This window comes from Rhinoderma darwinii, chromosome 3 (genome assembly GCF_050947455.1).
Source record: "Rhinoderma darwinii isolate aRhiDar2 chromosome 3, aRhiDar2.hap1, whole genome shotgun sequence".
Taxonomy (NCBI): domain Eukaryota; kingdom Metazoa; phylum Chordata; class Amphibia; order Anura; family Rhinodermatidae; genus Rhinoderma; species Rhinoderma darwinii.
The window spans coordinates 257,626,043-257,914,400 of NC_134689.1; the positions used below are offsets into that span (position 1 = coordinate 257,626,043).

The 288,358-nt window shown below is 43.2% G+C and overlaps 3 protein-coding genes across 8 annotated transcripts; 1 reads left to right on the forward strand and 2 right to left on the reverse strand.

Annotated features, from left to right (window-relative positions):
* Nucleotides 1–34,776: 34,776 nt before the first annotated feature.
* On the reverse strand, nucleotides 34,777–134,285 carry ZNF609 (zinc finger protein 609). Of its 6 annotated transcripts, none has more exons than XM_075857826.1 (10): nucleotides 134,131–134,285; nucleotides 123,100–124,002; nucleotides 71,277–71,502; nucleotides 52,398–52,485; nucleotides 49,611–52,149; nucleotides 45,416–45,788; nucleotides 44,781–44,956; nucleotides 38,076–38,310; nucleotides 37,352–37,430; nucleotides 34,777–36,756 (listed from the first exon to the last, which is right to left on the reverse strand). In XM_075857826.1, exons 2-9 carry the CDS (start codon nucleotides 123,829–123,831, stop codon nucleotides 37,357–37,359), a joined length of 4,443 nt encoding a protein of 1,480 aa, XP_075713941.1. In that variant the 5' UTR covers nucleotides 123,832–124,002; nucleotides 134,131–134,285; the 3' UTR covers nucleotides 34,777–36,756; nucleotides 37,352–37,356. The 6 variants fall into 6 exon arrangements, with proteins under 6 accessions (XP_075713941.1, XP_075713943.1, XP_075713942.1 ...); XM_075857828.1 differs by lacking the exon at nucleotides 134,131–134,285 and adding an exon at nucleotides 133,773–134,017 and having other exon boundaries at nucleotides 49,611–52,074; XM_075857827.1 differs by lacking the exon at nucleotides 134,131–134,285 and adding an exon at nucleotides 133,773–134,017 and having other exon boundaries at nucleotides 45,416–45,743.
* A 14,302-nt stretch (nucleotides 134,286–148,587) lies between these two features.
* Nucleotides 148,588–195,818, reverse strand: TRIP4 (thyroid hormone receptor interactor 4). The gene is made up of 13 exons (XM_075857831.1): nucleotides 195,607–195,818; nucleotides 194,337–194,503; nucleotides 190,983–191,128; nucleotides 186,911–187,138; nucleotides 185,319–185,397; nucleotides 179,049–179,163; nucleotides 178,581–178,796; nucleotides 178,262–178,382; nucleotides 176,660–176,832; nucleotides 174,715–174,839; nucleotides 173,158–173,249; nucleotides 163,724–163,826; nucleotides 148,588–148,808 (listed from the first exon to the last, which is right to left on the reverse strand). Exons 1-13 carry the CDS (start codon nucleotides 195,684–195,686, stop codon nucleotides 148,705–148,707), a joined length of 1,749 nt encoding a protein of 582 aa, XP_075713946.1. The 5' UTR covers nucleotides 195,687–195,818; the 3' UTR covers nucleotides 148,588–148,704.
* A 50,701-nt stretch (nucleotides 195,819–246,519) lies between these two features.
* On the forward strand, nucleotides 246,520–260,415 carry PCLAF (PCNA clamp associated factor). Its single transcript, XM_075857832.1, has 4 exons — nucleotides 246,520–246,682; nucleotides 252,387–252,470; nucleotides 255,235–255,412; nucleotides 260,036–260,415. Exons 1-4 carry the CDS (start codon nucleotides 246,628–246,630, stop codon nucleotides 260,076–260,078), a joined length of 360 nt encoding a protein of 119 aa, XP_075713947.1. The 5' UTR covers nucleotides 246,520–246,627; the 3' UTR covers nucleotides 260,079–260,415.
* The last annotated feature ends 27,943 nt before the right edge of the window (nucleotides 260,416–288,358 follow it).

Below are 288,358 nucleotides of genomic sequence, written 5' to 3' on the forward strand. Positions count from 1 at the left end.
TTGGAAAAGACACACCTCAATGCATTCACCTAGAGGTGTAGTGAGCATGTTAACCCTGCAGGTGTTTTATAGAAATTAGTGTGCACTCAATGTTGCAGAGTGAAAATGGGTTTTATTCCATAGATATGCCAATATGTGGTGCCCAGCTTGTGCCACCATAACAAGAAAGCTCTCTAATTATTATGCCGTGTTTCCCGGTTTTAGAAACACCCTACATGTGACCCTAATCTTTTGCCTGGACATTTGAAAGGGCTCAGGAGTGAAAGAGTACCATGTAAAATTTAGGCCTAATTTGGCGATTTACAAAGTATTGATTCACAATTGCAGGGCTCAGATGTGAAATAATAAAAAGAAAGTGACCCCATTTTGGAAACTACACCCCCCAAGGCATTTATTAAGGGGTGCAGTGAGCATTTTCACCTTACAGGTCTTTTCCATAAATGAATGCGCCGTGGATGGTGCAAATTAAAAATCTATATTTTTCCCTAGATATGCCATTTCAGAGGCAAATATGTCGTGCCCAGCTTGTGCCACTGGAGACACACACCCCAAAAATTGTTAAAAGGGTTCCCCCAGGTATGGCGATGCCATATATGTGGAAGTAAACTGCTGTTTGGGCACTCTGTAGGGTTCAGAGGGGAGGGAGTGCCATTTGGCTTTTGGAGGGAGGATGTTGCTTGGTAGTAGTTTTGTTTGAGTATTGCTGGTGTTTCCGTTTATAATGTGGGGGTACATGTAAGCTGGGCAGAGTACATCAGGGGCATAATCAGGTGGTATAATAATGGGGTAAAAAAACAATAAAAGAATCCATAGATGTGTGTTGCGCTATGGAGCAATCCTTTCTGCACAGGCCAGTGTCGCACTGATAGATGGTGTCCTTCCTTATCCCCCTTTTGGTCCACACTCCGCACCTTTGCAGTTTGGGGAATTTCGCTAGGAAAGTGTTGTCCTGGTATAATACGGGCACCGTCGCTTACTGGTTCCCTAATTTTAGGGCCTTGATAAATCGCCTCTTGAAACAGAAGAAATGTTCCCCTCGGACTTGCACAACTGCATACTTTTTCTTTCCTGACTTATGGAAGCCTTAACTAACTTTATTTTTTCATAGACGTAGTGGTATGAGGGCTGTTTTTTTGCGGGACAAGCTGTAGTTATTATTGGTACCATTTTGAGGTACATGCGACTTTTTGATCACTTTTTATCCTATTTTTTGGGAGGCCATGTAACCAAAAAAACGCAATTCTGGCATAGTTTTCTTTTATACAGCGTTCACCATGCATTATAAATTACATGTTAACTTTATTCTGCGGGTCAGTCCGATTCCGGCGATACCTAATTTATAGCACTTTTTCATGTTTTACAACTTTTTGCACAATAAAAAATTACTTTTGTAAAAAGAATGTATTTTTTCTGTCGCCAAGTTGTGAGAACCATAACTTTTTAACTTTTTTATCGACGGAGCTGTATGAGGGCTTGTTTTTTGCAAGACGAGATATAGTTCTTATAGCTACCATTTTTGGATACGTTCGACTTTTTGATCACTTTTGATTCCAATATTTGTAGGGCAAAGTGACCAAAAAACAGAAATTCCGGTATCATTTTTTACTGTTTTTTGTTACGCTGTTCAATGCGTGCAATAAATAATATTGTTTTTATTACGTAGGTCGTTACAGTCGCAGTGAAACCAAATACGTATGGTTTATTATTATTTTTCACTAATAAAGGACTTGGTAAGGGAACAGGGCGATTGTGTTTTATTTCATTACTTTAAACTTTTATTATGTTTTCAAACTTTTATTTTTTTCACTTTTTTTTACACTTTTTTATACTTTTTTTCAAGTCCCACTAGGGGACTTGAAGGTCCAACTATCTGATTTGTTTTTTTGTTTTTTTTCAACATTAAATTTTTATTAAGTTTTTTCAGGTAATACAAAGACAATGCATACGGCAATATATCTCTAATCAGGTTATCAATGACAAAATGTATACATAACCCACGGTATTCACAATGAACAATTCTTGTCACAATCTTACATAGAGACATAAAGCCTGGGCAGTTACAGTGCTTATCAGTGCATTATTTATAGAAAAGAAAAATAAATTACAGCAATTAAAATAATCAAAACCAGAGGAACAAAAAGAACAACAAACAAACATCGTCCATCCAGAACTAAACATGTCTTGGCTTCGTTACATGCCTATGGATGAGGTAGAAAAACCATACACGATACCGGCTGGCATTACCCGTGTTCTGGTATCCGAGCCTCCGGCCGTGGCCAGGCACTTCCCTTCCATGGGTTTCTAGGTCTCCTATGAAGTCTCAAGTGTCTGCTTTCGACAGGGTCAAACTATGGGACATATAGATGCTCCTGAATTGGAGCCCGGGATTGAAGAAGCCAGATAAGTCTGTCATGGCTCCCATAGTCTTAAGATTTTTGGCAACTGATGTGTTCGTAACGCATGCATGCGTTCCATCGTGAATGAAACATTCACTAGATTGACAAGTTCAGGACTGGAAATAGTGTCACTGCATTTCCATGATCTAGCAATCAACAAACGAGCCGCTATAATAAAGTGGCTAGACACCGTCCTGGATACCGCTGGGATCTCTGACATATCGAGAAAACATAATGCCATAGCCGGACTTGGTTCTACTATGCAGGAAGACACTTGGGAAATCATTGCAAATACCCTAACCCAAAATGAGTGGACCTCAGGGCATTGCCACCACATATGAAAGTATGAACCCCTGCACCCACATCCTCTCCAGCACGCCTCCGAGTAAGTAGGATCTGATCTCGCAATCTGTGAAGGAGTCATATACCATCGTAGTAGTAGTTTTTGAGATGATTCCCAATGTTTTACCCCTTTCGATATTTTCCTAGTCCACGTGAAGGCCGAACCCCATTCCCTCAATGTGAAGGATGAGCGTAATTCTCCCTCCCATTTTACACAGTAAGGAGGCCTGCTGGATAGAAGGCGGGCACACAAATCTTCATAAAACATAGAGATACCCTTCTTTTGATTTACAGGACCGAAATAATAATTTTGGGCCACAGAAGGGAATAATGGCACATTAACATTCAGAGAGGTAAAGAGATGCCTGATACATAGATACTTATAAAAATCCCTATTCGGGATAGAGTACTCCGACACCAGGTCAGAGAATGCCCGCAGAGTGCTACCCGTGAACAGCTTGTGTATGTGGGAGACTCCAGATGATATCCAATTGTCCAGAGACACCCCCGGGAGCTCCGAGGTCAGGAATTTCAAAGGTAAATTTTTTATAGGTGTAAGAGCAGATGAGGGGAGATGTGTTGAGTAGTGTTTCCAAGCTTTAAGTGAAGCTGAGATAGGCGGGGACATTACCCCGGAAGGCTTAATGTTTACCTTGGGGTTTACCCTCAGGAGTGATAAAAGAGGTTGCTCTATTATGGTCTGCTCTATTTGGGCCCATTGTTTTGAGGGCGTAGGCGTACACCAAAATTTTAGATGATCAAGAATAACCGCCCGGTAATATCTCTGGACGTCTGGCACCCCCATCCCCCCCTTCCTCCAGTGTCTGTACATCGTGTGCATCCTGATTCGTGTTTTTTTGTGCGCCCATATAAAATTATTCAGCAATCTTTGGAGCTCTCTCAAATACGAGTTAGGAAGGGGTATTATCACCGTACGAAATTGATACAAGATTATGGGAATGATCATCATTTTAATGACCGCGATTCTGCCCGCCCAGGACGTGCTGACATGGGAGTATGATGCCAATTGTTGAGGAATGGTTTGCAATAATGGGCTAAAGTTGTGCTTAAAAAGGAGATTAGTGGACTTGGTAAGAGAAATGCCGAGATACGAAATTTTAAGGGGATTCCATTGAAAGGGAAATGTACTTCGTATGGAGGTTTAGACATGTAAAGGGAGACCTACATTCAGCAAGTGGGACTTGTTGCAGTTAACCTTATAGTATGACTCCTCCCCAAATTTGTCTAGCGTCTTTTGAGCTTCTGTCAGAGAAGCTAACGGATTTGTTAAGGAGAGAATCACATCGTCCGCATATAGCCCTATTTTATGCAGGGTGTGACCAACCTGAATTCCCTGAATATCAGTGTTTTGCCGGATTGCCGCCGCTAATGGCTCCATTACTAAAGCAAATATCAGGGGGGAGAGTGGGCATCCCTGTCGAGTACCATTAGTAATGGGGAATGGCGTGGAAAAGAAGCCTGATGCCAAGACTCGGGCGGAAGGGTTAGAATATAACGCTAGGATCGCAGATTTAATCCATCCTGTAAATCCGAATTTGATAAGGATCGCTTCCAGGTATCCCCAATGAACCCTGTCGAATGCCTTCTCCGCGTCCAGAGCAAGGAGCACAGAAGGCACTCGTCTTTTTACAGCCCAGTCTATCAGATTAACATATCGCCTTGTGCCATCAGGTGCCTGCCTACCTGCAACAAATCCCACTTGGTCTTCATGTATAATGGTAGGGAGCAGATTAATCAATCTATTAGATATTACTTTGGCGTAAAGTTTAATGTCCACATTCAAAAGTGAAATGGGACGGAAGTGTGCCGGGGAGTCCGGAGACTTCCCAGGTTTTGGGAGTGTGACTATAGTAGCGGACAGCATCTCCTCTGGGAAGGAGCCTACTGCCGCCGCCTTGTTGAACACCCCCACCAGATGTGGGGACAACACCTTCGTAAATTTTTTATAATAATAATTAGTGAACCCATCAGGGCCCGGTGCCTTGTGCTGCGGCAAACTTTTAATGGCTCGGGAGAGCTCCAATTCTGTAAAAGGCGCTTTCAGGGCCGTACTATCGGTTTCTGAGAGGGAAGGGAGATTCAGGCCGCCCAAGAAGTTATTTATATCCTCCGGGGAAGGCTGGTGCGTCAATTGATCCTCTTTCAGATTATACAGACTAAAATAATAGTTCCTGAATTGTTCACTTATCTCCTGAGGGTGAGTGATGTGGCCCCCCTGTCGATCTAATAGGTGCGCAGTTCTTTGTTTAGCATTGCGCTTTTTGATCATTTTGGCTAGTAAGGCTCCCGGTCTATTCCCTTGAATGTAAAACCCCAGCTGCATAGACTTTGACAATGTCAAATATCTTGACGTAAGCACACTCTGGAGTTGCCCTCTAAGGGTATGTTCACACGTAGTCAACCAAAACGTCTGAAAATCCAGAGCTGTTTTCAAGGGAAAACAGACCCTGCTTTTCAGACGTTTTTTTACCAACTCGCATTTTTCGCGGCGTTTTTCGCCCCGTTTTCGCGGCGTTTTTTACGTCCGTTTTTGGAGCTGTTTTCATTGGAGTCTATGAGAAAACAGCTCCAAAAACGTCTGAAAGAAGTGTCCTGCACTTCTTTTGACGAGGCTGTATTTTTACGAGTCGTCGTTTGACAGCTGTCAAACGACGACGCGTAAATAACAGGTCGTCTGCACAGTACATCGGCAAACCCATTCAAATGAATGGGCAGATGTTTGCCGACGTATTGGAGCCGTATTTTCAGACGTAAAACGAGGCATAATACGCCTCGTATACGTCTGAAATTTGGCCGTGTGAACATACCCTAAGAGCTTTGATGCGGAGGGAAGTGTCCGGAGTTACCTGTTTTTTATTAAGGGATTCTAAACTATGTAATTGGGAGAGAATGTCAGCAGTCGTTTTTTCCCGATGCTTTTTTAATCTAGACGCGGCCTGAATCCCCATTCCCCTCATATACGCCTTATGCGCGTTCCATAGGGAGAAACTATTCTCGGAGGAGGGAGAGTTCACCTCAAAGTATAAATTGAGGTGGTTATTCATAAGATCCTCAGTCATTGGGTGATCTAGGACCAGATCATTCAATTTCCAAAAAGAAAAGGGAGGGGAGGGGGACGTATCCGAAACCACCACAGTAATCGGGGCATGGTCAGACCACGATATATCTCCTATCAACGATGTAGACATATATCGCAGGCTTCTTTTACATACCAGGAACATGTCAATTCTAGAATACACCCTGTGGGGTGCTGAGAAATACGTAAAGTCCCGTTCGTTTCCATGCTGACATCGCCAAATGTCATACAGCTCCTCCCCATGTATCGTGTGGTGTAATTGGGAGCGTGGCCTAAGTGCGTTCGAGGAGTCAATTATAGGGTGCATTACCTCATTAAAATCGCCGCCAATAATTAGTAAGCCCTTTTCAACTTTCCGAACTTTACGGAGGATTTTATGGAAGGCCCTGAGTTGATGAGAGTTCGGGAGATATAGATTAACCAAAGTATACGTAATATGATTAATATCACAAATGAGGCTCAAAAATCTGCCCTGGGGATCTAAGATCACCTCGTGCTCTTTAAAAACCACCGATTCCTTAATTGCCGTAAGGACTCCTTTGGTTTTCTTGGAGCTATTAGCCTGATAAACATGCGCAAATTTAGAGTGTGTGCATTTAGGGGGGTTGAGTTGCGAGAAATGAGTTTCTTGTGCAAAGAAAACCACGCATTTCAAGTTTAGCGCCTCTTTCCACATCATTTGGCGCTTGAAGGGGCTGTTAAGCCCTTTAACATTCAAGGAGGATATTGTAACCGGCATAGTGTTAAATCTGAAGGTGCGTTAGTGAGAGCTAAATACCTGGTTGTCGCCCGCTGGCTGCGGGTGATCCAAGCAAGACATCTGGATGGACAAAACCTGGCAACATTAAACATAAAAACCAAAAGCATTAAAGCATAAATGAGAAACACATGGCGCCTACACTGCGCCGAAAGAACCTCCATGGGGGGAGAGAAAAAGGCATCAAGGTAGCATATATCGCGCGTTTATTATCAGACAGTCACCTTTGAGAGTCCATCCGTAGGGTGTCCTTAATTCGTTTCCCACTCGGGGGGAATACGGCGTGGAGATGCTCTTGAAGGGACGGCCGCCAAGTTAGTGGTCGGGATATTCCATTGTCGCAACAGCGATACTCCATCCGAAGGGGACGATATCACATGAGTAGAACCATTCTTATTGACGATCAACTTGACCGGGAATCCCCATTTATACTTGAAATTGTGCTCCCTGAGAGTGACTGTAATTGGTTGGAATTGCTTGCGAAGCATCAGCGTAGAAGCAGATAAATCCGGAAAAATCGAGACTTGGGTGTAGGGTTCAGGAAGTTTTCCCAATCCTCTGGACTCTTGAAGGATGCGGTCTTTAGTTTGATAAAAATGTACTCTTGTTAATACATCTCTTGGAGAATCCATGTGAGCTGAGCTGGATTTAGGGATCCTGTGCGTTCTATCTAGAGTCAGGTCTAGAGGAGCTATCGTAGGAGACAAAGCCTTAAACATGTCCTGTAGATAATTCTGCAAGTCCCCAGGGGAGACGGTCTCTGGGACCCCCCGTACCTTCAAGTTATTACGTCTGGATCTATCTTCCTGATCCATTAGTTTGGACTTCAGCCATACCACTTCGTCTTTAAGGGCAGAGTGAGCATCTATAAGCGTATTATGGGCTGCAGCATAATCACCCATTTTGCGTTCAATGTGGTCGGTGCGGCACCCCAGGTCATCCACCGACGTTTGAATCTGTGACATCATTTTATGTAATGTCTCCGATATTGAGCTTTGCAACGACTGTATTAACCCCTTCATGATAGAAGTAGTAAGGGGTGCATCGTCTGAGATGGCCGCCATTTCAGGAACGTTGGTTGCTGTAAGGCCGCCCATGCAGGCCATTAATGGAGCAGGGGACTGTGCTTTCTCCTGCCTCGGGTTCATGCTGTTAGGCGGGGAGGGTGCTGAACGAGTCGCCCCCCGTTTGGCCGGGTTGCCCACATCTTTTGAGCTCCCCTGGATAGATATATCCCTTTCTGCTGACTGACCTGGGTTAGCCGTTGTTGAGGCACAGGGACGCGTGTCTTCCCTCTCATGAGGCGAGCCGGCGCCATCTTGGATGCGGTCCGTCGCTGGGAAGTAGTCCGGGAGCTTTTTCAGCTCTACCTTTGCTCCCCTCCTCTTAGTCATGTTGCTCCCCGGTGCTAGGAAGTTTAAGGAGTGGAACCCTCGTGTTTCCGCTTCTTTTCAAGGCGATCTGTCGCTGTGAGCCGCTACTTAGCTACTCGGTATGCAGGAGAACTTGTCTTACACCGCCATCTCAGTCAGCGGCAAGCTCCGCCCCCCCCTAATTTGTTTTTTTCTAATACATTGCACTACCTTTGTAGTGCAATGTATTAGATCTGTCAAGTTATTCACTGACAGCAAGCTGATTAGGCTTCGCCTCCCAGCGGGGCCTAATCGGCTTCCGTAATGGCCGAGCAGGAGGCCATTGTGTCTCCTGTTGCCATAGCAGCAGTCGCCAGTCCTGATAGCCTGTCAGGGCTGGTGATCTGCTAGCAACCGCTAAGATGCAGCGATCGCTGCATAGAATGGGTTAATGGCAGGGATCGGTGCTAGCTCCGGTTCCTGCCATTACAGGTGGATGTCAGCTGTAGCATACAGCTGACATCCACCGCTGATGATGCCGGCTCAACTCCTGAGCCGGCGCCATCTTGCCGGCGGCTAAGGAAGCCGTTCAGCCTCCGTCGCCGGGAGAGTCCTGAACGGCTTCCGTTCTAGGCAGACCAGGAGGCCAGCATTAGGCCTCCGGTTGCCATTGCAGCCACCGGAATGAAATTGCCGGGGTTTCCAATGAGCTGCAAACACCTTAAATGCAGCGATCGCGTTTGACCGCAACATTTAAGTGGTCAGGATCATGAATACACATCACGTCCTGGCTGGAGGTAATGTATATTCATTGTCAGGACACTGCAGTAATATTATAGTGTGTTTATGTAGCTGCACATAACAATATAGTTATATCGCTAGTGCTGTGGAAATGGAGGGAAGTGTATGACGCTGATTGGTCACTGATTGGTCACTGATTGGTCAGCGTCATACACTCCTCTGTACAATGCCCACTTGGCCAAAAAGTAAAAGACGCCCAGTTGTTCATTAAGAAACTCATTAGCATAAAGCAAAAATAGGTCATAACTCCGTCAAAAATTATTGTTTTTCTAAATAAAAAACACTGCTGTAATCTACATTACAGCGCCGATCACATCATGTACAATATAGGGCACTTATAATATGGTGACAGAGCCTCTTCAAATTTTGTGAAAATATTAACCCTATAATTCCGGTGAGATCTTCTGATCTTCCTCTCCGGCTGCTTCCGTTCCTGATACTCGATGTTGATATCCAAAATTGGTTGACGTCAGGTATTGAGTATATTTCTGACATTATGGAGCACACTCATTTAATGGCATTTAATGATATATGTCTGAAGTTTACCGTACCTTGCAGGCATTTCTATAAATTCCTTAGAATACAGCATTTGCTCATTTGCTGAGTACTTCCCCTAAAACTCCTTTTGAACTGTAATTTAATAATCTGGATAAAAAGTGTAAGGGGATATCTAAACTTTATACTGTACTATGTGAAGGATTGCTGCGGGATAAGTTTTTGTGTCTGGGTCAGTGGGAGAGAGATCTGGGAATCCCTATAAGTACGCAGGATTGGGAATCCACTTTCAATCTAGCTTGTTCTCTTTCTAAGTGCGCTACACATTTGGAAGCGTCTAGGAAAATACTGTATAGGTGGTATTACACTCCTAGCCGTTTGTCGCGAATATATCCAGCATCATCTGACAGGTTTTGGAGGTGCCTTACTTCTAAAGGTACTATGCTTCATATTTTCTGGGATTGTAAAGTATTATCTAGTTTTTGGCAGCAGGTAGAAGATTTATTACGGGCTCTTATAGTGGTTGACATTAAGCTTGCCCCTGCTTTAGCCCTATTGCATGTGGGATTGGTGGATTTCTCTCCGGGTGACAGGAATTTAATTTTTCATGTATTACTGTCTGCAAAAATATTACTTGCAAAATACTGGAAATCTACAAAGGTGCCTAGTATGAGTGAAGTGATATTATATGTTAATAATAATTGTGTTATGGAACGCACTTTAGCCTCTATTCAAGGTTCATATAAACGTACTCGCTTGTGGGAACAGTGGACAAATTCTACCTGTTATGCTTCACTTTTGTGATTTCTTCGTCAGAATGTATGGACATTTGAACATGCCTTGTCAGGAGTTTGTTTGTATGTTTTACCCTTTTTGTTTATTTGTAAAAAATTGTGACCCTAATTAATGCGCTATGTTTGCAATGTTTCATTGCTGTATGTAATGATTGGATACATATTGGGTCAATAAAAACTTTGTTTATTAAAAATTTTGTGAAAAAATAAGAAAGATGATTAACAGGTCAAATTGCCAGTTTCCGACGATATTAGGCGGTTTATCATACAGGAATGTATAATGTAGAGGTCTAGTTTGGTGTCTGAAGTAACGTAAAAGTATGGGGTCTGAAGTAATGTAGGGGGCGCACCTACTGTCTTCAGCCAATCTCTAGAATTCAAACCTGAATCATACCCTGATTAGTTTTCATGACTTTTAGCAGCATTTTCCTATACCTATCTAGTAATCCAGAATGTGCAATATACCGGCAAGTATCAGGGTAACGACAGATTACTCTAGTAATGTACTACTTATAAAATAACCCACTATGTTTATAATGTTTTTATTGAAATAGCATGACTACAATATTTTTGCCAAAAGTTGGTGTACCCAAAAGAGGGCATGAACATGCCAGTCTCAAAATCCTCCTTTTATCTGGCGACAGTTTGTAACTGCAGTCTCTGCTATTGATATAATGGGGACGAAGGGTATTCAAGTATTGCAAGTTTTGTCTCTAAGTCATATTGGTAGTGGCCACAAATCGGTAGCGATCATTTTCAGGTTGGCACTGTGACTCAGCCGAGGCACACGGAGAGACATTTGTCATTCTTTGTGAAGTTATTTGTAAGGCCTCATTCACACGGCAGGGTTTCCCGGCCGGGTGCCGGCCGTTCATAAATCGGCCGGCACCCGGCTGCATTAGGAATAATAGACCCCTAATGGGGCTATTCACACGACCGATTTTTTGACGGCCGGAAAATCCGGCCGTCAAAAAATAGGACATGCTCTATCTTTGCCCGGACACCCGGCCGCCCGGCTCCCATAGAAGTCTATGGGGCCGGGTATTACACGGCCATCACCGGAATGTGTTCCGAGTGATGGCCGGGTTTCCCGGCGCTTGCGCTCTATCTCCTCCTCCTCACAGCGCAGAGTGCATGTGAGGAGGAGGAGTTGATGCCATTCTGACGAGGGCCGGGGTGTACAGCAGGTGGAGGGAGCGCTGCGCTGGCTCCCTTCCCCTGCTTGTTAAAAGCACCCTGGCTCGGCGACACCTTCGATGGCGCCGCTAGTAGTAGTAGCAGCAGCTGCTGCTGCTACTACTGTAGCGACGCCACTATAGCAGAGCAGGGAGGTATCTCCCCGCTCTGCTATGTGCTAGCCGCACTTTAGCTCCTTGAAGGAGCGGAATCCCCGTGTTTTCGGGGATTCCGCTCCTGGACAGAGCGCTTGATGTCTCTGTCCATATCTGGGCAGTGACATCAGGGGAAACTCCTGAAGCGGAATCCCCGAACTCATGGGGATTCCCCTTCAGGAGCTGCCGCTGATGTCACTGTCCGGATTTGCCCGGCCCGGCACGGATGCATAACTTTATGCAAACCGGCCGGGCAAAATGGCCGATTTTACCGGCCGACACTCGGGCTCGGGAACGACCCGGTCGTGTGAATCCCGCCTAAGACTCCGAGTCTGCATTGGCACTGTGACTCAGCCAAGCCACAGGCAGAGATCATCTTTTGAGAGGTTACTTCACAAAGACTCCAGGGGATTTGATCTATAGTCCAAAGAATGTTAAAGGCTTGGTTGGAACTGTGACTCAGCCGAGCCACAAGCAGAGACATTTGTAATTTTTGGTGAGGATTAGCACTGTAACTCAACAGAGACACAGGCAGACATTTGTCACAGGCAGACAGTTTTTTCGTGAGGTTTGGTGATAGAATAAAAACATTACACTCACTTACCTTTTCTGTCTTCTATCATGCAGGCAGTCTGGTTAAGTGGTAGGGGCCATTTCAGCGGTGGAGGGGGAGTCATTACTTCTAGAGGAATGAAGCAGAGGTCAGGACTGGGTCTCCTGGATTTTTCCTGACTTGCTTTCTGTCCGTCTTGACTGCTATCCCTGCTGACTCTATCATATCACAACATCCAGCAAAAGCTCCCTGAGAAGTTAAGGCAGGAGGGAGAGAGGGCAGGATCTGTATGGGAGCTGATATAAGCAGAATGGAACAAGGTACAGTACAGTAGTGGTAGATGCTAAAGTCTATGGGTTCCTTGAAAAGTGCTGACATCACGCTACGAGGTCACTTGTCTCTGCGCTGACGTGACCATTTTCATGCTTCTTCCAGAACAGCAGATGGGCAGCAAGCTCATCTAAGCACTTTGTTCTGAAACATGGTGGTTCGACCAAATATTTTAAAGTATTTGGAATAAAAAACAAAACGCCACAACATGGAGGAGATTTAAAACATACTTTATTAGACAGAGAGGCATTCTGGATTTTCCATTTAAATACCAGGTATCCTGCTGGTTTAAATTTAAAAAGAGAAATCGCTATTGAAACGTTTATCAATATACGCTAAAGCATGAACATGAATACTCAGTGTGCCCTCATAAGATTTCTTGAACACCCATGTCATTGGATGATGATTGTTAACAGAAAGGTACTAATATGTTATATTGCTCTCGAAACCAAGATTATATGATTGCTTCTATTGTTGTCAATGAAAGCTTTATAATAGCATTTACATGATGTTACGCAACGTAATGCATATTATTAGCATAGTTTGCCCCCCAAAATTGGGATTATAATTTTGCTGCTATTTTAGTTAGTAATAACATTAAATTAGCATTTGCACTTTATCGTTACAATAGGGTTTAAAACAAATCTTTTATGACCTGCTTCTGCTGAAACATATTATATTTGTTGTTTTTACAGCTTTTGTACCTATTTACATTTTATAATTTATATACATCGTGTTCGTTATCGTTAAACATACACAAAGATTTTTTGAAGAAAGCCTCATTTTGATGTACACCCCCTATGACTTATGTAGGTGGATGTCATTGTGACTTTATGAGATTACTATGTTTCACTTTCATTGGTTTCTTGTTATTTAAATTTGTATCCAACACTTTTGACATGCACTATGATTAAGAACACAGTTGGCAGGGGTTTCTTATGTGTTTGTGTGTAAGGGGCTGAACACTTTGTGTATGGTGGGGGCTGTGGATTGTGACCCCCCTATCGTATATTACACAACAACCTACCAACATTGTACCATATGTACACAGCAATAAAGAATTCAGTATTTTTACCTCCTTTGTGCTCTTAGATGTATTTTTACAAATTCGGAGAGCTTTGGGCTTGTGTTCTCTACAACTGAAAAAAAAACAAAGATGTCAGCCATGTCTATGGGGTAATAATAAATTTGCCCTGCAATATGATCCAAGGTGCCCGTGAACACGTTGCTGAAGTTGGTTTCTTATTCTAGGAGAAAGTATTTTTATTTTTTCCTGGTTTAGTGACTATGGAGTACTTATTTTATTGATAAATTATAATAACCCTGAAGAGAATAAAATTGAAAGCAGCCGAAAACAGGAATAATTGGCACAATTTTTTTTAATCAAATTGGGAAATTAAGAGTGTGATGTGAAGGGTTAAATGACTTTGGGCCACTAATCCAACCAGGGGCGTAACTAGAAAAGACTGGGTCCCATAGCAAACTTTTGACTGGGGCCCCCTCCCCTGGGTGTCACACAACCCCCCCTTGTAGATAGTGCCTTTTTTACAGCCCCCCCTGTAGATAACGCTATACAGCCCCCCTGTAGATAACGCCATACAGCCCCCCTGTAGATAACGCCATACAGTCCCCTGTAGATAACGCCATACAGCCCCCTCTGTAAATAACGCCGTACAGCCCCCCTGTAGATAACGCCATACAGCCCCCTCTGTAGATAGCGCCATACATCCCCCTGTAGAGAACGCCATACAGCCCCCTGTAGAGAACGCCATACAGCCCCCTCTGTAGATAGCGCCATACAGCCCCCTGTAGATAACGCCATACAGCCCCCTCTGTAGATAACGCCATACAACCCCCACTGTAGAGAACGCCATACAGCCCCCCTGTAGGTAACGCTATACAGCCCCCCCTGTAGGTAACGCTATACAGCCCCCCCTGTAGGTAACGCCATGCAGCCCCAACCCCCCAAAAAAATCCGACCTACAGTGTGTCCTACAAAAGACATGCATCCCCTATACACAGGACAGGGGATACATGTGTGATTGCTGGCAGCGATAGGGAGAACGGGGGACCAAAATTCCCCCGAAGTTCTCCATGACTAACCTCTGACTTCCGGCGTCTGCGCAGCTCAATAAAAATGAAAGGAGCGGTGGTCACGCATGCGCACAAGCGCGACCGGCGCTCCATTCATTTCTACGGAGCTGCCGACACAGACCCCGGAAGTCCGAGGTTTGTGATGGAGAACTTCAGGGGACTTTCAGTCCCCCGTTCTCCCTATCAATGCCAGCGATCACACATGTATCCCCTGTCCTGTGGATATCCTGTGGATAGGGGATACATGTATTTTGTTTAATGGCAGAGCGGGGAGATAACTCCCTGCTCTGCCGTAGTGTTCAGTGGCGTCGCGCTGTAGCAGCCATAGCGGCTGCTAGCGGAGCCTCCGGCCACGGTGGGGGCCCGTGCCGGCGGGCGACACGGGCATCCTCATGCCGCGGGCCCCGTAGCAGCCGCTACGGCTGCTACGGCGGTAGTTACGCCACTGAATCCAACACTGCAAACACACAAAAAGGGATGCCCCGCATAAAATTCAGTCTAATTCAGGTTGGCCCAAAGTGGTTCTGGGCATAGAAGCTGGCATCAAAGTGAGCAGATAAAACTTTTTACTCATTTGAATAAGGGTTAAAAGACTTTGGGCCACTAATCTAACACTGTGTAACGTCTGTGGTCGCTGACCACAAACTCCTTCCATCTGGTTGACGCCCTTCTCTCCAGAGATGTCAGCACATGCGGCCATCCTGTACCACAGTAACCACCAGGGTGCGCTCACGAGCTCAGTCCAGCCTTGAAACAGGTGCGGGATTGAGCTGATTGCTCCCAGAGCACTCTGGACTATAAGAAGGGCTTTGCCCCTTCCTGCCTTGCCTGAGCCTTGTTGTCGTTATCCTAGTATGTCTATGCAAATGGTCTCCTAAGTGTTTTCCAGTTCCCAGTGTTCCCCGTTCCTGCTACCTGTAACCTGTATCCTGTGCTATCCTGGTCAAGTGCCATGTTGAGCTGAAGTCGTGCTGTGCTGTGTACCACGCCTGTCCTGCTACGCCACGCCTGGCTAGTCCCAGCTGAGCCTGTCTTGCTAGTGTCTGAGCTACCACAGATACACTATACGAACTATGGACTGTGACCTGTGTCCTGTTGGCCAGCTGCCATACCATCAAGGCAGTACAGCCCAGTGGGTCCTCAAACCCAATGTGACAGTAGGCTCAGGTCATGGACCCTGCTGGTCAATCCAAGACCATGACGACGTCACAGGAGATGCGTGCAGATATGCTAGACCTCCGGTCTCGACAGGATCAACTCCTTCAGGCACTGAACATTATTGCACGTCGGCTGGAGGTGCAAGCTGCCGTTCCTCCTACTACACCTCCTGGCAGTACTGATCCTCCGACTACACCTCCTAGCAGTGCTGATCCCCGATTTTCTTTGCCACTTCCTGACCGCTACGATGGATACGCGAGGACCTGCCGTGGATTTTTGAACCAGTGCCAGATCCACTTTAGCCTGTATGCAAGGGCATTCTCGTCTGATGGCGCAAGGGTCGCATTCATCGTCTCTCTCCTCACTGGCAGTGCTGGGTGTCGCGCAGGTTCGGCCGTCAGTCGGGGGAGGAGCCGGGCAGGAGATGGCTGTAGCTGATCGGATGAGCTGAGTCTCCCCTCCTGTCTGGCGCCTGGAATAGCTCTCGGCTTGAACACTACACCCTAGATCCGGAGAATTGCTGCTCTGGGAACAGGACGCTGAGCCTGAGTGGGACTTGTGAGGCCTTGTCCGGAACCTGACGCTCCACTGCCTGGGTATTTTGCACTTTCTTCACAATGTCATTCACTGGAGAAATGAGCTGATTGCTCCCAGAGCACCCTGGACTATAAGAAGGGCTTTGTCACTTCCTGCCTTGCCTGAGCCTTGTTGTCGTTATCCTAGTATGTCTATGCAAATGGTCTCCTAAGTGTTTTTTCAGTTCCCGGTGTTCCCCGTTCCTGCTACCTGTATCCCGTGCTATCCTTATCAAGTGCCGTGTTGAGCTGAAGTCGTGCTGTGTACCATGCCTGTCCTGCTATGCCACGCCTGGCGCCTGCCTGCTGTCTAGTACCAGCAGAGCCTGTCTTGCTATTGTCTGAGCTACCACAGGTACACTATATGAACTATAGACTGTGACCTGTGTCCTGTTGGCCAGCTGCCATACCGTCAAGGCGGTACGGCCCAGTGGGTCCACATACCCAGCGTGACACACTGCCAACACACAGATAGAGATGTCCCACATCAAATTTAGTTGAGTCCAGGCTGGCCTAAAGTGGTTCTGGGCATAAAAGCTGGCATAAAAGCTGGCATTAAAGTGGGCAGATGGCCAATTTTTTATTGATTTGAATAAGTAACTGGTGTTTTCGAATGGTTAAATGACTTTGAATCAACACTGCCAACACATAGATAGAAATGTCCTGCATCAAATTCAGTCGAGTCCAGTCTAGCACAAAGTGTTTCTGAGGATACAAACTGTGGCATTACAGTGACGAGACGAACAAAGATTACTGATTTAAATAAGTAACTGATGCATACAAGGGGTTAAATGACGTTAGGCCACGTATACTAACACTGCCAACACACAGAGATGTCCCGCATCAAGTTCAGTCGAGAGCAGGCTAGCCTAAAGTGGTTCTGGGCATAACAGATGGCATCAAAGTGTGCAGATGGTGACTTTTTACTTATTTGTATAAGTAACTGGTGTTTTCAATGGGTTAGAAGACTTTGGGTCACTGATTCTACACTTCTACATCTCTACCTGCCAACAGACAGATAGAGATGTCCCACATTAAATTCAGTTGAGTCCACTGATCTCATGTTTTAAAGATTAACAACTTTTTTAAATTTATTTATTAGTGGTCCAGTCAGTTAACCCTTATGCCAGTTACATATGCAAATCAGTAAAAAGTGGCCATCTACCCACATTGATGCCAACTTTTATGCCCAGAACCAATGTGGGGCCAGCCTGGACTGAATCAGTGTTATTTGCAGTGTCAGATTAGTGGCCCAAAGTAACTTTTCTCTTTAAATCACATTCTTGGATGCCCACTTTGATCCCCATTGTTGTGCCAATTATTCCATAATCAGGCTGCTATCAGGGCAGCCAAGTCATTGTTATTTATTATTAAAATAGGTTCTTCATAGTTACTGAACCAATTTCACCTTTAATAAGAAACTGTACAAACAAGAAACCAACTTCACCATCGTCTGGAAGTGAGCGTTTCATAGTTGCAATAAGGTTTCAGATTTCAACCAGCAACCCCTCAGCTTTACCTCCTTTGGTGCCATAGAAAACAGCATCAGGTATTCATTTATTGTAAAACTCAGCTGATCTAAATATTCACAAAAGCCATAATTAGAATAAAAATACATTTTGCCAAAGAGCAGAATATTTGTAAGAGCACATGGAGCCTTCAGCAACTTTTAGCAGACAGGCCTTGGCATCTATTTATATGTGACATATCTATACTGTAATGACTATAGTACTGTAGTGAATAATCCTGACATGCAGTCACTGAATAAGGTCAGTGACTGTGTAACACTACTGCCACCTTGTGGACATTAAATTATATGCATCAGAACTGACATGGTCCTGATTATTTGCTTATTACATCAGGTTAATAGGAGTCAAGTATCAATAGTGTGATCTGTATGCTCTGACATGTGAAACTGCCATGTGCCATTTCATGCATTTATAGCACTTTGAACTAATGGCCTCTGGGAATCTGTTTATTATTTTTGATGCAAATAAGCAATACAAATGTCTCAGTATTATGACTTTCTAGCCAAGACCCCTTTTTTGTAAAAAGAAAAAAACAACAAAAAATAGCACTTTAATATAAGTAGAGAAAATAGAACAATGTATCTATAAATATGGTACAATACATGTTTTAAGCACCAATTATCTGTTTTGTGTCAAGATTAGTCCATGGCCGACTTAGGCTTCGTTCACACCTGCGCCAGGGTCCCGTTCCGACGTTCCGTCTGAGCTTTCCGTCGGAACGGGACCCTGACCGACACAAACGGAAACAAAAGGTTTCCCTTTCCATCACCATTGATTTCAATGGTGACGGATGCGGTGCCAATGGTTTCCGTTTGTGTCCGTTGTGCAAGGGTTTCGTCGTTTTGACAGAATCAATAGCGTAGTCGACTATCCAAGCGATTCTGAGATTGTTTTCTTGTGACATATTGTACTTTATATTGGTGAAAAAATTTGGTCGATAAATTCTATATTTTTCTCAATTTAAATGTATCTGCTTGTAAAACAGATAGTAATACCACACAAAACAGTTACTAGTTAACATCCCCCATATGTCTACTTTAGATTGGCATAATTTTTTGATCGTCCTTTTATTTTTCTAGGACGTTACAAGACATAGAACTTTAGCAGCAATTTCTCACATTTTCAAGAAAATTTCAAAAGGCTATTCTTTCAGGGACCAATTCAATTCTGAAGTGGTTTTGAGAGCCTTATACATTAGAAAGTCCCCATAAATCACCCCATCTTAAAAACAGAATTCACAAAGTTCCTTAACCCTTTAGGTGTTTCACAGGAAATAAAGCAAAGTAGAGGTGAAATTTACAAAGTTCATTTTTTTTTGCCGAAATTCATTTGTAATATTCTGTAATATTTCTGTAACACAGAAGGTTTTACCGGAAAATCCCAACTCAATATTTATTGCCCAGTTTCTGCAGTTTTTAGAAATATCCCACATGTGTCTCTAGTGCGGTAATGGACTGAAGCACCGGCCTCAGAAGCAAAGGATCACCTGGTGGATTTTGGGGTCTCCTTTCTTTTAGAATATATTTTAGGAACCATGTCAGGTTTGAAGAGGTCTTGTGGTGCCAAAACAGTGGAAATCCCCCCAAAAGTGACCCCATTTTGGAAACTACACCCATCAAGGAATTTATCTAGAGGTATAGTTAGCATTTTGACCCCACTGTTTTTTTGCTAAACTTATTAGAATTAGTCTGTGAAAATGAAAATCTACTTTTGTTCTGAAAAAATGTGGACCTTTTTAATTTTTACAAGGAATAAAGAAAAAAAAGCTGTATAGACCCACGTCCGGGCCCAGAAGGGACGGAGCGTCATTTGGATTTTGGAGCGCTGATTTTGCTGGAATGGTTTTCGGGTGTAATGTCACGTTTGCAACGCCCTGGAGGGACCAAAACAGGAGAAACCCCCCAAAAGTGACCCCATTTTGAAAACTACACCATTCAATTAGTTTTCTCTAGGGGTATAGTAAGCATTTTAACCCCACAGGTTATTTGCAGAATTTAGTGTGGAATTAGGCTGTGAAAATGAATATCAACATTTCTGTTCACTAAAATCTTGAATTTTTTCACTTTCACTAGGTATAAAGGAGAAAAGGCCGCCCAACATTTGTAAGGCAATTTCTTATGAGTACGGCAATACCCCACGTGGTAATAAATGTTTTTTTATTAGAAATTAATTAACCTTTTCAGGACTGATCCATTTTTTGCTTTTTTATTTTAGTTATTCACTCCCCGCCTTCCAAGAGCCATAAAATTTTTATTTTTCCGTCCATAGAGTGGTGTGAGGGCTTAGTTTTTGCGTGAGGAGTTTTAAATGTCACCATAAAGTACCATATAACATACTGGGAAATTGAAAATAAAAAATTTTGCGGGCTAAAATTGCAAAAAAACTGTGATTCCTCCATTTGTTTTTTGGGTTTTGTTTTTACGGCTTTGTAAAGAAGACAACTTAACCTTATTCTGCGGGTCAATACGATTACGGTCATACCAAATGTATATATTTTTTTTTTATATTTTACTACTTTTACAAAGAAAAAACTATTTGTTATAAAAAAAAATATTGTTTTAAATCATATTTCGTGAGCCATAACTTTTTCTTTTTTGGTTGATTGAGCGGTGTGAGGGCTTATTTTCGGCGGGACGAGCCGTAGGTTTTATTGGTACCATTTTTTGGTACATACAACTTTTTTTTTTTTTTTTTTTTTTGGTGCTAAGGTGACCAAAAAACAGTGATTTGGGCATTTTAAATTCTTTATTTCTTACGGAGTTCTCCGTGAGCTATAAACTACTACTTTTACTTTATTCTAATAACGGCGATACCATACGTATATAGTTGTTTTTTTATGCTCTTTGTGAAACGTTTGCACAATAAAATCATTTTTTTAAATAAAATAATACATTTTTTGTGTCACCATATTCTGAGAGCCATAACTTTTTTATTTTTCAGTCCAAAAAGCTGTGGAGGGCTTGTTTTTTGCGGGACGGGCTGTAGTCTATTTTGGTACTATTTTGGGGTAAATGCAAATTTTTGATCACTTTTTATTCTCTATTTTGACCAAAAAATAACAATTCTGGTATTGGTTTTTTTGCGGTGTTCGCCGTGCGGGAAAAATGACATTATGGTTTTATAGTTTGGGTCGTTACAAACGCTGTGATACAAAATATGTGTACTTTTTTTAACGTTTCATTTTTTTCCTATAATAAAATCCTTATTATAGTGTTTGATTTTTAATATAATTTTATAACTTTTATTTTACACTTTTATAAAACATTTTCATTAACTTTTTTTTTTTTACTTGTCACACTTTTTTGCTTTGACCTGCAGCACTAATCACTGCTAGAATACATTACACTACCTTTGTAGTGTAATGTATTCCAACTGTCAGTGTGGCATCACAGTCACTCTGACAGTAAGCCTATGAGGACCAGACAGAGGCTGATCCTCAAAGGCTTCTGTACATGGCAGACCCGGAGGCCGTTTTCTGGCCTCCGGTTGCCATGACAACCCCCACGATTGCATGGGGGCTGCCAAATGAACTGCTGATCGGCAACAGTGGAGTGTCAGCTGACCTCCCGAGTCCCAACAGTGTGCATCGGGAAAGACTCAGTGACTTCCTGTCACTATGACAGGAAGCCTATAAGAACCAGCCACAGGCTGGTCCTCATAGGCTTCCGTACATGGCAGACCCAGAGACCATTTGTTTGGCCTACGGTCGCCATACCAATCATCTAGGGGTTAACCAGTTCAAGATCGGGCTATTTTGAGCCTTCAGGAGCAGACACCGTTTAGCCATTTTTAGAACGCATTCGTTAAACGGCTAGAACTTTTTTATTTGTTGGGCTAGCCAATGTCATTTTTGCAACGTTTTTCGTAGACAATGCAGGCTTTTTTTTTTTTTTTTTTTTAATCATTTTTATACACATCATTTTTGCTATTTTAGAATTTTCAGGGTTATATTCAGAAATAGTAAAAAAATATGTTTTTGTTAATTTTCATCAAATTTTTTTTTTCCAACAAGGCACTAGGACAAGCATTAGCAGGGCCTTGGGATTTGGGGTCCCTTCTGCATACACAGTATAAGTTTCTTCCAGGCGTGGCTAAGAAGAGTCTTCTCATTCGAGACACAGTGACCTCATGGAAAGTGGTCAGAAAGTTATATAAATTACCTATGTATATCTCAAAGTATTTACCTTTGTGGGGAAATCCAGCATTCTCGCAGGGGGATGAAAATAAATTGTATAAGGAATGGAGGAGCAAGCGGATTTGGAAACTTGGGGATATGATGGATTTGTCGGAGGGAAGGTTATTTACCTGGGAGGAATTTAAAAACACACATCAATTTCTTCAATATATGCAAATGAACTGTTATTGTGAATCGCTATGTAAAGATCTGTCTGGAGTGGAAAGGGCAGGGGGTTTGGCAGTTTGTTGGGCATAAAGATAGGGAAGAATGCTTATCACAGATATATGGCAAAATTAGAGGGGTGATGTTGGAAACCACTATTGAAACAGTGGGAAAGGGAATTGCAAGACACAGATGTAACGCATAAAATTCTCAATGGACTGGATAGTTAGAAAATATATTGTGAATGAACAGTGGAGAGAAATGCAATATCGAATAGCACATAAAGCCACATGTGCCTTTGATATACCTTATAAAGATGCACCAGCACATTGAGAAAACTTCCCAAATTCGTTCTGCCAAAAGCAGATCTTTTTGTGGCATTGCTCGCACGTACAAAAAACATGGACAGGAGTCCAGAAACTAATTGAAGATAATTGGGAGAGACACATTCTACTTTTACCTGCATTACATATTCCATTATATCCCCCATAGTTCAACCACGAGATTAAAAGGCTTAGAGTCAACAAAGGGGATACATATTGCTCTACTAGAGGCAAAAAGATGTTTGCTGAGGCATTGGTTGCAACCGCAAATTCAACAATGGCAGAAATAAAGGCCACAATTAAACACCTAATGGTCCTAGATAAAATCGATGCAGAAAGATGTAAAGACAAAAATACTGAAGGGTTTTTTAGGAAATGGAGAACATTTATAGGTCTGGAAGACAAAGAGATTCCGAAATTAATGGACATTCAAATACACAGCCTGGTATAACAAGGAAAATTTAAGGGGAACACTGGGTAGATTAAGAATTCAAGACTTGGGATCTCAGACGACGGGAATTGAGTGAAGATGCACAGGGGGAGGGGGGATTTCCTTACACGTTATGGAAAAAGGATGTTGATGTTTTATTTTTTAAATATTGTTTGTTTCTGTGTTATACCAATCTTGGAGGAAGGATCAAAGTTAGGCTGTGTTCACACTGAGTTTTTTGCAGGAGGAAAATTCCTCCTGCAAAAACTGCTCCAGACGTTTTTTGCACAGTGGTTTGACAAAAACTCGTCAAAACACTCGTCAAGGTGTTTTTTTTACCCTTTCTGACTGATTGAAAACTGCATCAAGATGGGTCATGTCACTTCTTTTTACCGCGACGCGTTTTTTTTACTCGCGGTAAAAAAACTCGTCCAACTCCCATTGAAATCAATGGGAGGCATTTTCGGGCGTTTTTTGACGAGTTTTGGGGAGCGGTTTCCGCGCCAAAAAACTTGTCAAAAAACTGTGTGAGATAATAATTTGTCTGTACGAAATGATATATTGTACACGTATAATGGAATATTATCTGTATACTCTGATACTTCAATAAAAAGAATGTTAAAAAAATAAAAATAATGATTTTAAGAGGATGTGCTGGAGAACATTTTTATACATTTTGTTGCGTTTTTAACATGCATTTTTTTGTTTTGCTTGACAAACTTCAATTGAAAGACATGGGAATTTATCTACCAAAACAAAAAAATGCATGTTAAAAACGTAACAAAAACGCACAGCGTGATCACATTTATAGACGAAGAAGGAAAAAGGAGCTAAACAGCCGATAAAGTAAAATATCTTTAATAAACATTAAAATATACAAAAAATTAATAACGAAATTACAAATGGAAAAAGAGGACTCTGATGTTCCCATACAGCACAACAGGAGAAACTCCCAAAAGTAGGTTGAGGGCTGGGTATATAAACAAGTAGGTCTGAGATATGAGACACATGTCTAATAGTATAAGTAAATGTCTATATCCTACCACGATTGCTACCTTCACATACACAAGACAGGGTGGAAAGTTAAGACAAGTCACCTGTAAAGACAGGTTCACATGTTGAATAGTGAATCACCACTCGTCTGTGGGGAGGGAAATCGTCTTACCCATAATAACTGAAGCGGGTGGATCGATCAGGTGTGCTGTAAACCCCAACGCGCGTTTCGCGGTCTGCTTCCTCAAGGGGTATGATGTATCAAGAAATGCGACAACAATATATACAGAGACGAACATGTGTTCCTCACTAGTTTAATTACGATCCACCAATGAGCAGCGGCGCGAATTCCCCGCCGAAAACCGGAAGTGAGGCATGCCCTACTTCCAGCCACCGGCGCCGTAGCGCACACCCGGAATCCCCGACGCGTACAGGGATCCCAGGCATGCGCAGTGCGCCAAAGGGGGCGGGAGCGGGACAAAACAACACAACGGGATCGTGCAGGGGACTCGCGCACCTCATTGGAAGATGGAAAGAAGGCGGAAGAAACAAAACAATGTCAAGGTACGTAAGTGGCAGCATATAAAAACATATGAATATGTCAAAGACACGACGGAGGTCCTGGGGAGGTTAGATGGAATTCAGATAGAGTCAGATATGTTACTGGTCACGGCTGACGTAGAGTCGTTATATACATGCATACGGCATTGTGATGGTTTGGAGGCGGTCCGCTTTTTCCTGGAGATGAGCAACCGGGATGGTGATATGTCCAAATTTATTCTAGAACTTTTGCAGTACATTCTGACCCATAATTTCTTTGTCTTTAAGGACCATTACTATTTACAGACTCGTGGCACTGCGATGGGTGCGGCCTGTGCGCCATCCTATGCGAACCTGTTTCTCGGCCTCTGGGAGAGGCAGGTTTTCCATGGGGATGGCGCTCAGGCCGCCGAACACGTACAGTGCTGGTTCCGATATATAGATGACATTCTGTTTATTTGGCAGGGGTCAGAATGTAGTTTGGGTAAATTCATGCAGCAGTTGAATTCAAATCCCTTGAACATCAAATTAACATATAAATCTCATAGACGACATATGGATTTTCTTGATATAGGGATCTTTGTTGATGGAGATGGTTTCCTTCAGACTGACGTTTTTCGGAAATCCACATCAGTGAACTCACTGCTGCATGCTACATCTTTTCATACCAGGTCTACTGTTAAAGCCATCCCGGTTGGGCAATTCATCAGGATGAAGCGGATCTGCTCCACCAACCAGTTATTTGAAAAGCAGTCCAGCAACCTCAGAGGCAGATTTGAGGATAGAGGTTATAGTACACGCCTTATCAAATTAGGATATAATCGAGCTTGTAAAACATCACGACCAGACCTACTGTGCAATAAAAAAATTTCACCAACCAGGGATAATAACGTTCGATTCATTACAACATATAACAGCCAGTGGGACAAAATGAGGTCAATTTTGGGACAACATTGGCCCATTTTGAGATCGGAACCTGCTTTAGCACAATGTTTACCATTTAAACCAATGATGACAGCCAAAAGAAGTAAAAACCTCAAAGATCTCCTTACCAAAAGCCATTACATACCTAAACTTGTTAATCCTTTCAGTTCACGTAAACCTAGAACTGGATGCTACCCATGTGGTGACTGCAGTGCATGCCCTAACATCAGTAGAGCCACCGACTTCTTGACTGCGGACGGTATGAGAACTTTTGAAATAAGAGATTACATTTCCTGTAGCACCACACATGTAGTCTATTACGCACTGTGTGGATGTCCGAAAATTTACATAGGCTTAACGTTCAGACAACTGCGGATACGCATTAGAGAACACGTACGCGATATCATTGGAGCTAAGGCAATAAATGACTGTAGACAACTGAAAACATTGCCGAGACATTTCAAACAACATCATGGCTGTAACCCTAAGTCTCTCATGATTCGTGGAATTGACCGCATACATTGTGGCATCAGAGGGGGTGATTTGAGGAAGGTTTTGGCCCAAAAAGAGTGTATGTGGATAGTGAAACTTGGAAATATGACCCCTAGTGGGCTCAATGAACAGCTAAACTTTGCCCCCTTCTTATAAATTTCCGTACCAGCATTTGTTTTTAATGTAATTTTAATTGTTGTATCTTGATTTGGCTATATAGGTACTTGATGCATTAACCTTGTGACGGCATGTATCTTTGACGTGACCCTGAAATCCCTCACTGGATCCTACTATCAAGATTAAGGAGGATAACATCATAACACAAGAGAATTGATGTGCTTAAGTTTCTTTACATATTTGTGACTTATGTAATGATCATCCAATTTTTTTCATATGTTAGAGGCAGCACCTGCTCTGTGTATTTCTGTGTCTTTTTGTTACATTGTTGATACGTATGTGTCTGATCCATGACGTTTTGCCTGAGGCTATATTCTACTAACAGTATGTCATATATCCTTTCCCTATTCTGTATACCCAATATTAATCATGTTTGCACCATATACATATATGTTTGGATATGTGTTTTTATCCTTGCATTTTCCCTTTCTCATATCTCTTTTAGTTTCACTTCTCTTATACGAGACTGTGTGTCTCTCTTAAATCTGCGGATTTATACTGTGCTTTTTCAGTACCCTCAGTCTTCATCACTATTATTTATTGTTGGATTTGCAATACGCAACTACAACTAATTTTTAGTGTCACTATGTGAGCATTATATTACATATATTTATATACCTTTTATATTGTTATTTGCACTTTATTCCTTGTGACACCATATTTTTATTTATTTTTTATTACCTATTTCTCCTATATAGCGAGCGATTTATTTGTACGACCTGATTCATGTTTTTATATGCTGCCACTTACGTACCTTGACATTGTTTTGTTTCTTCCGCCTTCTTTCCATCTTCCAATGAGGTGCGCGAGTCCCCTGCACGATCCCGTTGTGTTGTTTTGTCCCGCTCCCGCCCCCTTTGGCGCACTGCGCATGCCCGGGATCCCTGTACGCGTCGGGGATTCCGGGTGTGCGCTACGGCGCCGGGGGCTGGAAGTGGGGCATGCCTCACTTCCGGTTTTCGGCGGGGAATTCGCGCCGCTGCTCATTGGTGGATCGTAATTAAACTAGTGAGGAACACATGTTCGTCTCTGTATATATTGTTGTCGCATTTCTTGATACAACATACCCCTTGAGGAAGCAGACCGCGAAACGCGCGTTGGGGTTTACAGCACACCTGATCGATCCTCCCGGTTCAGTTATTATGGGTAAGACGATTTCCCTCCCCACAGACGAGTGGTGATTCACTTTTCAACATGTGAACCTGTCTTTACAGGTGACTTGTCTTAACTTTCCACCCTGTCTTGTGTATGTGAAGGTAGCAATCGTGGTAGGATATAGACATTTACTTATACTATTAGACATGTGTCTCATATCTCAGACCTACTTGTTTATATACCCAGCCCTCAACCTACTTTTGGGAGTTTCTCCTGTTGTGCTGTATGGGAACATCAGAGTCCTCTTTTTCCATTTGTAATTTCATTATTAATTTTTTGTATATTTTAATGTTTATTAAAGATATTTTACTTTATCGGCTGTTTAGCTCCTTTTTCCTTCTTCGTCTATAAATGTCATTATAGGAGTTGCCTTTTCTATTTATTGAGGGAGGATGCACCAACTATATAGCACCTAGCCCCTAACTTTATTTTGCTATATGAGCCACAATTTGTGTGTTTAACAGCGTGATCACAGCCTAAGGCCGAGGCTACATCTAGACTTTTTGTAGTAGTACGGATTAATTTTAACTTGAGTGACACCTGCAGTCCACAAGATTGCAGGCAACTCAATGTATACGTTTGGGCCGCAGCTGGGGTTCAATAGTTAACATCAATCAGTAGCGCTACAAAAATTGCACGTCCACCAACCGCGCCGGTACGTTTGGCGCAGCTGTCAAATAGCCTGTTAATGGTCAGGCATTGTTGCAGGTAAAACAGCCCTTTACCTGCAAAATTGTGCGACCATTAATGAATAAACCCGTTACAGCTGCATAAACAAGGCCTTTTTACCTGAAACAACGCGGACATAAACAAGCTATTTGACATGCATGTTCAGCATGGTTGTTGGCCGCGTTGCGGCCGGGTCAACGCGTTCCGTGTGGCCTTACCCTTAGGTTGGATTCACACGAGCGTGTCGTTTTTGCGCATGCAAAAACGCAGCGTTTTGCTTGCGCAAAAGCCACTTAACAGCTCCGTGGGGCATCAGCATATGATGGGCGGCTGCGTGGTTTTCTCGCAGCCGCCATCATTATGACATTCTGTTTGGATGTTTGTAAACAGAAAAGCACGTGGTGCTTTTCTGTTTTCATTCATCCTTTTGACAGCTGTTGCGCGAATCACGCAGTTCGCACGGAAGTGCTTCCGTGCGGCATGCGTGGTTTTCACACACCCATTGACTTCAATGGGTGCGTGATTCACGCAAAACGCCCAAAGAACTGACTTTTTTTCAGCGGACTCACGCTGAGTAAAAATCACGCACATGTCCGCACGGCCCTATAGACTAATATAGGTCAGTGCGACGCGCGTGAAAATCACGCGCGTTGCACGGATGCAATTCCCATTCTCTAAATAAAGCCTTAGTGTAACCCTGGACTAAATCATTTGTAAAGCATGTACTGCTCTCTCTAGCAAGGTGACCAGATTACACTGAACCATAAAACACAAAGCAGGGGGTCACATTGCAGTTAATTCGGATCCAGGATCCATTCAGTGCATAATTTTATAAAAATAAAAAAGAATTATAATGCAAAAAAGGCATTATAAACAAGGGGAATGGGCAGAGAATAGGAAAAAGAATAACCAGATTGTCTTTAAAAAGGGGGGTTAGTCATTTACAACCTACAGCTACTGTCATGTACCTTTAAAGGGAATGTGTCGCTAGAATTATTATTATTTTTTTTCAGTTAAACAATTAGTATTTAAATGATTACACATTGCTTTAATTTTTTTAAAAGTCAGGAAATATTATAAATTAGATTCTAATTTATAACATTTCCATGTGCTGGCCACTAGAGGGAGCAGTTCCCAAAATTGTAGCATGGTCTCTGTGGTAAAGCAACCTCATTGATGTATGCTGCAAATTTGGGGTGGACACACTCTCCTCTAGTGTCCTCACACAATCCCCCCTCCCTTCATCTGGCTAGTGCCAGGAGGAAGGGTTTGAATGTCTTCAAACCTCCTACACTGTGTGCCCCCATTTTCTGAGTGACTGCACAGTGTAGGAGGATTAGATACAGGGCTCAGCAGACAGTATCACACGAAGAACATAAATCACCTGCTTCTGTCGCCGCCTCCGCTCCTCTTCCTTGCGCCTTCGCTTCGTTGAACATACGGCCGGAAGTCGTCATCTTACTGTCCGGCAGCGGCTTCCGGTCCACATGAAAATGGCACCGGATTTCGCTCTACGAACGAACTTAGTTTTGGTCTGTGTGGGTGCGTCGCATGCGCCATTCCCACACAGACGGTGCACACAACTGAGAATGGAACGGCTCTCGTTCGCATTCTCTATGGGGTATGTGCCGTATATGGAATACGGTATGTGCCGTGTATGTGCCCCCATAGAGAAGTAAAAGCCACAAAACATTAAAAAGTAAAACATGAGAACACAATTATATACAATTTTTGAAAATATATTAAAAGCAATATGATTAAAAAAAAATAAAAAAATTCATGGCACCTTCCCCTGAAGTCAATAATCTGAGTAAAACCGGCCGTACACTAGTGATTTGAGATGGACATTTTTTAAACGACTTGTGGTTCACGGTTGGTCTGTAAAGGTTGTAGTTTTGGACAACTCCATAAATTCAAATAACAAATCCCTGATCGATCTCTGCCTTGAACTGTGGACTGACCTGGACTTCTAGTGATAGGATGTAGATCTTTAGTTTTGACATGAATATAATAGCAGAGAAAAATCAAGGATTCAATGGTCACTGCTGAAATTAATGGGTCTCTATGATGCTGTTAGTTCGGGTCATTAGTTAGTCTTGCCCACATTACGCCCATGTGACACTGGCATATGGCCCCCTGAACATGTAGATTTGTTGTGGATTTTCCGTCCAAATTTGTGGGCGAACAATCCGCAGCCAAAGACCGTTGTAGGCAAGTGGATGAGATTTAAAGGGACTCTGTCACAAGGTTTATGCCGCCCTACCTGAGGGCAGCATAAAGTAACGCCAGAGACCCTGATTCCAACGCTGTATTACTCACTTATCGGCATCCACTCGTTTTTGTAAAAATATATTAATTTTTTTCCAGAAGCTGGTCATATTCATGAGCTGCAACTACACTGCCCACCAACTGCTGATTGGCAGCTTTCTACCCATGCACAGTATGCTAGACACAGCTCATGAATATCGAGGACTCCTGAGTGTGAGCACATCATTGAGAGGACCTCTGGCACGGCTCGCGCTGCAGGAGATAAAACAGGGATTTTATGATAACGACTGAACGTTACAAAGTCAGCGCTACACCGCTGGAATCAAGGACTCTGGAACCATTTTCTGATAAAAACACAAATCTCATTTTACAGGCTGCTGAACATTATCCGCACAGAACTCAGAGCATGCTGCAGATTTTCAACAGTGACCAGCCAATGGGAGCAGGGATGCATCGGTACAGGAGTGCCAGAAGAGGAGAGTATGGTGTTTTAATGTATTCCCCACCCACGCAGCGGCAAAATATGCCAAAAATCGTCACCAAATCAAACGCGATTGGAGGCAAACCAGAATCTGGGTTGGATGTGCTGCAGAGTTTTCCCATGCGCATTTATCTTATGGCCAAGCTCAGACGACCGTAGTATACGTCTGTGTGACGGCTGTTAAAACAACGGCCGTCACACAGACACATGTATTTCAATGGGGCTGTTCACACGGCTGTTGTTTCAACGGACCGTGTGACGGGTCCGTTGAATAATAGAACATGTCCTAGTTTCTTCCGTTTTCACGTATCCCTCCATAGACGCAAGTCTATGGGGATCCGTGAAAACGGGACCTACACGGGTGCAGCTTGGACGTCATAAACAGCCGTTTTGCACTCGTTCGTGTGAATCTGCCCTAAGGGTCACTTTGGTTAAATTAAATATTTGTCTGGAAAAGACTTTCTGGGCACTCTATAGCTCCCGGGAAATGAGCAGAATTGAAAATAGTAAATACAATGGGGTAATTTTATGCATAGTGTTGTACGATGCATTAATTTAAAAATGTTTCTGTTCCTAACATTTTATTCACATAAGCGTGTCAGATTTACGTCAGCAGTAAACAGACCATTTTTAAAAAAAAATGTATATAAATGTCCGTGTTTTGTAAGCGCAGATTCCACGTGTCGTTTGTTTTATTTCTCTACAAACACATCCTGGTCCCCCCTCCCCCGCCAGCATTTGGAATTTATGAAAAAAAAACAGACAGCACATGGATGTTGTCTGTGTGCGGTCTTTTTTCACAAAACCACCAGCTTTAATGGACAAAACTGGTTCGCAAAAACGGAGAACGAGACAACCGGCTAAAAAAAAAAAAAAAAAAGGTGTGTGATTAGCATGGGCCAGTGTTCTGGCATTAGCATGGACAAGAAACACATTTGTAAATAAGGCCTTACAGTACCTGATGGCAAGTATGGACATACAACAGTAATCTGTACCAAATAACAGTACATCAATGATACATTTTTCTCAAAGCCACTACTCTTTTTTAAAAACGGTTTAATTAGATGTAAAACGGAAATATACACAATTAAATAGGACCTGCCTGCTCTCCTGACAAGTCTGTTCTAATAAATACTTGTATTCCCCATAATAGAACAATTCTGGAATATCCCATTTTTTCTTTGTGCCGTTTCTCTGTTGGGTTATATTCAGACGTTGCGGTTGCAGAGAAAACCGCCTATCCTTATCCCTCCTACAAATTTATGATTAGAAACCCACAGTTGGGGGTGTGTCTCTACACAGACTGACAATGTCCAATCAGTGCTGACAGAGTGAGACACTGTAGGGACACACCCCTTTCACAAGGGGAATGGTAACACCCAGTCATCAATTTATTCATAAATCCACAAGTCGGAATAACAGAGGAACGGCAAAAAAGAGTTCTAAGAATAGATTTGCCAGAATTATTTCAAGGGGAATATAAGCATTTACTAAAATAAGCCAGGAGAGCGGACTCTTTAATTTGGCACATGACAAGTACTACTCCTTTCTTTGACGCTTTTTATTAGTAAATCTACCCCAATCAGTAAGTTAGAGCTCCTTGGCACAAATGCAAAGTTAGTAACAGCCCCAACTACCACGTGCTGCTTATAATGGTGGTATCTTCATTTGTAATAGGCCCCTCAGGCACCAGGGCCTGGTTGTGATTGCTACTTCTGCACCCCTATAGCTATACCACTGCACATAATCCCACTTGATATCTTTCATCAATTGTCCATCAGAAAAAATCCCCCTATTTCCCCAAAAAAATCAATCACAGTGCAAGTTTAAAAAATGGAAGTTAAGCTCTAGGTCAGTTTTTCTAAACAGTTGTGATAAAGAAGACCCATAATGTATACAATACCTTAATGAAGTTAGTACCTTTCCTTGTTATTTGTTTTACATTTAAAAACCGCACAGGAAAAAAAATAAATCAGATACCGCTGTAATTTTTAAGCATTTTTTATTGAGCAGCCAAAAACGTTTCATCTAAATGCACCCATAGGGAAACAAGGAGGTGGAGCTGGGTGGGAAGGGCAGGTGTCTCAGAGCTGCCAGGACGGATTTTATTGATTATGTCATCCTGTAGTTTAAAGGATGTCATATCCACCAGACCATTTTTTAACTCGGCTGTTTACAGGCATCTGGACCACAGAGATTGTTGTCCTCTTTAGAGTCCATTCAGATGTTGCAGTTAAAAGGAGTTCTCCAGGCATATTTTCAATTGATTGGCCTATCCTTAGCATAGGTTATCAATATCAGATCGGTGGGGATCCGACTCCCGGCACTCCCACCGATCAGCTGATTGATGAGGCTGCGGCGTTCGTCGCCGCATCCTTTTCCCAGTTTACAGGAGCATCACCGTACACATCCATAGCGGCTGTGTCTGGGATTGCCGTTTCAGTCTCATTCAAGTGAATGAGACGGAGCTGCAAACCCAGGCACAGTGGATGTGTACAGCACTGTACCTGGCCAACACTAAAAAAAAAAAAAAAAAAAAAAAAAAAAAAAAAAAAAAAGGCCACGGTGATGAACGCCGTGGCCCCTTCATTCAGCTGGTTAGCAGACGGACGGGAGTCTGACCCCCACCAACCTAATATTGATGGCCTATCCGGAGAATAGGCCATCAATATAAAATGCCTGGAGAACCCCTCCCTTTAAGGGACGATTAAGCCCATGCGGTTTTACCGCAATTTTGTGCGTTTTCCATGCATTTGCACTTTTTAATGCAACAACATCAAATACCTCACCAAAGCACAGTAAAAACGCATGCGGTTTTCAGAAACTTTTTTTTCCAATGCAGTTTTAACCGCAATGTCTGAATGGTCCCCAAGTTTTAGGGATTATGTGAAGATAGCTGCATATAGACATACACTATATGAACAAAAGTATTGGGACACGGCTTCATGGCATGAGTTTCAATGGCCAAGCCTTACATCAACAAGCACAATGCCAAGCGTCGGATGGAGTAGTGTAAAACACACCGCCCCTAGACTCTTGAGCAATGGAAATGTGTTTTCTGGAGTGACGAATCACCCATCTCTATCTGGCAGTCTGATGGACAAGTCTGGGTTTGGCGAATGCCAGGAGAACATTACTTGCCTAGCTGCATTTTGCCAACTGTAAAGTTTGGTGGTGGAGGAAAACAGCTATGTGGTTGTTTTTCTGGGGTTGGCCTAAACCCCTTAGTTCCAAATCTTTGGAAAATCTTAATGCTTCTCACACCAAGACATTTTGGACAATTGTATAATTCCTACTTTGTGAGAACAGTTTGGGGAAGGCCCTTTTTTGTTCCTGCATGACTGTGTCCCAGTGCACAAAGCAAGGTCCATAAAGGCATAGTTGGGTGAGTTTGGTGTGGAAGAACTTGACTGGCGCCACACTTGTCTATGGATTGTATCTAGTATAGTAGCTCCGCTCCACTGAAGCGAATGGTGCAAAGCTACAATTCAACAAGAACACACGTGGACAGGTGTGGCACTATTTTCGTAAGAAAGCCATTTAAAAAAAAAAGTTTACATTTTTTTTTGTGTACAGCCCCTTTTATAAAAGCCACATAATTTTATAGGCTGCACGCTGTAAAGTAAAGAGAGACCCAAAAAAAACAGAGTACTTTTGTGCATGGGTCCAATTCCAAAGACCCTCTTCTGTTGTACAGTTGTGGTATATAAAGTAGGCTGCACTCACAGATCTGCAATGTGGCTTTGTGCAGGAGCTGTACATTTAGCATCTAAAATGGATCAGATCCCATCATGGTAATCCAAGAAACGGTTTTCCACTTTTTTGCCCCGGATTCATCCTGAGCTTTCCTTGCGCCCACACTACTTTGTTCAAGAAATCAGAAAGGGTCAGCCATCTTTCGGACATATTTGTACTAAGACAACTGCTTTAAAAAGAATCGGCATGCTTTATGTTCTTGCAATGGGCATGAACAAGCAAAACTTACAATTTATGCTTGCTAACTTTACAGCCAAGAGTAAAAGGTAGCGATCCGTTTGTTTACTGGCGCTTATTCAACATTAACTACCAATAAACAATTTATGAAAAAGATAAAAATAAAAAAGGACGCAATTTATGTTATGTGCTGCGAAATATTCAGAAACCACCACTTTTCTGATAAAACAAACATGTGTATTTTTTTTTTTTAAACTGCAAGGGAAAAAATTAATCAATTTTACCACAAAAAGACTTTAAATCAGATAAAAATAAAAAGCTACAAAACAGAAAAATAACTTTACATCTTTATACAGATATGTGAGGGTTGAATCGGGGAGCATGAGCACGCTCTGTTCACTCCAGTATAAAGGAAGGTGGGGTAAAATTTATTCCATATACAATAACGCCTGTTTACAACCAAGCAATACAAAAGAACTTTATTGGAAAACTTCCAGAAAGGGTTAAATACATTTTTTTTGTAATTCTCTTTAACGAAATTCCTTCAGGACACCTCTTGGGGGTGGAAGAGGTGCAACTAGCAGAGAGTGGATGTCTAAAAGAAAAATTTCAATATCAGCATATATTGTGCATCTGTAAATCTGTGAGTAAAAAACCCCAGAACAGAAATAAAAAAACAAAAAATAATAAATGGGCAGAAGATGTAAGGGTTGTACAGTATCTGAGGAAAAGGAGAAGCAGTAGAGTAAAACTAAACCAAAGACATGAGCATCCATGTGAGACGCTTGATGGCAAACCTAAAGTACTTGAGCCCATGATGGTTACAGTGCCAGCAACCGATTGGAAAATAGCAGCAGCCTTACTGGTTCCAGAATGATCTCGCGACATCTGACGCCGCAAGAATTGCATCCTCCCCGTAAGACAATTCTGAACCAAAGGAACCTACTTTCTTACATCTAAGCACAATGTGAGTGAAGGGGTTAAACACAATTAACCACTTTATGACTGTAAAGGAGGAGTTGAGTGGCATGCTCAGTTATGAAGTGTATATGGCAATATTTCCCCCACATACAGGACTGTTCTATTCCTGAAGTTAATAGCGGTATGTTTGTCAGAAGGGACGTTTCATCTCTACATTGTGCACCTGTATAACAAAGTCCGCAATTAAACAAAGTGCATCTTTGTAAATAGGGACATAACCCCTACAGGTTTTCTCATTCCCTAATCTCAGAACACTACATTCCGGCAGTCACAGGCGTCCATAATGTACTTTGCATGCTTTAACATAAAAAATTATTTTAAAGACAGGGTACAGAAGAGAGAAAACCCGGCAACGGAGTAGGACTTGTAATGCTAAACCCTGGCATCCTTTCATGAGGACACTAAACATTTAGTGGTTAAACAGATTTAAAATGAACATGTGAAACTTTTTCCCAATTTAGGATTAGTGTATTATAAAAGAACCTTTTCCAGGTCTATATACATTATACACAGCCAGGTTGCGTCCGTGGGAGTCCAGCATTACGGTCGTCACATCACTCATATATAATCAAGACCAATATTTTTACAATTCCTATCTGTAAGTGGATTATGAAAGAAGAGTTTATAAGCTTTGTGGTAAGAGAAAATATAGGCATCGCTTGACTAATCAAAACGACAAGGTGGCGATGTGTAAGACGCCACAATTTCATGTCACTGGGAGTCAGAAAATGTACCTTCTTTTTATGCCCCTTGTTCAGCTCAGACACCAAGCAAAAATCTTGGTCTGGCAATCACCATGAAAAAAAAACCAGGTATTTTATCAGAAGAGAGACACGAGGAAATATTAAGATTGAAAACTCTGTGCCAACAGTCACTCTCAGATAATGTGACAAAACACAAAACTATATTTCCCCTACACAAATTTGCATGGACATTTTGGAAGCAATGCCGTCCCTTGGCTCATGGAATACATGGAATTCGGACTCCTGAGCATGTGTGGTCGATAAAAATCCATAAAATGAATAACCATCACTGATGGAGTGCATCAACAAAAGGACAAAAACAAATTCATCATCTTGTAACTTCAAAATAACATTTAACCAGAAGTCTGTAAGCATAGGATTTACAATCCTGAGCCAGAATGTTTTATTACATGAATGAGGTGTTTAATGTTGAACGCGGTATGTCCCGCCCAGTCCTCTGGAGGGTGCGCTGAATAAATACAGTCCCATTCTGCTAAACAAGATCTCCCAAAGGCAGGAATGAGAGCGCCGAGCTTGTGTGGGCAAAAGGATTGGGCCTGTGGGTCCTGGAGCAGAATGATAACTCAGAAGCCCTCTACGGAAAACTCTGGCTGAAGAAACACCATTCAACTGATGCATTGACTCATTCCAGATGTGTCCTGTGATCCAGTCACATGACTTTACATAGGCAGGGTCCTTGGTTGCTGAATTTTCAAGTCAAGAAAAGAAATCAGAAGATGAAAAAAAAAATTATTAATGCTCTACAAAAGCGATCAGCACAACAAAGTAAATAGGTAAAAGATGAAAACAAGACCTAATTTCTATCCAGCGCGGTGGCCCATTTGTCCTAACCATTTCTCGGCTTCTAGCATTCATGACTAGAAACCAAGTACATGCAAATTCCATTAAAAGCTGAAGAAAAAAAATTAAAAGAAAAAGAAAGCATAAACGTCTCCCTAGTCTGGGGCTACTCTTGCTCCCAATGCTGTAAACTGGAGCACACAGGGCTTTAGTGACCAATATTTCCCTGCCCACCCCTTACATTTACCAATAACAGACGACCACAGTATCATGGCAACATCCATAGCCATGACTGAAATCACAGCTGAAATCCCACTAGCAGAAAGTGAGATTTGTAAATATGTGTTGACTCGGATAAAATCCACACCTAAAAAGTGACCCCACCCGCCTGCAGGATCACTTTAATCTGTCTTGCATCACATGCTTGACCTACAGGTATGTACAATGACTATTGTGAATCTAGCAAGCATGACAATTATGAATTATGTGCAGACTTACCGGTTTCACCTCCTCGGGGGTGGGTACAGAGATGGGGCGGAGCCCTGCTGACTTGCTACAATGGCTGTAGAAGACAAACCTGTAAATACAAGAATGTATTTAAGTATCTTCTCCTGCCATGTAAAATTTATTCAGGTTATAGCAAAAATCAATAAAATGCTCAATTCCAGTACACCAAAATATACAAAAACAGAGGCAGGTTAAAAGCAAAGTAAAAACTATGTTACATTCAATGGTCTAATGTTAAACCTTACACAACAATCTGTATTAAAAGTTGCTTAGAAACTCCACTGTTCCAAGGAAAATATTGTTCATATCACATAAAATATCCATAACTTTAAAGCGTAATTCCCCTCATACAAAGTTACATATTACATTTGAATCATATTTGCTTTTGCAGCTGCTGCTTGACATTGAGTACTAGCATATCTCTAAAACATGCCCTCTCTTTCTGATCAGTGGGGGTCCAACTGCCAGGACACCTCACAGATCCTGAGAAGGTAGGAGCTGTAGCACTGGGGCCCTTAATCCGCTGTGCAGGGAATTGCAACAAGGCTCCATTCAACCTTAATTAGTGACTACAGTTGAACCAAAATCTAAACTTCAGTGTAAGAAGTAAAAGTTCTACAAATAAAGCGCACTGAACTTGGATGATTTTAATCTTCGCTGTCATATGGGAAAAAAAAAAAATCTTTGTATTGCCCTGAAAGTGCAAAGAACATACCTGTGGTGTAGGGTAACTGATACTGGCCAGGCAGCAAAGAGTAACCAAGATGGTGATGGTGATGATGTGTGGACATTAAGCGCTGTGAAGGGGAAGTGCGTGGCCTTTCAGAATTCCTGTCAACTAAGCCTCGGTCTGGCGCTCCCATACTACTGCAGCCGCCAGCTCCTCCTGCAGAACTTCCGGGTAGACCGCAACCACCTCGATCTCGTTCCTGTGGGGATTTGTCTGTGATCTGCACATAAAGTAATTAGTATCACAATGCTGGCCCTTTAGAATAAGGATTACATTGATATCACTCTAAATAGTTTTTTTTTTTTTAAATCAAGCATTTTTTATAAACCAAATATATTCCATACAGCAGGATATTTCCCCATTGTTGTAAACAAAAAGATTCAAAGGCACACAAAAATGAACATCTATAAAAACATTAACGATCACACCCCTACCCCGATGTACTGTCTTGAAGTCCATAGTTCAGCAGTGTACATAAAATAGAGGCGTATACATAATTTCAATCTTCTACCTTCTCCAAGTACGACTTGTTAAAGATAGAACCCATAGAGGATAAGGAAGCTAAGAATGCTAACCCAACCTCAACGTTCTACTCCAGGGGTCTCAAACTCAGCCGGGTAAGTGGGCCACATATAGAAAAAATGGGTAGTTGACGGGCCGCATTACTTTCAAATTTGATACAATACAAAATTATTGTTAATCAATTAATTATTTGAACTACTATAACACTATATTACTATAATAATAATACCGCTAGGTTTAAAATTTGAGAGAATTCTCCACGTGCTTATTTCAACAATCCAGTTTTCCCGTTTAAGTGTCGCTAAATGCAGTCCGGGGGCTCAGTTGGCAGACACACATGTCAAGATTGGGCAGCCCCTTTTTAGATGCTGCCACAGTGCCCTCTGTAGATGCTGCCACAGTGCCCTCTGTAGATGCTGCCACAGTGCCCTCTGTAGATGCTGCCACAGTGCCCTCTGTAGATAATGCCACAGTGCCCTCTGTAGATAATGCCACAGTGCCCTCTGTAGATAATGCCACAGTGCCCTCTGTAGATAATGCCACAGTGCCCTCTGTAGATAATGCCACAGTGCCCTCTGTAGATAATGCCACAGTGCCCTCTGTAGATAATGCCACAGAGCCCTCTGTAGATAATGCCACAGTGCCCTCTGTAGATAATGCCACACACCCCTAGATAATGCCAGTGTCCTCTGCAAATAATGCCACACATACCCCAAGCAGATAGCTACATTGGGGCTCCCTCTAGGAGTGGAATCCCCGGCCAGAGCTTTGGCTGGGGATTCCTCTACTGTTGGAGCCCCTGACGTCACTGTCCATACACAGTGACGTCAGGGGATCCTCCTGGAGTGGAATATGATATCAGGGGCAACCCCAGATCCGGTGTCCCGGAGCAGAGCTCTAGTATAGGCCCTGCGCCGGAACTCTGGGGAAGCCACTGACATCAGTGTCCATATATGGGGCTTTCCCAGAGCTGGAGTCCCGGAGCAGAGCCGCTTCTAGCACTCTGCCTGGGATTCCAGCTCTGCTCCTGAAATCACTGTCCATATATGGACATGGATGTCAGGGGCAACCCCAGAGCTGGAGTCCTGGGCAGAGAGCTAGTAGGCTCTTCCTCGGACTCCAGCTGTGCTCCTGACATCACTGGGACTCCTGCTTTGGGGAAGCCCCTGACATCAATGTCGATGTATGGACAGCGATGTCAGGGAATTCCACAGAGTCCCGGAGCAGAGCCTATACTAGCGCTCTGCACGGGACTCCGGCTCTGGGGAAGCCCCAGACATCGCTGTCCACATACGGACAGCGATGTCAGAAGATACCGCAGAGTCCCGGAGCAGACTTACCTGCAAACGCTGATGCTGCTGCAGAATCAACTGTAGCTTCTGGTGCCGATGTGGCCGTCACGATGCAGGACCTGTGAGTGACGTCACAGATCTGCACTGTCAGAAGCTGGGAGTTCTGAAGAGAAGAGGATGTTACTTCTCTTCAGAGCGCCCAGCTAGTAAAAGTATTAAAAACGCCCCGATGTACGCACATAATACACGCCCACTTGGACTTTTACTTTTAAACACACCCACTTGGACTTTTGCAAGCCTCATTTGCATAACTACAAAAATGGTCATAACTTGGCCAAAAATGCTCGTTTTTTAAAAATAAAAACGTTACTGTAATCTACATTGCAGCGCCTATCTGCTGCAATAGCAGATAGGGGTTGCAAAATCTGGTGACAGAGCCTCTTTAAGCTGGAAGTCTACACTTCGATCTTATCTTCATTACTTTGTTTCATATCCATTGTGGTGGCGCACAAAGGCTAAATTCTGAAAATTGTGTCACTGTACAAATAACCTGACTGTATATTGAATTTGTTACCACGTTTATTTATATTCTGTTTTAACATAATGAACACGAGGCTCACATTCAAAACCACATAATCGACCAGATAGTGCAAAAAAAAATGGTTCCCATTAATTTATAGAAAGCAAAACCTGTAATGCTGAACATGCTGCTCTATTTGCAGACAGAATGTTACAAACTTAGAGGAGCTGAGTACATATGGATACATAAATTTGTATGATAATATTCCAACACCATGATATACACCCCTCAATGTGTTAATGCACATACAGAGATAGCCGTCAATCATTTAGAACACCCTCTGAACTCATAAGCAGCATGTTAAACGTGACAAGTTTGTTTTTAAACGTATCTATCACTTATGATCTTATTACATGGCCCGATAAGGGTCATGTAAACGAGCGCCGATCAACGAGACAGCTCGTTGATCGGCGCTCGTTTGCTCCTTTCACACGGAGCTATGAACAGTAAAATATGGGGACGAGCGATTGTTACTACGATTCCTCATCCCCATAAATTTCGATCATGTCGGCAGCAAATCTCCCTGTTTACACAGGGAGATGTGCCGCCGCTGATCATATTTAATGCTGCATAAACTATACAATCAGCTGATGAACATCAGCTGATTTCACAACCACATAGCTGCATTTGTGTCAATTTACAAGTTAAAGGAACCTATCATGTTGAAAATGCAGCGTGTTATAGAGCAGGGGGAACTAAGAAAAGGAATAGAATGTTTTGTGGGAAAAGATTCAGTATAACTTGCAATTTATTGATCTAAATCCCTTTCTATGTTTAGGAGTCCAGAGGGTATTCCTACTCAATGATTGACAGCCTTCCCTGTAAGAGTGTGCATAGAGAATAAGACCTCCCACTGGACTCCTAAGCCCAGAATGAGCAGGAAATTACATCAATAAATTACAAATAATACAGAATCTTTCCCACAAAACTATTTATCAGTCTTCCCAGCGACTCCTGCTCTATAACATGCTGCCCGCAGATTGGACTGCATGTTCAACTCGACAGCTTTCCTTCAACCCCTTAAGGACGCAGCCTTGTTTTGGCCTTAAAGGAACAGTGTCATCACAAATTATTTTTTTATATGTTAAAGATGTTAGTGCTTTATTAAAAACGTTTATATTCATTTGTGTGTTTGTGTTTTACTTTTTCTTATTTTTACACTTTTTCTTCCCTATGGGGGCTGCCATTTTTTGTTCCATTTCTGTCTGTGTCGATTAACGACACATACAGACATGGAATACGGCAGCCACAGTCCCATAGGGACTGTGAACGGCTCCCGTCCCACTGACTTCCGTGTACGGCGTCTGTGTGGGAACTGCGCATGCGCCGCTCCCACACAGTCCAATTCGAAATTGGCGCCGTCCGGCGCCATTTTCCTGTGGACCGGAAGTCGCGGCCGGACAGTAATATTACTACTTCCGGTCGCGGCTTCCGGATTTGTGCACTTGGACCAGCGGCAGCAAACGGAGCGGACGGGCCGGAGGGAGCCGCGGCGGCAGGAGCAGGTAAGAGATTTCAATGTATGTTCGTGTTTGTGTGTGTTTACTACTGTATGTAAACCTACTACGCTGTGTGTTAGCTCAAAAAATGGCGACACACAGTGTAGGAGGTTACACCGTTCAAACCCCTCGTTTATCCCGGCACTAGCCAGGATAAAGGAGGGGGAGGATGCTGAGAGCTCACTAGAGCGAGGGCTTTTAACCCAATGTTGCAATGCTGCAATTTTGGGAACTAGCTCCATCTAGTGACCAAAAATGGGTAGTATTATAAATTAGAAATAATTTATAATATTTCCTGACTCGCGAAAAAAATAAAAAAAATTTGAACAATGTTTAATCACCCACACACTAAATGTTTAATTTAAAAAAAAAAAAAACATGTTTTTCTGGCAACACATTCCCTTTAAGGCTCAAAGCCCATTTTTCAAATCTGACACATTTCACTTTATGTGGTAATGCCTTCGGAATGCTTAAACCTATCCAAGCGATTCGGAGATTGTCTTCTCTTGAGACATTGGGCTTTATGTTAGTGGTAAAATTAGGTCGATATATTCAGTGTTTATTTGTGAAAAAGAGCAAAATTTTGAGATTCGTTTTTTTTTAAATAGCATTTTTCTGAATTTAAATGCATCTGCTTGTAAGACAGAGTGTTATACCATCCAAAATAGTTACTAGTTCACATTTCCCATATGTTGGCATCATTTTTTGAACATTTTTTTTACTAGGACGTTACAAGGCTTATAACATAAGCAATTTCTCATATTTTGAATAAAATTTCAAAAGCCTCTTTTTTTTAGGTACCAGTTCAGTTCTGAAGTGGCTTTGAGGGGCCTATACATTAGAAAGCCCCATCAAACACCCTGTTTTAGAAACTAGATCCCTCAAAGTATTCAAAACAGCATTTGGAAAGTTTATTAATCCTTTAGGTGTTTCACAGGAATTTAAAGCAAAGTATAGGTGGAATTTACAAATTTCATTTTTTTGTCAGAAAATACTTTTTATTGCATTTTTTTCTGTAAACCAGATGGTTTTACCAGAGAAATGCAACTCAATATTTATTGCCCAGATTCTGCAGTTTTGAGAAATATCCCACATGTGGCCCTAGTACGGTAATGGACTGAAGCACAGGCCTTCGAAGCAAAGGAGCACTGTCAGGGGACAATGGACGATTACTGCGGTGGAGCACACTATCCCAAGCACTTAGAGGGTTATGAGGCCTCCTTTTTATTAGGCACCATGTCCGGTTTGATGAGGTCTAGTGGTGCCAAAACAGTGGAAACCCCCAATAGTGACCCTACTTGGCAAACTACACCCGTTAAGAAACTTATCAAGGGGTATAGTGGGCATTTAGATCCCAGTTTTTTTGCTGCATTTTGTGGAATTAGGCTGTGCAATTGAAAATCAAATTTTTCTGATAAAAGGTACGAATTTTTCATTTTGACAAGGAATAAAGGAGAAAAAGCAACAAGTGGTCATACACTGCTGGTTGGACAAACGGCGGGGCTCAGAAAGGCAGGAGTGCTATTTGGCATGTAGATTTTGCTAGATTGGTTTTTGGAAACTAGACCCCTTGAGGAATTCTTTGTAGTTTTCATGGGGTGCATGCGACTTTTTGATCAGTTTTCATTCTGTTTTTAAGAGGTGTGGTGACTAAAAAACAGCAATTCTACTATTGTTTTTTATTCCCTTTTTTTTTTTTAAACAGCGTACAATGTGCGCTATAAATGACATTCACTATTTTTATACCATTACGGTGATACCATGTTTATAGTTTTTTTTTTATGTTTTATGGCGTTTGCACAATAAAATATTTTTTTAGAAAAAAATCATTTACTTTTTGTGTTGCCTTATTCTAAGAGCCATAACGTTTTTATTTTTCCATCAAGAAAGCCATGTGAGGACTTGTTTTTTGCGTAACGAACTGTAGTTTCAATCAGCGCCATTTTTAGCTACATGCAACTTTTTGATCTCTTTTTATTCCATTTTTTGGGAAGTGAAGTGACCAAAAAATAGTGATTCTGGTATGGGGTTTATTATAATTTTCTTTTATGGCGTTCACCGCGCGGGATAGATAACTAAATACTTTTGTAGTTGAGGCCGTTACGGACGCGGCGATACCAATTATGTATAGTTTGTTTATTTTTACTTTTTATTACACAACTTGTTTTTTACTTTTTTTACTTTGTCCCACTAGGGGACTTGAGGGCAGGAGGCCCTGATCGCAATTCTAATACACTGCACTACATGTGTAGTGCAGCGTATTAGAGCTGTCAGCTACTCGCTGACAGCAAGCATAGTGGGTCCTGACTTTGTCAGGACTCACCAGGCTTTCGTAGATGGCATAGCCGGAGGCCATTATTAGGCCTACAGTTGCCATAGCAACCATCGCCGTCGATGGTGGTTTAACCCTAAGAAGCCACGATCGCTATTGAATGCGGCTTCTAAGGCATTAATCAGCAGGGACTCCACGATCGGTCCCCGCTGAAGGAGCTCCTGTTTGTGCCGGGAGGACAGCCGAAATGGCCGTTCCTCCCACCACGTAATATTCCGTTATAGAGCGCGAACGATGTGCTTACCATGATGGAATAGTACATCAAGGAGCGGGAAGGGGTTAAAGTGCAGGAGCACACGTTGGCTTATTTGTCAATTAATTGGTGCCCTAAAAGTTAATGGGGCATGTGTTGGTGACAGATTCCTTTTAATAAAACATAGTCAAACTGCATATTTCAAATAGTTAGTTTGCATATTCTTTGGTTATTATTTCAACAGAATTGAACACATGAACTATGTTACTCACTGTTGGAGACTTGCTCTTGTAATGGCTTGCGTGTTGCTGTAATATATCAAGGGCTTTAGATTCGGTGGTAGATTTGCAGCTGACACTTGGGCTGGCTCGTGACTTCTCAGACTCGTCACTGCCAGCAACCTTGTTGCCATATGGGGAAAAAGGATAACCGGAGGACAAGTAGGAACCTACACGAAAAAATGAGAAAGACATGGAAATATATAAACATATTACTTGTCTTTATGACAGTAAAATACAGCTAAGTGCTTATCTTTTTACACTAGGTGCCACCTATGGGCATTAACACCTTTTTCTAGAGGCTTATGGGATTCCAATTTTAATATTCAAATAAACGTCTTTAAAATACGCTAATTGTTTTTTACGATCGCCACGATTTAAAAACAACTTACCTTCTGTTTATATTGTAACATTGATTGTAATTATACGTCAGCGTATCATAACATTGTACAGCGCAGAGGAAAATGTTTGCACCTTATAAATACAATTATTATAATAACAGACTTAAACTACCCAGATATATAAGGATATTATGACTAAATTAAGTTATAGATATAATGTTACAGACCAAGACTATAACAATTACAAAAAAAATAGTAGTAGGTATACAAAAAATGATATTAGAATACCTGGGTAATTCTGCATCATGACTGCTGGCATCCCTCGGTAGCTTGGATGACTGGGGTCATATGCTTGGCTGTAAGTGTATCCATGCATATATGGGATATAGGACTGATGTGTAAGTGGTGATGAAACTGGCACATGACTACTAGTGCGATGGTCCTTAGGTAGGCCACGAGGATCTTCAGATGATTGTTGTCCCTTCACTTCTATATTAATTGCCTCCTTGCCATCATCCTTAGCAGAAACCTCTTTGCTCCGGCTTCGGTCCTCTTTAACTTTCCGATCCCTCTCTTCTTTCCACCTTTCATCATCAGCTTTTAGTGCATCAGTGTACTTGGGATAAACATAGGACCACATGCGTGACTCTGCTTCTTGTTGCTTCATAAACATATTGTAAAACAAAAATACATATAGATATATATATAAACCTCTGATCAGCATTTTACAGTATATAAAGATAATATTACATAAAAGCTTAACGAGATATTCCCATCTTAGAAACTGATGGCATATCCACGGGATATGCCATAAATGTCTGATAGATGTGGGCCCCACCTCTGATACTTGCACCTATTTCCCAAATGGGAATACTCCAAGTAACTTTGCAAACGCATTACAACTCATCCTGCACCGATTCTTGGTTACAGTCTGTACTGTAATCCAGGGCTGCATTCAAATTCTGCACCATTTAAAGACGAAATCTTCTAACTTGTTGGCTCAATGCTTGTATAGGACTTGCTCTGATCATTTGCATTCTGGGAAGTGTATTCTTTACACCAAGCACTGTACAGTACATCCTGCAAGCATGTGTATAATTGACACGCTAGATCAAACAAAAACCTGACAAGAACAGAGTTTAATTTTTCCTAAAGTTTAATAGAAGTGCTCCAATAAAACCACTAGTAATACACCAGGCACAAATGCCCAACAGACAGGGAACTTCGAAAAATGATTAATCTACAAAATGTATCTGGAGGGCTACATTGAAGCATTCAACTAGTTCATGAACTTGGAAAGCTGACCTCATCTAGCTGTAGATGGTACAATGTATACAGTACCCACCATCCCGTGCCACTATCCTACATAGTTATTCCGCTCTATAACACAGACTGGTTGGATCTCCCCTGATGCGATGTCACCCGCCATTATAGTGAAAAGAGAAACAGAACCAACTGAGCAGTTCACTTGGCTATTTTATATCTATTTTAGACTATAATGGAGTGTGACAATGCATGTGCAACCACCTCGCCACTGCAAATAGGGGGAACAAAGTCATGAATGGAATGTGTGTGGGTTTGTGGCCCCCCATTATGGGGTAAATTGACCACCGCTGCTCTCATCAAATGTTAATTTGCAATTTAAGGCCATGCTCACACAACACATTTTCAGTTGTATTTCGGAGTGTAAAATGTTCGTATTAGGCTCCAAAATACACTTAAAATACACCTGCAAAAAGCTTCCCACTGACTTCAATGGGAAATACACTGTGGTTCATATGAAGCGTATTTTTAGGCAGCTGATAAAAAAAAAAAGCCTGGTAAATAAATATGCTTCGTAAAAAAAGAAGTGACATGTCACTCCTTGAGGTGTTTTACAAGCTGATTTTCCCCATTTGCTATTGACACGTCAAAAAATTTTTTCAAATACTCCTAAAAATACGCTTCAAAAATGGTTGCTAAAATAAAAAAAAAACGCTTTGAAGATCAGCTTGTTTTCTCTTTTAATCAGCTTCGTATTTTTAATTCTGAACATATTCCATGGGAATACGGTCTAAAGGGGTTGGCTAGTTTAAAAAAAAAAAAAAAAAATGGCACTCAACTAACATAAAATATCAAGTTCTGCCACTTGCCTTATTTTCACCTACTGTAGTTCTCCTAAATTGTATTAGGCACTGTGGAAGGAGGAATTTCACGTGATGTACTCACATGATCACTTCGTCCATAGCTCTCCTTGTAGAAAAGCTTGCTCAAACTGATAAGCACAAGCACTTCTACATACTATACCATTTATTTTATTTCAAAAACTTATTTTACAGAAAAATAAATCATTTTCTAAATATAACTCAATAAAAAAAAAAAAATACTTGTGGGAAGAACATTATACAAATTGACCGGGCTCTGCGCAGGAGTTAGGTCCGAACATCCAAGGTAAGGGCTCCCTTCATGCTCTGTGATGCTTCCATAACCTCCCTGAAAACAATGTATCATATCTTGCGGCTCGGACTAAAAGAGCGCGGTCTACAGCATTTATATAAACGGTCATTGGTGTATATATAAGTATACATATAAATATATAAATATAATGTTATAGTTTTTTTAAATAGAATAGAAAGAGTGATGGGTACTCTTTAAATGAATATGAGCTTTAGCGCAGCAGCAACTGTTTATATGTGGCCCTACCCCACAGTGTCATATGCAAATCAGGAAAACTAGGCAGAAATTAAAGAAAAGGTATTAGTAAGGCCCCTTTTCACAAAGCCTTTCAAGTCTCCGTTTGACGCATAAATAGGGAAAGCTCCCAACATATACGTTAAACGTAGGCTGACACTAACATCTACCAGTGGCGTCCTTCATCTGTGGACTATTTATGGAATCCGTACGGGGAGGGACGTAAAAACCAAACCCAAAACACAATGGTGGAATTGCAGTCGTCCCCCCCCCCCCATTTCACACAACAAAAAATGTATTTCAGTAAATTATGGGGTGCCACTGAAAACTACAACTCGTCTAGCAAAAAACAAACCTTCATCACTTGATTAGGTGCAGAGCTGCAGCTTGGCCGCTAGTCCGTGACCGGAGCCATCTGCTTCCGGCATGGATGCCTGATGCCCGGAGGAAGCCAGAGCAGCAGATTGGTGCAGGGGGTCCGGGTGTCGGACATGTACCAATCATATACAGATGACCTATCCGGTGGGTAGGTCATCAGTTGTTCGGTAGTGGAAAACCCCGTTAAAAGGACACTAACTTTTCAAACAACTTATGCTGATCTAATAGTGTACCGGATATAGATCAACTTTATAATTTACTTACTGTTAAAATGTCCTTGTTTTATCCATGCAAATTCTGTGTGAATTTACTGTCACTAGGTGACTCCCTTCCTGTTATCTGCTGTCCACCTCCTGTTGTGAAGCAAAATCTGTCTCTAGTTACAGAGAAGACTGTGTGTGTGTGTGTGTGTGTGTGTGTGTGTGTGTGTGTGTGTGTGTGTGTGTGTGTGTGTGTGTGTGTGTGTGTGTGTGTGTGCGCGCGCGTGTGTGCGCGCGCGCGTGTCTTCACTCCCTGCCTATACAAGTCCATGGAGGGGGGGAGGGAGCAAAGCAAGAGACACACAGACACGCTGCTAATAAAAGTCTATGGAGAGGGAGCAGACACGGACTGGTGGTTAGTGTTCTCCGTTCAACCTTTGCGTCAGAGGAACAGATTAACGAAAAACCGAACGGAAACCATAGCTTCCGTTTGCATTACCATTGATTTCAATTGTAATGCTTCGGTTTCAGTTTGCTTCCGTTCCGTAAAGTTTCAGTTTTTTTTCATGGAATCTTTACAAACGGAACCACTGAATCTGAAGAATTACCATCGAAACCAATGGTAACGCAAACGGAAGCAATCGTTTCCTTTGGGCTTCCCGTTCATCTGTTCCTCTGATGGAAAGTTTGAACGAAACAGATGAAAGGAACCAGAACGCTGAAGTGAACAGGCTCTTAGGCAGACAGCCATGGCAGGCCTGGGGCATTTGTTAGGCCCCAGCTGCAATGACAACACATTGGTGCATTATGGGGCGTTGATGGGTGGATAACCGAGGAAGCCCCTTCCTCTCTGTCTAACCACCTGATGATGTGGTCGCTATTGACAGCAGGATATAAGGGGTTAAACGGTCGGGATTGGAGGCAACACTGTTCCCAGCCGTTGCAGCGGGATGTCAGCTGTATATTGGACCCGCTTCAGAAGTCATGGGCACAGCTCCTGTATCTATGCTATCCGGCGGACATAAATGTACCGCTAAAATGGACGTACAGTTATGTCTAAACGCAGAAAAGGATTAAGCTATATAAAAGTTATTTCTAAAAAAAGCACCTTATTGGTAAATTCTGTATTTTATGCCGTTTATCTAGTAAATCGCAATTTAAATGAAAGGATCTTCAAAATTCAACAATATAACAATCATTTGAAAGCGAGAATCAATTATAAGCTTAGTTCTTACCTGTCTGTACCACAATACAGGATCCAGTCCAGCTTGTCTATTGCACTCCCCTACAGGTTTTGAAGGTTCCCCACTTTCCTTTCCTGTATGACCACCTCCTTCAGATACTTTTGCTTTTAAACCCTCCGCTTGCTGTACTGTGATCTTGGAGTCCTCTGGTTTGGGGATAATAACAGACTTGGTGGAGTCTGGCCCAGAAACCTGCTCCTTAGATTTGCTGGGACCTGATTTTCCCAGGTCGGTTAGACTTGGTGCCTTTGTGAGTGTTGGAGGTACTGAAGACTTGTGCTTCCATTCTTCTTTGAGAGCAGCTTCTCTATCTCTCATGGCCATCTCTGCCTTTTTTTCCATGTTGCGCTGCTGCTGCTGCTGCTGGTGGTGTTGTTGCTGCTGCTGCTGCTGCTGCTGCTGCTGCTGGTGGTGGTGGTGGTGTTGCTGTTCCAGATTATGTCTTTGTTTCTGGTGCTCCTCATATTGTTGTCTATATGTTGGGTTAGTGCTCAGCAGATGAGCATGATACCCTTGGTCACTATAGCCATAAGGAGGCACATAGGCATACTGATTGTAATAGAGAGACTGCATGTACATATTAGGACGCTGTTGAATAACTGAGGGCTGTTGGCTAGTGCTGCTAAGCTCTGGCTTTTTATCCTCAGGTGGTTCAACCTTCATTTTAACTTCTGTTACCTCCAGGTCTTCTTCTTTCTTAACTTTCAGTGGCTGATTCTCTGGTGTAGTCTGACCAGTGGGATTCATGGCACCTGGACTGGAATGTGCATAATTGGGAGAGTAGTAGGTTTCAAAAGTCTGGTAATATGGGGATTCTTTGCTTTGTGGTTGTGGCGGAAAAAGGGACTTTTTGGCACTTTCCTTCACCATTTGCTCTGGATCCTTGGCCTTTGTGCCTTCTAATTTACCTTCTCCATCTTCACCTGCATCTGAAATGTCAGAGTAAGCTGGGCTACTTGTTTTAGCTGAAGTTCCTTCTGCCCCATTTTGGGTCACAACATGTAATGGGGTCATTGGCTGACCAGGACTGGGATTTTCTATTCGGTTTGAATTACCACCACCACCACCACCACCACCACCTCCTCCTCCTCCTCCACCAGTTCCTCCACCACCACCTCCTCCACCTATGGAAGGGCTTGGCGCATTGTCTGTGAAGCTATAGATTTTGTCAGCCTCTGCCTTTATGCTGGCCAGCCTACTCTGATGGGCTTCCGAGCCATTTATAAGTCCATCACCTTTGCTTCCTGAATCACCTACTCCTTCTCCAAAGGGACTTTTTCCCTCTTCTGGACGTCCTACTTTTACAGAGGTTCCAGGGCTTTCATCCTCTCTTTGTTCTTTCTTCTTTTTATCCTTTTTCTTTTTATCCCTAGATGGAGTTAAGGCTGGATTAATACTGGATGGCTCTCCCATTACTGTTGGTTTGGGCTGGATAGGTTTAAGCTGTGGGCTGGTAGGCATGGCTTGAACTACTGTGGTGGTAAGACCCGTGGAGGAACCAGGACTCCCAGCAGTGAAGGTTGTAGTTTGAATGGTGTACATTTGCTGGGGTACTATAGCAGGTGCAATTGGCCGAGCGGATTTCACACTTTTAGATGAAGCCAACTTGTCAGTCTTACTGCTCCCATTGCCTTTTTTGGCTGTGTCTTTTTCTGTCAATCGCTTTTCCTGTGACTCAAAGCCATCATTGCTCGTGTCATCTGCTACCATGGGACCATCATCTGATCCATCATTAGAAAGTGCTCCAGGGTCTGTATCTCCTTCGAGACCAATTTTTTTCTTGCAAACTACCTTACCTCCAAACTTAGAAGTGAGGGTAGGACTGTGTGGTTCAGTCAAACGAGCTTTAGGAGTTGCAGATCGTGCTGGGGATAGGGAGCCCTTTTGAGTTGGAAAGGTACCATTACAACTACCCATGTCCAAATGAAGGTGTGGCTCCTCACCACATTCACTGTCTCCATCTGCCTCTGGTTTACTGTCATCATCTGTGTGTGCATGAGCCTGATGGTACTTCAGGCCATTAATGTGCTTGTATTTCTTGCTGCAATTAGGGTGAGGACAGTCTATTAATACAGGGGAGGAACAGTTACGGTCCAATGCAGTTGGTTCCACCTTAATAGTGCTTAACGGCACTGTTAAAGGCAAAGACACCGACACTGGGGCAGAAGAGGATCCCATGGAGTTGGTGCGAGCACGCTTACTTCCCTTAGAATCTTCAGAGCTGGAGGTCAGTTCTATGTCAGAAGGGGGCTTGCTTTTGCGCTTGCTGGCAGAAGATGGGCTAGCTTTTATATCTTCTGTTGGATTACATGGGGGCGGACGATGTTCACTTGAATTCTGGCTTCCACGTCTCCCTTTATTGTTGGCGCCAGCACGCGTCTTGCTGCTACTACTGCTACTGCTGCTTGCACCTTTATTGTCAGGAGCTGGTGTACCTTCTGCAATAGGAGCATTACTACTTGGCCGCATGCGTTTACCCCTCCCCCGTCCGTTCCGCATCTCCAAGTCACTCGTGGGAGAGTCGCAGAATCTGGGGGGGGAAGGGAATAAAATGAAGACTGTAAGTAATTTGATTTAAAGATCTTACGCAAAAAAATAAAAAAAGTTTGTAAAGAAATGGTTGGAGTCATGACTTTAGGGTTGAGCAGCTGCTTTACCAGATAGAGCCACCCAAAAAGAGTGGCGCTGTTTCTGGTCAGGAGCAGACCCTTTTATCAAATCTTATACAATCCTTTTGAACAGCTACAGAAAATAATTTTTTTAGAGAAACAAACTCACCTAGGTGGGGCCCAATCATGCCGTGTGCAATCTAATAGGGTTCCTACATATGTCTTGTTTCTCCAAGTCACATTTACAACCAACATCCCTGTAAAAGCAAGGAAATAAATTAAGCATTTGAGGTTTTCCACAACACAGCGGCAGATACTTAAAAGACTTGACCAAAGTTTTCCATAGTTATTATTGACTTTTTTTAGACTATGTTTACCATATATGTTCAGGATGCTGCTGTAAAAAGTTTTCAAATATGGAGATGATATTACCGCCCTCGCTAAATGTATTTAGTAGTGTTCAGGGTCGGATCAGATCAAAAAATGATTTCAATAGGAGGAAGGCTTTTTTCCCAGGCGGCTTTTGGCCGTTCGTGAAAAGGAAAAGCGGCACGTCCTTTCTTGCTGCGGTTTCTGCTTCTGACCGCTCATTAAAATCAATTGGAAGCCGATAAAACCCACGGTGCTTCTGAGTGTTTTTTGCCTGCGGTCCTTGCATTAGATTCAATATCCATGGGCGAAAAAAACGCCATGAAGAGACGCGGAAAAAAAAAAAAGCGCAGGCAGATTCAAATCTGCCTCAAAATTAATTAAGGAATTCTGGGGCATTCTGGCAATTCTGATTTATTTCTGCCTGCAAAAACTGTGTGAAAAGGCCTAAGTCCTCATGCACAATTCCGTGAGCCGTTGAACGGCCGCTAATGACTGATCCGTGAGTCACGGACCACATATGGATGGCTTCTGTGTGCAGCTCGTTGTTTCACGGACCAAATCAATGCATAGGCCGAGACTGTACCGTCAAAAACGGACAGGAGTAGGACCTGCACTACTTTTGACAGAACGGCAGCACGGTTCCATTAAAACAACGGAAGTGTGCATGGCCCCATTGAAATGAATGTGTCAGGGTGGGCATGAGGCCTTAGAATTAACGTTTAAAACAAATTAACACTCAAAACAAATTTAAATTATTTTATGGGAATGTATTCTCAGAAAAACATTTAAGGCCACATGCACACGACCATCGAAAAACTCCGTAATTACGGACCCGCCCGGTTCTATTGGCCGTGTACACCTTTCCGTAGCGATACAGAAAGGTGTCCGTGACGTAGAACCGTGCCGGGAAATATGGAGCATGTGCTACTTTTCGGAATTGCGGGCCGTGCTCCTATACTTTGTCTAGGAACACGGAACGAAAATGCGTCGCCCGGCCCATGGGCATCGGCGGCCGGACGTGCCCGCAATTGCGGGCTGTGATTACGTGCACAGCCATCTGCATGAGGCCTGAATCAGGTTTTTATTATTTTCTGGACATTTTGCAAACATTGATGATTGTGGCAAAAAATCTGACCCAAGCAGAAAATAAGACAAACTACAACTCCTAAAAAGAAAATGTCAAAATTCAGAATTCATATATGTCACTTATGTCTAGATCTTAATGAAAATAATCCGTTTTTAAGCTAAAAATTTATGGGGAAAAATAGCAGCTTGTAAAAAACAAAGACTACACACATTTAAAAGTGTGTTTGCCTCACCCCCTCTATATTACCTAAAAGTAGACAACCTGAATATTGAACCGAATGGGAGAAAAGGCTGCAATACCCGTGAATCGCCGCTAAATGCGTGTCGAAGATTCATAGTGATCAAGAAGAAATAAAGGGGAAGCAGAACTCGTATAAGTGCTGTGGCCCCTTCAAAACAGCTAATCGGCAGGGGGTCCCTGGAGTCGGAACCCGACCCATCAGCTATTGATGGCCCATCCGGAGGCCATCAGCTATGTTCTACTTAATGTAATTTGTGACAAACAGAAAAAAAAAACTGAAATAAAGAAATGCAACATTTGGCCTTCAACCACAAATGTGATAAACATATAGTGAACACAGCAAACAGCTACTATGCTAATAAAACCTTTTTTTTTTTTTTTGATAGAAAACAAAGCACGGTGCGTATAGAAACAATACAACTGAGGGCCGGTTCACACCTGCGCTCGCCATTCTGTTCAAGCGAATAACCAGAAGCACCAATACCGTTGCACTATGGACAATCGGCGGCTGATGGAACCCATTGAGTTTAATGGGTTGGGTCGGTTTTCCATCTGGGAGCACGTGGTTTTACGGGAAACAATAGCGCAGCATGCTGCTCTATTGTTTCCAGTATTTTCAGCCGTATTTGCAATGGAGGCCCCTAAGAGCCCATAATGCAGATGTGAAAAGGCCCTTAATAATTTCTATGCACAACCACCTTCACAGAGCCTTGCATCATACAGGAATTATAAGCAAAAATTGCACGAAAATTCAACTTTGCAACTAAAACGCTAACTCAGGCTTCATTCACATGTGCGATGGGGTCCCGTTTTGACGTTCCGTCAGAGCGGGCAACTGAACAGAGACAAACTGACACGAACAGAAACCAGAGGTTTCCGTTTCCATCACCATTGATTTCAATGGTGACGGATCCGGTGCCCATGGTTTCCGTTTGTGTCGGTTGTGCACCAGACCCATCGTTTTGCCGGAAGCAATAGCGTAGTCAACTATGCTATTGCATCCAGCAAAACACTGGGTCCGGTGCACAACCGACACAAACGGAAACCATGGGCACCGGATCCGCCACCATTGAAATCAATGGTGATGGAAACGAAGCCCTCTGGTTTCTGTTAGTGTCAGTTTGTCTCTGTTCAGGTGCCCGTTCTGACGGAACGTCAAAACGGGACACCAACGCACATGTGAACAAAGCCTCAAGCTTACTCACCCCTTATGCAAACTAAATATACTCTGCTTAACCCCTTCCTGCCCAATCACCTACCGTTACGTAGTCAGCGCTAATGTGTTAGTGCCTTCTCAAGTAACTGTACGGGATGGTGATGGTGCGGGCTCAGAGACTGAGCTCGCTCTATCACCAGGTGTCAGCTGTATATTACAGCTGACATCCCGCTGTAATGGCCAGGACCAAAGCTAGGCCCCGATCCTGCCGATTAACCCCACAGATGCAGCGATCAATAGATCGCTGCATCTACCTGGTTTCTAGCCTGTCAGCATCCCTGCACCACTATAGCCAGTGCTTGCAATGGCAACTAGAGGCCTAACAATGGCCTCTGGTACGCCAAGTATCGAAGTTTTTTAGGCCCCGTCCGGAGGAAAGGCCTAAAATGCTTACTATCAGGGCCAAGAAGATGGCGCAGGCTCAGAAGCGGAGCATGCACCAGCATCCGCGAATGTCAGCTGTTCGTTACAGCGGATATCCTGATGTAACGACCAGGACAGGAACTAGCCTCCGATCCGGCCGATTAACCCCTTAGATGCAGCGAACAAAAGCGATCGCGGCATCTAGGTGGTTAGATCGCAGCCGATGGTTGCTATGGCAATGATAGGCACCCGCGTTGTTGCCGATGGTTGCAATGGCAACTGGAGGCCTAACAATGGCCTCCTGGTCTGCCTAGTACTGAAGCCTATTAGGCTTGCTGTCAGTGAATAACTGACAGCTCTAATATACTGCCAAATGTAGGCAGTGCAGTGTATTAGAATAGCAATCAGGGCTTCATGCCTTCAAGTACCATAGTGGAACAAAAAAAAAAGTTAAGAAAGTTAATAACAACGTAACAAAGTTAAAGGATTTCAAGTTAAAAAAACAAACACTGCCTTTTTTCCCATTATAAGCCTTCTATTATAGGAAAAAACGGAAAACATTAAAAAAAAGTACACGTATTTGGTATCGCCGCCCCCGTAACGACCAAAACTATAATATCACACCACGTTGTTTTCCCCCCCACGCATGGTGAACACCATAAAAAACAAAACAATTCCAGAATCGCAGTTTTTTGGTCACCACCCCTCCCAAAACAGAATAAAAAGTGATCAAAATGTCGCATGTACCCCAAAATTGTACCAATAAAAACGACAAAACTTCCCGCAAAAAATAAGCCCTCCCCCATAGCTTTATTTACGGAAAAATAAAAAAATGTATGACTCAGAATATGTCGATTCAAAAAACAAATGATTTAAAAAAAAAAAAAAAAAAAGGTGTTTTTTTTGTGCAAACGCTGTAAAATATAAAAACCTATATACATATAGTATCGCCGTAATCGTATCGACCCAAAGAATAAAGTGAATTAGTAATTTATAGCGCATGGTGAATGGTGTAAAAAAAAAAAAAAGAAAAAAAAGAATAAAACACATTGTCAGAATTGCTTGTTTTTGGTCACCTCGCTTGCCAAAAAAATGGAATAAAAAGTGATCAAAAAAAAAAATCGCATGTACACCAAAATTGCACCAATGAAAAGTACAGATTGTCCCGCAACAAATAAGCCCTCACACAGCTTGGGTGAAGAAAAAATAAAAAAGTTCTAGCTCTCAGAATATGGCGATGCAAAATGTGCAGAGCGTTCCAAAAGCGGATAAGATTGGGCACCATTTAGGAGTGTGACACCGGGCACACATCTGCAGATTTTTATTTACGGCATTATCATACCCTCTTATTATACCTTAGTGTACTCCGCACAGCTTACATATGCCTCCACATTATAAACTGAAATACCAGCAAAACGCCAAACAGAACAACTAACAAGCTAAATCTGCATATCAGTGGAAAATTGCAATTTTCACCATCCGCTGAGCGTTCATTTCCAATAAATAAAAAAAAAACCCTGGGGGGTCAAAATGCTTACTACACCCCTTAAAAAAAATGCCTTGAGAGGTGCAGTTTCCAAAATAGTGGTCACTAGTTGGGGGTTTGTTTTACTATTTGACCCCAGAGCCCTGCCATTGTGGGCCAATGCTGCGAAAATCACAAAAATAAGCCATGAGGGTGTAGTTTCCAAAATGGGGTCACATCCCAGTGGGGTTTCTACTGTACTCTGGTACCTCAGGGGCTCTGCAAATGCGACATGGAGCCCGTACACCAATCCAGCAAAATCTGCGCTCTAAAAGCCAAATGGCGCTCCTTCTATTTTGTGTTCTGCCATGTGCAAACAGCAGTTTAGGGCCACACATGGCGTATTGCCGTACTCGGGAGAAATCGAGTAACAATTTGTGTGGTGTTTTTTCTCCTATTACCTCGTGAAAATAAACACCTTGGGAGCTAAATCTACATATTTTTGGGCAAAAACTTAATTTTTCATTTCACTGCCTAATTCTAATAAAATTTATGACACACCGGTGGGATCAAAATGCTTACTACACCCCTAGATTAATGCCCTGAGTGGTGTAGTTTCCTAAATGGAGTCACTTTTCAGGGGTTTTTACTGTACTGGTACCTCAGGGGCTCTGCAAAAGAGACATGGCGCCTAAAAACCAATCAAGCAAATCTACATGCCAAATAGCGCGCCTGCCATGCTAAACCCTGCCGTGTGTACTCAAACAGAAGTTTATGACCACATATGTGGTATTGCCGTACTCTGAAGAAATTGCTTTACAAATGTTGGGTTGCTTTTCTTCTTTATTCCTTGTAAAAATTTGAAAATTCTATGTTTTTTCGGAAAAAAGTAGATTTTCATCCTCACAGACGAATTCCAATAAATTCAGCAAAAAACCTGTGGGGTAAAAATGCTAACTATACACCCCTCAAGGAATTTTTGTAGGGTAGTTTCCAAAATGTGGTCACTTTTGGGGGGTTTCTACTGTTTTGGGCCCTCCAGTGCGTTGTAAATGCGACATGGCACTGAAAGCCATTCAAGCAAAATCTGTGCTCCAACATCCAAATGGCGCTCCTTCCCTTCTGAGCCCTGCTGTGGGTCTAAACATCAGTTTATTACCACATATGGAGTATTGCCGTAATCGGCAGAAATTGCTTTTCAAATATCGGGATGCTTTTTCTCTTTTATTCTTTGTACAAATTAGAAAAATTCTATGTTTTTTCAGAATATTTTTAATTTTTATTTTTACAGACTAATTCAAATAAATTTAGCAAAAAACTATGGGGTCAAAATGCTAACTATAGCCCTAGCTACATTCCTTGAGGTGTGTTGTTTCAAAATGGGGTCACTTTTGGGGGTTTCCACTGTTTTGGCACCACAAGACCTCTTCAAACCTGACATGGTGCCTAAAATATATAAAAAAAAATAAAAAGGAGACCCCAAAATCGACTTTGCTTCTGTATCCTGTGCTTCAATCTATTAGCACACTAGGGTCACATGTGGGATATTTCTAAAAACTGCAGAATCTGGGCAATAAATATTGAGTTGCATTTCTCTGGTAAAACTTTGTGTTACAGAAAAAATGTATTACAAATGAATTTCAGCAAAAAAAAATGAAATTTGTATATTTCACCTCTACTTTGCTTTCATTTCTGTGAAATGCCTGAAGGGTTAAAACACTTTCTGAATGCCGTTTTGAATACTTTGAGGGGTGCAGTTTTTAAAATGGGGTGTTTAAGGTTTTCAAATACATGGGCCCCTCAAAGCCACTTCAGAACTGAACTGGTCCCTGAAAAAAAAGCCTTTTGAAATTTTCTTGAAAATGTGAGAAATTGCTGCTAAAGTTCTAAGTCTTGTAACGTCCTAGAAAAATAAAAGAATGTTCAAAAAAACTATACAAACACAAAGTAGACATATGGGAAATGTTTACCAGTAAATATTTTTGGGTGGTATTACTGTTTTACAAGAAGATATATTTACATTTTGAAAAATCATAATTTTTGCAATTTTCTCAAAATTTTGGTGTTTTTCACAAATAAATACTGAACTTATCGACCAATGTTTTTCACTAACAAAGTACAATATGTCATGAGAAAATCTCGGAATCGCTTGGATAGGTATAAGCATTCCCACATAAAGTGAACCATGTCAGATTTGAAAAAAAATGGGACTGGTCCTGAAGGCCAAAATGAGACTGGTCCTGAAGGCCAAAATGAGCTTGGTCCTGAAGGGGTTAAAAGTAAGATTTATTTTGCCGCAAAATGTTTCTGCTACATGCGGATTGGGTTAGGAAAAACGTGGTGCGGAATCCGAGCCACAAATCCACTGCAATTCTGCAACATCAGAGGGTTTATTCACATGGTGCAGTCAAAAACTCGAATCCATAACTGCAAATCCCTAAACCTAACCTAATGCGTACAACTATTTATTTATGGAGACATCCAAAAAAGAGAACGTGAAGCAGAACTCAAATAAAGTGAATTTATTCATCCAACATGGAACCACAACGTTTCACCTCCTCTATGAAAATGCCTTCATAGAAAATGTCTTCATAGAGGAGGTGAAACGTTGTGGTTCCATGTTGGATGAATAAATTCACTTTATTTGAGTGCTGCTTCACGGTCTCTTTTTTGGATGCCTAACACATAAGGAGAGGTCACTCCTTTATTTTTGAAGCTTTGCACCAGCCTAGTCAGGCATTTGTTCACAGTGCTGCTCCAATCCTCTGCTTTTTTCTATTTATGGAGACAGTTATCAGTGATAATCGTATTGATAATCTTTATAATGAAGACGTCTAACTAGTATGACTAGAGAAGCGTTCAGAGGATTTTACTCTAAAGATCGTTTACAGACGGAATAAGGATAGTGTAAAATGTATAAACTTCATTGGCGTTTGTGTGTGGGATGCGTGGGTCGTGGAGTAAATAAATGAGAGCGGTGTTTAGAAGAGCAACTGCCCATCTTGAATAAAGACTATCCTATATGTTCCCATCGGAGAGCAAATATCACAGATCCCACTCCTCTACCTGTTTGCAATGAACACGGCCCCCGTGTGCACCCCTCTGCTTCTTCACACAGATATAGGAGATGAGATACGTCCTTGACCAGGAAAGGGTTAAAAAAAAACACGTAAAAAACATTTTTGGGTGGCTTTTGTGTGACTAAAAACACGAGTAACCAGGGGATGTGCTGCCGACAAAATGCAAATGTACGGGGAGGAACGATTGTATTAATTAATGGGGTCAACTAACGCTGATCAACTTTCTATATTGTCGATTGGTGCTCGTAAATCGGGCAGAATATCTGCCCATGTAAAGGGACACTAAGCTCTGTATGCAACTCTTCTGCCACTCCTTGGTCTCTGGAGGAGGGTGCTCTACCCATCACTTCCTGGAGTTGTTCGGCCACTTTCTCATGGCAGGTTTTTTAATTAGTATTTTGTATCAGTATTTGTAAGTCAAAACCAGGATTGGGTCCAAAATACAGAAACAGGTACAATTCTCGCCATTAGATTGAGTTCACACGAGGCGGATACGCTGAGTAAAGTTACGCTGCGTATCTGCCTCGGTGGCCGCACAGAATTCCGGGAGAAAAACTGCACCAATCTGTGGTGCATTTTTTCACCCGGAATGTCCACTGCAAAAAACTGCGGCAAGCAGGCCGTCCTCCTGGGGTGGCGTTTCATCCCAGGAGATCGCTACAGCCTGTGATTGGCTGCAGCAGTCACATGGCATGAAACATCATCTCAGGAGGTTGGCCTGGAGGAAGAAAAACAGACTTCTGGGTAAGCATAAGAGTCTTTTTTTTGTGAGTTACTTTTTTTTTTACTGCTATTTGTTGCGGGTTTTACCTCCACATTGAATTTAAAGGTGAAAAACCCACAACAAATAAGCAGCGTTTACGCAAAAACAATTGACATGCTGCGGAATAAAATTCAGCACCGGATGTCATTTTCTGAGCGTTTTTTCCGCTCAGTACACAGCAGGTTTGTTCTCTCTCATCCCCTTTGCTGCTACTGTAGAACGCTGTGGATTTTCTGCAACTTATTCCGTTGGGAAAAATCCCCAGTATTTACGCAACATGTGAAATGACTGTGTTCACACGAAGTTTTTTGCAGGAGGAAAATTCTGCCTCAAAATTCCGTTTGGGATTTTGAGGCAGATTTTGACCTTCCTGCACGGCCCCGTTTTCCGCTCGCGCCCATTGAGTGCTATGGGCAAAAAACTCGGCGAAATACTCTCTCTGCCTCCCATTGATGTCAATGGGCGGTCAGAGGCGTAACTGTGCGAAGATAGGGCATGTCCATTCTTTCTCCCGCTTACGGGAGAAAACCGCCTCCGCCTCCCATTGAAATCAATGGGAGGCATTTTCGGCCGGTTTTTGCGGAGCGGTTTCCGCGCCAAAAAACTCGTGAAAATACTGATTATTTTTCAGCTTTCAAACACTGACCAAAACACTGCCACGTGAAAATGACCTAAGGGTGGGTTCAGTCAAACATGGCAGATTTGCCGCTAATTAACGTAAAAAAAATCCTGAATTTGCTTCAGATTTCCCACCCACAGATCTCACCTTTTGCACTACATCACAACAGAATCGACATGCTGCGTAGTTTAAAGATCTGAACTGCGTGCTAATTTTTGCTACATGTGGATGGGGTTTTGAAAAACCCAATTCACATGAATTTTACTGTAAATTGTCACTTATTTCCAGTGCGGAATATGCACTGAAAATCTATGGCTAGTCCAGACTTCGGGGATGTGTTATATGGGGATTTTGACAAAGATTTCCCCCATGCGTTGAGAAGGGTGAAAATCTGTGGTTTTCAGCAACATTTAAAAATCTGCAGCGTGATCATACTTTGTTTTATGAAAAACTCATTCACATCTATTGTACCGTAAACAGATTCCACACCACAAACCAATGGCAATTCTGCAATGTCTGAACTTATCCTAAGACCAATCGTAGCAGTAACAATAGCGTAGTCAATTACGCTATTGTTTCAGCGAGAAAGAACGTAAACCTTACGGAACAGAAGCAAACCGAAACCAATTATAATGGAAGCTTTACCTTTAAAATCAATAGTAATGCAAACGGAAGCTATGGTTTCTGTTTGTCTTTACTTTCATCGGTTCCTCTGACGGAAAGGTCTAACGTAACCCATGAACAAAAGGCAGACGCTGATGTGAACAGGCCCCTACAAGTGAAACATTTTTCCAACAGGAATCACCTGTAAAAACTAAGTGGCCAATGACCGCATTGCAAAACAGTGATTTGCGGTAAAACGTACAATTTTTGGTAAAACGTACTCTATTTTGCCATGTGGCACACTAACACAAAATGTGAACCCTGCCCAATAGTCTAAGCCATTTCTCAGTCGATTAACTCCCACTCATTGCAGCAGCCATAAAGCGCACACACGCCCCATAGCATTATCTAAACAGACAATAAGGCTGGGTTCACACATCGTAGACAAAACGTATGTTTGTCGAATTTTACGATTTTGCGCAGATGAATGGAACGGATTTTCAGTCGCAGAAATTTCTGCAACAAAATCTGCTGCGTGTGAATTCACCCTAAGGGAAATGCTTGCAGTGTATATGACCCAGAATATGCCGGAAAATCCTGCTGTATAATTGCATCAAACTGTGTGCGTATATTCAGCCGGATCTTCCGCTGCGGCCCCTAAAAAATAAAAAACGCATAATACTTACCTTTTCAGGCAATGCAATAGCAATGCGTACCTGCTCTTAGCGGTTGCTCTGTGTCCAAATTATGAACTTAGATGTGATCGGTAACCGCTCGATCCTGCAGGACCCGCTGACACTGAACCCATCAGTCCCGCTGACCTGACGGATTCAGCTCTTAGCTCAGCTCCCCTGCAGGGACCATGTAATATCTTGACCTGTCGGGTACGCTAATCACTGATCCCCTTTCTGAATGCCCTCATGCTATTGGCTGGCAGCATATGACCTCATAAGCTGCCAATAAAAGACTAACAGAAGCAGTACTGGCATACCATGCCAGTGCTGCAGAGCCTTACGTCAGGCAGCCACAGGAGGAAGTGGGAGGAGACAGCATTGTTGCATCCTGTACACGGTCTCCTCCCTCCTCACTGAATGGATGGAACGGCGGCCAGCGTCAGCGCAGGGGAGAAACACTGGTAAATGAGACTCCATTTTATTTACAGGTGGCGGTGCGGAGCTTCATCCTGTAGCTCAGCTTTATGGTGCCAGTATAAAATCGATTAAGTCTAAAAAAAAAGAATTGTCACAGTCCTCCAGGGGGAACGAATTCGATTAAACGCCCAGGCCTAGCTTAAAGGGTCACATTTGATGAAACGTCATCACAGGGGGCAACCGGAAGAGCAGGGACACATTGCTATGGCAGCGCCGCAAGAGGTAAGTATAGGCTTGAGTTTTTTTTGTTGTTTTTTTTAACCCTCGGAATTTGCTGCAAATATACAACGTAATCGCAACAAACACACAGCGAATTTGCAGCATAAATGGACATGCTCAGATTTAGGGTAAGTTCACATAGGGTGGATATGCGTAAAAGTTACACAGCGTAACTGCCCTGGTGCCTGCAGGAAATTCCGTCCGAAAAAAAGCATCATATTGTGGTGCAGTTTTTCATCCGGAATGTACGCTGCGGAAATCCTGCAATGAAAAAAAGATTAACACTTGTTATGGCAACACGTCCCTCCTGCAGCCCTGGGATGAGGTTTCATCCCATGTGACCGCTGCAGCCTGTGATTGGCTGCAGCGGTCACATGGGATAAAACATCATCCGAGCAGGCCGGCGTGGACAAAGAAGCACAGAATTACGGGTAAGTATAAGATTTTATTTTCTTGAGTTGCAATTTTTGCAACGGAATCGCAGCTTTCCGCCACAAAATCGCAACATCTGTTACTTGTTGCGGATTTTACCTCCCCATTGAATTTAACAGGGAAAACCCACAACAACAAAAAACAGGGATTTTTGTGTATTACTTACGCAGTGTGTGGATAAGATTTGTTCAGATCTCAGCCACTCTGCTGCTACTATATTATGCTGCGGATTTTCCACAATTAAATATCCTGCAGAAACCCGCAGTATTTACGCTACGTGTGAACCCGGCCTTATAATCCGCACTGCAGGTCAATTTATGCACATTTTCTATATGTAATATTTCTGCAGCGTGTGGAGGAGATGTTAAAATCTCATTCATTCCGGATGGAAAATCTGTAGGGTATACGCTATGGGTATGTTCACACAGGGTGGATATGCTGCGTAGAAGGACATCAAAGGGAATTAGTCCAAAAAAAACACACCCCCAAATTATTAAAAATACTTACCGTATGCCATGGCGACGCGTCTCTCTGATGTCCTGCAGCCCAGCCTCCTGGGATGACGCTTCATCCCATGTGACCGCTATGAAACGTCAGCCCTAGAGGCCGGGCTAGAGGCAGAAGCAGAGAGTTCTGTGTATGTTCATTTTTTATTCTGAGCTGCGATTTTTGCAGCGGAATTTCAGCTTTTATCGCCGCAAAAATAGCAACATCTGCTATTTGTTGCAGGTTTTACCTCCCCTGCATGCAATGGGGAAAACGTGCAAAACAGCGATTCTGCACCATAAATTGACATTCTGCGGTTTTAAATTTTTTTTTAAAAAATAAATAAAAAATAAAAAAAACGCACCGCATGCCAATATATGAACGTTTTTTTCAGCGGGTCTTTTATGCAGCGTGTGGATGAGATGTGTTCAAATCTCATCCATTCTGCTTCTACTGTAATACACTGCGGTTTTTCCGAAATTAAGTCAGTTGCGGAAAATCTGCAGTATTTACGTAACGTGTGAATCCGGCCTACTTGTGAACATGCCCTAAAGGAAGAAAGAGTGACACCACCATGGAAGATTTTTTTTTTTAGAAAAAAAACAAAAACAAAACGTAAACACATTTAGACTGGGTTTTCATGTGGCAGTCAAAATTTGACCTAAATCAAAATCACGATTAATTGAACATGTAACCTCAATTCCATTTCATGAAAGATTTAGGCCACATCCCTTTTTGTATGCCACACCTTTGAATATATATCCCCTGAGCCTGCTGTATACTACTCTATATAATATGCCCCCACAGCTGCCCCCGCGCAGTACAACGCCCCCACACAGTGCAATGCCCCACAGCTGCCCCCTCGCAGTACAATGCCCCCTCGCAGTACAATGCTCGACAGCTGCCCCCACGCAGTACAATGCTCGACAGCTGCTCCCACGCAGTACAATGCTCGACAGCTGCTCCCACGCAGTACAATGCCCCACTGTTGCCACCATGCAGTATATTGCCCCACAGCTGCCACCACGCAGTATATCGCCCCACAGCTGCCCTCACACCGCCTAACCCCATTCTGCCTGTCTGACTGTGCAGAGCAGTTCATGTCTCCGCGCACACAGGGACAAGGCAGTGATGACATTGCGCCTCTCTGTGCCAAGCCATGAGCAGCTTGGTACAGACAGGTGCGAGGCAGTGATGTCATTGCGCCTATACGTGCTGACCCGTGCGCGGCCAGCATTACATAGTGAATGGCTAAGGGCCCCCTGCTCTACCATTGGATTCAACTATATCTTCGTCCGGAGGACGCAGATACAATTAAAACTTGAAAAAAAACGAAATGCGTAAGATGACTTTTTTTTTTCCAATTAATTGCCCAGTCAATTAATTGGCCATTGCATACCGATTGACAGTGATGAGCTCCTCCTGTGTCGGCCGCAATAGTATAAATTCTCAGCGTTATCCGTATATAGATACCCTGTACATTAAATAGAGCAGCATGTTCACTATATACATTGAACAGATGCTCAACATCAATTGACATTATAAATATTAGAAAAAAAAAAAATCTGCGGTGTCCAACGCCAGTAAAGGTGTCCATAACAATGCAAGTTTTTGGGAGTCTTTCCACATTAGCGTAGGGGTTTCAGTCAGGTTCACAGCAACAAAAAAACAACTAATTTTTACTGTGACGTGAGAACCCAGCCTTATATATATAAAAAAAAAATATATATAATAAAAAAATAAAAAACATCCCATAACGTAGGCATGCACAAAACAATAGCCTAAATGAGCATAGAAAATAAACCAGACTTCAGAAAACACATACAACACTTTCAAAACCAAAGTTCGTTGCAGTGAAAAGGCGCAGAAAACCAAAAACAGCTTCTGGGAAATGCATGAGGCAAGCCTGGTAATTTATAGAATTTGATGAACTAAAACAAAAGAAACGGATGCTAGAACTGAATTGTACTTGGTTAGAAGTAATAAAGGCACAAGCGGTCCGGAAACTTTGGGAAGTAAAATATGGACACACCTGCAGCTTTTCCTGCCTTACATTCAGAACGCAGATGGCGTCACAGCTGCAGGGGTATGCAGGTACCAATGACTGTTTTCAACCAGTCGGTGGCACATTCTCTCCGACAGCATGGCACTGCTGCAAACCCGGAGGAATGGTTTATTACATTAGATCAGAAGCGCACTAGTGCCACCGAACATCTGTTATCAGAATTAAGTGCTGGAACGCAGGGACATTTACAGCTTATAGTAGGTCATGTAAAAAAGGGGCAGAAGAGCGGAGTACAATATTACCTGGCTCCTCAGAACAAACGCAGTAAATGGTTAACCCATACCGCAGCACATCAGACAGGGCTGTGCGGTGAATAAAGGGAAAGGCGCTATTTAAAGCGTATCTCCTGTTTCTTGTACTGCTGAGCGGTCTAGCAGTAAAACGCAGTAGTTACATAAACATTTATTGGGGGATGCGGGGACATCCACACATGAAATATGACAGAAATGGCCGCAGTCTGTAGATATAGGGGCAGACACACAGCTCACATCTATAGGTGCTTTAGGCAAGTTGTACACAACCCGTTACGGCATCATTCAGTTGGGAATAGAATTGGCATGATCCCTCAATATCCGGGGAGGGTAGGGAACATTATGTATGGTCATTGGCAGCCCACACACGGCTTCTGTACTCAGGAATTTCTCCGATAAAACATTTTAAAAACAAAACTACATCAATTTGGTATTGACGTAATCGTATCGCCCCGCAGATTTAACTTTACATGTTGTTTTTACCATATGGTGAACGCCGGAAAAGTCCTAAAACAGTGGAGTCGCCGCCGTTTTTTTCATATTCCACAAAAAACAAGCCCTCACAGAGCTATGTCCAGGGGAAATACACTAGAAATCTTGTACTAGATCAGACCTGCCCTCAGCTCTAGAGAACGCTATAAATATTAGATAATCGTGGGCAGATCCCGCACTTCTCCAATAATGGAATATATACAGCCCGACTGTCCACCAACAACTGCTGGCAAGGATCAGGGTATGTTGGATATTAACACGCCTGATCATTGTCCCCGCTGCACATGAGCAGCTCCAGAGGTGTCCCAGTCTCCCGACAGCAATAAAACATGCATGGCAAATCCAAGAAGAGATTCAGGGACAAAGCTGGAGTCCCAACAAGCGTTCAGCCCACAGATATCTCATCTAATGTGTGTGACTGGCTTCACTGCAAGTCCCAGGAAAGTGAATGTATAAGCCGTAGGCTAAACTACACAATATAGAACAAAATAAAAAATAGAAAAAAGGTGAACAGATTTGAAACTATTTTATGGTCCTGTATTTGATTAAATACCAAAATGTTCCTCCAGTTATATATACAGATACTACGCAGGACTGACTTCCAATAGTCTGCGCTGCATGGCACTCGTAACACAGGGCATGGGCTCCGGCTCCTGTATGCAGTACGGGAGGCTCGCTCTGGGGCTCCTATTGCTTGTCCAATTGGACACCCACATAAATTACTGAGGATGTTCAAAAATAACAGCGAATTGCACATTTTTTTTTTATTATAGCATATACAACTGTGGATATGAAGTTATAAAATCCACCACTGCCGTGTTGTCTGCAATGTTTACAATGCAAGGTCCAGATTACAGGTGACACTGCGGCAATGTGATGGATAGCTCTGGTGACGAGAGTACTGCAGGTTAGGTGCAGTGGTAAACCAGCAGAACAGCTCGATACACACACCGCAGCAATAGGTAGGAGATCCCTGAAGCCATTCACAGGCAGAGACCTATCGCCTGAATATCAGAAATAAAGTAAACAAACTGCAGAATTGGAAGACAATGAGTGGTTTTCATATGCCAGTCTTATATAAAGATCGCTGGAGTGAGATAATAAATAAAACTTCATAGACGCCCGCCTCTTAATAAATCTGGCCGTCTTAAAAGTCAAATCTACCCCAGCTAGGAATAGATTTGCGCTATAATTTACACCAGGTTCTGGCGTAAATTATGGGTAAATGTGCTGGGCCCACCCTCTAAGCCTCATCCATTTTTATTTTAAAGCGCCGTGAGTGACGGAACCTGTGACTAATGTGTTGTTTGCGACATTTTCAACCCTTTAAATTAGTAAAGGGTTTGTTAGGCTGTTTTTTGCCTTGACATGGTTTGTGGCCCCCAGCCCATCACCAGAGGAGCCACTCACAACTAATCAATATCAGGGATTTGACCAGCACAAGATTTTAAAGGGATTCTCAACCTTTTAACATAGTGTTCTTTTAAAGTCCAAAACAAAATATATTTCTAATAGTAATTGAATCTGATACAGCGCTTCAAATCCAATGCATGGACAGAAGATAATAAAATGCTGCGTCCCTTCACCTGCCACTAATGAATGTATGCAGTAAGGCTGTGTTCACACGTAGTAGTCATAAAGCTTCTTTTTTTTTTTTTTGCCACGATGTGTAAACGCAGTCTAAGCTTCCCTTACCCGTGGATGCAGGTGACTTGGAGCTCTGCATCAGAATAATGGTGCTATGCTCACTATAAAGAAAAAATATATTAACTAAATGAATAAAAAATTATGACTTACACAAAAAACACAACAATGCGGTCAACCACCGCGGTCAATCCCATTTTTGTTGCAGTCTCTGTAATACTTTGCCTCAATAGAGGTGAGATGTTAGATCGTAATTAGCAGAATATCTTACAAATGTGATTTACATAAAATATACATTGTGCAGGGAACACGTGATTTATTTCTTTTTTTAATCCATTGGGTGGATTTCCAGAGTTACCTAACTGCTTGAGCATCATCTCCCCTCACCTCCTTGTATTTGCGGGCAGGGCCCTCTCCCTCTCTGTTCCAGTCTGTCACTCAGTAAGTACATTTTTATTGTAATTGCTTGTTTTTATAGTCTGTTCATATATTACGTATTTAAACCCCTCCATGGTTTATATGTAAAGCACCCTAGAAAATAAATAATGATAGGAGCATTTTCCTAGAGATTGCTTTCCTATAGACAACTGAGAAAGTTACAGAAATAGGCCTCATTCACATGGCCTGCGACTGCGGGAAGGGCCGGCCGCCCGCAGCCTGCATTTGCGACCCGTTCTCCCATACAAAGTATGGGAGCACGGCCCGTAAAACGCAAAAGATAGATCATGTTCTATCTTTTGCGGTACATTTCTACGGCACGGACACCTATCTGTAGCGATACAGAAAGGTGTCCGTGGCCAATACAACTGAACCGGTCTGCAATTAGGGAGATTTTTTTACGGTCGTGTGCATGAGGCCATACCCTGCATATATTTTCTTCCTGGTTTTTGTGGTGTGTCTTTCTAAGGCCTCATGCACACAGCAAAGCCATGAGCAAAGAGGCTGTATGGAGGCACACAGAGTAATGCAATGCTTCTAGAGAAAAATAGTTCCGTAATAAGGCATCCAATGAAGCATACCCCAATTCACATGGAAACTGACACAACAAAAAAAAAACTCCGTAGACCAGGGGGAGCTGTACTATGGCTACAGCTACATACAACTCAGAGGCTGTAAGGAATTGTAACATGCTAGTGTGCACGAGCCCTTAAAGGCATGGTGTCGCCCCAAAAACATGTTTTTTTTTTAAAATTTAAACATTTAGTGTGTGGGTGATAAAACATTGTTCAAATTTTTTTTATTTTTTTCGCGAGTCAGGAAATATTATAAATTTTTTCAAATTTATAATACTACCCATTTTTGGTCACTAGATGGAGCTGTTTGGAGCTAGTTCCCAAAATTGCAGCATTGCAACATTGGGTTAAAAGCTATCGCTCTAGTGAGCGCTCAGCATCCCCCCCCTCCTTTATCCTGGCTAGTGCCGGGATAAACGAGGGGTTTGAAAGGTTTAACCTCCTACACTGTGTGTCGCCATTTTTTGAGGTAACCCACAGTGTAGTAGGTTTACATGCAGTAGTAAACACACACAAACACTAACATACATTGAAATCGCTTACCTGCTCCTGCCGCCGCGGCCCGTCCGCTCCCTTTGCTGCCGCTGTTCCATGTGCACTTGGAAGCCGCGACCGGAAGTAGTAATATTACTGTCCGGCCGCGACTTCCGGTCCACAGGAAAATGGCGCCGGACGGCGCCAATTTCGAATAGGACTGTGTGGGAGCGGCGCATGCGCAGTTCCCACACAGACGCCGTACACGGCAGTCAATGGGACGGGAGCCGTTCGCAGTCCCTATGGGACTGTGGCTGCCGTATTCCATGTCTGTGTGTGTCGTTAATCGACACACACAGAAATGGAACAAAAAATGGCAGCCCCCATAGGGAAGAAAAAGTGTGAAAAAAAGAAACAGTAAAACACAAACACACAAATGAAAATAAACGTTTATATTAAGGCACTAACATCTTTAACATATAAATAAAATATTTGTGATGACACTGTTCCTTTAAAGGGAACTGGTCACCAGGTTTATGCTGCCCTATCTGAAGGCAGGATCAAGTAGTGCCAGAGACCCTGATTCCAATGCGGTTTTACTTGTCAGCGATTAGTAGTTTTTGTAAAAATCACTCATATGCAGCCCGTATTCATGAGCTGTGGCTAGCCCCGCCCACCTGCCACTGATTGTCAGGGAAAAAGCTGGCAGTGGGGTATGGCCGGGGCTAGCTGTAGACTCTATTGAGTCCTCGATATTCATGAGCTGTGTTTAGCCCCACCCACCACTGATTGACAGCTTTCTCCCTATGCACAGTATGGGGAGAAAGCTGTCAAACAGTTGCAGGTGGGCGGGGCTAGCCAATCTCGGACAAGTAAAACAGCATTGGAATCAGGGTCTCTGGCACTACTTGATGCTGCCCTCACATAAGGAAGCATAAACCTGGTGACAAGTTCCCTTTAAAATGTTAGCCGATGTACATAATTAAAGCTTCGAAAAAACACGTTTAACCTACCATCCTCTGTCTCCTGCCACACGATGCCTTCCAAATTAACACTAGTGCCCGGCTCACAAGGTCCAAGACATTCAGGCTCAGTAGCAAGAGCCACATCACTGGTGTTGACACCCACAGATCTTGTTCGCACCATGATCTGCTCACATGGAGACGATATGTCATTGCTGACCATCGGGACAAGCAGATGCAGAGGTAGCCCAGAAGACGCACATACTGTGGATTCCATCTAGAGGAAAAAGGTACAAAAAACAAATGTCAGTTCTATGGCAGGGTCACAAAACAAACTGGTGAACTTAGCAGCAAAAATGAATCTAGTCCCAAATTGCATATTTATAGAAAAACTGTAATCGTAAAATCAATAAATGAATAACTATAATAATAAGCTACAAGGACAGCAGTGACGATAGAGCTTTAAAAGTAGAGTTTCCAGATGTTTAAATGCAGAGCAGAGGTGGAACCCACACCTATCAGGCATTTAATGCATGCCCTGTGGATGGGAATATACTATTAAATATCAAAAAGTTAAATCACATAAAATAAATGACTCACTACCAATACCAGTACTACCAATACTTCATACCAGAAATGTAAATTTTTCATTCTTCACAAAGAAAAAGAAACAACCCCTACAGACCTTGTTCACACAGTGCAGTTTTCTTTAAAAAAAAGGAGGCAGAGTAGAAGTCCATCCTTTATTCTTTTCTTAAAATCTTTAGATATGTTCTACCTAATAGGGGGATGTAGCTTTCATGTTGGTGTACTAAAATCTGTGAAAAATCCCATTCTTTTAACCCAGAAGGAAGCATGGCAGGAAAGCGCCCTGAATCAACCATATGGACGGAATTACCCACATTTTCTACCTTCTATGTAACGGCAATTCCATCATCTCCAGTGTAAAGAAGCTCTTAGGAAGCGGAGGAAGTTTCAACATCTGCACACACACAGAGAGCAGCTTGAGTGGTGCTTAATATCTGGCTGGGATTTCCTAGCAGCTGCTTTATTCAGTGTTTGAGGACAGAGCTGTTTATATGGCTGCTGCAGAGGTCAGGCAGACTATTGGGAAAATGACAGTACGGACACATATCATTTAGGGACAATATGGAAGACACTATTTATAGTGATTATGCCCTGAATAATATGATCTTACGTGACAAATATTTACAAGATTACTCCCTAAGTAAATCCGATTTCCATTTTCTTACATCTTTGTTTACCTACAATGAATAGATTCACCAAGTGATTCTTTTTTTTGCTAAATCTATTATGCCTCTCTATTGGAGCAGTAGAACAGGTTCATCCAATAATCACTCAGTATATAAGTGAAGTAGATGAATGATAAACAAGAACATTAAAGTCCCAAGTATAAAATAAAATATTGGTCTCCATTGAAAACTTTTTTTTTTTTTTTTTTTTAACTTTTCAAAATAAGCTGTAATGTGTGCACATAAAGAATGAGGCTCTATTCACAGGACAAGGTTTCCCGGCCGTGTGAAGGCCGTCCAAAAAACGTCCGTCACACGGCTGCAGTAGGAACAATAGACCCCAAATGGGGCTATTCACACGGCTGATTTTTTGATGTCCAGGTAAGCTGGGCCGTCAAAAAATGGTACATGCCCTATTTTCGGCCATTCTCTCAGTTGCACGGCTTCCATGGAAGTCTATAGGGCTGTGTAAAGCACGGCTGTCACTCGGATGTGATCCGAGTGACGGCCGAGCTTTCTGACGCCCGCTCCCTTCCCCTCCTCACAGTGCAAAGCGCATGTGTGGAGGGGGAGGGTATTTTTGTTGCTCCTTCTGGGAGCGGAACCCTCAATCCCCGGCCACAGCGTTGCCGAAGCTGTGGCCGTAGATTCCGCTCCAGGAGAAGTCCTTAAAGAGGCTCTGTCACCAGATTTTGCAACCCCTATCTGCTATTGCAGCAGATCGGCGCTGCAATGTAGATTACAGTAACGTTTTTATTTTTTAAAAACGAGCATTTTTGGCCAAGTTATGACCATTTTTGTATTTATGCAAATGAGGCTTGCAAAAGTCCAAGTGGGTGTGTTTAAAAGTAAAAGTCCAAGTGGGCGTGTATTATGTGCGTACATCGGGGCGTTTTTACTACTTTTACTAGCTGGGCGCTGTGACGAGAAGTATCATCAACTTCTCTTCACAACGCCCAGCTTCTGGCAGTGCAGACACAGCCGTGTTCTCGAGAGATCACGCTGTGACGTCACTCACAGGTCCTGCATCGTGTCAGACGAGCGAGGACACATCGGCACCAGAGGCTACAGTTGATTCTGCAGCAGCATCAGCGTTTGCAGGTAAGTAGCTACATCGACTTACCTGCTAACGCCGATGCTGCTGCAGAATCAACTGAAGCCTCTGGTGCCGATGTGTCCTCGCTCGTCTGACACGATGCAGGACCTGTGAGTGACGTCACAGCGTGATCTCTCGAGAACACAGCTGTGTCTGCACTGCCAGAAGCTGGGCGTTGTGAAGAGAAGTGGATGATACTTCTCATCAGAACGCCCAGCTAGTAAAAGTAGTAAAAACGCCCCGATGTACGCACATAATACACGCCCACTTGGACTTTTACTTTTAAACACGCCCACTTGGACTTTTGCAAGCCTCATTTGCATAACTACAAAAAATGGTCATAACTTGGCCAAAAATGCTCGTTTTTTACAAATAAAAACGTTACTGTAATCTACATTGCAGCGCCTATCTGCTGCAATAGCAGATAGGGGTTGCAAAATCTGGTGACAGAGCCTCTTTAACTTCACTGTCTATATATGGACAGTCACGTCAGGGACCTCTCCTGGCGCGGTCCCCTACTCCTGAAACGTAATCCCCGACACTATGGCCGGTGTTTCCGCTCCAGGAGAAGTCCCTGACTTCACTGTCCATATATGGACACAGTGACGTCAGGGACTTGTGAAGCGGTGATTCCGATCCAGGAGAAGTCCCTGACTTCATTCTCCATATACGTACATTGAAGTTAGAACCATCCCCTACAGTAGCGCTATCTACAGGAAGGTAGGGGGTGCCATGTAAAAGGGTGCTTTGCGGCACTACCTACAGGGGGGCCGTGCAGCACTACCTACAGGGGGGCCATGCGGCACTACCTACATTACGTTTCTTATATTCTCTTCTACTATTGATTTATGCAGAGTTTGTTAAAAGTTAGTGACCATTTAAGGTCTCTCTGTGGAACCATATAAATGAGATGTTGATAAAGATGTACTGCTTAATATAGACTGAACAAACAAGATGTATTGCTATGTGATATTTACCAGAGCGTCTCTCTCTTAGGCCTCATGCACACTTCCAACACCGTTTTCACAGCCGTTTTTCACGGATCCGTGCGTCCGTGATTGGAACCGTGTGCTTCCCGTGTGTACTCCGTGTACACTTCCGTGTTTCAGTTTCCGAGAGGAAACAAACACGTTCACACTATGTACATGATATTGTGAGTGCCGCACATGCTATTCCCTGTCCAGCGGTACTCACTGTCCAGGGTGCTGAAACAGTTACTGCCGATCAGTGCAGCCCTTTAACTCTTTCAGCACCCTGGACAGAGACTACCGCCGGACAGGGAATAGCATGTGCGGCACTCACAATATAGATTAATGGTTCATTAAGAAAAACCTGCAACAAAAAAAAAAAAAAAGTTACTACTTACCCAGAACTCCCTGCTTGCCTGCTTCTTCCTCAAGTCCAGCCTCCTGAGATGACGTTTCAGACCATGTGACCGCTGCAGCCAATCATAGGCTGTAGCGGTCACATGGACTGCCGCGTCATCCAGGGAGGTCGGATTGGATGTCAGAAGAGGGACGCGTCACCAAGACAACGCCCGGGGTACGTATGAACTTATTTTTCTTAATATCGCTGCGTTCCAGCACTGATCAGCAGCCTCTTCTCTCCATCAGTGCTGACAGAGAGAAGGGGCTGCCGATTAGTGTAGTGTATCTGTCCGGATATGTACCTCTGCCCGCCCAGCTGTTGCTAGGCAACGGCTCCATCACACACGGACGGCACACGGATGCCTTCCGTGTGCCTTCAGTTTTTTTGACGGCCCCATTGACTTGCATGGGCCTCACGGTCACGGAATCTCGGACCAAAGTAGGACATGCTCTACTTTTGTCGGAACTGAGCAACGGGGCCGTCAAAAAAACTGAAGTGTGCATGGCCCCATTGAAATGAATGGGTCAAGGTGCTAGCCGTCTGAAAAACAGCTAGCACCCTGAAGAAAAAAAGACTCAAGTGGGCATGAAGCGTTAGGTTGCATGTACACGATGATGCGTATTATGTGCGGACATGCCACGCGGTTTTGATATGGATTTCCCACATCAAATTCCGCAACGTGTGCATGTAGATTAGGCAGAATTTGATGCGGAAAGGGGTGGCCTTAAAGGGTTTTCACATCCGAGACATTTTTGGTACATTGATAATGGACACAAGAGATAAGTATACTGGTAAGTTCACAACAGTCGTATTTGCTGTAAATCGAACTTTGATTCCGCAGGGAATTTCGGCCAAAAGTCTGCACCAAATCGTATTTGATTTGGTCAAGATTTTCGGGCGGATTTGCTGCTGCGTAGAGCAGAGGGGAGAATAAAAAACAACCCTCGTCTCCACTGGCGCTAAAGTAGCGACATGTTCCTGCTCCTATTGGCTGGTCTCTGCTAAGCCGGCCTCCTGGGATTAAGTTTGGTATGGTATGGTTTGTCCCATGTGACCAGACAGCCAGCTGCACAGAGACTGGTCTGATGAGCAGAAACGGATCACTATGCGAGCGCCAGGGAAGGAGAGTATGATTTTCCTTTTCTCATTTTAAAGTGGAAAAAGGGTTTGATTTTTTTTTCTAGTTGTGATTTTTTCTGCGAAAATGCTACTATTCCGCAGCAAAAAAAAAAAAAACACGAAAAAAACCAAAAACATTTGCCATTTATTGCGGATTTTCACTTCCCTATTACAACAAATCTACAGCATAAATTGATTCTCCGGATTTAAAAATATGCATCACAGGTCAATTTCTACACAGAAATTGTTTTGCAGCGTTCAGGGAAGATTTGTTAAACGTCATCCACTTTGCTGCTACTCTAGTACGCTAGGGATTTTCCAGACGCTAAATCTGCAGCAACTACTCTACATGTGAACATAGCCTAAGTGTTTTCCTTTATGGATACCACATAAAAATAATTTAAATGTAGCCTAAGATCCAGTTTACACAGTGCAGATTTTTAGATGTCACAGTTGCTATTGAACGTGGCATCTAAGGCTTAAACGGCCGTTACACCTTAAACCCGCCGCTACATGCGTCCAGTGTTTGGCTCAAAAACTGCATCTAAAACGACATGGTTGAATCCAGAATTATACGAACATATAGGATCTATTGCGGTAAAAAAAAGCAATCAATTTAAAAAAAATGTCCTTAAAGAGGCTCTGTCACCAGATTTTGCAACCCCCATCTGCTATTGCAGCAGATCTGCGCTGCAATGGAGATAAGAGGAACGTTTTTGTTTTTTTTAAAACGAGCATTTTTGGCCAAGTTATGACCATTTTTATATTTATGTAAATGAGGCTTTCTAAAGTACAACTGGGCGTGTTTAAAGTAAAAGTCCAACTGGGCGTGTATTATGTGCGTACATCGGGGCATGTTTTTACTTCTTTTACTAGCTGGGCGTTGTGTATAGAAGTATCATCCACTTCTCTCCACAACGCCCAGCTTCTGGCAGTGCACAGACACAGCGTGTTCTCGAGAGATCACGCTGTGACGTCACTCACTTCCTGCCCCAGGTCCTGCATCGTGTCGGACGAGCGAGGACACATCGGCACCAGGCGACAGAGGCTACATCGACTTACCTGCAAACGCCGATGCTGCTGCAGAATCAACTGTAGCCTCTGGTGCCGATGTGTCCTCGCTCGTCCGACACGATGCAGGACCTGGGGCAGGAAGTGAGTGACGTCACAGCGTGATCTCTCGAGAACACGGCTGTGTCTGCACTGCCAGAAGCTGGGCGTTCTGAAGAGAAGTGGATGATACTTCTATACACAACGCCCAGCTAGTAAAAGAAGTAAAAACGCCCCCGATGTACGCACATAATACACGCCCAGTTGGACATAACTTTAAACACGCCCACTTGTACTTTAGAAAGCCTCATTTACATAAATATAAAAATGGTCATAACTTGGCCAAAAATGCTCGTTTTTAAAAAAAATAAAAACGTTACTGTAATCTACATTGCAGCGCCTATCTGCTGCAATAGCAGATAGGGGTTGCATAATCTGGTGACAGAGCCTCTTTAATCACGGTAAAAGCGCGTTCGGTTTACAAATGCATTTTTTCGATGCAGTTCTAATCGCACCTCAATCGCAACTAGTGAATGGATCCTTAGGCCTTATTCACACCAGCGTATTTCACGTCCGTGTTACGCGCGTTAAAACAACGGATGTCACACGGACCTATGCAATTCAATGGGCCATTTCAGACATTGTGTTTTACACACAGCGTGTGTCCGCTGCATGAAACTCACTGCATGTCCTATTGTGCGTGTTTTGCGCATCACGCACCCATTGAAGTCAATGGGTGCGTGCAAGTCAGACAGCACAACGACGTCATACGTGTGCTGTGCGTGATTCACGAAACAGTTGCTAAAGAAATAATAAGAAAAACACCTCCTTCAGTTCATTTGGCGGACGTAAAATGCGCGTGACATATGCGCGTAAAAAACGCAGACTCGCACCGTACACGGATGTCACACAGAACTGCAACGCATGAAAAACGCAACATTTTTTACGCGCGCAAAATGGACACGTTCGTGTGAATAAGGCCTTAAAGGGGTTTTCCAGTCCCTAAAAATTGATGGCCTATCCCCAGGATAGGGCATCAATAGCTGATGGGTCAGGGACCGTCTTCTGCCCTTCATTTCTACTTGCTTATTGTGAATCGTCGACACAGATGTAGCGGCGATTTCACAGTATTGCAGCCTCCTCCCATTAAAGTGATAGGCCATCAATTTTTAGGGACTGGAAAATCCCTTTGACCAACAGCTATCTTGCGGAGCTCCACCATAAACATGCCTGTTCTGGTCTGCCACACAGCCATGTGATCTCTATGGAGGCAGAAGGAATAAGTGGAGCTGCTAATGTGGGGGAAACTCGATCGGATCTTACGTCTATAGCCTGTTTACATATTCAGCAGATCTATCCAATTAAACGTTACTGCATAATTGGACAAAAAGAAAAGAAACCTCTCAAATTGAAAAGCGCCGTCCAGTCCAAATTTATTTCTATGGACGCATTATTTCAGATAAATATTCAGATTTTATTGACAAAATAAAACACTTCAGACTTCAGGCAGTAAAAATAAGGAACAGATAAGGGCCGGTTCACATCAGCGTTCGGGTTCCGATCATCGGTTCCTTTCAACCTTCCCATCAGAGGAACTGATGAACAGAAAGCCGATCTGAAACTATAGATTACGTTTGCGTTACCATTGATTTCAATGGTAATGCTTCCGTTTTTAGTTTTTTTTCACAGAAACAATAGCATAGTCGACTACGCTATTGTTTCCGTGAAAAAAATGGAAGCTTTACGCAACGTAAACAGACTGAAACATTACCATTGAAATCAATGGTAACGCAAACAGAAGTTAGTTTCCTTTTACCGGTTCCTCTGAAGGAAAGGTTGAACGGAACCAATAAACAGAACCCGAACGCTGATGTGAACAGGCCCTACGTCAAGCAGCAAAGAGATTGTCTTTAACCCCTTCCCGACATTTGACGTAAATGTACGTCATGGAAAGCATTGACTTCCCGCAAAACGCCGTACATTTACGTCAAATGTTTGGCACCGGCTCAGAAGCTGAGTCGGTGCCATCATCGTCGGATCTCAGCTGTATCTTACAGCTGACATCCGACTGTAACGGCGAGGACCGAAATTAGCTTCGATCCCCGCCATTAACCCCTTAAGTGCAGCGCTCAAACGCGATCGCTGCACTTAAGGTGTTTGCAGCTCATCGGAGCCCCAGCAATGAAATTGCCGGGGTTCCGGTGGCTGCAATGGCAACCGGAGGCCTAATACTGGCCTCCCGGTCTGCCTAGCACCGAAGCCGGTCAAGATCCGCCCGGCGGCGGAGCCTGATCGGCTTCCGTAGCTGCCGGCAAGATGGCGCCGGGTCAGGAGCTGATCCGGCGTCATCAGCGGTGGAAGTCAGCTGTACTGTACAGCTGACATCCACCTGTAACGGCAGGAACCGGAGCTAGCTCCGATCCCTGCCATTAACCCCTTCGATGCAGCAATCGAAAGCGATTGCTGCATCGTAGCGGTTACTAGCAGATCGCCAGCCCTGAGAGGCAATCGGGACTGGCGACTGCTGTTATGGCAACAGGAGACACAATGGTCTCCTGCTCTGCCATTACGGAAGCCGATTTAGGCCCCGCCGGGAGGCGAAGCCTAATCGGCTTGCTGTCAGTGAATGACTGACAGATCTAATACATTGCACTACATAGGTAGTGCAATGTATTAGAAAAAAAAATATCTGACCGTTGGACCTTCAAGTCCCCTAGTGGGACTTGAAGAAAAGTGTAAAAAAAAAGTATAAAAAAGTGTAAAAAAAAGTGAAAAAAGTAAGTTTGAAAACAATAAAAGTTTCAAGTAATCAAATAAAACACAATCCCCCTTTTACTCTTATCAAGTCCTTTATTATTGAAAAATAATAATAAACCATATGTATTTGGTATCGCCACGACCGTAACGACCGGAGGTATCAAAATATTATATTATTTATTGCACGCGGTGAACAGCGTAAAAAAAAACGTTAAAAACTTTACCAGAGTTTCTGTTTTTTGGTCACTTTGCCCTACATATATTAGAATAAAAAGGTGATCAAAAAGTCGCACGTATCCAAAAATGGTACCTATAAAAACTATAGCTCGTCCCGCAAAAAACAAGCCCTCATACACCTCCGTCGACAAAAAAATTAAAAAGTTATGGTTCTCACAACTTGGCGACAGAAAAAAATAAATACATTCTTTTTACAAAAGTAATTTTATTGTGCAAAAAGTTGTAAAACATAAAAAAGTGCTATAAATTAGGTATCGCCAGAATCGTACTGACCCGCAGAATAAAGTTAACATGTAATTTATAACGCATGGTGAACGCTGTATAAAAAAAACGAAAAAAGCTGTGCCAGAATTGCGTTTTTTTGTTTACCTGGCATCCCAAAAAATAGGATAAAAGGTGATCAAAAAGTCACATGTACCCCAAAATTGTACCAATAATAACTACAGCTCGTCTCGCAACAAACTAGCCCTCATACCGCTACGTCTATGAAAAATAAAATTAGTTATGGCTCCAATAAGTCAGGAAATAAAAAAAATATGCAGTTGTGCCCGAGGGGAACATTTCTTCTGTTTCAAGAGGCGATTTATCAAGGACCTAAAATTAGGGAACCAGGAAGGGGAGGGCCCAAACATATCCGCTGGAAGCGACGGTGCCCGTATTATACCAGGACAACACTTTCCCAGCAAAATTCCCCAAACTACAAAAGGTGCGGAGTGTGGACCAAAAGGGGGATAAGAAATGACACCATTTATCAGTGCGACACTGGCCTGTGCGGAAAGGATTGCTTCACAGCGTAACACACATCTATGGTTTTTTTTATTTTTTTATACCACCTGACTATGCCCCTTATATACTCCGCCCCGCTTACATGTACCCCCACATTATAAAACACCAGCAATACTCAAACAAATATAGTACCAAGCAAAATCCGCTCTCCAAAGGCCAAATGGTGCTCCCTCGGCCCTGAACCCTACAGCGTCCCCAAACAGCAGTTTCCTTCAACATATATGGCATCGTCATACCCGGGAGAACCCTTTTAACAATTTTTGGGGTGTGTGTCTCCAGCGTCATAAGCTGGGCATGACATATTTGCCACTGAATGGCATATCTAGGGAAATATATAAATTTTTAATTTGCACCATCCGCAGCGCATTCATTTATGGAAAAGACCTGTGGGGTGAAAATGCTCACTACACCCCTTAATAAATGCCTTGAGGGGTGCAGTTTCCATAGTGGGGGTCACTTATCAGGGGTTTCTTTTTATTATTTCACATCTGAGCCTCTGCAGTTGTGAACCAATACTTTGTAAATCGCCAAATTAGGCCTCCACTCCGCATGGTACTCTTCACTTCTGAGCCCTGTCATATGTCCAGACAAAAGATTAGGGCCACATGTAGGGTGTTTCTAAAACCGGGAAACACCGCATAATAATTAGAGAGCTGCCTTGTTATGGTGGCACAAGCCGGGCACCACATATTGGCATATCTATGGAAAAAAATCCCATTTTCACTCTGCAACATCGAGTGAACACTAATTTCTAAAAAAAACACCTGCAGGGTTAAAATGCTTACTACACCCCTTGGTAAATGCATTGAGGGGTGTAGTTTCCAAAATGGGGTCACTTCTGGGGGATTTCCACTGTTTTGGGCCCACAGGCGCCCAGAAACCAATCCAGCAACATCTGCACTCCAAATGGCAGTCCTTCCCTTCTGAGCCCTGCCGTTTGCCCAAACAGCAGTTTATGACCACATATGGGGTATTGCCGTACTCGGGAGAAATTGCTTTACAAATGTTGGGTTCTTTTTTTCCTTTATTTGTTGAGAAAATGAAAAAATTTGCGCTAAAGCTACGTCTTATTGAAGAAAAAGGACTGTTTTTATTTTTACTGCCTAATTCTAATAAATTCTATGAAACATCTGTGGGGTCAAAATGCTCACTACACCCCTAGATGAATTCCTCAAGAGGTGTCGTTTCCTAAATGGTGTCCCTTTTTGGGCGTTTTCATTGTTTTGTCCCCTCAGGGTCTTTGTAAATGTGACATGGCCTCCGCAAACCATTCCTGCTAAATGTGAACTCCAAAAGCCAAATAGCGCTCTTTCCCTTCTCCGCCTCGACGTGTCTCCAAACAACCGTTTATTACCACATGTGGGGTAGTGTTTTACTCGGGAGAAATTGCTTTACAAATTTTGCGGTGCTTTTTCTCCTTTAGTCCTTGTGGAAATGAGGAAAAAAATCGCTAAACCTACATTTTCTTTAAAGAAATGTTGATTTTAATTTTCACGGCCTACTTCCAATAATTTCTGTAAAAAACCTGTGCGGTCAAAATGCTCACTACACCCCTAGATAATTTCCTTGAGGTGTCTAGTTTCCCAGATGGGGTCACTTTTGAGGGATTTCTACTGTTTTGTCACTGCAAGAGCCCTTCAAACCTGACATGGTGCCTAAAATATATTCTAACAAAAATAAGGCCCCAAAATCCACTAGGTGCTCCTTTGCTTCTGAGGCCGGTGCTTCAGTCCAGTAGCACGCTACGGCCACATGTGGGATATTTCCTAAAACTGCAGAAACTGGGCAACAAATATTGAGTTGCATTTCTCTGGTAAAACCATCTGTGTTATAAAAAAAATTGTATTAAAAATTTATTTCTGCAGAAAAATATGAAATTTGTAAATTTCACCTCTACTTTGCTTTAATTCCTGTGAAATGTGTAAAGGGTTAAGACATTTTCTAAATGCTGTTTTGAATACTTTGAGGGGTGAAGTTTTTAAAATGGGGTGACTTTTTGGGGGTTTCTAATATATAAGGCCCTCAAAGCCACTTCACAACTGAACTGGCCCCTGTAAAAATAGCCTTTTGAAATTTTCTTGAAAATGTGAGAAATTGCTGCTAAAGTTCTAAGCCTTGTGAGGTCATAGAAAAATAAAAGGATGTTCAAAAAACGATGCCAATCTAAAGTAGACATATGGGGGATGTTAATTAGCAACAATTTTGTGTGGTATAACTGCTTGTCTTACAAGCAGATACATTTAAATTGAGAAAAATGCTAATTTTTGCAATTTTTCGCGAATTTTTGGTGTTTTTCACAATTAAATACTGAACATATCGAGCAAATTTTGCCAGTAACATAAAGTCCAATGTGTCACGAGAAAACAGTCTCAGAATCGCTTGGATAGGTGAAAGCTTTCCGGAGTTATTACCACATAAAGTGACACGTCAGATTTGAAAAATGAGGCTCTGTCAGGAAGGTCAAAAGTGGCTAAAGAGGGAAGGGGTTAATAAGATCAGATTTAATGGTTACTTCCAGGCAGGCTCCTTTAAGAATGTTCAGATCTTAGTAAGTGACATGTCATACCGTGATACACTAGAATTTCTTCTTAGATCCTTGCACTGGTAAATAGGGACAGAATTACTGACTTTAGGGTCCATTCAGAAGTTGCGGCTAAAATTACGGTAAAAACGCTGCCGCATAAAAAAAAACGCACCAAATCGCAATAAAAAACAAAACGCATCCGCTTTTCGAATGCAGTTTTTCGATCAGGTTACATTTTAACCGCAACGTCTGAATGGACCCGCAGAGGCACTGCGCTACATTTCGCGTGTTTCATCTAGGTTTTCACATGGACATGGCTGCGCAGCCACCTGACAGGCATAACAGCCAGAGCCCCCTGACAGCAGTGGGAGCTTCAGATGGGGATGCACGGCACTCACCTCAGTAACCGCTCGTGTTTTGTGATAGATTGCGGTGAGCGCTTATTATCATGTGAATGTCAAGTGGCATACACTTGATGTTGGATTCTGCGCCAGCCCTGCAGCTGGGAAGAGGTTAACCTGAATTAAGGCACATCAGTAGTCTCAAGCAGCAAGGCGTTTAATGAACCAAGTGAGGTGGTAATGGAGGTGGCGACAGGGAAGAGTGAATAGTGGGAGTGTGAAGGAGACGGAGACACAATTACAATCTCTTTTATAATCTGTATGGTAGGGAAAAATCAGCTTGAAGTATTTGAACATCACATCCCCCCCCAATTATTGACATACACGCACGCCATCTGCATACAAATAAACATATATAATGACATTTCCAGGATAAATTTGCATAGTAACACGTGCACAGGAGAGGCAGCCTCAGATATGTACTCACCTGACAACCCACCCCCTCCCCCACACAATCCCATAATCACTCCCCAGTACTACCAACCTCACACAGAAGCAGGATCACCACGGGGAGATAGCCGCCAACTCTTTATTTTACCATTACCTGAAGGTTGGGAGGAGACGGAGTGTGCCTAGAGAATGGGGAAGGGGTGGCTAGTCGCCCCTTATCAACACCTACAATTAGAGAGGGCATGGGAGCAATACCACGGAGATGAGAACGAGGAATAAGAGAAACAAAGGAGGAAGGAAAACGAGTGGCGGAGAGTGGCAGAGAAAAAACAAGTGAAATTGCTCTATGCACACAACCTCCTGCAGACAATATACTTGACTTGTACCATTGTAAGCAGCATGGCAACCATTTGTCTGCGGTCATATTACAAATGAGAAAATTGGCTTGAAGGTCTCTGCTGGGGGATTCTCCTCATAGGAGTGTGTCATTTATATTTCTAGTAGCAGCAATGTGGAAATGACATCACGATTTGAGAGATAAAGTTTATATTCGCAGCACACACTAGTCATAGAAGTGACTCCATGTTGACACTACTAGAGGACAAAATATAGTCAAGAGGGTTTGCTGTGTAGTGTGTATATATATATATATATATATATATATATATATATATATATATATGTTTATTAGCAAATAAAGAATTCAAGAAAACGTATCTATTAATATGCCGAGTCAAACACTGCGGAGGAACGCAGCCGGCCTCCATCATTAACATACTGACAGAAAAGGAATTCCCGTCCAACCTGAGGAGGTACGCACCGTACATTTCCTAACCGTCACTTCATTCTTTTATTACTGTAGCAATTTCTCTGTATCTGTAGCATTTTATCTGCCCGCTTTCTCCATTGACAAAAACACAATAGTGCTCTTTTATGGGCAGTATAGCATGGCTGGCACCAGACTGGTTGCTATCGGCAACACTAACACTATCTGCATTAGGCCTTTTTAATATCATGTCGTGTTTCTCATCATACTTGTATGAATATATGCTATTTACCCCCTGAAAAAAAAAATGTGAATTCTATACCAAAAATCGGTGTTATTGGATGTTGGTTGGTTATGACAGTTAGGCGCATGTGTACATAACCTCTGTACAGAAGAGTGTGCCAGCCCAGCAGTGGGTCACCACATAGTTCTGTCAGTTAATAAGCACTGGCACTCACTTCCCTTCCAGCAGGCCATGCCGTGCTTGTCCGATGAATACATGTATGAAAGCTGGTTCAGCAAGTTTTGTTTTTTTCTAACGGTAGCAACAAGGTAAATACACAAACACGGTCTGTACCTATGGGACATGCACTACAGTCACTATACCAAGGGATTACATGGGTGAGCATGTGGGATATGTTACGAGGGGGGAGGGGGTAAGACACACAAATAACAGGGACAGGCACCACCCAGGAGTTGGAAAAACGAGCCCTGTGTTGGTGAATGTGTTTTTGCACATAACATTTAGCGTATATAGTTATAAGAATAAATATTTCCAATATTTAACAGGTTAGTGCTGCTTCCCAATGCACATGAACCCTGTCCAGTTTAGGCCCTATACACATCACTTTTTTTTGTCCTACATTTATCATATACTTTAGGAAAAGCTCCCGACAAATACGTTAAACATAGGCTGTGATATATGCCTTTCAGTGGCATCAGTCACTCAGAGGCTCTAATGGTTTCAGTATAACGGATACGCCATGGGCTCCGACGACCCTGTTCATGACGTATCCATTAAATGGATACAAAATACCTGTAAGTGATGGATGCCACTCGTAGGCATTCGTCACTGGCCTCCGTTTAATGAATACGTTGGAAAGCCTCGGTGATGTAACTGTCCATATATGGACAGTATAGTGCTTCCCAATACAGGGAGGCTACCCTGCCCGAAGACACTGGCCGTCCTGACTGGAAATGTCGGCTCTGTGGGATCCTCTGGGATCCACACGGAGAACAACCCCACCCACGGCCCTATTGCACCTTCCGAGCTGCCGGAGTTCCCGGTTACTATCTCGGCCCGGTAAAGCTACAGCACCAGAGCTTCTCTGGGGTACCCCCAGTGACTTAACTGGCCAGTTACATTACTAGGGGTTCCCCATAGAAGTTCCAGTGACATAGCATACCCGGGATAAAAAAGAAGCCATAGACTCCGGCTGCTTTCTAAGTGTTGCCATTGGGGGAGTAAAGCTCCTAGGGGCACTGAACGAGACTTCAGCGAGCCTCCCCGGCTGCTTTGAAGGCAGCCAGAGTCTCCGGCTAGTATCTCCCCCCCAGGGAAGCTACATCACTGTGGCTTCCCTGGTGTAGCCACAGTGATGCAGCCAGGAAGTTACGTCACTGGGGCTACCTCAGAGAAGCTCCGGTAATTTTTCCTTGGACCAAGATAATAGCCGGGTTCTGCGGCTGCAATCAAAGTGCTTCAATCAGGGGGAGGAGGTCCTGCAGGGCGCCATGCAGTAAGTCAGCTGAAGACGCCAGCTGTTGTGGAGCTTCATTGGAGTAGTCTCAGTGACGTAATTGCCCAGTTATGTCACTGGGGCTACCCCAGAGAAGTTCCTGCTCAGAAGGTGCGTTAGGGCCACCGTGCGTGTGGGGATTCTCTGGGTGGATCCCAGAGCTCACATTGCCTGATAGAGCAGCCGGAGTTTGCGGGCAAAGCGGCCTCTGCAGCATTGGGAAGCTCCAGTAATACTTTCCATATATGGACAGTTAGGTCACCGGAGCTTCCCGATGCATATGTCACCCATAGTAAAAAAAAAAAAAAAAAAAAGTGTACAGTATCCTTTTTTCTTTTTCTTTACAGGATTAAACGGGATGAGAAAGCACAGTCTACAGTGCTATTCCAGCCTTAAAAAAAAAAAAGGTATACTGACGTACGCCAAGCCTTTATCGGGCTAATAAAGCGCTATGGACACGTTTAGCATATACTTGAGGAGCTTTCCCAACATACAGGCTAAACGTAGGGCATAAACGTGATGCACACAAGGCCTTATTTATTTTGTTAACAGCACTGTAAAATACGTTTGCGCACTAAAAATGTTATTCACTCACACCAATAAGTACCCAGTGGGGCTCACAATTTTTTGGATAAACGTCAACTGATCCACAGAGAGTATTATGATCATGCGTTGTAGCCAGACATCTCCGTGTGTTTACTCCTAGCGATAAGCACTGGCAGTGGTGTCAGGCAGCAGAGCTCAGTCTTATTGTGAATGTTTATGGGGTCAAGGCCTATATATGTAGGCTGAACAAGTATTTATTTGTCAGATTTCTTATGCTATGGCCAGCAAAATACGCTCAGTCCTATTTCACAGAAAGCCAGGTAATAAACGTGTATGGTTTTTTGGATGTGGGAGGAAACCAAATTAAATGAAAGGAAACCCACACAAAAAAGGTAGACAATATGTTACCCACATACGAACGCAGAACCGCAATGCTAATTACGTTTAATACTACATTTTCTCTCTGCAATGTAGAATACATTGTGTCAAATGATAACCTTTATTATGGCCAATTAGGACATATTAAGGTAATAAATGGGATATCGCTGCTAAATATGCCATAAAATAAGGTTATAGGAGTTTCCCAACAATATACATTTATCACTTTCCGCAGTACATAATTCATACGCTCACTTCTCCCTGCAATGTCAGCGCTTTACCAACGGTCACGCAGCAACCAGATAGGGGGGCTGTTCTGGTGGGACAACCACTTGGTCCCTACTGTTAACGCTCAGACAACTCCTTTGACAAAAACATTTGGGAAGCACAATTTGAGCAGTTCCCTAATATATTTCATTATCTCAATCTCACCTTCAAAGTGGTCGTCATTGCGACAGCCCCTCTGCCCACTTTATTGGCACAATACAGGCACTACAGATCGCGTAGTTGTCAATACCACAAAAAGATTTTCTAATATTATCTGTGCGATAAACATGACCCGTCCTCACTAACTGTGGTTGTCGCTTCAAACGATTTTCTGAAAATGAGGCCTCGATGAGGTAATCGCAATGAGCGCTACCTAAAATGGCAGTTGCAGCAGATATTCCATGTAGGAATTTTTTCAAAAATACGTCATGTGACTGGAGTGGGAGGAGCTTCATCTGGAGTAACAGAGACAATGTCAGCCTGATGCTATTTTAATCTAACACTAAGGGTACAGCCCCACGTAGCGGCGTCTGCATGCGGTGGGCGGAGCTTTCAAACGTATTAACCGCACGATTATGCAGGTTAACAACAGTTTAAGATTGTTAATGACCGCACAGTTTTGCGGAAAAAATGGTTTACCTACAAAATTGTGTGGCCAATAACAATCTGCTTGAAAGCCCGTGCCTGGAAGTGGACAAAATACTCTAGATTTTAGGAGTTCGTTATACCAGCAGATGGTTTCTGTTTAATGGCTCAATAATGGAAAGACAACGCAAAAAGTTAGGCACCAGTTGGTAATCGCCATACCCGATACCTTGGATTTGTGAAAAGCAGGACTCAAGGGTGTTCCGCTTACCAGGGATTTCAGATGACAACGTCGTTCATGGTTGGTTTGTGAAAGTCGTCATTTTTTATAAAGATAAGCTAAAATGACAAATCAACTATTGGGCTTCTATTTATGGGAGGCCAAACTGTAGTTCGGCATGAGCGACTTTACCAGGACTTGACAGCGACCGAAGAAAATCTGACAGGCAGATCAACTTTCCACAGATCCCGGTCTTCAGTCAGCGTCTGTCACACTCGTTTGTGTCATGAAAAGGTTCTTGGCAACATCATTGCTAAGGCCAGCGGTTGGCTGCAGTGGCCGCTGCGGGAGCTTCTGGTGCCCGAGACGTGGAGAACGCGGCCTCAGCGCACTGGGGCACAACAGGGGGTAAGTATCTGCCAGTATATTATTTTACACCATCCTGTGCCCTGCTGCAGATTTGGAAATGTCCAGGATAACCCCTTTAACTGCTGCCTTCATGCCCCTCTACTACAATGTGGATTACTGTCTGCTACTGAAACAGAGCTCTGCTGTTCTGCTGCCCAGCATGTAAAACACCATTCCTCCAGAGACCAGGGGGGAGAGAAGTCATGTGATGTGTGACATCCTGCACTACAGGGAGGTCCTGAACTTATCAAACACTAGCTGGTCATGTGACATCCCATGTAAATGTGGTGTCGCCGAAACCATATTAACCTGCAGAATATTGTTAACATGTTATTTTTCTTACCATGATGTGAATGGCATAAAATCAAAACCCAAAGTAACAATAGCGAAATTGCTGTTTTTTTCCCCATTCCACAAAATAACTTAAGTTTCTCCGTAAATTATATGGTACATTAAATAGTGCCATTAAAAACTACAACTCGTTCCGCAAAAAAACATGTCAGACAAAACCACGTCGACAGAAAAATAAAAAAAGTTAGGGCTCTTGGAAGACAGGAGATGAAAAGAAACAAAAACTGCCATGGCGATGTAAGGGTTAAATAAGAATAAAAACCATAATTATCAACAGATTGTTTAATTGTAAATGCTGGTCACTGCGGGGATGCGGGGGAGGGGCAGTCCGCATAAAACGGCAAGGATTGAATGATTTTTTTAAAATAAAAACCTAAATATAATATGTAAAAGTAAAATCCTATCATACGTGTAATCATGAAAAGTAAAGGTTTTAAACCTACATAGAAAAAGAACAAAGGAAATACAGACCGCTATTTAATAGCAGTTTGTGTCTGTTAAGGGCATTTTTTTTTTTTTGAAGTGTGTTTTCAATTCCTTGCATCGCTGCCTGTGCTGAACACATCTCCTTCTTGTTACTTGGTCTCAGAGCGGGTGTGTGGCATTCTGCCAGCTCGGGGCTCTCCCAGCCAACAACAATAAATCGACAGATTAAAAAAGCATTAGGACTGCATTCCGGAGAGGATCAGCTCAGATCTTGGATGTGCTCCCGCAGTCTAGTGCAGAACTGGGACTGTGAAGGGATGCCTGGAAGTTAAGCATCATCTAAAGACAACAGCAAACGGACCACGTATTGCTCAGGTGTCCCAACATGCACAAGAGACCACTCAGACAATAAAGAAAAGATAAAGGGTGGCATTTCCAGTAATAAGGAATACAACATATGGTGGGACATTTCCATAGGTTTCTTTGGGGCCAACATATGTCAAACGGGTGTCCTTTTTGGCTTATGTTTGACGGGTTTACATCTGGATAATGTGCTAAATAGCATAGACGTTAATTGAAAGACCGATCTTAGCGTATGGCGTATATGTTCTTGTCCTGGATCTGTCTGGTACAAGAGGGGAAAAAAAAAAACTACAGGGGAATTTATCAACTGAAATGTGTCAGTATTTGGGAGTAGAAGGGTCACAAATGATGGCACGCACTAGATTTGCACAATAATATGAATATGGTAAGGAAAGGGAGTGGGGTTCAGCAGGAAACGGCACGGTCAATAGTGGTCCGACACATTTACTAAGTTTATAGTCATTTAATTGGCACTAAGTGTCAATAATTTACACGCGCTTATAACATTTTCTGACTTTGGCACAGGACAAAATGCTCCAAATGTTTTAAGAAGCGTGCAATTTGGGGTATTTTAATACAACGCACTTCAGATTAATCCTGGCGTTTGAAACTTTAGTCTTAAAGAGATTGCCCAGTTTTTATTTATTTTTTTACTTATTTGTAGAATAGGAAATCATACAGTTTTCTATTACATGTATTAGCAATTCTGCTCACATACATTTATTATAGTGCATGAGACCCCTGTCACGGTGGAATGGTATAGCCCGCAGATTACTCCAGTGTAATCCATCCACAAACCAGGCCCCATGCACACGACCGTGTTTTTCCTCCATCCCGTAAATACGGATCCATAGTCCTTTAGTCATCCGCAAATCATCTGCATATACGGAACGTTGTCTGTAAACTACGATCCGTAGTGCATCCGTATTTACGGATCCACATAAAAACAGGGAGGAATCTTGGCTAATCTCCTGGCGTCAAATAGCAACGCTTCAGTACCATAATTACGGACAAAAAACTGACATGTTCTAGAATTTCTACGGCACGGACATCCATCCGTCAAAATCTGGAAAGGTGTCCATAGCCCATAGAAATAATCGGATGAAAAATATGGTCGTGTGCATGGGGCCTTACTGAATATGGCAAAACATGGCTTCAATGACGTGACCAACACTCACACAAATGTATAGGGGCAACATGGGCTATGTGAATAGGACTAATGGTGGAATAATGATAAACAATTGACTCACTGTCCGTATATTCACGGTCTCTAGATGATTTATAAAATAACTGCCTGTCTCTATGAGATGTTGTCATGTTGTTGTTTTTTTATTTATTTAACTTTATTAACAACAGAGGCGACAGGGAGAAGAGTAATGCCTCATGCCCTGATATAAATAAAGTACGTGAGCAGAATTTTAAACACACGTATATTAGAAATCTGTATAATTCCCTATTCTATAAATAAATTAAAGAGGCTGTCTCCACATTATAAGTGCCCTATCTCCTACATAATCTGATCGGCGCTGTAATGTGGAGAACGGTGGTTTTTATTTTGAAAAACAATCACTTTTTAGCAAGTTATGAGCAATTTTAGATTTATGCTAATTAGTTTCTTAGACAACTGCCCGTGTTTTTACTTTAGACCAAGTGGGCGTTGTACAGAGGAGTGTATGAGGCTGACCAATCAGTGAGTAATCAGCATCATACACTTCTCTCCATTCATGTCCATTTCTATTCACAGCATGATCTCGTGAGATCACGCTGTACTGTCACATACACCCAAATTAACTTTACTGAAGTGTCTTGAGAGTGAATAGACATCACCCCCAGCCAAGACGCAATGTCTATTCACACTCCCAACACTTCGGTAACGTTTTTGTGGGACTGAGGGTATGTTCACACGGCAGCGTCCAATACGCCTGAAATTACGGAGCTGTTTTCAGGCGAAAACAGCTACTGAATTTCAGACGTAATTGCTCGTACTCGCATTTTTTGCGACGTCAATTACGGACGTAATTGGAGCAGTTTTTCAATGTAGTCAATGAAAAACGGCTCCAATTACGTCTCAAGAAGTGACATGCACTTCTTTGAGGCGGCCGTCTTTTTACGTGCCTTCTTTTGACAGCGGCACGTAAAAAAAAAAAGCCCGTGTGCACAGAACATCGTAACCCCATTGATTTCAGTGGGCAGATGTTTGCCGGCGGTTTAGAGCCGTATTTTCGGACGTAATTCTAGGCGTAAAACGCCCGAATTACGTCAGTAAGGGTATGTTCACATGCCCTATTTACGGACACAGCACAGCGTGATCTCATGAGATCAGGCTGTGCTGTGATTAAGTCCCACACAAACTTTACAGAAGTGTCGGGAGTGTGAATAGACATCGTGTCCTGGCTGGAGGTGATGTCTATTCACTCTGAAGACACTTCAGTAAAATTAATGTGGGTGTATGTGACAGCACAGCGAGATCTCGCTGTGCAGTGAGAACAAATGGACATGAATGGAGAGAAGTGTAGGACGCCGATTGGTCACTGATTGGTCAGCGTCATACACTTCTCTAATTAGCATAAATCTAAAATTGCTCATAACTTGCTCAAAAATGATAATTTTTCAAAATAAAAACGACTGTTATCTACATTACAACGCAAATCAGATTATGTAGGAGATAAAAAAAAAATAAAAAAACGGACAACCCCTTTAATACATCTCCCCCTATCTATTAAACTCAATGGAACGCATATCAAAACGTATGTATTTGGACAGAGCTTAAGCGGGTTAATTATGAAACAGATATAACAGTTCATTACTTAAAGGGAACCTGTCACCAGCATTTCACCTATTGAACTTTACTTCTCCCTCACTGGTCGCTGCTATAAAAAGTTCATTGCCGTTATCCCCGCTCCTAAACTCCTCTTTCGACTGTAAATATCGGTCTGCAAACGTTTTGCGCCTTTTATCGTAATTATGCGGTGTCCCTTTGTGCGCACACACCAAAAGAGGACATCAATGCACAAGCGCGGGATTTTGTGTGCTGGGGGAAGGCGAGGAGCTGTCAATCAAAAGTAAGGAGGCGGATTAAACTTGGAAAGACTTGAGGAATGAAGATATGACTCTTTCCAAACGAAGATTTGACTCTTTTCAAATGAAGATCTGACTCTTTTATTCTCATTAGCATACGGTGTGGGAACACTAAAAAGCTAAATACTAAAGCTACAGAGCCGACTAAGAAGATAATTATAGGTTAAATAGAAATGATTTTTCACCCACTACCACCAGGTATAGTTGGTTTAATAGGTAAAATGCTGGTGACAGGTTCCCTTTAAAGAGGCAATATGTCAGTATAAGACAGCACATAGCGAACAACACAGTGTCAGTATGCGCGGACTAAAGGAATGGAGAGAAGTGCATGACGCTGGTTGGTCACTGATTGGTCAGCGTCACACACTCCTCTGTACAACGCCGACTTGGTAAAGTAAAAACACGCCCACTTGGGTATTAAGAAACTAATTAGCATAAAGCTAAAATCGCTCCTAATGTGGTGAAAATAGATAGTTTTTCTAAATAAAAAGCACTGCTGTCCCCTACATTACAGCGCCGATCTCATTATGTAGTGACAGTGTCTTGAAGCTGGCAATATACATTAAGATTTATTGCACAGAAATGACCAAGGACATTTCTCTGCTAAAACAACATTAAAGTGAATATCCAGTCTATGAATAACATTTGTAAAAAAAAAAAAAAAACTAGCTAGGTTCAAATATTCTTGTGGCGATTAATTTCTTAATATATGTTTATAGTGGTCAGAGCTCCGGTTTTCAAAGCTTTTCTACACAGATTATAGATGTAAAAGATAGTATGCTGGCTTCCTGCAGCGGCCCCTAAAGGGAGCTTACTGCATACGGTTATACATTGTGAATAAGACCGTATGCCGTAAGCTCCAATACTCCCTCTAGGCAGCTGCAGGCATGATAACTTTCAAATCTATCTAGGAGATTTGATGCCCTGGATCTGAAAAACAGAACTCGGACCGCTATAAAGATATATATTTTAAAGGTGTCTGGAATTAAAAAAAATAAATAAATAAAAAAAATAAAAGGGTTTAAATACAAAAAAATTAACATTACACATATTTGGTATTGCCGCACCCATAAAGCGATTATGTTATTTAATCCGCACGGTGAACGCCGTAAAAAAACAATGCCAGAATTGCTGCTTTCCTGCCTTCAAAAAAATTTGATATAAAGTGATCAAAAAGTCACATGTACTCCAAAACGGTACCATTAAAAACCAGAAGTCGTCCCGCAAAAAACCAAGCCCTCATACAGCTGCATCGGCATATAAATAAAACAATTAAGGCGGGATTCACACGACAGGGTTTCCCGGCCGGGTGCCGGCCGTTCATAAATCGTCCGGCACCCGGCTGCATTAGGAATAATAGACCCCTAATGGGGCTATTCACACGACCGATTTTTGGACGGCCGGGAGAACCGGCCGTCAAAAAATAGGACATGCTCTATTTTCGGCCGGGTGCCCGGCCGCCCGGCTCCCATAGAAGTCTATGGGGCCGGGTAATACCCGGCCATCACCGGAATGTGTCCCGAGTGATGGCCGGGTCTACCGTCGCTCGCGCACTCTCTCTCCTCCTCCTCCTAGTGCAGAGTGCATGTGAGGAGGAGGAGGAGGGTCTTTTATTGCTCGCTGTAGGAGTCGGAATCCCCAATCCCCGGCCGGGGATTGGGGATTCCGCTACAGGAGAAGTGCGTGACTACACTGTCCAGATATGGACACAGCGAAGTCACGCACTTCTGCAGCGGAATCCCCGACTCTATGGCCGGGGATGCCGCTACAGGAGAAGTGCGTGACTACACTGTCCATATATGGACACAGCAAAGTCACGTACTTCTGCAGCGGAATCCCCGACTCTATGGCCGGGGATTCCGCTACAGGAGAAGTGAGTGACTACACTGTCCATATATGGACACAGTGACGTCACTCACTTCTGAAGCGGAATTCCCGACCTGTGGCAGGGAATTCCTCTTCAGGAGAAGTCAGTGACTACACTGTCCATATATGGACATTGAAGTCAGTGACTTCTCCTGGAAGGGGGGGGGGGGATGGGTGCAACCTACAGGGGCTGTGTGGCATCACCTACAGGGGGCAGGGTGGCATCACCTACAGGGGGCAGGGTGGCATCACCTACAGGGGGCAGGGTGGCATCACCTACAGGGGGCAGGGTGGCATCACCTACAGGGGGCAGGGTGGCATCACCTACAGGGGGCAGGGTGGCATCACCTACAGGGGGCAGGGTGGCATCACCTACAGGGGGCAGGGTGGCATCACCTACAGGGGGCAGGGTGGCATCACCTACAGGGGGCAGGGTGGCATCACCTACAGGGGGCAGGGTGGCATCACCTACAGGGGGCAGGGTGGCATCACCTACAGGGGGCAGGGTGGCATCACCTACAGGGGGCAGGGTGGCATCACCTACAGGGGGCAGGGTGGCATCACCTACAGGGGGCAGGGTGGCATCACCTACAGGGGGCAGGGTGGCATCACCTACAGGGGGCAGGGTGGCATCACCTACAGGGGGCAGGGTGGCATCACCTACAGGGGGCAGGGTGGCATCACCTACAGGGGGCAGGGTGGCATCACCTACAGGGGGCAGGGTGGCATCACCTACAGGGGGCAGGGTGGCATCACCTACAGGGGGCAGGGTGGCATCACCTACAGGGGGCAGGGTGGCATCACCTACAGGGGGCAGGGTGGCATCGCCTACAGGGGGCAGGGTGGCATCGCCTACAGGGGGCAGGGTGGCATCGCCTACAGGGGGCAGGGTGGGTGGCATCGCCTACAGGGGGCAGGGTGGGTGGCATCGCCTACAGGGGGCAGGGTGGGTGGCATCGCCTACAGGGGGCAGGGTGGGTGGCATCGCCTACAGGGGGCAGGGTGGGTGGCATCGCCTACAGGGGGCAGGGTGGCATCGCCTACAGGGGGCAGGGTGGCATCGCCTACAGGGGGCAGGGTGGCATCGCCTACAGGGGGCTGGGTGGCATCGCCTACAGGGGGCTGGGTGGCATCGCCTACAGGGGGCTGGGTGGCATCACCTACAGGGGGCTGGGTGGCATCACCTACAGGGGGCTGGGTGGCATCACCTACAGGGGGCTGGGTGGCATCACCTACAGGGGGCTGGGTGGCATCACCTACAGGGGGCTGGGTGGCATCACCTACAGGGGGCTGGGTGGCATCACCTACAGGGGGCTGGGTGGCATCACCTACAGGGGGCTGGGTGGCATCACCTACAGGGGGCTGGGTGGCATCACCTACAGGGGGCTGGGTGGCATCACCTACAGGGGGCTGGGTGGCATCACCTACAGGGGGCTGGGTGGCATCACCTACAGGGGGCTGGGTGGCATCACCTACAGGGGGCTGGGTGGCATCACCTACAGGGGGCTGGGTGGCATCACCTACAGGGGGCTGGGTGGCATCACCTACAGGGGGCTGGGTGGCATCACCTACAGGGGGCTGGGTGGCATCACCTACAGGGGGCTGGGTGGCATCACCTACAGGGGGCTGGGTGGCATCACCTACAGGGGGCTGGGTGGCATCACCTACAGGGGGCTGGGTGGCATCACCTACAGGGGGCTGGGTGGCATTACCTACAGGGGACAGGGTGGTATGCCTACAGGGGGCTGGGTGGCATCGCCTACAGGGGGCAGGGTGGCATCGCCTACAGGGGGAAGGGTGGCATCACCTACAGGGGGCAGGGTGGCATCACCTACAGGGGGAAGGGTGGCATCACCTACAGGGGGCTGGGTGGCATTACCTGCAGGGGCTGGGTGGCATCACCTACAGGGAGCTGGGTGGCATCACCTACAGGGGGCTGGGTGGCATTACCTACCAGGGGGGCTGTGGCATTATCTACAAAGGGCTGTGTGTGGCAACAAATTTAAATGAAATTCATCCTATTTTAAAACGGACAGGGAAAAAAACGGATGCAAATCGGGTCCAAATCGGCCGGTAAAAACGGCAACTCGGCCCGGAACGGAATCGGAACGGATGCAAATCGGCCAAAAACGGCAGATTTTCCCGGCCGACACTCGGACCCTGTCGTGTGAATGAGGCCTAAGGCTCATAAAACATGGCGACACAAAAACAAATACATTTTGAAAAAAAAGTGTTTTTACTGTGTATAAATATAAAAGCTATATACATACAAAATCTATATTAATTTTTAATCGCTACAATCGTATAGACCCACTGAATAAAGCTATGTTAATTTATACCACACAGTAAACGGCGTAAATCTAAGACACAAAAAAATGGCAAAATGTATGGGGTTTTTTTCCATTACCCCCCAAAAAAAGTTAACAAAAGTTACTCAATAAATTATATGTACCACAAAATGGTGCTATTTAAAAATACAACTTGTCCCGCAAAAAACAAGACCTTATGATGCAAAAATAAAAAAAAGTTATAGCTCTTGGAATGCAATGATGGAAAACGCAAAAAATAGCTTGGTCATTAAGGTTTAAAATAGGCCGGCCATTAAGGGGTTAAAAGAACAATTTTATTATTTTTTTTAGGAACGTATTGACAAACGTATAAAATAATTATGTTATAGTAAATCCAAGCTCCATAGATTTGTGTTTCACAATAATCTAGTAATAAATTTTGAATAGATTATACTATGTCAACAGACGCTGCACATATAATACCACATATTGATGGTTTGTACGGTGGCACAGATTTCATACTACAAGCTCCAGGTATCTAAATACGCTGTTATTAGCATCAACTCTGCGTATCTAGATACAAAGTTGTCCCTTAAATACCACTTGTCAGGAAATAAGAAAATGTTTATTGTTTTTTTAAACCCCCCCTACAAGTTCTGGTATCAAGTGCAGTCAACTCATTTTGCGACAAGGGGATCGGGGAACCTCTGGATGCCCTGATCTGCCTGTTTGACAGACGTGGCACTCGCGCATACACCAGCATAGGTGTCAGTCGTCCTCGGGGCAAATCACGGCATCCCAGAGCACACATTGCTAATTTTGAGCCCACACAAGGGCCATGTATACTGGATGAGCTATCGGTATTGAAAATCATAAAGGAGACAAGCCGAATTACCATAGGCCGATATCTAGAGGTAATAAATATTATATAGGCAGATATCGAGAGGTGATAAATATCACACGTTGAGGATTACATCAAAATCCCACAATGGAGAAGAAGAATGCATACTATAGGTAAACTATCAAAAACGCAGTAGTGTGCAGTATGTGTGTTAGGTAGGAGACCAAGGTCTACTCCTGAACTAGTTAGATAATGACTACCCCAGACGAAGGCAACGCTGAGACGCGCGTCAGGTCTGGTGTCATCCCGGAGGTTGAGGACACTTACCCCACTATTTCTGCCATGGGCATGTAAAATCCTTTATAGCTCATCCAAGTAAACCCTAAGGCCTCATGCACACGACCGTAGTATTTTTCTGGTCCGCAAATTCCAGGACCGTGTTCCGTGAAATGCCCTCCGCAGTTCATCCGTATGTAATCCGCAAAATGCGGATAAAAAAAAAAAAGCCTAGGTAAAACAGGATGACGACAGAACTCATTCCCGGTCGTCGCCTAGCAACACTTCCGCAAATCCGCAAACTGCGGTTGACACACGGAGGTGTACCCGCATTTTCCACGGGCCCATTGACTTCTATGGGCATGTCCGCATCGAATTTGCGGGCCGTAATAAGACATGTCCTGAGTTTCTGCGGCATGGATTTGCGGACATGCGGAGACCCGTGAAAACACGGATAGTGTGTATGGTCCCATAGAAATGAATGGGTCCGCAATTCTCCCGTGGATTTGCGGGGGAATTGCGGACGCAAAAACACGTTCGTGTGCATGGGGCCTTAGTATGCTATTATTATATGCGATCTTATATTATTTAATCTAGTCATTATCTAGTCCTTCCACGGTTTTAGGACGCCTTATTCTTGCACTGTATGATGAATTTTTAAGTCTTTATGTATTGTATATCTTAGGCTTCGTTTACATCTGCGTCAGGGTTCCGTCAGACGTTTCTGTCAGGGGAACCCACGAACGGAAACCAAACGGATACCATAGCTCTCCGTTAGCATTAACATTGATTTCAATGGCAACGCTTCCCTTGCTAATAGTTTCCGCTTGTCGCCGTTCAGTAAAGTTTCCATTTTTTTTTTATGGAATCAATAGCATAGTCGACTACGCTATTGATTCCGTTAAAAAAAATGGAAACCTTACAGAACGGAGACAAACGGAATATATGAAATATATATTTAATACTAAACAGTGGCCATTAGCATTGTGTTCTAATCAGGGCAACGTAACAAAAGAGAAAAAATATAAAACAAACATTTATACTCCCTATTCCTAGTAGGCAAGTGATTGAAACAAAGAACAAGAAATTGTCTTTACACGTAAACTTGGCTGTGGAGAAAGTGTCTGGATATTCTACATGTGCAGAAATACATGGGGTACGGAGAAAGAACAGGGAAGGAACACGTTGACACTTTGCTCAGGGACATGCTGACTTTACTCTACAGTTCCGGATCTCGTTTCCTTGTTCATCAGGGTTTCATACAATAATCTCAGACACAGACAAGTTTATGGGTTTGCAGCGTGAAGCCAGCAGGATTGTTGTTGCTTTTGCGGTGTCTCTATAAATCGCAATACTGCATGCACTGAGTGCTGCAATCTGGAGTAGACTATATACAAAAAAAGACAAAGTGCATCGCCAGCAGCAGATTTTTAGGTGCAATGGCTACCTGGCTCTTGGGATTTCCCCAGCCCATGATATTGAGCATCCCACTGGCAGGGGATTAGAGGCCCAAGGATGGGACTTATTTATTATCTTTTACATTTCCAGCATAATTGCCATCACTCATATTCGTCAATGGGGCTCACAATCTACACTATATGGACAAAAGTATTGGGACACACCTCTTAATCATCTACTTCAGGTGTTTCATTCAGTCCCATTGCCACAGGTGAATTCCAGTGTGGTACTGTAATAGGATGCCACTGTTGTAACAAGTCAATTTGTGAAATGTCTTCCCTTCTAAATATTCCACTATGAACTGCGAGTGGTTTTATTGTAAAGTGGAAGCCTTTAGGAATCACAGCAACTCACCCACAAAGTGGCAGACCATGTATAGTTAGAGCAGGGGCGCCACGTGCATAAAAGTGGCCACCGCTCTGCTGACGCAATAACTGTGGAGCTCCAAACCTCCTCTGGCATGATCAGCACAAAAACTGTGTCAGGAGCTTCATGGCATGGGTTTTGTTGACCAAGCAGCTGCATGCAAGCCTTAACCACCAAGCACAATGCCAAGTGTCAGATGGAGTGGTGTAGAGCACGCCGCCACTGGACTCTAGAGAGCGGAAACGTGTTCTGTGGAGTGACGAGTCACGCTTCTATCTGACAGTCTGATAAAGGAGTCTGGGTTTTGTGAACACCAGGAGAACGTTACCTGCCTGGCTGCATTGTGCCAACTGTAAAGTTTGGTGAATTAGGGATAATGCTATGGGGTTGTTTTTCAGGTGTTTGCCTAGGCCCCTTAGTTCCAGTGATAGGAAATTTTAATGCTTCAGCATATTAAGAGATTATGGACAATTGTATGCTTCCAGCTTTGTAGGAACAGTCTGTGGAAGACCCTTCTCTGTTCCAGCATGACTGTGCCCCAGTGCACAAAGCAAGGTCCATAAAGACATGGTTGGGTGAGTTTAGTGTGGAAGAACTTCACTGCACAGAGCCCTGACCTCAACCCCATCAAACACCTTTTGGGATGAACTAGAACAGAGATGGCGAGTAAGGCCCTAGTCCAACATCATTGTCTGACCTTACAAATGCTCTACTGGATCACACTCCAAAATCTTGTAGAAAGCTCTCCCAGAAGAGTGGAAGTTGTTTTATCTGCAAAGGGGAGACCGTCTTTATATTAATGCATATGGCAGGGATCAGCAACCTTTGGCACTCCAGATGTTAAACTACAACTTCCAGCATGCCCTAACAAAGGCTGTCAGGGCATGCTGGTAGTTGTAGTTTCACAACAGCTGGAGTGCAGAAGGTTGCGGATCCCTGGTCAATGGATTTACCACTGGAGGTCATTAAAGCTCCTATAGATGTAAAGGCGTCCCGATACTTTTGTCCATATAATGTATCAGACACACTCCGTGGTCAATTTTATAGAAAGCCAATTAAACTTATTGATATATGTGGAATGTGAGAGGAAACAAGAGTATCCAGAGGAACCCATGCAAACACAGAGAGAACATACAAACTCCAGGGAGATGTTGCCCTTGGTCTGGTGTGAAACCAAGGATCCCTGTGCTTAAAGCGAACAGTGCTTAAAGAGGCTCTGTCACCAGATTTTGCAACCCCTATCTCGTATTGCAGCAGATCGGCGCTGCAATGTAGATTACAGTAACGTTTTTATTTTTAAAAAAACGAGCATTTTTGGCCAAGTTATGACCATTTTTGTAGTTATGCAAATGTCCAACTGGGCGTGTTTAAAGTAAAAGTCCAACTGGGCGTGTATTATGTGTGTTACATCGGGGCGTGTTTACTATTTTACTAGCTGGGCGTTGTGTATAGAAGTATCATCCACTTCTCTTCAGAACGCCCAGCTTCTGGCAGTGCAGACACAGCGTGTTCTCGAGAGATCACGCTGTGACGTCACTCACTTCCTGCCCCAGGTCCTGCATCGTGTCGGCCACATCGGCACCAGAGGCTACAGTTGATTCTGCAGCAGCATCGTTTGCAGGTAAGTAGCTACATCGACTTACCTGCAAACGCCGATGCTGCTGCAGAATCAACTGTAGCCTCTGGTGCCGATGTGTCCTCGCTCGTCCGACACGATGCAGGACCTGTGAGTGACGTCACAGCGTGATCTCTCGAGAACACGGCTGTGTCTGCACTGCCAGAAGCTGGGCGTTCTGAAGAGAAGTGGATGATACTTCTCGTCAGAACGCCCAGCTAGTAAAAGTAGTAAACACGCCCCGATGTACGCACATAATACACGCCCACTTGTACTTTTACTTTTCAACACGCCCAGTTGGACTTTTGCAAGCCTCATTTGCATAAATACAAAAATGGTCATAACTTGGCCAAAAATGCTCGTTTTTTAAAAATAAAAACGTTACTGTAATCTACATTGCAGCGCCTATCTGCTGCAATAGCAGATAGGGGTTGCAAAATCTGGTGACAGAGCCTCTAACACTAATCGACTTTTAAAAAAAATTAAAAATGCTAGTTACTAAATGTGAAGATATAAAGAATAGATTTCAAGATCTACTATAAGTAAAAGAGGGAGTACTGAAAATATATGCAACTCCATCTGTGTTCTGTGAAGGTTGTCATATGGAACACCATTGCTGATCGATTTTTGCCTTCATCTGTGGCATGGTGTGGGCTTCTATTGATAGGATACAGATCTGTCGTTGGGCACTTTCCAACAACAGCACTCGACAACTACCTAAAATCCAACATGGCAGGTCAACTTTTCCACAGATATCGGTCTTCAGTCACCATCTGTCACGCGCAGTCGCATCAATAAAAAACAAAAACATTCGGCAGAAAACGGTCTAAATTGGCCACTTGGCAGACTAATATCTCCAGTATACGGCCAGCTTATTCTCTTGTTTTTGTAAAGCGGAGGTTTGCTGCTCTTGTCAATTTTATAACTATTTTAGATCAAGCTGAAGTTTAGTGTTTATAACACATCATGGTTTTCGATACATGGTCATGGTTTCTATACATGTAAAACCTAACTGTACTGTGAAAAATGAAGACAAGTAGGAAATGACGTGCTAAAATTTGAGAAAATATCGGCAACTGAAGATAATAACAATATCAAATGGAGGTAGAAAAACTATAATTAATCTGAATTTGAAAAACTGGTGAAATAACCGTAACTGGAAAATATTAATAAATGGAAGCAGACGTACAGTATATAGCTAGGTACACACTACAGTGTTCACTGAAGGTATTTAATTTTGGAAGAGTTGATTAGGTCCTGTTCACATCACGATTATGGCCTTCGTTTAACATATACACCGGGAAAAGCGATTATGGCAAATGTTTGACGTATACGTCATGAAAAGCTCATGATGAATACATTAAAATCATGCCTGTGACAGGCGCCATATAGTGGCATCCGTAATCTATAGGCGCTCATGTTGGAAACCGTATACTGATCAGTATACGTTTTTATGTGATCTTGGAATAGCGTCTACTACTATGCTATTCCATACCTAATTATTTGTGGTATACTGATGTATACCGGCCCGGAGGCCGAAAATACACCATTGGCCTTCGTTGGGCTAATGCTACCCTATGGACACATTTACCATTTCCTGCCGTACACTCTAAACGTAGAAAAGAAACCTGATGTGAATGGGGCCTTATGAATTGTAAAACATTTTTTGAAGAGTTTATTCTGCAGATATTGCGAACCTCAAATCACTAGGATGTAGTAGAAGGTGAAGCATTCAGCAACTACCAGATTATTTACTACATGATAATGAACAATGTGATCTCACAAACTGAACATAGGATGATTGTGAGCGAAGCTCTGGTGTGATAAAAGGAAAACCGCAGCAATTGTAAGGCACAGAATTCCGTTGCGTAAAATCTGCAGCGTTTACACTACGTGGGAACCTGGGCCTTCGGGTGAAAACACACACGGCAGATTTGTCCATCTGAATGGTGCTTGCAGAAATCCATGCACGTTCTGCATAAAAAACCCTTTTCAGATGTATGGAATATTTTTCAGTTGCAAAAACGCCTGCAACAAATCTGCCTAAAGTCAATTTACCCTAACAAATAATGGAACAAAAAAAAACCTGAAGGTAATGCCTGAGCTGGAGCTGAGCGGAGACTTGAATATCAAATAACAGCTGAACAAACTGGGAACAAGTCAGATAACCACAATGTACAATGATTGACATTACAATGTAAGGTTGGACAAAAGGTGGCCCACTATGCATAGGTGATAAAGGTTTCTAGCTGGAATACCCCTTTAGGTAGGTGGTAAGGTGGCGTTTTGTTGGTTTTTCTGTACAATACAAGCATAGGCTTTGTTCACATCTATGTGGGAGATTCCATTAGGGGCCTCCGCCGCAGATCCGGCCGAGATTACTGAAGAAAATTAAGCAGCATGCCACGCTATTGTATCCGGGAAAACGACGGACACCCTGACGAAAAGCCGACCGAACTTAATAAAGTCAATGGGTTCCGTCGGTGCTTCCGTTAGTGCCTTGTTCTGCTCCTCTGACGGAGCAGAACAACGGAATACAAACGCAGGTGTGAACCTAGCCATAATGGACTATTCTGGAGAAAAAAAAAAGAGAAGATTCAAAATGTACCAAAAGTATATACCAACCAATAGCATACAGTCTTAATAGTGAAAATTTGAAAAATAAAATTTGGCAAAAAAAAGTAAATACCACTCTATGGCAAAAACGTAGGGTGCACTTAGCATAATAGGAATATAGCATCTGACCTATATGGGAAAAACAGACCAGAAGGAGAGCTGCAAGAGCAGTCTGTACTACAATGACAGGGAGAAGATTAATCATGCGGAATCCAGGCATGTCATGGAGATTGCAGCTGTTCTGCTGAGAACAGATTATAGATTTTTTTTTTTATGAGATGAAAGGAGAAATCTATTTCACAATTACTATCGATCGGCAAGATATATATAAGTTATGTGGAGGAGATATGGTCTAATGTTAAGAAACAGCATTTTATAACCAGTGTAGAGCCAAAAGGGCTGCAACGCACAGAATGTAAGGGTTATAGATGCTCTATGGAAAGCACTGACCCCCACATACACACAGAACGCGCAATCAACACTGGGTGAATTTTTCATACATGATAGAATAGTACCTCCTGTGCAACCCTAGATGATGATACATGATAGAATAGTACCTCCTGTGCAACCCGAGATGATGATACATGATAGAATAGTACCTCCTGTGCAACCCGAGATGATGATACATGATAGAATAGTACCTCCTGTGCGACCCTAGATGATGATACATGATAGAATAGTACCTCCTGTGCAACCCTAGATGATGATACATGATAGAATAGTACCTATTGTGCAACCCTAGATGATACATGATAGAATAGTACCTCCTGTGCAACCCTAGATGATGATACATGATAGAATAGTACCTCCTGTGCAACCCTAGATGATGATACATGATAGAATAGTACCTCCTGTGCAACCCTAGATGATGATACATGATAGAATAGTACCTCCTGTGCAACCCTAGATGATGATACATGATAGAATAGTACCTCCTGTGCAACCCTAGATGATGATACATGATCGAATAGTACCTATTGTGCAACCCTAGATGATGATACATGATAGAATAGTACCTCCTGTGCAACCCTAGATGATGATACATGATCGAATAGTACCTATTGTGCAACCCTAGATGATGATACATGATCGAATAGTACCTCCTGTGCAACCCTAGATGATGATACATGATAGAATAGTACCTCCTGTGCAACCCTAGATGATGATACATGATAGAATAGTACCTCCTGTGCAACCCTAGATGATGATACATGAGAATAGCCCAGCTTTCATCATGCACTTCAAGCATCATCTTTTCCAGCATATTCACAGAAAGTCACGTAGAACCTGAAAAAGACTTGTGGGGATGTCCTCTATGCTTCATGGCCAACGCCAATGTATACTGGGCCTTCAAGTACAAACCTGTTAACGGAGCTGTAGTTATCTCTGGGAACTGAAGTTCTCCTTGTCAATAAGCGAAAGCAGGGCCAAGTTGAACTTAAAGAGGCTCTGTCACCACATTATAAGTGCCCTATCTCTTACATAAGCAGATCGGTGCTGTAATGTAGGTGACAGTAATGCTTTTTATTTAGAAAAACGATCAATTTTACCACGTTAGGAGCGATTTTAGTTTTATGCTAATTCGTTTCTTAATGCCCAAGTGAGCGTGTTTTTACTTTAGACCAGGGGTCTCAAACTCGGCCGGGTAAGTGGGCCACATATAGTAAAAATGGGAAGTTGACGGGCCGCATTACTTTCAAATTTGATACAATACAAAATTATTGTTAATCAATTAGTTATTTGAACTACTAACACACTATATTACTATAACACTATATTACTATAATAATACCGCTAGGTTTAAAATGTGAGATATTTCTCCATATGCTTATTTCAACAACCCAGTTTTCCAGTTTAATTGTTGCTAGATGCAGTCCGGCGGCTCAGTTGGCAGCCACAGTGCCCTCCGCAGATGCTGCCACAGTGATGTCAGGGGCTTGCCCAGAGCTGGAGTCCCGGAGCAGAGCCGCTTCTAGCACTCTGCCTGGGATTCCAGCTCTGCTCCTGACATCACTGTCCATATATTGACAGAGATGTCAGGGGTAACCCCAGAGCTGGAGTCCCAGGCAGAGCGCTAATAGGCTCTTTCTGGGACTCCAGCTGTGCTCCTGACATCACTGGGACTCCTGCTCTGGGGAAGCCCCTGACATCATTGTCGATGTATGAACAGCGATGTCAGAGGCTTCCCCAGAGTCCCAGAGCAGAGCCTATACTAGCGCTCTGCCCGGGACTCCGGCTCTGGGGAAGTCCCAGTCATCGTGTGTCCAAACATGGACATCGATGTCAGGGAATTCCACAGAGTCCTGGAGCAGAGCCGATACTAGCGCTCTGCCCGGGACTCCGCTCTGGGGAAGACCCTGACACACTGTCCATATATGGACAGCGATGTCAGGGAATTCCACAGAGTCCCGGAGCAGAGCCTGTACTAGCGCTCTGCCCGGGACTCTGGCTCTGGGGAAGCCCCAGACATCGCTGTTCATATGTGGACAGCGATGTCAGGGAATTCCAGAGTCTCGGAGCAGAGCCTATACTAGCGGCTCTGTGTCCCGGGGGCCACAGAGGACAGCCTCAGGGGCCGCATGCGGCCCGCGTGCTTGAGACCCCTGCTTTAGACCAAGTGGGCGTTGTACATAGGAGTGTATGACGCTGACCAATCAGCGTCATGCACTTCTCTCCATTCAGTCAGCGCATAGTGACACTGCGTTGTTCACTATGTGCGGTCTTATACCGACACATTAACGTTACTGAAGTGTTTAGACAGTGAGTAGACATTCCTTCCAGCCAGGACGGGATGTCTATTCACAATCCCGACACTTCATTAACGTTTCTGCGGTACTTACAGCAGAGCAAAGCGTAATCTTGCGAGATCTCGCTGTAAATGACAGGTTACAGCGAGATTACGCTTGCTCTGCTGTAAGTACCACAGAAACGTTAACGAAGTGCAGGGATTGTGAATAGACATCCCGTACTGGCTGGAAGGAATGTCTACTCACTGTCTAAACACTTCAGTAACGTTAATGTGTCAGTATAAGACAGCACATAGCGAACAACGCGGTGTCACTATGACCTGACTAAAGGAATGGAGAGAAGTGCATGACGCCGATTGGTCACTGATTGGTCAGCGTCATACACTCCTCTGTACAACGCCCAGTCGGTCTAAAGTAAAAACACGCCCACTTGGGCATTAAGAAACGAATTAGCATAAAGCTAAAATCGCTCCTGATGTGGTAAAAATAGATAGTTTTTCTAAATAAAAAGAACTGCTGTCACCTACATTATAGCGCTGATCTCCTTATGTAGGAGATAGGGCACTTATAATGTGGGGACAGTCTGTCTTTAAAGTATTTTTTCAAGGGCTAATTATCGGGCAAATGAGTGCTCGCACAAACGTTCGATCACAATCACTGGCCCGTTGTAAACATAGCAGCGATCAGCCGGCGAACAATCAAACATTAATCGTCAGAACATCACCCGTGTTAACAGGGGGTGTTCTGCTGACAACATGCAACCTGTATGGGGACGAACAATTGTATTAACAATCGTTCATCCCCATAATCCCCAAACGCCGCTTGACATGCGGGTTATTGTCGATCGGCGCTTGGTACCAGGTAAAAAAAAGTCATTCTAAACGGTTAGGGTATGATCACATGTGGCAGTTTTGTTGCAGAAATTTGTGTGACAGTTCCATAGCGTTTGTAAAAATTCATGCACAGAAACGACCCCATTCAGATGTACGTAATACATTTTTAGACAGAAATTTCTGCAACAAATCTGCAGTGTGTGTGTGTGTGTGAACATACCCCAAAATGATAAAATCTTACTGGGATTGTACCTTATTTGGCAGACCCCAGCAGTAAAACATATGTCAAGCTTGGAAATGACACAGTGACATGACTTTGGAATAATACTACAACTCATCTGGCGCCTTGACTACATAAAATTGTCATCCCTTCCCTGCCTTAACAAGTATGGTGCTATAATGAACGATTATAAAAAGAAATACTGGAGCAACATAATAGAGTAAACATTATATTATTAGCCTATCTGTTAAAGGAACCAAAGAAACACAACAAGTGGCGAACTTTAGCGAACACTGATAAAAAGGGGGCTTTTTTTTTTAGCTAAATATTCTGGATTAGCTGGTAATATATATATATTTTTTTATTTGTGGGACGTTTCAGCTTTTCAAAAATATGTGTCATCTTCTACATTGTACATGAACACCGGTCTTAAGGAAATCCAGAAACAACATGGCAGCCAGATGCTTTATAAACCTATGTACATAGGGTGTTCTTATACAAACTTTGACACAGACTGTGTGACATTTTAGTGGACTTAACACTGCTCCTGTCCGCAGGGAACCGACCGCATATCCACCTGTGCTACAAATCAGGTCTATGGCACCTAGTACATATAGAGAAGAGCACAGTAGTCTTACCTACCAGTCTCCGGAGTCATACACCTGCAGTAATAGCTCTTCTGAATCCCATTCTAGGATCTTCTGCACCACACGACGCCAGCTTCTCAAAGTAGCAACATCCGGTCTTCTTAAACGGTTACTGCCTCAAATAATTCCCTGGCACACATCCACCTTTCTGCCTACAGCGTACCTGTGCTTAAACAAACTTTCTCCTCCATTATTTGCTCCTTTGAGTATAACAAAAGTTCTAGACAGTTGCTTGACACCAATGTTATCGATACCAGATCATGATCAATCATCTTTATAAATGACCGGAAACCTAACAACATGCTACATGGATTCTTACTAAATAGAAAAATAGTCCGGATCAAGGAAATAAAATCTGTATATTGTGAACGCAGCCATTCTGCAACATGACAACTAAACCTGGCAACGTAAAGTCTGTGCATTAGGGAATTGCATAAGCAGCAATTCCCTAATGTGCTTTTCTAAATCACTCCCTTTGCGAGAGGAAGCAATCTAATAAAGCTGAAAAACACAGATCACCTCCATGGTCCTGCGAATCCATCTTCAGAATACAGGACACCATTAACAACAAAGTAGACGGCACTCGGTTGATCGGATATACAATGGATAGTTAAGCACCCCACATGCACTACCTTTTATTACTGGCCCATGTAAAAAACAACAATTGTAAGTTCTTGGCCGACAACACCGTACACTGCAGATAATCAACAGCTGAAAATAACTTTTTATCAGATATTTGTGTGGCGATGGAATTTGTGAGCAATTACTCCACACATTCTTCGTCCAAAGACTTCGTTCACATAAGCGCCAGGGTTCCGTCGGAGCGGGACCCTGACTGACGGAAACCAAAGGGACTTATAGCACAGCAAGCGTGATCACGCTGTAAATGACAGGTTACAGCGTGATCTCGATGTGCTGTGCTGTAAGTCCCACACAAACGTTAGCGAAGTGTCGGGATTGTGAATAGACATCGCGTCCTGGTTGGACGCGATGTCTATTCACTCTCAAGACACTTCAGTAACGTTAATGTGTGAGTATGTGACAGAACATCATGATCTAGCAAGATCACTATGTGCGGATTACATCAATGGAGACGTGTATGACGCTGATTGGTCACCGATTGGTCAGTCATGCACTCCTCTGTACAACGCACACTTGGTCAAAAGTAAAAACACGCCCAATTGGGCATTAAGAAAGTCATTAGCATAAATCTAAAATTGCTCATAACTTGGTGAAAATAGATTGTTTTTCTAAATAAAAACCATTACTGTCACCTACATTACAGCGCCAATCTCATTATGTAGGAGAAAGGGCACTTATAATGTGGTGACAGAGCCTCTTAAGGTATATTCAAACTTTAAAAGGCGTTTAAGCCGGCTTTTTGTAAAAAAACAAAAAACAAAAAAAAACAACCTGTTATCTTCAAATGTGATAACATAAGTTAAAGAGGCCATACCCAACTTTTAAATCCAACACTCCGGTAGTAGCTCACCAGTCTGTTTATTCTGCAAAAGCGATGCCGAGATGGCATGTGACCTTGCCAGCTAATCACTGGAAGCAGTGCTTTTGTGCTGTACATACTGGCATGACTGATGTGGCCAGTGATTGGCTGGAGCAGTCACGTGACGGTAAGACACATTATTGCTTCAGCAAGGTAAACCGAGACCAGCGGGAGACCCGTGGAGGATTTAAAATGGGAGTATGGGAATTCTTATTTATGTGATCTCATTTGCAGCTGCTAAATAATTAATTTTTATGCCGAATATTCCCTTTAACTTGTCGAAGGGAGATCTCACAATTAAAAAAGGCACCAGATGACTGAAGAATATCTTCGGATATCAGTCATAAATCACAGCTCAGTAGCCTTTCATTCCAAGAACGGCTTCTAGAGAAAACTACGCTGTGTTAGGCCACGTGTAGGTTCCGTGATTATGGCACGGACGGTCACCCACACTTGCGGGCTGTGCTCCCATTATAAAAGTATAGGAGTACGGTCTGTAAATGTCCTATATTTTGCAGGTCATTTCTACAGCCCGGACACTTACTCGTAAACATACAGGAAGATATCCGTGGCCCATGGAAATTAATGGATTAATATTTTTATTCGCAATTACGGATCCATAATTGTGGATAAACATTACGGTCGTGTGCATAAGGCGTTATCATGTAAGGCTCGGTTTACACTACGCTTTTGCATCCTGTTAAAGCGTTAGGTTTTTTCTTCCCCTAGATTAGAAAAAAGTTTAATACAGGATGCAATATGATGCCTATTCTATAGCAAGTTACTTCTATTGTACAAAAAAAAAATCCTTCAACGCGACAGAAAAACAGGAGCCCGCATTATTTTGTTCTCCTGTCGCATCCTATTTTAACGGTAAATTTGCCAAAAACAAACCCACAGTAGCTCTTAACAGGATGCAAAAAAAGTGGTGTGAACAGAGCCTAAAAAAAACAATTGTAGTTTAAAGTCAGTGGGGAAAACAGGGGAAACGAGGGCGAATAAAGCAGCTCACTTTTTTCACCACCTTTGGAGCGCTACCTACTTTTTGGATATCTGGTAGGGAAGTGTGGTCGGATCCCTCCCATGTTTAATATACTGGTGCTGCTGGACGGTGGACTTTATATATAGAACAACACATGTATTGTACAAACTCCTGTGTAATGCGATTTGCTACAGTGAGTCAGTTCTACTTGGAAACACTTCTTTGCTCCCTGGGGGGTCTTTCGCAGAGGAGAAAACGGTCTGACACGTATTTGTCCGACTACGTAACTGTGGCTGACATCTGGCTGCAGCTGCCAACTCTGATCTGCCTTCCCTATTTGCTGCTCTTCTGAGCTGCTGACAAGTTCTATATTCTCTGTCCACTGGAAATTACTCTTTCGTTCTCATTCCTTTTGTACTATATTCCCCTTCACTGTTCTGTATGAAAGAGGCAGCAGGGATAGAAGATGACAGTGGAATCCAGCCAGAGGTCTGTCAGCAACTACAAAGTGTGAGTCAGGCACCGGAGGAGAGAAACATCTTTGAAGCCGCCGCCACCCCCTGGCAGAGTTTAACACTTCTGGGAATTTTTGTTCTCACAGCGCTGTCTAAAATCCTTTTTATAAGAATGGTTGATTATTAATAAAATATAGAAATAATCTTTTTCTTTAAAAAAAATAAATAATAATAATACGCAGTGTAATTCAATGTAGTAAAAAAAGAACTGGCCATAAATCAGTAGCAGCAATATGTCTTGTGAGACATGGAGTCCGTTACTCTGAACATACACACAAAAATGGAGTGGAAGGATGGGATTAGAAGAAATGTTTCATTTTGCCGTCACATAGATCCTCTAGAATCAAGTGTTACATGATGTTCATCTTCTTCTCCCTGGTGGGTTCAGAATCTGCAATTTATAATCATTCTGCCCATGCTGGAATAGAAATCAGCTCTTCATGCAATGACTTCCTGATGAGCTCTTGATAGACTTGATATCCACCTCCTGTCTCATCATTGGTTCAGGCTGCTCTTCTCTCCTCCCCACTACAGCCAATCAGAAGAGGCAGAGCTGCAGTGGGGAGGAGAGAACAGCAGCCTGAACCAATGATGAGACAGGAGGTGGATATTAGACTACCTCTGACTCCCTGTAGGCATTGTAGTCAAGCTGTAGTCATAGGTCACAGCTCTACCCTAAAGGATATGCGCTAATAATCACCACTGAGGAAAATAAACAGCAGATAAGCATCACTTATACGTAAATATAATTTCTAAGCCCACGACTAGACTTCCGTTTTAACAAAACAATATGCCAGATTCCCGTACAGGAGAGGACTCCAAGAGCCAGTTAGCCATTGCACCTCAAACCGGGCTGAATTGACCAGTCCTAAAAAGTTGTACTAATATTTTCTATTAACATGCTGAACGTGTACACTGTTGTGCCTTGCTCTGTAACACCAGGATTACAGCGTGTTCGGATGGAAACATAAAATACCACTTCAGTCAGATGGTGCAATACATGTAAAACATAGGATATTAAGTATTTGCATTTACACAGTTCTTTAGTCCACTCTAAATTTGAGGCACCTGTTGCAGTCCCCCTCCCCTCCACAGAATGCAGTCCACGCTGTACTGGTGCCAGGTTATTCCTATTGAGATGGAAATATGCAAATCGCAACCGCATGAGCATTTTTACATGTGGTAAAATGTTTGCAGGTTTTTAGGAGAGTCATTTTACACATGTGCTTGAACATGGCAGTTCTGGTTAGGAGAAAGTAATGAATATTCCAGACTGATCTGCAGAGTAATACATATGAAACTCCACCATAGACAGTGCCTTGTAAAGATATCCAGCCCCTTCCTTGGTGGTTTCCGGTTTTGTTGAAATACAACTTTGAATTCAAATGGATTTTTGGGGGTTTGTACCATTTGATTTACACAACATGTTTACCACTTTGAAGGTGTAAAATATTTTTTACTGTGACACAAACAATAATTAAAGGGTAACTAACCTTTCAGAAAACTTCTGACATGTCAGAAGATTTGATCGGTGGGGGTCTGACCACTGAGACCCCCACCGATTGCTAGAATGAAATGGCAGAAGTGCTCGGGTGAGCACCGAGCCGCTTAGTTTCTGTTCGGCTCTTTTCCAAAAGCCGATGTAACAGAGTAAGGAGCCAATAGACTTTATATTTACATCGTCTTTCTGAAAAAGCAGAGCAGAAACCAAGCGGCTCAGCACTCACCCGAGCGCTTCTGACGCTTTGTTTTAGCGATCGGTGGTGGTCTCAGTGCTCGGACCCCCCGATCAAAACTTCTGACATGTCACTATGGCATGTCAGAAGTTTTCTGAAAGGTTAGTTACCATATAAGATAAAAACAGCATTGAACTTTAATGTGTATAAGTATTTACCCCCTGAGTCAATACTTTGTGGAGCCTCCTTTTGCTGCAATTACAGGTACACGTCTCTTGGGGTATTTCTCTATTAGTTAGGCTCATCTAGACACTGCGATTTGTGCCAGGCAAAAGTTTTCCAACTCCTTCCAAGTTAGATGGTTGTGTTGGTTTACAGCAGTCTACAAGTCATGCCACAGATTCTCATTTGCATTGTGGTCTGGTCTTTGACTAGGTCATTCCAAGACATTTACAATTCTCCCCTTAACCCCTTAATGACCGCCGATACGTCTTTTTACGGCGGTCATTAGTGGGCTTTATTCTAGAGCGCCGCCAAACTACGTCGCTGCTGTAGAATAAAGTAAACAGAGCAGGGAGCCGTGAAATCTCCCTGCTCTCAGCTGCCAGAAGCAGCTGAGGGCTGGGGGCGTCCCTGCTCTGCCGGGTGAGATCGATATTAGTATCGATCTCACCTGTTTAACCCTTCAGATGCGGTGCACAATAGCGAGCACCGCATCTGAATGGTTTTGGAGAGAGGGAGGGAGCTCCCTCATCTCACTGACACCCGGCGATAAAATCGCCGAGTGTCTGTGTCTTCTATGGCAGCCGGGGGTCTAATAAAGACCCCCAGGTCTGCCTGCAGCGAATGCCTGCTAGATCATGCCGCAGGCATGACCTAGCAGATGCCTGTCCGTTTTAAACGGACAGGCAGTAATACACTGCAATACAAAAGTATTGCAGTGTATTATAATAGCGATCGGAGGATAGGGAAGTCCCCTAGTGGGACTAGTAAAAAAGAAAAAAAAGTTTAATAAAGTTAATAAAAAAAAAAAAAGTGAAAAAAAAAATGAAAAACCCAGCTTTTCCCCTCACAAAATGCTTTACTATTAAAAAAAACTACAATAAAGCAAAAAAGTTACACATATTTGGTATCGCCGCGTCCGTAACGACCCCGACTATAAAGCTGTTACATTATTTAACCCGCACTGTGAACGCCGTAAAAAATAAAATAAAAAACAATGGAAAAATTGCTGTTTTCTGTTAATCCTGACTTAAAAAAAATGTGATAAAAAGTGATCAAAAAGTCGCATCTACTCTCAAATGGTACCAATAAAAACTGCAAGTCGTCCCGCAAAAAACAAGACCTTATACAGCTATGCCGACGCAAAAATAAAAAAGTTACAGCTCTTCGAATGTGACAATGGAAAAATCTAAAAAATGGCTTGGACATTAGGGCCCAGAATGCCAGCAGGGGGAAGGGGTTAAACCACTCCGGTGTAGCTTTACCAGTATGTTTAGGGTCGTTGTCCTTCGGACAGGTGAAACTTTGCCCCAGTCATTAATCGCTAACAGACAAACATGTTTTCCTTAAGAATTTCCCTGTATTTACTGCCATTAGTCTGGACTATGACTTTTTTCTAGACACTTTCCCATAAAGCCCCATTCTGTGGCGTGTAAGGCTTATGGACAGACACTTCCATCTCCGCTGTGGATCTTTTGAGCTCCTTCAGTGTTATGGTTGGTGTTTGTTGAATCTCTGAATAATGCCCTTCTTGCCCGGTCTGTGGGTTTTGGTGGTCGGCCTTCTCCTGTCAGGTTTGTAGTGGTGTCATATTTTTCCCATTTTGTTATAATGGAGTGAATGGTGCCATGGGGGATGTTTACTGTTTGGGACCTTATTTACCTAATTATGTGACTTCTGAAGTTAATTGGTTTGACCAGATCATATTTAGGGATTTACATTTGCACTCATAACTTTTCAGTTTTGTTTTTTTTAAACAAAGTAGTTTTTTTTCCATTCCACTGTAACAGTTTGGACCATTTTGTCCTGTCCATTACATAAAATGTAAAAACTATTGTAATTCCAAATTGTAATGCAACAAAACAGGAAGGGGGGGGGGGATACTTTTGTAAGGCACAATGTATTGAGTAATATGGTAGGGTTGTGATTAGATCATAATTACTGCTACTGTAGTCCAACAAATAGGGAGTTGAAATGTCTCTTTCCAGCCAATACTTGTTTTTCGGGCTGACATTTAGGGGGAGTTCACACAGAGTTTTTTGACGCGGAAACCGAGCCGCAAAACGGCCGAAAATGCCTCCCATTGATTTCAATAGGAGGCAGAGGCGTTTTTTCCCCGCGAGCGGAAAAACCGGCTCGTGGGAAAAAGGGACACGCCCTATCTTCGGGTGTTTACGCCTCTGACCTCCCATTGGCATCAATGGGAGCAGAGAAAGCGTATATCGCAGCGTTTTATGCAGGCAGAGGAAAATCCTCCTCAAAATTCCAAACAGAATTTTGAGGCAGATTTTCCTCCTGCAAAAAACTCTGTGTGAACCCAGCCAAAGCCAATCCTCCTTTTTGCCACACAGACTCATACCAGATTCTCTAGTCTGAGTCTTAATATCATTGCTAAAAAAAAAAAAAGTATAATTTGTCACTCAATGGACTTGTAAAATATAATACAGTGCCTTAAATCCTTTGTGGCTTACTGCAATAAACTCCTCACAGTCCATCTACCGCCTGCAGCAATGAGGTGTGAGAGTCGATGATCTCTGTCACCAGCCACCTGAAAGACATGTGTTCAACGAGATTGACCCGGACTCCTGGCACAACCCCAGAACACAACACATCTGTGATCCTTTTTGTTGACTTGTCCTCTCCAGTGCTGAAATCTAACAGCACAGATTGGACAGGAAAGAGAAAATGACATTTGAGTGGCTGGAGGCCTGTGAGAGAAGGCAAGAACGTGCAATTAGAAATATGAAGCATTAAAATCTAGTGGTTTATATTTAAAAAAAGATTACATTATATTATTATTTACATTTTTTTTTTTTTAATTAAAACACTGATTTGTTGTAGAACACCATTCATATGCAATGGAAAAGCATCTGTACCTATTTGAGGTCATGCTTTGGATTATATTCTGCATGGGAACATTGCCTTAGAAAAATCAATTAGATACTATTGACCCCGATCTGAAGGGGGTCCAGGTCCGTGTTCTTGGACGTTGCGTTCCATAGAAATGAATGGATATAAGGACACTACCAGAAAAAGTCTAAAAACAATAGGAACGACAAATAACATTTTCATACATGGATCAGTGTGCTCCCTGTTCTTAAGAAAAGCTCTCTTTACAGCAAGGGTGAGATCACACGCTGCCAAAACTACGCCCCCATGCAGTGGCGAATGGCTGCACAGTTAGTGGTGAAATCAAGCGCCCACCCGCCACATGTGGGTGTAGTTTCAGTCACTGATCCGCCTGTTCTCACAATAAGGGTATGTGCACAAACACTAATTACGTCCGTAATGGACGGACGTATTTCGGCTGCAAGTCCCGGACCGAACACAGTGCAGGGAGCCGGGCTCCTAGCATCATAGTTATGTACGATGCTAGGAGTCCCTGCCTCTCTGCAGGACAACTGTCCCGTACTGTAATCATGTTTTCAGTACGGGACAGTAGTTCCACGGAGAGGCAGGGACTCCTAGCATTGTATATAAGTATGATGCTAGGAGCCCGGCTCCCCGCACTGTGTTCGGTCCACTACTTGCGGCCGAAATACGTCCGTCAATTACGTTGCGGTTGAAATGCAGTTGAAACCACATGCATTTTTTACTGCGATTTAGTGCATTTTTCTATGTCGTTGCGGTAAAAACAAACGCATAAAAACACAACCCGCGGTAAAAACGCATAGTTTTCGGAACCTGCTGATTTAACCACACCTCAACGTCTGAATACAACGGTAACTTTGCTGTTGCTGCTCAAGGCAATGTCTTACGAGACCTATAACGCTGGCCGTACACGGATCGCCGTCAGCCAAACGCATGATCACACAGTTTTTGTGTTTCCGGACTCCCCTATGAACGTTTGGCTTAGGGTAAACTCACATGCGGCAGTTTTGATAAAGAGATCTTTGCAACTTAAAATCGGTTCTATTCATCTGAGTGGTGGTGGTTTCTGCAGCATTTGCATGAATTCAGATGACTGGGACAGTTCCAAAAACGTCATATACTCTAGGCTGAGAATACATGTATTTCAATAGGGGAAGGAAGGGAAATGGCTGTGCTCTGGTGTCGCTCTTATCCAGGGGTACCAAAGGATCGGAAAGGTAAAAAGTCAAATTTAATTTAACACTAGTGGGAGACGTCAGAAGAACCATCAGCCTAAAGCTGCCCATACGCAAGACAGAAGTAGTTTGTAACGGCCGATTTTGACCATTGTGACCGAAGATCGTTTGAAAAAATGATGCAAATGATTGTACGTGATGGCTGATGGTGGACTGTATTCTCCCAAATATCAAACATATGAGGTTGGATTTTTAATTTAGCCAGTCGGTAGAAAATACAAGTGCATTGTATGATCAGCCAAACATAGCCAACCATTTGCCGCTTTGCACAAGCCCACCCTGTTAAATTTTTTTTTAATTTAATTTAAATTACCTCGTGATCTGCCAGTTTTGTCTGGCACGTCTCCTTCTAATTACTATGGCCAAATGCACACGATGCGTATTAAGTGCGGATTTTTTGCGCAGATTTTCGTGTGGCTAAGCCGCGGGGTAATACAGTACCAGCAAGGTAAATAAGACTTTTAAGAAATCTCATCCACACGTTGTGTATTTTTTCTGCACGTAAATTGACCTGCAGTGTGTATTTGAAAATCCGCAGCATGGCAATTTATCTTGCGTTTACGCTTGTGAATTGTATCGGAGTATTTTACAAAACCGCGCCATATCTGCAGCATAAAAACAATTATTTCCACATCAAAACGTAAAAGCCGCATCAAAAAAGCACTATTAGTTTGGGTTCCCACATTGCAGATTTTCTCCAGATTTTGCATGCGTTTTTTAAGCCAAAACCAGGAACGTAACCTAAACAGAAGAAATATATAAAGAAAGGCCTTATAGGTCTGCTCTCCTGGATCCAATTCTGGTTTTGGCTTACAAAATGCAGGCAAAACCTGCCGCAAATCTGCACTGTGGGAACCCAGCCTTGGGTGAGGATTTTACCTGTGTTTACAACGCTGATTTTCTGCACCAAATTCCACAACGTGTGCATGTAGCCCAAGGCCTTGATTGTATTGGTTTTGCGTTCTGCAAAACCACGTGTCCTTTGAGGTCCATCCGACTGCAAAAAACCCTTGTGCGTTCGTGTGTCATCTGGACTCACGGATCCACAACAATTCACCAGTGTTGGTGAATCTGCAAATCTGGACATTAAAATGACTTGTTCTGAGTTTTTGTGGTCCGGATTTGTGGCCCACGCACCGAACCGTGTAAATCATGGTAGTGTATAGGGCCATAAATAAGGATGGGTCCGCAATTTATCCACAAAAAATGCGGATAAATTGCGGCCGCAAAAATACTGTCGTGTGCATGAGGCCTAAGGGTTCTCTCACACGGGTCGTTACACTGTGGAAAAGTACGCAGCATATTAGACCTAGAACGCACAGAGAATTCCATCTGATAGACCACACCAAATAGCAACACGTACCTGCTCCCCACCTCTGGTCTCCATGCAGCCCGGACTACTGTGATGATGATGCTGCAGCCCATGTGACCACTACACCCTGTGATTGGCTGCAGAAATCACAAGGGATGAAACATCATCCCAGGAGACCGGGCTGCACGGCTAACAGCCTGGAAGAAAAGAAGCCATCACTATGGCAACGCCAGGGGAGTAACTAGATACTTTATTTAATTACATTTCAGATTTGCAACGCTTGCGGCAGGTTCGCAGATTTTCCCACGCAAAATCGCAACATTAGCTATTTGATGCAGCTTTTACCTCCCAATGAACTCAATGGGAAAAAACACAACAAATTGACAAGCTGCGGATTAAAAAGCGGCACCGCTGATTTTTCTCCCAGTGCATTTTTCCCGCAGCGTGTGGATGAGATTAGTTCAAATCTCATCCACTTTGCTGCTCTGGTATTACGCTGTGGATTTTCTGCAATTAAATCCATTACGAAAATCTGCAGCTAATCCGCCCTGTGTACACATACCCTAAAGCAAAATCCACATGGGATAGAAATTCTGCGGACACAGTCCCAGCCACGTGGAGAAGATTTGAATAAAAATCTCATTCACATGCTGCCGAACATTTTCCAGACAGAAATCAGAGCATGATGCGGATTTTCAAATCTATCCTGGATTTCACCAATCTTCAAAATAAATGAGGCGAAATCTGCAGGAACAATCTGCACCTAACAAGTAAAATCTGCAGATTTCCGTCGTGTGTGAATCCAGGCCAATTCATTTTATTGTGCACAGTGCTGTGGAAATAGAACGCAACGTAAGCTGGCCATACATAGTAGAAAAGATCAGATGGATCAATCGCGTTTCCCCATTCGTGGGGCTTCCCTCTTTCTTTAGTAAAATCACATACACATTTGTAGGGAGTTGAAAAAAACCAAACCTGTTGCCCAAACAATCATTCAATTGACCTTTCTCTGATTGTACGGACAGTATAAAACGCCTGTTTACACTGGCCAATAAACATCACAATTCGCTCATTTCCAAGTGATGGCAACAACAACTTACCGGTGTGAATGCAGAATATATCAACATCACGCCACTGCATAAATCATTATCGGGTGGTACGATCTAGAAGTGTTGCTCATAGCGACCTTTAATAGGCATTGCTGCCAAGCACGTGGCATCGCAAGCCCACAAAGATGATCCTAACCTGGCATGAAGGAAACTCGCCCCCACCAGCTGCAAGGTTCTTTAGAATGGAAATATCTAACCAATCCTAAGGTACGATTTAGCAAACCATCGATCGCTTGTGGGTGGCATGAAAAATCATTCTACTAAATTTAACAGAATTGCTCTCAAATAGAAAAGGTGGCAAATACTCAAATGCACTTCAATGAATATTAATAACACGGGTGTGAATTAAAAAAAACACGTGATTTTTTTGTTAGATATTTATTAACCGCTTACTGTCACATTTCTTTTAAAACACAGTTGTGTTGAAATGCTAAATCCTGATACTACAGATGGGTGGGATGGAAGGTTAGTTTAGCCCCCAGGTAAATGAACAGACAAACACATCCCCCTCCTCCTGCTAGGAAAGCTAGTGCTAAATAGGTCACACTACAGAGATGAAAGACTACCAATTCCCCTTTTATCGCTATGTATAGTCGCGGTGATCAACGACAGGCAGAAAAGACATATGCAACAGAAAAGAATAAGAAATGGGAAATGAAAGTAGTACCGGGGGTGTCAGGATAGACGTTAAACAGCATTACACGCAGATTTTGCAGACAGATTTGCCGCAGATTACATCATATGCATTGCAAAGGGTGTAATCCGTAGCGCAAATCTATATTTGTGGGAAGCGTGTCCTCAAATCAGCAGCAGAAAAATACACTGTGTGAATAGTTTTTGAAAACACCATTTGTGCGTATTGTACCCTTTTGCGGATTTTAGGCGCAGAATACGCCATGTCTAAATATGGCCTAAGGCTGTGTTCACATCACCGTCTGTGTTCCGTTGAGGGGTTCCGTCGGAGGTTTCCGTCGGGTTAACCCCTCAGCGGAAAGCAAACGGAAACCTCAGCTTCTGTTTCCCTCACCATTGAACTCAAAACGACAAAACCCTGTCACAACGGTGACAGACGGAAACCATTAGCTAGGTTTCCGTCACCATTGATATCAATGGTGAGGGAAACGGAAGCTTAGGTTTCCGTTTGCCTTTCAGTTGAGGGGTTAACCTGACGGAAACCTCCCGACGGAACCCCTCAACGAAAGGAATGGTGATGTGAACAGGCCCTAATTCTACAACAGGAGACACATTAAACTGGATCATCAGAACTAATATTCATGTATGTGATCACAAAAGAAGAGACTATGGGTGTAATGATCTCTCCTAATGGATTACGAACACATAAAATGAATATAGTGATAACCAGTCTTTACTAATAATGCCCATAGATGTTTGTTGGCTGCATACACTGGTGATATTTCTAAAGACACCTGAAGCTTTCTACAATGATTCCTCAAGGCTACATACAATGTTCTCAAATGTACATACAATAAACATTGCAGTAAAATGCATAGGAAACCTCAAACACTGCACATCACCAATTCTCTATTATACAGAACATATACCTTTGAATTACACAAAAACTCCTCCTCACACCCAGCTTCACCATCCACGTCCGCACATCTTGATTGCTTATCAAATTATTTGAAGGAATTGCTTATTTCCTATTTTAACAATGCAAGTACGCCCAGCTTGATAATAAACATCATTATATTACTAAGGAGAACCTGTCTCCACGATCACACATATAAATTATGTCAAGGTTTAAAGGGGTTTTCCCATCTTGGACATTTATTGTATAGCCGCAGGATATGACATAAATGTCCGATAGACGCGGTTCTCACCTATCTCTAGAATGGGGACCCCTGATTTCCACCCTACTTTGTCTGGCTCCCCCTGCAGAGAATGGAAACAGTCGAGCTCCCTAAGCTATGCGGTTTCTGTGAATCTCATAGAAGTGAATGGGAGTTACAGGAACAGCATAGGGCGAGCTACGCGGTTTCCATAGATCCCGAGTTCCACAAACTGCGTAGCTCATCATGCTACACAGTTTTTGTAAATCGCATGCACTTCTATGGGAGTTCTGGAAACAGCGAAACGCAGCTGTTTCTGTACTCCCAACCACATCATCAGACAATGACCGGGGAGCAGCGAGAGCAAGCGAGGGTATGATGGGGGTCAGGAAGCCGGTTCTGGAGAAAGTTGCGGCTCCCAGATATGGGACCCGCATCTATCGAACATTTATGGCACATCCTGTTCGTATACCATAAATGTCCAAGATGGGAAAACCCCTTTGAGTACTCTCACTTTCTAAACTTTTCTTAGGGAAGACCAGAGCCCCAAACTCTTTGCTGCTGAAAATGCTATTTCTGTTTGCAGAGGCAGAGAAGAGACCCACTGTAATTGTCACGTGCAGTTCTTTAGCTAATCACATGACAAAAACTAACTTAAGTCATCGGCTAAAAAGCTGCACATTACACGACCTCTTGGCTTTAGCTTAAATTTGTAACAACTCGGCACACAATAGACATCACATATTACAGTAATTATTATAATGAAATCCTCCGACTCACCATTTCAGCCTTGACCTTTTTCAATCCTCGATTATCCAGCTCAGGATCCTCATTTTCAGATTTTATAACATTCAATGCATTCCCACTGTCCGTTGCCATTCCCCCACCCATCTGTTCTACTGCAGTTCCCATAGTTTCTTGAACAGAGTTTCCGCGACCCGCAACTCCAGGGGGCGGCTGTAGAACTCCAATGGGTTCTTTGTCCCCACTTGCCCCAGGTACCTCACTCTTGTCCTTTTTGGCCTTTCCGCTTTCTTTTTTAGAACTAGAAGAGCTGCGGGCTGCCTTACCAGATTTCTCTCCTCCCTTAGAAGGAGTTGCTGCAGAAGAGGGTACTCCTGAGTTGCCCCCATTATCTGCACAACGTCCTGTGACTTCCTTTTTACTTGCTTCTCCAGTTGGGAAGAGTCCAGAGGAGGTCTGACTACTCCTACCTCCATCCTTGCTACTTTTGCTCCTCTTCGATTTGGATTTTGACTCTTTGCTTTGACCACTAGGTACAGGTGTCACAAACTTAATGTTATCAGGGAGAGTGGCCACAGCATTGGGGGCTGGTAGGCCCACCTCTTTAGATCCTGACATTTCAAGCTTCTGTTGGTCCTTTTCTAGATCCGCATCCAAGTCAATAATCAGATTGCCCACTCCGATATCCCATTCATCACCACTGTCATAGGTCTCCACAGGATTTGTGTCCAGACCTTTCCCTCCTGGTGCGCCACTGCTCAAGGACATCTTAAGTGTGCGCACCCTTCTGAGGCCTTAAGTTTTTCCAGGTCGGGATGCCTTGCCAGCTTCTTTTCTTTCCAGCCTGGAACTGGTACACTTTAACTAAGTACTGGGACAGATCAACAGGAGTCTGTGGTTACAGAATTACACTGGACCTTTGAAGAGTTGGCATTATAACTGAAAATCAAACAAGAGAGTGTGATCAAAAGTCATTTATATCCTTAAAACTATGCAGAAAATGTATTTATACAGGCAGTACAACATAAAGTCACTATAGTAAAATATTCAAGTACTTACACAAAAGAACATTTGTATCAACATACAAAGCATGAGCGAATGAAACTTTAACTCAGAAACATAAAACACCAAACAAAACCATTGGGCTTTTCAAATTGTTGGGGGTAGTCGTTCTAAGTGTAAACATTGTGGTCACGTGCACAGGTGTAAAAAAAACAATTGGGAACACATTATCACCATCTGTTGGCTACAAACTGTATTACAACTGCTTCACTTTTAAATGTTTCTATTTGGCAAGCAGAATTGAAAGCATTTATGTCTTACCTCCCCAGACTGGCACTTGAGGGTATGTAGTGAGTTCACCAGCATACCAGCTCAGATCGAGCATCATAAAGACATATTCTTTTAAAAAGTCATGTGATGACCATATCACTTTAAGACTAGAGATCCATGGTCATATTTGGTTGGGGTAACACTGACGTAATATTTGGGAGTGTCTTAATACATTTGTGACTTCCTGCTACAAGAAAATATTGGGGTGATCAAAAGTCGCTGTGGATCTCTAGCCTCATGCATGGAACTTTCAAACGTTTAGATATATTATGAATTCAATATACTACAGTGCAATTGGAAAGACTTCAGACCCTTTCACTTTTTCCATTTTAGGATGTTGAGGGCTTGTGCTAAAATAAAAATAAAACAGATATTCCCCATAATTCTTTCTGCACTCAATACCCCATAATGACAACATTTTTAGAAAATGTATTAAAAATGAAAAACTCAAGTTTCGCATGGGCATAAGCATTCAGACCCTTTGCAATGACACTTGACATTTAGCTCTGGGGGCCTCCAATTTCTCCAGATCTTTGAAATTTTTCTACACCTTGATTGGTGTCCACCTGTGGTAAATTCATTTGATTGGACATGATTTGGAAAGCCACACCCCTGTCTATATAAGGTCTCACAGCAGACAATGCATATCAGAGCAAAAACCAAGCCATGAAGAGGAAAGAACTGCTTGTAGAGCTCAGAGACAGGATTATGTGGCGGCTCAGATCTGGAGAAGGGTACAAAAAAAAACTACTGCACTGAAAGTTCCCAAGAGCACAGTGGCCTCTATAATTCTCAAATGGAAGAAGTTTGGCAGCTCCAGGACTCTTCCTAGAGCTGGCTGACCCACTAAACTAGGTAATCAGGGTAGAAGGGCCTTAGTAGGAGAGGTGACCAAGAACCCAATGGTCACTCTGGCTGAGCTCCAAAGATCATGTGTGCAGATGGGAGAAACTTCCAGAAGGTCAACCATCACTGCAGCACTCCACCAATCTGGGCTTTATGGCAGAGTGGCCAGAAAGAAGCCTCTCCTCAGTATAGTCTAGTTCACACTGAGTTTTTTTGCAGACAGAAAATCTGCCTGGAAAAATCAGCGCCGTATTTTTGTAGGTGTTTTCTTTACCTCTTTCTTTTAAGCGGCAAAGGGAAAAACCGATGTGGCCGTTCGCAGGTTTTTTCCCGTCTCCGATTGATTTCAGTGGGGTTTTTGAGGCGGAAAACGCCTTAAGATAGGTCACGTCACTTTTTTTCTTTTTTCCCGCGAATGTGAAAAAATGTAAAGGGTCTGAAAGCTTTCCGAATGCATTGTATATAAGACTAATGCTCATAAAGTGATTCTTTTTCTGTCCACATGTGGCGTATACTCTATAGAAGTTCTGCCCGGATTTTCAATGTGTAAAATCTCATCCACATTCTGCAGAAAAGACACGCAGAAATTAACCTGCCTTCCAGAATTGAAATCCGAAACATGTCAATTTTTTTTGCGGAAATGATGTGGAGTCGCTGCATATTTTTCACAGACTTCTTAAGGGGCCTTAGATCTGCAATCCTTGTTTGGTTGCAGATTTTACTGTATTTCCGTTGCGAAAGCGCAGTCAATCCGTGGAATTTCCAGTTGCACTTTTTAAATAAAGTTTATAATAATGTAAGTTATGTTACTCAAATCCACAGCGGAAAATCCGCAGTGAATTCCAGAGCAAAAAAAGTAAATCTACACCATGACTTTTCGAATTCAAAATTTCTATTGCGGTTTTACATGCGGGTGCGCTGCGAAAAATTTCGAGAATATCAGTCCCGTGTGGAATTAACCTATAGTTTATACATTATATAGCTGCCACAGTAACTGATTAGAAACGTATTAGAAATGGTATGAAAAAGTTGGCCCACATTTATCACGCCGTTTACATCAGGTTTTAAAATAAATGACGGCGCTAAAATGTCTGAAATGTTGACGTGCAACAGTTTAGCTGTAAATGACAAGAACAGCGGGAGTGGTCTGCAAAGGAGAAGTAATATACAAATTATTTATAATGGGAGGAAATGGTACCAATCTACACCTGCTCATAGTAAGTGTAGATTTTGCTTCCTCACTGGCAGAGAGTTAAAAATGCACCAAATGTATTAAGGGGTGTGCGCCTTTTAATATATTTGGCCCAAATAACTAACTGCCTTCTTTAGTGCCAGTTCACACAGCGTTTTTTGACGCTTTTTTTTACATGGAAAGCGCGTCAGAAAACGTGCCAAAAAACGGCCGAAAATGCCGTCTCGTGGGAAAAAGCAACATGCCCTATCTTCGGCGTTTAAGTCTCTGACCTCCCATTGACATCAATGGGAGGCAGAGAAAGCGTATTTCCCTGCGTTTTTTGCCCGCGCCGCTCAATGGCCGTGGGCGAAAACCACCACGAAACACGGCATGCAGGCAGATCAAAATCTGCCTCAAAATTCCAGACGGAACTTTGAGGCAGAATTTTCTGCCTCCAAAAAAACTGTGTGTGAACATACCCTTACTTAGACTGGCGTAAAAAACGCCAGTCTTGGTAAATGTGGGTCGTTAAGTATTAGAGCAATTTCACACATAGCGTAAAGGTCGATTTTAATGACGTTTCATCCCATGTGACCGCTGCAGTGGTCACATGGGATGAAACGTTGTCCCGGGAGACCGTTCTACATGACGTCAGAGTATGGGCGTTTTTTTTTCCATTTTTCCTGCAGCGGACAGTCAACTAGAAAAGCTGCACCACAATTTGTTGCGGTTTTTCGGCCGGAAAACCCAGCAGCTGCCAGGCTGGATACGCGGTGTACTTTTATGCAGCGTACCCGCCCTGTGTGAACATGCCCTTATAGTTTATACATACATCTTCTGTATGAAATCATTCTGAAGATTGCAGCCTCTACATCCCATCATTTTGTGCACGGAAGAACAAATGAGTTTTGCTTCCTTTAAGTTTAGACTTTGACACACACGGAGTTCTGTATCTAGTGATAAAAACAGGATCATATCCCATCATGGGAAAGGCTTTCCTGCATTTTCCCGATTTAAACCAATCCCACGGTTTGTCCTTAAAGGCTAGGTACACCTTTGAATGACTTTTTCGTTGTTTTTTTTTCTAATAAAGATGTCTAGCAGTGTGATTTGTGCAACTTTCTAAATCATTTTTATTAGAAAATATTTTCACTTTTTGAGAAACAGCCGCTTTGTATCCTGTATACAGAGCAGCTGTATCTTGCGCCGAGACCTGAACCCGTAAATTCAGGGGGACTGATGGGCTCGGTGACAGCGGGTCCAGCGTGTCTTTGACATGCAGAACCCACCTCATATCAATCACATCTAAGTTAAGTACAGCTCGATCCCGCTGACAATGAACCCGTCAGTGCAGCTGACCTGACGGATACAGGTTTCAGCGCCAGATGCAGCTGCTCTGTATACAGGATACAAAGCAGCTGTATCTGAAAAAGTAAATATACTAATACACTGCAGATTTTTCGTCTGCAAATACGGACGGAAAACCCACAATGTGTGAACGTAGCCTGAAAGTGGCATTACTAACACTTTTGTGGCGATCATCAAGTATTACATGAACTGCTCCACTACATCCCATGCCACACTAGTCTTTAATGTCAGTATTCTTCTGTCAGAACTAGAATACATAAGTTAATGCAAAGGATTTGATATCTTTGTTCAAAAACGTTTGTGAAGAAATCACATGGACAGAAAATAAAATAGTGATTCTTAACATGGTCTATATTTCTTATGCCTAAACATTTTGACTTTTCCCTCTGTTATATAAACCGTTCCGTTGTGGTGGCACTACCAGTTGTCACCAGCACTCAACATGTTAACTCCGGAGCCGCTTTTCATGCCAGATGGTTACTTGCTTATGAAAGAAGACCCTGAATCCTTGACCTAGTGGCCTGAATCATACTTCCGGAAGGGTGATGAAGGGGTCACACCAATGATAAGACCAGGCAGGCAAATGTGTCCTGAAGAGTAGAGCCCCTCTTTGGTAACACAAATGGTGTTTAGAAGCTCGATCTAGGACAAGCAGTTTAATTATCGCCAGCTTCGTGTGACAAGCGATCTTGGTGTCTGGAGCAGTAAAAATATATTGGTTCTGGAGCAGTAAAAATATATTGGTTCTGGAGCAGTAAAAATATATTGGTTCTGGATCAGGCCTGGATTAATAAATACATTGTTAAAGCACATACACTCGCGCCTCCAACTGCAAAAAATACTGTGATGTACAAATAGGTTTCTATGGACCAAACATATGACAAGTGTGTCTTTCTAGCATGTTTGACACCAAAACATATGGGATTGTACACGTTACAGTAATAGGGTTTTTTTTAACAATTATAGTCAATGGCAAACACCTGTACCCCGCATGTCTGCCAGCTTTCTCAATGAGATAGGATCGGACGCTCAGATGAGAGGTTAATTTTATACAATGGCACTTCATGATGAAAATACTATTGTTACACCAATTGGATTTTGTGGAGGTCTAGCCAAAATGTTTCCACGCGGTTTGTTTGTATCCGTGCTGAAGGAGAAAAAGCCCAATGGTACCCATTGTGTCCTATAGATATCTATGCTGTCCACTGTTTCCAATGGAGTCCACCAGCTGTGAGTTGTGGTGGACTTAGTGCTCCGTTTTAAAGGAGCCTACCAGAAGAAATGTATAAAAGGCATGTTAGTGTACACAAAAACCGTCAACTTTTTAATTTAAGTGTTAGGGTATGTGCACACACACTAATTACGTCCGTAATTGACGGACGTATTTCGGCCGCAAGTCCCGGACCGAACTCAGTGCAGGGAGCCGGGCTCCTAGCATCATACATATGTACGATGCTAGGAGCCCCTGCCTCTCCGTGGAACTACTGTCCCGTACTGAAAACATGATTACAGTACGGGACAGTTGTCCTGCAGAGAGGCAGGGACTCCTAGCATCGTATATAACTATGATGCTAGGAGCCCGGCTCCCTGCACTATGTTCGGTCCGGTACTTGCGGCCGAAATACGTCCGTAAATTACGGACGTAATTAGTGTGTGTGCACATACCCTTATTGTCATGAGTCAATGGTGCAGTTATGAGAACGTAGGCACTGCATTAACCCTTCAAACCAACGTTTGGGTGTGCTACAGACGTGTGGGAAGCGCTTGCTGAGCCCCGTCACCCACTGGCCTATAGTTTTGCTCTTGAAGGTTGTTGTATTGCAGAGGTGAAGTAAGCAGGTTTACTTCAGATTTTGTCTTTGTAGTCTTAGTAACGATAACATTGATTATTTACCCAGGATTATTGTGTAATTGCTGTAGCGTGTAAGTAGAGTTTACCCGTATTAGATAACATTTTCCCTAACATGGCATTTCAACCAGACGCAGGCTAAAAGTGGACAGTTCCTTTAAGTGTATACTGAGCACTAAGCTAGCACATTTGAGAATCACTTAGCAATCTTGACATGTAAACATTTCAGCCTTGACACAACCCACAGTCCAGCCATACAAAGATCTGCAAGTAAGAACTTCATTCAGGGAATATTACCCACCGTTGTGTGCATTTACAAGATAGGCATTAGCTAATGGATCAAGCATTTAATCATACCAACCATCCATAATATTTACACTGTAGACAGACAGTGGACTATATACGTCATATTGTTATTTTTATCAAACGAGGCTGAAGGCAGGGTCAACAGTGGGCACAATGAACACACCAGACACAGAACAAAAGACTATTCTATCCCCTTCTACCCAGGCCTGGTGCACACAAAGAAGCCTGGCATGTCTCGAAACCTGCTGCACTGCCCTCATGTCCTTGAATCACCCATTTCTAGCACATAACACATTCGTACATAAATATCGGATGGAGCGTGCTGACAAACAGAGAGAGGGCTGTGTATTGAAGCAGAGCGAGTGACGGGAAGATATGGGGGAGGTGTACGATGGAGGATGAGGTAGAAGGAAAAACAGGGAGAGGAACATGAATGGAAGAAAGGAAAACCACAGAATAGGGGGACACGAAGAAAGGAAACAAGCCGTGGAGGGAACCAGTGTGGAGTAAGGGGGGCCGGGGCAGCTGCAGCCTCTTTGATAGCAGTATTATTGTTGTAACTCAATCTACTACTGCAGATGCTTAGGATGAAAGAGAGGAGAGCCTAGACAATCGGGAGTGGGGGATGGAAGGGGGGGGGGCGGTGATTCCCACGTCTAATCCCGGTTATATAGTGAGGGACAGCTCCAATGCTTACAGGATATGTGCCCTCACCCAACAGAACAGACATTTGCCTTGTGCCCACGCTACCGTATTGAAATTACAAGTACAGACCTGGCCATAGGACTAAAGGAAATGAGTCACACAGAGGCAAAACTTTCATTTTTATGTTTACCAACAAATATACAAATGGTAAATCCCAATACTGCAGGCCAGACAAGTGAGCACATTAGTTCTTAGTGTAATCCCTCCACCCACACACAACAGAACCTCCAACATGCATTCTCCTCTGAGCTGGGCACGAGTGCCAGTGTTGGCACAAACACAATTCTCTAATCGTTAGCTTATAATATATAACTACACATGAACACACAAACTATATAATAAACATCATGGCAGGGAGTAGCATTAATGCGGCGTCCGTAAATGAAACAAATATTTATTTATGAATTATTTTTTACTAATACAAGCAGTTTTGCAATTTAGAAGAAGATCCACTATTTCACATTTGACGTGCCCTGTACCACAGGCAGATATTTTTTTTTCATATATAGAATTTACTTCATTGCTTTTGCCCAGGATATGGTGCAATATATTACTCACGATATCGAACACCACAGTTTTCTAAGTATGCAGAAAATACTAGAGCACCCCAAAACCATAAAACTGGACTAAACACCCAACTGCGGGTGTATCACTTGAAATGGATACTAGATGGGTACTAAGCCAAACAACTAATCCTAAAATGGATATTGACCACTGAAGGTGGCTATACGCATAGCGATGAAAGCTCAAGTTACGTCCAGAAAGGTCGTTCATATATACCCCCCCAAACACCAAAAAATACCCCACACACCAGATCAAGGCCAAAATACTATGTGTGTCTGGTTACATAAAATAAAGATCTGTAGCTCTGCCAGGCGGCTACATTCACACGAGCGTGATATATTTACGCCCGTAACATCTGTCCGTGTGCGTTGCGTTTTGCATCAGCGTGCTTCGCGTGTATCATGTGTTTTCACGCAATTTTTTTTTAAATGTAATTGATGCGTAAAACATGGACAGCACATGGATATGCATCTGTGTGCTGTCTGTGGTTTTCATGCACCCATTGACTTCAAAGGGCGGCTAAGTGCGTGAAAATGCACCAATATAGACATGCAGCGAGTTTCACGCAACGGACACAAGCTGCGTTAAAACTCACGTATGGGTGAATAGCTTCATTGAAATCAATGGGGGTCGTATGTTTCAACGCACAGCCCACGGACGAGATCCACGCTCGTGTGAATGAGCCCTATTGGCTAGCCGCTCATTGTAGTCAATGGGTGCGTAAAAACCACGGATGCAGATCAGCGTGCTGTCCTTGTTTAACGCATGTTACATTGAAAAAAAAATTGCGTGAAAACACATGCTACTACGCGCGAAGCACACGGATAGATTATATGCGCGTTATTTACGCACGTCAGTCTGTCACACTCGTGTGAATGTAGCCTAGTCCATAGGCGAAGCAGCGTACCACAAAATATTCATTTACACAACACTCACAAGAAGCCTTTCATAGAATATTCTCACCAAGTGCCTGTCACAAGGAAGAAAGGTCACGTCTGTCTGTCACACCACAATATAAACTAAACTTTCTTAACTCTTTAAAGCCTGCGTGACATTACACAGCGAGGATGGTGCTCTAGATCAATAATCAGCACTTCTACGGTCCTAAAACCATCAGTACAATCTCTTTACCCTATTCTGACGGACCGTCAAATGCTGTTCTATGAATTCCGCATTGCTCTTTGTAAAGTAACTTTGCATTGTATTCTTTACAAGTCTTGTCCCAGTGGAGATCAGCACAGTACGGACAGTCTAAATGCACTCACCACACAAGACAAGCGGTCCAGGCGGATTTTTATATACACAGCTCCGCCATGACGTCATCTCTGAGTGACTGCCCATACAATATAATGGCAGCCTTGGAGATCTGGTCTATGTGATACAGTCTGTAAATATACTGCAGTGACTTCACATTGTGTTACGTAATGGTGAGGTGTAGTGAGGATTGTTAGCACGGAGCGCGGTTACGATCGCTGACATTGATACAAACAATTGTTTTGTTTTACGGTTATTATTATTAACGAACCCAAATAACGCTGGACGGTTTATTCTTTTTACATCAAAATTGTATCTCTGGCCCGCGGACTGGAAAGGTAAGAGGCTCTGGTTATGTCAGGTATTCGGCATAGATTTCTCCTCCAACTATCTGTTTGTATTCATGAAAACGGTGCTTACAAGGTCCACCAACAAGACGACATAGAACGTCCGAAGACCTTCTGGAAAATCCATACCACACATGCTTTTCAGTTTATACTACTTCCCCAACGGAATACAAATCAAAAACCCTTTAGCGTGACATACCCGGTACCATTTTTTTTTTTCATGTTACATTCTCCAACCATAAGAATTCGTTTAAAGGGGCACTCCACCACTGCAGCTTCCAGACATACCCGCGCAGTGAATGGTCCGGCCTTCCAGATGTTCATCTTATAGAAATATTGTGCAAAGGGATCAGAGCAGCACCTCCGCATCGCCACGCAGTACCAGATGGGCACAACCAAGAATTTGGTGGAAAATGGTTGTTTTGACCATCTGTGCATCATTTGCAGTGCATGTAGCGGACATTGGTTTGATGCCCATGATAGAGGATTATGGCACACATTGATAACATTGCTGGTGAACCATGGTCAGACTTGCGGCTGTAGCGTTATGTGAAGTGCACAATCATTGGCTATTACCAGTCATTCTTGGTCTGCAGTGTATTGCCAGCTTTTCATACAGGTTATGGTAAGATTGGGCAGCATGGCACACAACATTGCCAGGGTAGTGTACAACCCACAGTAAACACATGAGGTTTGTAGTCAGTCAAGTGACACTACAAGTTGTCCCCTCGCTAAAAATAAATTCACTCCATTGCTGCAGCCGACCATAATCCAGCGGGATGTTACATGTACGTGCAGGCAGCACCACACCGGTCATAGGCATTGTAGTAAACAGTGCACACAATGTGACTGATGGTGTGTGCAGTCTAGAACAATGTAACCCGGCGATACAACAACAAGAGCGCGGACACACAGGCGGCAGCCAGACTTCTGCTCCAATATCATTCCCAGTGATCGCACTCACCCCCACTCTGGCCTCAAGTGTCCTCCATCTTGTCCTATCCCGCACACTTCCCCGGGGAACGGGTCATACGAGGCCCTGGCTTCCCCCCATCCCTTGTCCCTCCCCCCGCACCGTATCCGTGCAGCCTCTAATCCAACTCCAGGCTTCACCGTCCACACAGGCCGCAACCAGATTCGGACCGAGAGGAAGACTGCGCTTCCGGCGCGGCCGGAGACACGCCCACTGATCCGACCGGGCTCCCCGCCCCTTCCCGCGATACCTCACCCGACCCGCCCAGGGGAGGTCACCAAAACCCGACGTCATTGCCAAGGATGTCAGCGCCAGGCCGAAACCTTTTACCTTCTCCCTCCCCGCCTACCTGAGCGCTGGCTGGCTGGCTGGAGAGGAGCGGCGCCTGGAATGTTCTCATGGGGTGCGGGCTCATCCTCCGCACTGCCTGCTGTGATAGGTGTCTGCACGTTATAAGTCAGGAGAAAGACTCCATGCCCGACCATTACCACAGTCACTGGCGATGTGCGGATCACTTACTATTGTCACCAATATGACGACTAATCGAAATCGCTACAGAACATTTACAGGATAGGCTTCAAAAAAACGTCTTGATCTGTAGTCGTGCCCGATGAAATTGTCCTAGTTTCAATGCCAGGTAACAATCTCTGGGCATTCTGTGGTGTTCGATTCGATCTATTGTTCCCTGTTATCAGCCAGTTGAGGCAGGGGAGGGGTTAACTGTAGGTTTCTTCAATGTAATTGCTGACATGTACTGGTCATTACATCATCTCCAGGGCTGGGTATTCCAATTGGCACAAAATGCCTTAATCGGGCATATGGATAGGGACTGTCTAGGTGGGACCATCTTCGACCTTCACACATCTGCGTGTTCTGTAATGTTCCCATAGGCCTTTATTGTGCAGACCGTGTCCTTTAGGCTGAATTCACACACCGCCTTTACTCGTGTTTTTCATGTAATTTTCATTTTTTTTTGCTATCTTTGCGATATTCTAGATTGCTGCCCTGCTAGGAGCGCTAGTTGTTGCTTTGGGTTTCTCTTGTGAGACTTTTGCAAGTTTTCCGACACTTCTAGATCTCAACGCGTGTGTCCGGACCTGATCACATGGCGCAGATTGTAGAACGTAGCCAGGACGGCTGCCATATTACATGGTTGTGTGTTCATTCCCAATGAGAAAGCTAAAGCTACTTGGCATTGGCACAAGATGTGGCGCTCCACAACCTCTGAAGGCATTTTATTATAGGAGACCTGGCTGAGCGCTGTCCTGACCCTAATGCACTAACGGCGCACTTTTCCAATGATGTCAGTGGGAAGCTTAAATCATATTCTTTTGGACGCGTCTCGACAAAAAACGCGTCAAATACACGCTGTGTGAACAGGGCCTAACACCACTAGTGTTACATTTCCTATGAGCGTAGTACAGACAAAACATAAAGGAGAACAGTCTGGAGGAACACCGGGATATTTAGTTGGAAAATGAGACGTTGGAAACCATGTTAAACAGAGTACGCAAATGACATAAATAATATCCATAAAACCAAGTAGCTGATATAGCCGACGTATGTGCGCTATACTGAGCGGTCATCCGTGCGCGGCTGGAGCTGCATCTTGACAGCGATATTGGGTCTGGACTCCATTGGCAGGTTGTCTTTTCAGATCCTGTTCACTACAATGAAATATAATCCGGGTCGCTGCTCTGAAATAATTCAAAGCTCAATATATAAAAAAGCTGCATGTGAGCTTACCCTGGGTCTGCCATTGGGCATGTTCACAAGGTTATATTTTAAGGCTCAGTTCACACATTGCGTAAATATTGCAGATTTTCCGCAACGGAATTATTTGCGGAAAATCCGCAGCAAATACAGTAGCAGCAAAGTGGATGAGATTAAACCGATCTCATCCACTCGCTGCATAAATACTGAGCGGAAAAACCGCACGACGGTGCTGAATTTTATTCCGCAGCATGTCAATTGTATTTACGGAAACACTGCATATTTGTTGCAGGTTTTCCCCCATTGAATTCAATGGAGACATAAAACCTGCAATAAATAGCAGTTGTTGCCTTTTTATTTGTGGCGGGTTCACAGCAATTCTGCCGCAAAAACACGCAACTCTGCAAAAAATAAAAAATCTTATACTTACCCAGGAGTCTGTGTTTCTTCCTCCAGGCTGGCCTCCTTAGATAACATTTCATCCCATGTGACCGCTGCAGCCAATCACAGGCTGCAGCGGCGGTCACATGGGATGAAACATCCCAGGAGGCCGGCCTGGATGATGTCAGAGGGCTGGCCTCCTGGGATGACGCTTCATCCCATGTGACCACCGATTTGCAAACCGCCAGAAGTCGCCAAGGAACCCGAAGCTGTGTTCTATGAGTCGCTCCTTTGCATCGTAGATGTGTAGGTGGGATGTTTTATTAGTCGGGTTCTGATATTGCCTCTCTGGGATTATTTCTGGATAATATATTCTATTTTCAAACTTGCATTTTTCTTGAAATATTTCAATAAAGCGTAGGTAAACATTGGAGAGTAGATAAGTCTTGGATCATTTATTTTATGATCTTTAGCTCCCCCGATTTTCGCTTACTAAGCACGCTGTACTGCGGTGTTCAGGCATCTTTTCTCTCTTGGCTCGGATCTGTCTAGGATAAGAGAAAAGGTCTACCTCCTGTCCATAGGCTGTTTCTGGTAGTGCATACCATGAGGCAATTTTGGCCGCGCGATTTTAAAAAAAAACCTAAAAAATCGAGTTTTACCAGTAATTTCCGCTGTTTGCAATGTGGTTTTCGACTGTTCTGTTTTTCACAGATTTATTTTACAAGTTTCAGCTGTAAAAACCACACAGGCAAAAAACGCATTGAAAACAAAATCTGCCATGTGACTGCACCCTAAGGCCCCATGCGCATGACGGAATATTTCATCCGTAATTACGGACCCTTTCTTTTCTATTGGCCATGGACACCTTTCAGTATTTTTACTGATGGGTGTCCGTGCCGAAACAATTATAGAACCTGTCCTATTCTTGTCGGTAATTACGGCGGACTCTCCCTTAGAAGCCTAAATACGGATGGCTACGGATATGCATTTGTAAACCGTCCGTATTTACGGAAATGTTGCTATGCAACATGTTGGTGACATCATTTGCAGTCGCCTTCTTTTTTTTTTTTGTTATGGGTCCGTATATACGGACCGTATTTACGGATAGATGAAAATACGGTCGTGTGCATGAGGCCTAAGTCAGAAGTTATCATGTTTAAATGGGTTTTCCAGGGACACAAACTTTTTGACCTAACATTCTATGTAACTATTTAATAAAGTTCCTAATATATAGTCTGTATTAAATCTGAACTTTCCTTCCTATTTTCCCTACCTCTGCCCTGCCGGAAGTTCTGATTTTCATCTATGTCTTTTTTTCTCTCGACACAGGTTCGTGCACGAGAGTTAGGGTGTTTTCAGACGTAATTCGGGCGTTTTACGCCTTGAATTACGCCTGAAAAAACGCCCCTAATACGCCTACAAACATCTGCCCATTGCTTTCAATGGGTTTTTACGGTGTTCTGTTCCCACGAGGTGTAATTTTACGCGTCGCTGTCAAAATACGGTGCGTAAAGAGATGCCCGCAAAAAAGAAGTATATGTCACTTCTTGGGACATTTTTGGAGCCGTTTTTCATTGACTCCATTGAAAAACAGCTCCAATAACAGCCGTAAAATACACCACGAAGAACGCGAGTTGCTACAAAAACGTCCGAAAATCAGGAGCTGTTTTCACCTGAAAACCGCTCCATATTTTCAGACGTTTTTGGTCACTGCGTGTGAACATACCCTTAGTATGCACACAATCACACAGCCCCTTGTCGATACATCACTGACCTACGTAACGACACAGGGCTGTTCTATTGCCCACCCCCCCCCCCCACTAGTTCTCCCTTCCCCTTTAGTTTATCCCGTCCACCTGCTTTATCTGAGGTGATCCCCATCATCCCTAAATATATGTACCCCATTATACCTAAATATTTGTACCCCATCATAACTATATATAAAATTATGCTGCTATTGAAGTAGAAGCAAAGAATGAACGGAGCGGACACTGAGGAGGCTGTGGACCAATCGGATGCCTCAAACCCAAGACTTCTGACGTGTACCCGGGTTTGAGGCATCCTATTGGTCCATAGTCTCCTCAATGCCCGCCCCCTTGAATTCTTTGGTTACACCTCAATGCCCGCCCCCTTGAATTCTTTGATTACACCTCAATGTCCGCCCCATTTGCCTCTTATTCATAAAACTCCTGAAAAACCCCTTTAAGCTGTAGTGAGGTAAAACTGCAATTTTTGATGTTTTTTTACCGCACGGCCGAAAATGTCTCCTCTAAATGCACCGTTAGGCCGGGTTCCCACGTAGCGTAAACGCTGCAGAATTTCCACAACGGAATTAGGTGCGGAAATTCCGCAGCACTTTTACAGTAGCAGCAAAGTGGATGAGATTAAGAAAATCTCATGCCCACGCTGCGAAAGAAAAAATGCAGGGTAAACGTTAATAAATTGACCTGTGGTGCAGAATTTAAATCCGCAGCATGTCAATTTTAATTCTCTCAACAAATCAACAATGGGATTTTTTCCAAAGATATGCCAATATGTGGTGCCCAGATTGTGCCACCATAATAAGACCGCTCACTAATTATTATGCAGTGTTTCCCGGTTTTAGAAACACCCTACATGGGGCACTAATCTTTTGCCTGGACTTTTGACCAGGCTCAGGAGTGAGAGAATACCATGCGAAATTGAGGCCTAATTTGGCAATTTACAAAGTATTGGTTCACAATTGCAGAGGCTCTGATGTGAAATAATAAAATAAACCCCTGACAAGTGACCCCCACTATGGAAACTGCACCCCTCAAGGCATTTATTAAGGGGTGTAGTGAGCATTTTAACCCTATAGGTCTTTTCCATAAATGATTGCACTGCAGATGGTGCAAGGTAAAAATTTTAATTTTTCCCTAGATATTCCATTTCGGTGACAAATATGTTGTGCCACTGGAGACACACACCCCAAAAATGTACATTTTTGATCACTTTATATTCCAATATTTATAGGGCAAAGTTACGAACAAACAGAAATCCTGGTAGTTTTTAAAGTTTTTTTGTGTTTTTTTTGCGAGTGAAAATCCGTTCCATTCATGAAAATGGAACTAGCAGAAATTCATGCACCTGCTGCAGAAACAGCCCAGATCAGATGAATGGAACGGATTTTCAGTTGCAGAAATGTATGCAACAAAATCTGCCTTGTGACTGCACCCTAAGGGTATGTTCACACGAGGTCATTATGTCCGTAATTGACGGACATATTTCGGCCGCAAGTCCCGGACTGAACACACTGCAGGGAGCCGGGCTACTAGCATCATACTTATGTACGACGCTAGGAGTCCCTGCCTCTCCGTGGAGCTACTGTCCCGTACTGAAAACATGATTACAGTATGGGACAGTTGTCCGGCAGCGAGGCAGGGACTCCTAGCGTCGTACATAACTATGATGCTAGGAGCCCGGCTCCCTGCACGGTGTTCGGTCCGGGATTTGCGGCCGAAATACGTCCGTCAATTACGGACGTAATGACCTTGTGTGAACATATCCTTAGGCTGAACAAGATTTTCGGCTGTTTTTCGGGCCGTAAACGCCCGAAAAATCGGAAAGCAGAACGCCTCCAAACATCTGCCCATTGATTTCAATGGGAAAACGGCGTTGTGTACCGACGGAGCGTTTTTCGCAGCGTTTTTTTTACGCGTAAAAAAACGGCCGCGAAAAAGAAGTGCAGGACACATCTTGGGACGTTTTTGGAGACGTTTTCCATAGACTATTGAAAAAAGCTCCAAAAACGGCCGTAGAAAACGCCACGAAAAACGCAGCAAAAATCGCGAGTGGCACAAAATCTGCGTGTGAACATACCCTTACATTGCTGCCCCTTAATGCAGAGGTTAGCATGTTCAAGCTGTAGCAAGTGAGACCCCCAGGAGGGAAAACAGGTCAAGGCAAGATCAGGCTGGTCTACCAGAGGATCTTCCAATGAGCCCAGGCACAACTTGGCCTTTAAGTCCCTGTTCACACACAGTTTTTTTGCTGCGGAAAGCACGGCAAAAAACGGCCGAAATCGCCACCCATTGATTTCAATGGGAGGTGGAGGAGTTATTTTCCCGCTTGCAGGAAAAAGAAGCGACATGTCCTTTCGTTGGGCGTTTCCGTCTCTGACCTCCCATTTACATTAATAGGGGGCAGAGAAAACGTTCTTTGCGTCGGTTTTTTTGCCCATCGCGCTCAATGGCCGCGGTCGAAAAACGCCGCAAATGGCGTACAGGCAGGTCAAAATCTGCCTAAAAATTCAGTCTGGAATTCTGAGGCATGCTGTTTGCCTTCAAAAAACTCAGTGTGAACAGGGCCTAAAGGGGTTTTCCCATCTTGGACATTTATGGAATATGGCAACTCCCATAGAATTGAATGTGAGTTGCTGAAACAGCGTATCACGGCGAGCTGTACTGTTTCCGTAGCTACCGAGTTCCGGAAACAGTGTAGATCGCCGTGCTACTCTGTTTCAGTAACTCCCATTCCGTTCTATGGGGGTTACGGAAACAGCGTAGCTCAGTAAGCACTCGGCTGTTTCCGTAACTCCCAACCACCTAACCAGGAAGTGATTGGGAGGCAGCGGAGCCGAGTAAGCTAGAACGGGGTTTAGGGGGCCCTGTTCTAGAGATAGGTAGGACCTGCATCTATATGACATTTATGACACATCCTGCGGATATGTCATAAATGTCTCTGATGGGAAAACCCCTTTAAGATTAGGTGCAGCAATGGATATGCAAAGCTGAGAGGAAGGCCAGGTTCACCCAGGGCAGTTTGGTGTACTTTCTTGTTGGATTTATTTAATTTTTTTGCCAAAGTCGTGAGTGGATCCTTTACAGAGTAAAATTATATTTTGCAGCGGTTATCACTGTGGTTTTGTTACGGCTATGAACCGCACCAAAATGCAAAGTTTGTATCCTGCCTATGGATTTGTTCACACATGGTAAATTTAATTTTCAAAAAATTTCTGTGGCAAGAATCTGTAAATACACCCAAATAATCATTGGCTTTCTGGTGCCCCTCTATTCTAAATCAGCATCAATTTGTTTACATTTAGTTATACTGAATCTTTTCCCTGAACAGAAATAAGGTAGTATATCTTTCTAGGATAAGCCATCACTTGTTTACTGTTGGGGATCCAACGGCTAGTATTACATTTATAATGATATAAGGTTAGAGATTTTGCGTTCAGGTTACTGAAAATAGAAAAATCGGAAGAACTTTTTTTTATTATTATTATTGGAAAAAGTATTGTTTTGGTATCGAGTATCGCAATACTACACAAAGTATCGAAGTCCAAATTCTGGTATCGTGACATCCCTAATACATTGCTTCCTGTTTTACAGAGTAAGCCTCTATGTGGGTTTTCAGCTGCTTCGAGGTTCCCATGGTAATGTGACGCTAGGCGTCGTTGAATATGCTCAGGGAGGATAGATCTGGATGGCATCTGTTGATATGGCACTTTCTGATTGGGGGCATGATTCAATCCAGCCTCTGGATGGGCAGGGCTTAGTTCTTAACTAGGCGGCGTTCCGTCGCACGCTATGCATTCAAATACCAGAGCCGTGCTGTTAGGCCGGATTTACACGAGCGTGTGCGTTTTGCACGCGCAAAAGGCACTTAACAGCTCCGTGTGTCAGCCGCGTATGATGCGTGGCTGCGTGATTTTCGCGCACTTGCCATCATTATGACACTGTTTGGATGTTTGTAAACAGAAAAGCACGTGGTGCTTTTCTGTTTTCATTCATACTTTTTACTGCTGTTGCGCGAATCACGGGCGGCACCTGGAAGTGCTTCCGTGTGCTGCCCGTGATTTTCACACACCCATTGACTTCAATGGGTGCGTGATGCGCGAAGAACGCACAAATATCGGACATGTCGTGAGTTTTACGCAGCGGACTAACGCTGCGTGAAACTCATGGACAGTCTGCACGGCCCCATAGACTAACATAGGTCCGTGCGAGGCGCGTGAAAATCCCGCGCGTTGCACGGACATATATCGCGTTTGTCTAAATAAGCCCTTAGAGTAAAGTTCTAGCAGACATAGGGCGGTTTGAAAATTGTGCACCAAAAATTATGTGCTAATCTGCCCTGTTTTACTATACACCTCTGAAGAAACGTCCTTTAGAAACAAAGGATGCAGAGGATGCAGAATCGCGTAAGGTGTTTAATTTTGTCCTAGTGTGAATGCACACTCTTGTCCTAGGAGCTAAATCTATGTCAAGTGTGATTGCACACAATTGCTATGGGTGCTGGGCTGTTATATATGGGTGTGAATGCACACTACTACTATGTGCTGGTGCTCAATGCAGTGTGAATGCACACTGTGTCTTAGGTGTTGCTTTGTCACTATTGGTTGTTTTATTGCACGCTGTCTTAGGTGTTACGTTTTCGCTATTGAGTGTGAATGCACACTCTGCTAGGTATCAGATCTCAGTTCAGTGTGAATGCACACTCTGCTATTAGTCCAGGTAGGGATAGTTTGTATGTTTTGAGCTGGGATTATGTGGCATTACTACAATAGTTGACCTTTATGTGAATATTACTCACTATTGGTACCCTTATCTAGCTTTTACCTACTTGGTTAGCCTGGTATCTTCAGGATTATATCGGCTGGTCTAGCCCAAATTTTAAAGGATTTAATATTAAAATTGTCTTTAAAGGACCAGTGTCACGAAAAAATAAATTTTTAGACCAATTTGCTTTTAGTGTTTTATTAAACATTTTTTTATTTATTTGTGTGTTTGTGTTTTACTTTCTTTTATTTTTTCACTTTTTCTTGTCTATGGGGGCTGCCATTTTTTTTTCCATCTCTGTATGTGTCGATTAACTACACATACAGTCCCATAGTGAATGCGAACGGGGCCCGTTCCATCCACTATGGTGTACGCCGTCTGTGTGGGAACGGCGCATGCGCCGCTCCCACACTGTCCAAATAGAACTGTGCGACGTCCGGCGCCATTTTCTTGTGGACCGGAAGTCGCGGCCGGACAGTAAGATTACTACTTCCGGTCGCGGCTTGCGGACTTGTGCACTTGGAGCGGAGGGAGCGGACGGACCGGAGGGATCGGCGGCGGCAGGAGCAGGTAAGTTAGGTTTGTGTATGTACGTGTTTTAGTGTGTGATTACTACTGTATGTAAACCTACTACACTGTGTATTCGCTCAAAAAATGGCGACACACAGTGTAGGAGGTTAGACCGTTCAATCCCCTCGTTTCTCCCGGCACTAGCCAGGATAAAGGAGGGGGGATTCTGAGAGCTCACTAGAGCGAGTGAGTTTTCTCAAATTTTGCAGCATAAAGCAATGTGGTTGCTTTACCACATGCAATGCTGCAATTTTGGGAATTGCTCCATCTAGTGACCAGCGCTGGGAAATATTATAAATTAAAATCTAATTTATAATATTTCCTGACTTGTGAAAAAATTAGAACAATGTTTAATCACCTATACACTAACTGTTTAACTAAAAAAAAAAAATTTTTTTTCTAGCAACACATTCCCTTTAAAGTGTTTTTTTCCAGGCAGATTTTTCTATATCCAACGGCTAGTACCCTCACCAATCCTCACAATGAAACGTCACTAAGCTCTGTGGCTCCGTCAATGTTTTACAGACATAATTTCCACTGCGGAATGCAGAGCTGGCGGACAAAAAAAACGTCCATGCTTACCCGCACCCTCTTCTCTCCGCGTAGTCCGGCCTCCGGGGATGACATTGCAGGCCATGTCGTTTACGCTACGTGGGAACCCGGCCTTAGGGTTCTGATTATGTAGTGTATGTTTTCAAGTAGAACATACTTTCCGTAGGTTACTTCAGCAGTCGCTATGGAAGACATTCATTCCGTGTGGAATTAAAGCGTCCAGGATGCATCCTATGTAAATAATTGCAATAAACCATCAAAATGGTTCTGCCGTCTGAAGTTGTGTTCACAGCGCAGTTTTTGCTTGTATTTCCTAGTGTATATTCACACATTCAGGTTTTGATCAGGTTTTTTTTCCCGTTTTTGAGGCCAAAACTAATAGTATGTTCAATTAAGAGTAGTAGTAGTAGTATCTGTCGTTTTAACATATACGTTAAACAGAGGCTGTAACGAATGCGATAGTTTGTCATCCATCACAAATAGCCTATATGATATTCATTTAACAGATACGTTGTGAGCTTTTTCATCACATATCCATTAAATGTATACCGTAATAGCTTATGGGTGACAGCTGCCTCTGTTAGGCATCTGTTTTATGCATCAGTGATAAAAACTATCCAAAAACTCATGACGTATTCGTTAAACAGATACCTGTAGTGGATACGTTGGCATCCATAACCCATGTGCTAATATCGTATCCATTAAGGAAACATGTTTTTTGCAGCATACCATGGGATGGAATAGCATAGTCTACTACGCTATTCAATACTATTTGTTTTTGCGGTATACTGGTCAGACGGAGGCCAAAAGAATAATCTTTTGGCCTCCGTCTAACCAATGGACCCCATGGAGACATTTACCGCATATATCTGGGTCTTTCCCGACGTTCATGCCTAACGTAGGGGAAAAACACACTGTGAACCCAGCCATAGCCGTGTCACTCTGAAGTGTCAAAAGTTGTTACTCTTTCACCCAATGAAATTGTCCTATTACAATCTGCTGAAAACATTTGTTTTCATTTCAAATCGTTTTGAGAGATGCGGATTGAATCTATAGCTGGCTCTTGGATTGAGTAGCGGTACGTTGCCTGCTTTGTGTATGAACAGTGTTCGAGAAGTACAAGGCAGAAGTTTATTGATCAAATAAGGATTACAGTATTGCTCACTACACTGAAATATGAGTCTGCCCAGGGTTTGATCTATATCAAGAATGAAAATTCCCTAGAGAGATCATGAAATCATTATTGTGCTGTCAGATGCTCATTTGCCCGTATACTTAAAGCTCAATAGTTCTACATTACACACCATGAAAAGAAGTCAAATCATTTGCAATGTCACCCGAGAAGAAAACTCTAAATCTATTCCAGGGCTGGGAAAATCCTCTGGTCTAACTTTGCTACTGGAAAATACTTTTTAACTTTTTATTTTTTTTATTTCTACTGCCATAGATGGGAGTTCTTATTGTCTGGCTATTAAAAAATAAATAAAACAGTCTACTAAAGTCTACAGCAATTGATCTATCCCTGCATCAGACAACCACCTGAAAGCAATACAGCCCTTTCAGAGGTTTACCTACTGTAGCGTACTTTACAATATTCATGTATTTTGCTATTGACAAATTACCGCAACAGCCAGATGTTACACTGGAGAGCAGTGGTGCCCAACCAGTGGCTCATGACTTACCGCTGTGTGACTCCCCATAGGAGCTCTGAGTTCACTTTCTTCAATATGACATTCACGTTAATCCCTTATGGACATTTGACGTAACTGTACGCCATAGTCGGTAAGGGGGAGCATGGAGTGGGCTCATGGGTTGAGCCTGTTTCATACACCGGGTGTCAGCTGTTTATTACAGCTGACACCCATCTCGAACAGCCGAGATTGGGGATCACTAGGTAAAAAATTGTTTAACCTTTTACAAATGTACTAAATAAAACAACTCCCTTTTTTCCCCTAAAGTAATGGAAAAAATAAATGGTATGGCCGCGTCAGTTAAGAGTCTGAATTATTTTATTACACTAGAACAATTTTTTAACCTGCAGGTTGAACACAATAAAAAAAATAACTGCTAGAATTGCTGTTTTTTTTTGGTAATTTTGCCTCCCATCATTTTTTTCCCCTAGAAAGTGATTAAAATGTCGTATGTACCCCAAAATTGCACCAATGAAAACGACATTTATAGGTGAGAATTGTTGATTGTGGGAATACCCCTTTAAGAGGTTTAGTTGTGTCTGTGAGCAGATGTCTCTAACATATGGTGTCCTAGGCTGCCAAGTAAAGGCCGCTCTCAGATAGTCTTCTGGCAGAGGTTATATGTTCAAGTCTATAAAATCTGCCTCTATTATACTAGTACATTAACTTGTTCTGCCTCATGCTGCTAACAAAACTGCCCACCTTGTTGATAGAGAACTCTTAAGTGAGCGACTGTTGATTCATTGAAATGACCATTTTATTTTCTGCTTTCAATCATTTTATTAATAAATGTAGCAATCTCTTATATATGTAAATGATTCCTGCAGTGCCGCTGCTTCACTTTACTGAATGCAGCAAAATCAGTTGCGAGATGAGAAAACGTAGCGGTTAGGACGGGTTCACACGGGGTGGTTGTTGGCATAATATATAGAGCTGCAGTCAGATTTAATTTAGGAAGTTCTGACTTCCCGTTCACTTTGATTAGGAATAAAACGATTGGGGAAATATATTAATTTTATGAAATCCAAACGGCACTATTGCACCAAAAGTTGCAGGTTTTTTTCTGTAGAAAGATACAGAAGCTTGGTTTTTGTAATAAAGTTTGCAGAACTGCAACATATCAAGACTATATTAGAGCAGCAAGGTATACTCAGTGTGTAACATCTAACCTGGATCTAATTCAGATGGGTTTAGGTTTATAGTATATCAATAAATGAAAATTGTGTAAAGCCTCATTTACACCTACGCATTTAGGTCAGTACTTTGCAATTCATTTTTTAGTGTCACCTATCAGTACGCACCAACCGCTGTGAATATAAAGGATGACTCGCACCACAGAATTTGCCATAGATTTAAGATAGACGCGTCGCCCTCCAACCTGGGAATGTCTAAGTCAAAGACCCTCCTTTAACATTGCCCTTCACTGGAAATAGGGGGTCGAGCACAAAGCTGAAAACAGCCCCAGACCATTATCCCTCATCTAACAGATTTTACAGTAGGCATTATGCATTTTGGTAGGCAGCTTTCTTCTGGCATTTGCCACACCCAGATTCGTCCATCAGACTGCCATAGAGTGAAATGTGATGCATTCCTGCAGAGAACACATTTTTCACGTGGTGACGTGCTCTAGCCGACGCTTGGCATTGCACATGGTGATCTTAGGCCCGCTTCACATCTCGTTTGTGCCTTACGTTTTTCGTGTACAATGTGTAAAAAGATCCTAGTTCTTAGAATATTGCTGAAAGACATTGAGCAATGGACCAAAATGCCACAGTAAAGAACTTGTTATTCAGCAAGACAACGGGGGAGATTTATAAAAAGTAGTGCAAAAGCAGTTGTCAATAGCAACCACTCAGCTTCTAGATTTCATTTGAGGTTTTTGGAAAATTACAGCACTGACCTACAAGTCTATATGACTAAGGCCTCATGCACACGAACTTATTTTTTTCCACCCGTAAATACTGGCGTAAATACGGGTCCTTGGTCACACGTATTCGACCCGTATTGCACCAGTATTTACGGACCAGTGCCTGTAAATACGGGTCCGGTGTCACCAGTATTCCACTCGTATTTACGGGCACGTTTTCGCTGCAAAATTGCACTGCACTAATCGGCAGCCCTTCTCTCTATCAGTGCAGGATAGAGAGAAGGGGCAGCCCTTTCCGTAGGAAAAGTAAAAGAAATTCATACTTACCCTGCCGTTGTCTTGGTGACGCGTCCTTCTTTCGACATCCAGCCCGACCTCCCTGGATGACGCGGCAGTCCATGTGACGGCTGCAGCCTGTGATTGGCTGCAGCGGTCACATGGGCTGAAACGTCATCCCGGACTGGAGGAAGAAGCAGGGAGTTCTGGGTAAGTTTGAACTTCTATTTTTTTTTTACACCTTCATCTATATTGTGATCGGAAGTCACTGTCCAGGGTGCTGAAAGAGATACTGCCGATCGTTTAACTCTTTCAGCACCCTGGACAGTGACTATCCACTGACGTCGCCTAGCAATGCTCCCGTAATTACGGGTGCACACACACGTAGTCACCCGCAATTACGGGAGCCCCATAGACTTCTATGGGACTGCCCGTGCGTAATTACGGCCTGAAATAGGACATGTTCTATACTTTTCAACGGCACGGGCACCTTCCCGTAAGCATACGGGGAAGTACCCGTGGCCAATAGAAGTCTACGGGCCCGTAATTACAGCCAGTGATTACGGGTGTTTTTACGTTTGTGTGCATGGGGCCTAAGTAACTGCCCCACTTTTGCCTTGCACTAGGTTTCATAAATTTCATATTGGGTGCGAAAGCTTTTTTTTAAATTTTATATATAAATTATTGTGATGGAAAACCGGCAATCCCAAGATTCCTATACCGGCTTCTTTAGACAAAACTATAAAATGTATTACAACTATGAAAAAAAAACCTATAAATAAAAATTTAGTCGTGTCTTTAGTCGACATTTTGGTCTTTTTTTGTGTCTTTGTGCTGGATCATTTGAGTGTAAAATCTGACCTTATGTGGTTTTTATATTCCGCTTGCCACAGTCCTGTGGAGGTCAGCAATATTAATGCTGTATCGCGATCATTTTAAGTGAAAATTAAGCAGATCTGTAGAGTTTTTTTGTAATATTATTACGTGTTGCAATATTTGTCTATGGTCTTGGCTTAAGATAATAGAAAACCCTGCTTGGGAACACTAATAATTAAACTTTCCCTCATAGGTCATATGGATTGTCTGAAATATGTAACCCCTTCACGTCTGAAGAAAAAAATGTTAAAACACAGAAAATTCCAAAAATAGCACATTGTAGGGCAAGAGATCCTGTCTGTAACGCACCAGACTGTATGGATGTCTTGATCCAGTTTAACAAGTGTACAAACTAAAATAAATAGCTCTTTATTATTATATTTTTGAAATGTGTTCACAAATCCAAAATCAAAGTTTAGAGCAAACAATATTCAGAAATTACATTCTGGAAAGACATTATGGTAAAGCCTTCATCTGCAGAATCCTGTGCCACTTTCCACAGCTTGTCCTGTTCTCTCTTTCATGAACATTAATCCTTTCTTGGCACCTTGGTGAATTTTAGAATCCAGCTTCCCTAGGAATAAAAATAAAAATTATTATAATGTGGTATGGATACAAAAAAGGTGCAAACAAAACATTTGTGAGAATGCAAATGTACGACATGCAAGAGGTTCTAAATTTCTCTTTTAGAACAATAAGATTGACCCCTTTACGACAGTCATACGGCTATATACATTCCAACTGCCGAGGCCCCGTGCAGTTGTCACATACAATGCATTCGGAAAGTCTTCAGACCCTTTAAATTTTTTAACATTTTGTTATGTTGAGGACTTGTGCTAAAATAAAAGATTCACGTTTTTCCCCATCATTCTGCTCTCAATACCCCATAATGACAAAGGAAAAACAGAATGTTAGTAATGTTTGCTAGTTTATTCAACAGGAAAAACTAAAATATTGCATTGACATAAGTATTCAGACCCTTTAAGCAGAACTTAGTGGCAGCCCCTTTGGCAGCAATAACAGCCTCCAGTCTTCCTGGGTATGATGCCACAGTGTTTGGGGATTTCCTGCCATTCTTCTCTGCAGATCCTCTCAAGCGCTGTCAGGTTGGGTGGACAGACATTTTCAGGTCTCTCCAGAGATGTTCGATTGGGTTAAAGTCAGGGCTTTGGCTGGGCCACTCAAGGACATTCACAGAGTTGTCCCTAAGCCACTCCTATGTCGTCTTGGCTGTGTGCTTAGGGTTATTGTCTTGTTGGAAGGTGAATCTCTCTGTACATTGCTCCATTCACCCTGACCAGTCTCCCTGTCCCAGCCACTGAAAAACACCCTCCACGGCATGATGCTGCCACCCCCATACTTCACTGTAGGGATTGGGCAGGTGATGAGCAGTGTCTGGTTTCCTCCAGACATGACACTTAGAATGGAGACCAAAAAGTTTAATCTTGGTTTCATCGGACCACAGAATCTTGTTTCTTACAGTTCAAGAGTCCTTTAGGTGCTTTTTTTTTTGGCAAACTCCAGGCAGTCTTTTATGCATCTTTTACTGAGGAGAGGCTTCTTTCATGCCCCTCTGCTATAAAGCCCAGATTGGTGGAGTGCTGCAGTGATGGTTGACCTTCTGGAAGTTTCTCCCATCTGCACACAGGATCTTTGGAAATCAGCCAGAGTGACCATTGGGTTCTTGGTCACCTCTTGCCAAGGCCCATCTCTACCGATTACCTAGTTTGATGGGATGGCCAGCTCTAAGAAGAGTCCTGGTTGTTCCAAACTTCTTCCATTTAAGAATTATGGAGGCCACTGTACTCTTGGGAACTTTTAATGCAGAAGATATTTTTGGTACTCTTCTCCAGATCTGTGCCTCCACACAATCCGGTCCCTGAGCTCTACATGCAGTTCTTTCCTCTTCATGGCTTAGTTTTGGCTCTATGAATTGTCAACCGTAAGACCTTATATAGACAGGGGTGTGTCTTTCCACATCATGTCCAATCAAATTAATTTACCACAGGTGGACTCCAATCAAGGTGTAGAAACATTTCAAATAGAAGGGAGAGGCCTCCTGAGCTAAATTTCAAGTGTCATAGCAAAGTGTCTGAATAATTATTATGTCCATGAGAAATGAGTTTTTCATTTTTAATAAATTTGGAAAGATTAATAAAATTCTATTTTTACTTTGTCATTATGGGATATTGAGTGCAAAATGATGGGGAAATGTTTATTTTATCACAAGGCCTCAAAATGTGAAAGTAGTGAAGGGTTCTGAGGACTTTCCGAATGCACTGTCCTTACCAGTCCTTCTCAATGAATGAGGGTATGTTCACACGGCTTATTTTCGGGCCGTAAAATTGGAAGCAGAACGCCTCCAAACATCTGCCCAATGATTTCAAATGGGAAAAACAGCGCTGTTCCGACGGGGCGTTTTTTACGCGGCTGTTTTGAAAAAACAGCACGTAAATAGTGCATGTCTCTTCGAGACGTTTATTGCAGTTTTTCATTGACGTTATAGAACAACCCCTCCAAAAACAGCCGTAAAAAACACTGTTTGCTTAAAAAAAAAAAAAAAACGTGACTTCCGGTTCCGGCGCTGGGGATGCAGGACGCGAGTGACTGAGCTCCTGCTCCCGTCCAGCCTGTTAGCTCGCAATAGTCGCTAAGGCGACGATAATCAGCGGTGAAGTCACCAGCCCTGCACACGGAAACATCACCGGTGGTGCCTGTATGGACAGGTACCTCCTCACAAGCCAGCCGTGGAGGAATCAGCCGCGGCAGTGGTAAAGGGAGGTAAGATGGCGGCGCTTCCCGCCACTGCGACCCTGTTATACACACAGGAAGATGCGCTGCAGCACCATCAGTCCCAGCTTTCAAGCCCGACAGAGCACGTAATGTCCGCTCTTCCTGCAGCCATGGATTATGTAGCCCTGGCCCGTGAAGTAGCCAAGCAGATAGCGCCAGAACTGCAAAAGGCGCTGGAAAAAACGGTGCAAGATTCCCTAAACCGCGTGCATGCGGAGCTGGCTCAAGTCACTATCAGAGCTGATGAGTTAGAACAGCGTATGACGCTGCTGGAGGAAGAAAATGAGCGGCTGCAATCCAAACTTAGAGGGGTGCTGTCTGTTACTACGCAGTTGGGGGACAAGGTGGAGGATCTGGAGAACCGCTCCAGGAGGAGCAACCTGCGACTGGTGGGGTTGAAAGAAGCGGTGAGGTCTGCTGATTTGCAACGAGTGTGTGAGAGGACATTGCCGGAAGCTTTAGGTCTTCCCCGTCCATGTCGGGTGGAGAGGGCGCACAGAGTGGGGGCGGACCCCAGAAACCTCCCAGCAACAGACGACCACAGTTCGCTTCGTCCCAGATAAGTAATCTTTAAGCTGCTGGATTACAATGACAAGGTGGCACTCATGAAAGCATTCCGCAGCAGATCGCGTCCCTTGGAAATAATGGGCATGAAAGTGCTTCTTTTTGAGGATTTCTCGGCGGAGGTTGCAAAACGAAGACAGGCTTTCAGCAAGATCTGCACCACGCTGTTCCAAGCGAGAATACGTTTTAACCTGCAGTACCCAGCCATCTTGCGGGTGTTTCAAGAGAACGGGCGGAACAAGGTTTTCACCACCCCACAGGAAGCGGAGGAAGCAATTGAGGAGCTTTGTAGGCGCAGACCGCACCAGGAGGAGCGTCACAGTCCAGTACATAATCCAAGTCGCAAGTCGAGAGAGGCCAAAAGGAACCGACTAGATATGGAGCGAACCTGGGCAGAGGCTTTGATGCCCACACCTGGAAGTTCCCGGGGGGGGGTCGAGCCGGAAATGGAGGGGACTCTCCGAAGCCGCAGAGGCGAACGCGGGACCGCACCCGATCCACGTCTACTGATTGACGGACGAAGTCCTTTTTGGAGCAGTTTATTTAAGCTGATGTGATGATGATTTTGTGGACGCTGTAGACCAATTGCAGATTCCGACCAGCTACAGATAAGTTTACAGATAATTTGAAAGTTATTGAGGGAGATATTCAGTGGTCTTATACGGCACTCTGTACCGGTCAACAATTGACCTATTGTTATAATGTTACAATGTTATCAAGGTTGAAATGTCTGCATTCTGATATTTCCTTGCATTTTCAATACAGGAGATTAGTGAGGGAGCTAGATTAGGATCTGAGATTTTTCCTTGTGGGAGGGACCGACCGGGAATGATACAATGCCTCCCCCACGCAAGGGATTAGTGTTATCGGTCACAATGGCAGATTGGGGGACATTGTGGTAGGAGATATGGGAAAAGGAGGTAGGGAAACATTGAGGCGAAGCAAGGTGCATGGGGATATGGGAGGATGCAATCCTAAAGGAATCTAGGCTGTCAAAGGGATGATAAGGGCATGTATAAAAGTGTGCACAGGCGACAAAGAGGTACTGAGGGGGCAAGGGCAGGTGTTACTTCTTCATGGAAGGAGTCATATAGGCAGGCTGGGGGGGAGGGGCGCGTTCTGGCATAACAGAAAAAAGTGAAGTCACATACACCAGTGGGTATTAAGGGACTGCTAACCCTTGCCGCAGGTGATTTTATGGTTTTGTTAGATAAGGGCCAGTCGGCCTTGTTGGTTCTGGCTTACAAGCCAGGTTTTGGTTACGATGTTAATGTTTGTACATGGCTATTGGAAAAAGACGGATCTGGCTCCCCGAACTCCGCACGACTTTTAGGCACTTTAGCTCATCTTAAGCACGGCCCAATAACATGAAAATAGTTTCTTGGAACGTTAAAGGGCTGAGATCCCCACAGAAACGGACCAAACTTTTAAGACACATGAAACGATTGCATCCTGATGTGGCCCTATTACAGGAAACTCACCTTACCGAGCCGGAGTTTAAGTATTTGCAAAAGTTCTGGGTGGGTCAGGTTTTTGGCTCGTCGGCAAGGGAGGGAAAGGCGGGAGTTATAATTCTGGTACATAAAAACTTTGCGTTTACACTGGTGTCCCAAGAGCGGGATGACGAGTGCCGTTGGATCCATCTAGTGATGGAGCATGCAGGGGAAACCATCAGTATTCATAATGTGTATGGCCAAAATACGGTTAATACTGGTTTTTTTGGTCATTTGGAAACCCAACTCCAGCAGGATCGCACTAGGTTTTTGATTCTAGGGGGAGACCTTAACACCGTAAGGTCTTCAAAGGAGGATAGGAGCGCAGGGACCAGTTCGCAGAGAAGCAGAGATAGGATCTTGCCCGACTTTTTAAGACACACGGCCCTAATAGATGCGTGGAGGAGTTTACATCCAGATGCGCGGGAATATACAGATTTCTCCCATGTTCATCAGTCATGGTCGCGTATTGATTACTTGTTAGTTAGTGACGCACTGTCGCGGCGTTTACGTGAAGCGGCAATTGAAGATCTAGTTATTTCGGACCATGCTCCGGTTACCATTACCTTGGCCGACACAGTAGCTAGAGGAACGGATTTTATCTGGAGGTTTCCCGCCTTTCTGGCAAAGGATGAGGGTTTTACACAAAAGCTTAAGGGGTGGTGGATGGAATTTGATGGGGATAATGTAGCGCATCGCTCGGAACCGTCATTGTACTGGCGTACAGCCAAAGCGGTAATAAGAGGGAAAATCATGCAGTATATGCCTAACCTTAAGCGTAAGACGACCGAAGTTTACAAGGCAGCGAGCGACAGATTACGGTGTGCGTACACAGCATTCCTACACTCTCCATCACTGTCATTGGGGGAGGAATGGAAGGAAGCCAAGCGACAGTTTGATCAATGGTTAGACAAAAGAGAGTATTTACCGGTCCCAATTTGATGCCGATTTAATGCGTTTCGGCAATAAAGCGGGCAAACTGTTAGCGCGATTAGCAAAGGGGAGGTATGCACCGGCGCATATTTCAACACTTAAAGAATCAAACGGAACTCCTACCTCAGACCCAAATAAAATCAACACCATATTAAGTAAATACTACCAAGCCTTTTACTCAGAAACACCCATAGATCTCCAAAAAGGGAGGGAATTTTTGGAGTAGGTGAAGCTGCCAGGGCTCACACAGGAGCAGAATGGTCACTTGAGCGCAGAGATTACAGTAGAGGAAGTTTGGAGCGCCATTAAGACCTTATCTAACGGAAAGGCTCCGGGTCCGGATGGATTCACAGGGGAGTTTTTCAAATCCCTGAGAGAAGAAATCAGCCCTACCTTGGTGGCATACTATAATATTTTACTAGGAACGGGGGCTTTACCAGCAGAGGCCAAGGTGGTGCATATAAAAGGTGTTACCCAAGAAGGGGAAGAATCCTCTTGACCCGGGGTCGTACCGTCCCATTTCGCTGATAGACCAAGATCAGAAATTGCTCACAAAAATTTTAGCCAATCGACTGGCTATGTATCTACCCATACTGGTGGGAAAATCCCAGGTAGGATTTGTAAAGGGCAGGGCAGCAGTGACAAATATACGCAAGGTATTGACGGTGCTAGAAACAGTCAGGCACGATCCCCAGCCAGGTACCAGGCCGGCACTTTTAGCGCTAGACGCAGAGAAAGCCTTTGATAACATACAATGGGAATGGCTGGGGATGGTGCTAGACAAAATGAACATTCAGGGAGACTTCCGGGTCTTCCTGAAGGGAGTCTACAATAGCCCGCAAGCACGTGTTCACTCCTCAGGGTTCCTATCAGATCCCTTCCAATTACATAAAGGAACACGACAGGGTTGTCCCCTGTCGCCCCTGTTATTCAATCTAGCATTGGAACCTATGGCTAGATTCCTGGAGGAATCGGATATGTTCAGAGGCATTCAAGTGGGGTCTGGTGAAGTGAAATTAGCCCTGTTCGCTGATGATGTCATACTTTTCATGTCAAATCCTCAGGAGCATTTAGGGAAGGTTTTTCAATTTTTGCAGGAATTTGGGCAATGCTCGGGATATAAAGTCAACATAGCTAAGAGCGAACTGCTGGAGTTGGGCAAGCCATTGCCTAAGACCTTTTGGCAATCTTTGGGTTGCGGGATATCACCGGTTGAGCATTGCATTACTTATCTGGGTATCAAAATAGGGAGGGTACCAGACACTCTGTATGGCTTAAATTATACCCCGTTAATTAAAAAAATACAAGCGGAACTCACTAGGTGGGGCCAATTGCCGTTGTCCCTCCTGGGAAGATGCCATCTGATCAAGATGGTTAGTTTCCCTAGATTGCTATACCCCTTTCAAACACTACCTCTCTTACTGAAGCATGTGGATGTCTCGAAACGGATGGCTTCATTCACTAAATTTATATGGGCAGGAAAAAGATCGCGCATTGCGCTCACCAAGTTCATGATGGGTAAAGAAGGGGGTGTGAACTTTCCGAATGTCAGGGGTTATAACGTGGTCTGTCTTCTGCGCCATGTAGTAGATTGGCTTCATGAAACGAGCAATTATTCCAACTTGGATTTGGAAAGGGATTATGCCTCACCCTGGAACCTGAAAGCTTTGTTACATTGTAGAATTGCTTCTCTTCCGTGCCGTCTCAAAACCTCCATTGTATTGAGAGATACAGTTCTAGCTTGGAAAGTGGTACGTAAGCAATTTGGGTTACCTCACCTAGTATCGAAATATATGCCGTTGAGCGGCCATCCGGAGTTTTTACCGGGAATGGACAAGGGGGACGGAATTGCCTCATGGGGGAGGGCAGGCATTGGTAACGCAGGGGATCTTATGCACACAGAGGAAAAGAGGTGGTTAACTGGGGAGGAAATCAACACTAAACTTAGACCCATAGCAGGTAGGGTCAATTTTTTGCAAGTACTTCAGGTACGAGCATTTTGTACCTCCAGGCTCAGGGATTTGAGTAAGGAAGCTACTTCGCACACTCTGGATGAGGTCATAGGTCCAACAACTGGGCGGGCGACCATTTCAGGAATGTATAGAGCATTGAGAGATGGCTTTGTTCGTCCGCAATTAAGGACTAGTTTTAAAAGCTGGGAACGATGGACTCAGGATCCAGGTATAGGAGAGATCATACTGGGGGGTTGGGAGACGGTACGGAAGAGTGTGATAAATGAGAGCTGGAGGGAAACCTATTTTAAGTTGATGCATGCGGCTATATATGGCTTTAATATCTTGCCCTCACAATCTTTCCCTGACCGCATTACAAGTTGTCCTAAGTGCAAAACACCACTGACGAGCTTGTGGCATGGAGTATGGGGGTGTGTACATACGAAACGATTTTGGGGAATGGTACAGAAATATATTAAGGATCATTGGAAAACGAATCTCCCAATGACGCCTCAAGCGCTACTTTTCCATCAGGCGCGGCCGCCGGAGGAAGAGGGTGCTCGAGGAGTGAGATCACCTCCCGTGCTGGTGCACACGATTTTACTGGTAGCCTTGAGATGCCTCCTGAGTAAATGGTTGGAAGCAGACACGCCGGGGTTAGAGTTGATTGTGTCACGGCTGAAACAGTTATTGGTTCTTGAGAGGGTGGAGGTGGAAAGGCGGAAGGAAACGGGAACCAAGAAGCTATTTGATAAGTGGCAAACATTCATAGAATTGCAATGTACAGCAGCCGAAATAGCGGAAATTGTTAGGCCCTTCCAGTACACAAAGTGGTACTGCACACAGCTCTTGGCAGGCACTTTAGGGGGGTTGCAACTTTGAACCGGCTGGGGGAGAAAGGATAAGTAGAAACTCATTGATAATCTAGGTCGTGCCGGGGTTGGGGGAGTCATGTTCTCGGTCCATCTGAAGATCGACAATTATGCCATGTTTTTATTTTTATGTTTATGTGTTTATATGTTATGTTGAATTTAATTCAAAGTGAATTCCATGACAGTTGAGTGCTGCGCACTCATGATGTAACCCTTACGTGAAATGTATGTAAGAAAATGTGAAAACTGACAATAAAAAGGATATTTAAAAAAAAAAAAAAAAAAAAAAAAAAAAACGTCAAAATCAGGAGCCGTTTTCCCTTGAAAACAGCTCAGTATTTTCAGACGTTTTTTAGTAAGTGTGTGCACATACCCATAGAAGATCTTCAAAAAGTTAATTTATTTCAGTAATTCAATTCAAAAAGTGAAACTCATAATATATAGATTCATTACACACAGTGATCTATTTCCAGCATTTTTTTTTTCTTTTAAGGTTTATTATTATGGCGAACATATATTGAAAACACAAAATTTAGTGTCCCAGAAAATTAGATTATATAAGCCCAATTTCAAAAATGATTTTTAATACCGAAATGTTGGCCTACTGAAATGTATGTACGGTATATGCACTCTGTATGTATGTACTTGGTCGGGCTCCTTTTGCATGAATTACTGCATCAATGCGGCGTGGCATGGGGGCGATCAGCCTGTGGCACTGCTGAGGTGTTATCAATGCGGCGTGGCATGGAGGCGATCAGCCTGTGGCACTGCTGAGGTGTTATGGAAGCCCAGGTTGCTTTGATCGCGGCCTTCAGCTCGACAGAGAATCTATGGGGTATTGTCAAGCGAAAGATGAGACATCAGACCCAACAATACAGACGCGCTGAAGGCCGCTCTCAAAGATTTTATCCACTGGAAGTAAACAACGAATGTTCCTATTGAACAACAAGTAGAGATCTTGAAAACCGTGAGGAATGAATACAGAAAGTATATTGGAAAACTATAACTTTTAATTATACAAAACAAATAACATTAATTTGGTAAAACCAGACAACCCCTTTAAGGGAGAATCACCACTAAACTGGTGCAAAAGAGGCAAATACGCTTAGCAAGACTTATGACATGTCTTTCCTTATCTCTTACTGCAACATTCAAGATGAAATATGGGCACACTGAATATAGCAGTCTAAGTCCCTCAACATTCTTCGGTCTAAATGGCTGCATACATTTACGTTCAGCATTTTCCTGAGGCCTTTACATACTGAGAGCTGCAGCTGCTTTTCTCAGCACGTTTGGGGGGGGGGGGGGGGTAATCGGCTTACTTGTCTGTATCGAACACTAGCATGTGATTTATTATCTCTTCAATTAGTAAACTAAGCTTTATGCGGAGGAGTACAGCAAATGCAGATCTTTTAACCCTTTCAGGACACCGCCTGTTTTGGACTTCAAGACGAATTCTTCAAACCTGACATGTCACTGTGGTAATAACCTTGGAATACTTTTACCTATCCAAACGATTGAGATTATTTTCTCGTGACATATTGTACTTTATGTTAGTGAAAAAAATTTACCGACAAATGTAATATTTAGGAAAACAACATAGTTTAGAGAAAGTTTGCAAAAATTAGAGCTTTTCTAAATTTAAATGTATCTGCTTGTAAAACAGATAGTAACTATTTTGTGTGGTATTACTATTTCACATATCCCATACGTCTACTTTGTTTGCATTGTTTTTTTGAACGTTCTTTTCTTTTTCTAGGATGTTACAAGGCTTAGACCTCATGCACACGTACGGGCTTTTGCGGCCGCAATTCCCCCGAAAATCCACGGGAGCATTGCGGCCCAATTAATTCCTATGGGGCATGTCTTATTACGGCCGTATTCTACGGTCCGGGCTCATTGAAAATAATGGCCGTGGCCATGTGCACGGCCTGCGATTTGCGGGCGGCTCGCGGCTGTCACTCCGTGACCGGCCGACCCGAAAATCACGGCCGTGCACATGACTACGGTCCTGTGCATGAAGCCTTAGAACTTTATCAGCAATTTCTCACAAATTCAAGAAAATTTCAAAAGGCTATTTTTTCACGGACTAGTTCAGTTGTGAAGTGGCTTTGAGGGGCCTATACTTTACAAACCCCCATAAATCACCCCATTTTAAAAACCGCACCCTCAAAGTATTCAAGACAGCAATAAAGAAAGTTTCTTAACCCTTTAGGAGTTTCACAAGAATTAAAGAAAAGTAGGGGTGAAATTGTCACTTTTTTTTTTTGCAGAAATTGATATTTAATCCTTTTTTTTTTTTCTCTAACACAGAAGGTTTTACCAGAGAAACGCAACTCAATATTTATTGCTCAGATTCTGTAGTTTTTAGAAATATCCCACGTGTCCCTAGTGTGGTAATGGACTGAAACACAGGCCTCAGAAGAAAAGGAGCACCTAGTGGATTTTAGTGCCTTCTATTTATTAGACTATATCTTAGGCACCATGTCATGTCAGGTCTCGTGGGGCCTAAACCAGTAGAAACACTCCCAAAAAGACACCATTTGGCAAACTACACCCCTCAAGGAATTTACCAAAAAAAACACACCAACATTTGGAAAGCAATTTCTCCTGATTACATCAATACCCACTATGTGGTAATAAACGGTTGCTTGGATACACGGCAGAGCCCAGAAGGTAAGGAGCACATTTGGATTTGGAGTGCCATGGCGCGTTTGCAAATCCCCTGTGGGAACAAAACTGGAAAACCCCCAAAAGTGACCCCATTTGGGAAACTGCTCACTATACCACTAGATAGATTCCTTAAGGTGTGTATTTAGACCCCACAGGTCTTTTGCAGAATTTATTGTAATTAGGCCATAAAAACTAATATCACATTTTTTTCCACTAAAAAGTAGAACTTTTTCATTTTCAAAAAAGGAGAAAAAGCCGCCAAATATTTGTAAAGCAATTTCTCCAGAGTTTGGCAATATCCCACATGTGGTCATAACCTGCTATTTGGACACACAGCAAGGCTCTAAAGGGAAAGCGCGCAATTTGGTTTTTGGAGTGGAGATTTTACAAGATTCGTTTTCTGACACCATGTTGTCTTGAGCTACGGTACTAGTACAGTGGAAACCCACAAAAAATTACCCCATTTTGGAAACTACATCCCTGAAGAAATTAGTCTAGAGGTATTGTGAGCATTTTGACCCCGCAAGTGTTTTGCAGAAATTAGTGCAGAGGATGTTGCAGATTGGAAAAATGGAAATTTTCACTGATATACTATTTCAGTGACCAATACTGTGCCACTGGAGACAAATACCCCATATGTGGTCATAAACTGCTGTTTGGGCAAACTGTCAGGCTCAGAAGGACCGCCATTTGGAGCGTAGATTTTGCTTGTTAGTAGTTTCGTTTAGAGTTTTACTGTTATTTCAGCTTATAATGTGGGGGATGTGTAAGCTGGGCAGAGTGCATCGAGGGTATGTGTAAACTGGGTGGAGTGCATCGAGGGTATGTGTAAGCTGGGCGGAGTACATCAGGGCATATGTAAGCTGGGCGGAGTGCATAAGGATATAATAGGATGATGTAATAATGGGCTGAATGAATAATAAAAGTAATAATCCACGGATTGGTGTGGTACACTTTGAACCAATCTTATGTACAGGCCGGGTTTTTTGGGTATTGTAAAAAATATTTGCCCTCCCATATTGCCTAACCTTTGACTTCTTCACTAGCCCCATAAGCAGCACAAAGTCCTAAAATGTTTCCTCATCTCCGCTGCATCTATGGTGTCCACCTGTGGGGTCTAGAAAATTTGGGGTTTTTAGTGAAAAACGACTGGACCTAAAAAATTAGTCTGGGCCGTCATTTAAAGATCATTTCATTTTGGGAGTCATAAAGTGTTATTTTTCCGTTGACTGAGCTGTGTGAGGGCTTGTTTTTTTGTGAAACGAGCTGTCATTTTTATTGGTTCCATTTTTCGGTCCATGCAATTGTTTTTTATCACTATTCAATTTTTTTGGGAGACCTGGAAACCAAAAAAACTGCAATTCTAGCACGGTTTTGTTTCTTTTTTAGTGTTCACTGTGCAGTATAAACAACATGTTAACTTTATTCTGTGGGTTGATATGGGGTTTTGAAAGGTGAGAAAAATGAAAAGCCGAAAAATAGGTTAAAGGCTATGTACACCTTTGAAATGGACACTTATTAAAAAATAAAAAAAAATAGTTTGGTGCAACTTTCTAAATACTTATTACTAATTTTTTAGATACAACCACTTAGTGCTAGATACAGCTGCTCTGTATACAGGATACAAAAACCTGTATCCGTCAGGTCAACGGCACTGACTGGGTCAGTGTCAGTGGGTCTGACATGCAGGATTCAGCTATTATCCACCACATCAAAGTTCACGTAAACGATGTGTGGTGTGGAGTCAGGCTCATAAAAGGCCATCACAAAACGAGTTACGAGCTTCATGGTTCTCTAAACAAGTAGATAAAAGATCTCCATTGAAGTTGAAAAATTCCCTTTACTGGTGGTTAAAGATCCCAAACCTATCTTGGAGAGTAGAATGGATCCAAGAACCACTGCTTACCATCACAACAGGTGTGAGTGGAACAGGTTGGGGTGCCCACCCTTCAGACTCTGCCCAGGGTCTTTGAAACCAAGAAGTAAGTTCCAGGTCGTCAAACTTCAAGAAATTAAAGGCTGTGTTCCAAGCCCTAAAGGTTCTATCAGACAACATCGCGGTCTCGTTCCTACAGCATGAGGGATGCACAACATACAGTCACCTCCATAAAGTAGCCTTAGTAAATTTTTTATGGGGCCTAGATGTCAGTTTGTTTAATTTTTAGCGGTCCATCTAAAAAGAAAGGAAAACTGTGGCAGATTCGCAGCAGTCTAAGTATCGAACCAGGAGAACGGGTCATAGAAGGAGAGATTTTGCACCGTCTAGCAGTTAAATGAGGATCTACCCAAGTGGACTTGTTCGCTTCAAGAGGAAATGAAAATACAAAAACGTATTTTCCCTGGTCCGAGGGGATTAGGCAGTAGGAGTGGACGCCATGTCGCAGAACTGGTAAGTAAACCTGGCTAATGCCTTTCCTCAGTTTCCATTAAACCCTTAGGAAATTGCTCATAAAAAAGGTACATTGGGAACAGACCACAGTACTCCATTCTGGCCGAAACATAGTAGGTTCCCCCTAGTAAAGAAAATGGCTCCACTCATTCTCCCAACAAGTAAAGACCTTTTACCTTCAACACGGAGTGAATCCTGAGAGAAATATCCAAAAGTAAAAAAGCCTTTTAAATAGCCATCTTTACCCTACAGCAGAGTAGGAAGAAGGTCACTCCTTCAATATATGGAAAATATTGGAAGAAATTCTGATACTGGCATTGTTGCGACGACCCTAATCTAGGTGATCCTGGTATCCCATCTAGCCTAGACTTTCTTCAGGAAGGATTACACAAAGGCTTATCTTGCAGTACTTTGAAAGTTGAAGTGCCAGATCTATCATGTTTCATTGATGTCTCACTAATCGTACAGAAAACGTATCAAGATTTATCAAAGCGGCTTCAAGAATTAAACCTTCTTACAGACCAATGGTCCCTCATTGGGACTTAAATTTGGTACTATCCGTACTTATGACCTCTCCATTTGAGCCACTCATTGTCGTAGTAAATATTCTTTTTTGCAAGGCTGTCTTTCTTGTTGCCGTAACTAAATCACGTAGAGTTGGAGAGATCCAAGCCCTATCTGTCAAAGAACCCTTCATGAAGATTCTTGATGATAAGATTATCCTTAAATTGAATGCAACATTCTTGTCTAAGGTTGTTTCGGATTTCCAGAGAGACCAGGAAATTATATTACCATCCTTCTGCAAAAATCCCTTAAGTGGAAAAGAAAAAAATGCCCGTCTGGATGTAAGACGTGTTATTCTTTACCATTTATCAGCTACTAAGTCAGGGAGACTGCTTCCCTTAAAATTAGGCCAAAAATTAATTTTCCATAGAGGAAGAAAAGCCTCAAAAAACATGTTAGCCCGCTGAATAAAAATCGGCTAGTGGAAAATCATACAAATCCCAAGGAGAATCTCTTTCAATAGGATTAAGAGCTCATCCCACCAAAAACGGTGGAATGAGCGCTTATTCCCAGAGTCCTTCAAGTGGCACCCTATGAGCCATTCAACTAATACACTTCCATTGGTTCTGTCAATGTAAAGTTTTTGTAAAAACCGCCGGTTTTGCCACAATTACGAAAATCCTGGCAATGTGAAAAGAACATAACGGTCATTGCAATGGATTGTGGACTAAATAGTGACTTAAAGCGACATAGAATATGGCATAAATGTCCGATAGATGCGCGTCCCACCTACCTCTAGAACAGGGCTCCTTGACCCTCATCCTACTTTCTGCAGATGTGTTTTGACCACTGTCTGACGAGGTGTTTGGGTCTTCCAGAGACAACCGAGCACTTTTTGCTAGAATGTTTCCGGAACTCCTATAGAAGTGAATGGGAGTTCCGGTAACCGCGTAGCAAAAAAAGGTTTGGCTGTTTCCAGAAAACCTTGCCACTTAGTGAGCCAGTGGTCGAGCCCAGCAACAGACTGTAGGACGGAGGTCAGGGAACCCCATTCTAGAGACAGGTGCGAGTCCCAGAGGTGGGACCCCATCTATCGGACATTTATGGATGGGAATACTCTTTTAACTAGATAAATCAAAATGTATACTTTTCAAACTTTTAACTATATGTTACTATTAGTGATTCGTTTTCAGGACATGTATGGATGTGACTACACACAGCGGCCACATCAGTCAGTGTTTACACCAAACACCAGTTTTGCTTGAAGTGTGCCTTTAAAACAAATATCCAACATGTCTATACATTTTAGCACTTACAGATTTTGTGTTGTCCTTTAATCGGGAATTTTATGAGCAGCTCTTGAGGGTTTATACAGATGAAAACAAATGAAGAAGCTGATTCCTGGTAGAGAGATGGATACTGTGGTGGAAATAAAAAAAAGAATCTTATTAAAACAAAACACGATATACACTATTTGTATGTGTATACCCCTCCTAATTATTAAGTTTAGGCGTTTCATCCACACCTTTAGCAAACGGGTGCATAAAATCAAGCACACAGCCATGCAATCTCAATAGGCAAACATTGGTGGTTGTATGGGTCATATGGAAGAGCTCAGTGACTTTACACCTTTGCCAGAAGTCAGTTTGTAAAATTTCTGATATGCTAGATCTGCCCTGGTCAATTGTAAGTGCTGTATTTGTGAAGTGCAAGCGTCTAGGAGTAACCGTTCAGCCACAAAGCTGTATTACACGCAAAGTCAGAGTGGGGCCGCCGAGTGTAAAATTTGCCTATTCTCTGTTGCATTACTCACTACAGAGTTCAAAACTGCCCCAGGGAAGTCACAACCAACAAGAACTGTGCATCGGGTGCTTCATGAAACGTGTTTCCATGGTCAAGCAGCTGTACACAAGCTCAAGATCACCATGCCAAATGGCAAGCATCGGCTGAAGCGGTGTAAAGCACGCCACCACTGGACCCTGAAGCAGTGGAAACATGTTCTCTGCAGTGATAAGTCACATTTTACTATCTGGCAGAATGATGGACTAATCTGGGTTTGACAGATGCCAGGAGAACATTTCCTACCAGAATGCAGCCTACTGTAAAATTAGGTGGAGGAGGGATAACAGTCTGGGGCTGTTTTACAGGGTTTGGGCTAGGCCCCTTATTTCCAGTTAAAGGGGTTTTCCAGCCTCTGACAACTGATGACCTATCCACCGGATTGGTCATCAGTACATGACCTGTGGGGGTCTGACACCCGGGCCCCGGATGTACAAGCTGGAAGCAGTTAGCTCCGACCACGGAATAGTGGCCGAGTTGCAGCTCTGCTCCTATTCAAGTGAATAAGAGCAGACCTGAAGTTCTACAGCATGGCCACTACGCTATGTACAGAGCCAACTGCTTCCGGGCTCCGTACATAGCATTATGTGCCACAACATCGGGTGCCCGCAGGCCACCGGAGCGGCTTATCGGTGCGGGGTCTCTGTGTCGGACCCGCACCAATGACATACTGATGACCTATCTGGTGGATAGGTCATCAGAAGGTGGACAACCCCTTTAATGCTACAGCATACAAAAGACATTTTAGACAACTGTAGGCTTTCAACTTTGTGGCAACAGTTTGTTTGAGCATGACCAAAGTGAGGTCCATAAAAACATTGTTTGACAAGAGAGGAGAGCCCAGACACACCTTTGCAATCAGCGTTAAAATGAATCCCAAAGCCAGATCTTATCCAATATCCGTGCATAACTTCACAAACGTTTTTTTCCCTGATTCGACACAGATTCCCACTGACGCACTCCAAAATCTTGCGAAAAGCCTTCCCAAAAGAGTGGAGGCTGTTATAGTTGCAAAAGGGGGCCATCTTCATATTAACGCCCACGCTGTTGGAAAGGGATGTCCAACAAGCTTATATAGTCTATATTTATGGTATCATTCACACTCCTAAAAAGTGAAATACCACTATGTCAAATCTATTAGTCATCGTAGCGAGTAAATGTTGGATTTTCTATATTTTTTTTAGTGCGAGACAGATTGAGGGGGAATCCGATACATACACCTTTAGCTTAATTGATTCCTGAGGTTTGTGTGACTGTTGGCAGGGATGGAGGGGTGTAATACTTGAGATCTGTACTCATACAGGATATTAGATCTGTTCATGCTTTGACATGCTTGTGCTTCTGCGATTTTGTATGCTACGACAACCTCTAATATAATTGTAACGTGTATTTGTGTTCTTGGTAGATTTGTATCTCTATGTGCCCTGCGTGGCAAAACATGTGTATGACATTACCATTTTTCTTTTTCTCTCCCAATGTTTGGTCAGGTAGATGGGGGTCGATCCCTTTCATATGTGTGTTACTGTATACTTGGAAAATGTTTAAATTAAAAAAAAATTATTTAAAAAAAAAAAAAAGTTGGATTTTTGTATCAAACGTTAAATTTCCTTATTATGTTACAATTGTTTCCTTAGCAGCTGGTGACATGGGGTGGATAGTTGGGGTAGACTGGATGTTAGTTTTTTTTTTAATGCTCATGTAATATTATACATAATATATTGCTCATACACACACATTTTCTCCATGTGGAGGACTATTGCATTCCTCTTGACTTTCTACTGTATTTTGTAAAACATAATAAAAATTAATATTTAAAAAAAAAAGCTAAATCCTTACATCAAGGAGAAACAAAAATCACAACGTTAAATGTGCTTTTGAAATAACACGTAAAAAAAAAAAAAACAGGTGCAAACAATATTATATTTAGGGACTAAAGCAAACAAACAGGTATTCTGGTGAGTAATATCCCATTTTAAAAACGTCGTCCTTATTTTTGTCTATTCTTTCCATCATGCACAGCAGCACAAGTGTGTCACTATTCTCCCCTCCATAAAATACAGTAATATAACAGTGTACTTCTGCTTACAATCGGAGGCACACAGGGGTTCCATATTACAAGTCAGTACCACAAGGATCCATAATGCAGTCATGTGCATGAGCCCTAAAAATATAAAGTAATCTCCAAAGCTAATTCGTAGCTTAGTGCGCCTCTCCTGCATGTGCGCAGAAGGAGTTAATCCACTGCTCATCCTGACCCTTGTACAGATGGAATACACTGTTCAGAGTACTGGAGAGATATACGGACTGGTAAACATGATGGGAATTAGTACTGGCATAAGCTTGGCTGAAATGCTTAGGCCTCATGCACACGACCGTAAAAACTCCTGTTATTACGGGTCGTAATTACGACCCGTAATAACAGGCTCATAGACTTCTATTGGCGACGGGTGCCTTCCCGTTTTCTCACGGGAAGGTGCCCGTGCCGTTGAAAAAGATAGAACATGTCCTATTTCAGGCCGTAATAACGGCACGGACAGTCCATAGAAGTCTATGGAGCTCTCGTAATGACGGGTGGCTACATGTGTGCACCCGTCATTACGGCAGCGTTGCTAAGCGACGTCAGTAAATAGTCACTGTCCAGGGAGCTGAAAGAGTTAACTGATCGGCAGTAACTCTTTCAGCACCCTGGACAGTGACTACCGATCAGTATAAACCTGTAAAAAATAAAAAAGACGTTCATACTTACCGACAACTTCCTGCTTCCTCCAGTCCGGTCTCCCGCCCGTTGCCTTGGTGACGCGTCTCTCTCGACATCCGGCCCGACGTCCTGGATGACGTTTCAGGCCATGTGACCGCTGCAGCCAATCACAGGTCAATCACAGGCTGCAGCGGTCACATGGACTGCCGCGTCATCCAGGGATGTCGGGCTGGATGTGAAGAGAGGGACGCGTCACCAAGACAACGGCCGGGTAAGTATGAATTTCTTTAACTTTTATTACAGAAAAGGCTGTCCCTTCTCTCTATCCTGCACTGATAGAGAGAAGGGGCTGCCGATTAGTGCAGTGCTATTTTGCCGCCAAAAACGTGCTCGTAAATACGGGTGGAATACGTGTGACACCGGACCCATATTTACGAGCACGGGTTCGTAAATACTGGTGCAAAACGGGTGGAATACGTGTGACACCGGACCCGTATTTAGGCCAGTATTTACGGGTGGGAAAAAATACGGTCGTGTGCATGAGGCCTTATGCCTTGCTTCTAACCAAAAGACATGATGCTCACATCCAGTCCCCTGATCTGGTTAGACAACAAATTAGCAACAGTAAAAACGAAAACAAACAAAACAAAATATGCTAAATACTTAACCCCTTCTCGCTGCAGCCTCTTGACCTTCCTGACAGAGCCTTATTTTTCAAATCTGACATGTGCCACTTTATGTGGTAATAACTTTGGAATGCTTTTACCTATCCAAGCGATTCTGAGACGGTTTTCTCGTGACACCTTGGACTTTAAGTTAATGGTAAAACAATGTCGGAATCGCTGTTTTTTCATTTTCTACCCCACAAAAATATTTTTTTTTCCCCCCATTTCCTAGTACATTATATGGCACAATAAATGGCTCTACAACTCGTCCCGCAAAAATCAAGCCCTCATAGGACTATAATCGACGGAAAAATAAACAAGTTATGGCTTTTGGATAGTGGGTAGGAAAAAACTAAAATTAAAATTTGAAAGTGGTTTACGACAGGAAGGGGATGGTGCAAAGTGAAAATTGCAATTTGCCGTCGATATGCCATGTTAGTGCACAATATGTTGTACCCAGTTTGTCCCACCGAAGACACACACATCTCGTAAACTGTTAAGCTGGTTCTCCCGGGTATGGTGATGCCATATATGTGGACACAAACTGCTGTTTGGACACGCTGTAGAGTTCAGAAGGGAGGGAGCGCCATTTGGTTTTTGGAGCACAGATTTTGCTTGGCAATAGTTCTGTTTGGGGTATTGCTGGTATTTCAGTTTATAATGTGGGGGTATGTGTAATCTGTGCGGAGTACATCAGGGCATAATAAGAGGGTATAATAATGGGGTAAATAAATAATAATTCATAGATGTGTGGCCGGTGTCGCACTGATAAATGGTGCCCGATCTTATCCGCTTTTGGACACTGCACATTTCGTGTCGCTATAATCTGAGAGCCAGAGCTTTTTTATTTTTCAGTCAAAAAAGCTGTGTAAGGGCTTGTTTATTGCAGGGCGGGTTGTAGTTTTTATTGGTACTATTTTGGGGGACTTTATGTTCACTTTTTATTCCAAGTTTTGTGAGGGGTGGTGATAGAAAAAAAAAAACTGTGATTCTGGCAGTTTATTTTTTTTTGCGGTGTTCACCGTGCAGGAAAAATAATATTATACTTTTATAGATTGGGTCGTTACGGACGCGGTGATACCAAATATGTGTACTTTTTTTTTCAATAATAAAATGCTTATTATAGGAAAAAAGGCAGGGTTTGTTTTTATTAACTTGAAACTTTTCTTTTTACACTTTTATTAAACTTTTTTTTTGTCCCACTTGGGGACTTGAGGGCCTGCACCTCTGATCTTTAGAGTGGATTCACACGAACGTGATTTGCATCCGTGCAGCCCGCGTTGTTTTCACGCGCTACGCACAGACCAATAGAAGTCTATGGGGCAGTACAGACAGTCCGTGTTTTTTGCGCAGCGTTTGTCCGCTGCGTAAAAAGCGCGACAATTTCTATATCTCTGCATCACGGAAGCACTTCTGTGGGACAAGCGTTATTCGCGCAATAACAGTAAAAAAATGAATGTAAACAGAAAAGCACCACGTGCTTTTCTGTTTACAAACATCCAAAAGGAGTGTCATAGATGGCGGCTGCGCGAAAAGCACGCAGCCGCGCATCCATATGGACAGGGCACACGGAGCTGTCAAGTGCCTTTTGCGCACGCAAAACGCACACGCTCGTCTGAATCTGGCCTCACTCTAATGATTTGCACTACCCACGTAGTGCAATGCATTCGAGCGGTCAGTAATTCACTGACAGCAAGCCTATTAGGTCCCGTCTGTGGGCGGGACCTAATAGGATATCGTATGTGGGAGACCAGGAAACCATTATTAGGCATCCGGTTGCCATAGCAACGATCGGCATCATCACGTTAACATCGTGTTGATGTCGATCGGTACAAACCACTAAGATGCCGCGATCGCTTTTGATTGCGCCATATAAGTAGTTAATAGCAGGGATTGTATCTAGCTCCGTTCCCAGCCCTTACAGCACGGTGTCAGCTGTAACACACAGCTGACACCGGTGACTGAGGCATCTTATTACTGCGGCCGGACGCTTTTTAGACACCGCCTCTGGGCGGGACCTAGCAGGCTTCCGTACTTGGCAGACGGGAAGCCATTGTTAGGCTTCTGGTCTGCCAGAGCAGTTATCGGAACCCCGCGATTTCATTGCAGGGTTCCGATCTGCTTGTAAACACCATAGATGCAGCGCTTGCTTTTGAGTGCTGCAACGAAAGCGGTTAATCGGGCGGATCGGAGACTAGCTCCGGTCCTGGCCTTGAAGCACTGATAGCGTTAAGCGATCACTGCTTTAAAACTGCTTTAAAACTACCGTTAATGCTCTGACCTAATAGTCAGTTTGCGTTAACAGGACAACGCCTGTGACGGACTATTACGTCACATAGCGTTAAGGGATTAAACAAAGAAGATTTTACCAGAGAAACACAACTCAATATTCTCTGGAGTAAGGAAAAACCCTGTATGTGGTCAAAAACTGCTGTTTGAGCACACGGCAGGGCTCAGAAGGGAAGGAGCGCCATTTGGCTTTCGGAGTACAGATTTTTCTGGATTGGTTTCTGGGCGCTATGTCGCATTTGCAGAACCCCTGTGGAACCAAAATAGTGGAAACCCCCCAGAAGTGACCCCATATTGGAAACTACACCCCTCACAGTATTCACCTAAGGGTGTAGTGAGCATGTTAACCCCGTAGGTGTTTTGCAAACATTTGCTCGATGTGCAGAGTGAAAATTGGATTTTTTTCCAAAGATATGCAAATATGTGGTGCCTAGCTTGTGCCACCATAACAAGACAGCTCTCTAATTATTATGCAGGGTTTCCCGGTTTTAGAATCATCCTACATGTGGCCCTAATCTTTGACCAGGCTCAGGAGTGAAAGAGTACCATATGAAATTGAGGCCTAATTTGGCGATTTACAAAGTATTGGTTCACAATTGCAAAGGCAATTGTGAAATAAGAAACCCCTGACGAGTGACCCCATTTTGGAAACTACACCCCTCAAGGCATTTATTAAGCGGTGTAGTGAGCATTTTCACCCCACAGGTCTTTTCCATAAAAGATTGCACTGTGGATGGTGCAAAGTAAAAATGTAAATTTAACCCTAGATATTCCATTTCAGTGGCAAATAGGTCGTGTCCAGCTTGTACCACTGGAGACACACCCTAAAAATTGTTAAAAGGGTTCTCCCAGGTATACGGATGCCATGTATGTGGAAGTAAAACGGCTGTTTGGGCACGCTGTAGGGTTCAGAAGGGAGGGAGTGCCATTTGGCTTTAGGAGCGTGGATTTTGCTTGGTAGTAGTTTTGTTTGGAGTCTTACTGGTATTTCAGTTTATAATGTGGGGGTACATGTAAGCCGGGCAGAGTACATAAGGGGCAGTCAGGTGGTATAATAATGGGGTAAAAAAAAAAAAAAAAAAATCCAGAGAGAGTGTTACGCTGTGAAGTAATCTTTTCTGCATAGGCCAGTGTCGCACCGATAAACTGTGTCCTTCCTTATCCCCCTTTTGGTCCACACTCCGCACATTTGCAGTTTGGGGAATTTTGCTGGGAAAATGTTGTCCTGGTATAATACGGGCACCGTCGCTTCCAGCAGATATGTTTGGGCCCTCCCCTTCCTGGTTCCCTAATTTTAGGGCCTTGATAAATCGCCTCTTGAAACTGAAGAAATGTTCCCCTCGGACCTGCACAACTGCATATTTTTTTATTTCCTGACTTATTGGAGCCTTAACTTATTTTTTCATAGACGTAGTGGCATTAGGGCTGCTTTTTTGCGGGACAAGCTGTAGTTTATATTGGTACCATTTTGGGGTACATGCGACTTCTTGATCACTTTCTATCCTATTTTTTTTTTTTTGGAGGCCAGGTGACCAAAAAACAGACAATTCTGGCAGTTTTTTTTTTTTTTTTTTTAATATACAGTGTTTGCCATGTGTTAACAATTACATGTTAAAATGTTTTGTTTTTGATGAAAATAAAAAATTACTGATTCAAAAAACAAAAAAACAATTATTACATTTATTCTGCGGGTCAGTACGATTACTGCGATACTTTATTTTTTACATCGTTTTGCACAACAAAATTACTTTTGTAAAAAGAATGGGATTTTTCTGTCGCGATGTTGTGAGAACCATAACTTTTTAATTTTTTCGTCGACGGAGCTGTATGAAGTCTTATTTTTTTGCGAGAAACTATAGTTCCTATAGGTTCCCTTTTTTGGATACATGCAACTTTTTGATCACTTTTTATTCCAATATTTGTAGGGCAAAGTGTCCAAAAAACAGGAATTCTGGCATTGTTTTTTACGCCGTTCACCGCGTGGAATAAATAACAATATTTTTATAATTCAGGCCGTTATGGTCGCGGCGATACCAAATATGTATGGTTTATTTTTTTCAATAATAAAGGACTTGGTAAGGGGAAAAGGGCGATTGTGTTTTATTTTATTACATTTTTTACAACTTTTTTTAAGCCCCACTAGGGGACTTGAAGGTCCAACTGTCAGATTTTTTTTCTAATACATTGCACTCCCTATGTAAATTCACCAATTTCATTCCCGGGGTACAGATAAACTGCAAATTCTTTAAATGCAGTGATCGCGTTTGACCGCTGCATTTAAGGGATTAATGGTGGGGATCAGAGCTAACTTCGGTCCCCGCCATTACAGCAGGGTGTCAGCTGTAAGATAAAGCAGACATCCGGGGTTGGTGGCACAGACTCCGCTTCTGGGCCGGTGTCCACTATTTGTCGTATGGATACGGCAAAATGCGGGAAGCGCTGGCCTTCCATGACGTATCCATACGACAAATGTCGGGAAGTGGTTAAACAATTTAAAAGGATTATAAACAGAGGTCACAATAATTCCTATGATTGAATAATTCGACTTAGGCAGGAAGTGCTGGCAGTTCCGTAGGAGCAGATAGGAGGTGCTCAAAACCTACTTTTTATAGGCTTATTTAATTTGTACTGAACCCCCAGTACGTGACCACTAGGCAGAATCAAATTACATCAGTCAGGTGCCCGGCACGTTAAGCCAATGAAGGTGGCGATAAGCATTAGTCTAAAGGTAAGATTTCAACCAAAACTATAATTCGTCATGTGAAATTTAACAAACGATAGTTTTAGCCAACTGTTGAAAGACCAACATAGTCTGTATTGCCAGATTGAACAACTATAATGACTAATAAAAGGATAAAATGTGTATATGAGTCAGCGTAATGATCGTTCATTTAACGGTTGTCTAGCCATCCACCTACTTATATCTAGTGTATCTGGCCACATAAAGGCTGGGTTACTGCAGTGCAAATTTTGCCTGCATCATGTAGCCAAAACCAAAAATTGAATCCAGGAGAGAAGATGTATAAGGCCTTTCTTTATACTTCGGTTCGGTTTCTGGTTTAAAAAATACATGCAAAATCTGCAGTGAATCTGTACTGTGGGAACCCAGTCTTAGGCTGTTTGGGCACCTGCGTAACGTGTACTGAAGCTATCCAACGGTCCTGCACGGATGTCTTAGTACGAGAGCTAAAAGGTGTACACACACACATATATAAGTATATGAGATCCATTATATAGCATGAGATATAAAACAGCTCACCTGTTCCTTAAACTGATCCTGTGGCAGGCAGTCATCCACTTCCACACAGCCCAGTAGACAGCCAGTCGGGTAATCCTTGGGAAAATCAACATCTACAAATACAGGATATTTAGAGATTTAAAATAAATATTTAAAAATCACATCAAAACATTTAAAAAGATATTCAAAAGAACATAGAAGTAGAAGGTGTCAGATTAAAAGGCAAAATGTAAAGCAAATCTATTCAGATCTTGATAGAAACAAAGTCCTAAACTATATTATAAATTTTATAAAATGGAGAGGAAAATTCAAAATTAGTTAAAAAGGATTTCCACACAAAACATAAAAATGGCTATATGGTAGTAAATCATAGTTTAGAGCAGCAGCCAAAGTTATATAAATAATTTCTTATGCTTGTAGAGATATTGCTATTTTCCAGTTTTGTTTTCGCGGCCAAATTGGTTGTTACTTTTGAATTAGTTCACCAGAAACTGAAATTGAATATTCAACAACTGATACGTTTCTGACAAAATGTCAAAGTGACAGTCAATATGGCTGCGCTTCCGGTTGTTTCTATTGCAAAGAGGATTAATGTATCGGAATAAAAAAAAATTACAGTTACTCTGAAAATAAAGGAAACACAATCAACAATCTTTGGGTACTGCTGTAATGTCTGGATTACTAATAGAAGATGTTTTTAAGGGGTACGTATACCATTGAAACCAATTTTGCTCAGTCACAGCAGGACTATCCCCCAGAACCATGTACGGATGTGCCCTTTGCTTGCGATAAGATACATACAAGTAGCCTATTATCAGCTGTTGTATGTGCCTTCCTGCATTGGTCTCTTCTAACAGAGGGGGATGATGCAGTGCTGACATTATGATAGCCGCTGTGTGGTTGCGCTGCCAGCAAAAGCAGTCTTAACGTACCTGCCAGGAGTATTGCAGCTGGATGCAGTCAGTGAGTAAAGTGTATATTCTAAAGACGATAGGATAGCCCTGACAGATCACAAAATATTGCACTCCATATCTCTGTATTTTATAATAAACCCCATCAGTTTCAGAAGATTTCACAATATCCCTAATAATTTAAACTCCCTTAAAGGGGTTATGTGGGGACGGAAAATTATTATACAGTGTACAGCGTACACTGCTAATATACATTGCTCTCCCCAGTAATGCGGATTATGATATTTTAACAGATTTTTACAGCGCTGGCGGGGGACCGGAAGTCTAGTGTCACAGTCTACCTTCATGACAATACGACTCAACGTTATGTGATCTGCCCCACTGTACTCCAGCTACAGTGATTACATAGCGTACAGCGAGGCCGGTCACATGACGACGAGTTAGGTCATCATGAAGTTGGACTGTGCCACTAGACTTCCGGTCCCCCGCCAGCGCTGTAAAAATGTATTAAAATTAAATCAGCGTGACGGAAGACCGGATGTATATTAGCAGTGGACTCACATACTGCAGTTAGTACACCGCTAATAATTTTCCGTCCCCAAATAACCCCTTTAAGTAATGTTATGCCTGCTTTTGTATCAGTTTTCAGAAGGTTTGCCTGCTCAACCTTTGTTAAGTAGCACTCGGTATGAGGTCTCCAGCTCCGAGATCTCCTGTGGGGAAGGCCTTTTAGCTGCAGCTGCTATCCATAGACGGCCTCTATGAGCACTGTACCATGATCTGCCCTCCACCCTGAAAAAGACCGTAATAAGAAACATAATGAGCAGTCTGATCAAGCAAATATGGTACTGCAGTCACATATCAAAATCAAGTAGCTGGAGTCACGCGGAGATAAAATCACATTGTTACACTGCTTGCCAGCAGGGGAAGTTGTAGAAACAGAGCAGATTCTGACAAAGCGAATGCTCAATCATGCTGACAAATTTGTTATGCACACAATGCTCAGTATGAGGGAACACGCCAATGTTATATCCTGGTAATCCAGGAAGAATACACTATGTATTCAAGAAAGACTTTTTTCAGGAAAAAAATAAAATCAAATTTATATAATGGAGAGTAAAGTGTAAAAGTCGAAATAATATGGATTAAAAACAGAATTCTGCTTTTAAAATAATTTGAGTTAAAATAAAATGTAAAAAAATAAAAAAATTTTGTAAGCACTGTTATACAGTTTTTTTTTTTTTACCACATTTCATGTGCTTTTATCGAATTATATATAAGGACACTTAAAATTCTGCCAATTGCCCTTCAAAACAGACACCAGTTTAATTCCACTCAGCTATCAGACTTGGGACTTCAACGTATTGTCCCATAATCAATATTTATCAGCTATCCACAGGATAGGTGACAAAACATCTGGTCGGTTGGAGTCAGACAGCTGGGACCCCCACTGATCCTGAGAAGGCGCTTACCTGGCCGCCCCTGTGCTCCCCATATGGAGCAGTACTGCACATACATGTCTAACATGTATCATACAGCATGCACCACTACTGTGATAAATTTAGCTCATCATCGGTCTGTTTGGTCTAGATTTACATTAAAGAGGCTCTGTCACCAGATTTTGCAACCCCTATCTGCTATTGCAGCATATAGGCGCTGCAATGTAGATAAGAGTAACGTTTTTATTTTTTAAAAACGAGCATTTTGGCCAAGTTATGACCATTTTTATATTTATGTAAATGTAGTATCATCCACTTCTCTTCAGAACGCCCAGCTTCTGGCAGTGCAGACACAGTGCAGACACAGCCGTGTTCACATGGACTGCCGCATCATCCAGGGAGGTCGGGCTGGATGTCGAGAGGGACGCGTCACCAAGACAACGGCCAGGTAAGTATGAATTTATTTTACTACGGAAAGGGCTGCCCCTTCTCTCTATCCTGCACTGATAGAGAGAAAGGGCTGCCGATTAGTGCAGTGCAATTTTGCAGCGAAAATGTGCCCGTAAATACTGGTGCAATACGGGTCGAATATGTGTGACCAAGGACCTGTATTTACACCAGTATTTACGGGAGGAAAAAAATATGTTTGTGTGCATGAGGCCTTAGACAGTAATAAATCTGCCCCAATATTTTAAAACTAACAAAAACCTTTTTAATGTTTTTATTTTAAGATAGTATTTTATTTTTTATGCTACTTTTCCATGATTATGAGGACAGCCATCTTGCCTGCGCTTTTGTTCAGAGCTGTAAACAGCAGTTCAGAGATTTGCTTAACAGCAGCCACCTGGACAGAAAAAAAATTAGGCAGAAGATGACCTATTGACTTCTTTGGGAAAGCGTTGTGGGCATGCTCTGTGACCTGTGCAGAACAGGAAGGTTCAGTCTATTATGATACTCAGCGGCCAGTATTAAAACGGCAATATGTCAGGTAGTTCAGAGTTATATATATATATATATATATATAAATAAATATAGCTAAGAACATAGAAAAGAAACAGTAGTTTAAAAAACACATTCAATGTAAAAGTTAATTTGAAAAGGTTATTTTCATTTTCATATTGTGGTTAGCCTATGTAGCAATAACAAAAGTAGATGAGAATTCAGACACCCTACCTTTTAATGCCAGCAACAAGAAGCGAAGCCCATGGCTGGTGCATGCTCAGGCACATGCCCTGATCACTAATCTCCTGCAGTTCTCGGTCCTGTATTCGAAGTCGGCCACGCTCACCTGCACCTTCTACACCAGACCTTTTCCTATTTGAGGTTGCACTCACCTGGTCAACCCACTGGGAAAACAAGAAAAGAGAACATTGAGACTAAACTATTTAATATTGGCCTGAGAACTTTAAAAATGAACCTCATTTGGAAATGTTATATACGAATATATATATTATTTATTTATTTATTTTTAAATAACGGAACATATTTATGAATGCAATTACACTAGTTTTCTAGGAATGATTAAAAACGGCGTTCAGACACTGTACGCGGTATGTAAGTCGTACACTGTGTAAAAAGTGGTGGGGAGACCAGACAAAGTGCCTTGGTATATATGGTGCAAAAATAATCTATATCCATATGTATTTTTTTATTTCTGACATTTATGGCATAAGATCCAGAATAGCACCCCCCCCCACCCCCCCATTTACTTTAAAGAGGCTCTGTCACCAGATTTTGCAGCCCCTATCTGCTATTGCAGCAGATAGGCGCTGCAATGTAGATTACAGTAACGTTTTTATTTAAAAAAAACGAGCATTTTTGGCCAAGTTATGACCATTTTCGTATTTATGCAAATGAGGCTTGCAAAAGTACAACTGGACGTGTATTATGTGCGTACATCGGGGCGTGTTTACTACTTTTACTAGCTGGGCGTTCTGATGAGAAGTATCATCCACTTCTCTTCAGAACGCCCAGCTTCTGGCAGTGCAGATCTGTGACGTCACTCACAGGTCCTGCATCGTGTCGGCCACATCGGCACCAGAGGCTACAGTTGATTCTGCAGCAGCATCAGCATTTGCAGGTAAGTAGCTACATCGACTTACCTGCAAACGCCGATGCTGCTGCAGAATCATCTGTAGCCTCTGGTGCCGATGTGTCCTCGCTCGTCTGACACGATGCAGGACCTGTGAGTGACGTCACAGCGTGATCTCTCGAGAACACGGCTGTGTCTGCACTGCCAGAAGCTGGGCGTTCTGAAGAGAAGTGGATGATACTTCTCGTCAGAAAGCCCAGCTAGTAAAAGTAGTAAACACGCCCCGATGTACGCACATAATACACGCCCAGTTGTACTTTTACTTTTCAACACGCCCAGTTGTACTTTTGCAAGCCTCATTTGCATAAATACGAAAATGGTCATAACTTGGCCAAAAATGCTCGTTTTTTAAAAATAAAAACGTTACTGTAATCTACATTGCAGCGCCGGTCTGCTGCAATAGCAGATAGGGGTTGCAAAATCTGGTGACAGAGCCTCTTTAAGTATCAAGTATGGAAAAGAGAATGGTGGTGATGCATGAAAAGCCAGTAGCTTTCAGGATAAACTGTACCAATCTCAAGAGTGTTACGTAGAGTAGAACGGACATTTGTGCCATACCTACACAAATTCTAGATACTTCTGCAGTGGCACAAATGATCCACGGTACAAATACTAAATAAACAGGTGACGTTGAGTTATATTGCTAGAAATACTTTCACATATATTATATTAAAGCAGCTTACCACTGGTGGTGGGAACATCAAGTTTGGATTCACAAGCAGGGAATCACGTGTATTCTCTCCTGAACTTCTCACTGGCTTCGCTATTGCGCCAGAGCTGACTGCATGTGCAACCTCATCAAACCTGTCAGAATTGAATATTTTGAATCTGACCCTTTACAGTACAAGTTGCAGAGACCATACAAACAGTTGTAGAAATATCTATGAACTACAGTGCTCTTATATTCCTAAACCATTTTGGAGCTCAAATAAGAGGTCTATGACTTGGAATATCCATGTTCTATTCATTGCAGAACGGGATCAGTAGATGACTTTTCCTTACCTTTTGTGATACTCAGCCAGGTCTCCTCCTTCATCTATAACTTTGCGACCTGCAAAATCTAAAGTCACCTTGCGAGAAAGCCGGGAAGCATGACGCAGCTCTTGCAATTCCTGTTCCTTCTTCTGAAGAGTCTGACGTTCTGCCTGGGACAACCACTGGTTGGAATCAGTTGAGAAGTAATCAGACTCATCATCTATCACATGGGTGCGTCGTACACTGTACAAGTGTAAAAAAAAAAAAAAAAATTTGGATAAAAATATCAGACATAAATGACGTAAGTTACAATTTAGGGGGTAAATTGCTAAAACACAACATATCTTATTAAAATATAAATGTAAAAGGGAAAGAGATTAAACATTTAAATTCAGGGTTAGCTCAAGTCAAACCTACATTGCAATACAGTGCTCAAAAAGAAAAATGTTCTGTATTTCATGAAAGACGACATTACAGTGTAACTGCAGGTAATACCTAGTCTTATCATATTCCAGGAGCTTATCACGATGCTGCATGGCCCTTTCTAAACCTTCCTTAAGGCGCATTTCTTGATGAGGTAGAAGATCCATTTTCAAACTGGTTTCAGTGCCTGTAAAGAAAACACACATTCACCAAAAACATAAAAATTGCTCAAATTTTCACCAAAAGTGGCAGTGACCACAAATTTCATGCAATCTAGTGCAAAGAGAAAACGGAGCAGTTGCCCATAGCAACCAGTCAAAATGATTTTTCGTTTGTAACCCTAAAGCCTCGTGCACACGAACGTGCTTTTGCGGCCGCAATTACCCCGAAAATCCACGGGAGAATTGCGGCCCCATTCATTTTGATGGGGCCATGCACACAACTGTAGTTTATACGGTCCTTGCATGGCCCGGGAGCCCGCACCGCAGAAAGAACGGACATGTTTTATTACGGCCGTGTTCTGGGGTCCGGGCTCATTGAAAATAATGGCAACGGCCATGTGCATGGCCCGCGATTTGCAGACGGCTCGCGACTGACAGTCCGCTGCCGGCCGACCCGAAAATCACGGCCGTGCACATGGCTGCAGTCGTATGCATGAGGCCTTACTGGGGGAAAAAAAAAAAAAAACTTGAATCTGACGGTCTGCTATGGCTAACTCTTCCACTTTCTATCGGTGCTAGTTGTTATACAGAATATACATTTCCAAGCTTTTTTATCTTTATTATTAGTGTTTATTAAATATATTGTAACTAACTAGAACCCCAAACTTTAACCCCTTCAGGACCAGCCCCATTTTTTCAAATCTGACGTGTTAATTTATGTGGTAATAACTCCGGAATGCTTTTACCTATTCAAGAGATTCTGAGATTGTTTTTTCGTGACATATTGTACTTTAGGTTAGTGAAAAAATTTGGTAGATAAATTCAGTATTTGTGAAAAACGCCAAAATTTAGAGAAAATTAAATGTATCTGCTTGTAAAACAGATAGTAATACCACCCAAAATAATTAGTTAACATGTCCCATGTGTGTACTTTATGTTTGCATCTTTTTTTGAACGCTCTTATTTTTCTAGGACGTCACAAGGCTTAGAACTTTAGCAGCAATTTCTCATATTTTCAAGAAAATTTCAAAAGGCCTTTTTTTCAAGGACCAGTTCAGTTCTGGAGTGGCTTTGAGGGGCCCATATATTTGAAAACCTTAAAAAACACACTATTTTAAAAACTGCACCCCTCAAAGTATTTACAATAGCATTCAGAAGGCGTTTTAACCCTTCCGGTGTTCCATAGGAATTAAAACAACGTAGAGGTGAAATTTACAAATTTCACTTTTTTTGCGGAAATAAATTTGTCCGTGTGGCATTTTCGTGTTTTTTTACGAGCGCATTTCATCCGTATGTCACGCGTTTTTTACGTCAACAAAATAAAATGAGGGTGGTGGTTTTCTTTCCTCATCATTTCCTTAGCAACTGTTGCGTGAAAAACGATTGGCACACGGATGTGCATCCGTGTGCTACCGTGATTTTCACGCACCCATTGAGTTCAATGGGTGCGTGATACGCAAAAAACGCGCAAGTATAGGACATGCAGTGAGTTTCACACAGCGGACACTTGCTGAGTGAAAAACACTGAATGTCTGAATGGCCCCATTGAATTGCATAGGTTCGTGTTACGTCCGTTGTTTTAACGCGCGTAACACGGATGTGAAATACGCTCATGTGAATAAGGCCTAACAAAGTTTTACCAGAGAAACGCAACTCAATATTTATTGCCCAGATTCTGCAGTTTTTAGAAATATCCCACATGTGGTCCTAGTGTGGTAATGGACAGAAACACAGGCCTCAGAAGCAAAGGAGCAGCTAGAAGATTTTGGTAGCCTCCTATTTATTACAATATATTTTAGGCACCATGTCAGGTTTGAAGAGGTCTTGTAGTGCCAAAACAGTGGAAACCCCCCAAAGGTGACCCCAATTTGGAAACTACACCCCTCAAGGAATGTATCTAGGGCTATAGATAGCATTTTGACCCCACGTTTTTTTTGGCTATCTATAGCCCTAGATACATTCCATGTGGGGGGTAGTTTCCAAATTGGGGTCACCTTTGGGGGGTTTCCACTGTTTTGGCCCCTCTGTGCGCCGAAAACCATTACAGCAAAATCTGCGGTCCGAAATCCAAATGGTGCTCCTTCTCTTCTAAGTGATGCCGTTGGATTTAAACAGCAGTTCATGACCACATATGGAATATTGCTGTAAGCGAGAGAAATTTCTTTATAAATGTTGGGGTGCTTTTTCTCCTTTATTCCTTCTAAAAATGAGAAAATTCGATGTTTTTTTCAGAATTATTTTCTTTTCATTTTTACCGACTAATTCAAATAAAGATAGCATTTTGACCCCACGTTTTTTTTGGCTATCTTTATTTGAATTAGTCTGTAAAAATGAAAAGACTAGGGCTATAGATAGCCAAAAAAAACGTGGGGTCAAAATGCTATCTATAGCCCTAGTCTTTTCATTTTTACAGACTAATTCAAATAAAGATAGCCAAAAAAAACGTGGGGTCAAAATGCTATCTTTATTTGAATTAGTCTGTAAAAATGAAAAGAAAATAATTCTGAAAAAAACATCGAATTTTCTCATTTTTAGAAGGAATAAAGGAGAAAAAGCACCCCAACATTTATAAAGAAATTTCTCTCGCTTACAGCAATATTCCATATGTGGTCATGAACTGCTGTTTAAATCCAACGGCAGCACTCAGAAGAGAAGGAGCACCATTTGGATTTCGGACCGCAGATTTTGCTGTAATGGTTTTCGGCGCACAGAGGGGCCAAAACAGTGGAAACCCCCCAAAGGTGACCCCAATTTGGAAACTACCCCCCACATGGAATTTTTCGAGGTGTATAGTTAGCCTTTTAACCACAGCTTTTTTGCTGTTTTTGGTGGAATTAGTCCTTGAGGATGAAAATCGACTTTCTCTGAAAAAACTGAATTTTCACAAGGAATAAAGGAGAAAAAGCACCTCAACATTTGTAAAGAAACTTCTCCCGAGTACCACAATACCCCATATGTGGTCATAAACTTCGGTTTGGACACACGGCAGGGCTTAGAATTGCAGAAGCGCTACTTGGCATGCAGAGTTTGCTTGATTGGTTTTTAGGCGCTATGTCGCATTTGCAGAGCCCCTGAGGTACCAGTACAGTAGAAACCCCTGAAAAGTGACTCCAATTTGGAAAATACACCTCTCAGGGCATTAATGTAGGGGTGTAGTGAGCATTTGACCCCACAGGTGTTTCATACATTTTATTAGAATTAGGCAGTGAAAAATGAAAAAAAATGTTTTTCCAAAAATATGTAGATTTAGCTCCCTTTTTTTTTTATTTTCACGAGGGGTAATAGAAGAAAAACCACCACACAAATTGTAACTCGATTTCTCCCGAGTACGGCAATACGCCATGTGTGGCCCTAAACTGCTGTTTGGCACATGGCAGAGCTCAAAATAGAAGGAGCGCCATTTGGCTTTTAGGGTGCAGATTTTGCTGCATTAGTGTACGGGCGCCATGTCGCATTTGCAGAGCCCCTGAGGAACCAGAGTAGAGTGGAAAACCTCGAGAAGTGACCTCATTTCGGAAAGTACACCCCTCAAGGCATTCATCATTTTCCTGGACATATGACAGGCTCAGGAGTGAAAGTGCACAATGCGCATTTGAGGCCTATTTTGGTTGTTTTCGCAGCATTGGCCCACAATTGCAGGGCTCTGGGGTCAATTAGTTGAACAACCCACCAAGTAGAGACCTCTATTTTGGAAACTGCACCTCAATGCATTTTTTAAGGGGTGTAGTGAACATTTTGACCCCACAGGGTGTGTGTTTTTATTTTTTTATTTACTGGAAATTAATGCTCAGCGGATTGTGCAAAGTGAAAATTGCAATTTTTCCACTGATATGCAATTTTAGTGCCCAATATGTGGTACCAGATCGTGCCGCTAAAGACTAATACCTCTTAAACTGTTAAGCGGGTTTTCCCGGGAATGCTGATGCCATATAGGTTGACGTAAACTGCTGTTTGGGCACGCCGTAGGGTTCACACGGAAGGGAGCACCATTTAGCGCGCAGATTTTGCATGGTAGTTGTTCTGTTTGGGGTTTTGCTGGTATTTTAGTTTATAATGTGGGGGCATATGTAAGCTGTGCGGAGTACATCAGGGTATAATTAGAGGATATAATAATGCTGATAATAAATAATAATCCGCAGATGTGTGCCCGATGTCGCACTGATAAAAATTGCACAATCTCATCCGCTTTTGGAACACTGTGCACATTTTGTGTCGCCATAATCTGAGAGCGAGAACTCAATTTTTTTTCTCCACCGGAGCTGTCTAAAGGCCTTATTTGTTGCGGAACAATCTGTAGATTTCATTGGTACTATTTTGGAGTACATGCGATTGTTTTTATCACTTTTTATTTAATATTTTGGCAAGCCAGGTGACCAAAAACAAGCAATTCTGACAATGTTTTTTATTCCTTTTATTACGGCGTTGACCGTGTGCTATAAATGACATTCACTTTATTCTGTGGGTAAATACGATTACAACGATACCATATCTATATAGGCTTTTTTATATATTTGACAGTGTTTGCACAATAAAACCAAATTTTTTTTACATTTTTTTAAATCATTTATTTTTTGTATCGCCATATTCTCAGAGCCATACGTTTTTTATTTTTTTTCACCAAAAAAAGCTGTGTAAGGGCTTGTTTTTTGCAGGACGGGTTGTAGTTTTTAGGGTATGTTCACACGCAAACATGTCTGAAATTACGGAGCTGTTTACAGGCGAAAACAGCTCCTGAATTTCAGACATTTTGACAAGTGCACGCGTGTTTCGCGGCGTCCATTACAGACGTAGTTGGAGCGGTTTTTCAATGGAGTAAATGAAAACCGGCTCCAATTACGTCCCAAGAAGTGACATACACTTTGAGGCTGGCGTTTTTTTATGCGCCGTCTTTTGACAGCGACGCGTAAAAATACACCCAGTCTGCACAGAACACCTTAAGACCCATTGAATTCAATGGGCAGAGGTTTGCAGATATTTTTTCAGCCATAATTCGAGGTGTAAACCGCCTGAATTACGTCCGTAAATAGGGCGTGTGAACATACCCTTATTGGTACAATTTTGGGGTACATGCAACAGTTTGATTACTTTTTACTCTTGGGAGAGGTGGTGACCAAAAAACAGCAATTCTGTAATTGTTTTTCATTTATTTTTTTACGGTGTTCACCGTGCGGGTAAAATAACATGATATTTTTATAGTTTGGGTCGTTACGGACCCGGTGATACCAAATATGTGTATTTTAATGTCATCAGTTTTTTCCTAGAATAAAAGACTTGTGGAAAAAAAAAACAGGGTTTGTTTTTTTTAACTTTACATTTTTATTAACTTTCTTTTAACTTTTTTTTTTTGTCCCACTATGGCCCTTGAAGGCAAGAAGCCCTGATCGCTATTCTAATACACTACACTACCTACGTAGTGCAGTGTATTAGAGCTGTCAGTTATTCACTGACAGCAAGCCTATTAGGCTTAGCCTGCGGGCGGGGCCTAATAGGCTTCCGTACTAGGCAGACCAGGAGGACATCGCTGCATCTAAGGGGTTAATCAGCCAAATCGGAGGCTAGCTCCGATCTTGGTCGTAACATCAGGAGGTCAGCTATAACGAACAGCTGACCTCTGCGGATGATGGGGCAAGCTCAGCTTTTTAGCCTACGCCATCTGCTTGGCCCTAATAGTAAGCCTTTTATGCCCCGCCACCGGGCAGGGCTTAAAAGACTTGCGTGCTTGGCATTCCAGAAGCCATTTTTAAGCCTCCGGTTGCCGTTGCAAGCACTGGCATCTGGGCGATAGCGGCGCAGGTATGCCGACAGGCTAGAAACCACTTAGATGCAGCGATCGATCCGGCCTAGATCCGGTCCTGGCCGTTAAAGCGAGATGTCTGCTGTAATATACAGCTGACACCCGCTGGTGATGGCACGGGCTCAGTCTCTGAGCCTGCACCATCAGGTACAGTTACGTGAGAAGGCGGGAAGGGGTTAGGAGGCGGGAGGTCTCATGAGATCTAGTCTTTAGAACACATAATGTATATAAATCTTAGGTCAGCAGACAGTGTTGCATTACAGGTTAGGGGCGTATGCGGCCTGGTTCCATAGCCTTTAACTAAAGCATTTTATAAACGAAAGCATTTATTTAAAAAAATAATAATTTACAAAGACGAATTGAAATATTAATACAGAAATAGCTTACCTCCTAAGAGTTTCTTTCGCAATTTCTGACTTTTGTTGGAGTCTCTCAGTAAAATATCTTGCTCTTCTTTTGTACACACCTAAAATAAGGAATGGTTAAAAATAATAGTATAAACTGATGTTAAGCATTATATGCAAATGTGTTTCAGCTTTTCAAAGGGCAAACCCTACTTTCATAAAAACTTACTAAAATACAAACATCATAGGTTGTCTGGCGCCTTAAAATAATAGCATGATTTACCTACTCCTCAGCATAAAACATGGAAATGCAGAATAAAAGGTGAACCAAAACAGGCCCAGTTCAGTCTTTTGGCGCCGATTTTGACGCGGAAAAGTGCCGGAATCAGTGCCAAAAAAAACGTCTGAATCCGCCTCCCATTGATTTCGATGAAATTCTATCCCCCTTTTAGCCGCTCGCGGGAAGAATAAGCGGCATGTCTTTCCAGCATGTCCTACCACTGTTCCTCCTGTGAAATCAATGGGAGGTAGAAAAAGAACCAAAACATTTTTCGCAGCGTTTTTTGGTCCGCAGTGCTCAACGGCCACGGGCAAAAAACGCGGCAAGAAAGAGCAGGCAGGTCAAAATCTGCCTCAAAATTCCTGAAGGAACTTGAGACAGATTTTTTTTCTGCCTGTAAAATACTCTGTGTGAACTAGGCCTAAGGGGATGGGTGAGAAGACGTGCTTTTTGGTTATAATGAAAGTACCCGTTAAGCCACTACTGTTAAGCTCCGTTTAGCTGTCTTCCGTCAGAGATGCACGAGAATCCAAACGGAAAGCATCGCTTCCGTTAGAAATACCATTGATTTCAATGGTAATTCTTTTATTTCAGATGCATTCCGTTTGCCTACGTTGGCTAGGTCTACGGGTTTATTTTCATGGAAGCAAAAGTGCTACAGAATGCACTTTTACTTCCGTCAAAAAAACGGAAACCTAACGAACGGAGGCAAATGGAATGCATCTGAAACAAAAGAATTACCATTGAAATCAACAGCAATTCTAACGGAAGCAGTGCTTTCTGTTTAGACTCTCGTTTATCTCTCCCTCTGACCGAAGACAGCTAAACGGAGCTTAATGGCAGTGTGAACTTAGCCTAATCTGAACTAAATTTATTTAGAGCCGCATGCCTCTTAATAAATTTGGCGTATATTGGGCGATCCGTGCACCAGAAACTGAAATAGACGCCAGCTACGCCAATAGTGACTTGAATGTGGAGACACGGAGTGCTACTCAATCTTATCGCCATGTCTGGTATTGCAGCACAGTACAACTCGATCAAGGCTGTGGTGTAGTTCTTTATATAGTGCCTGTTCTGGAGTGGCACAGAGCAGAAAAAAAAGCTGAAGAGTCTATAGCCCCTTATGTGATGGTAGGGGTTCCAGTGCTAAAACTACCACGATCAGCAAGTGTTAAAATAGCCAATCCATTACTTGCTGTAGTGGGGAAACGCCTTGGATTTGACATGAAACATACATTTCTCTCAACATTACAATATAAAAAACAAAAAAAAAAAAACACACTTGAAGATAATAGAATCGTTACATTTTTTTTTTTTATCTTTCATATGTATTCAGAAAAAGCAAGAAGTCTTACCAGGTTGCCGCAAAACAAACATGGTCCCGAACCCTCTTGTTCGCACACAATACGTCCACAAGTTGTGCAGTTGTTAATAAGCTTATGCTTCTGGGCCAGACAATCACAGGCATAGCTGCCGGGGATCAATACAGTCAGGCGATCCTGTCCTTCTTTAGTGTAAAGATTAACAAACTTTTGCTTTTTCTTCGATGATGACAAAGAAGCCATTTCCTGAGCCTCGGCATGCTGGTGGGGAATAAGACACATTAACGTAGGATGGATTTTATTAATATCACACAACACTAGAATAAGAGACTAAATGGTTTTGAAATATACAGGACTTATAAGTCAGGTTCGAATAGAGAATTTTAGGAATATCTACTTCGATAAAAGGCTGTTATGGAACAACATCGAGCAAAAAAAAAAGCCAAACCAGTATGATTATTTTGCTGTATATCTGTCTGTACTGAAATAATCCCCAAGGAGAGGTTCCGACGGTTCAGATACACTGCGTAAAAATTGTGCAGCGTATCCGACCTGGAACCCACAGCGCATTCTGCCCGAAAAACCGCCAGAACTTCAGTTGTAGAAAGCAGCGTAGGAAAAAAAATACCAAAAAAAACAACCACCTTCATACTTACCGCGGGCCAGTGTCCTAGTGACGTGTCTCTCCTTTGCGGTCCTATCTCCCTGGATGACGCTGCAGCCCATGTGACCGCTGCAGCCTGTAATTGGCTACAGCGCTCACATGGAATAAAACGTCATCACAGGAGGCCGGATTGGTGGAAGAAGCAGGAAGAAGTAGGATTTTTTTTTTTTACTCAGTTGCGATTTTTGCAGCGGAATTACTGTGATTCCGACGCAAAACTTGGCTTCTGTTGCGGGTTTTTCTTCCCAATTGAATTCAATGGAGAAAACTTGCAATAGAAAATCAACGAAAACGCAGCATAATTGGTCATGCAGCAGATTTAAATTCCGCACCACAGGTCAATTTATTAACGTTTTCACAGTTTTTTTTACGCAGCGTGGGCATGACATTTTCAAAATCTCATCCACTCTGCTGCTACTGTAAATGCTGCGAAACTTCCACACAGAATTCCATTGCGGAAATTCCTCAGCATTTACGCTCCGTGGGAACCCGGCCTGAGGCTACATGCACACGTTGCATGATTTGGTACAGAAAACCCACAGGTAAACTCAGGTAATTCCCCACCAAATAGTGCAGGGTTTTTTTTTTAAGCGTTTTTAGATTTTGATGCGGAAATAAGTGCAGTTTTTATGGTGCGTTTTTTTTTATAAACCTCTCCTCAGATACAATTCGCAGTCGGAAACACAAAATAGCACATTAATTGACATGCTGCGGAAATTCTGCAATGTGTAGAGGAAATTACTTAAAATCCCATTTACTTTGCTGGTACTGTATTACACTGCAGATTTGCAGGATGCAAATCCGCACATAATACGCATTATGCGCATTTGGCCTAAAACAAAAGATCATTCAAAGTTGTATTGTTTGATTGCCAATGAGTAGCTTGTGTTTGGAAATATTGCGGGCCACACATAAAATCTTTGCAGACAAACAAAAAAAAAACAAATAGAAAAGGACAACCTTTCAGAGCTGTACTCTTTTGCGCAAGGTTCTACTACTGGGACCCTAAAGGCCCAGTAGTTCCCATCAGAGGAACAGAAAGCCAAACGATAAGAATCCCTTCCGTTTGCATCACCATTGATTTCAATGGTATTTTTTTTTTGTTTAAGTTAGCCTTCATTCAGCTAGGTTTCCGGTATTTTTTTCCACAGACACAATAGCGTAGTTGGCAGAACAAAAAAAAAAACCTAGCGGAGTCCAAATGAAACAAACAAACATTTAAAATCGATGGTGATGCAAACGTAAGCGATGCTTTCCATTCCTCTGACGGAACAGAAGAACGGAAATCCTAAATAGAAGCCGGTGTGGATGTGAAAAGGCCCTCATGAACTAGTTTGGCTAAAGCTGAAAGCATAGAAGAGCCATAACATTTTACAGGGACAGAGCCCACACTTTCACTAGGTTTCCCGCTCAGATGCTCCCAGCAATGTTTTGATGCATAAAAACTATCATTTGTATATGCAGTACCTAGTAGTGTAAAGGTTAATGGCATTAGGAGCCTCACACACGAGCGTGTTCGGTCTGTGATATATGGTCTGTACGTCGGCCGCATTTCCCAGACCGAACACACTGCAGGGAGCCGGGCTCCTAGCATCATAGTTATCTAGCTAGGTGTCACTGCCTCCCCGCGGGAAAACGGTCCCGTACTGAAAACATGATTACAGTACGGGACAGTTTTCCTGCAGCGAGGCAGGGACACCTAGCGTCGTACATAACTATGATGCTAGGAGCCCGGCTCCCTGCAGTGTGTTCAGTCCGGGAAATGCGGCCGACGTACAGACCATATATCACGGACCGAACACGCTCGCGAATGGAGAAAGGCAATTAAAGCGAACAAATTGTTTTTGTTTTTTTTTAGAATATGAGTATTTATGGTTTCTACCAGGGATTCTTATATGAAACAAAAAAGAAAAAAAAGATATCTAGGACATAGCCAGCAGAAAAATATATTAACCCCTTAATGACAGGGCCTGAAAAGGTCTTCGTGACCAGCTACATTTTTCAGTTTTTACCTCTCTGCATTTTAACAGCCATAACTTTTTTTTTTCATTAACGTGCCATATAAGGCCTTGTTTTATGCGGTTGAAATTGTATTATTTATTTTTATAGTTTGGAGGTAGAAAAAAACTTTTTACACGGCGTGAATATAAGAAAAAGCGATGCGCAACATCGTATTTCTTGTTTATTTTTTATCCCGTTCACATTTCATGCTAAATAACCAGTCAGATTAATTCTTCAGGTTATTACAATCGTTTAGATACCAAATATGTGTATTTTTTTTTGTTTTTATTTAGCGTACGGGCAATAAAATATATTTTATGCAAAAAAATGTGACTTTTTTTATTTCTTTTTTTTGTTACTTTTTTTTAAATTCCATTAAGGGACAACTTTATTTATAGCTTGATTTTTTACTTGTAATAGCATACTGTATGCTAATACATCATACTGTGTCACTATGACACAGGCTGCTGTTACATAGTGTGCCCAAACAGCAGGCTTACTGAACAGACAGCCCTGGGGTCCTTTGTAGGTCCCCAGGGCTGACTGCAGAGGGATTCCCTGGTCTTTGATCACGTCACCAGGTTTCCGATGACGAGATCAAAGCTGGGAGTTCCCTTTGATCTTGCCGTGGTCACGGACAGCTGGGGTCCGAATGTTTTCCGACTCCAGCTGTATTCAGCAGGCTTCTCTAAGATCAGGAGCTGTTAGTTACAACTCCTGCTTAAAGGATGAGCACTCGCAGGAGTGCTCATCAGCCTCTTTTACAGCGACGCCAAAAGACGTCGCTGTAGACTAAGGACATGCACCGCCTGCCGTCAAAAGACGGTGGGTGTCGTTAAAGGTGTTTATTTAACTATATAAAATAAGGTGAAAAGCCATTCCCCAGAATATTGTCTCAGAAAATATTCAGTGGGTTTACCTTCTACAATGTATTGCTCCTTCGTAATCCCATTCCTATTTTGGACGCTGAGAGATTCCATCCGGATAGAACGTTGTAATCCACTCTGCAGGGTTTCCATACTATTATATTTGTTAACCATTTTTGTCGGGCCTCTATATCAGTACATCTGATATATCTAGGTGATTATTATATGGTAACTGCATTACCGGTATATGGTTTTTGGCACCTTATAGGTATACCTGGCCAGGTGGTATTTTAATTGTACCCATTTGTGAGGCAATATGCTGGGGAATGTTTGTTCACCTTATTTTATATTATTAAATTAATAAATATTTTTTTTTTTCTTTACTCTGATGAGTGCTGGATATGTCCTAGATATCTTTTTTCTTTTTTCATAGTCTTATTGCTCTGGGACGGTACCGTTTAGCATTTTCGGCTACATTAGTCAGCGATTCCTATTTGGATACTCTTATGTACCCATTTCTACAGGCAAAAAATAGTTACATTTTGAACAATTAGTTTTTCTACGTTGCACTGACCTTAGCCAAGTCCATTGGGGTCTTAACCTCTTCAGCGGCTGTAGCAGTAACAGAAGAAGTTGGGAGAGGCTCCAGCTTGTTCCTTCCTTTACGTCTCCCTTTTTTCAACTGATCTGTAGAGGATAAACCCTGTATGCCTAGTGTGTCTGATATTAAAAAAAATAAATTGGTTGGAACATGTCTTATTACCATATTCATTAACATAGTTCATGTTAGAGTGAAACCAGCATACAGTTATCATAGAGTTATTCTGTATATTCATTCTATAAAACAACATATGTAATAACAAACAATGGACTAAAATTCACACAGTCATTATTCAGGTACTCTGGCTACCTGCTTCAGTGCATTTAGGCCGACAGAAAGGGGGGGGGGTCTGTTTCCCCATCAGCCCCCTGACTGATTCAGCAGCTTCTATGTACAGTGATGCATTGAAGCTGCAAAAGCGAAACATAAGTATATCACAAGAGTAAATGTTATGCATTAAAAAAAAAAAAAAAAAGAGCCGCCAAAAGGTTTCCATAACCTTTAATCTGAATAAGGATGCTAATATTAAATACATGACACTTTCCCTTCAACTTTCTTGTTCTAAAACCTTGTCTCAGTCATTAGTGGTAAATGCTACAATCGTAGGATTAAGTTTAGTAGTTTGAGAAAAATCTATGCATATATTGATCTCTGTGTATGATGAGCTATATGTCACAGCTCGCATATAAAAGCAGCAGTACAGGGGAGAGTGTGTAAGGCCGGGTTCCCACGTGGCGCAAACCCTGCAGAACTTCCGCAACGGAACTATCTGCGAAAATTCTGAAGCATTTAAGTAGCAGAAAAGTTAATGAGATTTAGAAGATCTCATGCCAACGCTACGGAAAATAAAACGCACAAAAGTTGTGCGGAAAGTGTTCTAGGGTGTATTTCAATTCCGCAGCATGTCAATTTATGCTGCATGATCTGGGTGGACATGCTGCCTCTTTGGCCCATAGACTTCAATGGGGAGCAGAAATTCTGCAACAGATTTAGGCCTGATTTACCCGAGCGTGTGCGTTTTGCGCACGCAAAAACGCGGTGTTTTGCGTGCGCAAAAGGCACTTAACAGCTGCGTGTGTCATCAGTGTATGATGCGTGGCTGTGTGCTTTTCGCGCAGCCGCCATCATTATGACACTCCGTTTGGATGTTTGTAAACAGAAAAGCACGTGGTGCTTTTCGGTTTACATTCAGAGTTTGACAGCTGTTGCGCGAATCACGCAGTTCGCACGGAAGTGCTTCCGTGCGACATGCGTGGTTTTCACGCACCCATTGACTTCAATGGGTGCGTGATGCGCGAACAGCGCACAAAGAAAGGACATGTCGTGAGTTTTACGCAACGCACTCACGCTGAGCAAAATTCACGCACTGTCTGCACGGCCCCATAGCCCAATATAGGTGCGTACGACCCACGTGAAAAGCACACGCATATATTACGCTTGTGTAAATGATGCCTTATGTTACGGCTTTTTCAGCGTTTACGCAGCAGAAACTGCTGGAAATCTGCAGGTGTACATATACTTTGCTATAATCAAAGTTTAACACTAAATACACAGGTAAAACTGCTGCGGAAAAAAGGCAGCGTTTCCGCAGCAATATGAGCAGAAAAAACACTATTTGGTGCGGGTTTCTGAGAGATTTACCAGCATTTTTCGAGAGATTCTGCTGCATATTTTCTGTTGCAGAAAATCTGCAGCGCATCCAGTGTGTGGGAACATACTCCAAAACTTGGTTCACATCTCAATTTTGCTTTCCGCCAGCTGTATACATCAGGATTCCCAATGAAAACCTTTGACATATGCCATTCAGTGGCATACGTTGCCATTATTGTGAAAAAAATAAAAAAAAGTATACAGAGTGGTATATGTTTCTTTACGGTTTGGCTTTTTATAGGAACACATAGCAGCATACACCAGCCTTGCGTATGCCAAAAGGACACCGTTTTGGCATACACTGGATGCATGGGGCCATGTATCTAGCCCCATTAACCCCTGAGGACACTGCATTAGTGGCGAAACATGTCGGGGGGGCTACTCTTCTAAATTTTTAAACACATGCTTGGAGCTTGGGGCACAATACTTAATCTATCAAGGAGACTGTTGCTGATCCCAGCAGTCCCTGTACTTTAGGTTACACGTCTTGTCTGATTGACGTCGCACACACGTGCACTCTGCAACCAATATTCCACCCTGCTGGCCCGCTCCAAGCACTGGAAATGTTAACTATTTATGTTTGTTTTGTCTGTCAGTCTTTTGCCAAATATAGCACAATAAAGAATACTCAAAAAACTTTATGGTAGCTGGGAAATTAGGCTATTTCTTGCCTTAGTGGCATCGGTTTGTTAGTTCATGGGGCCATGTGGACACGTTCTGAATATGCTTTTGGAGCTGTCCTGTGTCAAAATAAAGATGTGAACAGAACCAAACTCAAAACACATATTGCCCATAAAACAAAGGTCACTATGAACAAAATGTTTTAATTAAAATACTTTATTGCTGCAAAATGATTTAACATTTACTGTTAAAGGGGTTGTCCCACAAAAACACGTGTCCCCTATCCACAGGATAGGGAATACATGTATGATCGCTGGGCGTCCGACCGCTGGGACCCCCAGCGATAAGGAGAACCAAAAGTCCCCCGAAGTGCATGAGAAGCTTGGGACTTCCAGGGTCTGTGTCCAGCAGCTCCATAGAAATGAATGGAGCACCGGTCACGCATGCGCACAAGCACTACCGGCACTCCATTCATTTCTATGGAGAAGCCAGACACAGACCCCGGAAGACCCCTGCTTGTCATGGAGCACTTTGGGGGGACTTCCAGTCTCCTTATTTCTGGGGGTCCCAGATGTCGGACCCCCAGCGATCACACATGTACCCCCTATCCTGTGAATAGAGTATACATGTGTGTTGTGGGACAACCCATTTAAGTACAGTATATACTAAAGGTTAAAAAAGGACTTTAACAAATATTTCTAACTATTTTATGGTTTGTGAGATACCTCTACTCCATTCATAGCCAAATCTGCATCTAAAAAGCTTCAGGTTGCCTGTTAGATTTAGTTTGCACTGTCCAGATAGATATAGGCGTAATCGCTCAACATCTTTATGTGCCAGTATAGAGAACAGGTTTTTCTTTACCAGACTGAATTTTGGGGTACAATTCCCACAATGCAGCATAGAGTACGATCAGTAAGGCAAAATATCAGAAGATGGCTACAACATGAGCTAGATTTTACTGTAAAATGACAGCACAGCCTAATAATAATATAGACATAAGGCCTCAATGCAGTGTAACATCTCAGAAGACGACAGATCACAGTAGTCACTGACCATCTTTCCTATAGATCGGTGCTGATGGCGAGCTGTGAGGATTCCTGGTCCTCTGCCAGCGGATTTTTAGGTCATTGATGAAGACTTGTTTCTGCTCATTATAGCCCTGGATAAGGTCATTTATATACTCTTCGACTTCTTCCTCTGTGTCAATGGAGAGGATATACCTGGGGGGGGGCAATACAGTGATAGCCACAGTTAATACAGCGGTGGGTAGAGAAATGAAGAACATTTCATGACAAGGCCGTTATAGATTGGTCATTGGCGTCAGTGCACGGGAAGAGTGGAGAAATGGACTTGATGCTTACAAGACTGACATAACATGTCTGTACCAACCTGTGAACGAACCATCATGCTGTTAAGGGTGCAGTCACACATGGCATATTTGCATCGTATTTCCACAGCGTAAGAACGCGCTGCAGAAAATGTTACTATGAAATCCTAAGGGAAAAATATTCCTCACCTTACAATCTTGCATGGCATAATATTTTTCCTATGGGATTACATTGCAAACTTTTTCACAGCTTATTCTTACGCTGCAGAAATACGAGACAAATACACCACGTGTGACTGCACCCCTGCTCACTCACACTGAGTTTTTTGGCGCGTTTTTCAACGCGGTTTAAACGGCCCAAACTGCGTCCAATTTCAAATGGGAGGCGGAGGTGATTTTTCCTGCGAGCGAAAGAAAAAACGCTGGTGGGAAAAAAAAGCAACGTCCCTATTGAAAGCAATGGTAGACAGAAAAAAAAAAAAAACACACTGCAAACAGCCGCGTGTTTTTTTGACGTGTTTTCAGAAAAACGCTTGCGATATTCTCCTTTGCCTGTTGGAGAAAGGTAAAAAAAAAAAAACGCCTCAAAAATCACGTGTGGTGCAAAAACTCAATGTGAACTAAGTGACTCCAGAGTGTTGATCTCTATTAAAATCTGGAGTTTAGTTGGGTTTATATGATCCATAGAGTTATGTAAATTCAGAGAATACTTTCATATGGACAAGGGTGGGCTGATAACCTTGTAGTAACCTTAACAATCGCTAAGTACTCAGCACTAACTGGAAGTATATTATATTATAAACTATATTATGAAGTAGATTATAAAGTCATTATATTGTAAAGTATGCCATGAAATATCATGAAGTACTCCTGGAATCTGTGGTGATATCAGTGTATTGGCTCCCATATCTACACCGGGTACAGTGACGAGCCAGCTGACAGTGATGGACTGTAAAGTTACGTGGAATAGTACAGACAATTCCCCGGGGCACTCACTGTACTACATCTTCGCTGACACTTAATCCAAAGCGGCGATCCAGTTCCCTGACACACCAACTCAGCAGATCTGCGGACATGATAGCGAAGACTCCTTTGGACAAGTGGAGAAACTGTCATAAAACCCCTTCAGTAAATAGGCAGCAATTTACGGCACTGACAGAAACCGGTAGAAGTAGGACGCATCATGTGACCGGAAGTATCCGTGACTATGTTCACCCATGTGATCTCTTGTAAGATGCTGCCGCCTACGTGCTGCGCAGGCGCTGAGTGAACGGTGGTTGGTGGAGGATGTGGGTGTCGCACTGTGGTGAACTTAGCATGTTTTGTTTTGTTTTATAGCGTGACATATTTAAAAAACGTTGTTTACCCTGAGTAGTGACATTTACTTTACTGGAGATAGAGTTTGTAAAATTCTTCCAGACGGGCATACTCAAAGTTTTAGTTCACTTGAGCTGGAATTTGACTGCCACACTCAGCGCTCCATACCATTACCAGTACCCTTATAGCCAGACCCGAATCTTCCATGAGTCACGTGCCTTGGACCTACAGGTTTCAGAGATGTGAGTCAAGTACTGTCCATAACGTCACCAGACTTTGTCAGTGTACTCAAAAGTGCAAGTGAGTGATAGAACATTGCCAATCAGGTCCTCATAGGTGGAGTCCAGATCACTCTGTCACTGCAGAATTTACTTTGTCCCTTAAAGGGAAGGTGTCACGAAATTTTTTTTTTTTTATATATATATATATATATATATATATATATATATATATATATATAATATTGCTTTTAGTATGCCATTAAAATAAATGTTATTTATTTGTGTGTTTGTGTTGTACTTTTTACTTTCTTTTACTTCACTATGGGGGCTGCCATTTTTTTTCATCTCTGTATGTGTCGATTAACAACACATACAGAGATGGTATACGGCACATACAGCCCCATAGAGAATGAGAACGGGAGCCGTTCCATTCACTATAGCGTACGCCGTCTGTGTGGGAACGGCGCATGCGCCGCTCCCACACAGTCCAAAAGGAAGGTCTTCGGCCGAGCGACAGCCGGCGCCATTTTCTTGTGGACCGGGAGCCGCGGCTAAACAGTAAGATGACAACTTCCGGGCGCAGCTTCCGTCCATATGTTCAGAAGCAAGGACTAGGGGCCGGCGGCAGGAGCAGGTAAGTTATGTTTGTGTATGTGATGTGTGTGTATGTTAGTCTTATACGGTCTGATTACCACCTCATCTAATCCTCCTACACTGCATTCGCTCAGAAAATGGCGGCACACAGTGTAGGAGGTTTGACCATTCAACCTCCTCCTTTCTCCTGGCACTAGCCAGGATAAGGGAGGGGGGATTGTGTGAGGACACTAGAGTGAGTGTGTCTTCTCCAAATTTGCAGCATAAAGCAATGAGGTTGCTTTACCACATGCCAATGCTGCAATTTTGGGAATTGCTCCCTCTAGTGAAACAGCACATGGAAATGTTATAAATTAGAATCTAATTTATAATATTTCCTGACTTGTGAAAAAATTAAAGCAATGTGTAATCCTTTATATACTGTTTAAATAAAAAAAATTCTAGCGACACATTCCCTTTAATTTGGACATTATCTGCATTTGTCTATGAGTTCCAAATTAATGAATGCTCCCTCACAGGTGGATCTGAGAGAGGCCGGCCGGAGAGAGACTATGACACGCAGCGTCGGTGCTCAAAACAGTCTCTGCCCCTGGGTGGGGCAAATGCATCTTTATTTGTAAGGAAATGAGAGTAGGCCTTAGGCATCATTTACACGAGCGCAATATATACGCGTGTCGTACGCACCTATATTAGGCTATGGGGCAGTGCAGACAGTGCGTGAATTTTGCGCAGCGCGAGTGCGTTGCGTAAAACTCACGACATGTCCTTTCTTTGTGTGCTGTTCGCGCATGACACACCCATTGAAGTCGATGGGTGCATGAAAACCACGCATGCCGCACGGAAGCACTTCCGTGCGAACTGCGTGGTTCGCGCAACAGCTGTCAAACTCTGAATGTAAACAGAAAAGCACCACGTGCTTTTCTGTTTACAAACATCCAAACGGAGTGTCATAATGATGGCGGCTGCGAGAAAATCTCGCAGCCGCGCATCATACACTGATGACACGCAGCTGTTAAGTGCCTTTTGCGCACGCAAAACACTGCGTTTTTTGCGTGCGCAAAATGCACACGCTCGTGTAAATCAGGCCTTACCCTCATAATTGCACGTATACATTCTATATATGGTAACATACAGAATCCCAAGCTCATCTTAGTATGTATCTTTAGCCAAAAGAAATACAATGTCATCAAGTCTTGTCAGCCTTTGTAACAGATGAATGCAAAGTCATAAACCAGAAGTCTTAGGGTATGTTCACACGAGGGCGTCCGTTACGGCTGAAATTACGGGGATGTTTCAGCCTGAAAACATCCCCGTAATTTCAGCCGTACCGGCATGTGCAGGCGCTTGAACGCCGCGTCCATTGCGGCCGTAATTAGCGCTGCTATTGATTGGAGTCAATGAATAACGGCTCCAATTACGGCCAAAGAAGTGACAGGTCAATTTCAGACGTAATGGCATGTTGCAGGCGTTTTTCGCAGCGTCCATTACGGACGTAATTGGAGCGGTTTTTCTATGGAGTCAATGGAAAACTGCTCTAATTACGTCCCAAGCAGTGACAGGCACTTCTTTGACGCGGGCGTTTTTTTTACACGCCGTCTTTTGACCGCGGCGCGTAAAAAAAATGACCGTCGGCACAGGACATCGTAAAGCCCATTCAAATGAATGGGCAGATGTTTGCCGGCGCATTGGAGCCGTATTTTCGGACGTAATTCGAGGTTAAAACACTTGAATTACGTCCGTAAATAGGGTGTGTGAACCCAGCCTTAGAATAGAATACCCCATCCTCGTCTGTCAGCCGTTTTCAGCTTCAACTGTCTGTCCATGTTGAGCAATTTAAGTTCACACATATAAAGATATAAAAATATCTTTGACAACTCATAAAAGCCACAACATTTCCAGTGACAGATACAGAGCTGCCATTGACAGCCCGTTTTAAAACCTCACAAAACTGGAACTTGGATAACGCGCTCCTATCTCTGTGTCTCAGAAATATCCCTACAGCTAAGCCCCTGTCCACCAAGTACCTTCATACACACTCAACTGGGCACAAGTCCCCTTGCGTTCATTGTTATCCAGGTGCCAACCCCCTTCTGATCCATCTTATATTTTTTTATAAAACAAACCACCGCCTCCCCTGTTACCCTTACATTCTCTAACAAAAGACCCCCCCCTCCCCGTTTCTGTTAGCGGACACTATATCCTCTATCCTAAAAGCCCCTGCAAATGGTAACACGAACACGGTCTGGAACAAGCTTGCTTCATGTCTGCTCTTGCAGATCTTCCCCAATGCCTTAGCCAGTTCACTCATCCGTGCCGAGTCCACCAGTTCCCTCTGATCCTTTCTTATCCCCTCACTCATAGCCCAACCTTTCAGCACTCTCTTCTCACTACAAACACCCTTGTGGGATCTTCCTCCCCTCTTAGCCTTGTGAAGAAAGAGACTGCCACCACCATGGTCCTGCATTGGGCACCAAACGAAAGAAAGTTTCCCAGTTCCCACTGGATAGGGCATCTGCGATGGCATTGCTAACCCCTGGTACATGCTCGGCCCGGAAATTAATGTTATATTTCACGCACAACAATACTAAGTGTCACAACAGACCCAGCACTGGCTTTGAACTGCTTGACAAGTTGTTGATTGACCCCAGCACACATGTTGTCAGTCCAAAACCCTATTCACCTGTCCCGCAGCTCATCTTTCCACAGCCACTAATATGGAAAAAAACTCCAACAGCGTCAAATTCTTCAGCCAGTCCTTTTCCTGCCATAACTCCGACCACACTCCCGCACACCATTTTCCTCTAAAAAAAAAAAAAAAAAGGCCCCAAAACCCACTGATCCTGCAGCATCTGTGAACAACCTCAATAGTTGATTGGAACGGGCTCCTCCATCCACACTCTCACACCATTGAAACCTCCCTTCTGTGCAGTGCGGCTTCTTTACTTTCGCTGTACTCATCTGCAGTCTCCTACTAAACACCTTGCCCGTAGGAATCAGCCTACATGCAAAATTTAACGACCCCAGTAACGACTTTCATTTCTTTAACGACACCTTCCTCGTTTCACCTACCCTCCTGACTTCCTCCGGTAATGCCCCACCTTCTCCTCTAGTAACCTGCACTCCCCTTTCTTGGAGTCATTTCGATGCCCAAATATGACAAACACTTTGTGGGGTTTTCGGTTTTCTCCTCTGCTACTGGGATCCCCAACTCACCCAACAGCCAGACCAAATTGTCCAGTAGTGCCTGACACGTCCCTGTCCCTTCGGATCCTACCAGCAAGAAATCGTCCAGGTAATGTGCCACTGAACCAACCCCTGACAACTCTACCAGACACCAATGCAAAAACATGCTAAAAGACCAGAAATATGCACATGAAACCGAACATCCCACTTTCTTATTCACTACAAAAGTGTAAAGGATCTGCCAGGCACAGCTTCGGGGTTAACTCCCAGAACTAATCAGTCAGCACCTGAGAATACATCCCTGAGACGGACTCCTGTTTCCACCATTCAGGCTGGCAGGCTTAGGAGTGGGAGAGCCTATCGTAACCTGGCCAGACTCAGCTATCTCCCGCCCTCGGTCTATTTAAACCTGCACTTCCTGTCCCTCGGTGCTTGTGATTCTTTCCTTGTGGTTTCCTGGCCCAGCTACAGCTCCTGCTATTTTTGATCCTGCTCCATACAGACCCTGGCTTACCGACTACTCTTCTGCTTTTCGTTTTGTACCTCGCACACTCCTGGCTTGACTCGGCTCGTTCACCACTCTGGTTGCTCACGGTGTTGCCGTGGTCAACGGCCCCTTTTCCTTGCTTGTGTTCCTTTGTATGTTTGTCGTGCACTTACTGAGCGCAGGGACCGCCGCCCAGTTGTACCACGTCGCCTAGGGCGGGTCGTTGCAAGTAGGCAGGGACAGAGTGGCGGGTAGATTAGGGCTCACTTGTCCGTCTCCCTACCCCCTGCCATTACAAAAAGTACCAAGATGGGAACTCCAGACAAGATGGCCGTTGCACAAAATTAAATCATTTAAACATTATTTATTTTTTCTTTATCAACCATTTTTATTAGAATATTAAACTGCATATAAGACATTATACGATATTTAAAAACTTTGCACGCAGTGCAATAAATTCAAGCTGTACAAATTTACAGGTACATAAGATCAAAGGTAGGAGGCATTCTCCCAAACAAAAAATAAGAAAAGGAGGAAATAACATCCAATGGCAAATAACAGCACAATATCCATAGTCGAAAGTAGTGCAATATGTAGGGAAACCAGTCCCAAAGAACAAGTAAGAATGACAATTTTTAAGTGCTAATTTCAACATAAAGTGGCACAAACAAACAAAAGCACATAGAATTGGCGATAGGAACGTTCAAAAGAGGCCATCCAACCAGAGAGGCAAGTCAGCACCACCGACCAGACTGACCAATTTTGAATAAAGATTTCAGATTTACCCCGATCAGCAGACAAACTCTTCCATCCTCATAATCCCGTTTATTTCAGTTACCCATTCCTGTAAAGAAGGCACATGAACGGACTTCCAGTGACGTGGTATGATAGTTTGAGCTGCAGTCAGAAAATGCTGAAATATACCCTTTTTGAGGTGTGGGAGTGATCCAGGAACCATGGAAAGCAAGCCGATAGAAGGAGATGACTTCAGTGTCAAAAAACTTATTTCCGAGGTCAAAGTTTTTTTCCCAAAAGGGACGGAGCTTGGGGCAATCCCACGAAATGTGCAACATAGTTCCAGGAGCCTCCACACACCTCCAACACTCAGCAGGTACATCAGGAAATATCCTATGCAGAAAGGAAGGACAACGGCACCATCTGGTAAGGATTTTATTATTTTTCTCCTGAGCAAAACAAGAAGTCGGCAATTTGTGAGCCAAGAAAAAGGAAGTCCCCCAATCTTCTTCAGAGTGTCGAACGCCCAATTCCTCATCCCAGGCTGTAGTGAACACCAACTGAGAAGAAGAATAGCTCGGGTGGAGGATCCCATGCAGATAGGACAGCATGTGAGAAGGAGCAGAAGTCAAGGACAGATAAAGTTCTAAAGGAGTCTTATCCTGAAGCAACACAAAACAATCACTTATGGAGGAGAGAGAGAAAAAAATGGGAAGAGAGAGAAAAAACACACGGCGCCACCTTGTGCAAATCAGTGGGTAAAGGATGAGACGAGAGGGCATGTATCATGCTCACCTAGGTGGGATGTTTAGAAGGCATGTAAAACCACAGTGCTGCTGCCAGATCCGAGTCGGTACCCCGAGGGGACCGCTTTGTTGGAGGAAAATAAGGGAGAAAAAAAAAATAATTGGATCTTTGCGGGGGCGCTGCTGCGTGGTGGAATTGATAGGAATAATTCAGAGTATAATGAAAAAAGAAAAGTTTTATTTCATTGAGTGGCTACGTGTTTCAACTCCGAACAAGAGTCTTCCTCAGGCCATGTGCACACTATGTCAACAGCATTTATATAACATGGTGGATTCAAATCAGCACGAGTGAAAAAAGCCGCCAAATCTGACGGGGTCAAGGTGCGATCATGACGTCACACCCGGCTTTTTTCTCCTCCCGCAGGGTAGTAAAAACATAAATACAGTATTACAAAAACACATATATTCCTTTGTAAGCAAAATAAATTCTTGGGAACAACAAGGAAAATGGAAGTACGATAGGGAAATATTAAAATTACAGTGTACGTAGAGCCAAATTTGCGATCCAGAACTCTGGTCTATACTTTTGTTAAAAGGTGATCATATATTAGCGGGTTAATAGTTTAGAGGGGGGTTAATACTAGTTGGTAATAAAAATTATGGTTTTGACACAGGCTTAAGTATACAGTGGGAACAATTGTGTTGCTGGGGGACACTGAAGGACGCCAGGACGCTACTCCGTTGCCGGGACAACCAAAGAGGATTGGAGCCACGGAACAAACAGAGTGAGCAGACCCCGCCGAAGGTAAGAGGATAAAAACTTATACACTACTGCTGCATCCATTACAATTAGAGTGTATTAACTGATGAGGATACAGTGTTAGACTGATAAATACATTCCTTTGTAAAACGAATATATTATTAGGGAAAATAAAAGCAATAAAAAATGTGTGATGGGGAAATGTTGAAAATTGCAATATTCACAGTGCCGATTTTGCAGTCACAATCTTTAGAAGCCAGCATAATGTCTTTATCACTAATAAAAAGTTTTGTTGAGGGGTTAACAGTTTTGCGGGTGGTTGATAGTAATTTGCACTTGCGTTGCTAGGTCACAATGGGGAGCAGCGAGGCGCATCTCCGCCGTCGGGACAACCAAGGGGGATCGGAGCTACAGAACAAAAGTGACGGGCCGAACCTACCGCAGGTAAGCTAGTGAGAAGTTAAACACTATTTTTTGCATTTATTTCGATTAGAATGTATTGACTACTGGGGGATAGTCAGATGGTAATGGATCCTGTAGATAAAAGGGTTTTTCTAGTATTGATCTAAAATAATGGGTGTACCAAATGAGTTCATATTGTGTACATACTGTCAAATGATTATTTGACTTAGGGAGGATTCACACGAGCGTGTATTCGGTCCGTGCGGGCCGCGTGGTTTTCACGCGGCACGCATGGACCAATACAAGTCTATGGGGCAGTACAGACAGTCCGTGCTTTTTGCACAGCGTTTGTCTGCTGCGCAAAAAGCGCGACAGGTTCAATAACTCTGCGTATTTCGCGCATTGAAGTCAATGGGTGCGTGAAAACCACGCAGGTTGCACGGAAGCACTTCCGTGAGAACCGACTGAAACAGTGCACCAGCTGTCAAAAGGATGAATGTAAACAGAAAAGCACCACGTGCTTTTCTGTTTCCGACCATCCAAACGGAGTGTCTTTGCGATGAGCGAAGCCGGATAAGCGAACCGAACTTCACCGGGTTCGGCTGAACTCGTTTTGGCCGAACCCGGCAAAAAAATTATCGGTACGCGACGTCAGGAGATAGTCACTGTCCATGGTGCTGAAAGAGTTAAACTGTTTCAGCACCATGGACAGTGACTTCCGATCCCAATATACATGAACCTGTAGAAAAAAAAACGAAGTTCTGACTTACCGCTAACTCCCGGCTTCTTCCTCCAGTCTGACCTCCCGGGATGACAATTCAGTCCAAGTGACAGCTCCAGTCAATCACAGGCCAAGCACAGGCTGCAGCGGTCACATGGACTGGCGCGTCATCCAGGGAGGTGGGGCCCGATGTCGAGAGGCGCGTCACCAAGGACGCGTCACCAAGGCAACGGCCGGGAAGTTCTCGGTAAGTACAAACTTCTTTTTTTTCAACAGGTTTTTCGATAGGATGTGTTCGGCATTCACTGTCGAGGGTGCTGAAAGAGTTAGCTCTTTCATCACCTTGGACAGTGACGGCCGTCGACTAGCCTCATCTCTATGATGGCGGCTGTGCGAAAATCACGCAGCCGCGCATCAGACACGGATGACACACGCAGCGTTCAAATGGTTTTAGCGCGCGCAAAACGCAGCGTTGTTTGCGCGCGCAAAAACGCAACGTCCGTCTGTATCTGCCCTTATGGGGATTACTCTAAAGACTGGTATGTATTGATCCAATGTTGATTAGCATATGTTTAATTTGGGGAGATTGCTGATGTGATGTGTGTTAGTCCAATGTCGATTCGGAAATGTCGTTCAAACATCCCCAAGCAATCTCCCCAAATTAAACATATGCTAATCAACATTGGATCAATACATACCAGTCTTTAGAGTAATCCCCATAAGTCAAATAATCATTTGACAGTATGTACACAATATGAACTCATTTGGTACACCCATTATTTTAGATCAATACTAGAAAAACCCTTTTATCTACAGGATCCATTACCATCTGACTATCCCCCAGTAGTCAATACATTCTAATCGAAATAAATGCAAAAAATAGTGTTTAACTTCTCACTAGCTTACCTGCGGTAGGTTCGGCCCGTCACTTTTGTTCTGTAGCTCCGATCCCCCTTGGTTGTCCCGACGGCGGAGATGCGCCTCGCTGCTCCCCATTGTGACCTAGCAACGCAAGTGCAAATTACTATCAACCACCCGCAAAACTGTTAACCCCTCAACAAAACTTTTTATTAGTGATAAAGACATTATGCTGGCTTCTAAAGATTGTGACTGCAAAATCGGCACTGTGAATATTGCAATTTTCAACATTTCCCCATCACACATTTTTTATTGCTTTTATTTTCCCTAATAATATATTTGTTTTACAAAGGAATGTATTTATCAGTCTAACACTGTATCCTCATCAGTTAATACACTCTAATTGTAATGGATGCAGCAGTAGTGTATAAGTTTTTATCCTCTTACCTTCGGCGGGGTCTGCTCACTCTGTTTGTTCCGTGGCTCCAATCCTCTTTGGTTGTCCCGGCAACGGAGTAGCGTCCTGGCGTCCTTCAGTGTCCCCCAGCAACACAATTGTTCCCACTGTATACTTAAGCCCGTGTCAAAACCATCATTTTTATTACCAACTAGTATTAACCCCCCTCTAAACTATTAACCCGCTAATATATGATCACCTTTTAACAAAAGTATAGACCAGAGTTCTGGATCGCAAATTTGGCTCTACGTACACGGTAATTTTTTTTTTTAAATTTGTTTATATTAATTTTCCGTATAAACAACAAAATAACAACATAAAGTCATCTCAGGCGACTTAGTGCATTTGAAAAGCATATACTGACTTGCAAGTCAGGCAGATAAGTACATAAAAAATAATACATTCTCTGTGCCTTTATACAGAACGAGAGTTTATACATGTCATTACCACGTCTCCATTGTGCTTATCTCGTCTCAGCGAGGGAACAATCGTGCACTTTAGCCCCCTTCTCGGCCACACAACCGTGGGCCATACTGCTCGGACACATAACCAAACATAGAAACCAACATACTATCAGAAAATAAAACCTTCATTGCCCGCCGCCTCTCCTGTTTACCACGTGTCATCCCCCCAGTCCTCCTTTCAGAAGTCTGTTGCATCCATTTCCTGTCCCCCGCTGTCTACACTCCCCCCTTCTACACCCTATCTCAGGCATGTATGGAAGTCCTACTGCAGAATATCCCCAGCCAGCCTCCTCCTCTGATACCATGTAGTGGGTTGGAAGCAGGTATGTATTTTATCTTTTACTCGTTGGGGTAGTAGAGAAATAAAGCCCTCCCAGATCTGAAAGAAAGTCTTAACCCTTTTTTCCTTCTGGTGTGAAGCCTCCACCTAATCCATCTTCATCATAAAGGATCATTTTTCCAGGAAAACCTGAAGTTGTGGGGCCTGGGTGTGGTTCCACACTTGCAGTATCGCCTTCCTGCCTGCTGCTGCCAATAAATGTAGGATGCGAAGTTCGTGTCGGGTATGATCCTGTGTGCCTGTTTCCACATACCCCAGTATTGCCCATTGGGAGGTCAAAGCGAACTGACCCGTCATGTTAGTCTTTGCAAAGTCTCCAACCCTCTCCCAGAACTCCCGGATACGAGGGCACGCCCATAGGCAGTGGTACAAGTTTGCCTCCGTCTCACCACATTTAAAACAGTCCAAGGTCTCATACAGTCCCATCCTGTGGCCCCTTTGGGGTGTAATATATGCTCGATGGGCCACCTTGAGCCACATTTCCACATATCTTGCTGAGGGCAAGAATTTGTGCGCAAAGATTGTGGCCTGTAGTATAACTGAAGGGCTTAAAGTCGCATCGTCTGCCTCCCATTTTGCTAGGCCTGAGTCAGGGGTACTATATTCTATGGAGGGATGGAGAAATTTGTACAATCTAGATATTCTCGCAAGATGTGTTCCTGACTCTAGTATCAGTGATTTAAAAGGGGAAGTCCATTCCTCGGGTGAAATGTGACCCAGCACCACCTGCGCATAACTCTGGGCCAGTACACTGTAATTTTAATATTTCCCTATCGTACTTCCATTTTCCTTGTTGTTCCCAAGAATTTATTTTGCTTACAAAGGAATATATGTGTTTTTGTAATACTGTATTTATGTTTTTACTACCCTGCGGGAGGAGAAAAAAGCCGGGTGTGACGTCACGATCGCACCTTGACCCCGTCAGATTTGGTGGCTTTTTTCACTCGTGCTGATTTGAATCGACCATGTTATATAAATGCTGTTCACATAGTGTGCACATGACTTATGGAGGAGAGATACGAACGCAGCTGGAAATAAGACCACCATATCGATTGTCTCCCCGGGCAGGCCTCAGAGACAGCAGCAAGCAACAAAATAGCATCATCGGGCGTAAGGGTCTGAGCTAAGTATCCGCCGTCCTGTCTCCCCCAACATAGGAATGTATCCACACCCACCGCTGTAGGGAAGGAAGGGTTATCAAAAAGAGGAGTCAAAGGACCCGGACGGTGAGCAAGGTCCAGGGTACCAATGATCCCAGACTACAAGAAACTGCCGTGTGAGGAAAGGCAGGGAAGATGTTGGTCGCTGGGAACCAGTCAAGCAAGGCAGAGAGGACAATGCAAGAGAGGACATACCTTTCTCAATGCGCACCCATTGCTTACCCGCAGCCGAGCGGAACCAATCCACCAATCTCATTAGGATCGCAGCTTGATGGTAGTGTTTAAAGTCCGGTAAACCCACGCCCCCCTCCACTTTGGGCCTACTGAGGACAGAAAATCTAATCCGAGGCTTAGAAGAGCCCCACACAAATTTGGTTATGGCCCTTTGCGAGGTCTTGAAGAAGGCCGCAGGAACCACAATAGGGACAGTCTGAAATATATACATAAATTTGGGCAAAATATCAATTTTAACAGCGTTAATACGCCCGAACCACAACATGCACCTACCCCCATACACCTCCAACTCTCGCAAGGTACGCTGTAGGATAGGTGTGTAGTTCAATTGAGTCAGGAATTGGGGAAACAGGAAAGATGTGGTCTGTGGGTAAATTAATATTTAACTTTTATTGATCTGCATTAAAATTGTTAAAAGTCCATTGGTGCAAACTGGTATGTGTGAGTGACCCCCAAACTCACATACCTTTGGCCACGAATTGTATAGTGAGGTATTGTATTGAGTGATTGTGCTGTCACTGTTGCTCAAATGAAATCCACAGATCACTGAGCTGAGGATGTCAAATGAAGTTGCAGGTCGGATAGAATGGAGCCAATAAGCTACAATATATGGCAATATGTCAGTCTCAGGAAGCTAGATTGTGCTGGATAGCAGGCTCAAAATGTCTTTACTGCACTGTTGTGACGACAGGCAGCAAAGCTAAATCAATTGAAATTGGCCCTGCAGATGGTGTTGATGTCAATTCAGTGAGCAGATGCAATCTCTGCCAAACGCACACCATGCGTTATTGCTGCGGTAAATGTGAGCAGTAAATGAACCCACCGCACCCTCACGCCGGTGTCCCTGCAAATAGAGCAGCAGCGTGGGGAGCGGCTGTAATGTGTGCTGCTGCCGCCCTCAGTTGTTAGCCCAGAGGCGGCGAATAAGGGCCGTCCTCCAGGTTGACTCCGCTGTCAGAGTGGTTGTAAATAGGTCCAGTGACCGCGCTCAGCTGTCAGCCGAGACGCGGTGCCACAGGATCGGCCTGCAGATATAACCCAGTGTGTGCACTGAGTTTGTGAGCGGGGCGGTAAGGACTCAATTGCCTAGACCTCACAGCCACCCCGCAGGACAAACAGTCCTGTATGGCAGACCTGCGGTCTATTCCCGTGGGTGAATGGTATATCAGCCCCGGGAGGACCGCACTGGAAATCACCAGCCGTCAAGGCAAGACGCGGTGATAGGAGGGAGAAAGTGCCCCAGCTGTTCTGTGAGACACAGCGGGGCGCGCTGCAGTCACAGTCGTGCAGCAACAAGTGAGCAGCTGACAGCTGTCAGCCGCAGTATATTTCGTGATCTCAATTGAACTTGGACAGCTCGGGCCAAGTGTTTGCACCAGAGGATTATAGATTAAACACCCGACGCGCGTTTCGCCAGCATTCTGGCTTCTTCCAGGGGTGGGAGGCCGCCATTGTAACGCCCTATAAATAGGGTCCTAGTTGACTGGCAGCCTCATTAACCAATCAGGGACCTTGGTCTCGACTGGTGTAGTATTACTGGAGTTCTCAATAGGAATTTGGTGAGAACATGCAATAGTTATCGATAGGGCACCATACATCTATCTAAATACGAGCTCAAGCAAAGCAGACAACTCATAGGCCCTGCGGGTGTGAAAGTGGTAGTAAACGGAAAACAGGAAAAATAATAATAACCCATTATCCATCGTGTCAAAGGAAGCAACCAAATCCAAAGTTTTCATTAAGTCCAGAGGGACTCACTGTCTTCATATTGAAGATCCATTCGCTTTCCTTTTTAAGAAGCGCCTGATCTAAATTGCCCCTTCTAATGCCCAGATGTATTTGGCACAGGGCCCAGCCTTTCAAGGCTGTCCAATTAGAGTTGTGTACGTCCCCAAAATGTCTGGCTATTGGGGTTGGATTGAATGGTTTGTTCTTGAGCTTGCAATCATTCTTATTTTTCTCAAAGTTGACTATAGAGTTGATGTGCTCACGGATCCGTGTGCGCAGTTCTCTCTTGGTTTTCCCAACGTATTTAAGACCGCATGGACATTCAAGGCAATAAATCACACCAGGAGTAGAACATCTTATGTGGTCTGAGATCCGATGGAGGGTATCAAAGGCATCCACAAATTCGCTCTTGTCCACCAATACCCGACAGGCTCTACACATTCTGCAAGGATAGAAACCAGGATTAAGTACTGTGTTGTTCTTGTTTTTTCTCGAAAAGTGACTTTGTACCAAAATATTTGAAATGGTTTTATATTTTCTGTATCCCAGAGAGACTTTACTGGCAAGAAGATTTTTGAGTACTGGGTCACTAAGTAAAATGTTCCAATGACGGTTCAGAATGTGTGTCATTTCATCCCAGTTTTCATTAAAATCCGTGACAAATCGTGGTTGGGATCGTTCTGTGTTAACCCTTATTTTTGGGGTCAACAGGGTTTTACGATCAGTCCTCAGCGCCCAGTTGTAGGCTTTCTTGATGTTCCTTTTACTGTAATTCCTACCTGACAGCCTGTTTTTCAATTCTGTTGCCAGAGTTTTAAATAGCTGGAAGGTGGAGCAGTTCCGTCTGAGATGCAGGAATTCTCCCTTTGGAATGCCTCTAATGGTGTTAACAGAATGTGCACTTGTTGCATCCAAAAGGCTATTAGTGGCTGTTTTCTTACGGTAAAGGTCTGTCTCAATTATACCACGCTCGTTGGTGAACAGCCTCACATCTAGGAAAGGGATTGACTGCTGGTCATATGTGAGAGTCAGTCTGAGGTTAAAGTTGTTGGTGTTCAAGACCCCTATGAACTCTTCAAGTTCCATAGATGAACCATTCCAGATGAGCAATATGTCATCTATAAATCTGCGCCAGATGTTAATCCTAGATGTAAATTTGTCCATTTCGGGACAAAAAACGTGACATTCTTCCCACCAGCCCAGATATAAGTTGGCAAAGGTGGGTGCCACCGCCGCTCCCATTGCCGTTCCTCGTAGCTGCAGGTAGAACCTGCCATCAAAGAAGAAATAGTTGTGCTTAAGGATAAATGTGAGTGCACGTAGGACAACGTTTTTCCGTGATGGATTGTAGCCCTCCTTTCTCTGCAAGAAGAATTCTACCGCTGTGCAGCCTACTTTATGGTCTATGCTCGTGTAAAGGGACCACGTGAGGCTGCCAGTCAACTAGGACCCTATTTATAGGGCATTACAATGGCGGCCTCCCACCCCTGGAAGAAGCCAGAATTCTGGCGAAACGCGCGTCGGGTGTTTAATCTATAATCCTCTGGTGCAAACACTTGGCCCGAGCTGTCCAAGTTCAATTGAGATCACGAAATATACTGCGGCTGTCAGCTGCTCACTTGTTGCTGCACGACTGTGACTGCAGCTCGCCCCTCTGTGTCTCACAGAACAGCTGGGGCACTTTCTCCCTCCTATCACCGCGTCTTGCCTTGACGGCTGGTGATTTCCAGTGCGGTCCTCCCGGGGCTGATATACCATTCACCCACGGGAATAGACCGCAGGTCTGCCATACAGGACTGTTTGTCCTGCGGGGTGGCTGTGAGGTCTAGGAAATTGAGTCCTTACCGCCCCGCTCACAAACTCAGTGCACACACTGGGTTATATCTGCAGGCCGATCCTGTGGCACCGCTTCTCGGCTGACAGCTGAGCGCGGTCACTGGACTTATTTACAACCGCTCTGACAGCGGAGTCAACCTGGAGGACGGCCCTTATTCGCCGCCTCTGGGCTAACAACTGAGGGCGGCAGCAGCACACATTACAGCCGCTCCCCACGCTGCTACTCTATTTGCAGGGACACCGGCGTGAGGGTGCGGTTGGTTCATTTACTGCTCACATTTACCGCAGCAATAACGCATGGTGTGCGTTTGGCAGAGATTGCATCTGCTCACTGAATTGACATCAACACCATCTGCAGGGCCAATTTCAATTGATTTAGCTTTGCTGCCTGTCGTCACAACAGTGCAGTAAAGACATTTTGAGCCTGCTATCCAGCACAATCTAGCTTCCTGAGACTGACATATTGCAATATATTGTAGCTTATTGGCTCCATTCTATCCGACCTGCAACTTCATTTGACATGCTCAGCTCAGTGATCTGTGGATTTCATTTGAGCAACAGTGACAGCACAATCACTCAATACAATACCTCACTATACAATTCGTGGCCAAAGGTGTGCGAGTTTGGGGGTCACTCACACATACCAGTTTGCACCAATGGACTTTTAACAATTTTAATGCAGATCAATAAAAGTTAAATATTAATTTACCCACAGACCACATCTTTCCTCTTTCCCCAATTCCTGACTCAATTTAGCTCAATTTGGTGGTGCACACCAATGTGGTCTCCCTGACCCAATACATCCCTGTGAGACAGGTGATCTTCACCAATCACTAGGTGTGTAGTTCATGGTAAACTGGTCAGACAAATATGTATCCCCAAGTATTTTAAAGATGCAGATTGCCACTTAAACGGGAAAACCCGAGCGAGATGAGCAGCTAGAGGAGCGTCCAGAGATACGTTAATGCCTCCGATTTAGAATAATTGACTTTAAAATTACTCAAGTGACCAAATCGCTCAAACTCCCCAGTCAAAGATGGCAAAGGAATCATGGGATTCGTAAGGTACACGAGAAGATCATCAGCATACAGTGCTAACTTGTGATGCTGAGCACCAACACAAATGCCAATAAATGCTAGGGTTATTCCGCAGTGCCACAGCCAGGTGTTCCATGACCAAAACATATAAGAGAGGCGAAAGTGGACACCCCTGTCTCATCCCATTTGTAATAGGCAAGGAGACAGACCAAAGACCATTAACTCGTACTCAAGCTGTAGGGCTATGGTATAGCGCCATAATCCTATCTACCATTGTAGAGCCAAGTCCGACCTGAGTCAAACACTGCGGAGAGACACCCAGTGTACCCGATCAAAAGCCTTTTCGGCATCAACAGAAAGTAAACACAACGGTATCTTGCGTGTCTGGCAATATGATGTTAAAAGAAGGGTCATGTTAGTATTATCCCGGCTTCTATACCACGCACAAACCCCACCTGATCATCCGTGACCAAGTCAGGCAATAACGGAGAGAGGCGAGAGGCAATTAATTTCGCAAAGATTTTCACATCCACATTAGTCAATGTAATAGGTCTAAAATTTGCGCATGTCGTGGGGTCCTTACCCAGTTTTGGTAGAAGGGTAATATGAGCCTCAATAGACTGAGGCGCAAAGGGACAAGAGGAAGACACGGAGTTAAAGACTTTTGTCAAAAAAGTAGCAAGTTGATCCTTAAATGTCTTATAAAATCTATTGTTAAAGGGCTTGTCCAGGAAAAAAAACAATTCTATAAAGTTTCCCCCATCTTTTGTTTGCCTTCCCTAATACCCCCTATCCGCACCAGGACGTAACTGTCCGTCCTCGCAGGAGGTTACTTCCCGCACGAGGACGTACAGTTACTGAGTTTTTCCCGGTGCACACTGTCGGCGACAGTGTGCAACGGGAACCGGGAGGTCAGCTGTCGCCGACAGCGGACACTCCCCTCTTGCCGGCCAGCGGTCCTTTGCCGCTGATTTCGGCGAATTAACCCCTTAAATTCGGCGATCGGGTGCAATCGCCAAATTTTAGGGGTTTCTAGCATATCGGCAGACCCCCGTCCAAAATCGCGGGGTCTGCCGATAGTTAGTATGGCAAACGGAAGCCAAACAATGGCCTGCCATGGACGGAAGCCCATCAGGACCAACCTTCGGCTGGTCCTGATAGGCTTCCTGTCAGAGTGACAGGAAGTCACTGTGTCGTTCCCGATGCACACTGTCGGCGACAGTGTGCATCGGGAACTTGGAGATCAGCTGTCCCCGACAGCTGACACTCTCCAGTGTTGCCGATCAGCGGCTCATCTCCGCTGATTTCGGCAATTAACCCGTTACATGCGGGGCTCGATTGTGATCTCCGCATGTAGCGGATTTGTAGCGCATCAGCAGCCCCCATGCAATCGTGGGGGCTTCTGATGCTTGTGATGGCACCCGGGGGCCAGACAACGGCCCCCAAGTCTGCCATGTATGTCGGCCTATGAGGATCAGCATCTGCTGATCCTCGTAGACCAACTGTCAGAGTGACTGTGACATCACACTGACAGTTGGAATACGTTACACTACCAAGGTAGTGTAATGTATTCTAGCAGCGATCAAAAAAAGAAAGTGTAAAAAGTAAAAAAAAAGTTAATAAACAAAAATATCAAGTGTAAAAAGTTAATAAAAATGTTTTATAAAAGTGTAAAAATAAAAGATTTTGTTTTCCTATAATAAGTCATTTATTATAGGGAAAAAATGAAAACGTTAAAAAAAAGTACACATATTTGGTATCGCCGCGTTCGTAACGACCCAAACTATGAAACTATAATGTTAATTTTTCCGCACGGTGAACGCCACAAACAAAATAAACGGAAAACTGTCAACATCGCTATTTTTTGGTCACCACCCCTCCCAAGATATAGAATAAAAAGTGATCAAAAAGTCGCATTTACCCCCAAAATGGTACCAATAAAAACTACAACCCGTCCCGCAAAAAACAAGACCTCCCACAGCTTTTTTGACGAAAAAATAAAGTTACGGCTCAGAATAGCGTGTCCCAGAAAATAAATTATTTTATAGAAGCTTAATTTTATTGTGCAAACGCTGCAAAACTTTAAAAAAACTATACACATGGTATCGGCGTAATCGTACCGACCGGCAGAATAAATTAAAACGTAATTTATTGCGCACGGTGAACGCTGTAATAAATAATTTAAAGCGCCAAAATCGCTGTTTTTTGGTCACCTTAGCTCTAAAAAAGATCCTGAGGGGCCAAAATTCTCACTATACCCCTAGAAAAATTCCTTGAGGGGTGTAGATTCCAAAATGGGATCACTTTTGGGGGGTTTCCACTGTTTTGGTCCTTCTGGGGCGTTGCAAACCCGACATGGCACTGAAAACCAATCCAGCAAAATCTGCGCTCCAAAATCCAAAAGGCGCTCCCTCCCTCCTGAGCCTTGCTGTGGGTCCAAACATCAGTTTACGACCACATATCGGGCATTGCCGTAATCGGGAGAAATTGCTTTACAAATGTTGGGCGGCTTTTTCTCCTTTATTCCTTGTAAAAATGAAAAAATTCTATGTTTCCACAGAAAAATAGGTGATTTTCATCTTCACAGACTAATTCCACAAAATTCTGCAAAAAAACTGTGGGGTCAATATGCTAACTATACCCCTAGAAAAATGCCTTGAGGGGTGTAGTTTCCAAAATGGGGTCACTTTGGGGGGGGGTTTCGACTGTTTAGGTACCACAAGACCTCCTCAAACCTGACATGGTGCCTAAAATATATTCCCAAAAAAAGGAGGCCCCAAAATCCACTAGGTGCTCCTTTGCTTCTGAGGCCTGTGTTTCAGTCCATTAGGACACTAGGGCCATATGTTGGATATTTCTAAAATCTGCAGAATCTGGGCAATAAATATTGAGTTGCGTTTCCCTGGTAAAACCTTCTGTGTTACAGATTTTTTTTATTACAAATGAATTTCGGCAAAAAAAAATGAAATTTGTAAATTTCACCTCTACTTTGCCTTAATTCCTGCGAAACGCCTAAAGGGTTAAAATACTTTCTGAATGTGGTTTTGAATACCTTGAGGGGTGCAATTTTCAAAATGGGGTGATTTATGGGGACTTTCTAATATATAAGGCCCTCAAAACCACTTCAGAACTGAACTGGTCCCTGAAAAAATAGCCTTTTGAAATTTTATTGAAAATATGAGAAATTGCTGCTAAAGTTCTAAGCCTCGTAACGTCCTAGAAAAATAAAAGTACGTGAAAAAAAATGATGCAAACATAAAGTAGACATATGGGGGATGTTAACTAGTAACTATTTTGTGTGGTATTACTATCTGTTTCACAAGCAAATACATTAAAATTTAGAAAAATGCTAATTTTTGCTAAAATTTGAAGTTTTTCACAAATAAATATTGAATTTATCGAGAAAACAATCTCAGAATCGCTTGGATAGGTAAAAGCATTCCGGAGTTATTACCACATAAAGTGACACATGTCAGATTTGAAAAAATCATCTGTGTCCACAAGGCCAAAACAGGCTGTGTCCTAAAGGGGTTAAACTTCTAACCAGTTTCTGTTTGATCTCCATTGTCACTGCTGCTCTGTTTGTTTACATCCCTTGCTTCTGGTCCTGGCTGTTTCCGGTCTTGTAACCCACCATACCCATGATCCCTTGCTGCATCTGAGGAGACAGCTTGCATCTCCCCCTCCCCCCGCTTCCTCCAAAGCATCTCAGCTATTTGCATACTGCCTCGCCCCTCTATGTTCACAGGTCATTCCCTGCTCTAATTACTAATTCCAGGCAGCTCCCTCCCTGCACACTGTCTTACACACAAATCATCATTATCCTTTGTGCCTCCATCTATCCCTGGTGTAAGTACAGGCACTTATCTCCCTCCCCCGCCCCTTTCACAGCCTGATAAATGTAAGTCTGCCCACTCCACCTATGTCAGACATCTTGGTACACACAATACAATCAGCACATTTTCCTCACCTGCTGCTGGATCTGTTCCAAGAGATCCAGTATTAGGCCCTGTTCACACTGAGGTTTTTTTGCAGGCAGAAAATTCTGTCTCAAAATTCTGTCTGGAATTCCGAGGCAGATTTTGATCTGCCTGCACGCCGTTTGCCGCATTTTTCGCAGAGTTTTTGCCTGCGGCCATTGAGCGCCGCTGCCAAAAACGCAGCAAAAAAACGCTTTCTCTGCCTCCCATTGATATCAATGGGGGGTCAGACACATAAATGCCCGAAGATAAGGCATGCCTCTTTCCCGTGAGTGTTAAAACCGGTAAAAACGCCTCCACCTCCCATTGAAATCAATAGGAGTCATTTTCGGCCATTTTTTGCCTTTTCCGACACGGTTTCCTCAGGATAGGACATCAATATCTGATCTGTCAGGGTCTGACACCCAATACCACCGTCGATCGACTGAAGGGGCCACAGTGCTCGTACAAGCGCTGCTTCCCCTCCATTTCCTTTACTGCTCACACTGTGAATCGCGGACACACTTGTAGCGGCGGTTCACAGTATTACAGTTTTCTCCCATTCAAGTGTGTCCACGATTCAGTGTGAGCAGTAAAGGAAATGAAGGGGAAGCGACGATCGTACGAACATCGAGGTCCCTTCAAAACAGCTAATCGACGGGGCTGTGGGGAGACGGGCCACCACCGTTTAGATATTGATGACTTATCCTGAGGATAGGCCATCAATTTTTGTGGACTTGAAAAACCCCTTTGACACCGCAAAAATGATTACTTTATGGAAAGTAGACCACAAGGTATTAATTTAACAAACTATCAAAGATTTGAAAATCTGCCGTGTAAAATGTCTGCAGCATGCAGATGAGTTTTGTAAAATCTCATCTACTTGCCTTGTACTCCGTGTGTTACATGGTGACTTTGGCCATGACACAGGTTGTCCGACCAAAGATCGCTATGTCCCATAGCCTACACTGCAAGTAATGAAAGTCAATGTGGTCGCGTTGCGACCTGCAAGTAACTGCGACGCGACGGTTTGGAATTCTTGCAACTGTCATGTCGTGGCAACTTTCACGTTGCGACACAACCACATTGACTTTTGTTACATGCAATGTAGGCTACAAGACATAGCGATCTTTGGCTGGTCGACCTGTGTCGTACGTGGCCAAAGTCGCCATGTAGCAGATAGACAAATTCATTTATAGAGAAAATTTTTATTGAAAAAATAAAGTGTGTTTTTTTTACATTACATTATTCTTCTCCCTCTCCGGCAGTCTGCCAGAGAGGGAGAATATGCAACTGGTGATCGCTGTGACAGCGATCACCTGAACGGAGACCCCTCTGAAGCCCGGTGATACAGCTGTCTCTAGACAGCTGTATCATGGAGCTTCTTACCGTCGGCACGCATGTGATCGTTGTGACAAGCTGTCACAGCGTTCACACGGCTGAGCTCCTCACAGTCGGCGCGTAAGCGCTGCTGGAATGAGCAATGTAATGGCTGTGACACGCTGGCACAGCGATCATATGACCGGAGACCAGACTGAGTGTTCTCCGGGTGAAAGCTCCGTGATATCAGCTGTCTCTAGACAGCTATATCACAGAGCCCCTCACAGTCGGCGCGTAAGCGCTGCTGTTAGGAGCAATGTGATAGTTGTGACAGGTTGTCACAACGATCACATGATCGGAGACCACGCTGCGTTGTCTCCGGTTAAAATTCCATGATACAGCTGTCTAGAGACAGCTGTATCACGGAGCTAAATGCCGCTGTGGAGCCGCAAACCTGCTTACTCTGCCGGACGTTCTGGAACGGCCCTGCAGAGTTAATTGCGGACTGCCCGGACGTGGCTAAACAGATGAGGAAACATGTGGTACAGCTACGTAATTTGTGACGTAACCGTACACTCTGCTAACCGGAAAAAGGAACTTGGCTATCGGAGCTAATGGACGGGTCTGCAGAGGAAGTGCCAATTTTGGATTAGCAAGCAGTCACGTGACTGAAGATGGGATACGCCGCTACATCCATCAGAACCAACGTAAGTATATTGCAAAGTTATTTGTTTTGCATTGTTTAGTTTAACTAAATGTGATTGTTTGCTTCCGGAAAACCCCTTTAAACCCATCAGGTCCTGGACTTTTGCCTTTTAACCCCTTAATGACGAGCCTATTTTAGACCTTAATGACCAAGCCATTTTTTACGTTTTTCCATCGCCGCATTCCAAGAGCTATAACCTTTTTATTTTTGCGTCGACATAGCCGTATAAGGTCTTGTTTTTTGCGGGACAAGTTGTACTTTTTAATAGCACCATTTTGGGGGACATATTATTTATTGATTAACTTTTATTAACTTTTTTTTGGGGGGGAATAGAAAAAAACCTGAAATTTCGCCACTCTTTTTCGCGTCTTAAATCAACGGCGTTTACCGTGTGATATAAATAACACAATAACTTTATTCAGCGGGTTGTTACGATTGTAACGATACCAAATTTGTATAGTTTTTGTATGTTTTACTACTTTTACACAGTAAAAACGCTTTTTTTTCAAAATGACTTGTTTTTGTGTCTCCATATTTGAAGAGCCGTAACGTTTTTATTTTTTCGCCGATGCGGTCGTATGAGGGCTTATTTTTTGCGGGAAGACTTGTAGTTTTTATTGGTACCATTTTGGAGTAGATGCGACTTTTTGAACTCTTTTTATCACATTTTTTTAAACTCAGGATTCACAGAAAACAGCAATTTTTCCATAGTTTGTTATTAAATTTTTTACGGCGTTCACCGTGCGGGTTAAATAATGCAATAAATTTATAGTCGGGGTCGTTACGGACGCGGCGATACCAAATATGTGTAACTTTTTTACTTTATTTTGTTTTTTTAATAGTAAAGCATTATGTATGGGGAAAAGCTGGGTTTTTCATTTTTTTGCAAATTTTTTTTGAAATTAACTTTATTAAACTTTTTTTTCACTTTTTTACTAGTCCCACTAGGGGACTATAATATGCGATTCTCCGATCGCTATTATAATACACTGCAATACTTTTGTATTGCAGTGTATTACTGCCTGTCCGCTTAAAACGGACAGGCATCTGCTAGGTCATGCCAGAGGCATGATCTAGCAGGCATTCGCTCCAGGCAGACCTGGGGGCCTTTATTAGGCCCCCGGCTGCCATTAGAGACACAGACACTCGGCGATCTTATCGCCGGGTGTCGGTGGGATGAGAGGGAGCTCCCTCCCTCTCTCCAAAACCAGTCAGATGCGGTGCACGCTATTGCGCACCGCATCTGAAGGGTTAAACAGGTGAGATCGATACTAATATCGATCTCACCCGGCAGAGCAGGGATGCTCCCAGCCCTCAGCTGCCTCTAGCAGCTGAGAGCAGGGAGATTTGACGCTCCCTGCTCTGTTTACTTTATCCTGATGCAGTGCCGTAAAAAGGCATATGCATCAGAATAAAGCCCGTTAGTGGCCGCCCTTAAAAGGCGTATTGGCGGTCACTAACGGGTTAAACATTATTTTAAATCACTTTCAAACCATGCAAAGAACACTAAAAGATAACACATTTCTTTGAGACTCCTCAAGAATTATATAGAGGAAAGGTCATTACAAAATGGAGAATACATATCTAAGTAATTCGGCATCCTGCTTGAGAAGTCATAATGTGATTTAATACAGAGAATATAAGCAAATAAACCATCCTTCACAAGGGTATCTGTCTAACCATTCATTTAACCAGTCTAGCCGCAATGGTGTTAGGGCTTTTTCCATTTGCGCGAAAGGACTGCCCCTTGTCACCGCCTTTAAACCTCCTTCCTGTGCACGCCACCTATGCGTGACCCGCACTTAGCACATGCATGTTTAACGACGAAGGACGGATATATCCGTCCTATGCAAGAGCTATTTCCCGCATAAGGACAAATATATCTGTCCTCCGATCGCGTGGGTACTGCCAGTGTACCCATGCGATCAGCAGCAGGTGCATGGCTGTTATACACAGCCTGGCTCCTGCCCAACTGCCGGAATCGAAACGCGCTCCGATTCCGGCAGTTTAACCATTAGATGCCGCTGTCAATAGCGACAGCGGCATCTAATGTGTTTGTACCAGAGGCATGGCCTAATAGATTTCCTGTCAGATTTACACTGACAGGTAATAATGCTATGGTATACTAGGTATACCAAAGCATTATATCTGCAATATTAGGGTATGTTCACACGCAGTGAGCAAAAACGACTCAAAATACGGAGCTGTTTTCTTTTGAAAACAGCTCCTGATTTTCAGACGTTTTTTGTGCCACTCGCGTTTTTTGCTGCATTTTTTACGGCCGTTTTTTGAGCTTATTTCAATAGAGTCTATGGAAAACGGCTCCAAAAGCGTCCCAAGAAGTGTCCTGCACTTCTTTTTCGCGGCCGTTTTTTTACGCGTAAAAAAACGCTGCGAAAAACGCTCCATCGGAACAGAACGCCGTTTTCCCATTTAAATCAAGGGGCAGATGTTTGGAGGCGTTCTGCTTCCAATTTTTCGGCCATTTTTCGGGTGTTTACGGCCCTAAAAACAGCCGAAAATAGGCCGTGTAAACATACCCTAAGGATCTCAAAGTAAAGTCCCCCAGTAGGACACAAAAAAAAAAAAAGTTAAATAGTTACGTTTAGAAAAAAAAATATTACCTCTAAAAATAAAATAAAACCACTTTTTTTTCCCTAAAAAGAGGTTTTATTTAATAAAAGTGTCAAAACAAATAACACATACACTACAGTTCAAAAGTTTAGGGTCACTTAGAAATTTCCTTATTTTTGAAAGAAAAGCACAGGTTTTTTCAAAGAAGATAACATTAAATTAATCAGAAATACACTCTATACATTGTTAATGTGCTAAATGACTATTCTAGCTGCAAACGTCTGGTTTTTAATGCAATATCTACATAGGTGTATAGAGGCCCATTTCCAGCAACCATCACTCCAGTGTTCTAATGGTACATTGTGTTTGCTAACTGTTTTAGAAGGCTAATGGATGCAACAGAACCAGGGGGAGTTGGAACCAGCGCTGAGAATGTAGTTATTTTGTTAAAACGGAAATCAAATTTCCAAGTTTAATTGACCTTGATTAAAATCGAAGCACAGGGGCTACGAACAAAAATTAAGTGACAGGTAGGTGTAGTCCAGAGTACAGAGAGAAGGAGAGGATAGGCGGTAGCCTACGCGTTTCAGACCCTCGCTAGGTCCTAGCGAGGGTCTGAAACGCGTAGGCTACCGCCTATCCTCTCCTTCTCTCTGTACTCTGGACTACACCTACCTGTCACTTAATTTTTGTTCGTAGCCCCTGTGCTTCGATTTTAATCAAGGTCAATTAAACTTGGAAATTTGATTTCCGTTTTAACAAAATAACTACATTCTCAGCGCTGGTTCCAACTCCCCCTGGTTCTGTTGTATCTTCTGCGTGTGCCGACACGAGGATCCGTGTGCTGATTCCTACATCCTTCTCATGACAAGGTGAGCTGGAGGATTTCTTTCATATTTTTTCCTGTAAGGCTAATGGATGATTAGAAAACACTTGAAAACCCTTATGCAATTATCTTAGCACCGCTGTAAACAGTTTTGCTGTTTAGAGGAGCTATAAAACTGACCTCCCCTTGAGCTAGTTGAGAATCTGGAGCATTACATTTGTGGGTTCGATTAAACTTTCCAAATGGCTAGAAAAAGAGAGCTTTCATGTGAAACTCGACAGTCTATTCTTGTTCTTAGAAATGAAGGCTATTCCATGCGAGAAATTGCCAAGAAACTGAAGATTTCCTACAACGGTGTGTACTTCTCCCTTCAGAGGACAGCACAAACAGGCTCTAACCAGAGTAGAAAGAGAAGTGGGAGGCCCCGCTGCACAACTGAGCAACAAGACAAGTACATTAGAGTCTCCAGTTTGAGAAATAGACGCCTCACAGGTCCTCAACTGGCAGCTTCATTAAATAGTACCCGCAAAACGCCAGTGTCAACGTCTACAGTGAAGAGGCGACTCCGGGATGCTGGCCTTCAGGGCAGAGTGGCAAAGAAAAAGCCATATCTGAGACTGGCTAATAAAAGGAAAAGATTAATATGGGCAAAAGCACACAGACATTGGACAGAGGAAGATTGGAAAAAAGTGTTATGGACAGACGAATCAAAGTTTGAGGTGTTTGGATCACACAGAAGAACATTTGTGAGACGCAGAACAACTGAAAAGATGCTGGAAGAATGCCTGACGCCATCTGTCAAGCATGGTGGAGGTAATGTGATGGTCTGGGGTTGCTTTGGTGCTGGTAAAGTGGGAGATTTGTACAAGGTAAAAGGGATTTTGAATAAGGAAGGCTATCACTCCATTTTGCAATGCCATGCCATACCCTGTGGACAACGCTTGATTGGAGCCAATTTCATTCTACAACAGGACAATGACCCAAAGCACACCTCCAAATTATGCAAGAACTATTTAGGGAAGAAGCAGGCAGCTGGTATTCTATCTGTAATGGAGTGGCCAGCGCAGTCACCAGATCTCAACCCCATAGAGCTGTTGTGGGAGCAGCTTGACCGTACGGTACGCAAGAAGTGCCCATCAAGCCAATCCAACTTGTGGGAGGGGCTTCTGGAAGCATGGGGTGAAATTTCTCCCGATTACCTCAGCAAATTAACAGCTAGAATGCCAAAGGTCTGCAATGCTGTAATTGCTGCAAATGGAGCATTCTTTGACGAAAGCAAAGTTTGAAGGAGAAAATTATTATTTTAAATCATTATTTCTAACCTTTTTTTTTTTTTTTAAACTCGTTTTATTAAGAACTGTTACAGTAACAAGTATAAAATCAGTCACATATCACTAATTACAATATATTCTTGAAAAAAAGAGAGAGAAAAAAAAGGAGAAAACGGCGCTCCTCTAAGGTGATATCGTTCTGATATATGTTGGAAATAGATGTAGATATGAATAGAGCTCACCTTAGTAAGTTGTGCAGTGTCGCCAGCACAACTTGACTTTGTAGCTTGTACACACTCGTTCACACTGTGCTTGCCTCTGGAGCCATAACGGCATGGGGTGAATTCGTCTCAGGAATTCATTTCCTCGTGGTTTTGAAGTAATGCGAACTTGAAAGAAAAAGGTGCTCCTCTGAAAGGGCGCTCAGGTGTGAATTTGAACTGATATTTTCACAAAATCGTCGGGGTTTAAAACAACGATTTTATTCAATATACTGTTAAAATAATATTCAATTGCTGCAACACGTTTCAACCACCCACTGTGGTCTTCATCAGGCATATAAATTTTACTAGAATACATCATCTTATATACTCTTATCATGTAATTCACTTCCAGGTTAAACATTCAAGGTGAAGGTTCATTATGGGCGTTTCAACACAGGTGCGTGTATGCTTTTTTTCCTCCTTTGCTAATTTTCTCTTAATTCCTATTTCTATAATTTTCTATTTTAAACCATCTACTTTCTACCAAACAGTAGATATTTTTAAGTTTACATAAACATATACAAAAAAATTATTTTCTCTCATACTGTAAAGGATCTGACAGGCACAACTTCTGTGTATACGCCCATAGGTAATCAGTCTGCACCTGAGTCTATGTCTCTGAGACTGACTCCATCTTCCACCACTCAGGATGGCAGGCCTAGGAGTGGGAGAACCTATCGCAGCCTGGCCAGACGGAGCTAGCTCCCGCCCTCTGTCTATTTATACCTGCCTTTCCTGTTCCTCCTTTGTTTGTGATTCTTCTCGTGTGGTTTCCTGGCCCAGCTACAGCTTCTAATTATTTGATCCTGCTCCATACTGACCCTGGCTTACTGACTACTCTCCTGCTCTGCGTTTGGTACCTCGTGCACTCCTGGTTTAACTCGGCTCGTTCACCACTCTTGTTGCTCACGGTGTTGCCGTGGGCAACTGCCCCTTTCCCTTTGCTTTGTGTTCCCTTGTCTGTTTGTCTCGTGCACTTACTGAGCGTAGGGACCGCCGCCCAGTTGTACCCCGTCGCCTAGGGCGGGTCATTGCAAGTAGGCAGGGACAGAGTGGCGGGTAGATTAGGGCTCACTTGTCCGTTTCCCTACCCCCATCATTACATAATCACAAGCCCATATACCTAGTCTACCCTGCTCCCTGACACTACTATGGACCCCTTGAGACCCTGGCCCAGCAAATGCAGGGTCACTCCCTACAGGTCCAGGCCCTGGCTCAGAGGGTCAACCAGCCTGACGCTACCATGGTAGTGCCCCTCACCTCACCTCTTGAACCACACCTCAAGTTGCCTGACTGGTTCTCAGGGGACCGGAGGACTTTTCTCTCCTTTCGGGAGAGTTGTAGGCTCTACTTTCACTTAAAGCCTCATTCCTCAGGTTCTGAGAGCCAGCGGGTGGGTATAATTATGTCCCGGCTCCAGGAAGGGCCCCAAGAGTGGGCCTTCTCCTGACGCCCCTGAACTTTCCTCCGTTGATCGTTTCTTTTCTGCTCTCGGACTCATTTATGACGAGACTGACAGGACTGCCTTTGCCGAGAGTCAGCTGGTGACCTTACGTCAGGGTAAGAGACCTGTTGAGGAGTATTGTGCTGACTTTAGGAAGTGGTGCGTAGCTTCTCGGTGGAATGACCCTGCTTTAAGGTGCCAGTTTAGGTTGGGTCTGTCGAACGCCCTGAAAGACCTGCTAGTTAGCTATCCCTCTTCTGACTCCCTAGACCAGGTTATGGCTTTAGCGGTACGACTTGACCGACATCTCAGGGAACGACAGCTTGAAAGTTTTTGTGTTTTCCCCTCTGACTCCCCCATGATGCCTCCCGAGGTCCCGTTGCTTCGCTCTTCCACTTAAGACTCTGAGGTACCTATGCAACTCGGGGCCTCCGTGTCCCCCTGACAATGTAGAGAGTTCCGCAGGAAGAATGGTCTCTGCTTCTATTGTGGGGATGACAAGCATCAAGTGAACACCTGTCCTAGGCGTAAGAATAAGCAGCCGGAAAACTTCCGCGCCTAAGTGATCATCGGGGAGGTCACTTGGGCGCACAGGTATTTCCCGTAAATATGAAACGTAATAAAATCTTGCTTCCCTTTCAGGTCTCTTTTGGTGGTAGGTCTGCTACCGGCAGGGTCTTCTGCTAATATCATGTCTGTGGAATTTGCTATGTCTCTAGCTATGCCTTTGATTGATTTGCCTAAACCTGTCCCGGTAGTGGGTATCGACTCCACTCCTCTTGCTAATGGTTATTTTACACAGCATACCCCTGTTTTCGAACTCCTTGTTGGCTCCATGCATTAGGAGCAGTGCTCCGTACTGTTGATGCAGGGATTATCGTCCGATTTGGTTTTAGGCCTTCCCTGGTTGCAGTTGCATAATCCCACGTTTGACTGGAATACTGGGGAGCTTACCAAATGGGGTAATGAATGCTTGACGTCATGTTTTTCTTTTAATTCTATTTCTCCCCCTGAGGAGGTGAACACGCTACCTGAGTTTGTTCAGGACTTCGCTGATGTTTTCTCTAAGGAGGCCTCCGAAGTGTTACCTCCTCATAGAGAATACGATTGCGCTATCGAATTGGTCCCGAACGTGAAGCCATGAGAGAGTATATCCAGGAATGCCTGGCCAAGGGTTACATTCGCCCCTCTACTTCTCCGGTAGGTGCTGGCTTCTTCTTCGTAGGGAAGAAGGATGGTGGTCTTAGGCCATGCATTGACTACCGTAACTTGAATAAGGTCACTGTAAGGAACCAGTATCCCCTTCCTTTGATTCCTGATCTCTTTAATCAGGTGCAGGGGGCCCAATGGTTCTCTAAGTTTGATCTACGGGGGGCGTATAACCTTATCCGCATCAAAGAGGGGGATGAGTGGAAGACTGCGTTTAACACGCCCGAAGGTCATTTCGAATACCTCGTCATGCCCTTTGGGTTGTGTAATGCTCCTGCGGTCTTCCAGTATTTCATAAATGAGATTTTGAGAGATTACCTGGGGGTATTTCTTGTAGTGTACCTTGATGACATACTGGTGTTTTCCAAGGACTGGTCCTCCCACATTGAGAATGTCAGGAAGGTGCTCCAGGTCCTTCGGGAAAACAAACTGTTTGTGAAAACCGAAAAACGTGTGTTTGGGGTACAGGAGATACCATTTTTGGGTCAAATCCTCACTACTCATGAATTCCGCATGGACCCCGCCAAGGTCCAGGCTGTGGCGGGATGGGTCCAACCTGCCTCCCTCAAGGCGTTACAGTGTTTTTTGGGGTTCGCTAATTATTACAGGAGATTTATTGCTAACTTCTCGGTCATCGCTAAGCCTCTTACGGACCTCACTCGCAAAAGGTGCTGATCTCCTCCACTGGCCTCCTGAGGCTGTCCAGGCTTTTGAGGTCCTTAAGAAGTGCTTTATCTCAGCCCCGGTGCTGGTTCAGCCCAACCAAATGGAGCCATTTATCGTGGAAGTTGACGCATCCGAGGTGGGAGTGGGGGCTGTCTTGTCCCAGGGTACCAGGTCCCTCACCCATCTCTGTCCCTGTGCCTACTTCTCCAGGAAGTTTTCGCCCACTGAGAGTAACTATGATATTGGCAACCGCGAACTCTTAGCCATTAAATGGGCATTTGAAGAGTGGCGCCACTTCCTGGAGGGGGCTAGGCACCAGGTAACGATCCTTACCGACCACAAGGATCTGGTTTTCCTAGAATCTGCCCGGAGGCTAAACCCGAGACAAGCTCGATGGGCGCTATTTTTTACCAGATTCAACTTTTTGGTTACCTATAGGGCTGGGTCTAAAAATATTAAGGCCGATGCACTGTCGCGTAGCTTCATGGCCAGTCCTCCTTCGGAGGAAGATCCTGCTTGTATTTTGCCTCCTGGTATAATCATTTATTCTATTGATTCTGATTTAGTCTCTGAAATTGCGGCTGATCAAGGTTCAGCTCCCGGGAACCTTCCTGAGGACAAGCTGTTTGTTCCCCTGCAATACCGGCTAAGGGTACTTAGGGAAAATCATGACTCCGCACTATCTGGTCATCCAGGCATCCTGGGTACCAAACACCTCATTGCCAGAAACTATTGGTGGCCTGGGTTGCCTAAAGACGTTAAGGCCTACGTCGCCGCTTGGGAGGTTTGTGCTAGGTCCAAGACTCCCAGGTCCCGACCAGCGGGCTTACTACGTTCTTTTCCCATTCCCCAGAGACCTTGGACCCATTGCCTCCATCTCAAGGCAAGTCGGTGGTGTGGGTGGTAGACCGCTTCAGTAAGATGTGCCACTTTGTGCCCCTCAAGAAACTACCCAACGCCAAGACGTTAGCTACCTTGTTTGTCAAACACATCCTGCGTCTCCATGGGGTCCCTGTCAATATTGTTTCGGACAGAGGGGTACAATTTGTTTCATTGTTTTGGAGAGCATTCTGTAAAAAGTTGGAGATTGATTTGTCCTTCTCCTCTGCCTTCCATCCTGAAACTAATGGCCAAACTGAGAGGACTAATCAATCTCTAGAACAATATTTAAGGTGTTTTATCTCTGACTGTCAATATGATTGGGTCTCATTCATTCCCCTCGCCGAATTTTCCCTTAATAACCGGGTCAGTAACTCATCAGGGGTCTCCCCCTTTTTCTGTAATTTTGGGTTTAATCCACTGTTCTCCTCTGTTTCACCTGGTAGTTCCAACAATCCCGAGGTAGAGGTCGTTCATCGGGAACTGTGCACAGTCTGGGCCCAGGTTCAGAAGAACCTAAAGGCGTCCCAGAGCGTACAAAAAACTCAAGCTGATAGAAGACATTCTGCTAACCCCTTGTTTATGGTCGGGGATCTGGTGTGGTTATCGTCTAGGAACTTGCGCCTTAAGGTCCCGTCCAAGAAGTTTGCTCCCCGGTTTATTGGGCCGTATAAGGTCATTGAAGTCCTCAATCCTGTCTCCTTCCGACTGGAGTTGCCCCCATCTTTTCGAATACACGACGTGTTTCATGCCTCCCTCCTTAAACGCTGCTCCCCGTCCTTGGCTCACTCGAGGAAACCTCCTGTTCCCGTTCTCACCCCTGAGGGGGTGGAATTCGAGGTGGCCAAGATTGTGGACAGCAAGATGGTCCAAGGCTCCCTCCAGTACCTGTTCTATTGGAGAGGATACGGGCCTGAGGAGAGGACTTGGGTACCCGCCCGGGATGTTCACGCTGGGGTATTGGTCAGGAAGTTCCACCTTAGTTTCCCCAATAAACCAGGTCCACTTAGAAAGGGTCCGGTGGCCCCTCATAAAAGGGGGGGGTACTGTAAAGGATCTGCCAGGCACAACTTCTGTGTATACGCCCATAGGTAATCAGTCTGCACCTGAGTCTATGTCTCTGAGACTGACTCCATCTTCCACCACTCAGGATGGCAGGCTTAGGAGTGGGAGAACCTATCGCAGCCTGGCCAGACGGAGCTAGCTCCCGCCCTCTGTCTATTTATACCTGCCTTTCCTGTTCCTCCTTTGCTTGTGATTCTTCTCGTGTGGTTTCCTGGCCCAGCTACAGCTTCTAATTATTTGATCCTGCTCCATACTGACCCTGGCTTACTGACTACTCTCCTGCTTTGCGTTTGGTACCTCGTGCACTCCTGGTTTGACTCGGCTCGTTCACCACTCTTGTTGCTCACGGTGTGGCCGTGGGCAACTGCCCCTTTCCCTTTGCTTTGTGTTCCCTTGTCTGTTTGTCTCGTGCACTTACTGAGCGTAGGGACCGCCGCCCAGTTGTACCCCGTCGCCTAGGGCGGGTCGTTGCAAGTAGACAGGGACAGAGTGGCGGGTAGATTAGGGCTCACTTGTCCGTTTCCCTACCCCCATCATTACAAATAAACTTAAAAATATCTACTGTTTGGTAGAAAGTAGATGGTTTAAAATAGAAAAGGAGGAAAAAAAGCATAACACGCAAATGTGTTAAAACGCCCATAATGAACCTTCACCTTGACTATTTAACCTGGAATTGAATTACATGATAAGAGTATATAAGATGATGTATTCTAGTAAAATGTATATGCCTGATGAAGACCACAGTGCGTGGTTGAAACGCGTTGCAGTAATTACAATATATGGCATATTGGATCAAGGAGATGTACAAATAGCAAGTCAAGTAATGAGTACATATAAACCATTTCAAAAAGATGATTTTCCACAAATAATGGCGCTTAGACTGATTTGCTTGGACGCATGTATGACAATTGCAATAAGAAGACACAAACCAAAAACAGATATAAAGGAAAACAAAACAACCTAGGACCCATGGTACCCACGAGCAACTGATAAATCTGGTACAGCAAGTTCATGGAGATACATAATAACAATTTGTGGGTCACCAATATTACTATCTCACAGTATCTGGTGAACCAGCGGCGGGGTTGACTGTCAGAGGGGAATTATTCCAAATATCCCAAACCTTAGAAAATTTAGTACTACAACCACGATTCAGAAATACAACCTTCTCAAAAGGTATTACAGAATTTACCAATCCTTTCCAATAACCAATGGATGGAGGTCGATCATTCATCCAATGTTGTGCTATTGTTTTCCGTGCTAGAAACCGAGTTTCTCTCAAGAAAATTCTAGTGTGGTGATTCCATGTCTCCCCATCCAGTCAGTATACCAAACAAACATATTTTAGGACATAAAGGAATGCCTACATGCAATAAGGACGATAGCAGGGATAGTATGTCGTTCCAGAAGTCCCTTATGACCGTGCATGACCATATCATATGCCAAAAATCTGCCTCCGGAACATGGCATCTCAGACATTCTGATGAAGGCAAACGTCCCATTTTGTGTATCCTAACCGGGGTCAAGTATGCCTGGTGTATTATATATAGCTGGATCATTTTATTGTTTGCGGATGGGGAAACCTGAAGATGGGACTCCAAAATATCATCCCACTCATCTGTCTGAATGGTAGGAATCCATCGTTCCCATCTACTCTCTATAGCTAGTGGAGTGGAATTCACCGTGACGGATAACAAATGGGTATATAGAGCGGATATCAGGCCTCGTGGACCCTGGGAGTTAAGAATCCCTATCAGTGGAAAGGAAGAGATTGTTAAGTTATTTCTCAAGTGATGGAATTGAGTTTGTAAAATATGTCGGGTCTGTAGATACCTATGAAAATGGGTGCGTGGTATGTCATACTTAGTCTGCAACTGAGTGAATGAAAGTAGGACATTATCCTCATATAGGTCCCCTATAGTTCCAATAGCTGGAGATAACCGTGGGGGCATTAAAGGAAAGTAAGAAGCATTATTCCATAGAGGCATTTCAGACACAATATCACTGTAACCCAGCTGCTTTTTCGCTTGTCTCCAAACCACACGGGCCAGCTTGTGTAAGGGCAGGGGTTTAATATGAGCAGGGAGAGAATTTACTTCAAGGGAGCCGAGCAGACATTGACTCCCAAGTACATGAGCCAAATGGTGCTCTGAGTTGGGAAGATCCTTTTCAGGCATCCAGGAACTTAAAGTTTTCAGTTGACCCGCTAAATAATATAAAAAGAAATCTGGTAGAGCCGTCCCTGCCAGAGCCTTAGGCCTTTGGAGCGTGGACAACCTGAGTTTATGTCTAGAATTCCCCCATATAAACGGTGTTAACAAGGAGTTGAGCTGTTTAAAAAAGGATTTAGGTACGATAACCGGACTGTGCTGAAGGGCATATAGAAATTTAGGCAACAAAATCATTTTAACCAGGTTTATACGGCCAGATACTGATAAAGGCAGTTTACCCCATGCATGAAATTTAGACCGTGTGAGGCCCAATAGCGGTAACATATTTAAGGAAAGGTCAGCATTTGGAAGTTTAGTGATGAATATGCCCAGATATTTGAAATTATCTACTTGAGGCAACGGCGACAACTCAGACAGGCCCGGGGGCTGTACTTTGGACAGGGACATAAGAGATGATTTCCCCCAATTAATAGAAAGACCGGAATATTGTCCAAAGCGTTCAATTATATTAATTACCGAGGGAAGGGTATCCTGCACTCTATCCATAAAAAGCACCATATCATCTGCATAGAGACCAATGGTGTCCGTACGGTCTGCTATGGTTATAAAGGTAATAAGTGGAGAGGAGCGTATCCGCAATGCTAAAGCCTCAATTGCCAAACTAAATAAAGCGGGCGAGAGGGGGCATCCCTGACGTGTAACTCTTTGAAGAGCAAATGACGGGGATAGTATATTATTCACCAAGACATTAGCCCGGGCTGAAGCATATATTATTTTTATCCATTTACAAAAAACAGGACCAAAACCAAAGTTTTCCAGGCAAGCAAATAAAAAGGGCCATTCAATGGAATCAAAAGCCTTTGTTGCGTCCAGGGACGCCAAAGCCCAAGTGTTGTCCTGCAATGCACTATATTGAACTATCGTCTGAACCATTCTAATACTTATAGATGTGCTTTTACCCGGCATAAAGCCGGTTTGATCCGGGTGTATCAAATCTAAGATGACCGTATTCAGTCTTTGAGCAAGGATTTTAGTCAGTATCTTATAATCGGCATTTACCAATGATATGGGGCGGTATGAACTACAGTCCAAGGGGTCCTTTCCGGGTTTAAGCAGAACCACTATGGTGGCGTCATAAAATGTGGATGGCAATGCCACAGAAGCAATGGCAGACTCAAAGACCTTCTGTAACTGGGGTGTTAAATGGTCGCTGTATTTACTATAGATCTCTATAGGCAGGCCATCTGGACCGGGGGCTTTACCTTTAGCCATAGCTTTGATGGCCAAGGTGATTTAGTCTATTGTTATATCAGCATCCAAAAATGCCCGTTGAGTGTCTGAGCTGCGGGAAAGATAAATCTGAGAGATAAGCAGATATATCCATATCAGTTATTGCCAATGTAGTCTTATAAAGGGAAGTATAATAATCCTGAAAGCATGGAGTCAAAAGTTCTGCTTCCACAAGTATATCCCCGAAAGGGGCCCTAAGCTTCAAGACCACATTCGAGGCAGAGTTTTGCTTCACCATGAATGCTAATAGTTTGCTGGACTGATTCCCCAGTTCAAAGTATGACTGTCTAGAAAAAAATAACTTCCGTTTAGATTTAACGTGTTGTTGTTGGGTGTATAATCTCTGAAAGCTCAACCATTCAGACCTGTGTGCATCAGTAGGGTCAGAGACATAGGACCTTTCAGCTAATGCCAGCCTATTTGTCAGAATTTCCTCATCCTGGGCTGACGTGCGTTTAATATAAGAGATAGTAGAGGATAAACAGCCTCTCAAGTATGCTTTGAGGGTATCCCAAAAAATAGAGGCACCCACCTGTATATCATTAGTGGATATAAAGCAATCTAGTTGATCCGGGATCCTGTCTGATGGGCCGATTAAAGATAAACAGAAGGGGCTCACCCTCCACAGGGGCCTACTTCTGCTGGACAGAGTTCGGAGAGTGAGAATAACTGGATTTCGGGACCATGTGTTATAGAGGCCATGCGCAATACCAAATCAGGTGTCCCAAATATATAATCCAGGCGTGACAGTGTACGTCTTGTTGAGGAATGGCAGGTATATTCTAACAAATCAGGACATTTAAAGCGCCATAGGTCTATCCATCCAGTACCATTTATGAATGTGAATAAAGTGGTATTTGTCGCGCTGCCCACACTAGACGGCATGGAATCATGAAATCTGTCTAAATTGCTATCCATTAAGAGATTGAAGTCCCCCATGCAAATAACAGAAGCGTCTGGGTAGTCAAGGGCAAAACTAATCGCCCAATGTAAAATTTCCAAAGAGGCCGATGGTGGGTTATAAATACATATAATGACGTAGCCCTTAGAGTCAATCTCAGCATAGGTAAAGATAAACCTCCCCTCAGAGTCTCTATGAGTCACCTTAGCCTCCCAGCGTAGCGATCTGTGAAACAGCAGGGACACCCCTCTAGAATAACATGTATGAAATGAATGTGCAGACCACTGGACCCATGGCTTATTCAGCAATCTAGCCAATTCCAACGTCAAATGTGTTTCCTGAAGACTGAGGATATGAGGTGAAAATTGCCTAATATGAGAAAACACCTTCACTCGCTTAAGTGGTGTACCCAGCCCCCTGACATTCCATGACATACATACAATGTTATCAGTCATTGGAGTATATAGACAATGTGAGGATCACGGCACCGCCCTGATACCCCATGTTGAAACAAAATACCAGTGGGAGTACCGTATGAGAAATATGGAGGGAAGTATCTCCCGCATAGCACTGCTCATGAGCACCTGTAGAAAAGGGAAAACGTCACAAAAACAGACATAACTCGCAACATTGCGCAAAGTAACAGTATCCTTTACAGAAAGGACCATCTTAGAAATACAGGGGTTACCACCGCTATAGATAACGGTAGGTAAAGATGTACATATGGACGATATCCGGAGCTCCCGTTCTTAGGCATATCAAGCGATTATATCTGTGTAGACACAATATGAATGCAGCATATACATTGGAGAAGCAAAACAGATAACAATAAAAAGTCAAAAGGATATGTTGAAGAAGCCGCCTCGAACAAATCACCCCCACTGGTTAAGTTCTTGGTGGAGGTGGATGAAATTGGAGCCAGTCCATGGCCTCCCCAGGAGTATTGAAAAACACGGATGATCCACCATATAGAATGCGTAAACGAGCCGGATACATCATGGAATACACTATACCGCGATCTCTAAATCTTCTCTTGACTTCGGTGAATTGGGCTCTTTGTTTTTGAAGATCCACTGAAAAATCCGGGAAGATGGACACTGTGGAGTTGTTGTGCTGTATAGGGCCTTTCTGTCTGGCCAGACGAAGAGCCGTGTCGCGATATTTACAATTAAGTAGACGAGCCAAGAGAGGTCTAGGTGGTGCCCCAAGTAGAGGGGGCTTCGCTGGTACTCTGTGAGCACGCTCCACGGCGTACATCAGGGAGAAGTCATCACCCAGGGTTTCTTTTAGCCATGTCTCCAGGAAACGTTCGGGTTACTGACCTTCTGCACGCTCCGGCAAGCCTATAATACGAAAATTGTTGCGGCGCAACCGGTTCTCAAGATCATCCATTTTTTGTTGCCCTGTATCTGTTTTGTGGGACACAGAGGAAAGTTTAACCACCATCGGAGAGACTCTATCTTCCAAGTGGGAAACACGGGACTCCACCTCCGTCAAGCGGCCACGCATAGATTGCAGATCTTGTCGCAAAAGACCAACGTCGATTTTAATCTCTTCAATTTTACCCGTCAGGGAAGTTTTGCAAGCCGTGATAGCCTGGAGTAGTTGATGCGACACCTGTCGTAGGGTAGGTTCCTCCTCCTGCTCATCTTCTGAGAGGTTAGCACGCAGCGGATCCACAGATTTAGGCGTGTTACATCGTAGGGATCTAGTACCTTCTGGAGGATAATTTCTAGCAAAGTCTTTCAATTTCTCTGTAGCAGAGGGACCCTTAGCACGGTTGGTAGTCATAGCCGCAACAGAAGACGGGCACTAACCGCTGAGGTTGAATGTATAGACACTTGTAATATAGAGAGGATTGGTGGACGTATGAGGAAATAAATCCTGCCAGTAAAGTAATGAAAGTCCAGAAATAGTAGTAGAGAACCCGGTTGCATACCACAAATGAATAGAAATGGCAAGTAGATAATGCAGCAAGAAACCAGCTATGACCGAGACAGGTATCCAAAGAACAAGGGTTTCCACAAGGCAACTCCAGCCCAAGGTATAATATAGAATAAAGCAGCAGAGTATTGGCCGAAGTATAATATATAATAAAGCAGCAGAGTATTGGCCAAGGTATAATATATCCTTAAACAGTAGATGATTACTGAGAACAGGAGAAAGTTCACTTAAGCGCTTCCAGCAGCCAGCAGGGGGCAGCAGTTGCTGTATGTCGGGCCACCACGTGTAGGGCTTACAGGCACGGCCTTCTCAGGGCCCTCTCAAGGGCTGATAAGAATGGTAGGGGGGGGGGTGAAGGAGCTAAAGTCCCGGCATCCAGGAATCATCTACCCCGTCCACAACGATCTCCTGGTCCGTGCTGCAGGCCGATGTGCACTGCAGTGAGGATGATGCACATGTGTGCCTGCAGGGATGTCGGCAGTTAATGACGGTCCCGGCCTCCGGTCAGCGCCGCACCACGAGTCGTCTCCCGCGGGCTGTCGGTAAATATCCTCTCCGAGGGACTCAGCAGCCTCTCCAGTCTAGATTCCTCCGGTCTAGCAGACAAGTAAGTGGAGGATGGATGCCTGAAGGTCAAGATTACATGCAGTATGGCGGGAGCTCCGGTACACACGTCCTCTCAGGCTGCCATCCAAGCCACGCCATTATTTCTAACCTTGTCAATGTCTTGACTATATTTTCTAGTCATTTTGCAACTCATTTGATAAATATAAGTGTGAGTTTTCATGGAAAACACAAAATTGTCTCGGTGACCCCAAACTTTTGAACGGTAGTGTATACGGTATAGTCGCGATCGTAATGACTCGAACAATAAAATTAACACATTAATTAAACCGTCAGATGAACGGCGTCTAATAAAAAGACGTAAAAAACAACGGCAACATTTTTTTTTCTCCCATTCCCCCCATAAAAAATAAAATGAAAGTTAATCAATAAGTTTCCATATACACCAAAATAGTACTAATGAAAACTACCTTGCCCCACAAAAATCAAGCCCAAATGTGGCTACATCGACAGAAAAATAAAAAAGTTACGACTCTTGGAATGCGGCGATGCAAAAACAAGTACATTTTTAAGGGTTTTTATTGTGCAAACGTAGGAGAACATATAAAACCTTTACATATTTGGTATCCCCGTTATCGTGCCGACCCACAGAATAAAGGTAACATGTTATTTACGCTGCATTTTTAAACGGCGTAAATTTATAACATGAAAATCAATGCTGGAATAGCTGCTTATTTTCAATTCTCTCCTAAAATAAAGTTAATAAAACTTAATCGATATATTATATGCACCCACAAATGGTGCAATTGTAAAATACAACTCGTAAAAAACAAGCCCTTATACGGCTATGTCAACGGAATAAAAAAAATGTTACAACTGTTGGAATGCGACCGTCAGATAAAAAATAAGCCTTGGTCATTGATGCGCAAAAAGGCCTGGTCATTAAGGGGTTAAACTTACATGCAAACCCTTGTTACAATTCCTCTCATTATATCAACAGCATACTAAACTGCTCCTGCCTACTACCCTCCACCCAAATTTTGCTAGCTGCGCTAGCTGCCCCAGCTACTCCCAGCCTGTCCCTTCCCATCAACCTGGACCATAGATCCAAATCTTTCTGGCCAAAACGTAGCACCTTATTTCCTACCATCTTTTTTCTGAAAGCTTTGTCGTAATCAACCCAGCCTGTGCCCCTGTTAAAAGCTTGCGCATCCACTATAAGGTCCATGTACTTTAGCAAGTTGGCGCATTGGCTGGGTTTCACCTCAACTATCAGACTGGCATAAACCAAAAAACCCTTAATCCATTCCACTAAAGATCTCCTTTTTTCTGTATGTGTCTTCCTTAGGGTATGTTCACACGGCCTATTTACGGACGTAATTCGGGCGTTTTGGCCCCGAATTACGTCTGAAAATAGCGCCTCAATAGCGCTGACAAACATCTGCCCATTGAAAGCAACGGGCAGACGTTTGTCTGTTCACACGAGGCGTATATTTACGCGCCGCTGTCAAATGACGGCGCGTAACTAGACGCCCGCGTCAAAGAAGTGACCTGTCACTTCTTTGGCCGTAATTGGAGCCGCTATTCATTGACTCCAATGAATAGCAGCGCTAATTACGGCCGTAATTGACGCGGCGTTCAAGCGCCTGCACATGCCGGTACGGCTGAAATTACGGGGATGTTTTCAGGCTGAAACATCCCCGTAATTTCAGCCGTTACGGACCCCCGCCGTGTGAACATACCCTTAGCCACTATCGCCTCTCTAGATAGCTCAAAGGGCCAGTTCACACAGTTTATTACCCCTTTTTTGACGTGGAAACCACATCAGAAAATTTGCCACAAAACGGTTGAAAATACATCCCATTGATTTCAATGGGAGTCGGAGGAGTTTTTTTCCTGCGAGCGGAAAAACTGTCTCGAGCGAAAAAGAAGCGACATGCCCTATCTTCGGGCGTTTACATCTCTGACCTCCCAATGACATCAATAGGAGGCAGAGAAAGCGCATTTCGTGGCGTTTTTTGCCTGCGTCGCTCAATGGGCGTGGGCAAAAAACGCCACAAAAAAGTAGGCAAACGGCGTGCAGGCAGATAAAAAATTTCTGCCTGCAAAAAACTCCGTGTGAACATAGCCAAGGACTTCAACATATTTCCCCTCTTTAAACGGAGTCTCTCACCAGATCTCCATATTGAACTACCAAAAGGCTATTTAGGCAAACCTGATTCTGACGTGTATATGTATTTCCACTGAGTGCCTCCTTTGAAGAAAAAAAGCTTTTATTATATTTATGCAAATGAGCATTTTGGTGCAACGAGGACGTCACTGTTGCTGCAAAATGCTCTATCGTCATTCCCCTGTTCAACCCCTCTCCCTCCCTGCTTCCTTTGATTGACAGGGGCCAGGCAGCGTACTAGGAGAGTTCATGCCTGGCCCCAGAGTGTAGTGAACACACGCGTGCGACCCTACATCCTAATCGGCACATGCGCATTAGTGCCGATTAAAACGGTGACTTAAAGGGAATGTGTCGCTAGAGATTTTTTTTTTAGTTAAACAATCATTATTTGAGTGATTACACATTGTTTTAATTTTTTCACAAGTCAGGAAATATTATAAATTAGATTCTAATTTATAAAAGTTCCATGTGCTGGTCACTAGAGAGAGCAGTTCCCAAAATTGAAGCATGGTCAATGTGGTAAAGCAACCTCATTGCTTTATGTTGCAAATTTGGGGTAGACACACTCGCTCTAGTGTCCTCACACAATCCCCCCTCCCTTATTCTGGCTAGTGCCAGGAGAAGGAGGGGGTTGAATCTTCAAACCTCCTACACTGTGTGCCGCCATTTTCTGAGCAAATGCACAGTGTAGGAGGATTAGATACAGTGGTAAGCAGACAGTATAACACTAACATACACGAACATAATACACACATCACATACACAAACATAACTTACCTGCTCCTGTCGCCGCTGCCGCCTCCGCTCCTATTCCTTAGCTTCCTTGAACATATGGCCGGAAGCCGCGGCCGGAAGTCGTCATCTGACTGTCCGGCAGCAGCTTCCGGTCCACATGAAAATGGAGCCAGATTTCGCTCTGCTAACGAGCTTCGTCTGTGTGGGAGCAGCGCATGCGCCGTTCCCACACAGACGGCGTACACCATAGTGAATGGAACGGCTCCCGTTCGCATTATCTATGGGGATGTATGTGCCATATTCCATCTCTGTATCTGTCGTTAATCGACACATACAGAGATGAAAAAAAAAATGGCAGCCCCCAGAGAAGTAAAAGTAAGAAAAAAGTAAAAAGTAAAACACAAGAACACAAATAAATAAAATTTATTTTAATATCACACTAAAAGCAATATTATAAAAAAATAAATAAATTTCATGACACCTTCCCTTTAACCTCTTCACGCGCTGCTCCGCAATAGTACGTCCTGCAGAGGGGTAAGTTCCCGCATCCAGACGTACTATTGCGGAGTAGTTCCCGGCGCACACTGTCCTAACGGACAGTGTCCTGGAACCGGAAGGTCAGCTTTCCCCGACAGCTGACACTCCAGCCTTGCCGGTCAGCGGACCATCGCCGCTGATTTAGGCAATTAACCCCATAAATGCGGCGACGGATTGCCGTCGCCGCATTTAAGTGGTTTGAAGCACATCGGCAGCCCCCACGAAGTGATCGTGGGGGCTACCGATGCTTGTCGTGGCAATCGGAGGTCAGACAATGACCTCCAGGTTGCCATGTATGGAAGCCTCGGAGGAACAGCCTCCGGCCGGTCCTCCGAGGCTTCCTATCAGTGTGACTGTCACGTCACAATGACAGTTAGAACACATTACACTACGTGTGTAGTGTAATGTACTCTAGCAGCGACCAAAGCTGCAAGTCTAAGGCTGGGTTCACACGACCACATTAACGTCCGTAATGGACGGACGGATTTCGGCCGGAAGTCCCGGACCGAACACAGTGCAGGGAGCCGGGCTCCTAGCATCATAGTTATGTACGATGCTAGGAGTCCCTGCCTCTCCGTGGAACTACTGTCCCGTACTGAAAACATGATTACAGTACGGGACAGTTGTCCTGCAGAGAGGCAGGGACTCCTAGCATCGTACATAACTATGATGCTAGGAGCCCGTCTCCCTGCACTGAGCTCGGTCCGGGACTTCCGGCCGAAATACGTCCGTCCATTACGGACGTTAATATGGTCGTGTGAACCCAGCCTAAGTGTCCCCTAGTGGGAAAAGTGAAAAAAGTAAAAAAAAAAAGATAATAAAAATGATAATAAAAATGTTTTCAAAAAAAGTGTAAAAATAAAAGTTATAAGTTATATAAACAAACACTGCATTTTTTTCCTATAATAAGTATTTCATTATAGGAAAAAAATGAACACGTTACAAAAAGTACACATATCTGGTATCACCGCGGTCGTAACGACCCCAATTATAAAACTATAATGTTATTTTTCCCGCACGATGAACACCCCAAAAAAAAATCAATTAAAAAACTACACCAGAATCGCTATTTTTTGGTCACCACCCCTCCCAAAATAGAGAATAAAAAGTGATCAAAAAGTCGCATGTACCCGAAAATAATACCGATAAAAGCTACAACCTGTCCCGCAAAAAACAAGCTCTTACACAGCTTTTTTGACTGAAAAATAAAAAAAGTTACGGCTCTCAGAATATGGTGACACAGAAAATAAATTATTTTATAAAAAAGTGATTTTATTGCGCAAACGCTGCTAAACATAAAAAAAACTATATACATCTGGTATCGCCGTAATCGTACCGACCCGCAGAATAAAATATAATGGTCATTTATAGTGCACGGTGAACGCCGCAAAAAAATAAACTAAAAAACATTGTCAGAATTACTTGTTTTTGGTCACCCGGCTTGCAAAAAAATGTAATAAAAAGTGATTAAAAAAAATCGCATTTATCCCAAAATGGTACCTATGAAAAGTACAGATTGTCCCGCAACAAATAAGCCCTCACGCAGCTCCGGTGGTGAAAAAATAAAGACGTTCTGGCTCCCAGGAATATGGCGATGCAAAATGTGCAGTGTTTTCTAAAAGCGGGTAACATCCAACACCATTTATCAGTGCGACACCGGCCACATATCTATGAATTATTATTTATTTACCGCATTTTTATACCCTCTTATGCCCTGATGTTCTCTGCACAGATTACATATGGCCCCACATTATAAACTGAAATACCAGCAAAACCCCAAACAAAACTACCACTAAGCAAAATCTGCGCTCCAAAAGCCAAATGGCGTCCCTCCCTTCTGAGCCCTGCAGCGTGCCCAAACAGCAGTTTGTGCCCACATATATGGCATCGCCATACCCGGGAGAACCCACTTAACGCTTTATGAGGTATTTGTCTAAAGGGGCACAAACTGGGCACGACATATTATGCACTAAAATGCCATATCAGTGGAAAATTGAAATATTCACACCATCCGCTGTGCATTAACCCCTTTGAGCACTACGACTTAATAGCACGTCATGGTGCGAGGGTGATTTATGGAGCGAGCTCACGTGCTGAGCCCGCTCCATACGCTGCGGGTGTCAGCTGTGTATTAAAGCTGACACCCGGGACTAACGGACAGGAACAGCGATCGCGCTGTTACAGGAGTCTGTAAAAATAACAATACACTGCAATACATTAGTATTGCAGTATATTGTACCCGCAGATCCAATGATCGCTGGTACAAGTCTCCTAAGGGGACTAATAAAATGTGTAGAAGAATTAAAGTTATTAGTAGGGAGAAAGAAAAAAGTTTAAAGTTAAAAAAACAAAAACTTTTCCCATTTTTATTCAAAAGTAATGTCAAAAAATAAACATAATTGATATCGCTACGTCCATAAAAGGCCGAACTATTACAATATACCATTATTTAACTCACACGGTGAACACCGTATAAAACTTAAATAATTTAAACCGCCAAAATCGCTGTCGTTTTTGTTTTTACCGCACGGCGAAAGCTGTAAAAACGAAAACCCCAAAAAATGGAATCAGATTTTTTTCCTATATTCCTATATTTTCCTATTTTTTTCCGTTTCCCAGTACTTTTTATGGCACTTTAAATGGTATCAATAGAAACTACAATTCCTCCCGCAAGAAATAAGCCCTCACATCACTCTACTGACGGAAAAAGAAAAAGTTATGGCTCTTGGAAGGCGGGTAGTGAAAAACGAAAATAAGAAAGCAAAAAATTGATCAGTCCTGAAAGGGTTAATTAATTTCTAATGAAAAAAATGTATGACCACATGTGGGGTATTTCCGTACTCGGGAGAAATTGCTTTACAAAAATTGGTTGTTTATTTCTCCTTTATCCCTTGTGAAAATGAGAAAATTCAACATTTTAGTGGAAAAAAATTGTGATATTAATTTTCTCCACCTAATTCTAATAAATTCTGCAAAAGACCCGTGGAGTCTAAATGCTCACTATACCCCTAGAAAAATTCCTTGAGGGGTGTTTCCAAAATGGGGTAATTTGGGGTGCTTCCACTGTTTTGGCGTCATGGCACCAAAAAACAATCCAGCAAAATTCGTGCTCCAAAATCCAAATGGCGCTACTTCCCTTCTGAGCACTGCCATGGGTCCAATCAGCAGTTTATTACCAGATATGGGGTATTTCCGTAATCAGTAGAAAATGCTTTACAAATGTTGTGGTTCTTTTTTCCTTTATTCCTTGTAAAAATTTAAAATTTCTATGCTTTTTCAGAAAGAAAGTTGATTTTCATTTTCACTGCCTAATTCCACTAAATTCTGCAAAAAACCCGTGTGGTCAAAATGCTAACTATACACCTAGATAAATTCCTTGAGAGGTGTAGTTTCCAAAATGGGGTCACTTTTGGGGGGTTTCCCCTGTTTTGGTCTCTCCATGGCGTTGCAAACGCGACATGGCACCGAAAACCAATCCAGCAAAATCCGTGCTCCAAAATCCAAATGGCACTCCTTCCCTTCTGAGCCCTGCTGTGGGTCCAATCAGCAGTTTATTACCACATATGGGATATTGCTGTAATCAGGAGACACTGCTTTACAAATGTTGGGGTGATTTTCTTCATTATTCCTCGTAAATATTACAAATTTCTATGTTTTTTCAGAAAAAAGTAGATTTTCATTTTTACAGACTAATTCTGATAAATTTAGCAAAAAACCTGTGCAGTCAAAATGCTAACTATACACCTAGATAAATTCCTTGAGGGGTGTAGTTTCCGAAATGGGGTAACTTTTGGGGTGTTTCCACTGTTTTGGCACCACAAGACCTCTTCAAACCTGACATGGTGCCTAAAATATATTCTAAAATACGGCACACACATCCCCATTGAGAATGCGTTCGCATTCACTATGGTGTACGCCGTCTGTCTGGGAACGGCGCATGCGCCGCTCCCACACAGGTCAAGTGGAAGGTCTTCGGCCGAGCGACATCTGGCTCAATTTTCTTGTGAACCGGAAGCCGCGGCCGGACAGTAAGATTACTACTTCCGGTCGCAGCTTCTGGACATGTGTTCTGAAGCAAGCACTAGGATCGGAGGGAGCAGACGGCGCGGACGGACCGGTGGGAGCAGGTAAGTTATGTCTGTGTTAGTTCGTGTTTTACTGTGTGATTACCACTGTATGCAAGCCTACTACACTGTGTATTCGCTCAAAAAATGGCGACACACAGTATAGGAGGTTTGTACATTCAATCCCCTCCTTTCTCCTGGCACTAGCCAGGACAAAGGAGGGGGGATTGTTTGAGGACGCTAGAGCGAGTGTGTCTTCTCAAATTTTGCAGCATAAAGCAATGTGGTTGCTTTACCACATGCCAATGCCGCAATTTTGGGAATTGCTCCCTCTAGTGACCAGCACAGGGAAATGTTATAAATTAGAATCTAATTTAAAATATTTCCTGACTCGTGAAAAAATTAGAACAATGTTTAATCATTTATATACTAACAGTTTAACTAAAAATAAAAATTTTCTAGCGACACATTCCCTTTAAAGGTTGTACTGCGCATGCACCATAATCTAATCAGCACATGCGCAGTTTAATCTTTATGCTCCCCAAGAAGAGCTTACCGGGCTTGCTTCCGTCCCGGTATCTCCTGGGGATCACGATTTTCCATCTGGGCCTCTACACCTCACACTGCTTCCGTTGCGGACAGTGTTGGTTCCTGCATCAACTGCTGCTGCTCCATGTCTTCGGTCTTCAGGTAAGTTCAATATCCTCGTTCTCCAACCAAGTACTGGTCAGCCCCTTACCTGGCCGCCCCTTATATATCCCGATCCACCCGCCCACTTTATCTGACTAGCCAATCGTTCTCAGCCCACCGCAGCCATGTTAGTGCCGCAAACCATGCGGCCACGCCACTTTAATCCCTTAAGAATGGCTAAAGGGACACGCCCTTATGCCTCCTTGCTCGGACTTTGCCCCAAGCTCGTCGCTCTTACCAGTATTGTCTTTCAAACTACAGGACAATAAAAAAGGGGTTGTCCACGCATTTACAACTGATGACCTATTCGCAGGATAAGTCATCAGTATATGATCAGTGGAGGTCCGACACCCGGACCCCGCACCAATCAACTGCTCCAGCTGCCTCCGGGCGTCAAATGTTATGCAAGGTATGCAGTATTCGGAGCCGGAAGCAAATGGCTCTGACTACTGCATAGCGGCCGTGCTGCAGAAAAGCAACTCTGCTCCTATTCACTTGATGAATAGGGTTGACCTGAACGAGGGTTTTACCTTCAGTGCTTTTCTTTGACTCTACAGTTGGACACTGAGAATTTCTCTCTCACTGTTGTCCCTGTCTACACTATTGGACCACTGTAGAGCAATATATATATATATATATATATATATATATATATATATATATACATTAAAAACTACTGAAAACGAGAATACCACCTGCCTGTCATTCTTTATATTCTTTACATATATGTGGAGAATTCTTTCAAATAAAAAGTTAGCCATTTGGAAGCAAGTGGTTAGACTAGTTGACATGTTTATTTATTTTTATTACGGTTTGACCATGTGATGGCGGCGGTTCATTGTTACTTATACATCATATATATTCCTTATTTGATCCTGTAGTAACGTTAGGAAATATGGCGCAACCGCAAGCGGGGACCTCTGGGGGATTCTCGAACCGTGAATGACATTTCTTCCGTGGGGAACCAATGTGCTATCCAATGTATTTGTATATGGGAGGTGACCCCTTTGTATACTTCACTACAAGTATAGCTTTCATAACATTGCGCAGGCGTCCATTTTTTAGTAATAACGAATAGCTCTTTGATCCACATTTGCTATCTTTGATCTCAAACGCGGTAAGATAGCCGTTTTTCGGGTGTTCACCCGGGGTAATGTGGGGACGGGACACTGAGTGGTCTCTTCCTTATGGGTTCATCTTCTGACCTCTGCAATCATCGGCTCTAATTTAATTATTTAACAATAGCCCTTTTCCATTATGGGCTCCCTGTCACCATATTACCATCAGTATTGGCCAATCCCCTTTGATAAATACATGCCAAGCAGCGTCAATCTGACGATGATGACAAGTAATACTATCGTACATAACGTTAAATCATGAGCAGCCAGAACGTACTTCTCTGGCACTATGTTGTTATGTGGCTCATCTGCGCATGCGCTAGCGACTCTCTTGTAGTCGCGATCCGAGCCAGGGTGAGTGCACTAAGTTCTCTTTTTACTTCCATACGCATGCGCCACCTCCTGTCTGTGATTGGACTATCTTACTCTGCTGTTCATACGCCGGCTAAATACAGCTGAGAGGCCGCTGTGTCTCCCCCGTTGCCATTGGCTATTCGGCCTGACACACCTTCGGATGTGTCATCTGACGTATCTATATCAGGGTCCTTTTCATTTCGCGCCGCCATTAGTCCCGTGGACCCGAGGACGCTACTTGGTAGCGAAACATGTCGGGGGGGCTGCTAATATTTTAAACACTGCCGTCGACCGGACCTACTGTTGTTTACTGGTTACCTTACAATTCTAACTGGATAGGGAAAACACTGATATTCCTATGCCTATTACTATATGTGTCTGTTGAGTCAGATAACACATATGTGTGCCCGATTCTCGGCTGCTGACAATTTTAAATTTATTCATGTGGTCTGTCTAAGCTATACGTAGCTGAATAAAAGTTATTTATTTTACCTATATTGTGGTGGCTGGGAAATTGGGCTTGGCTGTTGCAGACAGCCTTTCTTTGTGTAAATGTATATTGTGCCCGCCAGCCACTAAGGGTCACACTCTTTTTTGTTTTTATTATTATTCAGGGGGCACCGAGTGAGCCATTTTTTTTTATCAAGTGGGGGACAATGCGGGCATTTTTATTATTCAGGGGACACAGCATGGCCATTTATTTTTATTCAGGGGCAATCACAGTGTAAGGCCCCATGCACAAAGTCGTGCCCGTAATCACGGGCCGCGATTACGGGCACGGCCGAGGACAGCTGCCCGCATTTTTCACCCGTTCTCCCATACAAAGTATCGGAGCAGGGAATTAAAAAAGCAAAAGATAGGACATGTCCTATCTTTTGCGGTACAGGTACACTTCTTTGGCCCGGACACCTTCCCGTAAATAAATGAATAGATGTGAATGTGTCCGTAATTGCGGACGATTTTTACAGTCGTGTGCATGGGACCTAAGCCAATAGATGTGAATGTGTCCGTAATTGCGGACGATTTTTACAGTCGTGTGCATGGGGCCTAAGCCAATATGCACAGTGTGGGCCATTTCAGACTTATCAGAAGTTTGGATCGATGGGGATCCAGGTGCTGAGGGTCCCCTGTGTCAGCCTTTTGGTCAGTTTTTTGCTTTTGTATTTGGAGGCCAATTCAAGGAAGAGATACAGATCTTTCGATTATATTTTTTATGTTTATTTTCCACTCCTGGTTTTGGCTTCTACATATTGATGCAATATACTGACCAAAATGCTTCCAAATGAAAGTGACCTATGGCTGAAGACGACACAAATGGAATCCCACCAGTTTAGAACCTTTCACGGTTTTTCTTTGCTCAGCGGACGCCTGGGGCGCCATTAGGTGTGGAAAAAGTAGAAAGGGACGCAACGATAAATTAGCGCTGCAACCCCTTCATTCTCAGGATCAGTGGGGATCTCAGAGGTCATGCATATAGAAAGGAGACAACACTCATTTATTTAAGCTTTAAATTCATCTAGCAGTTCAACCAATGGGGGTATTTTTTCCCATATAGCGCAATCTGGGTTTATTGATTCAAAGGTTATTGTAAAATGTGAAAGGGAAATTATATCAAGTTTACAAGGTATACAGGAGCTATTGCTCTGGTTCTGTATCGATTAGTACTTTTTTTTATAGGTTAGACATACAGCAAAAATATGCGTGGTGGGTCTCTGCCGCCAGCTAATCACACAACTGAGCGGGAAACTCAACATCAGAAAATGTCCCGCCTGAGTGACGCAGCCTGACAAGTAAGGGACTTCGGGCGGGAAGATATCATGACAGACTGATTGACAACTTACTCTCTGCTATCATTGGCCGATTATTAAAGAGTGGGCGGTACATAAAGAAATGTGTGCAATCGTAATGCTGTGGGCAGGTTGGAATTTCGAGCGCCAAAATTGGGGGTTTAAATTGCGCCAAAGTACAGTGTTCCGGTAGTGTAGTCAGTGGCGGTAGACCGGATCACATCAGCAGCATGGTGCGCACCAAGGCAGATAGTGCAGGCTCTTCCACCGGCAGCTACAGGAAAGGTGAGGTGTCTGACCTCAGAGTGTACTGTACCTATTGTGTGTTCCGTTATCGCGGTCCCAGAATTAATTTTATGGTGTCATTCCGTTGTGAAGTCGTCTCTTCCTCCTAACCTTAGCACAGCTATCTCTTTCGCTTAGTTCTCGCCAAAATGTGCTTGATATTCAGGGTAAAGTGGGTACGTGGCTCGCTTATATTCAGTAGCTGATTGCCAGCAGGTTTAAAGGGGGTTAACTGTTTTGGCGCCAAGGGGAGGAGCGCGCCAAATCTCCTGTCACTGCTCCACCGTCGGTGTATCCTAATATACGATAAGTTATATGTAAAAAGCGCAACTATCGTCTCTAGTGTATAACCCCATAATAGCAGACTTGGGTACCTTGAGTATTTTTCATTGTTCGTGATTGCTTGAAGTCTGTTTTGTTAGTGTGTTGACTTAAGGGCTCGAGGGGCTTGTATTTATCTTTAACCCCTTCAGGGCAACGACCGGAGACCACTAGCAGTGGTCTCCGATCGTATTTAACCCCTCAGGTGCAGCGCTCAATAGCAAGCGCCACATCTGAGCGGTTTTCCCGGTCATCGGGTAATCTGCCTCTGAAGCCAAGGCTGTTAGCAACAGCCTTGGCTTCAGAGTGATGATCGGAGACCAAGAACAGTGGTCTCCGTTCATGTGATCACAGTGATCACAAAATGAAAAACCTAAGTATCTCTCCTCACACTTGTTAGGCTATGTTCACACGGAGTACTTTGACGAGTTTTTGACCCAGAAACCGCGTTGCAAAACTCGTCAACGGCCTGAAAATGCCTCCCATTGAATTTAATAGGAGGCTTCAGCGTCTTTTTCCCGGGAGCAGTAAAACAGCCTCGCTGGAAAAAATAGCGACATGCCCTATCTTCGGCCGTTTACGCCTCTGACCTCCCATTGACTTCAATGGGAGGCAGAGAAAGCGTGTTCCGCGGTGTTTCATGCCCGCGGCGCTCAATGGTTGCGGGCGAAAATCGGCGTGCAGGGAGAGGAAAATCTGCCTAAAACTTCCAAACGGAATATATTTGACCCGTATTGCACCTGTATTTACGGACCCGTGCCTGTAAATACGGGTCCGGTATCACCAGTACTTCACCCGTATTTACGGGCACGTTTTCGCTGCAAAATTGCACTGCACTAATCGGCAGCCCCTTCTCTCCATCAGTGCAGGATAGAGAGAAGGGACAGCCCTTTCCGTAGTAAAAAAATTCATACTTACCCGGCCGTTGCCTTGGTGACGCGTCACTCTCTTGACATCCAGTCCGACCTCCCTGGATGACGCGGCAGTCCATGTGACCGCTGCAGCCTGTGATTAACTGCAGCGGTCACATGGGCTGAAACGTCATCCCAGGAGGCCGGACTGGAGGAAGAAGCAGGGAGTTCTGGGTAAGTATGAACTTATATTTTTTTTTACATGTTCTATATTGTGATCGGCAGTCACTGTCCAGGGTGCTGAAAGAGTTACTGTCGATCGTTTAACTCTCTCAGCACCCTTGACAGTGACTATCCCCTGACGTCGCTTAGCAACGCTCCCGCAATTACGGGTGCACACACGTAGTCACCCGTAATTGCAGGAGCCCCATAGACTTCTATGGGCCTGCCCGTCCCGTAATTACGGCCTGAAATATGACATGTTCTATACTTTTCAACGGCACGGGGAGGTACCCGTGGCCAATAGAAGTCTATGGGCCCGTAATTACGTCCGTTTTTACATTCGTGCGCATGGGGCCTTACTCTGTATGAGGAGAGACTTTTACTGTGACACCAAAGACACTAAATGACAAAAAATCTAATATATAAACTTCAATTGTATACCTAGGCTAGAGTTATCCTTAGGGCACGTTCACACGTGGCAGAGTTTTTCCGCTGCAAATGTTGGTGCAGGTTTGGGACATTTAAGCAACGAATATGCACCAATATTTGCATATTTGACAGGTAATTCAGACGTTGCATAACCCCATAATAGCAGACTTGGGTACCTTGAGTATTTTTCATTGTTCGTGATTGCTTGAAGTCTGTTTTGTTAGTGTGTTGACTTAAGGGCTCGAGGGGCTTGTATTTATCTTTAACCCCTTCAGGGCAACGACCGGAGACCACTAGCAGAGTGAAATTCTGCTTCTCCGCAACAGACAGTGCATGCTGCGGAGGGAAAATTCTGCACCGCAGCGGAGTTTTCCGCAACGTCTGAACTAACTTTCCTAAAAATGTATTGAAAAAAATGGCCGCTGGAGAATTCCACTGCAGAATTCCACAGCAATTCCGCCATGTGTGAACGAGCCCCTAGGGTTTGTCGTGTATTTTTTAAAATTTTTTTGTAAAAAAAAACAAAAAACTTTTATAGTCTACGTGTTTGTTCGACATCAGTTTTTTTTGTGGAGCGTGCTTTTGTGACGTCCGTGAAAGAAAAAATAATAAATTTGTCTGCGTGTGCGTCTGGCTACAGTCTTTGTCGTACGTGTGTGTAGAATGGCCCATGGAAGGCTCACAGTGGAAGAGGCATACGCCATGTTAATTTCTGACTGATGAAAGCGATACAGAAACTGCGTCCAAGGTAGAAATGTATTCTACCAGTGATAGCGACGACTGTGATAGGCTTTCTGCAATTCAAGTGTCACTGCAGAGTCCACAAGCACAGGGCATGTCACAGAAGTACCACAAAACACGGCCCACTCTATTCCCCCAGAATATATTGAGTGGGTACCCACAGAGTCATTTTCTCCTAATATCCCAGAATTTATTGCCACACAAGGGCTAAATATTAATGTGGAAAATTTTTACAGCCCTCGATTTTCTTAAAATATTCATTACAGATTTTGAACTATTGGAGCTGGTTGTTAACCAAACCAATCTGTATGCTCGCCAATTCTTTGCTGAAAAGCCAACGTCCTCCTATGCAAAGCAGTGGCACCCCACAAATACTGGCGAACTTAAAAAAAAAATAAAAATTTGGGGCTCATCCTCAACATGGGGTTAGTGACAAAGCCCTCAATCCGGTCATATTGGGCAACAAGCCCTACACATACCACACCTGTTATTCCAGCCGTTATGACCAGAAGCCGATATGAAGTGCTAATGCGCTTCCTTCATTTTAATGACAATCACCGGGCCCCCCCCCCCCTGTAGTGATCCAGGCCATGACCACCTGTATAATATAGATAGGCCCCTGATAAAAAACTTTGGAGGAGTCATTTATGCCGTTGTACAACCCCGAAAAAACCTAGCGGTGGATGAATCGCTGATGAGTTACAAAGGCAGGCACTCATCCCACCGGTACATCCCCTCAAAGAGAGCATAATATGGGGATAAAATCTACAAGCTCTGTGGGAGCGGCACAGGCTACACATCTGCCTTTATAGTCTATGAAGGCAAAGACCGTGATATTACCCACATTATTAACTCATTTATTTTCACACTGTTTTTGTAGGGAGAACCAAAAGGGAGGGTTGCTTATTGGATAATGTTTCACTGTAAAAATGCAGCAATACTATATTTTCTGAAAAACTATTTATTTTGACCTATTAAAAATACTCACTATACCCCTATACTTGTCAAAATGACCTGCAGTACCACGGCAAATAGTGTGGTTCCCTAAGTTCAGCTCTGGCGTAAAAAGGCCTCCAAAAGCCAAAATGGACTCCTATGATAAGCCCTATAACAGGTCCATATGATAGATTACACACATATATTTGGTATCGCCGTACACATGAGAAATAGCAGAATGTGAAAGGTGTCCCTTTTTACCAGTATGTCATATGGCAGATGTTTGCCGACGCTTTTGAGCCGCATTTTCGGACATAATTCGGTGCTAAAACGCCCGAATTACGTCCGTCAATAGTGTATGAACCCAGCCTTAGGCTACATTCACACGATGGGGTTTTTTAAACTGCTGTTTTCAAAACGATGAAGTTCTATGTGTGTATTCACGTGGCTTTTTTTTAACATGTCCTAATTTTGGCTGTTTTTATGGCCAGATGGCTCCCATTGGCAATGAATCCGTTTTTACCGGATGTTTTAAGGAAGCAATCCTTGTAACTGCTGGTGGAAACTGATCCTGGCCGAGGACTCCCCGCACACTGCTACTTTGAGCGCTGAGCCTGGGGAAGCCCTTGACATTACTGTCCATATAAGGAATACCTGGTCAGAGCGTCGCAAGATCTCTGGCCGGGGACTCCTGTTTTGTAGATAGCACCCCCCTGCCTGAGGATGGCAACCCATCCACAGTAGATAGCGCCAAAGTAGCTCCCTGTAGGAGCAGAATTCCTGGTGCCCAGACCCCGCTCTGGAAGGGGACTCCGCTCCTACAGAAGCCCACGTCGTCACTATCTGTATATGGACACGGACGTTAGGGGGCTGCTCCTGGAGCGTAGTCTATGGCAGGGGATTCTGCTCTCCTGACATCACGGTTAATATACATGGACAGAGACGTCATGGGCTCAGTCTGAGGAATCCCCGGCCAGAGGGATTATGCTCCTACAGTGGTGCTCTATCTACAGTGTATTCAAGGGGTTGGGACGAAAAAACCTGAAAAAAAAAAAGGCTTTCATTTAATGGCTATTAAAAACTGACTGGAAATGGATAAATTTAGAGACCCACTGCAAAATGGCCGCGTTTCTGTGGTACTTACAGCAGAGCAAGCGTAATCTTGCGAGATTTTGCTGTAAATGACAGGTTACAGGGAGCTTACGCTTGCTCTGATGTAAGTACCACAAACGTTACAGAAGTGCTGGGATTGTGAATAGACATCCCGTCCTGGCTGGAAGGAAGGTCTATTCACTATCTAAACACTTCAGTATTGTTAATGTGTCAGTATAAGACAGCACATAGTGATCTAGCAGTGTCACTATGCGCTGACTAAATGAATGGAGAGGAGTGCATGATGCTGATTGGCCACTGATTGGTTAGCGTCATACACTCCTCTGTACAACGCCCACTTGGTCTGAAGTAAAAACACGCTCACTTGGGCATTGAGAAAGTCATTAGCATAAATCTAAAATCGTTCAAAGTGGTAAAAATAGTTTTTCTAAATAAAGTGTTACTGTCACCTAAATCATAGCGCTGATCTCCTTATGTAGGAGATAGGGCACTTATAATGTGGTGACAGTCTCTTTAAAACAAACCACAACCCTCCATACACAATGCTGCCATTTGAAAATCTGCTTCAAAAATCCTGAGGGAAATGTGAGGCTTTTTTTTTTTTTTTTTTTTTTTCTCCTGCTCAACAAAAATAAAAAATGCTGAACTTGCCATAATAGCGCTGTAAGACCAATTGTCTTCACTGAAAGTAAGGCTTAGGCCCCATGCACACGACAGCAAAAAACCTCAGTTTTTGCGGACCGCAATTGCGGTCCGCAAGAACGGAGCCATTCACTTTCATTGAACACTGACACCTTTCCGTAGCACTACGGAAGGGTGTCAGTGCCGTGGAAATGTTCCGGGAATTATGGAACATGTCCGTTCTTTCGCATTTTGCGGGCCGTGCTCCCATACTTTGTATGGGAGCACGGCCCGAAAATGCGGCTGTCAGTCAGCGGCCGGCCGTGCCCGCAAGTGCGGGCTGTGATTGCGGGTCCGGTCGTGTGCATAGGGCCTTAACCAGTGTTTTATTGTGGAAATGGAGATCTAATGGGGACAAAATTCTTTTGAGCCTGTATTAATGGTGGTATTTATTTATTTTTTCTTTTAAGCTGTTGCTGCCAGAGCACCAAGGAAATCATTTGGTGCCACATCTAGCTCCTCAAACCATGTCACATCTCCTTCTGGGAAAAAATGTAAGTTGTGATATACACCAAAGGGTTAGTTTTATGTATGAACTTTGTAGTGTTTATGAATGATTTTGGGAAAATTTCCCCATGCTGTTTATAAACATATGATGATTTTTTGTTATGGGCCTTGCTCCATTAAAAATGTACATTTACAACTTTTCTTTTGCATTAACCCCTTAGTGACCAGCCTATTGTAGGCCTCAATGACAAAGCTATTTGTTTTTTTCCCATCGTCTCATTTAAAGAGCTGTAAAAAAAAATATATATATATATATATATATATATATATATATATATATATATATATATATATATATATTTATTTTTTAGCGTCGACATAGCTGTATAAGGTCTTTATTTTTTTGCGGGACAAGTTGTATTTTTTTAATAGCACAGTTTTGGGTTCATATATTTTCCTTTTTTTTGTGGGGGGGATAAAAAAAAACAGTATCGCTACACTTATTTGCATCCTAAATTTATGCCGTTTATCGTGTGGTAAAAATAACTTTATTCAGCGGGTTGTTATGATTGCAACGATACCAAACTTTTATAGCTTTTGTATGGGTTTGTTTTTTTTACTACTTTTACACAGTAAACATTTTTTATTTTTTTTCTTCTAAATTTGTATTTCAAGAGCCATAACTTTTTTTTTTCCCCCCGCTGATGCAGTTGAGATCACGCTGTGCTGTAAATTAAGTCCCACACAAACGTTACCGAAGTGTGGGGAGTGTGAATAGACATCCCGTCCTGGCTGGAGGGGATGTCTTTTTCACTCTCAAGACACTTCAGTAAAGTTAATGTGGGTGTATCTGACAGCACAGCGAGATCACTCTGCTGAGTGCAAATGGAGAGAAGTGCATGACGCTGATTGGTCAGCGTCATACACTCCTCTTTACAACGCCCACTTGGTCAAAAGTTGAAAAAACGAATTAGCATAAATCTAAAATTGCTCAAAAATGATCGTTTTTCAAAATAAAAAACACTTCTCTACATTACAGTGCTGATCAGATTATGTAGGAGATAGGGCACTTATGTGGTGACAGAGCCTCTTTAAAGAGACTCGGGGCACTTAAGATGTAGGTGACAGCAGTGCTTTTTATTTAGAAAAACGATCTGTTTTTACCACGTTGGGAGCAATTTTAGCTTTATGCTAATTACTTTCTTAATGCCCAAGTGGGCAATTTACAGAGGAGTGTATGACGCTGAACAATCGGTGTCATGCTCTTCTCTCCATTCATTTAGTCAGTGACACTGCATTGTTCGCTATGGGCTGTCTTATACTAACATATTAACGTTTACTGAAGTGTTTAGACAATGTCTAGACATTCCTTCCAGCCAGGACGGGATGTCTATTCACAATCACTGCACTTGGTTAACGTCTCTGTTACTTACAGCAGAGCAAGCGTAATCTCGCGAGATCTCGCTGTAAATGACAGGTTACAGCGAGGTTACGCTTTGCTCTGTTGTAAGTAACAAACCAATGTTAACGAAGTGCAGGGATTGTGAATAGACATTTCGTCCTGGCTGGAAGGAATGTTTAGTCACTGTCTAAACACTTCAATAACGCAGTTTCACTATGCGCTGACTAAATGAATGGAGAGAAGTGTATGACGCTGATTGGTCAGCGTCATACACTCCTCTGTACAACGCCCACTTGGTCTAAAGTAAACACGCCCACTTGGGCATTAAGAAAGTAATTAGCATAAAGCTAAAATTGCTCCTAACGTGGTAAAAATAGATTTTTCCCTAAATAAAAAGCACTGCTGTCATCTACATTATAGCGCCCATCTCCTTATGTAGGAGATGGGGCACTTATAATGTGGTGACAGTCTCTTTAAAGGGAATGTGTTGCCAGCAAAAAATGTGTTTTTTTTTTTTTTTTTTTTAGTTAAACATTTAGTGTGTAGGTGATTAAACATTGTTCAAATTTTTTTAATTTTTTTCACGAGTCAGGAAATATTATAAATTAGATTCTAATTTCTAATATTTCCCAGTGCTGGTCACTAGATGGAGCTATTCCCAAAATTGCAGCATTGCATGTGGTAAAGCAACCACATTGCTTTTTGCTGCAAAATTTGGAAAAAAGCACTCGCTCTAGTGAGCTCTGAGAATCCCCCCCCCTCCTTTATCCTGGCTAGTGCCGGGATAAACGAGGGGATTGAACGGTCTAACCACCTACACTGTGTGTCGCCATTTTTTGAGCTAACACACAGTGTAGTAGGTTTACATACAGTAGTAAATGTACACGAACATACATAGAAATCTCTTACCTGCTCCTGCCGCCGCGGCTCCCTCCGGCCCGTCCGCTCCGTCTGCTGCCGCTGGTCCAAGTGCACAAGTCCGGAAGTAGTAATCTTACTGTCCGGCCGCGACTTCCGGTCCACAGGAAAATGGTGCCGGACTGCGCGCATTTCAAATTGGACTGTGTGGGAGTTCCCACACAGACGGCGTACACAGAAGTGGATGGGACGGGACCCGTTCGCAGTCCCCATGGGACTGTGGCTGCCGTATTCCATGTCTGTATGTGTCGTTAATCGACACATACAGAAATGGAAAAAAAAAATGGCAGCCCCCATAGGGAAGAAAAAGTGTAAAAATAGAAAAAAGTAACACACAAACACACAAATTAATCCAAACGTTTTTAATAAAGCACTAACATCTTTAACATATTAAAAAAAAAATTATGATGACACTGTTCCTTTAAAGAATTCATATTACTGATTTTTCCCTAATGCGTCAATTTTCTTTCTTCTCTTTAACACATGCTAAGCTGAAGGCAAATACGCTGGGGGCAATCCTGTATTTAATAGACCTACACCAAAATGGCAGAAAAGTATTGGAGATTTCTTTGGATCTCCATCTACAAGCCACCCTGAAAAAGAAAACCGTGTGCCATCTGATGATGAAAATGAAGCCGGTGGCAGTGGCGTTGGGAAAGCACCAAGGAAGTAAGCCATACTCTGTTCTGCAAACATACATCATACAACTGCAGGAGGTTTTTTTGGCCCTACGTTCAGCGTGTACATCATGGGCTTTTCGGTAGCCTTCTATGACATACTTTTAATGGACACCATTATAGTCAATGAGCGACATATGCATTAAACAAATCTCATGACAGAGTATAATTGTATCTGTTTAACACAAATGTCATGAGAGTTTGATGTATACGTTACAGCCTAAATTTAATGTAGAAAGGCCTCCAGTTAATGCCTGCTAGGCCATGCCTCTCTGGCATGGCCTAGCAGATGCCTGTCAGTTTTACACTTTGGGTATGTTCACACGAGGTCATTACGTCCATAATTGACGGACGTATTTCGGCCGCAAGTCCCGGACCGAACACATTGCAGGGAGCCGGGCTCCTAGCATCATACTTATGTACGACGCTAGGAGTCCCTGCCTCGCTGCCGGACAACTGTCCCGTACTGTAATCATGAGAGCTCTTGTGTCGCACTGTAGCTGATTGGACAGTGTCTCAGCCATAGTAACATGCCCCCTTGCCATTACACGCCCCATTGACTGTTCAGGGGGGTATTTAAATATCGGGGCACCAAATATAACGGCACCGATATCTAAACGGAGAAGGGTAGGTAAAATGCCCCAGCGTTTGTGCAGCCCTGCCCATTACATGCTGCGTGTGGGGAAAGGTTCTCTTTAAGAATTTAAGGGACAAGAAAAACACAAGCCTTGGGAGCTAGATTACATCTAAAAAGCACTGACGCTTAACAGCAAATGTGTTTAACAAAATCTTTATTATGAAATGCCATTGAGCAATTAATGTTTAAAAAGGTTTTATTAATTTTCAAAGTATAAGTAAATAGGGATGCATCGAAACTTCGATACTTTGCATCCCCAAACGGTTCAATACCATTTCATGTATTTTGATACTAAGCTGTGCGGCCGCACAACTCGGTATAGTAACACATGAATGTATGAGAGCAGGGCTGCGGATGTGTAATACAGTCATTGTCCTGCCCTGGAGTCCTGACAACTGCGCGCCGTCAGGATGATGCGATGCGGCCAGCTCTGCACTAATGAGTGGCGGCACTGAAGACCAAACATGGCGGGCGCTGTGCAAAACAACCCCATGTTCTGTCTTCATTGCCTAAACCGCCGCTCATTAGTGCAGTGCCGGCCGCATCACCTCATGCTGACCGCGTGCGCACTTAATGTCAGGAGCGGGGCAATGGCTGTATTACACAGCTGCAGCCCCTCTCTATAACGGCGGAGATCAGAGAAACTTCATCTCCGCCGTTATTCCCTTGAATGCTGCAATCAAAGCTGACTGCAGCATTCAGGAGAAAATGAGAAGGGGGGTGGGGGGTGACCCTGGATCGCGTCACATAGAATACCTTTGATGCGATCGAGGGCCACACCATATATGGGCAGACAGCCCAGGGTCTATTGAAGGACCCCCGAGCTGTCCTACCATATTTCCTGTTAGGGCATACTTGGGTATGTCCTAACCACTGCCTGTGTACTTTCCATACACAGGCTAATGTACTGTAATATAGATATATGCCAGTACATTAAAGTTTAAAAACATAGTAATATTAAATCACAACCTTTTTTTTTATTTTTTTTACAATAAACATTAAAGTCTCAATACATAAAATATACACATTCGGTATTGGCGCGGCCGTAATAACCTGCACAACCATTTATGGTGTACGCTGTAAAAAAAAAACAAAAAAAAACTTTTCACTTATTATTGTGAGGTGTGATGAATTTAACCTCCATGTGCCTCACATTAATAGTGATTAACCCCAACATGTACCTCACACATTAACCCCATCATGTTTCTCAGTCATAATGGGTTAATTACTATTAATGTGAGGCACATGGAGGTTAAATTCATTATCCCACCGCGCGCCTCACATCAGAATTTTTTTTATTTTTTTTATTACTGTTGGCAAAGTATCGTTTTGGTATCTATCGCAATACTACACAAAGTATCAGTATCTAAGTCCAAATTCTGGTATCGTGACATCCCTACATGTAAATACAACAGAAGTACCAACTCCTAAACTGGTTGGAATAACAAGGCACCATGGCTACAAGACATTCAAAGTACAGATAAGGCAGTGAACAGATGGAGTATCACAATACAGGATATGCTTTGCTGCCAACAAGTAGCAGAAGATGTGACCACAGTAGATGCCTAAGAACAACTAAAAACACATATGCGCACACCATTCACCCAAGCGTTCCAGTCATCCATCCCGCATTGCTCCCATTCCATCCAGAAGGGAAAACAAACCTTAACCCCTTAATGACCAGCCTATTTTGGACCTTAATGCCCAAGCAATTTTTTACGTTTTTCAATCGTCGCATTCCAAGAGCTATAACTCTTTCATTTTTGCGTCGACATAGCTGTATAAGGTCTTGTTTTTTGCGGGACAAGTTGTATTTTTTAATAGCACCATTTTTAGGTACATATTATTTATTGATTAACTTTTATTAACTTTTTTTGGGGGGGGAATAGAAAAAAATTTGAAATTTCGCCACTTTTTTTGCGTCCTAAATCTACGCCATTTACCGTGTGGTATAAATAACACTAACTTTATTCAGCGGGTTGTTACGATTGCAACGATACCAAATTTGTATAGTTTTTGTATGTTTTACTACTTTTACACAGTAAAAACGCTTTTTTTTTCAAAATTATTTGTTTTTGTGTCTCCATATTTGAAGAGCCGTAACGTTTTTATTTTTTCGCCGATGCGGTTGTATGAGGGCTTTTTTTTTTTGCGGGAAGACTTGTAGTTTTTATTGGTACCATTTTGGAGTAGATGCAACTTTTTGATCACTTTTTAATCACATTTTTTTTAAAGTCAGGATTCACAGAAAACAGCAATTTTTCCATAGCTTTTTATAAAAAAATTTACGGCGTTCACCGTGCGGGTTAAATAATGTAATAGATTTATAGTCGGGGTCGTTACGGACGCGGCGATACCAAATATGTGTAACTTTTTAACTTTATTTTGTTTTTTTAATAGTAAAGCATTGTGTAAGGGGAAAAGCTGGGTTTTTCATTTTTTTTTTCACATTTTTTTTAAAATTAACTTTATTAAACTTTTTTCCCACTTTTTTACTAGTCCCACTAGGGGACTATAATATGCGATCGCATTTATAATACACTGCAATACTTTTGTATTGCAGTGTATTATGCCTGTCCGTTTAAAACTGACAGGCATCTGCTAGGTCATGCCAGAGGCATGACCTAGCAGGCAGACCTGGGGGCCTTTATTAGGCCCCCGGCTGCCATCACAGACACTCGGCGATCGTGTCGGTGGGGGAGAGAGGGAGCTCCCTCCCTCTCTCCAAAACCACTCGGATGCGGTGCTCGCTATTGAGCACCGCATCTGAGGGGTTAAACGTGTGAGATCGATACTAATATCGATCTCGCACGGCAGAGCAGGGACGCTCCCAGCCCTCAGCTGCCTCTAGCAGCTGAGAGCAGGGAGATTTGACAGCTCCCTGCTCTGTAAACTTATTCCGATGCCGCGACGTAAAAAGTTTATGGCATCGGAATAAGGCCTGTTAGTGACTGACTTAAAAAGACTATGGGCCGGTCACTAACTGGTTAAAGGAATAGTGTCACGAAATTTTTTTTTTTTAACATCAGTTTGATTTTAGTCTTATTAAAAACTTTTGTATTTATTTGTGTGTTTTGTGTTTCACTTTTTTTTCTTCCCTATGGGGGCTGCCATTTTTTTACTCCATTTCTGTATGTGTCGATTAACGACACATACAGACATGGAATACGGCAGCTCCAGTCCCATAGTGAATGCGAACGGGGCCCGTTCCATCCACTATGGTGTATGCCGTCTGTGTGGGAACGGTTCATGCGCCGCTCCCACACAGTCCAAGTTGAACTGTGCGACGTCCGGCGCCATTTTCCTGTAGACCGGAAGTCGCGGCCGGACAGTAAGATTACTACTTCCGGTCGCGGCTTCCGGACTTGTGCACATGGAGCAGCGGCAGCAGACGGAGTGGACGGACCGTAGGGAGCGGCGGCAACTGGAGCAGGTAAGTGATTTCTATGTATGTAAGTGTTTTACTGTGGGTTTACTAGTGTATGTTAACCTACTACTGGCACTAGCCAGGATAAATGAGGGGGGGATTCTGAGAGCTCACTAGAGCGAGTGAGTTTTTCCTAATTTTGCAGCAAAAAGCAATGTGGTTGCTTTACCACTTGCAATGCTGCAATTTTGGGAATTGCTCCATCTAGTGACCAGCACTGGGAAATATAAATTAGAATCTAATTTATAATATTTCCTGACTCGTGGGAAAAAATGAGAACAGTGTTTAATCACCTACACACTAAATGTTTAACTAAAAAAAAAATACATGTTTTGCTAGCAACACATTCCCTTTAAACTGCAGTGTCTGAGGCCTCCAACCATCTAGATCAAATCTTCCCAAACTTGTCAGGGCAGCGCCTGTTTAGATAGTTTTTGGTACATATTTATTTACTAATTGGACCCAATGCTCCAGACTCGGACAGGTCGTGGCCTTCGAGCAATTCATGTTTAATGCAAAAGTTTTTTGTTTCTCTCTCCCCCCCATTGTAGATCTCGCCCTTTGCCTGAAGACGATGGTTCAGATGAAGAATGAATCTCAAGATTTGACACTTATGTAAATTTGTAAATAAACCTTTACCTTTTTTTTTTTTTTTTTGTACAGGTGTTATGCCGTTGTATTTACTTCTATGTGTCAGTCTATTATTCAAGTAGCATTTTAGCTGTTAACTAATAAATCTAGCTTTATTTTTAATCTGTTTTCTTCAAATCCTCTTGAAGACACAACCTTAAGATGGTTGTTGTTCTCATTTATACTTCAGTGCCTGGAGGGTGTTGTATTACTAAGCCTTGGCCTATTTTCATAAGTTTTACAGCGTTGGACTAATAAAACAACTATCAGATGTTCATTAAATTATTATTTTTATATATTATTTTTTTTGCGTTCCCTTCTTAAACCTGCTACATTGACACGTTTTAATAAACTTCCAGTATGTGGAAGGCTGTTTGAGCAAAGCCTTGTCAGAGCCTTAATATGGTGACCATAGCCTGTTATGGGTTCGTACCGTACCTCAATTTGACACTGCATGGTTTTCCACGGTCGTGGTATATTGCAATGCATGCTATCTTAGAGGAATTCATTGAGTTGCTCTGACTTTTTTTTATTTATTTTATTTTTCCCAGCATTCACCTCTATTTTGCTGTGTACTTAGAGGAATATTTTATAGCTTTTCGCTCCACCTGCATTAACCCCTTCCCTTTTTGGCCACTTTTTACCTTTTTTCAAATCTGACATGTTTCACTTTATGTGGTAATAACTTCGGAATGCTTTTACCTATCCAAGCGATTCTGAGATTTTCTTGTGACACATTGGACTTTGTTACTAGAAAAATTTGCTCCATACATTCAGTATTTAATTGTGAAAAACACATTTAGTGAAAAATTAGCGTTTTTCTAAATTTAAATGTATCTGCTTGTAAGACAGGCAGTTATACCACACAAGTGTTGCTAATTACCATCCCCCACATGTCTACTTTAGGTTGGCATAGTTTTTTTTTTTGAACATCCTTTTATTTTTGTAAGGGTATGTTCACACGAGGGCGTCCGTAACGGCTGAAATTACGGGGATGTTTCAGCCTGAAAACATCCCCGTAATTTCAGCCGTACCGGCATGTGCAGGCGCTTGAATAACTGCTCCAATTACGGCCAAAGAAGTGACAGGTCACTTCTTTGACGCGGGCGTCTATTTACGTGCTGTCATTTGACAGCGGTGCGTAAATTACGCCTCGTGTGAACAGACAAACGTCTGCCCATTGCTTTCAATGGGCAGATGTTTGTCAGCGCTATTTTCGGACGTAACTCGGGGCAAAAACGCCCCAATTACGTCCGTAATTAGTGCGTGTGAACATACCCTAAGACGTTACAAGGCTTAGAACTTTAGCAGCAATTTCTCAAATTTTTCAAGAAAATTTCAAAAGGCTTTTTATACAGGGGCCAGTTCAGTTGTGAAGTGGCTTTGAGGGCCTTAAATATTAGAAACCCCCAAAGTCACCCCATTTTAAAAACTTCACCCCCTCAAAGTATTCAAAACAGGATTTAGAAAGTTTCTTAACCCTTTAGATGTTTCACAGGAATCAAACCAAAGTAGAGGTGAAATTGACAAAATTCATCTTTTTTGCAGAAATTAATTTTGAATCTTTTTATTTTTTTTATAACCCAAAGTTTTACTCCATATTTATTGCTCAGGTTCTGCAGTTTTAGGAAATATCCCACATGTGGTCCTAGCATGCTACTGTACTGAAGCACTGGCCTCAGAAGCAAAGGAGCACCTAGTGGATTTTGGGGGCTTTTTATTAGAATATATTTTAGGCACCATGTCAGGTTTGACGGGCTCTTGCACTGCCAAAACAGTGGAAATTCCCAAAAAGTGACCCCATTTGGGAATCTACACACCAAGGGAATTATCTAGGGGTATTACTGGAAGTGGACCGTTAAAATAAAAATCAACATTTTTTCCAAAGAATGTAGGTGTAGCTATTTCTTTTTTTTTTTTTATTTTTTTCTCTCTTCCACAAGGAGAAAAAGTGCTGCAAAATTTGTAACGCAATTTCTCCCGAGTAAAACCGTACCCCGACATGTGGTCATAAACGGCTGTTTGGAACTACAGCGGGGCTCAGAAGGGGAAAAAGCGCCATTTGGCTTTTGGAGCTCAAATTTAGCAGGAATGGTTTGTGGAGGCCATGTCACATTTGCAAAGCCCCTGAGGGGACAAAACAGTTGAAACCAGCACAAGTGACCCCATTTTTTTTTTTTAAACTACACCCATTGAGGAAATTATCTAGGGGTATAGTGAGCATTTTGACCCCACAAGTTTTTTGCAGAAATTATTGGAATTAGGCCCTGAAAATAAAAAACCAAAATTTTTTTTTTTTCAAAGAAATGTAGGTTTAGCTAATTTTTATTTTTTTAATTTGCACAAGGACTACAGGAGAAAAGCACTGCAAAATTTGTACCGCAATTTCTCCCGAGTAAAACCATACCTCACATTTGGTCATAAACGGCTGTTTGGAAACACGGTAGGGCTTAGAAGGGAAAGAGCGCTGTTTGGCTTTTGGAGATCACATTTAGCAGGAATGGTTTGCTGAGCCCATGTCACAGTTGCAAATCACCTGAGGGGACAAAACAACGCCCAAAAAGTGACTCCATTTAGGAAACTACACCCCTTGAGGAATTCATCTAGGGGTGTAGTGAGCATTTTGACTCCAGGTGTTTCATAGATTTTTATTAGAATTGGGCAGAGAAAATAAAAACAATCCTTTTTCATCAATAAGATGCAGTGTTGGCTCATAATTTTTCATCTTAACAAAGGACAAAAAGAACCCCAACATTTGTAAAGCAATTTCTCCAGAGTACAGCTATACCCCCATATGTGGTCATAAACTGCTGTTTGGTCACACGGCAGAGCTCCGAAGGGAAGCAGCGCCAATTGGCTTTTGGAGTACAGATTTTGCTGTATTGGTTTCTGGGTGCCTGTGGGAACGAAACAGCGGAAACCTGCCCAGAAGTGACCCTATTTTGGAAACTACACCCCCTCAATGCATTCACCTAGGGGAGTGGTGAGCATGTTAACCCTGCAGGTGGTTTGTAGAAATTAGTGTGCACTCGATGTTGCAGAGTGAAAATGGTTTTTTTCCATAGATATGCCAATATGTGGTGCCCAGCTTGTGCCACCATAACAAGACAGCTCTCTAATTATTATGTGGTGTTTCCCGGTTTTAGAAACACCCTACATGTGGCCCTAATCTTTTGCCTGGGCTTTTGATAGGGCTCAGGAGTTAGAGTACCATGTCAAATTGAGGCCTAGTTTGGCGATTTACAAAGCATTTGTTCACAATTGCAGGGCTCAGATGTGAAATAATAAAAAGAAACCCCTGAGACGTGACCCCATTTGGAAACTACACCCCTCAAGGCATTTATTAAGGGGTGTAGTGAGCATTTTCACCCCACAGGTCTTTTCCATAAATGAATGTGCTGCGGATGGTGCAAATTAAAAAAGATTTTTCCCCAGACATGCCATTTCAGTGGCAAATATGTGGTGCCCAGCTTGTGCCACTAGAGACACACCCCAAAAATTGTTAAAAGGGTTCTCCCGGGTATGGCGATGCCATATATGCGGAAGTATACTGCTGTGTGGGCATGCTGTAGGGTTCAGAGTGGAGGGAGCGCCAGTTGGCTTTTGGAAGGTGGATTTTGCTTGGTAGTAGTTTTGTTTGAGTATTGCTGGTGTTTCTGTTTATAATGTGGAGGTACATGTAAGCTGGGCAGAGTATATCGGGGGCATAGTCAGGTGGTATAATAATGGGGTAAACAATAAAATAATCCATAGATGTGTGTTATGCTGTGGAGCAATCCTTTCTGCACAGGCCAGTGTCGCACTGATAAATGGTGTCCTTCCTTATCCCCCCTTTTGGTCCGCACTTTTGCAGTTTGGGGAATTTTGCTAGGAAAGTGTTCTCCTGGTATAATACGGGCACCCTCACGTCTAGCAGATATGTTTGGGCCCCACCCTTCCTGGTTCCCTAATTTTAGGGTTTTGATAAATCTCTTGAAACAGAAGAAATGTTCCCCTCGGCTGGCACAACTGCATATTTTTTATTTCCTGACTTATTGGAACCTTAACTAATAAAATTTTTTCATAGACCTAGTGGTGTGAGGGCTCTTTCTTGCGGGACAAGCTGTAGTTATTATCTGTGCCATTTAGGGGTACATGTGACTTTTTGATCACTTTTTATCCTATATTTTTGGGAGGCCAGGTAACCAAAAAAAAGAAATTCTGGCATCGTTTTTTTTAAAAGTTTTTATACAACGTTCACCATGCGTTATAAAATTATATGTTACCTTTATTTTGCGGGTCAGTCCGATTCTGGCGATTACCTAATTTATAGCACTTATTCATGTTTTGCACAATAAAATTACTTTTGTAAAAATAATATTTTTTCTGTCGCCATGTTGTGAGAACCATAACTTTTTTGTCGACGGAGCTGTATGAGGGCTCGTATTTTGCCAGACGAGCTATAGGTTTTTATAGGTACCATTTTTGGATATGGGTGACTTTTTGATCACTTTTTATTCCAATATTTGTAGGGCAAAGTGACCAAAAAACAAATTCTTGTATAGTTTTTTTTTTTTTTACAGCGGTTTTTTAACGCTGCTCACAGCGTTCAATAAATATAATATTTTTATAGCTCAGGCCGTTACGGTCGTTGCGATACCACATACATATGGCTTATTTATTTTTTTTCTATAATAAAGGACTTGACAAGGGAGCAGGGCGATTGTGGTTTATTTTATTACTTGGAACTTTTATATTATCTTTTCAAACTTTTATTTGTGTTTTTTATTTATTTTTTTTTATTTTTTTTCCCCCACCAAGTCCCACTAGGGCACTTGAAGGTCCAACTGTCTTTTTTTTGTTTGTTTTTTCTTCTCTAATACATTGTACTACCTACGTAGTACAATGTGTTCGATCTGTCAGTTATTCACTGACAGCAAGCCGATTAGGCAGAGCAGTGCCAGAGCAGGAGGCCATTGTGTCTCCTGTTTGCATGTCAGGGCTGGCGATCTGCTAGCAACCGCTAAGATGCTGCGATTGCTGCATCGAAGGGGTTAATGGCAGGGATTGGAGCTAGCTCCGGTTTCTGCCGTTACAGATGGATGTCCGCTGTTCCATACATACAGCTGACAGCCACCGCTGATGACGCTGGCTCAGCTCCTGAGCCAGCGCCATCTTGCCGGCAGTTTAGGCGTGTCCTAAACGGCTTCCATGCTAGGCAGACCGGGAGGCCAGGATTAGGCCTCTGGTTGCCATTGCAGCCACCGGAACCACGGCAATTTCATTGCTGGGGTTCCGATGAGCTGCAAACGCCTTAAATGCAGTGATCGTGTTTGAGTGCTGCATTTAAGGGGTTAATGGCGGGGATCAAAGCAAATTTCGGTCCTCGCCATTACAGCCGGATGTCAGCTGTAAGATACCGCTGAGATCCGGCGACGATGGCACTTGCTCAGCTTCTGAGCCGGTGCCAAGCATTTGGCGTATGGATACGGAAAAATGGTGAAGCACTAGCTTTCCATGACGTATCCATATGGCAAATCTCGGGAAGGGGTTAAATGCTGTGCAAAAGTTGCATTACCTGTAACAAAAATACTTTTCTCTTGTGGCTGTGTCTTCATTAAGATAAGATGGAAGTGAGGTTTGTGAATTCAGCATTCTCCTGCATTCAGCAGCATTTGTGTATCAGCACAGCGTTATTCCTCTTCTGTTTTTTGAGGGATCTTTTCTCCTGTGTGCAGTCTCTCTATCTCTATCGTCGACTACTATTGATTCCGTCAAAAACAATGGAACCCTGTCACAACGGTGAGAAACAATTTTAGCAACATTTCTGTCACCATTGATATCAATAGTGATGCAAAGGTTCATGTTTGTCTTTGTTGAGGGGTAAACACAATGGAACCCACTTGGAAGGGCACCGGTGATGTTCACAGGCCCTTACTGGTATGGGCAAGTACAAGTAAGTCTGAAACTTAGGCCTCATGCACACGACCGTATTTTTGGCCACCCGTAAATACTGGCGTAAATACGGGTCCTTGGACGTATTTGACCCGTATTGCACCAGTATTTACGGACCCGTGCCAGTAAATATGGGTCTGGTGTCACCCGTATTCCACCCGTATTTACGGGCACGTTTTTGGCTGCAAAATTGCACTGCACTAATCGGCAGCCCCTTCTCGCTATCAGTGCAGGATAGAGAGAAGCGGCAGCCCGTACCGTAATAAAAGTAAAAGAAATTCATACTTACCCGGCCGTTGTCTTGGTGACGCGTCCCTCTCTTGACATCCAGTCCGACCTCCCTGGATGACGCGGCAGTCAATGTGACCGCTGCAACCAGTGATTGGCTGCAGGGGCTGTAACGTCATCCCAGGAGGTCTGACTGGAGGAAGAAGCAGGGAGTTCTGGGTAAGTATGAATGTCTTTTCTTTTTTTTTTTTACAGCTATCTATATTGTGATCGGTAGCCACTGTCCAGGGTGCTGAAACAGTTACTGCCGATCGTTTAAATCTTTCAGCACCCAGGACAGTGACTATTTACTGAAGTCGCCTAGCAACGCTCCCGTAATTACGGGTGCACACACGTAGTCACCCGTAATTACAGGAGCCCCATAGACTTCTATGGGCTGCCCGTGCTGTAATTACGGCCTGCAATAGGACATGTTCTATCTTTTTCAACGGCACGGGCACCTTCCCGTAAGCATACGGGGAGGTACCCGTGGCCAATAGAAGTCTATGGGCCCCATAATCATGGGAGTTTTTTTACGGTCGTGTGCATGGGGCCTTACAAGCAGGTTGCAAACTGAATATCAAAGTTCTGACGCTGATTGAAGGAAATTGCTACCTGAAACGTACTCATATGCTGGCTAGTGCAATGAGCGCTGATTAATGAGACTGCTCGTGGATTGGTGCTCGTTAGTCCCACACACTAGCTCCTTGTATCTGGAGCAAACGTTCGTTTCTCTGATTTCTGGTCCCCATACGTTCGTTGTTGTGTTGGCAGCATGTCTCCCTGTTTATGTAGGGGGATGTGCTGCTGACAATGATAATGCTTTTGTGGTGGTTTTTTTCTGTGTTTTTTTTTTAAACTATATCAGCAGATGCATGAGTGTTTGCTTGTTCATCTGCTAATTGGTGCTTTGTTTACATGGCCATTTTCTCACTTACCCTCCATGACAGCACCACAGGAGGTAATGGCTCTGCCTCTAATTGGTACAGGAGACAACACTAGAGGTTAAAGAGGCTCTGTCACCAGATTTTGCAACCCCTATCTGCTATTGCAGCAGATAGGCGCTGCAATGTAGATTACAGTAACGTTTTTATTTTTAAAAAGCGAGCATTTTTGGCCAAGTTATGACCATTTTTGTATTTATGCAAATGAGGCTTGCAAAAGTACAACTGGGCGTGTTGAAAAGTAAAAGTACAACTGGGCGTGTATTATGTGCGTACAACGGGGCGTTTTTACTTCTTTTACTAGCTGGGCTTTCTGACGAGAAGTATCATCCACTTCTCTTCAGAACGCCCAGCTTCTGGCAGTGCAGACACAGCCGTGTTCTCGAGAGATCACGCTGTGACGTCACTTCCCCAAGGTCCTGCATCGTGTCAGACGAGCCGGCACCAGAGGCTACAGATGATTCTGCAGCAGCATCGGTGTTTGCAGGTAAATTGATGTAGCTACTTACCTGCAAACGCTGATGCTGCTGCAGAATCAACCGTAGCCTCTGGTGCCGATGTGGCCGACACGATGCAGGACCTGGGGCAGGAAGTGAGTGACGTCACAGCGTGATCTCTCAAGAACACGCTGTGTGTCTGTGCACTGCCAGAAGCTGGGTGTTCTGAAGAGAAGTGGATGATACTTCCAGCTAGTAAAAGAAGTAAACACGCCACGATGTACGCACATAATACACGCCCACTTGTACTTTTGCAAGCCTCATTTGCATAAATACAAAAATGGCCATAACTTGGCCAAAAATGCTCGTTTTTTACAAATAAAAACGTTACTGTAATCTACATTGCAGCGCCTATCTGCTGCAATAGCAGATAAAGGTTGCAAAATCTGGTGACAGAGCCTCTTTAAATAGCTGCCTCCCTTACCCTCCTTGGTGGTTTTTCCTGTTCCTATTGGGTAGTAAGAGGCTGCTGCAGGCTGATCTCATGTCAGTTGGGTAGCCTACTTTAAAAATAAATCACCAGTCAGTGAGTGGTCCTGTCTCACCTCCACTTTTAAAACACTGCTCCCGTCTTCCTTGCACTTGTGACACCATTTGTATCTCCTGTGCCTTTGGGTAAATCTGAGGTGAAAACAATGTGCTGGCTCTGGTTCTCCCTGAGGTTTCGAGCTGGCCTCTTTACTTGTGAAACAGGAATCCCTCTGCTTCTCAACGCGTGCGGTCGATGGTGGAATGCATGTGTACACTTCTAGAGTGATGTAGTTCTGGTGCAGATGCCCTGCTGCTGGCGCCGGCATGGAATAGGCTGCAGTTGCAGAGTGGCCAAGAGCAAGTAGAGGAGGAGTGGGATACCGATTGATAGTCGTCATTACGCTAGTCCTGGTTAAAGGTAACCTGGAAATGAGGCGTCTTTCACTTAGGTGGGACTGGTTTTGTGTCACTCCTATGTTGCCTGCGCTTAGTATAAGAAACCTGCTGCCATACCTCGTGTGGTGGAACCTAGCGTGTTTCCCAACCCAGTAAGCAATATTGGCCAGCAGAAATAAAAGATTTCCACTGGATGAAGATGCATGAAAATGGATGGAAGTTCCAAAAATTGTCGTCCAGGTTGCCAAAGTGGGAAAAAGGACTATCTTACCCTTTGAAGATTCTTCACACTTAAATGACCTACTAGATAGAAAGGCTGACCGCCTATTAAAAAAGTAATGGGAAACTTCTTTGGCCTTACTACAAGTAAATATAGGGACCACCTGTGTTGCAAGATCCATCATAGATAGTTAGATGTTCACTTAAGAGAAGGGACCCCTAGAGAGGGAATAATCGCTTCCATTCTGTTACTAACTAAGGCAACAGGTTTTCTAGCGGACGCTTCAGCTGAATCCATGGGGATCGCTTCTAGAGCAGTAGTGCTTTCTAAAACAACTAGAAGAGTACTCTGGCTAAAAATGTGGACAGGGGACCCTCTGTCAAAACCAAAACTATGTGCTATCCCCTTTCAGGGGAAATATGTGTTTGGGCCGGACCTAGATTATATCTTAGAAAAGGCTTCCGATAAAAGGAAGACCCTTCCGAAACCTAAAGTTCCAAAGAAAAAGCAGTCCATTCGTGGTCAGTCACAAAATTATAGAGGAAAAGGCAAAACCGGTCGATGGAGCTATCAAAGGTGGAGAAGGAAAAAAAATATCTTCCCTAACGAAAATAGACCATACCATGATAAACAATGACTCCAAGATTGTGTGGGGGAAGAATCTCTAACCACCTTGTACATACAGTGGAAGGTGATAACAAAAAAAAACTGGATTTCTTCCATAGAGGAAGGGTTCAATATACAATTTATCTCCTATCCCCCCAGAAATATGGTTGTGACGTCCCTTCAAGATTCTTTACAAAGAATAGCGCTAAGAGAAGGTCTTCAAAATATTGTTAGGACAGGAAGTTATTTCCTGTGTCCATAGAAAGAGGGTTAGGTCACTACTCCCGCCTCATTCTAGTGAGGAAACCCAATTCATCCTACAGGATAATCCCAAATCTCAAACCCTTAAACAGATTTATAGTTTACCACAAATTCAAAATGGAATCTATAAAATCCTCAATACCTCTGATAGGTCAAGATTTTATGATGCTTACTATCACATCTCTATCCATCAGAAGTTTCAAAAATTCCTAAGGTTTACCATACTGGAAAATAAAAAAAGTAGTACATTACCAGTTCAGGGCCCTCCCATTTGGGATATCATCAGATCCCAGAATATTCTTAAAAGTGATGGTGGAGATAGTGGCCTTTCTCAGGCTTCAAGGTATTCAGATCATTCCTTATTCAGACGACCTTCTCTTAGTTGACCCCGATGCTACTTGCCTAAAAAATCATATCATCCAGACACAGCAGATCCTGGTTGGACTATAAATATAAAAAAAATCATACCTGTTCCCTTCAAAAAGGAATGTTTTTCTAGGGATTCTTCTAGATTCCCACAGGAGAAGATAATTTCGTTAAAACGAAAAATAACTTCGCTACTACAACAGAGACAAGTATCCATGAGTATGGCGATATCAGTCCTAGGGTCCATGACATCTTGTATCCAGACAGTAGCATGGTCTCAAGCTCACTCCAGAGAGTTGCCAGACCTAATATCACAGCGGAACAGATCTCCTCTCTTCCTAGACAGAAAGATCCTACTGACAAAGTCAGTAAAAATCTCTCTTGTGGTGGTTAAAGACCAACAATCTGAAAAGGGGAATCCATTGGCACCAGTATCATGTAAAAGCTATAACTAACGATGCAAGCAAAAGAGGGTGGAGAGCAACACTAGAGTGAGGATCTTTTCAGGGAGTCTGGCCAAAGCAAATAAATCATTACTCGTCAAACGTCAGAGAATTAAAAGCAGTTCTGGAATCCTTGAAGGTAACAGAACATCATATCCAAAATTCTCATGTGAGGATTTATTCGGACAATATGACAATTGCATACCTGAGACATCAGGGAGGCACCAGACAGAAAAACCTACAGATCCTAGCGGGCCAAATATTTTCTTGGGTAGAGCCTCGGGTACTATCCCTCTCAGCTCTCCACCTCAAAGGTTCCTCCAACATCCAGGCAGATTTCTTAAAGAGGCTCCGTCACCAGATTATAAATGCCCTATCTCCTACATAATCTGATTGGCGCAGTAATGTAGATAACAGTGTTTTTTATTTTTAAAAACGATAATTTTTGAACAAGTTATGAGCCATTTTAATCAGTGACCAATCCGCATCATACACTTCTCATTGTTCCAGCCCAGCTTTTTTCACTGCACAATCACACTGTGCTGTGGATCATGCTGGGCTGGAACAATGAGAAGTGTATCATGCTGATTGGTCAGCGTCATACACTCCTCTGTACAATGCCCAGTTGGTAAAAAGTAAAGACACAGTTAACCCCTTAAATGCGGCGACCGATTGCGATCGCAGCATTTAATGGGTTTGAAGCATATCGGCAGCCCCTACTAAGTGATTGTGGGGGCTGCCGATGCTTGTTGTGGCAATCGGAGGCCAGACAATGGCCTCCGGGTTGCCATGTACGGAAGCCTAGGAGGAGCAGCCGGAGGCTGGTCCTCCGAGGCTTCCTGTCAGTGTGACTGTCACGTCACAATGACCGTTAGAATACATTACACTACGTAGGTAGTGTAATGTACCCTAGCAGCGATCAAAGCTGCAAGTCTAAATGTCCCCTAGTGGGACATGTAAATAAAGTTAAAAAAAGGTAATAAAAATGTTTTAAAAAAAGTGTAAATATAAGTTACATAAACAAAAAATGCTTTTTTTTTTTTCCTATAATAAAATTAACATGTTAAAAAAGTACACATATGTGGTATCACCGCGTACTTAACGACCAAAACTGTTATTTTTCTCGCACGATAAACGCCAGAATCGCTATTTTTTGGTCACCACCCCTCCCAAAAGAAAGAATAAAAAGTGATCAAAACATCGCCAATAGTACCAATAAAAACTACAATCCGTCCCGCAAAAAACAAGCCCTTACACAGCTTTTTTTTACTAAAAAATAAAAAAAGTTACAGCTCTCAGAATATGGGGACACAGAAAATATATTTTTTTATAAATAAGTGATTTTATTGTGCAAACGCTGCAAAACATAAAAAAACCTATATACATATGGTATCGCCGTAATCGTACCGACCCGCAGAACAAAGTAAAATTTTTATTTTATAGCGCACGGTGAACGCCGCAAAAAATAAACTAAACTAAAAATAAACGCGACGCCACTGAACACTATGGCAGAGCAGGGAGGTTTCTCCCCGCTCTGCCATTAAACAAAAGACATGTATCCCCTCTCCACAGGAAAGAGGATACATGTGTGATCGCTGGCATTGATAGGGGTAACGGGGGACTGAAAGTCCCCTGAAGTTCTCCATCACAAATCTCGTACTTCCGGGGTCTGTGTCGGCAGCTCCGTAGAAATGAATGGAGCGCCGGTCTCGCTTGTGCGCATGCGTGACCAGCACTCCTTTCATTTTTATTGAGCTGCGCAGCCATACAGCCCCCTCTGTAGATATCTACAAAGGGGGCTGTATGGCGTTATCTACAAATGGGGCTGTATGGCGTTTTCTACAAATGGGGCTGTATGGAGTTTTCTACAAATGGGGCTGTATGGCGTTATCTACAGGGCTGTATGGCGTTATCTACAGGGCTGTATGGCGTTATCTACAGGGGCTGTATGGCGTTCTCTACAGGGGGGCTGTATGGCGTTCTCTACAGGGGGGCTGTATGGCGTTCTCTACAGAGGGGGCTGTATGGCGTTCTCTACAGAGGGGGCTGTATGGCGTTCTCTACAGAGGGGGCTGTATGGCGTTCTCTACAGGGGGGCTGTATGGCGTTCTCTACAGAGGGGGCTGTATGGCGTTCTCTACAGGGGGCTGTATGGCGTTATTTACAGGGGGCTGTATGGCGTTCTCTACAGGGGTGGCTGTATGATATCTACAGAGGGGGCTGTATGGCGTTCTCTACAGGGGGGGGCTGTATGGCGTTTTCGACAGGGGGTCTGTATGGCGTTATCTACAGAGGGGGCTGTATGGCGTTATCTACAGAGGGGGCTGTATGGCGTTATCTACAGAGGGGGCTGTATGGCGTTATCTACAGGGGGGGCTGTATGATATCTACAGAGGGGGCTGTATGGCGTTATTTACAGGGGGCTGTATGGCGTTCTCTACAGGGGTGGCTGTATGATATCTACAGAGGGGGCTGTATGGCGTTCTCTACAGGGGGGCTGTATGGCGTTCTCTACAGAGGGGGCTGTATGGCGTTCTCTACAGAGGGGGCTGTATGGCGTTCTCTACAGAGGGGGCTGTATGGCGTTCTCTACAGAGGGGGCTGTATGGCGTTCTCTACAGAGGGGGCTGTATGGCGTTCTCTACAGGGGGCTGTATGGCGTTATTTACAGGGGGCTGTATGGCGTTCTCTACAGGGGTGGCTGTATGATATCTACAGAGGGGGCTGTATGGCGTTCTCTACAGGGGGGGCTGTATGGCGTTTTCGACAGGGGGTCTGTATGGCGTTATCTACAGAGGGGGCTGTATGGCGTTATCTACAGAGGGGGCTGTATGGCGTTATCTACAGAGGGGGCTGTATGGCGTTATCTACAGGGGGGGCTGTATGATATCTACAGAGGGGGCTGTATGGCGTTATTTACAGGGGGCTGTATGGCGTTCTCTACAGGGGTGGCTGTATGATATCTACAGAGGGGGCTGTATGGCGTTCTCTACAGGGGGGGCTGTATGGCGTTTTCGACAGGGGGGCTGTATGGCGTTATCTACAGAGGGGGCTGTATGGCGTTATCTACAGGGGGGGCTGTATGATATCTACAGAGGGGGCTGTATGGCGTTATCTACAGGGGGGCTGTATGGCGTTATCTACAGGGGGGGCTGTATGATATCTACAGAGGGGGCTGTATGGCGTTCTCTACAGGGGGCTGTATGGCGTTATCTACAGAGGGCTGTATGGCGTTATCTACAGGGGGCTGTATGGCGTTATCTACAGGGGGCTGTATGGCGTTATCTACAGGGGGGGCTATAAAAAAGGCACTATCTACAAGGGGGGGGTTGTGTGACACCCAGGGGAGGGGGGGCCCCAGTCAAAAGTTTGCTATGGGGCCCAGTCTTTCCTAGTTATGCCCCTGATTGGGCGCCATTTATCAGTGCGACACCGGCCACATATCTATGAATTATTATTTATTTACCCCATTATTATACCCTCTTATTATGCCCTGATGTACTCTGCCCAGCTTACATATGCCCCCACATTATAAACTGAGATACCAGCAATACCCAAAACAGAACTACTAGCAAACCACATATATGGCATTGCCATACCCGGGAGAAACCTCTTAACGTTTTATGAGGTATTTGTGTTCAGTGGCACTATCTGGGCACAAAATTTTATGCACTAAAATAGCATATCAGTGGGAAATTGCCATTTTCACTTTGAACCATCCGCTGTGCATTAACCACTTTGCGCACTATGACTTAATAGCACGTAATAGTGCGGGGGTTGATGTATGGAGGCGGCTCACGTGCTGAGCCCGCTCTATACGCTGCGGGTGTCATCTGTGTATTACAGCTGACACCCGGGACTAACGAACAGGTACAGCGATCGTGCGGTTACAGAAGCCTGTAAAAATAAAAATATACTGCAATACATTTAGTATTGCAGTGTATTGTACCAGCGATCCAATGATCGCTGGATCAAGTCCCCTGAGGGGACTAATAAAATCTGTAGAAGAATTAGTTATTAGTAGTGAGAATATTTTTTTTTAAAGTTAAAAAAAAAAAACTTTTCCCATTTTTCTTCTAAAGTAATGTAAAAAAAATGAACGAAATTGGTATCGTTACGTCCATAAAAGTCCGAACCATTTCAATATACCATTATTTAATTCCCACGGTGAACACCAAAAAAAACATTAATAATTTAAATCGCCAAAATCGCTGTTTGTTTTGTCACCTTACCTCTCAAAAAAAAATTAATACAACTTTTGAATCACTTTTTTTATGTACCAAAAAATGGTACCAATAAAAACTATAGCTCGTCCCGCCAAAAATAAGACCTCCCACCGCTCAATTAACCGAAAAATAAAAAAAAAGTTACGGCTCTCAGAATGTGGTGAAACAAAATAATTTTTATTTTAACCAATAGATTTTTCTTTGTAAAAGTAGTAAAATATAAAAAAACTATATCAATTTGGTATCACCGTAATTGTATTGAGCCGCAGAATAAAGTTTTAGTTTTTATCGCACGGCGAAAGCATTAAAAACGAAACCCCCCAAAAAATGGAATCAGATTTTTTTCCAATTTCATCCCACAAAGAATTTTTTTGCCGTTTCCCAGTACATTTTATGGTACTTTTAAATGCTGTCAATAGAAACTACAGCTCCTCCCGCAAGAAATAAGCCCTCGCACCACTCTACTGACGGAAAAAGAAAAAAGTTATGGCTCTTGGAAGGCGGAGAGTGAAAAACAAAAATTAGAAAGCAAAAAATGGATCAGTCCTGAAAGGGTTAATTCATTTCTAATTAAAAAAACTTATGACCACATGTGGTGTATTTGCAAACTTGGGAGAAATTGCTTTATAAAAAATGGTTGTTTTTTTCTCCTTTATCCCTTGAGAAAATGAGAAAATGCAACATTTTAGTGGAAAAAATTTTGATATTCATTTTCGTGGCCTAATTCTAATAAATTCTGCAAAAGACCCGTGGGGTCTAAATGCTCCCTATACCCCTAGAAAAATTCCTTGAGCTTTTTTCCAAAATGGGGTCACTTTTGGGGGGTTTCCAGTACATCGCAAACGCGACATTTCACCGAAAACCAATCCAGCAAAATCCGTGCTCCAAAATTCAAATGGCGCTCTTTACTTTCTGAGCGCTGCCATGAATCCGATCAGCAGTTTATTAACACATATGGGGTATTGCCGTAATCAGGAGAATTTGCTTTACAAATGTTGTGGTTCTTTTTTTTCCTTTTTTCCTTGTAAAAATTTCTCTTTTTTCAGAAAAAAAGTAGATTTTAATTTTCACAGACTAATTCCAATATATTTTGCGAAAAAACTGTGTGGTCAAAATGCTAACTATACCCCTAGATAAATTCCTTGAGAGGTGTAGTTTCCAAAATGGGGTAACTTTTGGGGTGTTTCCACTGTTTTGGCACCACAAGACCTCTTCAAACCTGACAAAGTGCCTAAAATATATTCTAAAAAAAGGGGGTCCAAAATCCACTAGGTGCTCCTTTGCTTCTGAGGCCTGTGTTTCAGTCCATTAGCACACTAGGGCCACATGTGGGATAAAACCTTCTGTGGTACAAAAAAAAAATGTATTAGAAATGAATTTTGGCAAAAAAATAAAATTTGTAAATTTCACCTCTACTTTGCTTTAGTTCCTGTGAAACACCTAAAAAGTTAAAACACTTTGTGAATGCTGATTCGAATACCTTGAGGGGTGCAGTTTTCAAAATGGGGTGATTTATGGGGGCTTTCTTATATATAAGGCCCTCAAAGCCACTTCAGATCTGAACTGCCCCCTGTAAAAATAGCCTTTTGACATTTTCTTTAAAATATGAGAAATTGCTGCTAAAGTTCTAAGCCTTGTAACGTCCTAGAAAAATAAAAGGACGTTCAAAAAACGATGCAAACATAAAGTAGACATATGGCAAATGTTAACTAGTTAATATTTTGTGTGGTATTACTATCTGTTTTACAAACAGATACGTTTAAATTTAGAAAAATGCTAATTTTTGCAAATTTTCTCTAAATGTTGGTGTTTTTCAGAAATAAATAACGAATTTATCAACCACGTTTTTTCACTAACATAAAGTACAATATGTCACGAGAACACAGTCTCAGAATCAATTGGATAGGTAAAAGCATTCAGAAGTTATTACCACATAAAGTAACACGTCAGATTTTAAAAAATTGGCTGCTTCCTGAAGGCCAAAACAGGCTGGGTCCTTAACCCTTTCCCGCTGCAGCCATTTTTCGGATTTTTACTTTTGTTTTTTCCTCCCCACCTTCCAAAAGCCATAACTCTTTTATTTTTCCATCAATATTGACGTATGAGGGCTTGTTTTTTGCGGGACGAGTTGTAGATTTTAACAGCACCGTTTTTTGTACCATATAATGTAGTGGGAAACGAGAAAAAAAATATGTGGGGTGGAATAGGAAAAAAACAGCGATTGCTCAACGTTTTGGGTGGTTTTGTTTTTAAGGCGTTCACCGTACGGTAAAACGGCACGTTAACATAATTCTGCGGGTCAATACGATTACAGTGATACTAAATTTACTACTTTTACAAGGAAAAAACTGATGGTTAAAAATAAAATTTGCGTTTTGTCAACACATTCTGAGAGCCATAACGTTTTTATTTTTCTGTCGATTTTGACGTGTGAGGGCTTATTTTTTGCGTGGCGAGCTGCAGTTTATATTGGTATCATGTTGGGGTACGTGAGACTTTTTGATCACTTTTTATTTAATTTTTTGTGGGAGAAGAAGGGACCAAAAAACAGCAATTTTGATGTTTTTAATTTTTTACGGCGTTCACCGTGCGGCCTAAATAATGATATATTGTAATAGTTCAGAGTTTTACGGACGCGTTGATACCAGTTATGTTAGCTTGTTAATTTTTTTACATTGTGCTTGAAGGAAAATGGGAAAAGTTTTTTTTTTTGAGCTTTTAATTTTTTTAAATTTGTTTAAAAAACTTTATTTTACTGTTTTTTACTTGTCCCCCTAGGGGTATTTAACCAGCGATCGTTAGATCGCTTGCACTATATACTGCAATACTAATGTATTGCAGTATATCGCGTTTCAGACCGTCTCCTAAGAAGCCCTGCCGGAGGCAGAGCATCACAGGAGTACAAAGATGGCGGACCTGGGGGACTTCGTCAGGCCCCCAGGCAGCCGTGCCAACCAACGGCTCCCCCCGATTTTGCCGCGGGGGGGCTGTTGGGACGTTACAGGGAGTCTCCCCCTTGTTTTTAGTCATTTAAATGGCGCGATCACTATTGAAAGCGGCATTTAACGTGTTACCACACAGCCGACACACTCGCTCTATGGAGCGGGCTCAGCCTGTGAGCCCACTCCATATTCCCCCACCCGGCGTGCGCCGTATATATACGGCGGATGTCGGGAAGGGGTTAAGGGGCTAAGAAACTAATTAGCATAAATGTAAAATTACTCATAACTTGCACAAAAATGATCGTTTTTCTAAATAAAAATTACTGCTGTTATCTACATAACAGCGCAGATCAGATTATGTAGGAGATAGGGCACTTCTAATCTGATGACAGAGCCTCTTTAAGTCGAAAGTACTTAGATCCAACCGAGTGGTGCCTAAAACAGGAAGTCTATCTCCACATAACCCGGAAGTGGACTTATTCACAAATCAGAAAAACTCCTCTTTTTTTCCCTAAATCCAAAGGAAAAGAGTTTAGGGGTAGATGCATTGGCTCACAATTGGGGATTCCAAGTGGCTTACGCTTTTCCTCCGATCCCCTTTATACAATACAAAAGACCTTACAAAAGATCAGTTAGTGAAAATAAAGGTGATATTAATTGCCCCCCTTTGGCCAAAAAGAGCCTGGTTTGGACTATTAACCCCTTAACGCCGAAGGACGGATATATCCGTCCTCAGCAGCTGCTAGTTCGCGCAGGAGGACGGATATATCCGTCCTGTGATCGCGCGGGTACTGACAGTTTACCCACGCGATCAGCGGCAGGAGCACGGCTGTTATACACAGCCTGGCTCCTGCTGCAACTGCCGGAATCGAAGCACGCGCCGATTCCGGCAGTTTAACCCATTAAATGCCGCTGTCAACAGTGACAGCGGCATTTAATGTGTTTGACAGAGGGGGGAACTCCCTCTGTCTCCCGATCGGCGCCCCCGCAAACAAATCGCGGGTCGCCGTCGGGTTTCCATGACAGCCGGGGGTCTAACAAAGACCCCCAGGTCTGTCTTCAGCATCTGCCTGTTAGGCGATGCCAGAGGCATGACCTAACAGGTTGCCTGTCAGTTTTACACTGACAGGCAATAATGCTTTGGTATACGAAGTATACCAAAGCATTATATATGCGATCGGCATATCGTATAGTGAAGTCCCCTGGTGGGACTAAAAAAAAAAAAGTAAAACCGTTAAATAAAGTTTGTGAAAAAAAAAATAAAAAAAATTACAGTCAAAGTCAAATAAAACTACTTTTTTGCCCCAAAAAGTGGTTTTATTTAATAAAACGGTCAAAACAAATCACACATACACATATATGGTATCCCCGCGATCGTAACAACTTGACCAATAAAATGAACACATTAATTAAACCGCCGGATGAACGGCGTCCAAAGAAAACGCAAAAAACAACGGCAAAATTCTCTCTTTTCTCCCATTCCCCCCATAAAAAATAAAATAAAAGTTCATCTATAAGTCCTATGTACCCCAAAATAGTACTAATGAAAACTACACATTGTCCCGCAAAAATCAATCCCACGTACGGCCACATCGACGGAAAAATAAAAAAATTACGCCTCTTGGAACGCGGCGATGCAAAAACAAGTAATTTTTTTCTAAAAGGGTTTTTATTGTGCAAACGTAGAAAAAACATATAAAACCTTTACACATTTGGTATCCCTGTAATCGTGCCGACCCATAGAATAAAGTTAACATGTTATTTACGCTGCATAGTAAACGGCGTAAATTTATAACGTGAAAATTAATGCTGGAATAGCTGCTTATTTTCAATTCTCTCCTAAAATAAAGTTAATAAAAGTTAATCAATATGTTATAAGCATCTAAAAATGGTACAATTACAAAATACAACTCGTCCCGGAAAAAACAAGCCCTTATACGGCTATGTCGACGGAATAAAAAAAGAGTTACGACTCTTGGAATGCGACCGTGGAAAAACAAAAAATAATCCTTGGTCATTAACGTGCAAAATGGCCCGGTCATTAAGGGGTTAAACAGTCTAAAACTAGCAGAACCATGGATAGTACCAATATGTCAGGATCTGCTACATCAGGGACCATTCCTATATACAGACCCTCAAAAGCTTCAACTAGCAGCTTGGCTTCTGAAGCCTCCATCCTAAAATCAAAAGGATTGTCTGAAGGAGTAATAAATACGCTACAAAAGAGTAGAAAAGAAGTGACCAATGCAATATCTTACAAAGTTTGGAAAAAAATGTTTTCCTCGTGTGGGGATGAGAAACCAAATATTCTTTATCCCAACATAGCAAAATTCTGGACTTCCTTAAAGGAGGTCTTGAGAAGGGTTTAATACCAAGTATGCTAAAACCACAGATATCTGCACTGAGCTCATATTTCGATCAGGATCTTGCTTCCCATAGATGGATCAAAAGATTTTTTGTAGAAGCCTACAGGCTATCACTAAAGAAGATTCTAGTCTCCACCTGGGACCTAAATATTGTGTTAAATGGACAAACTTTACTCCCATTTAATCTCCTACTGAAATTAGGAGACTATCTTGGAAAGCATCTCTGCTAGTGGCCATTACTACAGCACGCAGAATAGGAGAAATTCAGGCATAAGAAAACCATATCTGAAAATTATGGAAGACAGAATAATTTTTTATTGGTATTAGAATTTCACATGTCCCAGGAAATTGTACTTCCATCCTTCTGTCAAAATCCTAATATTAAAAAGGAAGAGAAGTTTCACTCATTTGATGCACGCAAAATCATACTCAAATATTTAGAATTGACGGATTCTTGGAGGACAGATCAAAATCTCTTTGTCCAGTTCTGGGGGTCAAATAAAGGCAAAAAAGCTTCCAAAACTACCATCGCAAGCTGGAATAATAAAGAAATCATAGAAACGTATCCGATCCAAGATCTTAATCCACCAGAAAATCTAAGAGCTCACTCCACTAAAGCAATGTATGTATCTTGGGCGGAAAGAGGCAATGCTACCTTGGACCAGATCTGCAAAGCAGTTACTTGGTCTTCCGTCCATACGTTCACTAACCACTACAGACTTAATTTGGCTTCCGTTGAAGATCTTTACTTTGGCAGGAAGGTTCTTCATGCCATAGGTAAGTGAGAAAATAGAATTAAACTTACCAGTAATTTGGTTTCTATGAAACCCTCCATGACCGCACCCTGAGTTTCGCGCTCATATTATTACTTATAAGTGATCAATGTGATTATGAAGGAATAAGTATGTTGAATCACGTGGGGCATGGCTTGGCATGTAGTGGAAACAGTCGCATGAGTCTGTAGCTCCGTAGTGATCTCGTGCCATAGCTATCCTGACCTTATCCTGATCTTCCAATATTATGTCCAGGAGGTCAGGGAGACGGAGGGCAGTCAGGCGGAAAGCAATGAGTCCAACAAGAGGACAATCGGCGGCTGAAAAGCTGAAGGAGTACGCTAGGAGTGAGACACAAGATGACGGCCGCACTCCTGAGACACAACGTGCTGCTAGCACTGTATCCTCTGCCAGCACAGCCACAGATGCTGAAACAACTCCGGATCGCACTTTGACAGAGGTGACTAATAAATTACTGGCGGTGATAGCAGCGTGTAAGACCTCTGACTGGTAAGATGGAGGAGGTTAAGATTGATGTCGGTCTCAGGCAAGATATGCAAAACTTGTGGGAGCGCATTACCCACGTGGAGGACAGGGTTTCTGGAGTGGAGGACGGGACGGCTACTATACCAGACGCTATTACAGACTTGGAATCTGCTGCTGAAATGTGGAAGCAGAAGACGGATGATCTTGAGAACCGGCTACGTAGAAATAACCTAAGGATCATAGGCTTACCTGAAAGAGCCGAGGGTCAAAATCCAGATGAATTCATCATGAAGTGGTTGCCGGACCTGCTCCCGGATGCAGCATTTTCACTGGCGTTTGAGGTGGAAAGAGTACACAGAGTGCCGGTCAGGCCTCCACCGCCGGGAGCTCCACCGAGGCCGTTGCTTGCCCGAATGCTGAATTGTAACGACAGAGATCTGATCTTGCGTTTGGCTCGACGACTCCCGGAGATTAAGTACAATTGAGCTGCGGTGTCAATTTTCCCGGATTTTTCTGCGGATTTACAAAAAAGACAAGCGACTTTTATGGCTGTTAAGAGAAGACTGAGAGAGCTGAATTTCCAATATTCTATGGCGTATCCTGCAAGGCTGCGTGGTGGTGGATGAGGATCGCTCCATTTTCTTCAATACTCTGCAAGAAGCTGATGAATGGGTGAGAAGCAGACGCTTGCCTCGCCGCCATTAATCCTACCTGGAACATGGAATGCCTTTTTGTCTTTATGATTCAGACTGACTCACTCGGTCCATTTTGGGATGCTGTGGCGTGGTACTGTATCTCTGGATAGGACTGATTGGGGGCAAGTACAAGATGGACGCTGGACGTCCTCCACTGCCATGTGTTCTGTATTGTATGAAGATGCTGGTTCTATTGTGGTAGTGTAATGTTACTTGCTCTTTATGTGTGGACCTCGCCCTGTGGTCCTCCGGAGGTGTTAAATTGTCCATGTATGTTGATAAATGTTTGACTCATGGAAGAACAACACGTCATTATATGGTATGGGGCATTCCCCGTATTTTCTTACGTGCCACAGTTCTAGGCATGTATCGACAATGTTTTCTACTACACCATGCATTGTCGGTCCCGTTAATAGTGTTTAGGTTTGTTATTTTCTATGGTTATTTGAATGTGCCTTATATAGGTGTAAATATGCAAAATTACAGGTGCAGATGTATGCTGTTGAAGCTGGTGACATCTTTCTTTGAAACGGACAATATGGATGCCATGTCGAAGTGTTTTTTTTCCTTAAAAAATGGGAGCTGCGGTTCCTACTATGTTTATGTGCCATGCAATGTCATCTATAACTGTTATGTCCTGGAATGTCAGAGGAATGGGCAGCCCACAGAAGCGAGCTATTTTGTTTGCTCAGATTAGAAAGTACAGTGCTTAAAGAGGCTCTGTCACCAGATTTTGCAACCCCTATCTCCTATTGCAGCAGATCGGCGCTGCAATGGAGATAAGAGTAACGTTTTTTTTTTTTTTTTTTAAAAACGAGCATTTTTGGCCACGTTATGACCATTTTTATATTTATGTAAATGAGGCTTTCTAAAGTACAACTGGGCGTGTATTGTGTTCGTTACATCGGGGCGTTTTTACTTCTTTTACTAGCTGGGCGTTGTGTATAGAAGTATCATCCACTTCTCTTCACAACGCCCAGCTTCTGGCAGTGCAAAGACACAGCGTGTTCTCGAGAGATCACGCTGTGACGTCACTTCCCCAGGTCCTGCATCGTGTCGGACCAGCGAGGACACATCGGCACCAGAGGCTACATTTGATTCTGCAGCAGCATCGGCGTTTGCAGGTAAGTCGATGTAGCTACTTACCTGCAAACGCTGATGCTGCTGCAGAATCAACTGTAGCCTCTGGTGCCGATGTGTCCTCGCTCGTCCGACACGATGCAGGACCTGGGGCAGGAAGTGAGTGACGTCACAGCGTGATCTCTCGAGAACACGCTGTGTCTGTGCACTGCCAGAAGCTGGGCGTTGTGAAGAGAAGTGGATGATACTTCTATCCACAACGCCCAACTAGTAAAAGAAGTAAAAACGCCCCGATGTAACGAACACAATACACGCCCAGTTGTACTTTTACTTTAAACACGCCCAGTTGTACTTTAGAAAGCCTCATTTACATAAATATAAAAATGGTCATAACTTGGCCAAAAATGCTTGTTTTTAAAAAAACAAAACCGTTACTGTAATCTACATTGCAGCGCCTATCTGCTGCAATAGGAGATAGGGGTTGCAAAATCTGGTGACAGAGCCTCTTTAAGGTGAGGGTGCTGCAGGGGCCTTGGGTTCAATGGGCGAGGCACTCCTTTCATACCTCCTGTTCAAGGGGAGTGTCTGTTCTGGTGCATAAAACCTTGCGATGGGAAGTGGTCACCACCAAGGTGGACAAGGATGGCAGATACGTCTTAATCTATGCTCACATTGACAATATGCCGTATGTTATTATGGGAATGTACATTCCGCCGCCGAGTTCTTTACATGTGATACAACAGGCTGCTGCATTTGCGGCAACATATCCGGCTGCAACTGTTTTGGGAATGGGAGACTTTAATATGGTAATGGACTCATGTTTGGACAGATTCAGAGATGTACAGTTATCTGACCGTGTTCTTTCAGCGCCCTCGGTGTTGAGTTCACTACTAGACAAGATAGGATGGATTGACATTTATCGACACAAATATCCAATAGCTAAAACATACTCCTTTCACTCCTTGGGTAGGAATTCTTTATCCCAGAGTGATTATATAGTTGGTAACCCCCCCCCCCCGATCCCGATGGTAACTATGGTGTGATATAAAAATAGAGGGATATCGGATCACTCTCCTGTGATATTGAAATGTATCCTTCCGGGCCCCTCGACACCCAAGGAATGGAAGATTTATCCCTATTGGTTGAGTGTGATAGGCACACAGGATCGTATACCGGATCAATTGGAGGTATTCAGTGCGGCCCATAGAGCTTTTGAGGATTTGAGTATTCTATGGGATACCATGAAAGCGTATCTTAGGGGATGTCTCCGCTCTACCATTTCTTATTTGAAGCGGGATTCCTGTAGAGATAAAAGAGATATGGCACAGCAGTGTGGAACATTTGAGGAGCAATATGTAGCTGACCCCACTGTAGAAAATAGAGATTTGTGGTTACAGGCGGGGAGAAGGTATCACTTATTTTTGCAGGAAAAAGTGAATAGGAAACTTTTTTCTTTGTCAAACAAACTTCTTATGAACTGGGTAATCAATCCAGTAACTTTTGGCCCACTTGTTGCATAGAAATTCTCAGAGTCCAGCTATTTTGAAGATTAGGGATGATACTGGATCCTATTTGACAGATACTCCGAGAATAGCTGCTAGATTTGTACAATTTTACAAAGATCTTTATTCTCAGTCTTCCTATGATTTCACAGACTTTGTCATACATGGACGGTATACCGTTTCCTACTTTAGATACAGAAGGGAGAGAAGCCCTGGAACAAAGTATTTCCCAGGATGAAATTCTCTTGGCATTACGAGACATGTCTAAGGGTAAGGCACCTGGCCCAGACGGGATCCCTATAGAGGTGTATGGCAGGTACTCCGATCAGCTCACCCCCTTATGCTCCATGTATTCCTATGCTCTGCAGACCGCCAAATTGCCGGACACCATATATGATGCCACTATTATAGTTCTGTTGAAACCAGATAAAGACCCATTTGACTGTAGTTTATATCACCCTATCTCATTGTTGAACAATGATTATAAAGTGCTTACCAATGTTCTGGCCAATAGACTCAATAAAGTCATTTTGCAGGTGATTCATGCAGATCAGACGGGTGTCATACCAGGGAAATCCACGTCCGATAACATTAGGAAAGTACAAGTACTTACTCAAATAGGGGTGGCTACTAATTCTGATTGGGCCTTGGCATCTTTGGATGCGGCAAAGGCCTTTTGGTTCGATAGAATGGCCATATTTATTGGCAACGTTGAAAAGATTTGGCTTTGGCCCACATTTCATCAGATGGGTTTCCATTCTATATGCATCACCAAAAGCGCAAATATTGGTATATGGTATCCTTTCCCAATACTTTTCTTTATATAGGGGCAGTAGGCAGGGTTGCCCTCTCTCCCCGCTCCTGTTTGCCTTAGCTATTGAGCCATTGGCAATTCGTATTTGGCATCATTCAGAATATAGAGGGATTATAGTAGGACCTCGGGAAGGATTACTTTATATGCAGGTGACATGGTTTTGTATATGTCTGACCCGCAGACTTCTATATCATTGGCCATAGATACGCTTGATAGGTTTGGACATTTCTCTGGTTTGCATATAAATTAGAGTAAGTCTTATTTTATGCCATTGCAGGGGGTGGGATGGTCGGACACTGTACATGGCCTGAGAGTAGTATCAACATTCAAATAATTGGGTATTATCATAAATAGAGATCATAAGGAGGATCATGCCGCTAATGTCCTGCCGTTACTGCCTTATGTTAGAAGCAAATTTAGAGTATGGAGTTCACTTCCTCTAGCTGTGACTGGTAGGATTAATCTAATTAAAATGGTTATGCTGCCTAAATGTCTATATATCCTTGAACACGCCGCTACCCCAGTGTATAAATCCTTTTTTAAACAGTTGCATACGCTGTTTCCAGCCTTTATATGGGGATCTAACCGTTCGAAACTGAATTTGACTACTTTGCAGAGACCGAAAACTTTGGGGGGTGCCGCTTTGCCTGACTTATATTTATACTACCTGGCGAGCCAACTGAGATACATCTCACTGTGGGTTGCCAATAATCCCCTACCAAATAGAGAACATCACTTGGCGGCTTTCTTGCAATGATCACATCTGTGGCCGGTACTGGAGACTCCTTCAGGGGTCTTGCGAAACATGTTGCCTTTATATAAAGTGGCGTTGCAGGTGTGGTCAGCAGCAAAAAGTATATATGGTTATAGTGATGTTCATACAGATATGCTCTTGTGGTCGAATCCGCTCCATACGCACTTAACTGACGTATTGGAACCATCTTTTTGGAAGAGCTATGGGGTATGCACTATAGGCGATTTTATTTATCGACAATGTATTTAGATCCTTCACATAGATGCAATCTGATTATAACTTGCCTAAGGAAGCTTTCTATAGGTACCTGCAGTTACGTCATGCCATTAACAGACAATACCCAGTCTCAGAGGTTGCGTTTTCTCATTTGCCGTTGATAGGCATTTTTAAATCCCAGGGGCCGAGAGGCCTAATATCGGCCATATACACGTCTCTTATCCAAACTATGCTGGCTTCCTTACTTCTGCCTTTGAAGGACAGGTGGCAGGCCCAAATTTCTGATTTGACAGATGGTGAATGGGAAGAGGTACTTTCTTCTCCACTTACTGTATCACCGGCAGCTAACAATAAAATGACACAGCTATCGATTATTCATCAAAGCTACCTTACACCCGTGAGGATGTAGAATATGGGAAGATGCTCGAGTACAGAATGTCATAGATGCCGATATCCCAGATCGGACTTCTGGCATATGATCTGGGCTTGCCAGCACGTTTCTTCCTTTTGGAGGGAGGTGGTGGCGAGGGGTGCTACAGGGCCCGGTTCCAAATTCCCCACAGGTATGCTTGTTTGGAATTTTACCTGACGGCCAATGGTCATACTATACTAGCATTGTCATCAGAGAAGTGTTGTTTATGGCGCGGAAAACCATTGCAATGCGATGGATGGACGCTAGACCACCCAGGTTATCAAAATGGAAATCTTTAGTCAATTCCATTCTCCCCTATGAAAAAGTTCTCTATAGGCGCAGAGGTTGTGTAGATAAATTTCAGAGGATTTGGGGAAGTTGGTGTGGCTCTCCGCTTACTAATTATGGTCCGCATAGATATGTGGATTTGAGAGACTCCATATTGCAGGGATAATAATGTGTCTATTTTATTATGTTTGCGTCATGTATACTCCCGGTTTATATTGTACAATATTCCATATGTGTGTAAATTTTTCCGAAATTTTCAGCTGGTCAACAATGGGATACTTACCTTGGTGGTTGTCACTGTAATTCTACTGTCCGAAACATTATTCAGTGTATCTGTATTTATGCTTTTATTCTGATTCTTTAACGTGATAATGATGCCTTTGGTAATATTTGCTGTGAATTGTATACATTTGTACTGTATTTCTAAATAAAACGAGTCTAAAAAAAAGTATGTTGAATCACTATGCCATATGGTAATTTGAAATACACTGAGGAGGGAGGCGGGAAGGGGCTATTTAACCTCTTGTGTTGTTTCCTGTCCCAATTAGAGGTGGAGCCCTTACCTACTGTGGTGCTGTCATGGAGGGTTTCATAGAAACCGAATTACCGGTAAGTCTAATTCTATTATCTGCAACGAGCGTTCTATGAACTATCATTTGCATGATAATTGGCCTGTGTAAAAGGGCCTCTAGTGCAACATTTTTAACACCAGGTAATTAGGCCCAGTTCACAAAGAGTTTTTTGATGCGGAAAACGTGTCTGAATAAGCGCCAAATAAGTCGAAAACCACCTCCCATTGATTTCATTGGGAGGCATTTTTTTACCGTGGCGGCAAAAAAAAAAAAAGCCACATGCTCTTTCTTGCCACAGTTCTACTTCTACTTTTGACCTCCCCTTGAAATCAATGGGTGGCAGAAAGTGGTTTTTGCCCGCGGTGCTCAATGGCCGTGCACAAAAATCGTGTCAAGAAATTGCAGGTCAAAATTTGCCTCAAAATTTCTTCTGCAAAAAAAATACATTGACATAAAAAAATTTTTTATTTATGTGAAGTGGTCAGTATATGGTTATATTTCTTGTTTAAGGGTGCGTTCACATATATCAGTTGCATCAGCATCAGTTTTTTTTGTCTCAAGTGATTACAACTGATGCAAAAATTGCCATCAGGCTTTTTTTTAATTTTTACTACAAAACCATCGGTTTTCTTTAGTTGCCATCAGTTTTTACCACAAGGGTCCACCAAAAAGTTAGTCTAGGGTCTGAAAATGTGCCAATTTTATCAGAGTGG

Coding starts and splice junctions, on each gene's coding strand:
- ZNF609 (XM_075857826.1), bottom strand. CDS start 123,831: ATGTCCTTGAGCAGTGGCGCACCAGGAGGGAAAGGTCTGGACACAAAT. Junction 71,503..123,099: donor AAAAGGTCAAGGCTGAAATG/GTGAGTCGGAGG, acceptor TTTTTCCTCTAG/ATGGAATCCACAGTATGTGC. Junction 52,150..52,397: donor CATGATTGGGCCCCACCTAG/GTGAGTTTGTTT, acceptor TTCCCCCCCCAG/ATTCTGCGACTCTCCCACGA.
- TRIP4 (XM_075857831.1), bottom strand. CDS start 195,686: ATGTCCGCAGATCTGCTGAGTTGGTGTGTCAGGGAACTGGATCGCCGC. Junction 191,129..194,336: donor ACCGATCTATAGGAAAGATG/GTCAGTGACTAC, acceptor TTTTAATATCAG/ACACACTAGGCATACAGGGT. Junction 187,139..190,982: donor CCCCAATGGACTTGGCTAAG/GTCAGTGCAACG, acceptor ATTCCCCACCAG/CATGCCGAGGCTCAGGAAAT.
- PCLAF (XM_075857832.1), top strand. CDS start 246,628: ATGGTGCGCACCAAGGCAGATAGTGCAGGCTCTTCCACCGGCAGCTAC. Junction 246,683..252,386: donor CACCGGCAGCTACAGGAAAG/GTGAGGTGTCTG, acceptor TTTTCTTTTAAG/CTGTTGCTGCCAGAGCACCA. Junction 255,413..260,035: donor GTTGGGAAAGCACCAAGGAA/GTAAGCCATACT, acceptor CCCCCATTGTAG/ATCTCGCCCTTTGCCTGAAG.